This window comes from Carettochelys insculpta, chromosome 9 (assembly GCF_033958435.1).
Source record: "Carettochelys insculpta isolate YL-2023 chromosome 9, ASM3395843v1, whole genome shotgun sequence".
NCBI lineage: Eukaryota > Metazoa > Chordata > Testudines > Carettochelyidae > Carettochelys > Carettochelys insculpta.
The window spans coordinates 25,667,854-25,956,211 of NC_134145.1; the positions used below are offsets into that span (position 1 = coordinate 25,667,854).

General features: G+C 42.7%; 1 protein-coding gene and 1 pseudogene across 1 annotated transcript; both read right to left on the reverse strand.

The window, feature by feature from the left end:
• Positions 1 to 55,413: 55,413 nt before the first annotated feature.
• ADGRL4 (adhesion G protein-coupled receptor L4) lies at positions 55,414 to 184,927 on the reverse strand. Its single transcript, XM_075002619.1, has 16 exons — positions 184,843 to 184,927; positions 180,491 to 180,640; positions 117,277 to 117,429; positions 106,600 to 106,755; positions 106,074 to 106,144; positions 103,485 to 103,664; positions 103,208 to 103,391; positions 99,471 to 99,587; positions 97,230 to 97,423; positions 94,181 to 94,351; positions 92,467 to 92,670; positions 87,563 to 87,783; positions 87,381 to 87,447; positions 59,444 to 59,535; positions 57,716 to 57,884; positions 55,414 to 57,105 (listed from the first exon to the last, which is right to left on the reverse strand). The coding sequence occupies exons 1-16, from the start codon at positions 184,862 to 184,864 to the stop codon at positions 57,043 to 57,045; spliced, it is 2,214 nt and encodes a 737-aa protein (XP_074858720.1). The 5' UTR covers positions 184,865 to 184,927; the 3' UTR covers positions 55,414 to 57,042.
• On the reverse strand, positions 150,373 to 152,743 carry LOC142017891 (sin3 histone deacetylase corepressor complex component SDS3 pseudogene; annotated as a pseudogene).
• Positions 184,928 to 288,358: the final 103,431 nt, after the last annotated feature.

A 288,358-nucleotide genomic window follows, 5' to 3' on the forward strand; every position in this document is an offset into this window, starting at 1 on the left:
GGTCAGATTCACAGCTGATGTAACTCAGCCTAGCTCCTCTGTATTCAGGGAAGTTACGTTGATGTACACCTCCTGTGTATCTGGGCCATGAAAAAAAATTGGGAAGAAAGGTGCCTTTGAAAGTGGGGCTTTCTTTGGAAGGAACCCTATCTACAAGGCTGTTTTTGCTTTCAAAAATAGCACTTCTAGAACTGCTATTATGCAAATGAGGCACTGAATAAGCAAATCAGCATCTTATTTGCATTTTCAATAGGTCATTTTTGTATGCCCCCTTTGAAAGGAGGGGCCAGTGTAGACATCGGCAAAATGTACATCTAGTATTTCTTTGAGTCTGGGAACGGTAAAAAGGGGCTTGCAAGCTCGATGCACATGCAGACAGCTAAAATAATCCAGAAGATTTCCTTAGGCTGCTACTTCATTAAGTCAACATCTACAGGAGAGGGTTTTTCTGACAAAAGTGGGCTTTTGTTGAAAAAACCCACGGAGCGTCTACACCCAAAATGCACTTTGTCAACAGACTGCCGACAAAACCTGGCACATCTGCCAGCAGCACTGTGCCTCTCTGTGTTTAGGAATAAAGCCTTTGTTGACAGTTTCCTGTCAACAGAAAAGCTGTGTAGATGCTCCGGGGGCCTTCTGTCAACAGACAGGGCTTCTGGTTCACTGGGCAGCCCTGTCTGCTGAGTTTCCAGTTGGCCATTCTGTCGAGAGAATAGTTGGGCAGCCTGGCTGCTCTCTGTCAACAGAGCGTATTGCTCTTTCAATCCACTTTGTGTGTGGACATGATCTGTCAGCAGAAGTTTGCTGGAAGATATCTTCCACCAGTAACTTCAGTTGACAGATTGCTGTAGTGTAGACATATCCGAAGTGAAAGGAGAATAAAAACTGGTACGGGATTTCTAAGATTCATTTTGGGCCTAAAATCTATGCTGTGGAAGCCCTGCTGAATACTCTTCTCCTTTCTCCCATAATAATATTAATTTACTTGAGTAGTGCCACCCAAATACATAAGTAACAGACTGGAGCTGTGCTAGTGGATCTGAGAAGTGGTCTTTTGGTGGAGTGTCTGGAACATTCAGCTAAGTAGGCAAACCTGATGCAAATGTCCAGGGAATGATCATCAGTGGACAATCATTATGCTCAGCAGCAAAGGCAACACCAGTGACCCTGAAGCCACTCTACATCACTTTCAGAGTTGAACAGATAATCAATGAGGGAAACCAGTATGTGAAAAAATTAGGATGAGGGAAAACTCATTTGGTACCTTTCTTATTGATAATGCTAGAAGTCCTGGGAATATTCAATTTAACCCTGCCTTTTACGAAACAAAATGCATGCACCTGAGGATCCCCATTTTTGGTAATCATGTTGTTCTGCAATAAAACAAAAAGCAAAACAACAACAACAACAACAACAAACAACAAACCCCCCAAAACCAAAAATCCTACGCAAAGAAAAAACGAAAACCAAAAAGCAAAATAGCCCAAAAAAACAAAACAACCCCTCACCCCCAAAACTTAAAAAACCAAAACCAAACCAAAACAAAAACAATGAAACTATCTCCTTCTATTAAACATCGCAGTTTTCAAGCTATGTGTCAGAATTGTTATACCAGATTTATATTTAGGCCATTGGTTCTGTGCCCGTTCAGATGGTAGAGTAATCAAGTGCAAATGGGGTTTCCTTATGATTTTCTCTTCAGAGTGTTAACTAGAGTTTCATATTTCCCATCTTGTGGCTCTCTGATGAGATCACACTGTGTCTGTTGGCTCTAGGGATTCAGTAGCATACATTTGCTGTATATTGCCATAAGAGGCTTTAATCAGACATTAATTTAAGTGGAGTTAGATCACTGTCAAACTATAGAGAAAGAGAGGCAAATAAGCCCTTAGTGCCCACCAGTGGCATCCAGGTTTGAAGCAGGAACTGTTATTTGGTCTTATTAATGCAGCCTGCAATTTTCAGTGGGGTCTAAAGGAGTTTTATGCACAACTTTGATTGACTTCAGTGGGAGAGGGACACCTAAAAACTTGGAAAATAAAAAGCAGTGTTGCAGCAACTTGAAGACTAACACATTTATTAGGGAATGAGCTTTTATGGATAACGCCCACTTCTTCACATTATGGGTCTTACCCACAAAAGGTCATGCCCTAATAAATGTGTTAGTCTTGCAGGTGCTACCAGACTGTTTGTTATTCAGGAAGCTATAGACTAGCATGGCTACCCCTCTGAGACTATCTTGGAAAATGCAAGCTTAAAAGAAGATCCCATTCTGCCTTTCCAAGTATTGTCATCATTCCCAGCACACTTGTTCTGTCCACTTTGTGTTTCCTCATCAAATATGTAATCTGCATAATATAGGGAAGGAAACAGAAAGTTTGATAGAATGCTACAAAACAGATTAGAAAGGTAATGGAGACTAACCCAAGAAGACCTTTGAGGTCTGGAATTCTAAATAAAAATGTGTAAGCACGTACACTCTCATTAACTTTCTTTTAAGAAATCCTAATTTAGTTTCAATCTGATTTAGCTGCTACTAATGAAAAAAGTGTGAGGGACATGAAACATTCACTGACTATCTAGTTTTTGTACTGCGTTGTCTTTGCTGAGTGTGGGTTAAGTATACAACTGTTGGAAATATAGGTTGAACTTCTCTAGTCCATCTAGTCTAGATGGAAACACCATATTGAAAGGCAAAGGAAAGAGCTTCACAATGCTACTGTTCTATGCCATTTCCATGGCAACACTTGTAATAAACCCCATGATACACACTACAGTAAACCCTCGATTCAATGGACCCTGATATAATGGACTTTGGAAATAATGGATGCTGTCTGCCAGCCCCCCCCAGATAAACGCCAGAGACTCACCAGAGCCGCTGCTGGAGCTGGAGGGGTCACCACAGTGGCTGGTGCCATCAGGGCCAGAAGAGTGAGTGGAAGGCTGCAGTGAGGCTCAGGAGATCTCCTCTTCCAGCCCCGTGTGTACGGAGCCTGTCGGTACCCAGCCTTCACTGCCTGCAATGGTGCTGGGTGTCTGCCACGGTGTTGGAGGCTGCTGCCTGCTGGCAGGTTGGTGGTGACCACACTCTACCCTTGCGTGGGTGGCTCAGATCTCGGGTCTGGAGGAGCCGCAGCGCGGAGAGCTGTAGGAGGTGGAACAAACCACGCCGGCATTCAGCTCATGTGTTGGTAACTGGGAGAGGAAGATGGAGGTGTGGGGGAAGAATGGGGCAAGGGAAGAGCAGGGCAGAAGACAGGAGTGAGTGATGGGCTGGGAAGGTCAGTGCATCATCATACAGTACAAGCATTCGGATACAACAGACTTTCGGCATTAACGGACACTCCTGCCCCGCTGTTAGTCTGTTAAATTGAGGGTTTACTATATTTCAATATATGGGGGTGGGGAAAGTTACAGAGAGCACGATAGCAGCATATATTTACAAGAGTTGCAGTAGGATAAGGTCTGATGCTTTAAATTTACAGGGTACTAGTGAAACATGAATACAGGCTAATTAACCCAATTAGAACGATTGCTTCCACATTGCCATTGTCTTTCATAACATATTCTACTCAGGTAACAGAGTCTTATTATCTGAGTTGGACTGCTGCCGATAGCCTCGCACTCTCCCTGTTCCGTATTTATGTTGTTGAATTACGGTGCAGTGATGCTATTTTCATATTGCCTAACGACAAAGAAGGGATTAGCAAATCTGGTCCTAAGCAAACACCGTAGGTTAAAATAGATGTAATCGAGTGGCTAAGATTTTTTCCTTCAAATTTTACACAGCTTCTATAGTTGGAGAAAGGTTACAGTGATCAAATAAATCATATTTAATATTCACTCCCTGAGAAATTTGTAACAAATTGTCAATAGCCGCTGTAACAAAGTGGGTTACAAGACAAAATTTCAAGTATCGGAGGGGTAGCCGTGTTAGTCTGGATCTGTAACAGCAACGAAGGGTCCTGCGGCACCTTATAGACTAACAGAAAAGTTTTGAGCATGAGCTTTTGTGAGCACAGACTCACTTCATCAGATGCTGGTCTTGGAAATTTCTCCAAGATTTCCAAGACCAGCATCTGATGAAGTGAGTCTGTGCTCACAAAAGCTCATGCTCAAAACTTTTCTGTTAGTCTATAAGGTGCCGCAGGACCCTTCGTTGCTGCTAAGACAAAATTTGTTACTCCCTCTGCTGGTTCTTGGGCACTGGATAACTAACAAGGAATGTTCCCTAGGCTGGGCCAAGCTGCCAGGTACTGTTTGTATGGCATGCACAAAGAGACTTGCTACATCAGCTTTAGTTAAAAGTTGTTCTGTGGCACCTTATATCCTAACAGATTTATTGGCGCATACGCTTTCGTGGGCAAAGACCTGCTTTGTCAGATGCAACTGTTCTTTGCCCATGAAAGCTCAAGTGCCAATATAACTGTTAGTCTATAAGGTACCACAGGACTTCTTGTTTTTGCAGCTACAGATTAACACGGTTATCCCTCTGAAAGCTAAAAGTTGACAGTTCAAGCCATTGTTCTAGAAATAAAGCAACAGACCTGATTTCCTATCATGTTACCAATTTATCACTGGCTAATACCATTGATTTCAGCAGGGTCACACCAGCGGTACTGGACACAGTGACTTCCCAGTGACAACAGTGGCAAAATTATTTATTATTTCTGTCTTTTGGCATATGCAAAAATTAAAAATTGTGTGTGTGGGTGTCTGCCCAAAGCTCTCAGCAGTGCTGGATGGAACATTTTCAGTGAAATGCCTTTTCATTGAACTATGTTGCTTTGCTGAAATCTTTCACGGAGAGGTACCAATGTCAATGATCTCTTCAAGAGGAAAGGTTCTGAGGACAAGGGTGAACTTTTTAGTCACTTCCACAGAAAGAGAGAGAGAGAAAGAACCCTGAATCAAACCTAGACCTGTTTGAAGGGAGGTGTTACACACACACACAGAGCTAGAAGGGACCTCAGGACCAAGTCCCATCCCACTCTCCCAGGTCTATTTGCCCTAGATCCCTAAATGGCCCCCCTCAAGGATTGAACTCACACCCATGGGGCAATGCTCAAACCACTGAGCTACGCCTCCCCTCACAATTCTTAAAAACAAAATTCTTTGAACATTTTTGTCTTCATTCAAACGCGGAGCAAAAATAAATGTCAAAATCTTGACTGTTGTCCAGGAATGGAATTGTCTTCCAGACAGCGTTAGTCGTCAGCTCCCCGACTAATACCATAAGAAGAATGATACTAGCTATCTTGCGACAGCCACCAAAGCTCTGCTCTCCCATCACTGTCCCTCCTCCCCAGAATGCCCACCTTGGAACAAAAATTATATTTCGTTTCATTTTTTGAGCCCCTATGATGGATTGAAGATAAAAAAAGAGGAAAGTGTTTTTGAAAAGAGGTAAATTATGAAATTAGCTGTAATTATGGAAATTATATATCTGCAGGAAGGAAAGACACTGATTCATCATCATCATCATCACACTCATCCTCAGCTGTCAGGCTAATTACTTGGCTTCAGCTTTTTTCCCTTTTTTTTTTGTTTTCCTTTTTACTTGAGGCAAGTAGTCCTTGGATAGGAAAAATGTCAGTCAACTTGACGTTTGATTCAGGTCACGTCTAAGTGTTAGTAGATATCTGCTATAAGTTTATCTTGCTCTAATTCAGATTTTATGGTTATGTAGATCTTCATTTATGAGGCTCTGACATCCAGACACAAGTAGTAGTGCAATTTAGCCTTTGAGAAAAATGGGACTTCACTTAATTTACAGTGGCGAAGAAACAAATTGTGTACTCAACGGTTGCAATTAGATTATGTATGGAGCTTTCAAATACTGCTCTTATGTTAGAAGCACTGTGTGTGGTTGTATTCCTGGTTATGGTCACAGCAGCCAATAAGGAGAGAAAAGCCACCATAATGTTTTATTCTGAAACACTCTGAGTAGATAGATAATGTTCTGAGGCTCTTTTACCACTATCACCCCCAGTAGGTAGGTAAGTATAGGGCTGTGGAGGTATCCTGTCTACGTTAATGTAACCCATCCACTTATTGGGTGTGGTTCACTGTCCCGTGTAGGGCCACCTTGACCACTTACAGAAGGAAAAAAATGAGTCTCCTCTACAGCCCTAGCTGAGAGCCAGAGGGCTTTTAATTCAGACTGTAGAGGTTTATGCACTAAGGGCTTGTCTATACTTACTGCAAGATCGACATGCAGGAGGTCGATTTTCCGAGGTTTGATTTAGTGTGCCCAGTGGAAATGCACAAAATCAAATGCTCAGGATGCCACTGTCAACCCCAGTACTCTTCACAGTTGTGAGGACTAAGGGAAGTTTCTTCCGTCAACCTCCTACTGTGGGGGTGGCAGAAAAAAATTGATTTAAGATAGGCTGACTTCAGCTATGCGATTTTCATATCTGGAGTTGCACGTCTTAAATAATTTTTTTCCTTAGTGTAGACCTGGCCTAAGCTCCAGAGGTCCCAGGTTTGAGTCCATCTGTCAGCTGTTACAAGTGGGGGCTTGTCCAGGATTCCAACTTGGTATCTGAAGCTCAGGATGTGCTTCTTCAGCTAGGGGAAGTATGTAACCCACACACCTATGTGTGGTTCACTGTGCCACATAGCGGCACCTCGACCACTTACAGAGGGAAAGAATGAGTCTGCTGTATCGCCTTAGCTAAGAGGCAGCTCTTTTCAGTTCAGACTGTGGAGGCTCACATACAGAGCTCCAGAGGTTCCAGCTTTGTCTGCCTGTCGGTGGTTATGTTAACAGTAAGGTACACAGAACGTGTCTGAGTTCATTGGATGACTACGTGCCAGGATGGCCATTTTTTATAACCTTTCCTAAGAAGTGCTCTGGGCTTCAGACATTTGCTATAGACTAAGAGCCACTGTAAAAGGGAGCCATTGTTCCTCCATAATGTGCCACCTTCGTGAAGTTGCTATGACTCTGTCTTGTGCTTTGGGAACACAAGGACTGAATGCTTGCAGAAGTGCTTAAGGAAGAGGGGCATGCTCCATGTATCCTTCCTCTCCTCCCAGTATACCCCATAGCAGGCCACCCATAATCTGGCTGTAGCTTTTAAGTTCTCCTGGGCAGAGGTTTGATTTTGCATGGTTTTTAAAAGCATTGTGTACAGCTATGGCACTATCCAGGTACATACTAATTCACAATTATATTTATATTGCAGGTCCAACCAAAATGTGCTAAGCACCTTTCAAATGCAGAGGAAGCCGGTGCCCCTGAAGAGCCTAGCAAAACAAGAGTATTTGTCAGGCATTAGAGACTTCTTTGTTTTATAAGGCCTAAGGTTTGATTCTCCATTCAGTTATGCTGTAGAACCAGGGTAACAGAATGGTGAATCAGGCTCCCCCCAGTTGCCATATAATTGTAAGACTATTCCTGTATTATTGACAGCTGAAGAAGTTTATGATAATAGGTTACAAGTTCAGTATAAACTCTCTTAGGGGCAGAACATATGCAGAGCATGATGCCTTAGCTTCATGGCATTAGGTCACTGTGACATCAGGTCATAGGCCAGATAAGATAAGCAGTTTATAGCTCCCAAGAAAGGAACACTGTCTGCCAATGCAAACAGTAGACATTGACTTTACCCTCAAAAAATGCAAAATCACCTATCAGTATTTGATCAACGACTTTGACGTTGAAAGACTCGGGGATCTAATCACATGAAAACGAGAAAGCAATTCAGACTAACACAGACTAACAGACTAACACAGTTTAGTTTTAACAATAGTCTAATGACTAATTCAATAATGAATTAAATACCTTATATTTCATCAATTTGGAAGAACCTTGTTACCCTATGAAATGGATGCTTCTGCTAGATTTAAATGGATCATTGTTCCTTCTTCTAGGTTTATATAATTTCACTTTAAAATATTAAATAGAGAAGTGATATTAATATTTATTAACCAAGCAACTTAAACACACCTGCACATACTGAAAAGCCCTGAGGGCTTGATTTGTAATTGACTGTGCAGATGCTTCATGCACAGAGCTAATCACAGGTTCTGAGTTTCACTGCAACATTGGGTGATAGCACAAAGAGAATACTTGGAAACTATTTTGGGACAATTTTACTCATGATTCCAGTTCATGGACTCACCTGGGGCTGAGATAATCAAAGATGAATTAGATTCTGTGTTTGTGAGAGACAGACTAAATAACCTTCCAAGATTTGTGTCTTTTGGAATCAGGACTGAAAACCAGATCTGCAGTTCACACTTGCCTCCAGCTGAAAGTTTTCATATCTTGTGCCCTGGCTTTTTTATATTTCTCTTCCACTGCAGGGCATTCATGTTCATTACAGTGGATGTAGGGGAACAATGCTAGGTATTTGTAGCAAAGATCTTCCTTTCCTACCAGACAGGAGGGCTTTTACAAAGCCAGCCCAGTACATTTCTTGCCCAGGCTGTCTGTTGTACACAAGCTGCATTTCTGGCATTCAGATTGAAGGGTTTAGCCACTTGAATTGTATGTGAACATTCACATTCTAGTTTATGCATAAGTAAAAGTTAAGGGCCAGAGTCTGGCAGCCCCTAAAGCTCAATACCTGGAGTTATTTCATTCACTCTAATGGGAGTGGATCAAGCACCTCCTGAACAGTACTTTACTCCTTGAGTATTTTAACCTGAAGAGGAGTGCTCTAGGAATAGAATACTATTCAATCTGAACAGAGCAGCCAACATCTGGCCCTAACTCACAACACCTTCCAGCATATTTTTACAGGCGCCTTAATGCAGACCCTTATTTCAGCAGCCATCCTGTTTCTTAGTGTTTGGTACGTAATTCCTGCAATGTGTACATTTACTTTCTTTTTTAATCTCTGGGGAAAGCAGAATTACTCTTTTCTTGGCCCTTATAGAAAAATTACTGGGAAAGCAACTTCTGAATTGTTCAGTAGCAGATCCTCTACTGATCAATAAATAACAGTATGCATTCTCAGAACCAACGCTTGACGTACTTATGAAACTGAACAATTCTGCATGACCTGTAGTGGAACCAAAGAAACACAGAGAGATGCCCTAGCAATGTAACATTAATAATCTTTATGCTCTTTGCCTTTCCTTCACGTTTGATAATACGTATCTCCTATTTATTATATGAAACAGCCATTGAGCTAGAGTTTCAGCTGGGGCAGCTTGGCAGAGCTCCATCAGAGCCTATGAACTTATGCAGATTTACTGCAGTTGACTAAAAAACACAGTATTTCTAATCTCCAACTCAGGATGATCTTTGTTAATGTAATTTATTTTAATTACCCTTTTCCAGTAGGATTTATACCAATCAGCTGGGATCCCTCTGAGTGGGAAATTAGAAATACTGCATGAATCTCATGCATATGCTCTAGATACCCAAGTTACAAAAAATGAAGCTGGGAAATGTAAAAAGCCTAAATATCTTCCGTTACTTTCTTGTTGGATTTATAATTTATTTCCCAGAATCTTTGGACATTGTGACTTAAAAGCTAGTAACAGAAGAACAAAAGGAAATCAGAAATTTGGCATCTCATTTAACGTTAGGTCCTCAATTCCTCATGTTTCATAGTAAATTTGATCTGAGAATTTCAGTGTCTGATTTTCATCTGCTATGAATGATGCTGCCCCACTGCCTTGTGGGTTATCTTGGGAAGGAGCAAGGCTAAGGGAGTAGACCTTGACAGAAAATACAGAGGGGAGTCCTAAGGCAGCTCTGTGCCAACTTCTGGCATTGACCCGGCAACTCCTGAAGCTGAGCTGGTACCAGACGTAGAGGTTATCCTCTCCTTTGGACTATATCAGAAAATCCGAGAAGGGGACACTGGCGTCTGGGCAGCCCAGGGTCCCAAAAAAATTGCCCAGGCTCATGACTGGAGAGGTACTCCAGCATCGCTTAACAGCATTGAACCAACACGGGAAGTAACAGATACCGGTTATAAGCTCGTGCTTGACTGGCATAGAGAACAAGCGCCAGGGGTTGCCTTCGACGGTGGGAGAGATCATCGCATCTCACTGGACAGTCACTGCCCGCCTCAAGCTGGGCAGCCCCCAGCCAGTAGGGTACTGTCCCACCACAGTTCACCTGCCTCACTGGGTGCGTGAGGGTTAAGGTTCCCAAACCTGACAAGTGACTGAAATTTGAGCACCAGGCAAACCAATAAGGAAATCAACAAGAAAAGGGATCCATCAAAGTTTTAAGCTTGCTTGCTGGAATGTGCGGACCAGGCTGACCAGTTTGACTGAAGATCTTCAGGACATCAGTGACACCCGAAAGACTGCTGTCATCAATGAGGAACTGAAGAGGCTCCAAGTTGACATTGCTGCTCTGCAAGAGACGCGACTTGCAGATTCAGGATCTCTAAAGGAAAAGGACTACACCTTTTTCTGGCAGGGTAAAGCCCAAGAAGAACCCAGGAAGCATGGTGTTGGCTTTGCCATCAGAAACACCCTTCTACAAATGGTGGAATTAGTCATGGGCAGATCAGAAAGACTCCTTCAGGTCATACTTCAAACTTGCGCCGGTCCTGTCCACCTGATCAGAGCTTACGCTCCAGCTCTGTATGCCACACCAGAAGTAAAAGACAAGTTCTATGATGTGCTGAGTGCTGCCATAGCGCAAATACCTGCTTGCGAACAACTATACATTTTGGGTGACTTTAATGCAAGAGTTGGAGCCAATCGTGACTCATGGCCTTCCTGCTTAGGCCTCTTCGGTGTGGGAAAAATGAATGAAAACAGACAGTGTCTTCTCAGACTTTGCACATACCACAATCTGTGCATCACAAACATATTTTTCCAAGCCACAACATAGGGTGTCATGGAGACTCCCACGCTCGAAACACTGGTATCAACTAGACGTGGTCATCACTAGACGTGATAACCTCAAAAATATCCTTCTGATACACAGCTATCATAGTGCCGACTGCGATACAGATCACTCGCTAGTTTGCTCCAAACTCAAGGTGAGACCCAAGAGGCTGTACCACTCTGAACCAACTGGAAGGCCCCGCATTGATGCCAGAAAGACAGCAAACTCAGAGACAGCCAAAAAGTTCAGAGAGACCCTCGAGGAGAATCTGCACAGCAGCCCTGGGGGTGCCGATGTGACATCCAGATGGCAGCCTCTGAGGGATACAATTTACAACACGGCCTTGTTGGTGTTTGGAAGAAGAGCTAGAAACACAAATGACTGGTTCAAAGCTAACTCCGATGAGATGATTCCAACCATCGAAAAGAAGCGCGCTGCACTCATGGAGTACAAACGCTCACCGAGCCAGAGTACCCTGCAAGCACTCAGAGCAGCCAGAAGAACAGTACAGCAGACAGCCAGGTGCTGTGCCAACAACTACTGGCTGGAGCTATGCAGCAGCATCCAGACCAGTGCTGACTCTGGTAATCTTAGGGGAATGTACGAGGGCATCAAGAAGGCATTAGGACCCACCCAGAACAAGATGGCACCTCTGAAATCCAAATCTGGTGAAGTCATCACTGACAAAGCCAAACAGATGGAGCCCTGGGTCGAGCACTACTCCAAGCTGTACTCATGCAAGAACATTGTGGTTGATACAGCCCTCAATGCCATCGAGCTCCTACTAGTAATGGGTGAACTGGATCAGGAACCAACTGTGGACGAACTGAAGAAAGCCACAGACAGCATTGCAGTAGGAAAGGCCCCAGGCCAGGATGGTATACCACCAGAGCTAATCAAGTGTGCCACGGACACCCTCCTGGAACCCCTACATGAGCAACTGTGCCTGTGCTGGAAAGAGGGAGAGTTTCCAAAGGATATGCGCAACGCTAACATTGTAACCTTGTATAAGAACAAAGGAGACAGAAGCAACTGCAACAATTACCGTGGAATCTCCCTCCTAAGCATCACTGATAAACTGTTCACTTGCGTCATCCTCGGCAGACTCCAGAAGATTGCTGAGAGGGTGTATCCCGAATCACAGTGTGGATTCTGCGCAGAGAGATCTACCATTGACATGGTCTTCTCTCTGAGGCAGCTGCAGGAGACATGCAGGGTGCAGAGGAAGCCACTCTATATTGCCTTCATTGACCTGACCAAGGCCTTTGACTTGGTCAGCAGGGATGGACTGTTCAAACTGCTCCACAAGGTAGGCTGTCCAACACGGTTACTCAAGATGATCCAGTCTTTCCACAAAGACATGAGAGGAACCATCCAATATGACGGCACATTATCGGATGTTTTCAGCATCAGGAGTGGCATCAAACAAGGATGCGTCCTTGCTCCAATATTGTTTGGGATCTTCTTCACACTCCTCCTGAAGCACGCCTTTGGATCTTTAACAGAGGGCATCTTTTTGCACACAAGAGCTGATGAGAAACTGTTTAATCTTGTAAGGCTGAAAGCTAAATCCAAGGTGTGGGAAATCCTCATCAGAGATATGCTGTTCGCAGATGACGCTGCTGTAGTGTCACACACAGAAGACCAGCTTCAGAAACTGCTGGATCAGTTCTCCAAATCATGCAAGGACTTTGGGCTTTCCATTAGCCTAAAGAAGACAAATGTACTTGATCAGGACATTGCTGAACGTCCATCGATCAGCATTGACAACGATACATTAGAGGTCATCCATGAGTTCGTTAACCTCGGGTCCACCATCACTGACACCCTGTCATTGGAGACTGAGCTAAATAGGAGGATCGGAAAAGCAGCCACAACTCTGTCCAGACTCAGTGAGAGAGTGTGGAATAACATCAAGTTGTACAGCCACAGCAAAATGTAAGTCTACAGAGCCTGAATCCACAGCACCCTCCTTTACGGCAGCGAGTCTTGGACCCCGTACACCTGCCAGGAAAAGAGGCTGAACGTCTTCCACTTGCACTGCCTCAGGCACATCCTTGGAATATCATGGAAGGACAGAGAGTCCAACACCGCTGTCCTTGAGCAAGCTGGAATTCCAACCATACACACCCTCCTCAGGCAGCGGTGGCTCCGCTGGCTTGGCCAGGTCCACAGGATGAATGATGGAAAGATCCCAAAAGGCATCCTGTATGGTGAGCTAGCTTCTGGCAAAAGACCTCCCGGACACCCCCAGTTGTGCTACAAAGATGTTTGCAAGAGGGACCTCAGGGAGGTAGACATTGAGCTGGTAGCTGGGAGGAGCTGGCAGACGATCACAGCAGATGGAGGCAGGAACTACACAAGGGCCTTCACAAGGGTGAGATGAGGATCAGACAACTAGCAGAGGAGAAGTGAGCCCATAGAAAGCACAGTAAGGACCTGCCAGACACCCATTACACATGCAACAGATGCAGCAAGGACTGTCACTCTCATGTGGGCCTTCACAGTCACAGTCGACGCTGCAAATGATGATCCCAATGGAACTATGAAGGTGCGATCCACAGTTTACGTAGACTGAAGGATGCCTATTACTATGAATGATGCTGCAACGTGCATGAAAAAAACAAAGTCCTCATACCCAATAAAAACCACATTCATGCTTTCCTTACACAATATGCAGTACAGTATATCAAAAGTACTCTTTGACATCTAATTAGCTTTATGTCAATAATGTTGTAAAGACATCTTGATATGATCTATGTTCTGTTGACCTGCTGAGCTCTCTCAACACTTGGTTGTCTAGTGATAATATTATCGCCCCATTGACTACTGGCCACTGTCTCACAACACTCTTGTTGGAGTAGAATTGGTGATACTATTAATAAATCTGCAACAGTCTTGCTAAAATTTGGTTTTCATGTGAAGAAATGTGAATTTTATCAGTGGGGCTGTGAGGAACTCCGGATTCCTAAACAGGATGTTGAAAATCCACCAACATGAGGGATTGAGAACTGACGTCTTGCTAGGATTATGCTACCAGTGCCTAACCTATTGTCCTGCAATTTACATACTATTTTGGTGGTACCTGTTACTACACCTGGAATTAGGAGAAGTTCAGATTTCAGGGAGAAGCCCAAAGTTGATATAATTCAGTAATTTACTGGAAGGTGCTCACCCTATAATCTTTCATCCTCTGCCAATGCACAAATAAAAGTACCTCTAAGAAGCTGTGCGAGAGTCTGATAAATCTCATCTTCCTGGCGTAAAAGTACCTGCTGGTAACAACAAAGTGAAAATCAAATCTGAGCCATGTAGCTCAAAAAACGTTTAATGTGAAAGCCCATCAGCAACCCACCTTTAACTCGCCACTTAATAAATTGGGAAATCTACAGATGGAGCTGAAAGGGAGTTGTAGTCGTGCATGCATGTCTGAACAAAGGGTAAAAACATGTTATGGTAATGAAGCATAGCAAAGATAATGCTCTCAGATCACTGCTGGAAAAACCAACCCAGTCACTTGGGAAACAAGGAAAAAAAAGAGGAGAGAGAGAGGGAAAAAAGAAAAGAAGACAAGCCAATAGGCCATCAGATTAAGACTCACAAAACATTCCCAAGATAAAGCAAACCACATACCTACAAGCTGAGGCCAATGGACCCTGAAAAACCAAAAGTGCCTACACTGCCATTGAATGTGATTCAGCCTTAGACTCTAGATGATAATTACTGGAGTAGCAGGAGAAATAAGTGTCATGGCAAGGTACAGTATATGGAAATGTACACAAGTCCACACATTTCTAAGCATCCCAACACAAAGCAAAGATCTGGTGCTATTCTTGGACCTGTGCTGTTACTTTGCTTGTGCCCCAAAGATACAGAGTGCACGGCTGGTCACTAACTACAGGCTTGCTGACAACCTCTTGAATAGCTGAGAAATCAGGCCAGTGTACACAGGGGCTAATTTAGGAAGATATGGTATGGTACTAAAGCTCACCTCATGAAGTGAAAATGGGGTGAGGGGGGGCACCACTGCCCTCAGGCATAGTAGGGAGAGGTGTCGTATTAGTGACGATTAACAGAAGATGGTTGTCTGTGGGGACAAAGAATAGACAGGATAATTGTGTGGAGAAATTTGTTCAAAGATTTGTCTAATTTGATCAACATTTAGACAAACATCCACACATTTTAATGCTAATCCAGCCTAAACACAGCATAATCCCTGATTTTGAGGTGGTTACTCTAAAAACCACAGTAGTGTGTTGCTAAGTAGATATACAAGGAAAGTAGAGAAAATTCCCTTACAGCAATTTTGTTTGGGGTTGGAGAGAGGAGATTTTAGAGTTCCCTTACCTCCATTGTCATTCATTTTGCTCTAGAGCTCTGCAAAATCTTGGAACATAGGCTTGTGTATTTCTCCTGTAGATAAGGTTTCTCTGGAGACCTCTTAATGAAGAATTAGTATCAGGGTCCATGTTCAAGAAAAATGAAGGTTGGTAGGATGGTTGGGGAACAGAGAGGACTTGGCTTCTTTAGCCTAGCAAAACACAGGCAGAGGGGGAATCTGATATATAAACACAACAGGGGTGTGAACATCAGGGAGGGAGAAGAACTACGTAAGGACAATTGTCAGCACAAGAACAAATGATTATACTCTTACAATGAAGAAATATAAAGTGGCAATTGGATGGCTTTCTCAGCACCAGAGAGGTGAAGCCCTGGACCAGCCTTCCAATAGGAATCATGGGGGTCAAACTACCAAACTAGTTTTAAAATAGTATGTCATACAGTAATGAGTAAAACTCTATGACAGCATTAACTGTGGTACTGGGGGATTGGACTCAGCCACCCAGGGGGTTCCTTCCATTTTACTTTTGGATGTTGTTAGACAAAATGGAGGAAGGGAATAGCCGAGAGGAAAAGAAAAGCAGATCAAGGGAAGGAGTAAGGAGGCCTTGACAATCCACTAGTGGGGGTGGGAGGGAGAAGGGGTTGGGACAATTTGCATAGCAGGGGCAGGGTTGCCAACCACCAGTAAATTTACAGACAGTCCGTAAAAAATTAGCTGAAATTGGACATGTCCATAAAATCTGTAAAAAAATTCAGGTGTCTGCAGATTTCATAAAAGTGCAATAAATTGTCAAGAAACGGCAATCATTTTATCACAATTAAATGTCTTCTGTGCTGCTTCAGCCGTTTTACTGCAGAGCAGCGGAAGCTGGACATTTTAGTTGTTTATTTAGCTCAATCATTGAGGTGAAGTAACAGGAATCACGTGATCCACGTGATGTTATGATTTACATTATCCCACTAACTTAGTGTCAGCACATTGGCAACATGACTAACTAAATGAAAGTGAATTAAATAGCATATCATTCTTGTGATGTGTGAATGATGATTGCTTTTCACTTTTGGCCATTTATATCATCTTAATATAGTATAAAAATTATCTCTGTAAAAATATTTGTCTGCCTGTAATTTTTTCCCCTTTTGTCCACAAATGAAATTTCTCTGGGTTGGCAACCCTGAGTGAGGGTGTTGAGAGCTATCGAACCAAACAGTAACCTCTGACTATAATGGAAACTACTTCAAGCTGTGGGTGCTGTAACATCTGCAGTTCCAGCACCTCTGTCCATCAACTTGACTTATGGATTGGCTGTGTTCCTCACCAATGTCCCCCTAACATTCTCCATCCACATGTGGATTTTTTTGTATCCCTTTACAGAATAACTGTTATGTGTACCAAGACAGGTACAGATGTTGCACCACCAGCAGGAACACAAAGTCTAGCTGTGGGCACTTTGCTAAGCAGCTGGACAGTGTTTGAATTGCTCCTAAGCAGCCGCACAAGTGTGTCACAGCTCACACTGGTCCTCACACTGAGTTCCTTCTGTGGTTTGGTTTTCCTGGGTTTAGTAACTGTATCAGGATTCTGCTCACAAGAGAAGCAACAGGTGAAAATACAAAGTTAAATGCTTCTTCCAAGGGAAGTACCAAAAGAAAATGACCCCTAATATCTGTTAGTCTAAAAGGTGCCACAGGACTTCTTGTTTTTGAAGATACAGACTAACTTAGCTACCTGTCTGATACTTGACCCTCTAATGTTTCCCTTGTTTCTTAAATAGGCTATTGCATAATGTTCCTGAAGTTCTAGATTGTGCCAGATAAACATTTGAGTAAGGAATGGGGTAGACTTACTCTGCCCACCTAAAGACGGAGAGAATTAATGTATTCCTGAGCTCCCAGGTGGGCAGGACGAGCACCCAGTACGTACCATTCTTCAGGGTCGTGTTGCCATCTCTTCCTGGGGTCACCAGACCATTCCATTGATAAGGATTTTACCCCTTTCCCATCCTCTTTGGGCTGATGTGCCCTTGTTGACCCCTCCACATACTCTGTCAAGGGCTGGGAAAACACTGCTCCAAACTTCCATGTCAATTGCTTTACAGTTCCAGCCCTGGAATTTTCATTTAACTAATTTAAATTATTTCAATATGAGAATTGCTGACTCTGGTTTTCACTTATTTCCCCTTTTTGGAGGGGCGGGGGAGCTGAATTAAATACAAGCACGAGTCACTGAAAACTTGCTACACTTTTCACCTCCTGAACTCTTAGGTCCAAAATAAATTCTAAAGATCAGAAATCAGTTACAGTTCAGCACTACATAGTGCAAGGCTGTGCACATGAGACAGTGTGAGAGAAGAGCATGTGTGCCTTGGAAAGTAGTCCAAGGACCTGATTCACTTGCTTCAGGATACAACTAACTTCACTGGGAATAATTTATATCCCGTGGTGGGAGGATAGATCTCCAAAGAGCATATACAGGGGGGAAAAAATCCCAGAATGCTTTCTATATACAGCAAGTGGCTTACTTCTTACAAATTAAAGTTGCTGTGGACTTTCAGAGTACGAGAGGTAACAGCACTTAAATCATATATGTGCAGGGCAGGTGAACAGGAGAACCATTTTATCCCAGATTTCTTTATCTTTCTTCTGTTATTGGGTAAGAACTCTTTAGCAACCGTTTGTACTACCCTCATTTCAGACCTGCAATATTAGGGACAGCTTTCAATACAGCTTCTTCCCCCAACTGTTCATGATCAAGAAGGACACCGTTCACAGTTTGCCCAGTTTTATTCAATTTTTATAAAAGCTTGTGGTAAATAATGAACTTTCATTTCATGAACGTGATGGTTGCTTGAGAGCTTCATAGTCCTTTACATTTCTCTTGTATAGAAGCGAGCCTTTTGGACACCTCAAAACGTTTTAAAACACTTGATTTCATTCAGGGAAGAATCAAAGAGTTTCAGGAGGAGAAATTGTCTTTACACACAAAAATGAAGGGATCTTTTAGCTAGGTGACAGCAAACCTGTGCTCTCTAATCCCGCAGGGGTTCTTTTAATAAGTCACTAAAAAGTTGTATTTGATGAGTTAAACCTTCAATTTTTTTTCATACTTATTATAGCCAAGGAGGTGCTAATCTAGTACGATGGCTAAGAGGGCATTAATACATTACAATAAACCAGACAGAGTTAGTACAATAGTGGGTGATAAGGGATCTCAGTATAATGAGTGAAAGAGGCAGTGTAAGCAACACAAAAAATCATGTTTTAGAAGCAAATGCTTTAGGCTGTGTACTGGTCTTCCTATAGATGCCACTAGAACCAAATGAAATTAGCTCAAGATATTTAAATATTTCCCTATTTTTTTTAAACAGAGTGCCTGATTCATAGGCCAGATGGGACCATCATCATTATTCATTCTGACCTTCGTAATAACACAGGCCAGAGATTTTTACCCTTCGATTTCTGCACCTGATGAGACCTGGGCAAATTTTTTTGGACGAGATGCATATTCACATTAAAAATATTATTTAGATCTACATTTATATGGAAATAGTCACCAAAAATTGCAGTATTTCCACTTTTATTTTGAAAATTATGTTTTGTTTTGAAATTTATCAAGATTTATTTCAAATGGGTTAGGAAAAAAACTACCAATGACACAAAAACCTGGAAAAATAATTTTTCATTAAATTAAATGGATAATTTGATCTGACATAAAATTTCTTTGCTGTTTTGGTGGAAAAATACTATTTTGGGTGGACTCCAAATGAAAATTTTTTCCAGTTTTTCAGTTTGGCTACATTTTCACTCTACCTCTAATCCAACAAATTTGAGTTATAAAGGTGGAATTAATATAGGAATTAATTTGGCCCAATAAATCAGATTCCATGGAAATGAAAGCTATTTAAACACTCAGCCAGACAGATTAGCTAGCTAGAAGTAGATGGGAATACATCAGTATTGGTTCTGGTAGTATCTGGCTATATAAGAATACAATTTGCATAAATTAAAGCCACTTGTTTTGTGATCAGTTTTTCCACAGGCAAAGCAAGCATCCAATGTCCAACTTTGTTTCTCTGATTATATTCAGACTCATCAATTCTCTTACTTCCATTCATATTCACTTCCCATTTCATGCCTAAGCATCACAGCAAAAGTGGGATCCATCAACCATCTATTCCTGCTGAAAGAGAGAAAGGTGCATATGTCAGAGGAGAAGAGTGTTCCCATCTCTCACTTCATTGTAAAGCACAATATAGGCACAGGCTTCTCAGAAAAAAATCACAACATGCACTATGTAAATTTCCATAGGTATTCTGCAGACTGCAAATGTATGTGACCTACTTTATTTCAGACTACTTAGCACCTAACGGTAGCCCTACTGCCAATCAAAATGACAACTTCAGATGGTATATATGCCCTTGATCTGAGAAGAACTGAACTGTTGATGGATGACTTGAATAGGACTCATGAAAGGCATAGGAGAAAATGAGAAGTGTATGAATTAAATTTTACAGCACCATTGCACAGATGCATTGCTGGGAAACACGTACCGTTCATTCTGTTGACATGTGGCCAGAATGAGGCATAAAAGGTAGTGTGGGAATACGCTTTTAAGCATAAATTTAACATACTGAGAAGGCCCTAGGTGGCAGGCCTGTTCTTTCCTATAGACAACCTCCTAGCCTTATGAGGATTCTCACTCGCAACTACAGGCTATACCACAATAATACTAATCCTGGAACTTTTCCTTGTAACAAGCCCCGTTGCCAACTTCATCCACATAGGAGATACCATCGCTGGACCTAACGGCTACGTCTACACGTGAAGCCAACATCGAAACAGCTTATTTCGATGTAGCAACATCTAAATAGGCTATTTCGATGAATAACGTCTACACGTCCTCCAGGGCTGGCAACGTCAATGTTCAACTTCGACGTTGCGCGGCACCACATCGAAATAGGCGCTGCGAGGGAACGTCTACACGCCAAAGTAGCACACATCGAAATAAGGGTGCCAGGCACAGCTGCAGACAGGGTCACAGGGCGGACTCAACAGCAAGCCGCTCCCTTAAAGGGCCCCTCCCAGACACAGTTGCACTAAACAACACAAGATACACAGAGCCGACAACTGGTTGCAGACCCTGTGCCTGCAGCATGGATCCCCAGCTGCCGCAGCAGCAGCCAGAAGCCCTGGGCTAAGGGCTGCTGCCCACGGTGACCATAGAGCCCCGCAGGGGCTGGAGAGAGAGCATCTCTCAACCCCTCAGCTGATGGCCGCCATGGCGGACCCCGCTATTTCGAAGTTGCAGGACGTGCAACGACTACACGGTCCCTACTTCGACGTTGAACGTCGAAGTAGGGCGCTATTCCGATCCCCTCATGGGGTTAGCGACTTCGACGTCTCGCCGCCTAACGTCGAAGTTAACTTCGAAATAGCGCCCAACACGTGTAGCCGTGACGGGCGCTATTTCGAAGTTAGTGCCGCTACTTCGAAGTAGCATGCACGTGTAGACACGGCTAACCATATTAATTACAGAATCACAGGAGTATTCTCCTGTTCCTCAACTAACATCACATAATCTCCCGTTCCTCAACTAACACCATGTATACAGGACAGACTGCAAACACTCTTCGACAAAGAATGAATGGACATAGAACAGACATCAAAAAACTCCAAATACACAAACCTGTCAGCCAGCACTTTAATGGTGTGGGCCATTCTGTTAAAGATCTGAAAGTTTGTGTGCTACTGAAAATGGACTTTAACAATCGTCTACAGAGGAAATGCTCAGAACTAACATTTGTATTCAAATTCGGCACATTAACACATGGTTTGAAGAGGGACAGCAATTACCTGACCCATTATAAGACTCTTTTACATACTTAGATGTTTTATCTAGTTCTTAACTTCCCCACCCCAAATCCCCTTTCCATCCCTCTGCTCTTCTGATTTGCCAACCTTGATAGCAATTTTCCTAACTTGTCAACCTTGGTGACAAGTTTTGGAATTCTGTGCTTCATATATTGAGCCTGTTCTGGTAAGGCTATGATCTGAAGTGGGTCTGTCCCACAAAAGCTCATCACCTAATCAATTATTTTGTTAGTCTTTAAAGTGCTACATGACGACTGGTTTGTTTTTATACTGAGTTACAATTGAAGATCATTTTAATATTTGTATTAAGGGCAGCGGTGAGGGCAGGTAACACCATTTCTGAATAATTACAAAAAAACCCAAGTAGCAAAGCTTCATACAAAACACTGAGGTGCTAGGAAATAACTGTCATCAAGCAGGCTGATGATGCATACTAATTTTATGGCTGCGGATGCAAAAAGAAGGGCTGCCAAATGCTTTCAGAGTTAGCTAACGCTGTGCTCTCAGTAGTATTTAAAGAGGTCTGTGCTCACACCTGGACCTGATTTCAATGGTTTGGTATCAAGGAATGTGAGTCTTATGTTCTTGCACATTCAATTGCTAAATGGTATGCAAGCATGAATTTAATAGCCAGAACTCACTGAAGAAACGGGAAATATGACTGGAGGCTTGGGTTCAGTATTACTCAGTGGAAATGTGCTAACATCCAGGGATATGAGGAAATATTTCTGGATTCTTTTTGACAATTCTACTGCAGGAAGAGGAAGGATAGTCTTGTTGAGGTACTGCCCAAGGATTAAGGAGAGCTAGGTGAAAATCCTGACTCCGTCACAGACTTCCTGGTTGATTCTGGGCAAGTTGCTTCATCTGTCAGAACCTCATTTCCCTGTGTGTGACAAGGGGACTTATTTATATGGATCTTGGAGGGTCTTTGGGACAAGAATCTTCTTGCACTATGTAGATACACAGCACTTAACAGTATGGGGCTGCAATCCCAGTTGGGGCCATTGAGGAACACGTAACGTCTACATCTATATGAGAGGGTTTTTCTGGCCAAAATGGGCTTTTGTTTGAAAAACCCATGGAGCACCTACACGCAAAATGGGCTTTGCCGACAGTTTGTCGACAAAACCCTGGCACATCTGCTGGTGGTATATCTCTCTGCATTCAGGTATAACACCTTTCTCGACAGTTTCCTGTCAACAAAACAGTTTTATAGATGCTCTGGAGCCCTTTTGTTGACAGCAGGGCTTCTGGTTCACTGGGCAGTCCTGTTTGCAGAGCTTCTGGTCAGTTGTTCTGTTGTGAGAGGGCCAGGCAGTCTGGCTGCTTGCTGTCAACAGAGCAGATTGATCTTTTTACCTGCTTTTATGTATAGACACAATCAGTCGACAGAAGTTCTGCCAGGAAATCCTTTCCAACAGTGACTTCAGTCGACAGAGGTGTCTTGTGTAGATGTAGCCAATAATGGTAATATCACAGTGGCATTGTTGAGGGCTGGTTGTGGTACTTCCTTGAATTCTCTGCGTTTGAGCAGAGAAGGGCAAAGTTAGTGCACCAGCATTACAAACTCTGCAAAGATGGCCTGGAATAGATTTTGAGAAAGCTTCCACTTTATTCTTCCAGCAGACATTTCTCTAGTTCAGTGGTATGCAGCTTTTGCGGTATTAAAAGTCATACTTCTCATAAGCCCAAAGGCCACAACTACTTTACATACACATATTAACTAAATTGGCACAGATGCTGTGTCAGATAATAATGTCAAATAGGGAACTTGAATACACTGAATATATTTTGCAATTTTTAAAACTGTTTTCATTGTTTTTTTCCCTTTTTTTCTATCTGCCACTTTCTTTCATAATTTTCTCTTTCTCCATTTTATTAGTTTTGTCCAATTTCTTCTACCCTTTTCCCCACTCTCAGTTCCCATTCCCTTTCTCCATCCATTCCTTCCCCTCTCCTTTTCTCCCAATCCCCTTTTCTCCCTTTTATTGCTCTGTTCACTACTTTTCCCACCTCCCAATTACTGCTCAGTTTCCTCTCAATGACCCCTTTTCCCCTCAGCTGCATCTGTACCACATTTCCCCTTCAGAAGGGGAATGCACATGTGGCCAATTGGAAATGCAAATGAGGTGATGATTTACATATCACATGCCTCATTTGCATAATGGTGGCCACTCGCTGTTCTGGAAGTGCTGCTTTCAGAAAAAAAAATAAGCAGTGTAGATGGGGTTCATTTGAAAAAAACAAAACCATTTTTGAAGACTCCTTTTTCCTGAAAAATATAAGGAAAAAGAGTTTTTGAAAGTGGGGTTTCCTTTTGAGTGAACCCCATCTACACCGCAGCTATGTCTACACTACAGAGAATGGTTGAAAGAACCCTTCCCTGAGAGCTCTTCTCAAAAACTTCTTTCACAAGAGTGTGTCCACACACAAAAAAGTGAATCAAAACAGTGCTCTGCTCTTTTGAAAGTGAGCATTCACACACAGCCCCCACTCTTTCAAAAGAATGGGCCAGGGATTGAAACATCAGGTGCCATGAGGCCTACTCTTTTGAAAGAAGGGCCCTGAGGAATGTCTACACGTTTCCTTCCAAAACAAGCTTTAGAAAGAAGCTGAAAATTTCTGAAATGGGAGTGGAAGAGCACTTTCGAAAGGAACACTGCATTCTTTCATTTTACTTTTCAAAGGCAGCTTTTTGTGTGCAGACGCTCTGTGGGACTTTTCGCAAGCGGCCCCTTCTTTCAAAAAATCTTTCAAAAGAACATGCTAGTGTAGACACAGCCTGCTTGTTTTTTCCCCCAAAAACAGCACTTCCAGAACAGCTAGTGGCCACCATTATGCAAATGAGACATGCACTGTGTAAATCAGTACCTCATTTGCATTTCCAATCAGCTGCATTTGCATTCCCCATCCAAAAGGGAAACATAGTGTAGATGCAGCCATCCTGTTTTCTTTCTCTTCCTTCCTTTCTTTCTTTCTTCCTTAGCTCTCTCTACACTACAGCAGTCCTTTGAAAGAAGTTCTTTCAGAAGAGCTTTCCCGAAAAAAACTCTTTTGAAAGCTCACAACCATACACAAAAAAAGCGGATCTAAAAATTGACCTACTCTTTTGATAGAAAGCAGCCCCACCCTGGTTGCTCTTTCAAAAGAATGGGCCAGGAAATGCCATGGATCAAAAAACCTGGTGCCAAGGAAGACTGCTCTTTCAAAAAAAGGCCCCCAGGGGCATCTACACAATCTTTTTTTCCAAAATAATCTTTCAGAAAAAGGCGATCTTCCTCATCCAGGAGTGGAAGAGGGCTGCAGGAAGAAGTGACAAGTTCTTCCAATTTAATATTGAAAGAACACATTTTGGCTGTGTCTACATGGGCAAGAATCTTCACACTAGCCATGCTAATAGCTATTTTGAAGATTACTAATGAGTGCTGAATTGAATATTCAGTAGCACATTAGCATTAGGATGCTTCTGGCCACGGCACTGAGAGGAATAAGGGGATTTCAAAATGTGTGTGGTCCTTTTGAAAAGGACCCCCATGTAGCTGCGCCAATCTGCGCACGTTCAAAAGCAGTGCTTTTGAAGCACAGTGGCTGGAAGGGTCCTAATGCAAATGAGGCGCAGAATATTCAGTTCAGCACCTCATTAGTAATCTTTGAAATAGCCATTTGCATGGTCATTTCAAAGTTTTGGCCAAGTGTGGCCACAGCCTTTTTGTGTAGACTTTCTGTGGGATTTTTTGAAAGAGCCCCAGCTTTTTAAAAAAAAACTCACTAGTGTAGCCATAGTCCTTGTTTCTTTGTCTTCTCTTCCTCATCCTCTACGCCCTTGCCACACTGCATTTCTTTTGTTACACTTCTGCTCTTCCACCTCATTTCCCTCCACTTTACATCCTGTCTCCTTCATTGCTCACTAATGCATTCCCACTGCCTCACATCACTATTTCTTTCCCTAATGGCACCCCTGGAAGGCTGGATCATGTAGGGAAAAGAAAGCTTCTTTCCATGATCTCTTGGTTGCTAACACTCCAGTTCCTGCATCACACCCTACCCAGTATCAGTCAAAACTTATACCAAACTATTTCCACTGCCTTCTCTTAGGCTGTGTCTACACTACCTCCCTACTTCGAAGGGAAGAGGGTAAGTAAGGTGGGAGATTATTAATGAAGTGCTATGCTGCATATGCATCACTTCATTAATCTAATTCTCCTCCATGGCAACTTCAAAGTGTTAAACTTTGAAGTGCCGGCTTCCAAGTAGCCACAGCTCACCCTCCGGTACTTTGAAGTGCCTAGGCACTTTTGAGGAGTAAAGGGACTTCGAAGTTTCCCAGGCACTTCAAAGTACCAGCGGGTGAGCCGCGGCTACAAGCAAGCTGGCACTGTGAAGTTAAACACTTTGCAGTTGCCGTGGGGGAGAATTAGCTTAATGAAGTGCTGCATATGCTGCACAGCACTTCATTAATAATCTCTTGACGCCCTACTTACCCTCCTCCCTTCGAAGTAGGGAGGTAGTTCAGACACAGCCTTACAGTTCTAGCCAGAAATGAGAGCTCAGAAGGAGATGAAGCACAAAAAATTAAGGTTCAGAATATATTTTATTTATAAAAGTACTATCAGTTATGTGGTAATAGTTTCAGTAATTACAAATATTTGCAGCTATACTAAAAATACGAACCATTCAGTTCCAATGAAACCTGAAGTTCCTACAATGCTCAAAACTCTGTTCCAGTAGCTCTGGCTTCCCCCAAGCATGCAGCATTTAGTTTATGAGTTTTGCTCCAGTGTGGGCACTGGAGAAGAATATACTTTCCTTTGCAACTTGGCTTTTCACTGGGATTGGCAGCTCTATAGATGAAGGCTGCAAGGACCACTGCCTGGTCCATTGCTGACCACATGGGTTTTACCATTGGTTTGAATGGAACACAGTCTGGCCCTTTGAGTAATGTGGTCTTTTTTGTTCAGTGTGTTGCACAGGGAAGATACAAGTAGGCCGTGTCTACCCTAGCCCCCTCCTTTCAGAGGTGGCATGTTAGTAAGGGATTCTGGCAAATGCTAATGAGGCACTATCATGAATATGCAGCACCTCATTAGCATAATGGTGGCCATGCACAATTCAAAATTGCTGCTTTCGAATCACATGCTGCCTGTGTAGATGGGGGCCTTTCAATAGGACCTCCCCAATTTCAAAAAAACCCTTCTTCCCATTCAGTTTTGGGAAGCAGGGGCTTCCAAATTCAGGGGGTCCTTTTGAAAGGCCCCTGTCTACATGGGTAGAGTGCATTTCGAAAAAGGCACTTTCAAATTGTGCATGGCTGCCATTATTCTAACTAGGGGCTGTATACTCATGGCAGCACCTCATTAGCATCTTCCAAAATCCCCCCTTAACATGCCTCCTCCGAAAGGAGGGCACTAATGTAGACACAGCCGTAGAGTCCTGCCTCCCGTCTGTGGACTATGTTCAACATTCTCTCCTCTCATGTGACAATCCTTGAGGTATCATGTGATGGGGGGAGAGGTTATGGTGGGATGATGAAATGTGTCCTCTGTCCTGTTCATTTACAAATCCAGATGGGAAGTACAGTAATGTCCACTTCATTTGTAAGGAGGGAGGTGACTTTGGTCATTTTTCATGTACCTGTGTGTATAAATGCAGCCAACCCCCAGAGAGACATGAACCTGGAACCTTTGGAGCTTAGTGCAGGTGAAACCCACATACTTACTAGGTGTGGTTCACTGTCCTATATAGTGGCACCTAAATCACTGACATGGAGAAAGAAAGAGGCTCCTCTACAGCTTTAGCTGAGAGACAGTTGGTTTTTAGCTCAAATCCAAGTCCCACCTTTGAGTACTCCTGATGGCAGATACAGAAACACAGGCAGATTTTGCTGTCTGGCAAGTCTCTCAGCTCATATCAGAATGCTCTAAAAATCTAAAAAATACATTTTTGCATCAGTATCTAGTAAAAAGAGCTGTTCTATTAAGAGCAACTTTTCCAGTTTCTTATCCGTTAATAAAAGTTATCTATACGTGGCAGCTGAATCTTTTTGTTAGTTAACAGTTGTCAAACACTGTCTAGTGTGCTTAATGATGTCATTTTCCAAATACAAAATAGGGTTAATTGGTGTCTAATCTGAAAGCAATTCTCCTGGTTTAAGCCATCTCTCTCTCTTATGGGGGAATGCTTGTGTGTTTTTAAAGAGGAACTGACTGCCTTGTCCAGAGAGTGAATTATTTTATTCTGCCGCATTAACAATTCATGAACGATGTCAACAGCTGCAACCTGATCTTCTTCTCCCCATCCCACCCATAACCTTTGTTGTGTCCTGGAGGATAAACTTATGCCACATCAATCAACAGTCTTCATGGTTTGCAGCACAGACATGTGAACGGTGTCTTACACTGTGTTCTTTCTGGACTTGTCAGAGCTGGGGGCTGTGCAAATATAAATTAAGTGCTACAATGTTTCCCAGAGTCCTGCTGTTTATGAAATTTGTAAATTATACTATGAGAAAGAGAAAGGAATACGGGTTTTGAAGTCTGAATAGAGATGGTGCTAGCCCACTGGGGCTCCTCAAACAACACATGTTAAAAAGTGAACAGGGGCTCCCTTGAGTTGCTTGCAGCTCTAAACAACTGCTTTATCTGCCCAGTCCTAGAACTGGCTCTGACTTGGGATCATGACCAGGTGATGGGGAGTCATCATAACTATGACCTTTCCTTGCTGCCCATTGACAGGCATGTACCAGCAAAGCAGAAGGACATTCTGGCAAATCGAAGAGTTCTTCCTAGTACTGGAAAATCTCAGAACCCATGGACAGGAAAGCTAAAGAGCAGTGGAAGGAGGTCAGATTTTCAAACCAGACCATAAAATTGTACACTCCATTTCTGTACATGAGCAAAACTCCGCATTTGCAGCAAGAAATGACATTTAATTTCTCTCTCTCTCTCTCTCTCTCACACACACACATTTAAATACCTTATTGGGAAAAAAGGACCCATATGCACAGGGGTCTGCAACTTGTGGCTCTGGAGCCACATGTGGCTCTTTAAGGACTTCTTTGTGGCTCCTGATCTTACAATTACAAAGTGAAAAAAAATCCTACTGATTATTTTCGATGAATGATGAATGCCCTGCAGTAAACATGCATCATATTACAAACCATTGTGTGTGTGCTGTTCTTAAAATAGGGGTTATAAAATGTATGGGTTGATGTTATTTATAAAGGGCTGCCTCATAGTCACATGCATTCTGGCTCTTGAATTATTGATTTTTTTACTGAATTAAAAAAAAAGGCTCTTCTTGCTATTTTGTTGCTGACCGTTGTACATGCAGTATGATATGCAAACAAAAAATGCATGCTCAGGTTGGAAGGTGTAAATTTAGGCCATGATCTTGATCTGACATATGTACCTTGCTTTATCCACAGGGTATTTCCCTTTAACTTCAGTGGCAGTTCTCACTTGAGCCAAGGTACTTAAACATTTGCAGAATCGCAGCCTAAGAGACTTGATGCTCATCTGATCTACACAAGTTTTTACACTGGAGTTTTAAAACTGATTTAATATATTCAGTGGTGCATAATAGATAGATATACATCCATCCATTGAGGGACTCTCAGCTTTCATATATACATAACAAGTTCTGTTCAACAGACATTTTCTCCCAGCTCAGTTTCACGATTGCCTTTGGTATGAATGCTTGAATGGTTAGCTAGAGTGGGGAAAATATTACGATGTGGAAAAAATAAAATCTTTTTTATGCCTTTCATTAACAATAACATTTTTTTGGTGACTGGAGCATCCATAATAAGGCTTGACAAACAAAAGGTAACTTTGGTTGCCAGAAAAAAAAATGAAGAGGCAAATAAGTGAAGCTAGTTTTAACAAAAGCCACTGTGGCCTCTGATATGAAACATTTGATCTCTCTGGGGAGGGAGGAGATACAATCTATTAAAAACATGTTTTGTAAGATAGCAAGCCATACATCTGAAAATATAAAATCTGAGCCGGCTTCTCTTACAAATGATCTTGGGTAAAGAAGAGCTTGAAGACAGCACACATATAAACAAAGGATGAAGTAAAAGCAGTGGCAGAACTTCAGGACACGTGGATAAAGAGGTAGGAGACCACCAAGAAGGATGGGTTATCCAGGGCAAAGGTTAGACAGCCTCAAAAACTAAATTCAAATTTCTTGAACATCTCAACTCCTTTTCTGTTCACTACACTCACATCTGCTATTGTATGATTTTACATTTAGGGTTCTTTTCTCTTCCTGCTTATGTGTCTGTTGATTTCTATCACAATAATTAAAGAGAGGGTTTATACTATAATAAAAAAACTAGTTCTGGTCAGGATGACTGTCTACAGCAGTGTTTCTTAATTTTTTTGACACCACAGAATATCAAACAATAATATTTTTTGTATGGAACACCTAGGAAAATTTTCTTTAAAAACAACTGTGAGTCTGAAAAACAAACAAACCCAAAACAAAACAAAATCCCAAACAGCAACATATACAGCAAAAACAAAAAGCGGGAATTTAGTCAGGTATCATAGCAATGAAGAAGTAACGTTGCATCTGGTTTTAATAACAGAAAATATGATATCAAAAAAGTGTCAGATGCTGGCGACACACCGTGAGTTGTTGACTGAATACCAGCGTTCCATGGAACACAGTTTAAGAAACAATACTCTAGAGTGTGTGTCCTTAAGAGCGTTTTCCCTAGCACGATGATAAAAGTACATTCAATGTGGTCAGTATGCTAACATATTTCAGTCATATTTTGATTAAATTCTTATTGTTTATAATATTATGGTAGTGCCTAACGATCACAATGGAGATGAGAGCCCCATTGCCCCCACTGTCTTAGACATTGTATAAATGTATGGTTAGACAGTGTCCCCGCCTTTGAGAACATACACCCTGTGTCTACATGAGTCCCTTTCTTTCGGAAGGGGCATGTTAATGAGAGGGTTCGAAAGAAGCTAATGAGGCACTGCAATGAATATGCAGCGCCTTGTTAGCGTAATGGCAGCTGTGGAGATTCAAAAGTGTGGCTTTTCGAATGGGACCTTCCGAAAGGACTCCCCGGTTTCTGAAAGCCCCTTCTTCCTAACACCAGATAGGAAAAAGGGGCTTTCAAAAACTGGGGGGGGTCCTTTCGGAAGGTCCCCGTCTCCACGGGCAGTGTGCAATTCGAAAAGCCGCACTTTTGAATTGCCATGGCTGCCATTATGCTAATGAGGCACTGCGTATTCATGGCAGCACCTCATTAGCATATTTCTAACCCACTCATTAACATGCCCCTTCCGAAAGGAAGGGGCTCGTGTAGACCCAGCCATAGTCTCTAAAGCCGTGTCTACAAGTGCACGCTACTTCGAAGTAGCGGCACTAACGTCGAAATAGCGCCCGTCACGGCTACACATGTTGGGCGGTATTTCAATGTGAACGTCGATGTTAGGCGGCGAGACGTCGAAGCCGCTAACCCCATGAGGGGATGGGAATAGCGCCCTACTTTGACTTTCAACATCGAAGTAGGGACCGTGTAGTCGTTGCGCGTCCCGCAACTTCGAAATTGCGGGGTCCTCCATGGTGGCCATCAGCTGAGGGGTTGAGAGACGCTCTCTCCAGCCCCTCAGCTCAATGGTGGCCGTGTGGAGTGGCCCCTTAAAGGTCCCCACCCCCTCCCTTTCTGTGCAGGAAGCTGAGAGAGTGTGCAGGCAGCAGCAATAACACGCAGCTAGCCTGCATGCTCATCTTCAGCCACCGAGACCCCCAAAGGACCTCATGGCTGCCCGGCAGCCCCCCCCAGTGCCCTGAGGGAACCCCCCTGAAGGGGAGCCAAGGTAGCCAGGGCATCCAGGGCAGGAGCCAGGCCGGGAAGCGGCAGCAGGGCCCCTCCTGGACGGAGGCCGAGCTTCGGGACCTGCTGGGGCTCTGGAGCGAGGAGGAGGTGCTCCAGGTAATGGGGAGCAAGAGGAGGAACATGGATGCGTTCGCTCGGCTGGCCGAGGGCCTGGCTGCCTGGGGTCACCCTGCCCGCACTCCAGACCATGTCTGGAGTAAAGTCAAGGAGCTGCGGCAGGGTTACGCCCGGGCCTGGGATGCGGCCTGCCGATCTGGGGCTGCTCCCATCACTTGCCCCTTTTACAGGGAGCTCAGGGACATCCTGGGCCCCCGGCACACCTCCTCCCCTCTGGCCACGCTTGACACCTCGGCTGAGGAGCCCCAGCAGGCCCCAGAGCCGGAGTCCACCCCGGAGGCAAGCCCCGCACCCCAGGGGCCCCCCAGGAGCCCACCGCCAGGGCACCGGAGGAGGAGGACTCCTCCTCCACAGAGACGGGGCTCCAGATCCTCCTCCTGCCATCAAGGAGCAGCAGCTGGGCGTCCGCCCCCCGGGTGTCCCCCGACCGTGGGAGTGGACCTACAGGTATGTACCCCCCCAGTGTACACCGCCAGGGTTGAGGGGCGGGGGTAATAGATATGTGGCCAGGGCCCTCCACATGCCCAGATGGCCATGGCCCCAAGGACAGCAGTGGCATGTCCCTCACAGTAGTGAATCAGCCCCTGCCCCCGCCCTCCAGCCCGACAGTGCCATGCCCCATCCCCGGGGCAGGGGGGAGCAGAACCTCTAAGGTCCCCCAGGAGGAGGGGATGGGACACCCAGCAGCAGCAGCAGCAGCAGCAGCAGCAGCAGCAGCAGCATGTGATGGAGTGGGGGGAGTGCAAATGCGAGACTCAGGCTAGATATGAGCAACAAGCTGAATAGCTCCCAGGGGCAAAGGATGATCCTGGGGCTACAACTGGCAGGTTACACCTCTGCCCTGAACAAAGAGGAGGGAGGAGCCGAGCTGGGTTTGAATCGGGGGCCGCAGTTAGAGGCTAGGGGAAGGGAGAGCTAGAAGGCTGCCTGCCTGAGGAGGGGGAAAGCTACACCCCAGAGGGGCACCCCTCGGGGTCTTCTCCCCAGGACGGGTTGGAAGGACTGTCTCTGACTGCTGTGCTGTCACTTCTTGGAGAAACTGGGCATCTGTTGCCTAAGAAACCTCTCCTGTCAGACCCTGCTGAGTGAAGTGAGAGTCACTCCCGCCAGGGGACGGGGTGCAGTGCAGGGGGACCCTTGAACCCCATCACAGCAGCATCTCCTGGGGACGGGGATGGGGAACCTGCAGCACAGGGGTGGGGGGATAAGGGCCACGGCTCGGGGCCCACACTAACGCCTGTCTCCACTCTTCTTCCCCCGCTCCTGTGTTCCGCAGCTGCACCATCGGAAGGACCGGAGAGCGCCGGCGAGGCGTCAGTGGTCCCGGAATCCCCTCCGGGGCCATCGCTCCAGGCCAGCCCCTCGGCGGAGGACCGACCGGCCCCACGGTGAGCAAGACGGCGGACCCAGCAGCAGCCGCCGGCAACGGACCCCCAGCTGCTGGCCCTCCACCGCCGGCAGGTGGAGGTCGCGGAGCAGCGGCTGCGGGTGGAACAACGCTGCCTCCACCTCCAGAAGCGGGCACTGGCCTGGCGCCAAGAGGCATGGGGGGCCTACATGGAGACCTTTAACCGCCTAGCGGATTACCTGGCACCCCATGCCGCGCCGGCCGCCGCTGCACCCGCCCTGCATGCTCCACCCGCTGCGCCACCCGCTGCTCCTGTCGTCACCGCACCGTCCGCCGTCGCCCCGCCACCTGCCACCGAGGGCCATTCTGCCGAGGGAGACCTGGGGCCAGCTGACACTCGCCAGCCGTATCTACCGGTCCGCCTGGCCCCCAGCCAGCCCCGGACAGGGCTGCGGCCGAGGCGGGGCTCCCGGCCGCCCACCCCCAGTGCTGGACTAGAGGGGCGTGGGGCCCAGGATGTGGCCCCCCCCTTGTATATATTCCCCCCACTGTTTTGTTGTTCGGTCGTGTATATAGTTTGTATTTATTTATTTGTGACCCCCGTTTGCACAGTCTGATCCTTCCTCCCCCCCATGTAAATAGTTCTCCCCTTCCTTGTTATCCCTGTTCTTTTGTTAATATATACATACACATTTCATATTTAAGTTAGTTAGAAGTTCCTGTATATAGTTAGTATTAGTTAGAACACAGTTCAAAGTAAACAAGTTTGAGTTCACAAACAAGTGTCTGCTTTTATTTGTCCAAGAAAAGTGTGTGTGTGGGGGGTGTGCTCTTGGGTGCTCTGTGGTGTGGGCGTAGGGGCAGGGAGTGTTGTGGAGGATGGGGGGGTGCAGTGGGGGGGCCTGGCAGTGTTCACCCCGCGGCCTCATCAAAGTGGGCCCGCAGGGCCTCCCGGACCCGGGTCCCTTCGGGGTCCACCTGGCAACTGGGGCCAGCGGGTGGCTGCACATCGGCCCTGCCGGCCTCCACAGCCCAGCCCTGAAAGAAGGCCTCCCCCTTGCTCTCCACCAGATTGTGTAGGGCGCTGCACGCACCCACAATCTGGGGGATGTTGGTGGGGCCCACATCAAGGCGGGTGAGGAGACACCTCCAGCGCCCTTTGAGGTGGCCAAATGAGTGGTCCACCATGTGGCGCGTGTGGTTCAGGTGCTGGTTGAAGCGCTCCTGGCTGGCAGACAGATGGCCCGTGTACAGGTGCATGAGCCAGGGCCGGAGGGTGTATGCCGCATCTGCGATGACGCAGAGGGGCATGGTGGTGTCCCCCACAGGGATCTCCCGCTGGGGGACGTAGGTCCCTGCCTCCAGCCGGCGGCACAGGCCCGAGTTCCGGAAAACCCGGGCGTCATGGGTGCTGCCAGGCCAGCCCACATAAATGTCCTAGTAACGGCCCCGGCTGTCCACCAAGGCCTGGAGGACCACTGAGTGGTAGCCCTTCTGGTTGATGTACTGTCCTCCACTGTGCTCCGGGGCGTGGATGGGGATGTGAGTCCCATCCAGAGCCCCGAAGCAATTGGGGAAGCCCAGGGTGGCAAAGCCTGCGATGGTGGCATCTGGGTCCCCCAGCCTCACGAGACTGTGGAGGAGCAGGGCGTTGATGGCGCGGACGACCTGCAGGGGAAGCACATGGGAGAGCACCAATGAAGGGTGTGCAGGGTGTGTGTGGCCCTCCCCTGCCAGGGCCCCCCTCCCCTCCCCTGCCCTCCCCTGCCCTGCCCTGCCAGGGCTGCCTCCCCCCTTCCCCCCGTGGGTCCTCTTACCTCCATGAGGACAGCCCCGACGGTGGCCTTGCCGATGCCAAACTGCTGTCCCACGGATCGGTAGCTGTCTGGAGTGGCCAGCTTCCAGACAGCGATGCTGACCCGTTTCTCCATAGGGAGGGCACGCCGCATGGTGGTGTCCTGGTGCCTGAGTGTGGGGGTGAGCCACTGGCATAGCTCCATAAATGTCTGCTGGCTCATCCGAAAGTTCCTGAGCCAGCGGTCGTCGTCCCACTCCCCAAGCACCAGCCGCTCCCACCAGTCGGTGCTGGTGGGGTAGCTCCACAGCCGCTGGCACATGAGGCGGCGGGGGGGTCGGGGTGCTGCAGGGTTGGGGGTTGCGTCCTCCTCCCCTGCGGGCATCTCCTCCTCTGTGGCAAGGAGGTGCTCAGCTGCCTCCTGCATGGCACGGAGCAGGGCGAGCACTGCTCCTGCAGGGGCGGCTGGGTGGACCTCTGGCTGCTGCTGCTGCTGCTGCTGGGGGTCTATGACTGCGTCGCCCGAGGTCTGCGTGCCTATGGCTCTGGAAACCGCGTGCTGTGCAGGCTGAGTGTGTCTGGGAGGGGCCCTTTAAGGGAGCAGCTAGCTGTTGCCCCGGAAGCGCTAGTCCGCCCTGTGACCCTGTCTGCAGCTGTGGGTGGCACCCTCATTTCGATGTGTGCTACTTTGGCGCGTAGACGTTCCCAGCCGTGGAGGACGTGTACACGTTATTCATCGAAATAGCCTATTTCGATGTCTCCACATCGAAATAGGCTACTTCGATGTACGCTTCACGTGTAGACGTAGCTTAAGTGGACAAGACCAACACAGATCAAATGGGAGCTGGGAAACAAAGCTAAACAGGAATAAAGTGACTTGCTTAACATAGGAAGTCCAAGGCAGATCAGGGAACTGAAGTCAGATTACTCTAGTCCCAGTCCAGTGTCTCTTCTGAAAGGATTGGTACAGTACATATCATATCAGTTTTCCACATTGACGTCCTTTGCTCACATGACTTTACTGTCCATGTATTGGTCGCGGCAAGGTTAACTTCCCTACCTAGAGTGTCAACTGCTAGGACTGATCACTTCATCTAAGGACAGGGCCCTTCTTTTTGTTTCCACGTCTGAAATGGAAATTAACATCAGGTCCCAGTGTTCTCAGTGGCACACCGGTCTAATGTATTGTGGCATGACCCCTCCTCTCTGCAGCACTCTCAGCTAAAATCCTGCAGCAAAGTTCTCTAGCCGCTGTTAATGGTTTGTAAAATCATGTTGTGATTTTGCTGAAATCAGTCTCCAGTGTATTTTAAGATGAGTACATACATTTAACACTCTGTCCTATATTTGTGCTGCAAATAGATCAAATGGCAAGATAGACAAAAATGTTTGAGTTACTTTAAAGGATTGAAATGCCACCTTGCATGTGTATCTGGCTTGAATGGAGCTCTTATCACATCATATTGCATGTGCATGTCTTGCAGAAAGCACCTTTTGTCTACATTCCTGGCACGGAAAGGCCACAAAGGCCACTGAAAAAGAAATTAAAGCCTTTTTGTTTTGAGAAGGAGATGTCTGTGGTGAAATTCTGTTTTGAATTATCTGACCTGAGAATCATAAATGACCATGATTAAAGCTAATAGAAATTACACATGCACTTCCAGGGAAGTGTGCATCCTAACTTCATCCATATCTGTAATAAACTCTGCCAAAATAATACTGTGCCCCAAAGATTATTGAGTATGTGGAACATTATTAGATTCTGTATTTATGCTTTAGGGCAGCCAAATAATTCCAATCCAAATGACTTATTTTGGCTTAAGGAAAAGAGATTTTCAAAGATGATGAGGTATTTTTAGCCACTCAGCTCTCAGTAATTCCAGAGCTCAGTTTGGGTGCATGCATCATCTTTGTAACAAATTACAGCTGAACTGAATGCAAAATGGTAGCTGCCTCCAGCAGACAACATAAACCTAGATATTTAAGGTGCTGATACCCAGAAAAAAAATCACATTAAGTATCTGCACAGACAGTATCAGGGATAGGTGAGTCTTTTCTAGTATTGATTTACGTGATTATATGAAAACAGTTAAGGGCTGTTTGTGTGTTGGTTTGTATGTTTAGATCCCATAAACATTAACTATGTGTATACAAAATACAATTTATGTTGTAGGAGGTACTGGCGAGTGCTTCAGTTTTAATGTTGTGGCGCTCTATAATAGTCAAGTCTAGCATTGTTTCAAAAATGCATATTCTCTTTAGGTGTCTTTGTCTGTGGTCCCTGTTTATATCATCAGCCCTCATTCTCCTTGAACAGCTTTGCACAGTTATAAAAGTAAATGATTTGAATATGATGCCAATGAGTAAATAAACCCTTACCCTGCAATTGTTCTAGGCACAGTGAAAGAGCAAACAAGTATTTTGACAGGTAGACAGGAGACAGGTCAAAGTGGTCTGCTGAAAGTTTGCTTTCGACAGAGGTCAGCAATGTAAAGCTTTTTTAATTTCATGATGATCCAGCAGCACTCATAGATTCAGATTTCATTCCCAGACAGAATGTTTGATTTCTCAGAGGCAATTCTTGGTTTGTCTATATCTTTTCAATGGTCTTTTTTGCATGCGTGCACATGTGTGTTAAAAGCAACATGTTTCTTTCCGAATCATGATGAAATATCATTGCCATGATTAAAATAAAACCTTACTCACTTTTCATGTGGCTTCAGTTTGGACAATGAAAGTAGGCAGGTCAGATTCAGTTTATATTTATGGTCAGTTTCACTTTCCACTTCTAACTGGCACACTCAGAGCTCCAAACAGCAGCTCTGCCAACCACAAGCCTTCAGAAATCATGTCTCAATCCCCACAAAATTGCAAGGTTGTTTTTAAAATAATAAGATTTAAAAATCTTTGGCTTCTTGTTGTTTGTCTTCTGGTTTTTGCGGCTTCAGTGGGCATTTGAAAATCACATAGGAAAGAAGTTTACTTTTTTAAAACGAAAATTGAGATTCTCCTGCGTTCACTGATTCCAGCAGCTTTAAGCAGAACAAGAATTGGCCACACTGTAACTGCAAGGGAATACTGGAATGTCAACAAAATAGTTTTTGTTCAAAATATTCCATCGGTATTGTGTGGGATGAGCAAGAGTCCCAGAAAAATTAGTTTCGTCCCTGAGTCTTTTCTCTGTACAAACAAAGGTGCTGTGTCCTGTTAGTTCCTCTTCCTGGGCAGATTGGTCACATACAAGAGCAGCTGAACCAGGGAAACAGAGATGTGAGTGAGCAAGAGCATACGTGCACAGAGAGGAGCAGGCAAGGAAGGCAACTGCATAGGGGCTCAGCCTTTCAAAGGGTCTGCACAGCACCTACATAGAAGGGGCAGCAGTAGCAGTGGCAAGGCTGGGAGCTCCAAGCCCTTTTGAAATACCACAGGAGCATCACTCTGCAGCTCCATGCAGCTTCTGAGGACTTGGGTGGGAGCAGCGCCATGCCCTGGGTGGTGTTAACGGCTACTGCCCTTGGCTCTGTCCCTTCCACCTGAGCCAGGCCCTCCCCCACATTACCGCTGGGCTTGTGGTGGCTCTTGGCCCAAGTGGAGAGGAGACAAAATAGTAGCAGCTAGAGAAGAGGTAAAACAAAGTAGAAATAAAAACGCAACTCCTCCCCCAAGAAAAGAGTAAGAAATATGGAGAAATCAGAACATGAGGATTACAATTTTAACAGGTGCTGGCGGGAGAGGTGACCATGTGAGCCCCTGGATCAACACCTCACCCAATACAAGGCTGCCCAGTGCCCACACAGAAGGATTAGATACACACAAGGTGGCCTCCATACACAGATCTTAAAGGACAGTCTTGCCTTCAGAAATGAGTTGCGTACAGCATTCAGGCTGAATTATTCCCTGTAGCTCTGGACTGCTGATGTATTACCTTCCCTGACCTCCGTTTAAAAGGGGCCTCCAAGCAACTTACTGTAAGGAAGGAGGCCCTTGCTGGTGCAATTCCATTGGCTAGGCAGCTAGGGAAGCACAAGGCACAGCAGAAAGTTCCTTTCGATTAGCCTCTAACTTGAGTTACAAAGTGAAGTACAGATCATCTGGACCATAACAAGGTAGAAATCAACTTACCTTCTAAGGGCCTGACCCAAAGCCGATTCAAATCAATTCGAAGACTCCCCTTGACTTCAGCTGGCTTTGGATCAGGCCTTACAGCCAAAGCAGCACCTAAAGGTACATCTATGCTACAAGATCAGGTCAAATTATTTAAAGTTGATTTTTTAACACCTGATTTTCTATAGTCAAAGGTGCATATCCCCACTGTGCACGAGTTTGACAGAGTGCATCCCTGGTAGGGTGGGTACCTTTGACAGTGATGCACTGTGGTTAGGATTAACTCAATGTCAGCCTCCTGTTCTCAGAGAAATCATTAGGGGTTGAGTGGAAGGCTGCTCCTGACTCCCTCTGTCCCTGCATTCTAGGGTGCCATGGAGAGGAGGCCATGGAACATAGCGAAGAGGGCATGTGATTCAGCATGGACTGGAAGGGTGTTCTGTTTGCCTCTCCTATCCCACTACCAGGCATTTTAGCAGCTCTGTTTGTTGCTGCACAAGCCTCAAGATCTCCTCCTGGGTCTTCGCTTCTCATTCCCTGAATGCTCTCCTCTCCTCACGCGCCCATTCGCCTCCTCTCACACACTATCTTCCTCTCCTGCAGCTTCATTCTCCTCCATGCAGTTAATTGTGCCCTGTCCATGTGATTGCATTTGCTCAAGGAACATGTCATCTCGAGTACGTTTTTGCCTTTGGGTCTCTGCTAGTCAAACAGCTGGAGGAGCTGGGAGAGTGGGCAACAGGCTGCACTGTTGTACTGAAGCAGCAAAAACATGAAGGAGAGGAGATACACTGTGAGTTTTATGAAGCTATTCAGGAAGGATTCCAACTCTGTCTCCAGAGGTGTTAACAAATTGTTTTTGGCAGATCCAGATGTGTAGGCAGAGTGGCAACTACAGATCACCCACTATTTCCTTAATCTGCTTGTAGCATGAATAACTCATCAGAAGTGCCCTCTCCACCCTCAGGGTCTGGCGGCACAATATTGTGGGAGGAAGGGATTGGCTCCAAAGTTACAAAAGGTCCTTGCTGTGGTGGGGATTGGCTGGTCTGTTCACTTTCTGACCATTCCCCCCCTTCCCTTTCTCATCATCCATGTTTTTCCCTCTATTGCCTGAGGCTGTCTGAAGAACCTTTTGGGAGGTATTCACAGACAGCTTTGGGACAGTTTGGGACAGCGATTGGGCCTCCCCCTACAACCCTATGCAGCTGCTCATTGAAGCAGCATGTTTACAGTGATGACCCAGACTGTTTGTTTGCCTCCTGCCTGCCCAAACTCCTTTATTTTCCACTATACACGGTGTGATCTCATCTGATATGTATCAGCATTTCTTTTGCTGCTTCGTTGTTCTGCCAGCACAGATTCATTCCCCTTGCCTCCAGCAATCAGGTCCAGGATGTCCTGCACACTCCTTGCTGGAGCTTGTTTGCAATCCTGGGCATTCGTGGTGAGACGTGCTGTTGAGGTGTGCTGCCTGCTCTGTTTGCTGTGCTGGCCAAACAGAAAATGAAATTCAAACTTTCCCAGGCCTTTTCCTCTGCACCTGGAGACCAGCAGAGTTGAAAGTGCTGGCCAGAGCAGTCACACTGGGGCACTGTGGGACACCTCCTGGAGGCCAAGAGTGTTGACTTTCACAGCACTCTGCACTCCCCTAAAGCCTATCATGCAAGAATGAATTTGGAATTATTTCTCGTGAAAAGCAGGAGTACCAAAATCAACCTTAACAACTCTTAAAGTTGGCAGAATGGGGTTGGTGGCATGGACACATGGATAAGAAAATTGGCCTAATGTGGCTAAGTTTGACCTAAGTAGTGTAGACTAGGCCTTAGTCCCCAGCATGATATATAACACTGTCTTAGGAAGAAATGCACTGTCTGAGAGAGCCTCCAATTATAAAGTTCATAGGAATGCAAGGATCCAAGAGATCCTTTAATGGCTCATAGCACACAGCACCTATTTTATTAGCAAACATTCATCCCTTTGAAGATCCCTGGCCTGTGTCAATCATTGGAACACCCTTAAATTAAGTGTTTAAAATTCTCTTTCTCTGGAGCCACAATATACACATGATCAAACTCTCTTCTTATGTAATTCAGGACACAGTTTCTTGTAGTTCTTTAGGAGACAAGTGGGTCCACAGGTGGGATTTAAATGACAAAAGGGCTTCGCATGCCAGTTTAAGTTAAGCAGAGCTTGTTTCAATTATATTTTTTCTTGGCTTGCTAGAGGAGTTCAAGTCAGCCCCTCCTTAGACATACCACTTCTAAACAGCCAGTTACAAGTGCACTTTGGTAATTCACAGGTACAGTAAAAACTGAAGTTCTTGGCTCAGGACAACACTCATGCAGCAGTACAGTCAAATCTCCTTCCTCTGCACAGCCCTCCCAGCATGTCATCTCCAAGCAGTGTGCGTGGATGTGAAGAGGGAATCGGTGTGGCCTCTACTCCTCTACTTTGTGTGCCTAAGTAAGCAGGCAGGTATGGAAGCTTGACTGCTCCCACAAGGGATCACCAAGGTAAAAGGTGACACTAGTTACTTCTTTTTTGGAATTCACAATCCAGATCTGAGGCTCCTCCCAGGGTGCTGCAGTTATACAACACCTCACATTCAGGGTATCAAGGAAAGACTCAGTCTAGCTCTTACCAACGACTATTGAATGCATAAAGAATAGAGCCTGGGCCTGGTTGTTCCTTCACACTAGTTTTACACCAGAATAAATCCTTTGACTTCACCAAAAATAAACATTGAGAAGTCCTGTGGCACCTTACAGATGAACAGATTTTTCGGAGCATAAGCTTATGTGGCCAAAAACCACTTCACTTATGCTCCAAAAAATCTGTTCGTCTGTAAGGTGCACAGGACTTCATGCTGTTTTTTGTAGATACAGACTAACTGGCTGCCCTTCTGATACCTGACTTCACCAGAGTCAGGTCTGAACACAGTACAGTTGGTATGAAAGGAATCAAGCCCCCTGGACAGATTCCATTTTGACATGTCAGCATTCCTGGCATTCTCCAGAAATCACTTTTTTAAAGGCAGTTGTGCTGAACTTTTGCTTAATAAGCAGGCATTTGTGCTGAAGGCTGAATCTTTGTGATACGGGTCCAAGGCTTAACCCTTAGAAGCTCAAACACATAAGCACAATATGAATAAATGCAACATGAGGCAACATAATACACTTCTCCACTGAATTCTAGAGGCCTTGACTGAGAGCAAATATGTTTAAGTACTGGCCCAAATTCAAGTGATGTCAATGGGACATGCTCAAATACTTTGTTTAATTGGAGTCAGAGTGAGGTAGGGTGAGGTTTCCGATTCTCTCCACACTCTGTCTCTAAGGACATTTAAACTCCAATATTTTAAGCTGTGACTCCCCATCTAACAGAGAGTCCTGTGAGGGTCAAGAGCCCAATACCAGGACAGCTCATCCTCACACTGGGAGTGACTTAATCTCCCTGACTGTACCACCCTCAAATGCTTCAGGAATTCATGTCAGGAAGTCAACCCCACCAAATGCAGTGAAAGAGTTGGGTGGGAGGGGTGTGCTTGCAGGAGAAATCGAAAGGTAGTTTCAGAGTCGTACCTGTAGTGCCTACTTTATGAAAAATGCCACTGTCAATAAGCCCAGATTTACCCCAACCTGAAGATCTATCACTTCATTACTGTACCAGTTGATATGCTGAATCTTATAGCTACCAATGCAGCAATGTTGGGAAAAAAAAAAAAAAGTAAATCCAGTGCAGTGTAAATTGGTTTGCCCATCTATCTAGGCAGTTATATTAGGCTTGCCATCGCATTTGAGCAATTACTCGGCTGTTTTATATTGTGCCCCTCAGTTTGGGTCTTTGTCACACATTGCCCAAGAGATATCTCTGTGACATGTTTTCTGCTTAGTTAGCTTTCTAAGCGTTTTCCAGAAGGTGGCACTAAAACACTGCGCCAGGGTACAAGCTATATGGCTCACTTCTCAACTGTCATCCTTTGACAAAAGCACTACAGGGTCAGAGGGCTGGTAGATGGAAAAGAAGATGTATTTGCAAACAAAGAATATTCCATCCTTGAGAAAAAATGAACACTGTGTACGTTTAAACTACTAGCAGCATCTGTCTTGAACTTGTGCTGGTATTTGAGAGAAAGCATATCCATCTTACATATACATAGCATAAGTGTGTATGTGAACACGCTGTGCGAAGGTCAGAGTACGTGTAAATTTCCTGAAAAGAAAAAATTCTTATGTCTGGCTTCTGCACTATCATATCTGAGCTGCAAGAAGCCAGAATTAAAAAAAAAATGTATTTATTATCCTCAGGGATATATTCTCCTCTTGGTGCATGGGGATTTGTGTGTATACCGTAAGTCCTATTAGTGTTAATGGGAATTATGTGTGCAAATCCCCAAATCCCAGTGCACAAAGATGAGAGTGTCCCCTCCAGGGTCTAAAATATGTATTTGAATTAAACCAGGATGTTGGGAAACTCATCAGGCTGCGGCTGTTATTATAAATTTATACTTACTAGGACTAAGTTTCACCTGAAACAACAGAGCCCCAAGTGTTATTTGTTCCAGCAAATTATTTTGTTAGATGTGATAATCAGTTCACAGCAGGACTGCAAGTGGCTACTCAGATTGTTGACAATTCTGGGTCCCTGCCAGCTCAAAATAGCCTCTGAAGCTGTTCCAAAGGTCACAGAGGATACTCCCATATCCAGTTCCACAGAGGAGGTATCCATTGGTAACAACCAAAGAATACCAGCTCTAGTTTTCTATAGGGGCTCCCACTGCCCATTCCTGAGGAGTGGAGTTACAGCTCCTGCCCACCACACTTGCTCACTGCTCATGACAATCAGTCACAGGAGTAGTGCCTCCTTATAGTTCAGTGTAGAAAGCGGTAAGAAGACTGTTTTCTTCTGGAGCTGAGTGAGTGATTCAGGGGAGGCTCTTAACAGGACCGGAGCCCTCAACAAGCCTTTTTTGGTTGGCAGCTCTATTTTGGAGTCAGAACAATAGGAATCACGTGACCCATGGATTGTTTCTCCTCCCTGAGCAAACATACATCCCTTTGATACAGTATTAGGAGGGAGTCCTTCAAAGAAGATCCTGCTCTTCCGCTTGCCTTCTAACCCAGCTCCATGTTAATCACAAACTTGGGCTATGCTGCAAGATCCATGCAGGCAAATAACTCTAGGCTGTAATACACCTTGAGGCTTCAGACCCTGGATTGTGGAAAAGTAACAAGAATATAAGGACAATTACGAAGTTATGGGAGACCTGGAATTCACTGGCATGTCTTCTCTGCCCTCCTTTCCTCAGCAGCTTCCAAAATCCCCACTGGCTCCCTTGGTTAGCTTACCGTAGGGCAGCAATATATAACCTTGTGTCTTGCAGAGCCCAGGTGTTTGGCTGAATCCCTTTGCATCTAACATGCCACAGTGCCAACATTTGAATAACATTAACAGATACAATAAAATAATCATTCATTAAAGGAAATTAATTAAATGAACGATTTAGACTCATGCAATTAATTATTTTAAATCCCAGTCTTCTATTGTGAACCAGCAAGTGAGTACAACAAAAGTTCTGTTAAACCTTAAAATGGAATAGAAGTAATTTCATTCCTCATTAAAAACACAGTGAATAGCTGCAGCAGTATTGCTGTGTTCTTTGTAATGACTTGTTTCGCTGATGGATCAAATAGGCTGTTGACAATGGTTGAATGCAACTGACAAGCTCTTCTAATAAGATAAAAAACTCTACATTTTATTGATTACAAAGCAGCAGTGCTAAAATCGAGTTTTTGTCCCTTTAAATTTTTTATTAACTAGAAAATAAAGACCTTTTACATTTGAAATTGTATATTGCTTTGGTATTACAATGAATTAAAATCCTAACCTGTTTGTGCTGCCTCTAAGGCCTAAAACATTTGCCTCCATGGCTAGCACGTTGCAAAATGCTTGTATTTGCATATGAATTTTCCAGGGCCTGGTATCCAAGAACAGTAGAGGATTTAAGAAAAGGGGCCAAGTATACAAGAATTCTCATAGTCTTGGGGTGTGAACAGCTATGTGATATAATAGCAGAAATTATTGAGAGACGTTCTTTGATTTGCGTTATGCAGGCAGTCAGACTTCCCTTCTGGCTTGAAAAATCTGTCAATCTAGGTGCCTGAACAGCTTGGCAGTGGTGGTCAGATTGCCAGGAAGCAGCTAGAACCAAATTCAATCAACAAACTATAGTTGGGGCCACTCGAGAGTCAACATGAACTATCAAATATTTTGATGGAGCACCTATTTTCTGCTGTTACCTTTTGTTCTGTTTATAGGAAAGCAATGTAGTATCTCCCATCACAGCATGTTAACAACACAAACAGTGCTCTGTGTCTTCTACCTATAAAGCTCTGTGGCACTTAAATATTGAATTCTTTGACACATTTTAAAAATTGCCATGTTGAACTTCAACCCCACGTTAATTCAGGAGAAAGCAAGTGGAGAATAATGTGAGCACACTCCTACTTTGTGTCCACTGTTACATAAGCAGGAAGATCTAGGAAAGGGAGGTTTTTAATACAGGCCTGCAACAGCTTTCAGATGGGCTTCTTATGAAAATCAGCCAGCAGCTCTTTGCTAACTGACATGGGGCAGTGGCCAAATGTGCTAGCCACACCACAAACTATTGGTCATTGATCTTCTGCCATCTGTTTTGACACCTGCTTCCAGGTCAGTACACCTGGTTTTTAGCCGGAGCATGGGTTTTGCTGATTGGAAACTGGATGAGAAATTCTGAGAACTCTGCTACTAGTTGCTTATTACTTAGGTCCCAATCAATTGTCCCTCTATTTTTTCCATCTAGGTGTAGAATACATTTTGTTATGTGCACTGAAGCATGTGCAGATGTGCACCATCAATAGGAAAAAAACATGCTGCTGGTTGAGGGTGCTCTGCCTGTCAGCTGGGTGGCAACTGACTCTCTTCTGAGTGGCCACCCACGTGCGTAGCTTACAGTGAACACTGGTCCTGATATTTTCAAATAGGCTAAATCCCATGGTTAGGCATTTAAGTAAGTGGCATGATTTCAAAGTTGGAATCTGGAGGGGCTCAGTCCCCTTCACAGTCAGGTCACTCAGTTCAGTGCCTAAGGATAGATGTAGGCGCCTCATGACCTTGAGAATTTTGGCTCAGGAGCACAGTATTGTAATAAACAGTGACTTAGCCTTGGGTGGTGCATATATTGAACAACTTTGTGCAATATATTGAGTACATTTTATTTGACTAATTATCTTTTTTCCTTTGCAGAGTCATAAGGCTATATTCTGCTTTCCTTGACCTTGGAGCAACTCAAGAGTAACTCTATCAATTCACTGAAAGTGAGACCCACATCAAGCTAATTGAATCAGACATGGGAGATGTTAAAAGCTTAAACTGAAACAAAGGGGACAGATTTTTTGTGGAATGTTCAGTGAAAAATGTTTCCATTAATCAACTGGTTTTAACGTTTCCCTTTGGAATGCCAACTCCTGCTCTTCTTGATCAGAAGTTCATTGGGGCTTTTTTATATGTTATTTATATAATATGTAAATTGTGAAAGCTCCTTAACAAAACCTGCATGAAGACTGGGGCCTGTCCCAAAGACCATAAATTTAGCAGATATGTAGAAGTCAAAGGATCATGGAAAAGGATGTAACTTCAAAGGGCACGGCCACCCTCTGAGCTGGGGCTGCCATTCCCAGCTTGAGAAGACATATTTGGCTGAGCGCTCACGGGTCTAGCATGCCAACAACAGAATGCAGGATGGGCTGGTTCCACAAGTGTGTCCCCATCTAAGACCCTAGGCATGTACTTGGGGCAATTAGCTCGTCCTGCTCACATGACTACATGGCCGTGTCTTAACCAGCAAGACCTTTCAGAAAATCAGGCCCTTTTTTGAAGGAACACATAGAAGCCGTGTCTACACGTGCACGCTACTTCGAAGTAGCGGCACTAACTTCGAAATAGCGCCCGTCACGGCTACATGTGTTGGGCGCTATTTCGATGTTAACATCGACGTTAGGCGGCGAGACGTCGAAGCCGCTAACCCCATGAGGGGATGGGAATAGCGCCCTACTTCGACGTTCAACGTCGAAGTAGGGACCGTGTAGTCGTTGCGCGTCCCGCAAAATCGAAATTGTGGGGTCCTCCATGGCGGCCATCAGCTGGGGGGTTGAGAGACGCTGTCTCTCCAGCCCGTGCGGGGCTCTATGGTCACCGTGTGCAGCAGCCCTTAGCCCAGGGCTTCTGGCTGCTGCTGCTGCAGTGGGGGATTCATGCTGCATGCACAGGGTCTGCAACTCGTTGTCGGCTCTGTGTATCTTGTGCTGTTTAGTGCAAGTGTGTCTGGGAGGGGCCCTTTAAGGGAGCGGCTGGCTGTTGAGTCCGCCCTGTGACCCTGTCTGCAGCTGTGCCTGGCACCCCTATTTCGATGTGTGCTACTTTGGCGTGTAGACGTTCCCTCGCAGCGCCTATTTCGATGTGGTGCTGCCCAACGTCGATGTTGAACATCGACATTGCCAGCCCTGGAGGATGTGTAGACGTTATTCATCGAAATAGCCTATTTCGATGTCTCCACATCGAAATAGGCTACTTCGAAGTAGGCTTCACGTGTAGACGTAGCCAGCGTGTCCACACACAAAATATGTGCTCTTTCAGTCCAAAAGTCAAAGAATGTGGCTATTATTCTGGAAGCCCTCTTCTGCTCCCAGATCAGGAAAAGCGCCTCCCTTTGAAAGCTTCTTTTGAAAAAAGGCATGTGTAGATGTTCTGTGGGCCCTTTTTTTCCAAAAGAGCAGTCTTCATGGCACTGGACTTTTTGATCACTGGCCCATTCTTTAAAAGAACAGGGGCTGTATGGGTGCTACCTATTGAAAGAGTGGATTGATCTTTTGAGATGCTTTTTTGTGTGTTCACATGCTCTTTTGAAAGATCTTCTGGAAGACCATCTTTCGAAAGATCACTGTATTATAGACACAGACCATGAGAGCTACAGTGAGTACAGCTTACCCCAAGTGACGTAAAAAATGTTAAGGACCAAGCAGGTTGATTCTGCATTGGATTGTTTTTAAAATGCAGACATTCCCTTCAAGCATCCCACAACCTGCCCCCGTGCCCTGGCCTCTTTACAGAGTATTAGTTTGTGTATGTGTGAGTGAGGGAAGGAAGAACACACAGAAACTGACAACAGCAACACAGGCACAGGCAAAAAGCAAGAATGCCATTCAGCAGTCTGTGAAAATAGCCAGGCTGTTTGGAATTGGCTCAAGAGGCTTAGGTTCATAAGCTAAGAAACTGCTTTTTTTGGTCTCAGTTCTTCCTGCATTCAAAGAAGCAAGACTTAGTACATTCCTTCTCTCTCTCTCTCTCTCACACACACACACACACATTCCATTTCCACATGGAACATTCCTAGGATCCTGAATTCAGACTAGCAGCTTGGGTCAAAAAAAGGAACCTATATTATTGCTTTGTTTTTTCTCTGAGGTGTGAACACCGAGACGAGAAACTGCTTTTGTAGCTAGCCAGCCATTCCCAGGCTTTGGTCAATCCCAAACTGATGGTGTCAAATTTGCAAACGAATTGTAGCTCTGTAGTTTCTCTTTGGAGTCTGTTTTTGAAGGTGTTTCTTGTTGCAGGATGGCTACTTTTAAATCTGCTACTGGGTGTCCAGGGACATTAGAATGTTCTCCTATAGATTTGCTTTGTTGTTGCTCCACAAAACCCTTCACCTGTTGCTGTTCACCTGTCATGTCAGGACAGAACACACGGAACAACTGTCACTTGTAAAACTTCCCATAAGTATTGGTTGAACTATGAGATTGAGAAAAGAGTCTAAAATTTGCCATATTCACTCATTCCTGAATAGCTTAGAATGAGATTTAATTACAGGCATCACTTTGCAGTCACTTGCGTCAACAAGTTTACAGAGTTCAGATCATTGGCTATCCAGACGCGTTACTAGTTCATAGCACATTGGCCTCTTGAAAGGCCAATTTACTTTTTAAAAGGCTTTTATATTATTTCTGACATATTTTCGCATTATTCAAAAAGAGAGAAGTACAGCATACACTTCTGTTCATCCTTCTTGTCGCACCTTACACCATATCAAGGTTGCTTCTGACTGATGCACTTGGAGGGCAGTGCAGATCCAGAAGGAAAGCAAATATGCAAGCCATCTGTTTCTGGTTAAGTACATATTTAATATATATAATTTCTTTCTAAAGAAAGCAATATGTTTGAAAGAAAAAAGGATGAAATGTAAGTGATAGTTCAGACCACCTGGTACCATTAGCAATTTTCATAGGCTGTGCTGCTTGGGTGGTTTCATAAGACTTCTCTGGGTCCTAGGCTCTTTTACTCATCCACTGTTAATGTAAACTTTTTCCTGTAGAATTATTGCACTGGACTCAATAGCATGTAATGCTGTCACCCAGCTGCTGGGAAGTGTTGCATACAAATCATTAATTTAAAAGGCATAAATGGCATGTCATTGAAACCTGATTTAAGGTTCGGTTTCAGTTTAGTTTAGCTCCCAAAGAGATAACCTTTACAAATGGCAATCATGTGGGACATGCCTCATTTTCCCAATAATCTATACATTTGTTCTATTTTCTTTCTTAAACACAACCTCTGCCTCATCATTTCCCTTTTCTCTTGTTGTGTTCAATTTTCAGGTAGGAAGCCAAGTGGTCCTTCAAGAAATGGTTGTATAGTATATCCCTATCATCCAAGAATTGGTTATTTTACCTTTGGAAACTTTAAATCTTGAGTTTAGCAAGATTTTTTTCACTCTGTACTCTGCATGAAAAAAGAAGAGGTTACTCAGCCTGTGCATTACCATTGGTTCTTTAAAATGAATGTCCCGATGGGTGCTCCGTTCTTGGTGTGTGTGCACAGTATGTGTCCTTGGTAAGAGATTTTAAATAGCAGTATTCACACAGCCCAAACATGTGCCTTTGGTATCCTCATGCCCCACACTGAGACCTACACTCTCAATGACTTCAGAAGATATTCAGCATCTTATAGTCCTCTATGGGAGAGCAGAATCAGGCTCATTTTAAACAAATGCTGAATGGACTACGACTAACAAGCTAGGGAAGTAACTACCTAATTAAAGAGAAACTGTAATTTCTGTAGTAGACAAGAAGAGGTTAAGTTAGCTCTGTCTTGAGCTGAGGCAGATGAGATGGAATTGAGTGGGTGGTTTGTCTGGGCAGCCTAATAAAGCCTTGAAGCAGAGCGTGCATGTACTGAATGGATGCCGCTAATGAAAATCTGCAATTGAGGGCACATGTGCATCAAGAGTGGAACACCCATAGGGCTGCTCCTTGAAGAAGAATAGCATTTTCTCTACAAGATCGCGTCCACACACAAAAAAGCGGATTGAAAAAACTGATCTGCTCTTTTGATTGAGAGCATCCACACAGCCCTCATTCTTTCAAAAGAATGGGCCAGGGATCGAAAAATCTGGTGCCATGAAGATATCTGTTTTGAAAAATAGGTCCCTGGGGCATGTAAAAAGGCCCTCTTCCTCCTCTGGAAAAGGAAGTGGCCTGCTGGAAAGAGTGCTGTGTTCTTCCGATTTAATATCGAAAAAGCGCATTTTGTGTGTAGATGCTCTGTGGAATTTTTCAAAAGAGCCCTGGCTTTTTCATAACAACTCACTAGCGTAGACAAAGCCCAAATGACCCGTCTACCCCCGATTTCCATCTTCTCCCATGAAGCAATGTCCAGCCTCTCCAGCAACCAAAATAAAATGTTCCTTCATCTATGAGTTTACAACAGCAGCCTTTTGGACTGCAGAATTTGATTGGGGCCCAAAAAGGAACCATACGTTCTAGGTGAGAAAAGTTTGTATTAATGCTGATTGTTATGAAAACTGCTTTGGATCCTTCTTTTGAAATGTCAGACATTGGGGATGAGCAAAAGGGAGGAGAGTTTTCTTATTCTTCTTAATGCTATGGGCCAAATCCTGAAGCCAACAGGAGTTATTCTGTAGGACTTCAGGAATTCAGTGAGAGACAACACAATAGAACATGAGACGGAAGGCTATGTTCTATTACAGCATGCATCATAATTTCAGTCAAGGGTAAAGTATTAACTCTAACTTTTCAGTACCTCCATAACAATAACAGAGGAATAGCAGTTGTGTAGAACCAGCCTTTTACTTTACAACCATACAAGCTATGTGTGCTACAGATGCTAATTTCTTTTTGCTCCTAACTCCTACATGACAGGAACCATGACCCATAAAAAAGTGACAGTGGCTGTCTGATTTCTTGGGCATGGTATTTTGGTGGATTTTGCAAATCCATGATAGAACACAAACTCAAATTTTGTTGTATCCAGATCTTACACCACAAACATAAATGAGCTGATGCTAAACTACAGAGGTTAAAATGAACACTTATAAGTATATCAAGGGGAAAAGTAGCATTAGAGGGAAAATATGTGCATTAATTAACAAATGAAAGAAGGGATCATATTAATAATGGCTCAAAAGTAGCTGAGATACCAAACTTTAAAAACCCCCAACTGTATCTAGTCAGTAAATAAGGAATAGCTAATGAAAAATCACCACTGATAATGAGCAGATAGGGGAATACTGAACTTGGAGATTGAATATATGCAGCTCCATTAGTACCGATAATAGGCATCCTAAGACCCTGATCATGCACACACTTAAACGTGTGCTTAACTTTATGCACACGAGTAGCTCCACTTGAGTTAAAGAAAGTGCTCATGCACAAAGCTGAGCAAATGCATAAGCATTTGCAGGATTGGGTGTCAGGTGCTAAAGGAAAGTAAACAAATTGTATCACTGATAATTACTTCTGAAACCCATGTGGAGTTAAAGAGGTGCTAGAAGTCTGGACACGGTAGAAACAATATTCCAAAAATGGAGAGAAGCAATTCAGGAAATTACTTCTTTATTTCAAACTTCTAGTCCCAGCAAAATAATGGAACAAATATGAGGGTGTGTGTGTGTGCGTGTTGGGGGAGAGGTCTAATTATATTATGGGTAATAACAACATGGATCTATGATGAACAAGTTTTGTCAGACGATTCTTACTCGTCAGCTGTTCAGATAGGCTTGGGTTCACTTGCACAGAAGAATTTATATCAGTAGTTATGACCCATACAAAGGATTAAGTCAGCAGATTTCTATGGCATGGCTGTAGGGATTGGTGAGAGTAAACTTCACCTCAATGAAATTCACAGATGGTACTTCAGTCTATAATTGTCACCATACCCTCTGAAATATTAGAGAGTAAGTACAATAAGAGAAAAGGGTACATACCAGCGGGAGAAGGAGTTGCAAAATGGCTGCTTTAGGGCAGCAGTTGCTTGTATCAGCCATATTTAAAGGGCCAGCAGCTCCTCAAAAGGAATTCTAGGAAAAAGGTGCTACAAAAACACAGCCCCACACTGGAGAGATTTGGTAAGCTCCAGGCATTCAAAAAGGAACAAGTGTGTCTGTGTAACAGACTAGGGACTTGACCCAAACTCCAGTTTAGATAATGGACAGGCTCCATATACCTGCTCAAATTATGTTTGACTGTAAGTCTCACAAAAACATCTGCAGCTATTAAAAACTATTAACAGTAGCCACCAAGGAACAGCTTGCTTGAATCTCTTTAAAGAGGTTGGATTGTGTTTCACAAAGAAATGATGTGCAAATGTAACCCACACACCTACTGGATGTGGTTCACCATCCCATGTAGTGTCACCTGGCTCACTCACTCAGAAAAAGAACATGTCTCCCCTACAGCCTTTGCTGAGAGCCAGATGGCTTTTAGCTCAAACCGTAGAGGCTCATGCACTAAGCTCCAGATGTCCCAGCTTTGAGTCTGGCTGTAAGCAATTACATAAAGCTTGACAATGGAGGAGAAGTCCTTACAGGGCAGATTTAAGTGGTCCCATCTCCACTGAAGGTGCAGAGGAGATTCCAAATAAGGTCGGCATAGTTTGCTTCCTTTACACATAGGGGAAATAGAGCAAGCTGTATGTATTGTGGAATGCTTTAGCAAGTTTGGTGTTTTTGCTGTGGTGAGACAGAGCGTCATCATACTGAAGAGGACACACTTTCAATACTCTTTCTACCCTAAACATTTCATTTGGCATAAATGTAGTTTGTTCAGTCTGGTTTGTCCAGTCTGGTTATGGACACCATTTTGGTTTTAGATCCCATGTGAAAGATTTCCCAGGAAGAGACCAGGAAATCTTGTTTTTTTTCCTATAGCACCTGTGAGGTGCAGGGACACTGCTCCCAAGTGGTGTCTTTGAGGGCTGTCACAGTGCAAACAATAAGCAGTATTTGTTGCTAGAGCGGTATGCAGCTGTAGCACTGGGCAGAGGTACCTGAACTATTTTGCTTATAGAAGGACATCACTCATTCTGCCAGCTGCCCCCACATACAGCAGTGCTCCTTACAGATGGTCCAAATAGAGCACTAGGCGCTACCCACCTGACCAGCTTTGGGACACCAGTCTGTGTAGGATGGGAAGGCTGTGACTTGGCTACACCACCTTGAAGCTGGGGACCATTGCAGCCACACCAGGAAACCCTGGATTTAACTCCCTATGCAGGTAGCAATTGATACTATGTACCAATAAGAAAATGGCCTATGCGAGATCAGAAAAAAGGCTTTGAATGGGTGAACCTCTAAACTTATGTAGCCATATGACTAGCTGATGTAGAGAATGTCTGCAAAATGGCACATAATCACTCAGAACTAAGACACAGGAGGGCTGAGTGTAGTATCTGCAAATAATTACTTTGCCCGCCTAACGTCCTATAAATAGTAATAATAATTACTATACATTAATGCTGTGCTGTAAATGCCTGTGATTGCCAAGTGGGATGAAACAGCAGAATAAATGGCTGCACTGGGATATTGCCATACATGAACAAATTAGAGTTGAAAAAAGTAGTAAAGTTTTAAGTGTAATTTGAACAATATTTGTGGAGGTGGCAGCACATGCTTATTTCTTCACAGCAGGCAAAGATTACAGGTGGTCTATTCTGTGCTGCTGTTCTTGCAGCCTGAAACTTCCAAAGCTGGGCTGGCTGTGAGGATAATTATCCCTAAAATGCTGTAGCTTCTTTGAAATTCACTTTCAATTCAATGAGGAATGGAGAGGAAGTAATTATTTACAGAATGAACAGGGCTTCCTTGGTGTGGATCTTATTTATAATATTCTGTAGCACATCTCCAAATGTAACAGTGAACATAGCTTTCATTGGCTTAGTAGAAATATTCTCTTCCAGTAAGAACAAGCTCAGAGTTGAATCTTAACATCTCATTTTTTATCCATCTTGTTCGCTGATTTCGCATCCCCTATCCGCCGCACCCCCCCGCAACCCTGAACCCACTGGGATGTGCCATACACTTTCAAAAGCTCTTAATATATTCATCTCAAAAGAACCTAAATTAGTCAACTTGTGATCAGCTGGCCTGATAAATAGGTCGTGCAGTTTTTTTATTAGAACAGCATTTTGTTCATTTTATACAACTTGCCTGAGTATGAATTTTCCTAGCAAAGCCATAGATAATGAATAGGTGGTGCTTTCCATTGGGCTATTTGTGTTCTTGCATTTTGTGCTTTGGTTCTGGTGGAAGCACACGGAAATGAATTTTATTGTAATTAGTCTGAATGCAGAATAACGTTTCTTAAATTGCTTCTGAAGAGTCAGAAAGGTACATCAACAAAACACACTGACTCTGAAATGATTTGACATACAGAATATTTATGTGGTATTTATTTATTGATTACTCCCTCTCATATCACAGGACCTTTGCTAGTTTAGTGATTATTTCATTATTGATTAAAATGGGTTTTGATCATGATTTTATTTTTCCATTAAAGACATATTAAAAATAAAGCAACATAGTTTGTATGGTTTTACACCTACTGTAGCATACAGCATCTTTCATTCACTAAGGGCCCAATTCTACAAAGACTAATGCATGTACTTAAGGTGGAAGAATTGTGGTCTCCATGAGAAACATAAGATCTTTATTCAGCGCAGAAGTGCCTTCCAAATAGCTCCATAAAAATGAAGTCAGTGGCAAACTCATTGGCTACCTGAGAAAGCTCAACACTAGTTACACTGCATGCAGAAATGACTGAACGAAACACATGAATCTAACAATTAATTAAATCATGGGAACATGTCAGTACTCAGGTAGTTTAACCTAGAGATTTGGGGAGCAACTAGAAAGTATTATACCAGTGTCCCATGAGAGCTGAATCTGGTTGAGGACTTCTGTTTACTCACAGTTGCACCATACCAGGAACCAAAATGTCTCTTTCCTTCCCTGGTGGTTCATTCAATGACAGCCATCTTTCACTGGTTGCTCCGTCCTGTCTCCCTCCCTCAGCCCAAGAAACAACAGTATGACTTGCCACACAAGATGGTATAGACCACAGAGTGGCTGCACACTGCAGAATAGACTGGCCACCAAAGTGAGAAACTCATTGGCTCAGTGTGTGGCTGAGGGCCAACTTCAAATGTCAATAGTGACAGATAGCTAAAGGTAAGGTAAAAGCTCCTTTGGAAGTAGTATAAAAAATGAGGAACCTGTGTGGGAAGACCCATGGTTTGATGAGGTGACTGATGTGCCTAATACAATTATATTTACCATATATATTTTTGTATGATTGAGTGAGAACTAATATATTAAGGTCTTAGGACTGAGGAAACTCGCAGAACCTCATGATGGACTTTATCTTAATGCCTGTGACTCCCATCACTACCTAGGAGGAAAGTATAGTATCAGAGTGAGGATCTGACCCATGGGTTGAACAGCAGAGTTTTTTCTCTACAATGTATTCTTTAATTATAAAGTCCTTTGCAATGAAAACACTTTGTGGAATACTTTCTTTCAAAGGTACTATTTCAATCTCCCTGAGCATACTGAAGTCGTTATGCAGTTAGAAGAGGTGTTTCTTTGCTCAGACAACTTTAGCACAGGTTACACATTTCTATATGAGATGATGCACTAATGAGTATTCCTGTAAAAACACATATGTAAGTGATATGCATCTATATATTCCCTAAGCTGAAGGAGAATATACAGCTAGCAAAGGAGATGAAGCAAAACATTGAGGCCAAGCAATATGTGAGCTATAAAACTTTTCTTTATTTCTTGTAATGAACTAAAGAAACATGTTGAAAGAATCAGACAAAACAGCTCCATTTATGAACATATTTTACATACAGGTGAACAATAGTAACTCTCTTTGAAAAAAGAAAGGTAAGATTGCCACTTGAATTTTCCAAAGAAACATACAATATGTTTAATGAGAATGTACTGTAACTAAAGACTGGCACATAAGGATAATATACAAAAAAAACCCAAACAAATTTCATCATGATTATAAAGGCTTCATTTTTATAAATAAAATTATTGAGAGGTGTTTTTTATTTCTACAGAAAAAACACAGTAGTAGAATTTTATAAACAGTTACATATTTACACAACCCTCTACCAGGAATGGTACTGGCCCTAATTCTTTAAGAGGCGACACTTCCTGAGAAGGCAGTGGAAACTAAGGATTTGCTGCAGCTCTCAGGATCAGGCACTTAAAAGACACAACAGCAGACCTTATAAAATGACAGCATTGGAAATGCAGAAGCAAAATGTTAAGGCTGCAATCCTGCAAAGTGTAGATAAATAGTCCCACTGGCATCAACAGAATTACTCACATGCTTAAAGTTAAGCACATGTGGAACTGCTTGCTGTATCTGGGGTCGGGATGAAAGACTTGCGCTTGTAATAAAGGAAGCAGAGGAATCTTCTATATATACACAATATATTTTACACTGAAACTAGGGCACATACCCTTGCATTTACACTTGCATTGATTTGCCAGTGTTAACTTGTGCTCCTGCATTTTATTTTGAAAAATAAGGCCAAGATCCTCAAAACGTCTACCAGATGACAAACTCATAAAAAGCATCTTTTCCAAAACTTTCTTAAGTCACAATGCTGGATATAGTAGATCTCAATCTTTCAACAGTTAAATAAAATCAGCAGTGAATTCTTGTGAAGATCATCACAAAAGAAATTGGACTTACAAAGTGTCTAGTCCAAGTTATTTTATTAGACCAGACTTCAGAGGAATTCCTTACAAGTTAAAAAAAGATTAATATACAACTATGTATTTGGAAGGGAGAAGACAATTATATGAAACCACAAAACATTTTAAATATGTACTTTAAGCTGAACAAAAGCTTGGGCTGAAGCAGACCTGGATCTATTAATCCTTTAATGGAACCCATTCCCTGTAGATGGTAATACACAACTTCATGTGAAGAAATTCATTACCACAAAAAAGGCAACAGGCATGTTTCCACTAGCAGAGTGATTAATAAAATCTGCTGTGCCAGTTGGCTCTCTCTCTCTTTTCCCCTCTCTGAGCTGCATTTATTGCTAATATTGAATATACTAAACTATGAAAAGACTCTAGTGTCCTTAAGAATTCTACTCCTTTTCTTTTCTTGTTTTTGATGTTTGTATTAGAACTATCCAGCTTGCTTTGTGTGTATATACAGATTGTATATAGTATACTACAAATACTATGCATGAATGCATATTTAAGTACGGTAAGTACACTGGAGAGAGAATTACTGAGTTAGGGGAGAACTGTTCACTAGGTGATTTCATGTTTTCACAATGCTACATTTTCTGAAACATCAATAATAATATCTTGTTACCTCCCTTTCTCCATTGTACTGCTCATACCTTTCTTCCATTTACCTTAAGCAGCTGAAACAGCATGGAACATTTTTGAACAGCCTATAATATTCTTCCTGGATCTGAAATTAAAAGATGGGATTAAAACATGACATAAATTTATTAATAGGTTAATAAAGCCAGTATTCCATTTTACTTGCTTTTAAAGGCATTAAATATTGAGGTACAGATTTTAGCATTAGGAAAGGACACCAAAGACTACATAATCTCAGAACACAGTCCAGGAAAGTCAACAGTAAGCTCCAGCTCAGATCCTAACTGAAAAGGACGAACACTAGATTTATGCAACCCTTTGCATTATTTCATAGTCACTGCATTGTAATACTTTTTGACATTGACACACATTTTTTAAAAAAACCCTAAACCTGGGAGAAACACCTGAGAAGTTAACAATCTGAGGGGAAATTCTAGCCCACTGCATTCAGCTGCAAAAGTATAGTCTTAAGTGGGGTCAGAATTACATTACTTGGTGTCAGAGGGCATGGTCCTGCAAACACTTACATACAAGTAACTTTGCATATGTGAATACCCCCTATTGACCTCAAAGGGCTAATTCAGATGCATAAAGTTACTCAAGTGCATCAACACTTGCAGGACGAGGTTCCTGATTATGCAGCTCTCTATATGTGAATATTCCCCTGAAACATTTCCCACAGGAAAAATGCTACTTACTTTTCTAGATAAAACACAAAGAAATAGGAAGATGAACATCCCCTGAAATGCATTGAAGATCGTAAAAAGATAGGCAGTGACCACGGATCCCTGGATGACGTGGAGCACCCCAAAAATCCAGGTAGCCCCAAGAAGGAACAGGAGAGCAAGAGCACCTCGAGCACAAGATCTAGGCAAAAGAAAAACATTGCAATCAAGGTGACAACATATGGCATTTTCTTCCTCTAATCTCTCCTTTGAAAAATGAACACTTTACAAAGGCCTGAGGACACTTGGCTTTTTGCAGTTATGCAGGGTGTACTTTAGGATGTGCTGCAGTACTACTGTAAGAACATGCTCACAGTCATTGTGGGGCAGTAAAAGGGTAAAACTGAAAGGCTTTAGAGCCCTGGCTTTCTTAATCGTCATGTATGTTTCCTCTGGTGTACTGCAGTGCTTTATGATTTGATTTTAAATCTACTGTGAGTGTAATTCCCCAAGGTAAAACATACGTCTATTATGAAGGATTCTCCCCCCTCAATTCTAAAACTTGAAAACTGTACAGTATGCTCCTAAGTCAGCACATATGCACGGCATCAAAGGGGTCTTACGGCTCCCTCATCAGGAAATGGGGCCAGCAGTAAAACTATCCATTTGGTAAAAAATAAAAAAAAAAGATTTTGCTTTTACAACATAAATAACTTCACATAGTTCCAGGTCAGAATATTGCTGCCTTAATATTCTATAAATTGATTGGCTGTGATTTATTTTTGCTAACATTGCATAGCTCTCTCACTCCAGCAAATGTTGTCTTGGAAATGAAACCACTCATTAATTCCTCATTCATTCTTAGCCCAGTCATTGCAGGACTTCCTTAAAGCAGAAGGCATTTCTAGCATTGCTCCTCTGAAAATGAATAATTTTCAACTTCATTAAAACCAGCTCGCTACATGAAGCTATGAAGAATGAGGGATAAGAGAAAGTAATCAATCAAACAATTTCTAAATCCTAACGATAAATCTTGGGCAATGCATTGAAACTGCAGGAGTGTTTCTAAGCAACACAAACAGTAAGTTGTTTTCAACGTTCCCTGTAGTACACTTCAGCTTTTCCTGCACAAACGGTTTTCAAGGTCCCTATAAATCAGTTTTAAAGAGAGTGAGCTGATGGAAAAATCATAGCAGCATGCAAAGTAAAAATCCTGGGGAAGGAAGAGAAAAGAAAGAAACACTGAGACTCATTGTACAATTTCTTCAGAGATAAAGTGACTCCCTGAGAACTTGTTTTCTTCATGTATTATCTGTCTCTACTCAGGGAGAACTCTTTCAGTTCTGATTTAGGTTCAATTTATGAAATCATTTTTTGCCCTAGTAGGGGCTGAAAGATATGATGCTTCCAAAGGAGTGGAAAATTAGTCCTTTGATCCTTACCATCAGACTTTAATCTCTTGTTTATGACGGGCCAGATTCTGATATTCGTCTTGTGCAGAGCTTGCATACTCTGCAAGCTGTCCCATTTATGACAGTGAGACTATTTGAGGAGGAAGGCATTGCTCAGTGTGAGCAAAACTTGGCAGGATCTAGCCCCAAATAAATTTAGTCTGATAGTGGAGAGGTTTTTTTTTTCCCTTTCACAGACCGTTTAAAAATTGCTTGAGTAGGCAAGTTCATTATGTTTGGTATGATCATTTTAATCTCTGATAGTATTTAAAGTTATGGACAGTAGAATTTGTATTGAAAGGAAACTTACCTTATGTTTTCATAACAGCTAACTTCTGGCTTCAACATTGCAGTGTGTCGAAATACTTTGTAAATAATCACCCCAAAAGCCAGCAAATTAACCTGAGGAAGAGAATGGCTTGGTTTTTAGTTCAGACTAATTTGCAATATCAGTTATGTAAAGAATTTTGTGTACATTGAATTTAAAAAATTTGTTGTTGGTTTGGCAATAAACCTTTCTCTGATCCACTTACATTAAAAATAAAGTTAGAAGCCCCATAATAAACAATGGTCAAACAGGTCTGTAACTCCTTCTCACCTTAAAAGTATCACTGACAGTAGCCTGCAAATGCTTTTATTGATTTCACTGGGAAAAATCTTAGATTTCCAGCTCAGATGATTTTTTTCTTCTGTGTGCGTATCTATCTATCTAATTGTTCATTATACTCTGTATTGATAAAGTGCATACTTTTTGTTGCCAAAGAATATCAATGGCATCATATACTCTGAGGTCCTTAGGCTGTGTAGTCTTTCACGAAGAGTAAAAAACATAGAGGTTTACACACACACACAAAATCAAAAATAGCTTTGGTTGAAGGTCTCATCGCTGGGTATTATATATTATATTTACACTTGTTTGGGGACTGGTTTTTTAGTAATTTTTGGGCCCATTTTATGCTGATGGTGCTTTACTTATGGCTGAAACAAACAAACAAAAAGTAAAAGAGAGGTTTTTCAAATGATGCTCAATTTGCTTGCCTGGCTAGGCTTCACTGAACTTTCATATTTAAGTTTCTACCACATTCTTCTTACAAGATGTATGGGTTTGTGGTCTGCCTTCTTAAAATTTCTTATTTTGCTTTGCAGCATTTAACATCAGCATCTATTAAGAATGTTAATAAATGAAGCAAGTTTGAGCTGAGTGTCTTCCAAATTCTATTTGTAAATGCTTGTGGGATTACAGCTGTAGGCTGAATGGAATTAATACCTCCCTCTCTTGTTTTTCCAGAATGTTTGTGTATTATTTTCCCCCTTCTCTTCCTTAAAACAGATCATAAAAGTGCAGCATCACCATTAAAGCATTGGTTTAATTGTCTAAAATTTGCTATGTATGGTCTCAGAACATTGTTGATTATGTTGGGGGGAGGGAGTATTAGGTAAGTTGTTAAATGCAGGCTCTGCTTTAATTAGCCTGCTTTAATACAGTAATAATGTATTTACAATTTGATAAGACAGGAGAGAGAGCTGATTAGTAGTTTAGGGAATTAATTCTTCATTGAATACCCCTTACTTGCACAGATCATAAGAGATTTTCTGAAGCAACTTGCATTTAAAATTGTAATCTATAATATCTCCTAAACCAGCAATTTTTCAAAGTTAATTATAAGTAAGTCAGAAGTTGTGATAATTATATGCAGGGTTACTTTGTATCATATATTTGCTCGTGAATAATAGATCAAGTAGCTTGGTATATGCAGTAGAGTCTGCATGGCCAATCTAATGTATTTCTTAAAATATTATCTAAAAGGTAAAATGTGATCAAAATACCATATGCGGCAAGAATACATGCTGTAATTTCTCTATTAAGTGGCATAAGATTGGAAACCTTTGCTTCATGATACAAAACATGTGGCTTAGCTTCTGTTCAATGGGCCTGCTCCAAAATCCACCAATGCCTAATGATAGCCTTTTCCACTGACTTAAGTAGGCTTTGTAGCAGACCCTGGCTGTGTCTACACATGCCCCAAACTTCGAAATGGCCATGCAGATGGCCATTTTGAAGTTTACTAATGAAGCGCTGAAATGCATATTCAGTGCTTCATTAGCATGCGGGCGGCAGCTGCGCTTCGAAATTGACGCTCCTTGCCGCCGCACGGCGCGTCCAGATGGGGCTCCTTTTCGAAAGGATGCTGCCTACTTCGAAGTCCCCTTATTCCCATGAGCTCATGGGAATAAGGGGACTTCGAAGTAGGCGGGGTCCTTTCGAAAAGGAGCCCCGTCTGGACGCGCCGCGCGGCGGCAAGGACCGTCAATTTCGAAGCGCGGCTGCCGCCCGCATGCTAATGAAGCGCTGAATATGCATTTCAGTGCTTCATTAGTAAACTTCAAAATGGCTATTTGCATGGCCATTTCGAAGTTTGGGGCACGTGTAGACACAGCCCCTATGAGCCAAACCCAATTATTCTTTGCTCCTGGACAAAAAATGGCCTGAAAGGAGAGGAATGGGCCAGCCCACAGGGAATTACTGGTAAAGGACCTCAGCATTAACTTAATAACCATTAATTCTAACAATTTGATCCATCATTTAATTTTAATGGGAATTATCTTTAAGTAGTAAGGACGGGATGGTCCTGTGATTAATTTGAAGGCCTGAAGACAGGATGCAGTTCACCAGGGTTAGTGCCTGGGGGGTTGGCAGCATGTTATTTTCCTGTGTGTCCACAGGTATGGCCCCTTGCAGTGTCCATTGGCCTTGGATTGTCATTCTTAGCCAATGCTAACTGTGGGAAGCAACGTGGACCAAGACAATACTTCCTGCAACTCCAGCTGGCCAGGAGGGGTGGATAGTGACCAATGGGAGCTGCAAGTGGACACAATAGATAAATACAGTGCTGGTGGCCAGCCAGGGGCTAGCCCTAGTGAACTGAATCTAGCCATGAGCTGCTTGTTGTTCACCCTGATCAGGAGGATGGGCGAGATTAACACCGGCATCATTAGATTGCCATGAGAACAGTTATTGCACTGTGTGTCTCAAGTAGCCTCATAGGAGCTTGTGTTATAGGGTAATGATGGTGAGCTTTACTTCTGATATGTGATATTTTGGAAGAGTTATTAAAATCCTGAATAGGTTTTTACCCCAAGTTCTAACATTTCCAAGCACTCTGTACATAAAAAATAATGAGCCCAAATATATTTGCAGCGTGTATAATAAAGTGAGAATACTCAAAACAGAGACTTGTATGCAAATTTTTCAAACCCCAGCAAGAAACTTCTTGGACTGCAGCTTTATTGGTTAGATGACCCAAGAGGAGGTGATAACAAAAGAGTTGCAATTGTCCCGAAGGAGCCAAGTAAGGAAGGAATTTATGGTCTGTCTTGTTATAAAGTTTATTTTTGGTGTACTGGAGGCTAAATGTCTTGAAAAACTGTTGCATGTCCTGACAGAGGCTCTGTGAAGTAGGTATGTGCTTTTGGCCTGCTGTTCGAATGCCATACGATCGAACGGAGGAAAGGGGACCTGTAATATCCCCTAGAGAGAAATCAGGTCTGGAAACTTCATTCTCTTGAAGAAAAAGGAAAAAAAACCAGGGGAAATAGCAATGTTCACTCATAAAAACCAGGTGCTGTTGGGTAAGTGGTAAACTGAATTCTTATTATTTCACTTTCCTCCTGTTAATATCAGGCACACAAACTAAAAGCTTCTGATTTAGAGTCAAAGTCTGCAAGATGCTGATCAGCCCCTATTCCCAAACATTTCAGTGTGACTAAAGTGGTTCAGCAAGTTGGTGGACGGGGAGCTTTGCAAATACAGCTTCTGCAACTATGCTTATTTTTCAAAAGTGTCCTATGACATTCAGTGACATAAGTGGTTGGCCAAAGAGGACAGAGAAACCACCCTTACTCTACCATCTACAGTGCATTGCCTGTTTCTTAGGCTACGTTTACATGATGGCCTTATTTCAAAATGGCTATTTTGAAATATATTATTTTGAAATAACACAACCACATATAAAATGCATTTTGAAATAGCACCCAGCTATGTCAAAATAGCATTTCCAGATGCATCGAGCTATTCTGAAATAGCGCCATTAGAGCACATTATGGCTTATTTCACATTCCGTGTCTTAATATTTCAAAATATTTCACTGTTTCAAAATAGTGAATTCACAATAGGCATTATTCCTCATGGAATGAGGTTTACTGGAATTGTGCCTGCTATTTTGAATTTATTTTGAAACAGTGCATGCATCATTTAGGGGCTGCCCAAGTTATTTCAAAATAACTGCTGTTATTTTGAAATAACCTGGCTGTGTAGACACAGCCTAAATATATTTACAAAAGCATATATGGCCAGATTAATTTTACCATCTAGTAGCATTTATGCACATTGTACCTCCACAGCTTTGTATGTAAACAACAAAAATAAAGTGAAGGGAAATTAGTACACCAGAGAAAACCATTGAGAAAGGAATATTAGCAATTTATCATCAATAAGGGAGACAACTACGTATATAAACCAATGTAATCCCAGATTCCTCAAAGGAGGATCACCAAATCCAAATGGTGTCCTGGAATGCTGGGTTTTCTGTTAGGATCCATGACAGAACTGAAAGATATCAGACAGCTCCTCATTGGGTACACATCTAAGAAAACTCATCGAGCACAAGTTATTTAATCTTTTGTTGCCACTTTTCAGGCATTAAACTTCTTCAACAACCTGTATGCTACATTTTGACTTGTACAAAACATTTTTTTTTTTTTAGGATCCTTCATGTGCAGGGCAGAATGATTCAGAAACCTGAGATAAATTCCAGGTCCTAGTGAAGTCTGTGGCAAAACTCCCAAAGACTTGAGTGCTGTCACTGAAGCGCTAGCAGAAGATTTACACTTAAGAATGGATACCTCTCGGAGCCCCATCAGATGCCTAAGTCACTCTTCAGCAGGGGTGGGCAAAGTGGGGACAGGCCCCCTCGGGGGTTGTGTGTGAAATTTTGTAAGGAGGGGCAGAGCATGATTGGCTGCTGGATCTCAGGCTCATCCATCCCATTAATGTTGAAATATGCTATTGTTTTTATATATATGTATTCACATTTATATACCAATTAATAAAGTTTTTACAGTCTGCACAGTTTCTTACACATGCCCAAAGGGTTTTTTTTTCATATGAACATAACCAAAGTTTCCATCTGTTTGGATTAAATTAGACAGGTTGGAAGGCCTTGCTAATTGCAGGGATGAGAAGTGGGGCCCAACATAAAAACATTGCTCATCCCTGCCCTAGAGTTTACATATGGCCCTCTGACATATATGCCATGGTGGGTGATGCCCTCCTGGAGAAAAATTCATAAAATATGCAAATTCCAGGAAACCCACAAAGTTCGGGTTAATCAGTTTGCCATGAGATGTGCTTTGTTTGCCAATGGAATCAGCAAAGACGTGGCCCTCCAACCCGACTTATTCCATGATCCATGGAAAAAATCAATGTGAAACGTCTCCACTCTACTTGCTTGTCTACATCAGCCCCGAGTTAGGATGGTTCCTGCAGAAAACCGGGTGCTATTTCTTCCCTGCCTCTGCTCTCCTACCCTTCCATTGACAGCCTGGAGCTGGAGTATGAAATTTTCTGGGAACTGATGGTGCAGGAGCGGATCTGAGTACAGTGAACATGTCACTGCAACGGTTCAGAGTAGTACTGAAAAATAGCATTATGTTATTGTGTAAGCAAATTACAAACTTCCTTGTTGAGCTCTAACTGTATTTTGCAAATTGTGTAATTGTATAAAGATGATAACATAGGTTTTAAAATGCTAAATGCTCCAAGCTGTTGGAGTCCTACTAATAGCATATTGCTTAGCAACTGTAAGTTTAAAAATCATCTTTAATTTCACTGTTAAAATGCTAAAAATGGAGTATTTTATACTGGAAGAATAACAATGTTATATCCTGCAGTAAATATTATGTTTGTGTTTCGCATTGTATGAAACATTTCTGTATTTAGCACAGAATGTTAATTATTTTTTGTTCAGTGCTGAATGTTACAAAATATATGCAATGTATTAAAGCATGCAAATTAACTGCCTGATTCCACTATTCATGCTCACATTGAGTAGCAGCTTACTCCATAAGTAGCCCATACTAAATCACTTTGACTACTTGAGGAGAAAAGGTATTACTCAATATGAGTAAGCATGACAACTGGCAGCTCACTGAGGAAGGAGATTTGCCATCCCTTTGCTCCAGCAGTTGATATGACAGCTTTCAGTTTCTGTAACCAAGAGACTACTCTTTTTTTGAAACAAGCAGAACATGTAGCACAAGAGCAACTGACTGCACAAATATCTACAGTGGGTTTCTGCCCAATTCTTTTTTATAAGGAAGATTATACAATAACTTTGTCCAGAACTATCTAAACTTAACCCTTTATAAACATATCAGTAATGGTTTAATTTGAAGCTAACCTTCTGAGGCTATTTCAAGAACAAATGTATTTACTAAAGGGAAAAGAAAGTGTACTTTCATAAATGCTATTTTGGTCTAAGAACACTGAAGACACTATTTAGCTTTTCACAAATATTAAAGTCTTTTTAGTTCCAGACTAGAAGACGCTCCACCATTACAAAGTAGAGCTAGTACAATAAAGAAGAAGCTAATTCTAAAGATTCAGACATACTAGTTCTGATTCAATCTGAGCATTCCACATTCAAACTTCAAAAATGAAGCCCCCAAATCATTCTTTCTTCCTTTTTTCAGCCTGTCTCAATAATTGATGAAACCATCTATATGCTGATGTCAGATCTCACAAAAAAGAATGAGAAAATTTCTCCTGCTGGTCTCTTAGGCATATACTTGAATTTTTTACATACATCAGATTGAATTTGGCTCTTTCAAACAATGTCTGATGTTCAGCACAGTTGTAACTGTATCATTCCCTTCAATGACCCTTATTATCAGTGGTGGAATTAATGAGTCCACAGTGGACTGAATTCTGCCATGGAGAGAGATTTCTGTCTGGCTACCTGACTAATGGACGGGTAAAATGGCAACATTTAGTGGGGCATTATTTCTGAAAGGGTAGAATAGAGTTAAGCTGCTAACAGTATAACAGTTCAAGCTTCAAACTGAAAATGTATGCTGTATTAATTGCATAAAATTGCACACAAACTGGCAGTCAAACAGTCTGGATTTTGTTTCCTGTCTGATTTCTCTCATTATCATCTCCCAGATGAATACAACTTCTTAAATGCTTTCCTTATACAATTGTTGCCTGACATAGCAGTGGAAAAAGAAGGCAAAAATAAGAATTTGTTTAGAATAAAAGAAAGGTCTGCAGTGGTACATGCTAGATTTTGTGACTTTAATTGTTTAAGCAACTGTACTTATTTAAACTTGTGACTGTGGGCTGGTTGAATTCATCTTAGACCCTGTCTCAATAATTATGACATCTTTTTATAAAGTTGTGTAGCTATGAATATTTCATAGTCTTTTTTTAAACACCTCAAGCTGTGGATTTAGCAATTCGATAAGTGAGTAGTTGTCAACATTTCTGAGAACACTTTTAGGGAGGCTTCAATAAATAAATAAGCGATTTTCTGCATTTCTCAGGGGAGCCCATAGCTTCTGTTCTCTGAGTCACTCTGGATTCAATTCAGTTTGTCAACAGATTGCAGGGGCTAGATCCACAAAAAGGAGAGTCTGAGTGCTGCCATGCCTCAGGTGTAGGGGCTTGGCTGCCTAGTAGATACTGAAGGGCTGAGTTAGACTTATGGGCTCCGAATATGACTCCTAAGAACTGGGTCCACTAAAGCCAGGAACCTGAGCTGGGAATCATATAAGCTACCTAGTAGAAGAACATAAGAACATAAGAACATAAGAATGGCCATACTGGGTCAGACCAAAGGTCCATCAAGCCCAGCATCCCATCTGCCGACGGTGGCCAATGCCAGGTGCCCCAGAGAGGAGAACAGAAGACAAGTGATTTATCTCCTGCCATCCATCTCCTGCCCTTGTTATGAAGGCTAGGGCACCATACTTTATCCCTGGCTAATAGCCATTTATGGACCTGACCTGCAAAAATTTATCAAGCTCTTTTTTAAACCCTAATAGAGTCCTGGCCTTCACAGCCTCCTCGGGCAAGGAGTTCCACAGGTTGACTGTGCGCTGTGTGAAGAAAAATTTCCTTTTATTAGTTTTGAACCTACTACCCATCAATTTCATTTGGTGTCCCCTAGTTCTTGTATTATGGGAAAAGGTAAATAATTTTTCTATATTCACTTTCTCCACACCATTCATGATTTTATATACCTCTATCATATCGCCCCTCAATCGCCTCTTTTCCAAACTGAAAAGTCCCAGTCTCTCTAGCCTCTCCCCATATGGGACCCTTTCCAAGCCCCTAATCATCTTAGTCGCCCTTTTCTGAACCTTTTCTAATGCCAATATATCTTTTTTGAGGTGAGGAGACCACATCTGCACGCAGTACTCGAGATGTGGGCGTACCATAGTTTTATATAGGGGAAGTATGATATCTTTTGTCTTATTATCGATCCCTTTTTTAATAATTCCTAACATCCTATTTGCCTTACTAACTGCCGCTGCACACTGCGTGGATGTCTTCAGAGAACTATCCACTATAACTCCAAGATCCCTTTCCTGATCTGTCGTAGCTAAATTTGACCCCATCATGTAGTACGTGTAATTTGGGTTATTTTTTCCAACATGCATTACCTTACACTTACCCACATTAAATTTCATTTGCCATTTTGCTGCCCAATCACTCAGTTTGCTGAGATCTTTTTGTAGTTCTTCACAATCCCTTTTGCTTTTGACTGTCCTGAACAACTTGGTGTCATCTGCAAACTTTGCCACCTCACTGCTTACCTCATTTTCTAGATCATTGATGAACAAGTTGAACAGGATCGGTCCCAGGACTGAGCCCTGGGGAACACCACTAGTTACCCCCCTCCATTGTGAAAATTTACCATTTATTCCAACCCTTTGTTTTCTGTCTTTTAACCAATTCCCGATCCATGAAAGGACCTTTCCTCCTATCCCATGACCACCTAATTTACATAAAAGCCTTTGGTGTGGGACCGTGTCAAAGGCTTTCTGGAAATCTAGGTATATTATGTCCACTGGGTGCCCCTTGTCCGCATGTTTATTAACCCCTTCAAAGAATTCTAATAGATTAGACAGACACGTAGAAGGTACTTAGGTGGGCAGTCTGGGCTAGCATCTGACATTCAAAGGGAGTGCTAATGCCAGCTAAATTATTCCACAAGGAAAATGAGAATACTGACATGGTGGCAGTGCTGACGTCCTGCTCTGACTCAGGCAGCATGGAGATTTGAGGCAGTGGTACACAAGGGGTCATATGCACTCTCTAGCATGCAGGTCTCCCTCCTGCACTCATCTTCAGTGCTGCACCCCTCTGGGGGCTGGAAGGGATCTCCCTTGCACTCACTAGAAGCAGCAGGGAGAGGCGGAGCAAAGGCAGGGCAGGGGAGAGGCTTGGGGTGGAACAGGGTTCAGGGGCCAAGGAGCTGGTGTTCCTCCAGAGTTCTCTCACCACTGAATGGAGGGTCTAAATTATTCCAAAACTAGTGTAACTGTCTTTACCTGGGTGTCTCATGCTGTTGCCCTAAGCATTGAACTATCACCACCCTCTCCCCTTCTGTTTTGAGTAGGGCTCTGAAAGCATCTACTGGATCGATCCCATAGGTGGCATAAGCAGGGACTGGACTGATCCCATAGGTGGCATAGACAGGGACCACCTAGTCTGAGAATCCCACTGGAGCTTAAGTACTGAGCTGCATGTGTGGCTGCATCAGGACTTAGGTAGCCTTGCATATGCCACTGGAAAAAAACGCTGGGTGCCCAAAGGGTTAGATAGCTGTGTAGCGTTTCGAGGTCCTAAATTTTGGATGTAGGTAGCTACTGAGGTAGTTAGGCTCCTAAATATCTCTATGGCTCTAGCCCTGATTTACCGCTTAAGTCTGAAATGGATTTTCTTGAATGTCTGTCCCACTGCTAAGGGTGGACTTCTGTGCCAATGCAGAGCTCCACTGATATCAGTAGGACTGCATTTGGGCATAATCATTCACATGTTTTTATTCAGTTGTAGGAGTTGGCCTTTCTTGGTCAGTATAGGAGGGAAATGATTAGTTCTGATAGGTATATATAACAAACTATTTATTACATTAATGCTGTCCCCTTTGCTGCAGAGAATCTGTATACTTTGGGCCAAGTCTCAGGCTCCTCTTAGGTCCTCACGCAACATCAGTGCAAAGGGGATTTAAAGCTGCTTTGTGAAAGTGCCAGAATATTTGCTGTTCACCAGGGCATCCTTAACTGGTGCGGAGCTGGCTGACAGGGGTCAGCTCTGCTCCAGGTCCCCAAGCCTTGTAGGCATATGGTGTGGGGGGCACAGACAGCTGGGAGGGTGCCAGGCATGGGCCAGAGTGATCATCAGCATGACACCTTGAGATCCAAATGCGGAGTTTGTATGTTTATATATATATATATATATATATATATATATATATATATATATATATATATATATATATAGGAGACAGTCACTTATATGCTCCAGAGGCACAACGTGGTGCTATGATGCAACAGAGAATCTATCTTTTATTTTTTAAACCAGATTTGTTTGTTATTTGATGTATTATTTATCAAACACATTTTGACATATGAATTGTTCACTTGTTCATTTGCTATAACTTATCCCCAGAATATTTGCTATTTTAATTGTGGGACTGGTCCCCTAAATCACATGGTATTATTTCTGAGAGCAGGCTGGATGACTCAGACCCCAAAAGCTTTCATGGGGATGGCCATGTACCACTGCCAAGAAGAAGCTCTAGTCATGGGAGCATTTGTGACATTTTTTCTATGATCATTTTTGTGAATATAAATGCCCTTTTATGACTGTTTGTGAAAGATGAATTGAAGAAATAGAGTAGAAGCAAATTCCTATTTGAATAAAAAAACCCCTGATGCTTATGAATATTTTCCCCTGGTATTTACCCCTTGATGGTGTGGTAAAGATAATGATTAGCTCATCCAGAGGAAAAGTTGTGGGCATCACTCTTCTCCATGGATTCTCTACTTTAAAGCAAACTTACGGATTTCTTTTAATGGGGACTTTAAAGTGAGACAAAATAAAGTAACTCCAATAGCATTTTACAGGATAGAAAAAAGAAGTCATCCAAATGTCAGTAGCTTTGCTGGAAAGCAGCAGGGAGGTAAGACATGCAGGTGGATATGGTTTCTGTGGCTAGAAAAAGAATAGGATATTGAGGGAAAGCATGGGGATTGGCTTGGTTATGGGTCTCTAGAGCTGCGTCTACACGTGCACGCTACTTCGAAGTAGCGGCACTAACTTCGAAATAGCGCCCGTCACGTCTACACGCGTCGGGCGCTATTTCGAAGTTGAAATCGACGTTAGGCGGCGAGACGTCGAAGTCGCTAACCCCATGAGGGGATGGGAATAGCGCCCTACTTCGACGTTCAACATCGAAGTAGGGACGTGTAGACGATCCGCGTCCCGCAACATCGAAATAGCGGGGTCCTCCATGGCGGCCATCAGCTGGGGGGTTGAGAGATACTCTCTCTCCAGCCCTTGCGGGGCTCTGTGGTCACCGTGGGCAGCAGCCCTTAGCCCAGGGCTTCTGGCTGCTGCTGCTGCAGCTGGGGGTCCGTGCTGCATATACAGGGTCTGCAACTAGTTGTTGGCTCTGTGTATCTTGCACTGTTTAATGAAAGTGTGTCTGGGAGGGGCCCTTTAAGGGAGCGACTTGCTGTTGAGTCCGCCCCGTGACCCTGTCTGCAGCTGTGCCTGGCTCCCTTATTTCGATGTGTGCTACTTTGCCGTGTAGACGTTCCCTCGCTGTGCCTATTTCGATGTTGGGCTGAGCAACGTCGAAGTTGAACATCGACGTTGCCAGCCCTGGAGGACGTGTAGACGTTATTCATCGAAATAGCCTATTTCGATGTCGCAACATCGAAATAAGCTATTTCGAAGTTGGGTGCACGTGTAGACGTAGCCTAGCACTGCACCTGTATCCCTCCCCTTCCTTCTTTCCTTGGTCATTTTTCTATGATGACAGACATTTTATCTCAGTGAGTAGAATGTGCATCCTTTTACAGGCATGGAGAAAGTGGCAGTGGGTCCTCCACATGCTGGCAGAAACTAAGGGTGTGTATGTGGGGCTTTCTTACACCACTGCTAACAACCTGCACTACTCTGCACACACCAACCTACATGGTTGCCTGAGAAGGAACTTTTAAACTGTGATAAGCAAGATTGAAAATTGGGCTTTGAGTGGAAATTTCATCCATGACAAATCTCATTTGGATCAGTCCTCCCTCATATGTGCCACCCAGGCTGAAGCTGGTCACCATATTTACATAAGAACATAAGAATGGCCATACTGGGTCAGACCAAAGGTCCATCCAGCCCAGTATCCCGTCTGCCGACAGTGGCCAATGCCAGGTGCCCCAGAGAAGGAGAACAGAAGACAATGATCAAGTGATTTATCTCCTGCCATCCATCTCCTGCCCTTGTACTGAAGGCTAGGGCACCACACTTTACCCCTGGCTAATAGCCATTTATGGACCTAAGCTGCAAAAATTTATCAAGCTCTTTTTTAAACCCTAATAGAGTCCTGGCCTTCACAGCCTCCTCCGGCAAGGAGTTCCACAGGTTGACTGTGCGCTGTGTGAAGAAAAATTTCCTTTTATTAGTTTTGAACCTACTACCTATCAATTTCATTTGGTGTCCCCTAGTTCTTGTATTATGGGAAAAGGTAAATAATTTTTCTATGTTCACTTTCTCCACACCATTCATGATTTTATATACCTCTATCATATCACCCCTCAATCACCTCTTTTCCAGTAAGAAAAGTCCCAGTCTCTCTAGCCTCTCCCCATATGGGACCCATTCCAAATCCCTAATCATCTTAGTTGCCCTTTTCTGTACCTTTTCTAATGCCAATATATCTTTTTTTATTTGGCGTTGGTAATTTTTTTTTTTTAGTTGTAGCACCGCTTGTTAAGTAACTGGATTTTTTCACTTCCCGTAGCAGAGTTTGATGTTTCTTCTCAATATAACAACTTATTGGAAGGGCATTCCCTTATGGTGGAAAGTGATGGCATGGCCTCTTTGTCCAAATTATTTGCAGATGCTTGGGAACAGAAGCTTTAAGCCTTCAGGATAGTTCAGGAAAGACATGGGTGCAGTGTTGAGTCTCCTTCTTATGGACAAGCTGGGCTTCTATACGTAAACAGTTATCCATTCAACACTGGTAAAATTAGGGAGCTAGAGGTTGGAGGCTTCACCTGTTTGATGTCTGGGGTACAAAGTGTATGGCCTCAGGTTTTGTGATTATCTAGTACAGCAGGGCCTACAGATTGCTAAATAACACTACAGTTTCGCAGTTTGAATGACTGCATTTCAATCAGGATTACAACCTTGAGCTTTAAATCAACTACCATTGTATTATGATTTTTTTCACTTCATCCAAACAAATGACATAGTGTAACATTCTTCTGAAAGTTGAAAAGATGACTATTAACAATGACATTTGCAGAGAATAATAAAGCTATAGAAAGTCCTTGAAAGAAATTAATTTTCACTAAAAAGGGAGACTTAATAACAACAGTGGATATAAAACAACTGGCTAAATGTGTTATGGTTTCTGGAAGATGTGCTCTAAACACTAGAGACTAAATAGTAGACATCTCTATAAGAAACCTAATAGATGTTTACCACAATGCATTAGCCTCTAGGAAAGCTAAAACTCTAAGGAGCTTAAACGCTAGCTGAGAAGTGTGAGCTGGTGGCAGTTTGTTATGGCAGATGCTGGAGGTCAAAGAACCTGTAAATAACATGGTGTGGGCTATCAAGAAAACTGGCCATGAGCTTCCCAGTCAGAGAACAGAAATAATAATCTAAGCATCCATTTCAAAACCTGAAGAGACAATGGGTCTGATTCACCATTCCATTAGTCCAGTTGTTGTTTTTAACCCAGTGGAACTTCACTGATATCAGAGGAGTAAAACCATAAATGGGAGCTGCAGAGAGGTAAATCTGCCTGATATCTGAGGCCTGAGAAATGTTTTTTCTGATGAACCTCTTTTCAATATGAAAGGTGTGATCAGCCAGAGCAATCTGGATGAAAGCACAAAGGATATGTTACCCAACAACTTAATTTTGAAATAAGCTACTCCAAATCAGCAATTCTTGAATAGCTTATTTTGAAAAAAATGCTGCTATACAGAAAGGCCGTGTCTACACTAGTATGTTCTTTTGGAAAAGCAGCCACTTTTCTGAAGGAACATGGGGAGCATTTCCACACAAAATGCGCTTTCAAATTCCTTTTGAAAGAACATGGTGCTTCTTCTGGAGGCCCTATTCTGCTTCCAGACCAGGAAGAGCTCCTTCTTCCAAAAGAATCTTTAAAAAAAAAAGTGTGTGTAGGCCCTCTGCTAACCCTTCTTTCAAAACAACAGTCCTTAGGGTGCCATATTTTTCAGTCCCCGGCCTGTTCTTTTGAAGGAGCAAGGGCTGTGTGGACACTCTATCAAAAGAGTGGGTCAATCTTTTGATTCTTTTTTTGTGTGTGTGGATGTGCTCTTTCAAAAGGAGATTTTTGAAATAGGAGCCAACCCTCAAAGAATGAAGTTTACCAGTTTTGAAATAAGCCATCCACTAGTTTGAAATTATTTCAAAACAGTGGTTGCATAGTGTAGACATTAGCATAGTTATTTTGAAATAATGCTTGTTAATATAAAATAACTTTCCTGTCTAGACTACTCCTAAGGGCAGGAAAGTTGCAGTGGGTACAGTACAGTAATTGTTTTGTTTAGAGCCCTTTACTAATCCTAAATCCTTCTGAAATGTACAGAGATGGTACGAGAGCTGTCAAATTCTATTTGATAAATGCACCATTCAGTTCATTCTACCATTTTTGTGGAATAAATAATTTGACAAACAATGGCAAAATTCATCAAATAAATTATCTGATGAATAGTTTCTTTAAAGTAATTGACCAGCTCTTATGAATACTCAGGCAGTCCCTTAATGAAAAGCATTAATCTACTGGTGGCCTGCTTTCATCATTCACATGTCACTCATCTGTATTGTGCAACTGCAGTCTGTATATTTTATTCCTTTATTCTTTCATTTATACATGTGAATTTCAAAATCCTATGGTTACTCAATCGCTGCAATTATTATACTATTTCTAGAGAACAATGTATGCTTCATATACGTTATGGTATGTAACCTATTGCTTAAATTAGCCTCTATTCCAGATGACTGGCATCTACCTCCTACAATGCTGATTTTTGAAAATGGCTGAAGAAGAGATCCTGGCAGTTACATGTCAGTAAACCTAAATTCAGAACCAGGCAAACTGGCTGAAACCAATTATAAGACTCACAAATAAACATGATATGTTGGGGAAGAGCCAGCGCGGCTTTTGTAAAGGGAAATCATGACTCACCAATCCAGTAGAATTCTTTGTGGGGGAGGGTGGGTTAATAAAAATGTGACAAGAGTGATCACATGGATATAGAGTGCTTGCGCTATCAGATAGTCTGACAAGGACCTTCATCAGACTCTTAAGCAAAGTAAGACCTCATGGGACAAGAGAGAAGGGCCTCATGTGGATGGATTGCTCAGTGGTTTGAGCACTGGGCTTGTAAACCTAGGGTTGTCAGCTCAGCCCTTGAGGGGGCCATTTCAGTGGGGGAGAAAAAACCTGTCAGGGATGGTGATTGGAGTGCAGGGGACTGAACTTGATGTCTTTGCAAGGTCCTTTCCAGTTCTATGAGATAGGATCTCCATATATTTATCAAATGTCACTGAAGATGATTAAGATGACTGCAAAGAGTTACACTAAAGTGGGTGACAGTGACAAAATTGCCGGTTAAATCAATATTGAAAAGTGCAAAATAATGCCTATTGGGAAACAATCTCAACAATACATAGAAAATAATGTGTTAACTTTTAAATTAGTTGTTATCAGTCAAAAAAGATATGGTGGGGTCATTATTGGTAGTACTGTGAAAACATCAGCTCAATGTGTAGTAATGGTAAAAAAAGCTAACAGAATCCCGTGAACCATTAAGAAAGGGCTAGATAAGACAGAAAATATCACAATGCCCTTAAATAAATCCAGCGTACACCTATACCTTGAATACTGTGTGCAGTTCTGTGCAAACCTTCTAAACATATTACTTACACACACACACACACACACACACACACACACACACACACACACACACACAGGAAAAATGTACATAGAAGGGCAACATAAATTATTAGGAGTATGGAACCACTTCCAGATAATGAAAGATGAAAGAGACTGGGACCATTCAGTTTAGAGAAGAGATCATGAAGGGGAGGGTAAGATAGTGGCATATAAAATCACGACTGGTATAAATGTCTGGACGAGCCATGTGGCGGCGAGGTGTGTCAATTTCGAAGTGCCGCAGCCACCCGCATGCTAAGGAGGCGCTGAACATGTATGCATTTGCATGGCCATTTCGAAGTGTTTGGCTAGTGTAGACACGGCCAAGGAAATACATTTTCAGACAACACATGGGGCTTATCTACACTACCACCTTCCTTTGAAGGAAGGATGGTAATTAGGGTGTTGGGAGTTTACTAATGAAGTGCTGCCGTGCATAGGCAGCACTTCATTAAGCAAATTCACCCCTGGGGCAACTTCGAAGTTTTAAACTTCGAAGTACCGGCACGCGTCTAGCCACGGCTCACCTGCTGGTACTTCGAAGTGCCAGGGCAGCTTCAAAGTCCCTTACTCCTCAGTGGCTATGTCTACACTAGCACACTACATCGAAGTAGCCTATTTCGAAGTAAGAACATCGAAATAGACTACTTCGATGCATATTGTCTACATGTCCTCCAGGGCTGGTGCCGTCGACGTTCAACGTCAAAGTAGTGACGGGGAACGTCGAAAGGAGCCGCCCCAGAAGGAAATGCAGCGCGTCCACACACACAAGCACCCTCTATCGAAATAAGGGGCCAGGAAAGCCAGCGGACCAGGTCACAGGCTGGACTAGCCCTTCCGGGGCAACAGCAAGCTGATCCTTGAAAGGGCCCCTCCCAGACACACCCGGCCTGACAGCACGAGGTCTGCAGAGCAGTAGCAACTCTCTCGCAGACCAAGTCACAGCAGATATGGACACCCAGCAGCAGCAGCAGCAACAGCAGCAGCAGGAAGATGAGGCCCTCCAGGTAGTCATTCAGGGGGCAAGCGCCCTGCTAGGTGCTGCCTGGGAGGCCACCCAGTGGTTCCTGCCAGAGGAGCCCTCCCCGGAGGCAGATGGGGACGCCCCTGACCACCAGGCTCCCCTCTTCCTCCCTCACCAGCTGCTCCATCTGCCTCTGGAGCTACCCCACCAGCTCCGAGTGGTGGGAGCAGCTCATCATGCAGAAGTGGGATGATGATATGTGGCTCCGGAACTTCTGCATGCACCGGCAGACCTTTCTCGAGCTCTGCCAGTGGCTCACCCCAGCACTGAGGCACCATGACATCCGGATGCGGTGCGCCCTCCCCGTCAAGAGGAGGGTCGCAATAGCCATCTGGAAGCTGGCCACTCCAGACAGCTATCGCTCCGTGGGACACCAGTTTGGAGTGGGAAAGGCCACAGTTGGGGCCATCATCATGGAGGTAAGGAGGCCCGGGGACACACCCACTGGGGGGTGGGGGGCTGGGTGTGGGGCTGGGGAAGAAGGGGCACCGGGGAGGGAGGGGATGGGCGGGTGGGGTACCCGGGGAGGTGCCTGGGAGAGGGGCATGGAGGAAGGGCCCTGGGGCACCCTGCATAGCCTCATGGGCACCTGTGTTCCCTCCCAACAGGTGGTCCGTGCGCTTAATGCCACATTGCTCCAGAGGGTCATCCTACTCAGGGACCTGGACGCAGCTGTTGCTGGATTCGCCTCCATGAGGTTCCCAAACTGCTTTGGGGCCCTGGATGGGACCCACATCCCCATCCGTGCCCCGGACCACAGTGGAGGAAGATACATAAACCACAGGGGCTACCACTCCATGGTCCTGCAGGCCATGGTGAACAGTTGGGTCCGCTTCCAGGACGAGTACGTGGGCTGGCCCAGCTGCACACATGATGCCTGTGTTTTTAGGAACTCGGGCCTGTGCCGCTGGCTGGAGGTGGGGACCTATATCCCCCAGAGGGGGATCCCTCTGGAGGTCACCACCGTGCCCCTCTGCCTCATTGTGGACGTGGCCTACCCCCCTCCAGCCCTGGCTCATGCTCCCATGCACTGGCCACCACAACGCCAGCCAGGAGCGGTTCAACGCCCGCCTGAACCACGCCCGCCAGGTGGTGGAGAGGACATTCAGCCATCTGAAGGGCCGCTGGCGGTGCCTCCTTGCCCAACTGGACATCAGCCTCCAAAACATCCCCCAGGTTGTGGGCATGTGCTGCACACTCCACAACATCATTGAGAGCAAGGGGGAGGCCTTCGTTCAGGGGTGGGCAGTTGACGCTGGCACAGGCTTCTCCCAGCTGGCTGCTGCACCCAGCCGCCAGGCCCACCATGAGGGCGTATGGGTCCGCGAGGCCCTGCGGGCCCACTTCAATCAGGGAGACCCCTGAGCACCTCCCTGACCTTCCCCAGAAGACCCCCCCACACAGCCCGTGCTGCCCACACACCGCCCCCAACACCTGCATGCCACCCCCCCAACAAGCACATGCCTCCAGCTTTTTGGAAAATAAAACCTTTTTTTTTTTTCTGAAACCTGATAACTTGTTTTGTTCAAAACAGAAACTGCAACGAATATACAAAAAGGGGGACAACTATATACATGGGTGCCCGGCGGACAGCTCGGCCGTTGGCCCATCAGTCCGGGATGGGGGTACAGGGGCGCGACCCCCGGCGGGTCCAGCTCGCAACCCCCCCCATGTCCATGGTCCCCGGCGTGGCCGGCTGGGGGCTGGGAGGACTGGCAAGTATGGCTGGGATGCCTCCACTGGCTCGTCTTCAGCCCCAGTGGGCTCTGTGGAGCTTGCAGGTGGCGAGGTGGGTGGGGCGGCAGCTGGGGCAGCAGGTAGTGAGGCGGGTGGGGCAGCAGGCGTTGTGGCGGGGAGGGCCTCAGGTGGAGCAGCGGGGAGGGCAGCCCGGGGGGAAGAAGGGGGCAGGAGCTGGGCGATGGCCTCCCAGATCGACTCGGCTATGTCCCGAATGACCCCCATAAAGTCCTCCCATGCCTCCCACTGCCGGGTGGACTCCTCCCGGTCAAAGCGGAGTCTTTTCTCCGCCACCTCTGTCTGCTGCCGGAGAGCTGCCAGGAGCTGTGGGTCCACAGGGGCCATCCCCAGGGTCCGGTGGTGGAGGGACCGTCCCGCTGCCCTTGGGGGTGTCTCCGGCCACTGGCGGTGGCTCACCTCCGGCGGGCTGTCGGGGACGATGGAGGGTGCCTGGCTGCCTGGGGCGTCGGATGCTGCATCTGGAGAGAGGGAGAGGAAGGCTGTTAGTATGGTACCCTGGTCCATGGCCCATTCCCCCCGCCCCCTTTGGGTGCTGGGTCTCCATCCCTGTTGGTGGGTTTGATGTTCCTCTTGGCTGTCACCATGGCATTGTCCCCCCGCCCCTGGGGTTAAGGCTGAGTGCTGTCCATGGGTGCGGGTGCTGACGGGCGCTGATGGCTGTGCCGCCGTCCTGGGACCATACTGTGGCTGGGCATTTGCGGGTTGGGGTCCGCTGGGGGTGTGTGAGGCTCCCGGTTGTGTCTGGTGCCCCCGCCCTGTGGGCCATGGGTGTGTGCTCTGTGGGGTACGTACCTGACCGTCCATTGCTGCGGTCAGGGGAAGCCCGGTGGGTGGACATCCGGCTGGTGCTCCGGGAGGGGAGGTCGGTGAGGAGCCCCCCTCCTTGCTGCTGGACCCCTCCTCCACGGTCCCAAGGGGGTCTCCTTGGGTGGGTCCGGGGTGCGGGGCTGGCCTCCAGGCTGGACTCCATCTCCAATGCCTGCTGGGGCTTGTCGGCTGTGGTGTCAAGGGTGGCCAGGCGGGAGGAGGTGTCCTGGGGGCCCAGGATGGCCCTGAGCTCCCTGTAATAGGGGCAAGTGGCGGGGGCAGCCCTAGACCAGCTGGCTGAGTCCCGGGCCCAGGCGTACCCCTGTCGCAACTCCTTCACCTTACTCCGGATGTGATCCGGAGTGCAGGCAGGGTGACCCCTGGTGGCCAGGCCCTCGGCCAGTTGGGCGAATGCTTCTGTGTTCTGCCGCTTGCTCCCCATCACGTGGAGCACCTCCTCTTCACCCCAGAGCCCCAGCAGGTCTCGGAGCTCGGCCTCTGACCAGGAGGGTCCCCGCCTCTTTTTGGCCCCCTGCTTGGCTGCTGAGGGTGCCTGGGTCCCCTCAGAAGGGGAGCCCCGGGGGTGCTCAGGGGGCTGGCTCGATGCCATGGTGCTGGGTGCTTGGGTCGGGGTCCGTAGAGGGTGTGCAGGGCTAGCACATGCGTGTGCTGCTGCCTGCACGCTCTCAGCTTCCTGCCACAGGAAATCCAGGTCCATGGTGCTTAAAAAGCTGCTGTGCATGGGGACCATAGAGCCCCGCAGGGGCTGGACAGAGCGTCTCAACCCTGCAGCTCATGGCTGCCATGGAGGACCCTGCTATTTCGAAGTAGTGGGAAGCAGATTGTCTACACACACCCTACTTCGACATTCAGCGTCAAAGTAGGGCGCTACTCCCATCTTCAGATGGGAATAGCGACTTTGATGTCTCGCCGCCTAACGTCGATTTCAACGTTGAAATAGCACATGGCGCGTGTAGACACGACAGGTGCTATTTCGACGTTGTGCTGGCTCCTTTGAAGTAGCTGGCTAGTGTAGACACACCCAGTAAGGATCATGCCTCTATCTTACACTCCCTTACTCCTCAGTAAGGGAACTTCGAAGTTGCCGCGGGGAGTGGGGGGCGGCTGGGAATTTGCTTAATGAAGTGCTGCCTATGCACGGCAGCACTTTCTTAGTAAACTCCCAACACCCTAATTACCATCCTTCCTTCGAAGGAAGGTGGTAGTGTAGACAAGCCAATAGTCAATGCATGGAACTTTTGCTATGGGATGATGTGGCAGGAAAAAGTGTAAATGGGTTAAAAAAAGAATTGGATAAGTTCCATAGAGGGCAGATCCATCAATGGCAATGCAACCCCATGCTCTGGGGGAGGGGGTCTAAGGAGTTTGGGGGAATCTGGACAGCTTCTGACTGTCAGAAGCTGAGACAAGAGGACAGGATGTGGATCATTAGACAACAGCCCTGTTCATTTAATTTCCTCTGAAGCATCTGGCACCAGACATTGCCAGAAGACAGGATGCAGAGCTAAATGGACCACTTGTATGACTGGGTAGGGCTCTTCTTTTAGTTGGCATTCTATTCCTATACAGGAGTATCTGGAAAGGAGCCTGCAGTTCTGAGCTACCTTTCCCAGGAATTAATTTCAGCCTGTACTTTCCAGGCCCAGAACAATCTAGAAACTGCAGGGATCCTTTTATAAGTCATTTCCGTAGTTATAACCACGATAGTTCCCAATTGTTTCAAAAAATTGGAGCCAGAATCTGAGTCAGGTACCTTCAGTGTCTCTGAAAACAAAGGAATAAGAAAGGACTAATATCCTCCTTACAATATAGCACTGTAATATCTGGATGAAAAGTCAAGAGTTCATTTTATAGTGTCCAGTTTTGAATGTCTTCTAGTTCCAAAGCCCCACTATTGTGACCACAGAGGGTGGTTTATAAATAGTAATGATTGCACTGATTAAGATATCACTGTTAAAATGGAATGAATGCTTGATATGGTAACACTCTTGCTTATAATACTTTTAAAACCTGGTTCTCTGCCCTGGTATTCCAGACTCATAACAACAGTTACCTTGGTGTGACTGTAGAGTTGAGCTGAGTTGGCCCTGTGTATCTTCCACAAGGATCAGTTTTGTGACCAGTTCTGTTCAATATTTGGGTGACTAGTGTGAGGCTTCCAGGGAGGATATTGATCATGTGCCCCAGCCCCACCCCTTTCAACTCTGCTCCCCCTCCCCATGTCCTGCCCCTCTTTGCTCCCTGCTTAGCTCCACCTCACACCTACCTCTTCCTGTGGAAATGCTTTACTGCTTCTGGTGAGTGTGGGGATAGTCCTTCCCATTCCCTTGGAGTGGTGTAGCCCAAAAGCTGCATGAACTAGGAAGCTCATACTGCTCTCAAGCTGTTCTACTCTGGGGGAGAGATTGGACTGCCCCCACACTCACCAGAAGCAGCACAGTGCTGATGGCGAGTGTGGGGGCAAAGAGCCAATGATGGGGGTACATATGACCCCCTTGTATACCCTCACACATTGCCTCTGTTCAACATCTTCATAAACCATTTAGAAAATGGCATAGAGAGTGTGCTTACAAAGATGGTGGATGATACCAAACATCATTCACATCATTCTGAGGTGCAATAAAGAAGTGTTGTAAGCAAAATGTGAGAACTACTTATTCTGCTTTCCCCTGCACTGATTAAGCCTCTACTAGATTATTTTGTCCAGTTCTGGGCACCACATTTCAAGAGAGATGTAGAGAAACTGGGGAAGATCCAGAGAAGAGCAACAAAAATAATTAAAAGTCTAGAAAACCTGACTATAAGGGGCAATTGAAAGAATTAAGTCTATTGAGTTTGGAAAACAGAAGGCTGAGAGGTGACATGATAGAAGCTTTCAAGTACCTAAAAAGTTGTTACAAAGAGAAGGGAGAAAAATTATTCTCCTTAACCTCTGAGGACAGGACAAGGAACATTGGGCTCAAATTGTAGCAAAAGAGATTTAGGTTGGACATTAGGAAAAACTTACTAACTGTCAGGGCAATTAACCACTGAAATAAATTGCCTAGGGAGGTTGTGGAATCTCCATCACTCAAGAGATTTAAGAGCAGGTTAGATAAATGTCTGTCCAGCATGATCTAGATGTTGCTTGGTCCTGCTGTGAGTGCAGGGGACTGAACTTAAAGATCTCTTGAGGTCTATAAGTTCTGCATGTCCTATCAGGGTGCAAATACTGTTACTTTGGGACGTTTTGGGAAACTTAATTCATTATGGCTGAAATTCAACTCTTCCTGCACCAAACTCAACTAACAGGCTTTGCATGGGTAAGAAAACAGGGATGAGTGAGTGGGATATTGAAAGAGGGTCCCCTTATAGCTCTCCTGGCCCCATTCCTGGCCCATGCAAGGAAACTCATCCCCAGCTCCTTCTTGCAGTTCCACTGCAGAGCTCTTCTCTGAAGTGTGTGTGTTTAGAGCACCCCACTGAAGTGGCGGGGGGTGGGGACACTTTGTCAGGGGCCCTTTTCCCTCTAACATAGTACTTAAAGGGTAGTTTTAACAGCGTGGGAGGTGCTGCATGAGATCTCTGTACAGAGGTGGACTTTATCCTATGCTAATACTAGCTACATCTATACTAGAGAGTTCTGTAGACAAAACTCAGGTTTTGTAGGCAAAACTTGCAGAGCATCTACACACAAAATATGTGTTGTCAGTAGAAACTGTTGACAAAAAAGCTGTGTACACACTCCAGGGGGCCCTTTTGTCAACAGAGCGGATCAAAAGCTTGATCCACTTTTATGTGTAGATGTGATCTGTTGACAGAAGTTTTGCTGGAACATCTCTTCCTACAGTAACTTCTGTAGACAGATGCTTCTAGTGTAGATGTAGCCTCAATGTGTTACTCAACAACACACCTGTACTATACGGTGTATCATGCATGCATGTTTTCATTTTACATTCTTTCTGTTGCATAGAGATAAAAATTATAAGGCCATTTCTACACAGGCCACTTCCAGAGGCCCCTTCTTTCTGAAAATTTTTGGGAAGAAGGGGCTTCCAGAAGGAGGACTTCCTTCCGGGAGCGCCCCCAAGGGCCAGACTTCCACACGGCGTTTTGGAGTCTGGAAGAACTGTCTTCTGGACTCCAAATCAACGTGATGTTATGCTAATGAGGAGTGGGGAATTTGCATCTGCGCCTCATTAGCATATTTCACTCTCTGTATGAGCATGCCACTTCTGAAGGAAGTGGCCTGTGTAGAAACGGCCTAAGAGTGCATTTAAAAAACCTGAACATTTTCTCTCATTTTTATACATTTTATCCCTGGGGTTTACTTTTGTATTTGCCTCATTCAACCATACAGATGTGTGGGTTTGTGCATATTTTCTCCCCTGAATGCCTTTGGTAAATTCATGTTTATGTTAGAAAGTTTAAATTGTTATTCCTTTGATCTAATCTGTGACACTGTTTTCATTAAAATGGTTGTGGTTCTAAAGATTACAAGTATTAGGAAGATGAAATAAGGTGTGAATTTGTGGAAATTATCTTCAGCTTCCAGCTTGATTTACAAAGGTTTAAAATGCTCTTTCTTCTACAACTCAATCTAGCAAACTTCTGACCCACTCCATTTCATGTGCAGTTATCCGTCTAATAAATAATAGTAATAATTCTTAGAGAGGATCAATAATGCTGCTGGATAAACATCAGGATTCTAATGGAATCTTATTATTAATAAGCAAACACCTTAGGCAGTAGTATTACTGTTTAAACAAACAGACAGGAATATGGTTTGTGCTCTTTATGACAAAGGCCTGGGCTTCTTGCACATAGCTACTACCGCAGTAGATTTAAGGATGGAAGATCTGTTTGAAACAATGAATCCAGAGGTAGACAATCCATCAGCACAGAACTAGTGCTGTTCTTAATCATTTACATGTTGTCTCAAAGGCATATTACATTACAATCCCAAACCACAAATCTCTGAGGGCTCCATTCATAAAAGCAGAAAGCGCCTTTTTCAGTATATGGGATTTCCTGCTGACTGAGAATGTAATGTTTCTGACTATGAATTAGAGCTGTGGTGAGTGCTGTTCATTAGAGATTTGAACTCTAGTGTACAAACCCCTTTAGGCTTGCTTGAAAAAGCCTGCAAACTCCCTGCCATCAGTCACTTAGGCGCAGGATTAAGGCAAGTTTGTAAATTGCCTGTATACATAGTAACAGAGAGAGAGCCGTGTTAGTCTGTATGCTAACAAAACAAAAAAGCAGTACACATAGCTTTATATTTGAAGATTTTGTTAGTTCTATCTATTTGTCTCAAAACAAATGCAGCATTTCCTTTTCAAAGTGCTTAATTGTTTTGTGTGTTTTCTCAGAGGTTTCTCTACTGATTTAAAATGTATCTTTCTCTGGAATAGCAACCTTGGCAAGCCTTATGGAAAGAAACAGACTTTACTAATTAAAAAGGTATTTCCAAGCCCTCATTTGCTATGGAAATAGCATATATTTGTTACATTTACTTCACCTAGCACACTGCTCGGGAAGAAGGAACAATAAGAATGGATATAATGCCGTCACTATCCATTCCCCAGAACTTAATACTAACTTCATCTCCTAAATCAAGCAGTTCAAAAGCTATTTTTTATTTTCTCCTTGGAGAGAGTTACCTGGGTTGAGATTTTCAAAGCAGAGCAGGCAGATTCGCCAGTCCCCTGAGGTACTTTGCCAACCTTCGTATGTATCTCATTTTTTAAATTTCTGTTAAAACTCAACCAAAATTATCAGAACGTCACATAGTTCCATAGCAAAATGGTCCACTGTGAGTGGAATGCATTTCCTCATGGATTTTGTAGTGTGTGTACACTTGGTTTTCAACGAATAATAATCAATGTGTGTGCATATTGTTAAAACAGAGCCAGAAAGCACTTTCATTGCATAAGCAATCATAACAAAACAACTGTGGGTCTGATTTTTCAATCTACTCTAGCCATATTGTTTCGCTCCCTGGATGGAAAGGGCTGAGAACTAGTCAGAGTGGGAACTATGTGATGGTGTAGAGCTGTCCTAGTAGGGCTAGCCTACCCCAATCTGTCACCCATTTTTTTTTTGGTGTAGGGGACATTGTGATCAGGTCATCATATTGCACATATTTCCCTTACTACTAGATGATTGGGCTGCTTCTATGGTTATAGGCAATTAGACATAAATGACAGCAGTTTGGTTGTCACTCTCATTTATGCCAAAGCTGAGCTGGCTCCGTAACTGGGTTTATGAACGAAAGCAGGGGCAAGCTCTCTTTGCATCTTTTTTCTTCTAGTTCCTGCACCAAGCTTCCCTGAATTGGACCTGAGTATTGAAACTCATAGGAATATATTGTGATGCATTTTTGTATGTGCATAACATTGTCTTGTAGACTGGACCTTCCTGCTACTAGCTGTAAATTAATGTAAGGCGTAGCACTGCCAAAAATAGTGATGAAGAGAAAAATTGACACCCTCCCTTGGAGATATAAGGCACGGGAATGGAAAGAACCAAAAAAAAAAATTAAATCTTGTCAGTTACCCTCTCAGAGGAAGGGGGTAGAGTCAATAAAGGAAGCAGGGGAAATGCTACCCTAAGTGGGGTAACCAGGGCTCCCTGTCCCAAATACGGGACAGAGAGATATGGGTGGGGGAAGGGTGGCTCCTCCAGGCCCCAGGAAGGTGGGAAGGAGGTGGCAGCTGCCAGCTGGTCCCAGGAGCCCAGGGAAGCAGCAGCCGCTGTTCCACCCCCAGAGAAGCAGGAGGGACACAGCAGCCTCCCATGCTGCCCCCACAGCTCAGGGGAGTGACTCCAGCCAGCAGCTGCGCCTGCCCAGCTGCTGGCAGAAAAGGTCAGTGGTGTGGGGGAGGGACCAAATATGGGACAATTAGTCCCTTTTGAAAAATAAGTAGGGATGCCTTTTTGGCGCCCCAGATACGGGACCGTCCCACCACCAACAGGATGGATAGTCACCCTAACCTCAAGCCCATGAAGCCGTATGATCTAGAAACAGGAGAAAACAGTCTTAGTGAGGAGTTGTTTCTCTTCACTTCCAGTCTTGCCTCCCTGGCAACTCAGGTCCTGAAAACATACTTTTGCACTGTACGGATCCTGGAGTTACTCTTCACCAGGCTAGTTCCTGTGTAGAAGTTAGACCGTCTTGAAATTTGCCTATGGCTTCTGGGCTGGGCTTGGAAGCCATGGGTGAGTGGGTGCAACATTGTCCTGAGGGCAGTTTCCTGTATCTTGCAGAGTTGTAGGGGGAATGATCAACAACTAGCAAAACACAGCCCAAGGTTTGGTTCCTGAACGTCAGTGGGAATTTTGGGCATGCATGGAATGCAAGTAGAATTGGGTCAAAAATGTATCTGTTACATTATTCAGCACAAAAGAGGTTAATATTTTCATATACATAACCACATGCTTAAATTATTTTGCTTTCCTCTACTCACATTGAAAATTGTCACTTCCTTCTTTTAAAAATCCACAAATATATCACCCTACATACAAAAGCTAAGTATTGTAACTGAACTGACCATAGAGACCACAAGCCCTCCACTATACCTTCTCCTTCTCAGAGCTCCTGTTATAACCTGATCACTGTCAATCTTCTCACACAGTGGTGCCCGATTATAGATGAAATGGTTTGTTAAACTTTACAGCACTTAGAAAAGCTCTTGAAGCACCAAAAGATGTCTTATTTAGAATGGAACATATAATACCTGCCAAATTTTCAGGTTTGAAACCACTTCCAATAAGAATTAAAAAGGCCCTCTTCCCATCTGAAATAGGGCTATCAATACTTGACTTGTCTGCCCACGTGAAATAGAGGGTTCTTGTCTTTGACGTCGTAATTTAGTTTAAAATAGCTTTTATGATGACAGGGTATATAGGAATGATAAAACCATAAAGATGACAGTCTAATCTTCTAAGATGACCGATCACAGATAAAAGATTAAGTAACGCGACGTTTCAAATACTAGATTATCTGTCTGTTGGCATAGTGTCTGTATACACCTCCTGCTGAGCCTTGCTAAGATATCACTGACGTGAAGAAGTTGTTTCTCAGGGAATAAAAATGCTGCACAGAATTCCTCAAACCACCAAGTTAAGAGGAAAAAGAAAACAAAAAAGTCTGCCCTCAGCCCTGATTTGTAATGGAGTTTTGTTAATCAAACATTTGTTTTCCAGGCTAACAAAGAATTTAAATGTACAGCATAGAAATAATTTAGAGATACTATAAAAATAGTACAAAATAGTCAATCCTGCCCTGTTAGCACTAAACAGATAGACTGTCAATACATTAATGATTAGTAATGATTATCTTTTATTATCAGTTATATACACAATAATGAAAAAAGGAAAATTATACTTACAAGAATTATTAGACATGCTGGTCCTATAAAACTCCATATAAAGTTATTCTTTGTGCTGAGCCAACATCTGAAAAATAAACAGCACAGAATGTCTTGAAAATGTGCCCAGTTCCTGCATACACTTCCTCTCCATTCTTAGACCATGTTACTGACTGAACTGAACATGTAAAACAGCAACTTACACTTCTGTAGTGCCGTAATATTTGTATCCTAGTGCTGCTGAAATTCCAACTACCACTGCTGGACTCACATAACCAAAGATATAGAAGTTCTTGTGTAAGAATCCCTTGTTGTAGATGACTCCAACAACAATAAGGTACAGGTGTATGCCTTCAATGCACATCCATGCAAAGGCAGCTAAAAGGAAATAATGGAGTAATCCAGCAGTGATTGAACAGAAGAGCTAGAAAGTCAACCAGAGAAAGCAAAATCATAAATAGTTACTAACATTACTATTACAATAAATGACCTGCAGCTCTGATAATTAATAATTACACAAAATGGTTGTTATCACAGTCCAAATTTAATCATGGTTTGGAGACACCTGGCCTAAACACAAAATTAACCTCTTCATTATTTTTCTATTACAATGCGTACAATAAAGACAAATATAGTTAACTTTTTAAATTAAGCTTTGGATATATCTATGTGACCTTCCCGCCAACATCACATCTATAAATGGACACTCTTGAACCCATGATCAGACCTGACTAGTCTATGTATTATGCAGAATTAATCAAGATGCATTTCTTTAGATATGAAAATTAAATTGCCTGGCAAATCATTATTTAAGATTCCATTTTAAAGAATATGGACATGCTTTAAAAATAGAGCTCAGCTAATTAAAATTATAATTAGTAATATCTTACATTCATGTGGCAACTTTCAAGTGAAAATTTCAAGGTATTAAAGAGACCTTTTTATATTACTGAGGTAGATTATACAGGGATTACTTAACCCCACCCTAAAATGAAGCCACCTCTGGTGTGGTACACATCTATGCTAACCAAAAATTTAAGATAGGAGATGAAAAATCCCATGGTCACTTGAAACCACAGGATAATTTAGATAGACAGAATTTATCTAGGGGGAGGTCTATGCAGCAAAGTTATTTTGAAATATCTATCTTAGCATCTACACAATGTAATTGTTAGTTTGAAATAATTTCGTCGTAGTGGTTGGCTTATTTCAAAATTGGTAAACCACATTCTATGAGTAATGGCAGCTATTTTGAAATAGCTATTTCAAAATAGGTGCTGCGAAGATAGGCTACATCTATACTACAGTGTAATTCCAAAAGGTGTCTTCCAGAAGATCGCCTTTCGAAAGAGCATCTCTACACACAAAAAGCGGATCAAAGTCTCAAACTGAGGTCTCAAACTGCTCTTTTGAAAGATGGGCCCACCTTTTCAAAAGAGTATCCACACAGCCCTGGGAGCTCTTTCGAAAGAACAGACCAGGAAAGGCCACAGATGGGGTTGCATGGCTGACAAGCCCTTCCAGGTGCCACAGCCACCACTCCCTTAAAGGACCCCTCACCCTGCACATGCTGAGGGCTGCTTCGCCACACACAGCACTGCAGATCCAGTGCACATGCTGAAGACATTGAGGAGACCTCCATGGATCCCGAGCAGCAACCCAATGGTCAACTCCTTGATGCTGTGGTCAGCCTGCTGGCCAGGGTGCTTGTGGCCATCCTCCAGTGCCTCTGGGTGGCCAGACACCTAGCCGCCTTCCTGCAGGCTGCCTCCAGGGGGCAATGGCTATGCCCCCTTCCCTGGGCCAGATGGTACCTGGGGAGCTATCCCAACACAGTACTAAGTGGTGGGACCAGCTCGTGCTGGGGGACTGGGATGACCACCTTTGGCTCCAGAACTTCCACATGACCAAGTGGACATTTTTGGAGCTATGTCAGTGGCTTGCACCAGCCCTCCAGCACCATAACACCCACATGAGCCCCATGCTTCCACTGGAGAAGAGCGTCACCACCAGAATTTGGAAGCTGGATATGCCCGATAGCCACTGGTCAGTCAGCCACCAGTTTGGGTTGGGCAAAGCGACCACTGGGGCTGTCCTCATGGAGTTAAGCCATGCTCAGGTCACACACAATGGGACCCTCATCATCGCGATACCCTCTGGATCATCCAGCCAGGACCCCTACAGATGGGACACCTGCAGCCTTCATGGAGAGAGCAGCAGGTAGATACTGGGTGTTCGGGATGCCTCGGGGGCTGGGGAGGGGGATCCCATCCCTGCCACAGCTGGCAGGCGGCCACTCATCTGCATGACACTCAGCAGCCATGCCCCTGCACAGCCCCACATTCTGCATGGCTGGGGAGGGAAGGGGTGAGTGGCTGACCCCAGGGCATGCCCTACCATTCAGGGACCCATCTGCATCTGGTATCCCATGGACGCCATTGGAGCAGGGCCTCCAGACCCTGTGGTCAGGACACAGGGCTAATGGTCTGTCCCTCTGTCCCCTTCTGTCTCCACAGGTCCACCTCTCTGCAGTAGCTGAGGGACAGGAGGCCGGCACCCCACCCTATCCCCAGGCAGTGTGGAGTTGCTGCTGGGCTGAACACTATTGCCAAGGCGGGGGGTTGAGAAGGTGGCAGCCAACTGGGCTGTCATGCGGGACACGATCGCCTTGCTCTGGGACTGGCTGGTGATGGAGCGGGAGGTGTGGATGTGGGTGGCCAATTGCCTGGAAACCTTCTTGTAGGCTGTGGTCACCTGCCTCAACCAACCTCCTCCTCCCTCATTACCTCCCCCTGCAGCCCCCTCTGCAACCTCCTGGTGCTGCCCTGATCTTGTCAGACATCTCCCCACTGACTGTCTGGAACTGGCATGGTGGCTGGTGGCCAGTGCAGGCCGCCTGACACCAGCCCCTGCGGCCTCCCTGGCGTCCCCTGCACATCCTGGTGAGGCCAAGGTTGCAGCACCACCCTGCCCCTACCTCTCCATGATCTGGTCCCCGTTCCAGCCCCAAAGGGGGGCCCAGACCCAGGGTGGTAGAGGCAACTGCAGCTGCTGTGGCTCCTGCCCTGTCCCCCTACCCCGTTGGATGACTGAATCCCTCACCCACGTCAGTGTCCTCCCCCAAGTTCAGACCCTCCCCCAGTGCCACTCCTGGATCCCTCTTGTATATAGTCCCCCCCCATTGTATATAGTTGACAGCACATGTTTGGAAGTTTATAATCTTACATTTATTTTTGATACCATTTTGTTTTCTATAGTAAAAGTTCCACCCCTGGATGAAGGGCTCCTGTTTGCTCTCCATAAGACTTTGGAGAGCACAGCAGGCCACAATGACTGTGGCACATGAGGGATGCTGACCTCCAGTCTCATCAGGAGGAAGCAAAAGTACCCTTTGAGATGGTCAAATGCCCACTTGATGGTGTTTCTGGCCTGGTTCAAGTATGTGTTGAACATGTCCTGGAATGGGTTGGTGCAGCCTGTGTAGGGCCTCATGAAGCAGGGGTGTAGGGTGTGTGTGGCGTTGGCCACAGTGCAGGGGGCCATGGTGATGTCTCCCACTGGGAGCTCCCACAGGGGAAGGTAGGTGCCCTCCTGCATCCAATGCCCCAGCCACGAGTTCCTAAATACTCGGGCATGGCAGGCCCTGCCCAACCACCTCATGCACACATCCATGAACTGGCTCTAGGTGTCAACAAGGGCCTGGAGGACCACAGAGTGCTGCCCCATTATGTTCACAAAAGCGCCTGCACTGTGGTTTGGGGCATCCCATGCTGCGTACCAAACCAGTTCAGGAAGCCAAGCTCTGCAAAGCTGGCGAGGGTGACATCCAGGTCCCTGATGCTGACGACCTCGCACAGGAGGAGGGGATTTATTGCTTGGATTATCTGCATGGGGTGCAAGACAAACATGTCCATCAGTGCATGGCTGGGTGCTTCCCGTCCCCTTGCCTGCTGGCCCCCCGTCCTGGTCCCCTGTCTGGAGGCCCCTCTCCTCAGCCCCCTGCAGGGTCCCCCTTCCCAGCCCCTTGCCCAGTGGCCCTCTCCCTATGGTGGGTGTGTGGCCCAAGCCGAGCTTACCTCAAGCAGGATTGCCCCGACAGTGGCCTTGCCTACCCCAAACTGGTGGCTGACAGACTGGTGGCTATCTGGGGTGCCCAACTTCCATACTGCAATCGCTATTCTCTTCTGCAAAGGGAGCGTGGGCCGCATTCTGGTGTCGTAGTGATGGGGGGCCAGGGCAAGCTAGTGGCACAGCCTGCCTGGTCATTCTAAAGTTTTGCAGCCATGGGTTGTTGCCTCATCCCCCCAGCATGAAGCAGTTCCACCACTCAGTTCTGGTGGGGTACACCCAGCATCACTGAATTGGCGGGGTCAGGGGGTGCTGAAGTAGCCCCTAGCCCCACTTTTGAAACGCACTCTGCCCAGGTAGGTGGGGGCTTTTTGAAAGGACCCCCTCAGACTTTGAAAGCTCCTTCTTCCCAAAACCAAATAGGAAGAAGGGGCTTTCGAAATTGATTCATCTTGGCTACGTCTACACTAGTCTACTACGGTTGACAGAAACCGTTGACAAAAAGGCTGTGTACAAGATGCTGGGGGTCCTTTTGTCTATAGAGCCAATCAAAAAAATCGATCTGCTTGTATGTGTAGAGGCGATTTGTTGACAGAAATTTTGTCAGAACATCTCTTCCACCCTATCTTCTGTAGACAGACGCCTCTAACGTAGATGTAGCCCAGCATTGCTTGGTACAGCACCAAAATACTTAGTTGGTGGAACTGTTCCAGATAAAAATATAGGGTTGTGAAATAGTTAAAAGGCCAACTGCATTGTGGCCAGGTTTTCAGACTGTGTAAACTATCAAAGCACCATTTAATTCAATGGGACTACATCAATTTACACCAGCTGAGAATGTGGCTCCCTTTCTTTAACTCAAGTATGCAGAGAGAAACACTTTGTATTCATGTTAAGTACTGGGACGACTAGGAAGTCAATAACACTTAAACATGCATATTAACATCAGAAAATGCTGTATGCTATATGGAAAGTGGTACTTAATACTGTATCTTTATTTGCAAATGTAAAAATTTGAGGAATGACAAAGACCACACACCTTATTATTGTTCATATTAATTCCGACAAGAAAGATAAGTTCTGCCAGGAAAAGGCTGCAGCAGAGATTTTTGTGAATTGTTGTCCTAGTGCTTTGAATTTCACTGAAGAACCAGAAGGTAAAAATGCACATGGAGAGGCAAATCAATGAAATAATTATTCCTAGTTGAGTGATTCTTGTAAGAATGTTATAATTTGTAACACCCTGGGGGAAAATTATAATACAATAGTTAAGAGAATAACTCTGTACCTTGTCAAAAAAGCTTCATTCTGCAACATAGTTCCTTTTTCCTTTTTCACAAAACATTCATCAAAACTCATTGTAGGGTTGCAGTGTCACTTTTGATAATTTCAAAAATATTGTTTTTTGTGAGGCAGATAAAATGTTCAGTGAAACCAAGCATAAAATATGTATTTCAGTGTTCTTAACACCAGTGATATTTCTTTGCATGTTGTTTTAGCATTGATGTGTGCTAAGATGACTTTTTATAAAAGATCTTTGATATCTGTTGTGACTTTAAAAATCTGACCTATTAATAAATTACAAAGATATTGACAACAGAAAATATATTAATACCTGACATGACGATATTGCCACTTCAATGAGTTATTCATATTGACTGCATAGCATAATGATATCACTTTTCTTCAGTTTAAACATGAGTAATGAAAGACTTGGAAATTGCAATCGCTTAAAACAGATGTTAATTCCAGATAAAGAACATGGAAATGGTCTAAAATATCATGATATATTTTTAATGATTATGTTGTGAATTTTCTGTGAAAGAGGGCAGTTCCATTGGCTACTTGGTATTCAGAAAAAAGAACCTCTGAAATACATGACTGCATAAAGGCAGGCTGTAGCTGGCCAGAAAAGCTATTTAAGTATGAATTCTAAAGACAGGCTCAGAGATCATCCTCTTTTAAAAAAGAAAAACTATATAAGAATACCTCAAAAGTCTTGAATTTGAAAGGAAGACTTAAGAAGTTATTTAGCAATGAAAAGCACTCTCTATCAGTATGAGTGCACTGTATGGAAGAATATAGCACCATATACTCATGCAAATCTTCTTCTTATTGCTAATTCTGATTCATAGAAAGCTGCCTCCCAAGGCTCCTGTACATCCTGTATTGATTCCAAAAATCTTAGGGGTCTTTTAATGTAAGTGGAACACAAAGTGAGGGGTCATTTTTACAATTCTGTGATGATTGCCAGGGTCCCTGTTTTAATATTCACGAACTCAGTCTTGCCTTGCTCTTTCTCTACAATTTTTGACAATGCTATTGCAACTCAGGGGATACATTTTAAGGACACATTCCAGATTTTTAGATGCTAAGGAATATATATAATAAAAAGCATTGTGAGAAAAATCCCAGGCTACCTGGTAACTGATCACTTCATATATTAGTTAAATCCCACTGTAGCCTTGAAGTGGGTTTTCAAATAAAAGAATAACAGACAGCAGGTTTGAAACAAGATTCTTTGCTGCATCACTATCCTGTCATACTGCAAAATAGACAAAGAAATCCACACAGAAGTGGGAGGAAATGCTTTTGCATTGTTCACGAAAAACTGTGTGTTTGCTGAATGAGGAAAAAGAGATGGAACCAAAGTTGGGAGGCGGGGAAGCATATTAGCTGCATTATAAAAGCCCACACACATTAAATGAGAATGTAAGTATCTGGTAAAATACTAAGTGAAAAATAGCACTTACAATAGAGCCGCCTGAAGACATCAAAACAGCGAAATGAGTCAGATGATTACATTTGCATGAGGTATGAGTAGTGTTGGAGTGCATCAGCTCACAGCCTTCAGTAGACCAGTTGCCATTCATTGTGTCTGCTGAGTAGTTCCAAAATGCACATTTAATATCCTTATCTGCAGTCTGGAAGAGAAATAAGATGTTTTACTGATGGTGAAAGGCAGGGACTTTTCCATCAAGAGACTCTTGTTACATTAGCCAGAACAATTCATTAAAAAATGTATTGTACTGAAGGAAGGTTCAAGAAAAAAAAACAAAACAAAACAAGACAGTTCCCCTCTCTAAACCAAACATCCCAACCCTCAGAATAGAAAACAAAAAGAACAAACAAAAACCACTTCTGGACCTAGCCCATGCAATTACAAATGGAGATTAAGCTCAAGATTGAAATACCCAATTCACCTAGTTAACTGCAGACTAAACAAGCTGGACTAATCCAGCTAACAAACCTTGTAATTTACAATGTGTCAGAAGCTTATATGTGGTGCATGCACCTTTTGAAATAGAACAACTCTCAAGACTATAGCCACATTGCACCTCCTGTGTTACCCAACAGAATGCTTTGATTCCCTTCTAGCCTTCTCATCTCCTGCCTCTTCGTTTACAGCCCTGGGACCACATGGGTCTTTGTTTGTTCTGTCACCCAGCGTACCTAAAGCAACCTGAGGTGCCTCCATCTACATGTAATGTGAACTAGAAAAGAACTTTACGCTCAGCTCACTGATTATAAATGATCTTGTGTTGCACCAGACACAGCAAGGAGAGAAAACAGGTTTGTCCTACGCATTTTATAAATCTGGTTAGAAGATTAGGCTAAGGGAGTGTAGAAGGGGAAGGAGAAGGGAGCCAGGGCTTAGTGGTAAAGAGTAGAGTGGTAGAGTTCTACCGTGAATATGTAAATTACCCTAGTGAATCTGCACAATAGTCCCGAAAACATGCAAATGAGCCTTCATTTTGTATTTTTGAGATGGCTTATTTGCATCACACTGTCAGCACTAGGGCTCAGTGTAGACACAGCCTCAATACGCAACAGCTTTCAGAAAAGTGAACAGAATATTGAGGGTCATTAAAAAGGGATACCTAATAAGATGGAAAATATCATATTGCCTCTAAATTAATCCATGCTGCATCCGCACTGGAATACTATGAGAAGATGTGGTCACCCCATCTCAAAAAGATATTGGGATTGGGAAAGGTTCAGAAAAAGGCAACTAAAGTGATCAGTGGTACAGAGGGGTGATATGTAGGAGGGGGGAAAATCATGACGGGTCTAGAGAAAGTAGATAAGAAAGTGTTATTTACCCTTTCCTCTAACACATCAACTACAGGTCACCAAATGAAATTAATAGGCAGCAGGTTTAAAACAAATAAAAAATGTATTTCTTCACAAAATGCAGTCAATTGGTGGAATTCTTTGCCAGAAGATTTTTTGAAGGACAAAACTATAACAGGGTTCAAAAATGACCTAGACAAATTCCTCAGAATAAAGTCATCAAAGACTATTCACTAGGATGGGCAGGGTGTCTCTAGCCTCTGTTTGCCAGAAGCTACAACTGGGCAACACGGAATCCATCACTTGATGATTAGCTGTTCTGTTCATTTCTTGGGGCACCTGTCACTAGCCGCTGTCAGAAAACAGGATACTGAGTTAGGTGGATCTTTAGTCTGACCCAGTATGGTTGTTCTTATGTTCTTACTGTGGTATGGCCTGGGCTTGCCAGTCATGATATGGGCCAGGACCATAATATCCTGCATGCTGTAATATACATGGAACAATAAGATAGTCCATGTAAACTCATTTCACATGAGATATGTGCCAAATTGGAACAATGGATTGCAACAGTTAGGCTACATCTACATGTGAAGCCTACTTCGAAGTAGCTTATTTCGATGTAGCGACATCGAAATAGACTATTTCGATGAATAACGTCTACACGTCCTCCAGGGCTGGCAACATCGATGTTCAACTTCGACGTTGCACAGCACCACATCGAAATAGGCGCAGCGAGGGAACGTCTACACGCCAAAGTAGCACACATCGAAATGAGGGTGCCAGGCACAGCTGCAGACAGGGTCACAGGGCGGACTCAACAGCAAGCCGCTCCCTTAAAGGGCCCCTCCCAGACACAGTTGCACTAAACAACACAAGATCCACAGAGCCGACAACTGGTTGCAGACCCTGTGCATGCAGCATGGATCCCCAGCTGCGGCAGCAGCAGCCAGAAGCCCTGGGCTAAGGGCTGCTGCACACGATGACCATAGAGCCCCACAGGGGCTGGAGAGAGAGCGTCTCTCAACCCCTCAGCTGATGGCCGCCATGGCGGACCCCGCTATTTCGATGTTGCAGGACGCGCAACGACTACACGGTCCCTACTTCGACGTTGAACGTCGAAGTAGGGCGCTATTCCTATCCCCTCATGGGGTTAGCGGCTTCGACGTCTCGCTGCCTAACGTTGATGTTAACTTCGAAATAGCGCCCGACACGTGTAGCCGTGACGGGCGCTATTTCGAAGTTAGTGCCGCTACTTCGAAGTAGCGTGCACGTGTAGACACGGCTTTAGTGTCTTCAAATAGTGCTCCACTGGCGGCTTCCCCACAAAAAAAGCACATCCAATGATGAGTACAATTCTCAGCCTCAAAAGAAAATATGTACCCTTGGAGCCAAAGGAGCTACACTATAGGGTCTGTATTCACTTCTGTTCAGATTCGGTGCAGTCCGATTTGAAGTATTTCTCTTTTTAATGAGTATAGCTTTAATCATCTGACAACTGTTGGAGAGATTATCCTAAATACAGAAAGGTTAGAAGCCTGAAGGATTCTGTGATACCAGTCATAACTTTTTGCCCACAGTTACAGCCCCCTGACTATACAGTTTTTACTGTTAACACTTTCTAGCAACATTTTTCCATGGTAGCCAGCGTATGCTGTAGATAGAGTTATATCACATAAAATAATTACAGTGCTGTTTTCCTTTCTTCAGATGTTGATTAAAAAATCTTACCTTGACGTACTTTAAAGTAAATGTTATTTTCTCGAGTTCGTAGAGTGTAGGTGCATTTGAATTAATTGCAACAGCAATAACAGATGAGCTTACTGTCTCTCTCTGCTCTGAAGTATCTTTCGATGAGGAGTTTTTAGATGATGAAAGCAAAGAACCAATATTGCTATACCGCAGAAATACAACTACAACAGTGCCTATCAATCAAACAGACTGGGTTTAGTAGTTTGTGTGTGGTTTTTTTATAGTACAACAAAATTGAAGACATTAAGGAAACAATAAACAATAGACATTATTACTGCTATCACATAAAATATGCAAAACAGATGGAATCTTCGTGGAATACTTATAAAAATGTTTCAGAGACAGTGAAATATAGCCTTGTTTAAAACACTGTAATGTCCACTTGAATTAAAAATGTGTGTTTATACTGGATATTCTAATAAGATAGATGCACATTCTTTTCCCTAAAGCTATGCACACTTGCAGCAATATTACCTCTGGCTGCAGGTCAGGTGTCAGATCTCATAAGATAAACAAGGTTAATATCAGTGATGAAACCATGCCCCTACTTCAAGTCAATGGGAGTTTGGCAATGGATATTACTGGACCCAGGATTTCATACCTGGTCAGTAACTGGTAGAAGACATTCAAGACACAGAAACCCACAGTAATACCTAGGATGCTTCCTCTTGAGTCAGTATTGATATTCTGCCCTTCTGTGACATTTGGGATCCTGGTTTTGATTAGCTGCAAATCCAGCCTAAGACAGAGAAGGACCTCAAGGTTGGGTTTGCCAGATCTGTGGCACCAGTTCTGGAGTTCCGTCAAAATTCTAATTTCTGATTATTATCCATAGTTCACTGACACCAATAAGGCCCCAGCTAAGATCTGGACTCCTACATGCTAAGTGCTGTCCAAACACAGCCTTGATGAGTTTAACAAACTAAACAGATAAGATATCCTAGTGTTGGAAGAGGACACAAAGGCTCCATCTACACGTGCCCCTCCCTTTTGGAAGGGGCATGTCAATGAAGTAGGTCAAAAATGCTAATGAGGCACTGATAAAAATTGGGAAGAAGGGTGCTTTTGAAATTGGGGTTTCCTTTTGAAGGAACCCTGCCTACACGGCTAGTTTGCAATTTGAAAGCAGCACTTTCAACGCTCTGGATGGCTGCCATTATACAGTGAGGCATTGAATATTCATATCAGCACCTCACTAGCATTTTTGACCCACTTCGTTTACGTGCCCCTTCTGAAAGGGAGGGGCATGTGTAGACTTAGCCAAAGAGTTGTGAAGTGACCTGCTCCAGGTCACCCAGCAGATCTTTGGTTGAGTGAGAGGTAGAACACAGGTTTTCTAGCTCCTGGACCTCAGTGCCCTATTCATTACACCATGTCAGTGGTTCTCAGACATTACTACACTGCGACTCCCCTATTCATTACACCATGTCAGTGGTTCTCAGACATTACTACACTGCGACTCCACTATTCATTACACCATGTCACTGGTTCTCAGACATTACTACACTGCGACTCCACTATTCATTACACCATGTCACTGGTTCTCAGACATTACTACACTGCAACTCCACTTCTGATGACAAAAAATATTACATAATCAAGGGGTGAGAGGAGGTTGCCACAACCTGAACTCTGTCTCCCGAGGCTTAAGCTGAACCCTGAGCCTCATCATCCTTAGGCTTTAGCACTACACCCCAGCCAGTCTAAAGCCAGCCCTGGCAATCCCATTAAAATGGGGTCATGATCCACTTTAGGGTCCCAACCCATAGTTTGAGAACTGCTGCTCTACAAATCCCTCTCACATCTTTTAAATAAATTGTGCCTGCCAAAGTCTCCATCTTGTTTCAGCTGGACATAGTTTTCTTCACTGACTGTCCAAAAGTATTATCTAGTGGTTCTACATGTTATTGCATAGCTGTTGGGTTTCAGTCTAGTATGATCATTAGTATATTTAAAGTATATTGTAATATAACATACAGAAATAAAAACTAGCAAAAATCAGCAGCTTAATTTTCCTGTGGTGCATTACACCAATAGAAGCAATGGTGGAAGATGAAGTGCAGATAGGACCCAAGAATAGACAATACGGTGATATAAATGCCTTCTTCTATGACTATTAACATTGCACCTGCACTGCTGGTGAACCATGCCTCTGATTTTCACTAGCAAGTAGGATCCCGGAATGTTGCTTAAACCAAGCTATTTAATTTTTTTTCTTACCATTAGAATTAGGTACTTCCTTTTTCTTTGGTGATATCTTTACATAATCTCCTTCCATGTGTGCATGTGGGTGAATATGTTTCATGTGGTGCAAATCAAAAGCAAAAACCTTGAGAGCTATAGAAAGAAAAATACTATGCAAATCACTTCCATTACAATCTAACATAATTTACAGTTAGGTTAATAAATGTGACATCAGATTGCATAATTATTGTGAATTTTAAAAATACACTATTGTGTCAAATATTTCAAGGAGAAATGCTATTAATATGGTACATGTTTGTTTTAAACCTCCAGACTTTGTTATTCTAATGCATACATTTTTCTCTCATACCGTTTATTCTTTCCTTGAAAAATATGGTCTTTTATTTACTTTGCATTAAATTAGGCACCAGAAAGAATAATGTAGGTTACTTTAGGAAGAGCTATTGCTTTATTAAAAATTCATTTCTGAGGGGGACCACAAATCACAATTATAAAAAGCAAAGGATAAAATACTGAATAGTAACATTCGAAAAAGGCAAGTTCTCAAAACTGAGTATCTAACAGTTATCACTCTCTGGTATGAAATACACATTGCACCATGATATAACGATATGTGCTCTCAACAAACCAAAAGGAAACAGTTATCACCCCTCAGGACAAAAACTATGTGAGAGGACATTGAGCACTTTAGTGAGTTCATTACAGTAAAACCCCGAGTTATGTGTAACTCAGATTTCATGTAAGTTGGGGTGGGGGAACCCTCCCTCCTCCTCCATGCCCCTGGGAGTCTGGAGCCAGGCATGGCAATGCCTGGTCACTTCCCAGGCTCCCGCTCATCTGCAGGGAGATGGGAGCCCAGGCATACAGATGCTTACGGGAGCCAGGAAACTGACCAGGTGATACTGCGCCTGGATCCTGGCTCCCTAGGGCTGAGGGACTTCCCCCACTTCCCCCTGCCCCCCTCCTCCCACCAGTGGCATCTCCTTGGCTTCTCCCAGCTGCTCCTGCCTTCAGTAATCCTCCACCAGCTCCAGCACTGGGAAGCATGCAGCTGGAACCCTTAATTCAACATTAATACAATGAACATGTATGTCGAAATTGCATAAAGCAAGGGTTTACTGTATAGTGAAGAGTTTCAATCACCCACAGTGTGGGGAAAAAATCAATCAGGGCTTTGAAAAATTATCTAAAATTTGAGTATGGGCTAGAATCACTAAACTAGATCATCTGCTTTGCTTATACTTCAGCACACAAAAACAATGTGAGCTCTTTGATAGACCAACTATCAGAAAATTGTTGTCAGGATTTAAGAAATAGTTCTTCATGGCTGGAGTTTTGGAAAGCCTGTAGTTAAAGAAGTCACACCCTGAAATGCAATACAGAATGACACACTATTGTGGACCTTATCTCAAAGATAAGTATGTGGGCTGCACACTGGCATTGTGGGTAAGATGGTCACAGTGCTGAGTGGTAATGGGAAAACTTCAAAATGTTTTCAAGCTTGGGTTCCATTTGGATAAGTGTCCGTAAGTTCAGATTCTCAAACAAAACTGCCAGAAGATGACTGAAATTTTCAAGCCTCTCCATTAGTTCACTGTATTATCATCTGGTCTCTTTAAGGTGTGGTCTAGCAAAGTGCTCCTGCAGTTGGCCACACAACTGTGTCCATCTGTGCTACAAATTACAAATGCAGCTGGTTCCCATGAGCTTATGAAACAGAATGAAGCACTGTGTATGAAATCTCCCCCTCCACCTCAAAATGACTTATCTCACTGAAGAGAAGGAAGGGCTTGATCTTACCCAGGGACTCAGGAAGGTTTTTTCTCAGTATCTTAGGGGAGTGGTTTGTAAAATGGTAAACTGATGTGACCTGAGGAGGTAATAACGGATTTTACTGCTGGACTCTGGGTCAATCAGAGGACATTTAAATTACTTTGGAAGGAGGAAAGTGGAGTGGCTGGTCACAACCAAAAACGGAAAACAGCATAGTCTTTGGACAGGAGTCTCAAAAAGTGCTTAGCACTTGTATTACTCTGCTCTCATGGAAGCCTCTAGTCATGCTGTTATCTTCACTGCCTGCCTGACTTCAGTGAGAGGTGAAAGGCCAAAGTTGAGCACTTTGAAAATACCACTCTTGGGCTACATCTTCACTAGAGGGTTTTTTCAACAAAAAAGGCATTTCATCGACAAAACTTGTGGAGTGTCCAGACTAAAAATGTGTTCTGTCTCCATCCCTAGAGGTTTTTAAGTCCCAGCTTGCAGCAGTCATGACTGGGATGATTTAGTTGGGGTTGATCCTGCTTTGGGCAGGGGGCTGGACTAGATGACCTCTTGAAGTCCCTTCCAGCCCTAGAATTCTACAATTCTATGAAATAATGCTGCTGTGTAGACATAGCCTTAGTGTCCTCCTAGGACAACAATACAGAAGACAAGCAACTTATTCACGGAGGGAAGTCATGAGAGACAAGTTGAGATCTTCCCCAGTATCCTCATCTGAGGTCTCCTGATAGCTGTGCCTGGGAGGAAGGGGAGGGGAGGGGAGAAACGGCAACTGCCCCTGGCACCCGGTGATTCAAAAGGGCTCAGCGCTCCTGGCCACTGCTACTATGACAGTGGTGGTGGCTGAAGTTCTAGGTCCATAGATCACCACAAGAGCCACGGACAGTATGGTTTGGGCAGTGTTAAGGGCTCACAGAGCAGGGCCACAGCAGAGTTTGTTTGCCACTGAGGGCTGGCTGCCTCCACCCTGCTCCTTCTGCCTGAGGTCTCCTCTTTTTGGGGAGCATGGAGCCACCCCACCATACTTTGACCAGGAGCTGGGCAATTCTGTTTGTCCCCCAACTGTGCCATCAACCACATAGGGATGAGCCTTGAAGGCAGAGACCAATTCAAAGTTTGTTTATATTTCTTTTATTGAATCAGAAATAAAGGAAAACATGGCATGTTTTAGCAATTAGCATTAGCAATGCTAGTTTTCATTCTGTTAGTGTTTTTAATACATCTGTTCCACAATGATTTATTGAAGGCAGTGTGATGACTGACACTTTGATCATGAGCAAGTGGGACACATTCATTGCTGAAAATATGACCCTCTATATCGGGGAGCACAAACTGGTGGGTGGGCTTCTTTGGGGGTATGTGTGAAATTTTGTAAAGGAGGGGTGGTAGAGCAGGATCAGCTGCTGGGTCTTGGGCTCATCTATTTAGTTACAAATGTTGAATATGTTATTGTTTTTATGTACATGTATTCACATTTATATACCGATTAATAAACTTTTGACATCCTACAGACTTATTTTCTTAGACATGCCAAAGCTTTTTTCTTTTTTTCAGGTGAACATAACTGAAATATGCATTGGTTTGGATCACATTAGAAAGTTTTGTGGGCAGGCGGAGGGGGTGGGGGGTTCCTTCTAATTGCAGGGACTAAAAGTGGGGCCTGATGGAGAAAGTTTGCTCACCTCTGCTCTACGTCATCCCTCTAAGAGCCAAACTAGATCCTGCACATTATCCTGCCTTCATTGAAGTCATTAGGGTTAGCTGGTTTATATCAGCCAAGTGCCTGGTCCAATATCTGCAGGAGGTTTGGGTTGCCCCCCTGCTTTTTTTTTTCAATAAAACAAATGTCATACATACCAAAATCTGAGAGTTTTCATATTATGTTACTGCTAATCTCAACAATTTATATTGAAAAAACTTCACAGTGTAATTTACATCTCAAGTATCACTTGCATTGATTTTCTTTTTCTTACCCATTTCACTTGCATTAACATCTAGCTGTGTTGTCTTTTTGAAGTTCTGTGACATGAGCAGTGTTGCCTGCTCTGCTGCATGCATCAGCTTAGTGAGATTTCTCCTTCTGCTATCTATAGGGAGTGCATCCCAAACTGTAATTTTATCCTTTTGAACCAAATTGTTCACGGTGTTAACAAAAGCCTGTCAGTATAAAAATATTTTTAAGCACAAAAGCCTTCCGCTATTTATAAAAGAAAAAAAAAACAAGACAACAGTAGGGCTCATGCCACTTACATGAATAGTCACATTAGTAAGCTCTTCCTTGTCAGTAACTGTGTTATTGATGGTACTTAGGGATGGGTAGGATGCAGATAATGCTTCTACATATGAAATCACATCGTCAGGTGAAAGTTGTCCTGCAGTGTTCCTACTGACTTCTTGCAGGACAGCTAAGTGTTTTTCTACAGCCCCAGTCTGAAAGAAACAGGAAATCAGTATACTTAGATGATTCCACTGGTAATTCAACTAGCAAAGCCACATCTGATGACTTTTTGGGGACACAAAAGTGAATAAGGATCAGCTTCTGCACATAAATAGGAGCACAGCAGGTCAATAGGTGTACTTATGGAACTACTCCAACTGAGTAGGTATCACAGACATCATAAAAAAATCATAACCAGCATGCGTTCTTAATTTACTTTGACGAGTACAACTCAGTTTTATTTTGCATAATGCTTAATAATCTACCAGCAAATGTTCCGCAGCATATTTTTGAAAAATAATTAAGTATTAGTAATATGTCAACTCACTGTTAAATCTTTCTTTTAAAATCTTTGCTGAGAGGTGGAAGCAGATGGCTGTTTTTTTAAATGCATACTATAAAGCTCACATATTACTAACATTTTATTGCATACTTCAACCTTACTGATAAGGGATGGAAGTTATTAAATTGCTGCCCTACTGAAAATGTTAATATGAAATAATTAGATGGAAATGTTTGTACAAAAATATTTACATTACCAATCGTCTAAGAAGACTGAAATCTAGATTTGCATTAGGTTTAAGCTAGAATTCAGATTCGGTACCATGTCTGAATCACAGCAAGGTTTCAGATTTCCTAGCACTGAAATCTGATAAGATGTCATCCCCAAATAGCAGAAATATAGTGACATCAGTCAATTTTTAATGAGATTCCTTTAATCTCAAAAGGTGAATATCCCATAAGATAGTGTTCTCATGAGATCTAGATTTTATATTTGATTGCATTCTAATTGTACTGGAAAACAGGTCTCAGAATCACAACATAAGTAGATTCAGATCCATGGGCTCAAATTTGAAGAGTTCATTTTCCTTCAAAATTTGGATTCAAGTTTTTAACACAATTCTCAGACACCCATTCAGTTTTATGTTCAAATGTTGTACTTATCGTATCTTCTCTGCTTATTTTACAGAAAACAGGTTAGTACAATGTGCATCTTACATTGTAATGAACAGCTCTCATTTTAAAAGGCTGGATTATTTTAAGTCTGAACATTGAGGAAAACTGCTTGACACGAAAAGCGTACATGCACATTGGTGGCTCTCTTACACAGTCAAATCAGAAACTTAGTCTTGTGGACCACCAGTTTATTTAATTTGCTGTTTGAAATCTATGCTTCTGTGGAAAAATCTGATTCCCCAGTTCTTTCACATGCAGCCTAACACATGATATTTTGAAGGAGAGAGAAATATTGGTACCCAAGTGTATTATTGTTCTCTTTTATATTTTGTCACTTGCCTTCACTGCTTCTATAAATTATCTTTCTAGGTTTCATTCAAAACAAATAGCGGAACATAATTAAATGTAGAAAGATGTAATTTCAAGAACTTGCCAGTCAAAAATTGCTGAGTGATTACCACACTTCTGAATTCTATGCACAACAGGATTTAGTTCACTACAGAAACAAAGAAAACAAAGCTTGCAGACAAATTAACACTGCAATTCAAATATATAACCCACTTCAAAAGAGCTGGAAGTATTAAAAATATTTCTATATGTAGGCTTATATTCAACCATAGCTGTGTCTACACGTGCATGCTACTTCGAAGTAGCGGCACTAACTTCGAAATAGCGCCCATCGTGGCTACACGTGTCGGGCACTATTTCGAAGTTAACTTCGACGTTAGGCGGCGAGACGTCGAAGTCGCTAACCTCATGAGGGGATCGGAATAGCGCCCTACTTCGACGTTCAACGTCGAAGTAGGGACCGTGTAGACGATCCGCCTCCCACAACGTCGAAATTGTGGGGTCCTCCATGGCAGCCATCAGCTGGGGGGTTGAGAGACGCTGTCTCTCCAGCCCGTGCGGGGCTCTATGGTCACCGTGTGCAGCAGCCCTTAGCCCAGGGCTTCTGGCTGCTGCTGCTGCAGCAGGGGATTCATGCTGCATGCACAGGGGCTGCAACTCGTTGTCGGCTCTGTGGATCTTGTGGCGTTTAGTGCAAGTGTGTCTGGGAGGGGCCCTTTAAGGGAGCGGCTGGCTGTTGAGTCCGCCGTGTGACCCTGTCTGCAGCTGTGCCTGGCACCCTTATTTCGATGTGTGCTACTGTGGCGTGTAGACGTTCCCTCGCTGCGCCTATTTCGATGTGGTGCTGCGCAACGTCGATGTTGAACATCGACGTTGCCAGCCCTGGAGGACGTGTAGACGTTATTCATCGAAATAGCCTATTTCGATGTCGCCACACCGAAATAGGCTACTTCGATGTAGGCTTCACGTGTAGACGTAGCCCATATCTTCAATCTTTTGTTCAAAGCAACTCAATAGATATTATAATCACAATAAAAGTTTCAAAAGAGAAATAATCAAAGAATTTACAAATTAATCTATAAACATTTGCTACTTACTTCAGCCAAGGTTCTAACAGTCTTTTCTGTTATACAGTCATCACGTAATTCACACTTTGCCTTTAGAATTTCTGTAGAAGTTAAAGAGAAGACTAATCAATTACAGTAACAGTTCTGGTATAGATAAATACAAATCTCTTCAAGCCGCCAAGCTACATTCTCTGCTGGTTTAAATGGGAGTAGCTCCATTGACTTCAGTAGCATTTGCCAAGTTACACCGGCAGAGAAGTTGGTCCATTGTTTCACTTCATGAATGAGCAAAAAAAGAATTGGGCTTATACAGCTTAGAATACATGTCAACAAAATGTCAGGTCGGCTCTTCTACATAGCACAGATATATTGTTCATCAGAAATACGCTTCTAAGGAGAGAGCATCTCAATGATATTCTTAGAAAATACAGGTGTGAGTGCCTGGCCTCTTTTTCATGTCTGGCTGATTAATCTAACTGAAGATAAAGAGACACTGGTGGGTTTCTCAGAAGATGTAGTTCTATAATAACACATAAACCTTTATAATATCATTTACCTTGGCAGGAAGTGCCATCATTTGGCTTAAACTGTAATTTTCCTGTGGATGGTTGATAACCTTCCTTACAGGAGCACTTATATCCCCCATCCACATTTTCACATTTCGCATGGTCTCCACAGGCAACCATTACTGCTTCGCTGCACTCATCTATATCTACAAATATTGTGAGAAATTGAAATTTTTATTAAGTACTTAAAGACGAACGCTTTGCTATCTTGTTGATAAGTTATACACACAGCAATTTCATATAACAATTTAACATAATAATAATAATAAATAAAATAGCAAAAGTGAAAAAAATCCAAATAATGGCAATCAAATTTGCCAATCATGCCACTTAGGGTTTGGTGGAATAAAGCATCTTTTGAGCATCTTTTTAATATTATTTTCATATTCTTCATTGAGAGAATGTTGCTATGTTGCACAACTGAACAAATCCATGTTCACGGAAGAAACCTTCTATTTGTACATACACTGTATTTTGCATGGTTTAAACTGAGTTGAAAAGTTAATTTAACAACATAAAAATAGTAGATAATGTATGATGAGAATTGCCCGAGATCTAATTTTTACATAGATTACAGTAAATAGATTAGAACTACCTTATCATTCAGTTAGAAAAGAGAGAGAAAACTGGTATACATGCAGCCTTTTGATTTGAAATCAAGACTTTATAATTTTAGTATTTAAAGGATCAGTTTGCCTGCCTGTTTAATCTAATATTTAAGTTGAGGTTCTTCGAAGTGCTTGACTTGTCTATGTTATCCACATTTAAACTCAATTTCCCTATAATTCTTCATGGTTTCCTAATTAAGCTATGTAAGTAGTTGCTTAGGTAAGTTCAATAATTCAGTTTACTAAGAGAGAGTGGGTCTGAGAATTAATTTGATAAATTGTGGGAAGGCAATCTGAACTTGTGAATTCAGAAACAGAGGGCAAAAACTGATTTGATGGATCGGAAAGAAAGTCTTGCATTATACTGACTGAACAGTGATCAAAGAATTTGAGTGCCACATTGAGGAAAGTGAGTCTTGGAATTATACTGAATAATTGAGAGCGGGGGGGCTGTGGGTGTCAGAAATGATGTCCTAGAGGAGGAGGGAAGAACTGAACAGGCTGGAAAATAAGTATCAGAGGGATAGCTGTGTCCAAAAAACAACAAGAAGTCCCGTGGCACGTTATAGACTAACATTTATTGGAGCATAAGATTTGAGGGCAAAGACCCACTTTGTCAGCTTATGCTCCAATAAATCTGTTAGTCTATAAGGTGCCATAGGACTGCTCATTGTTTTGAGGCTGGAAATAGGAAGGACTGAAAAAAGAATTGATGAATGTGTAGCTGAGAAGCCAATTCATATATAGATTTAGAAGATGAGGGGCTGAGAACTGACGGATTGTGAAGGCGGAGAACAAAACTGGTGATCTAGGAAAAGGGCCAAAATTAACCTGATGAACTGGGGACAACTTAGTACATTGGGTGGTGGTTGGGGGAGGGGGGAACAACTGATGATGAGCTTGTGGGAGGGTGCCCAGACTGATGAACTGAAGGGAGGAGCTCAAGTTAAGAAGAGTTTAGGACACAGCAAGTGGAGAATGGACCAGGGATTACAGAATGTCCTTTAGTTTCAAGGACCTGAGAATGTGGTTTTCAGAGCTGGTACAGTTCAGAATCAGAGGTGTGAAAAGTACCCAAAATGTTACTCGAGTAAAAGTACAGCTACTTTGGGAGGTAGGGAGGAGGGGTGGGAATGTACTGAAGTACAAGTCACCGGAGTCCCTCTGGAAAACTACTTGCGTGAAAGTACACACGCACACATGGACATAAGTTCCAGCACCCAGAAGTGAAAGCAGCTGCACTTTTAGGCTATGTCTAGATTGCAAGCTTCTGTGGGGAGCCTGGAGGTCTCCCGACAGAAGTCTGCCACTTTGGGAGCCTCTTGCTAACATCCCAGTCATCCTTGTTCCATGAGAAAGAAGGCATGTGTCGGCAGAGGGAGTTTTCCTGACATTTGGCCGCATGTAGATGGTCCAAATGCTGGGAAAATCTCTGTGGACAGAACTCATCAGGAGATATGCAAATATGTTGCAGAACTTGCGTATCTTTTGCCAACAGATCTCTTCAATGTATACATAGCCTTACTCAAGTAACTTTTTCGGTACTTTTTCCACCTCTGTTTAGAACAGAGAGAGGATTTCTGGTAACAGTGACCCTGTGAAGTGGAAAATGAGTGAGAAACAAAATAAGGAAAAAGAAAGAATGGATTTGGCAGAAAAAGGAGAGTGTGGATGATGAAAAGGGGAAATAAATTTGTGGAAAGTGGACATTAGAATAGAGAGAGAAGGGAGAAATCCAGGGAGTATGGAAGAAGGGCAGAGATTTGGAATTGGAAGGAAGAGAGAAAGTTCGGGAGAGATTAACACAATAAAAATGAAAATATTAGAAAAGGAGAGGAATGAAAACAATGGGAATGGAGCAAGAGGAAAAGATTTTACATGTGTTAGTAGGGTGAACAGAAAAGATAAATAAAGGCACTGAAGGAATACACAAGGGCCTTCTGCTTTTGGTGGGAATTTGTTGGACATTTAATAGAACATTATTTGCCAGTGGCTAGCATGTTTGCTTAAAATATTCAGATACATGCTTTAAAAATCATCTTACATGCACAGAATTGTATGTGTTATTTGGACAGTTAATGACGGCATCTAAAAATCATCTCATCCCACTTTTTTTAATCACTTTGCCCAGAGATCCCCACAGCTGCCTATCTTCTACCAGTTCATGTTGAGGGTTTTGTAAATATTATAGGATGCCATAATCACACTGGAAGACACTAAGACTCATCTTGAAAGATGAAGAGTGAAACTAAGTTGCTAACTTCTACACTATGTTGATAATTCATTTCCATGCTTAATTAACAAACAGGCAATTTGACATCAGGATATTGGCTTTTACATTATTTATATCTGAATGTTTTTTATGACCTGCCTACTGAAGTGTCAACAATGTCAAATCTAAGTGGATTGATAAAAGCAAGAGAAAAGAAAAAAGAGAAGCACTATGTAAAAGGGTAAATCATAATCAAATGCAGTCATTTGAAGACACGGGGCCAAAGACTCTACTCCTGGCATTTAAATCATCCATTCACAACAATTAACTGTATGGCTCTTTTCTGGCATATGTAAATGTCACTCAGTATCCTGCTATGTATAACATAGATACACTTGGATTAAATTAAAGTGCCAAGGGTGAGAAAACAACATCAGCCTGCATAATGGCTCCACAGATGAGCCTCATCTCCAGGGATTTTCTTGGCTTTCTCAGCTATGGAGGGAAGGATGTGTAAGTCCTAACAACATCTCCAGCATGTAGCTTATTGCAAAATGTCAATAAATGACAAATGTCACAGGAAGCTGAAATGTCTTATTTGAACATGCGTGTGAAAATAACCTACTAATAGTTTGATTTTTAACAACATTTACAAAGTTGGTGTTAAAATTAATAGATGACATTCCTCTCCTAAAAAAGTCTTGCCTCCTCGAAATATGCATAAATAATTGAATGTATTTCAGATCATCATTGCTGAGTATCTGGTTGCTAAGTCATTACAAATTTTCAAAGGTTACTATACTTGTCTTGCAACATATTACATTTGTTTTTCATAAACCAAAATAATTTATTTGCCAGTAGGTATTTATACAAATCATCTTTCTTTTAATAATGTTGTCACATATTAATTGTAATGGAAACTTTAATGAGAGGGCAGGATTATGAAATCAGAACTTGGAGCTCATGGATATGGCAGGCAACAAAGAATGTCAGCACAAATAAAACAATTGAGGAATACACACAAATAGTTTATCTGCCGCTGAGTTGTCTATACAAAATCAATCTATATGAATTCTAACTAATTTGGTGTTTGCTGGGGAAAATATCTTCAGGAGTAGATAATTAAAGACAATACGCTTGAAAGGTATTGAGAGGTAGCTGTGTTAGGTTTGTATTCTAACGAAACACGGCTATGTCTACACTAGCCCCAAACTTCGAAATGGTCATGCAAATGGCCATTTCGAAGTTTACTAATGAAGCGCTGAAATACATATTCAGTGCCCCATTAGCATGCGGGCAGCCATGGAACTTCGAAATTGATGCGGCTCGCCGCTGCACAGCTTGTCCTGCCGGGGCTCCTTTTCGAAAGGACCCCGCCTACTTCAAAGTCCCCTTATTCCCATCTGCTCACAGGAATAAGGGGACTTCAAAGTAGGTGGGGTCCTTTCGAAAAGGAGCCCCGTTGGGACAAGCTGCGTGGTGGCAAGCCGCGTCAATTTCAAAGTGCTGCGGCCGCTCGCATGCTAATGAGGTGCTGAATGTGTATTTCAGCGCTTCATTAGTAAACTTCGAAATGGCCATTTACATGGCCATTTCGAAGTTTGGGGCTAGTGTAGACACGGCTCACAACAGCAGTCATGTAGCATTTTAAAGACTAACAAAATAATTTATTACATGATAAGCTTTTGTGGGACAGACCCACATCTTCAGATCTACGGCATTTCCAGTCCAGATTCAATTATATGGTACAGAGGTTAAAAAAAAATTGCAGTGAAAACTGACAAATGAAATACATAGAACTGAAGGAGGGGGTTGGGAGTGGGGGATGTTAAGTCTTTTGCCTGAGATAATTATGAAAATCAAAAGAAAGGAAGCAGTCCTTGTAATGGGTTACATAACTGCTGTCCCTGCTCATACCAGCTGTGTCTACACGTGCACGCTACTTTGAAGTAGCGACACTAACTTCGAAATAGCACCTGTCGCGGCTACACACGTCGGGCGCTATTTCGAAGTTAACTTCGACGTTAGGCAGCAAGACGTTGAAGTCGCTAACCTCATGAGGGGATTGGAATGCGCCCTACTTCGACGTTCAACGTCGAAGTAGGGACTGTGTAGACGATCCGCTTCCAGCAACGTCGAAATTGTGGGGTCCTCCATGGCAGCCATCAGCTGGGGGGTTGAGAGACGCTGTCTCTCCAGCCCGTGCGGGGCTCTATGGTCACCATGTGCAGCAGCCCTTAGCCCAGGGCTTCTGGCTGCTGCTGCTGCAGCGGGGGATTTATGCTGCATGCACAGGGTCTGCAACTCGTTGTTGGCTCTGTGTATCTTGTGCTGTTTAGTGCAAGTGTGTCTGGGAGGGGCCCTTTAAGGGAGCGGCTGGCTGTTGAGTCCGCCGTGTGACCCTGTCTGCAGCTGTGCCTGGCACCCTTATTTCGATGTGTGCTACTGTGGCGTGTAGACGTTCCCTCGCTGCGCCTATTTCGATGTGGTGCTGCGCAACGTCGATGTTGAACATCGACGTTGCCAGCCCTGGAGGACGTGTAGACGTTATTCATCGAAATAGCCTATTTCAATGTCGCCACATCGAAATAGGCTACTTCGATGTAGGCTTCACGTGTAGACGTAGCCACCAAGTGTTAATGTATTGAATATGAGTAATAACCCCAGTTCACTAATCTCCCTGTGTAATCTGCTTTTAAAGTCTCTTTGTTGTATGATGCATATTCCCAGGTCCTTAAAGGCACTGATCTACTTCATGGTCCCTTTAAATCAATAAGATTTGTAGATGCCACCAACAATTTTACTACTATTTCAAGGCAGACTATATGTTGCTTTAAAATTTGTTAACAGTGTCCATTAAAGTTTTCTTATGTACTTTGTGTAGGTTTGGGTTTCTTTGGTCATTTTGTTTTAGATGAACCTGCAAACTTCAGACGATGTGGGAGACAAAAGCTTGTCAATACTTTTAGAAAGCAATCCATTACCACCAGAGGTTTGTGGTTAGCACCCTGTCCATTCTCCCATTAACTTCAATAACAGAAAGTTTGAGCCCCAAAAGCCCAGTCTTGAAACTCTAAGTCCTAATAGTAGTCTTTAGTGAGAAAATTGATGAGTGATGGCTGAATGGACTCTTTAATGAGAAGACCATTTACCATGGCTCAGCATGGAACCCTCCCTTTCAGAAAATATTCAGAATAAACCCTGGAACTGAGCTTTGAAGCCTTATAATATCTCGGATCAGAAAGAAATATGAAAGTGAAATCCCCAAAAATAACATCACTGACACACATTTAGTTAGTAGGAAAATAAATTAATAACTTTTCATTATATTTCTGCTTTTTGGTCACTGCTCATTTACTACAGCAGGCAGTATAATTCCCATTAATATAAAGGTAGTGAGAATGGTTATTATGTTCAGTCTTGCCAATTACTGGATCACAGCTACATTTCTTTGCTTCTCCATAAGCCAGTCAAGACAGCTTGGTGTCTGCTTTATAAATTATGCTTAGTTGTAGCTTGCAGAGTATTCAAAAGTCCATTGGTAAAGGAACAGAAGTTCCTTTTGGTCCTGCACTATGGAGGGGAGCAATGTACACAAAGTGAATTCCAAATTGTCCTAAGAAGGACATATGCAATGAGAATAACAGCTATGTGGCATAATGCCCTGTCCCTGCACAAATGACATTCAATAGTGTGATGAGGGAGAAAGGGTGTTCAAGCAGCCAGCTGTGGGAAAAATCGGGAGCTGATGCAGTAGTGTATGCTTGGAAGAATGTAGTAACTTCTTCCAGAAATTGTGATGCACCGATGGGGTTACAATTAGGAAGATGTCACAACTCAGGACTCCATTCTTCCTTTGACCCATATAACAGACACAAAGTTCAAGGGTGAAAAATGGCTTTTATGTAATAAATAAGCTTATAATTATTAAACTCAAATTCAGCATCACAGGTGGGAAAATATCCTCCCCCTCAGGACCACCACTATTTCTAATTTGTGTTTCCATCCTTTCCGTATTCTCCTTTGTACCTTTGTGACATTCCTCCTTTCTACTCTCTGTGTTTCCTTCTCTGCAGCAAGCTCCAATTCTTCCTCTCCCTGTGGGTGCTCTCATTGCCCCTTTCCCTAGCCTACCTGGTATAATGATCTGTGATGAAAAACGCAAGTCTGACATGTCGAGTGTCATCATTAAGGATTAGAGTTAACTTAATAGGTGAACTGACATCTCACAGAACCATTGTTACAGACTGTCTTTAGAACCAAGATGAGAACAGTGCCTCGGTTATGCTTCTTCACATTTGAAAGGTTAACATGACATCTTGGAGAGATGGAAACTTTTTCTAAAGAAAGCTTAGCTTGTGCAACTTCAGAATATGTCTTGGTGCCACATAAATACATCAAGTGGGCTGGCTGTTTGATAGCACTCTCCTAGTGCAAATTAAGAGGCTCTGACTTGTACAACATAGTCAACACTACTATATTCCTATTATAATACTGGGGTTCACTCTAGACATATACGGCACAGCCTGCTACCTTGGTACTCCACTAAGGTACCATTATCTGTGTGTCGGAGAGATGTCTGAGACCCCTCCCACTCATAGCAGATCCATAAGTTACAATGTAATCCTCTGAGTTCCTGGATAAACTGCAAAACTGACTGAGGAGCCAGGTGCTGTGTTTAAGACATCTCCTGGTCTGCTTGACCATTTATTTACACCTGTATTTTACAGGATAATATACCATGATATTTTTGTTTGGAAAAATGTCCACAATGTCCAAGCTCCATCCACACTGATGTGCACAAAAGAGGAGGAAAAATAAGTATCAAGGCCTGCAACAGGATGACAGTAGGACATTTGTACTCTGAACAGTAGGGAAACAATGTTTATTATTAATTTGTATTACCATATCTCCTAGGAACCCTACACAAGGAACAGTACCACGCTGTGCTAAATGGTGTTCAAGCACAGAACAAAGGGACGGTCCTTACCCAAACTGACCATATGTCCCAGTTTCCCCAGGAAAGTCCCGTATTTCAGTCATCAGGCAGGCATCCCTACCTTTTTTTAACAAAAGGGCTAATTGTCCCTTATTCACTCCCCCACTGAGCTGCCCTTCCCGCAAGTCAGTGCCAGAAGCATCACATACTGGTGGACAGAATGAGGACAAGGCAGCACTTTAAAGAGCAGTAATTACTTAATCATAAATAAATATTTTTAATTTTTTTACCTACTAGTTATAATAATGTAGTATGTGTTTTAACGAGTGTTCCGTAAATGTAACGTTATTTTGAACATTTGTACTGCATAGGTCTGATTGACTTCCATTGAACTCTCTCAAGTCTGAGCAATTTTACCAGTTGTTCCATATTTGACATAGGGGAATATGGTCACCCTATCCCTACCCCATGTAGATGCTTACAATCTAGAACACAGCTTCTTTGAAACCAGAGATTTCATCATGGGTAAGCACACCCCATCTGCCTTGGATGTAGGTCATTTGAATAATAATACTAAAGCTGCAGCAACACAAATGGGAGCCTGGTTTAGCCGCTTGAATACATAGCTAGCTAGCCCACATATGCCTACATATGCCGCAGTCACACCTTCTATAAACTTAGTACAAGTGTAGAGAAACAGATGGATATTGACTGACAAACATAACAATGAAAAGTAATTGGCCAACTGGCAAAAATAAGAAAGCAAAAGTAGGAACATTCAATTGAAGCTGATTTGAAGACAAGACTTGTGAAGCTGATGATGAAAATCCAGACACCTTCTAGAACTAGATAATTTTTATAGTTCATTGTGCTAACAACATGAATCTTAGATCACTGGAGAAGAGACTCATAGAAACTTGGTAAACTGGAACCATGATATCACAATGTGAGAGGCATCAATTACATTTTTGACTAGATCACAGTTTATTTTAATACACAACTATTTTGTTTATGTTTGGAATGATACAAAAAGAAAGACATTGTCAGGACTGAGAGGCTTACGAGAGAGATATCTACAAAGATGATATACGTAGGTAAGGAGGCAATGTATTTATTGCTTGTTTTTCCATTCCCCAAAGAGTATCACAGCACACAGAAAATTACCAGAGGATTGAAAAAAAGAGAAATAGTTACAATTCTTCCAATGAAGGGAAGTCCTTAAGGACTACACAATTGCTCAGAAATAATATTTTCCCAGAGAACATTTTCAGTCTTGTAATCCTGAACACAATCCATCAAAGTGCTACAGAAGCAGAAGCTTAAGAACTGCAGAGGAAGTAGGATAGCTACTCATCCTGTTCATTATCTTAAACCAGAACTGAAGAGAAGAATTAATGCAGGATGAAGGGCATTTGGGAATACTGGCCACAGTCTGGTGCTGAGATTTGAGCAAACTGACCATGGCCGGGACAAACCCAAAAGGCCATTATACTGGTCCAGGATCCATGGATTACCATGATTTCAGACCAAATCCCATACAGGCCCATTGTTCTGACAGATCCAGGAGAAGATGGCATAAGTTATAAAGAATGTTGGCCACAAACTGGACTTAGAATTTGTAGTGAGACAGCGTGACCGCATGCAGGCCCAGATGGGGAGGAACCCCTCACTGAGCCCTGGTGGGTAGAGCCCTGCCCCACCCCACCATCTTGCCAGAAGTCAGGAGGCAGGCCCAGGAGCTTAGTGGTAGCCCAGCTGCTGTAAAGGCCAGACACCTCTCTCCAGCCCCTGAAATGGGAGGTGACTACAGACCTCTAAGAAGTATAGTCTGATCAGGACTGTCAGGACCGCAGATTGAGGAGCTGCAAACTGTGACAGAGGTTCCATTCCCAGTGGTCTAGAGAACCTGCTATTTCAGAGGATGAGTTAGGAAGTAGCCCAGGGGTAGCCTGAATCAGTGTCTGTGAGTGAGAGTGTTGCAGTAAGGATCCCTGCTGACCCACTGGCAGATCAGTCTGCTGCTGTTAGGGCCCTGGGCTGGGCTCAGTGCAGTGGTCAGGACTGTCTTTCCCCTGACACCCCAGTCCATGGGTGGCAGTCTTCCCCTTCTGCTACTCTAGGCAAAATGACTGTGCTTGTTGGCTCTCTGCCAGAGCTAGGAGACCTGACTATTTGTTGCCTTGCCCTGAGCTAATGCCTGGTCTTGCTGGCTGTTTGCTCAGCCTCAACATAGGCCTGATCTCCTGAACTATTTATTACCCTGCCCTGAGCTAGGGCCTGGGCTTACTGACTGGTTGTTTAAAGGCTCAGCCTGAACCTAAGTCTAAGCCTCTGAACTCTGTGCTTTCCCAGCCTGAGCTAGGGCATGGGCTACACTGACTATTTGTTCCAAGGCTTGACTTGGACCTAGGCCCAAGCCCCTGAATTGTTTCTGCCCTGGCCTGACTCAGGGCCTGAGTGCCCTGACTATATTTGTGGGGTGGCCCTGGCCAACTCGCAACACTATGCACCCAGCTGATTCCCTGAGCGCTATATCCAGGTGTATAGTGAGCTGGCTGCCCACCAACCCAGAGGAGGTGGGGCCACGCCCCCAACCAGACGACTGATCTATATTCCTATATAAAGCTCTTGCATTTGGGTTAAATCCTGTTCTGTAGAGGTCAAAGAGACTTTTGTTGAATAAGTCTATTAGGAAGCAGTCTTTGGTTATTGAAAGATATGGGCTTGAAATGGAAAACCAGGTTTGTACCACTCCAAATTGTGGGAAGCTCTTATCCAAATTGGACCAATCAAGTTTTTCTGATTCAAGTTTTTCATGATTTTCTTTTTCTGGATTTCTCCAATGAACAGGAGGCATATGATTCAAATCATCATTCATTTGAATCTGGCTGATCTTATAGCAACTTACCTATACAAGAAGTTCCATCGTTAGTTACAAACTTCTCTTGACCACTGCTAGATCTGAAACCTGTTGCACACATGCAGTAATAACTCCCCACAGTATTGGTGCAGTTGGCATTCTCTCCACAAGGTTGCGTAGCATTTTCACACTCATTATCGTCTGTCAAGACACAAATTACAGGAAAAAAATAATTTTCATACACTTAATAAAACAATAACATGCAGGTTTAATATGGAATGTTGTATTTTAATTTACATATGTTCAGACTGACACGCATCATATTTGTTTAACAGTGGCCTTGCCAATGTTAGTGACTTAATGATGCTTAGAGCCACAAGTGTATCCAAAGTGAAACCAACTGACAGGAACAGAAATGCATATACTAACCTGATGTTCTAGCAGGGACACCGAATTCTAGCCACTTATTTAGTCGGAGATACTCACACTTAAAGTAACAGAGAGGGAGTTGTGCTAGTCTATATACTATCAAAACAAAAAGCAGTCAAGTAGCACTTTAAAGACTAGCAAAATAATTTATAAGGTGAGCTTTCGTGGGAGAGACCCACTTCTGAAATGGGTCTGTCCCACGAAAGCTCACCTTATAAATTATTTTGCTAGTCTTTAAAGTGCCACTTGACTGCTTTTTGTTTTCACACTTAAAGGATTGCCATAATTACCCTATCTGAACGTTCAAAAAAGAGGACACCCCTGAGACGGACTGTATCTGTACTACCAACTCACATTGTATTAATGTACTCTCTCTCTCTCTCTCTCTCCACACACACACACACACATACACACACGTGCACACACTGCTAATGACCTGGTGTGATGTCACAGGTCTTAAACCCAGGCATGAAAGCTACTACATTATCACCACCATACAACGTCTGCTGAAGGCTACTCGGTCAAGTAGCTAGTATGACTACAGTTTCAGCCTCAAACTACAGCTCCCACACCTACAGGAGCCTGTATTGCAGCATTGCCAATCTCCAGCGATTGGTTCACTCATGCTGTGCAAGTCAAAAGGAGGCACAAGAAGTTTCCTGAGGAACTAGATGATTCCCTGTGGCTGCTGCATTGGCCCCTGCTTCCTTTACTCTTCGCTAAGAGGTGTGCAAAGCAGAGGGCATGCCCACTTGGGGGGGGGGTGAAATTTGTAAGGGGGGCATAGCACAATCAGGCTGCCCCCTCTGCTCCCCCACAGCCTCTGTTACCGTCCCCGTAGCCACTCTGCTCCTGTTATATAGACCTCTGCAGAGATCTGTGTCCTGGTCCTTTTTTTTTTTTGGTCTATTGTAGCAGCTAGCGCCGGTCTCTCTCCTGGGAGGAGGGTGTGGCCTTGCTGCAGGACAGCAGCTTGATTAATGACCCTCCTGCAGGAAGTGAGTGGCAGGCAAGCTTCCCACTCCACACAGCACATCCTACAAAAGGCACTGCTTGCAGCTGCCAGCAGGAAAGGCTGGGGAAAAATGTGGCTAGAGATGCAGGACAGCTTCACACTCTACACAGACCAGACAACTTGGCTACCAGGCCAGACTGGATCAGCACCTGCAAGCTACTCTCTCCAAAGTCAAGTCCCCCTTCACCAGTGTGCTAAGATCTCCTAAGCTCTGGCTTTGGGCTATTTAAGCTGCAAAACTAGCAGTTACTATCAACCTCTTTTTGTTAGTGCCAGGGTCAGAGAAACGATCCTGTGGGTCCAGTTGAAAGAAAAAAGACTTTTTTACATTTTTTGCTGGTCTCTCTTCCTTGAATGAACTAAAAAATAAAAGCCAAGATTTTCGCAAGAGAAAGTGGCATTCAGAAAGCTGCTTTTTCCACTGTCTCTGCTCCCCCGGCCCTCAGGGCCTCCGCCATCACCGACGCTGAGGGAGCACAGCACATCACTTCTGGCACACCACTGTTTTCTTCCAGGACTGTTCGGGGGGTGGGGTTGGGACCATGCTAATTTCAGGGACAAAAAGTGGGGCCCAATGTAAAAAGTTTGCTTATGCCCGCACAATACATTGTGGATGTCCTATACCACTAAATAATCATCTGACTAACTTCAGGGAAAACTGCAAAACCTGCTTCAGTATAGTCTATCTACTATAGTAAGAATAACACAAGACTGACATCCCCATGCACTCATATGTTCCCCCTAAAACTCCTCTCAAAACCCTGAAGCAAACTGCTTCCCCACAAAATCCAAAAAACCTACCCATAGCTGCCCAGAAAAAAAAAAAAAAAAAAAAAAAGAATACTCCGAGGAGAGATTTTAATCCTAAAAGAGAGAGAATTCCTGTCTATTCCCATGAAGTGCACTATAGACTTTGTTCTTGCTTTTGCACGGTAGGGGCACAAATTCTACACTAGTATAAAATCCTGAGGTAGTTAGACAGATGTAAATTATAATTGTAGACTGAAAGTTATATTGAGTCATGGTGCCAGACAGAAAAAAATTATGATACAAGTTACAAGTAAGGTGTTCCTGAACACAGAAGCAAGACAGAGCTGGTAACGAAAGTCAATGCCAGTGTTCCAAATGAGTTGAGAAAGCAGCAAGAATAGAATGCATCTGATGAAGTGGGTCTTTGCCTGTGAAAGCTTATGCTCCAAAAATCTGTTAGTGTGTAAGGTGCCACAGGACTTCTTGTTTTTGCAGATACAGACTCACATGGCTACCCCTCAGATACTCAGCAAGAACAGAGTAAGCCAACATCTGTAAGGTGTAGCAGGAACAAATACCTGTAGTGTAACTTATTCTGAACCCCAGGAAGATCCCTAGCACAGGGACCTTTTCAGATATAAGCTTACTAGGAAGCCCTTTCACTTCATGTGATTTATCATACCTTTCAGTTAATTCAGTGCAAATGCCAACTCAGGAACATCACATGGACTGACAACATTCTCCAGGGGACTTCAGGTTAATGCTAATGAACAGATTACACTCATTATAACTAATATTGTAATTTAATTTAATAAGGAATCCAAGTGTAAAAGCAATTTGCAAATGTATGTTAACAATGTTTATTTTATGGCTTTCACAGCTGTACTTCTGAGAAAACAATAGGAAAGGGTGGGTGATTTGGCTCTCACCTACAGAAAACTGGTGTACACCCAAGTTAACTTCAGTGAAGTAATGAAATTGCCTTGGGAAAAAGCTGATGTAAATGACAGCAGACTCAGACCCTAGAAATTAATAATTGAAGATGTGAGTACTTCATAGTCCATGGCATGCTCCTCACTCCAATGACAAGCATGCTCCAGTACAAGCAATAGAAAACGGTACTCTTCATGCTGTTTCCCTTCAGAACCCACTTGCTTGGGGGCAGTGAATGTGATGTGATGGAATTGCATTGTGTGCCTGTGTGTCTGGTGATCTTGCTCAGAATGACCTATGTATACTATCCATTATAACCTTAGCCTTTCAGTCAAAAAATCAGCATGGCTATGAGTGTGCCACAATTTTTGCTGTTAGGATGGAAATGTTTGGAGTTGGGATAGACAGTACAATGATTACTGGGAAACAAGGCACACTGAATTTGAAAAATCTGGGGTGGAAATCTTCAGAGAACGAGTGGGTGAGAAGACTGTCTATATGGACATTTGTTCAAGGCCAGGAGAAATACAGCTGAATAGACAGAGGTCATAGAATTTTATGAGTGGGGAAAAATGCAAACGCTTGCCTTAGTTTTCTACCATCTCAGCCACAAGAACTGCAGTCCTGAAAGTCTGGCTGTATTACAGGTCTCAAGTGGCCCAAAAAACAATCTCAAGCAATGGACACCATTAAAATCTTTACAATTTTGCCTAACTAACTTTTCTGTGCCATTGGTAGTATTCCATATATTTAGCGTGCTCATGAATATTTTAATTGTAATCACTGTATATTAGAAGGATCTCCTGTTCTGGGAACCTTTTCAGACAAGTGCTCCTGCTTCCTCATTCCATGCTTTCCTGAGAGGAAAAAAAGTCTTTTTTAGTCACCTTACAAGCCTGGCTTGTTCTCATTCATCTGGCTTGACTATCTGATGAGCACAGAATTTCAGGCGGCTTGCACACAGAAGCATTGCAGGAAATCTGTACATGGAAGATTCTGGACCTAACTTACCACATCACTTGAAGTCAGGTTTAGAGTGCTGCAACTCCATTTCCATCAATAGCTCTAATGCTGATTTACTTCCATGGCACAGAGAGCAGAATCAGGCCTGATCCATGCATAATATAGCTCCACAATGTCTAGGAGGGTCCTAATGACTGTGTAGAAATATTTGAAGTATTAGAGTGCCAGAGAAAGAGAGAAACTGCTGTATTTAGTATTGAACCAAAGAGTCCTGATATGACGCACTACAGGAAGCAAAAGGTGGTTGCTCTCCGGCACTGACTGTACATGCAGGCTACAACTGTGCACAAGTGTGAAGAGAAGTAAGTCTCAGGCCTTGGCATATGTGTGAGCCTTGGCATCCTTGAAGTCGGTGGGACTGCTGTTCAGTTCTTTACTGGATCAGAGCAAGAGTCCTGAGCTTATAGGATACAGAACCAACACCAGAGGAACTTGAATTTTGTGAAGCGTTAATGAACACAATGCTATGTGACTATCAACGCTTGACAAAATTCACCATTTGTTCCCTGTCCTGGTCATTATCTTTCCCTCATGCTTGCAGTGCACTCGCTCTGCGCAAGGTAAATTTTTCTGATGAGGGGCAAGGCATTAGAAACAGGAGAAATGGGAGAAACTGTGAGATCTGTTTTGACTGAGAAATAGCAGAAATCCCTTCAGAGACAACGACAATAACTGGACAAAACAATAGAAAATGTAAATTAGAGAAGGAACCTGCGACGGCGGAGCGGTTGAGAGATGCCCTGCAGTTGAGGTGGCAATTTAGATTTGTGCAGGGTGAGTGCAAAATGCTATCAAATGCAGAATGACAGCATTATACACCATTTGCATAGCTGTCAATGGTGGCAATGGTGCATAGCAGAGAATGAGGCCAAACGTGACCTTGCCTTCTCTAACCTGGCCACCAACTCTGCTTTCAGGAAAACCCAAGCAGTCCCTCTAATTCTTTCCATCCATGGACAGAATAAATTTTATGTGCACTTAGGGATGTGCAAATGTGCACCACCACCAGCAACACATGCTACCAGCTGTGGGCAGCTGTGGATGCTCTTCTAATTAGCTAGGCAGTGCTGGAATCTCTCCTGGGTGGCTGGCCAATTGCTCAGCTCACAGGGCTTAAACTGGAACGAAAATAATCTGCAAGTCATCTGAAATGAAGCGGAGTAATTTACATGTGAAACACAAGCAAAAGTGAGCATCTGAGCTGCACTCTGATATCCATGAAGACTTGATACTAAAGCTTCATTTACCTTTCTCTACACTCTCAGGCTACATCTACACTGACCAGAGATCAACTGCTCTGGGCCGATCTTCCGGGGTGCCATTTTGTGCATGTTCAAAATGGCACATTCCAGGGTCAACATCGACCCCGGAACTCCTCCTCATCTACAGGGTACTAAGGAAGGTCAATGGGAGGAGTACTCCTGTCGATCTTCTGCTGTGAATATAGGCACAGAAGTTGACGGCTGCAAAGGTGATTTTTGATACACAAGTGGCATACCAAAAATTGCATAACAGCCATCAACCTTCAAGGTAAGTCTAGATACAGCCTCAGATTTTTTAAAATATTTCATGTATGCACCTACGCTATGTCTACATCATCGTAAACTCAAAATAAGCTACGCATTTGTACTATGCCAACTGCATAGCTTATTTGAGGAAATTTCGAAATAGGCTGTTTCCGCACATGGCACTGTCTAAATGGCACCATATACCAAAATAAACCCCTACTTTGAAGCATCCCTGTACTTCAACAGTGATGAGATGTACAGGGATGCTGGAATAGCACGTCCATTATCTCAAAAACAGTTTTGAGGCAATGGGCATATTGCACAGATGTGGGCAGCTATTTCAGGATACTGCAGTATCCCAAAATAGCATCCGCCAAATACTTAGCCTTACACACACACACACACACAGAGGATATAATTTGGGTCTTGCTTTCGTTTAAGTTGATGGCAAAACTATCACTGACATCTGTGGTACAAAGTTGATGTTCACAAAGTTAAAAAGAATACTGAGTTACTGCAAGAGCAGAAAGGAGATGTGTTTTCAAGAAAAACATGACTGTTCAAAGTTTGTCTGAGTATTCTGCTTGACTTCACACAACATATTTAAAAACAATAACAAAACCTATTTCAATTTTTTCGTGAAGATATTGAGTTACTATATAAAAATATCCCATGTGATGCCTAGGATTTTAAATATGTTTTCTAACTTCTACATATTTTACAGTTCTATCAGATGTACGGTTTATGGAGAGTCAGAGAAAAATCAAGATTTATAGATTAGAAAGTCTCTAATCCCTTCTTAAACCAACTTGTTTAGCAATATGGACAGGAAAGAGGATACCCTAAATGACAAGCTGGGATATGAGCCATTTGCTTTGATGCTGCCTAATTTAATTATGACATGCATGCACAATAGAACAACTGCTGGCTAAAGAAACCCTTTAAGCATCGCAGGCAGTATTTCAGGAATGCAAACTGAAAATCAAACAGAAGAAATGGCATAACTGAAACACTTATTTTCATTTTTTTCAAAATAATAGATGAAAAATATGAATGACTTTCAGAAACAAGAGGAGTCAAATGACTAAATGGCAGTGCTGCATTCCAATCTATTTGTACAGAAGAGGTTCACAGGATGATCAAGCCTTGAATTTATTTTTTAAGCACAGAGTTCTATACTGTTGGGCAGTCACTCAAATTTATTATCATTTAAATATCGCAACTGGAAGAAACTATGAATAAATTGTGACTTTTTTACAAATTAATATTAAGTAGTTCAAAGACAAAAAGGATAGTATGTGAGGGGCAAGGATAGTAGCTGAGTAACCAGAGACAAAACAAGGTAATCTGTGGGGATACATGCTTATATAAGGGAAGACCCCTTTTTGTTGAAAGTGTAAAATAAAACTGAATAACCACTGTTTTCAAAAATACAAGAATAGGGATATGGACATTTATTTTTAGAAAACACTACATTTTAAGATGCATGGACATATTTATATTGGCAAACAAAATCAAGTCGGTTAATGGACAAACTCAACAATTTCTCTGCTAGTTTCCAGGCTACACATAAAGATGTTCTAAAAGAACAAGTCAGAGGCTGACGTGCTTTTACTTGTCCAGTGCATCTTGAATTGGAGTGATCTTATTTCAGTATAAACAGCGTATGACATGAATGCATGAATTAATTTGTGGATTAGAGTGACAAGGCCCAATCCAAAAATGACAACACGTCTTTCAACTGACTTCAGCAGGCTGTTTATCAGACCTATCGTACATACAATACTTTCCCACCCCTGAAGGTAGTGCAGCTACTGTTAATGAAAGGCTGTAACTATTTCTTTCAATAGAGTTGTAAGAAGGGTTTACATACAGAACATTTCTCACACATGAACTCTAAATTATGGAATGAAATACTACTTTTGGTTTAAAATTATGAGTCTTGAGACCACCATGTGTCGTTGTGCTTCCCAGCATGACTTTAACAGCTTGAATTTATAGTACAAAACTCCATCCGATTCCCATCTCACTTAACATTTTGGTTTCTCTGGCAATTCCCCAATTTTAATGGTGATGGAAACTAAATTGTAATCTCCGACATGGATGTTTAGGAACTATTACAATGACACAATGATATCTCTGGTCAGTATAAGGGCAGTGGCTAAAAGTCCCTGAAGTACCAGGTTTAAACGTATAGTTTGATTTGAACTACCCTTTTTGTTTTTTTGTTGTTTTGTTTTGAGAGAGAGAGAGAAAGCACCAACTTTCATGGCTATTAGCTGAGCAAAACAACTGCCTTCAAAGATTTCCATTATGCTTAGTGAATTGTTAAGATAAACAAGAAATCCTGTGGCACCTTATAGACTATCAGATATTTTGGAACATAAGTTTCGTGGGCAAAGATCTGTTTCATCAGATTAGTTTGTTAATAAAGTAGTTATGGGTTCAACCACCCATATTAGATCTTAGCCAGGTATACTAGTCCTGCATTATTTTTCTTATTAGAAATTTTGAAATGAACCATTTCCATTTTTTTAAAAATAGGGTTTAACACTTTTGCCCTGCCACACCAAAAAAATGCTTTTAAAACAAATAGTATTGCAAACTCTGGTCCGTAACAGAGGCTCTCTCCTTTGGGTATTTTCAGTCGTCTCAGGCCTAGAAATAGCAAGTGGTTTGTTAAAATGATTCACTAAGGTTTAAAAGGCAACAACTGAACCAGCAGAGTAGCTATTTTCCATAAAGGTAGTTACATATTTGGCACTATTATGGATCATAGGATGCACAGCTCATCCTGAATCTAATACATGTCCACAGCTTTATTGCTAGATTTTCCTCCCTCGCCACATAACCCTAAAAGAAACAATTAAAACAAAGGTTCTGATGGAGCTCTGAATCAGGGCTACATAAACTAGGGTCCCTGGGGCCAAAAGTCTGTCAGAGGTGGTTTATGACAGCACAAGCCTGGGGACTTGCATAGAACCATCACAGTCTGAAAAACGGAGAGCACTGGCTGAGAAGGAAACGTAGCCAAGGTGGCTGGGGAATACATTGATTTATTGCATTCTGCTCTTCTCCTTTGACAGCAGCCTCTACTGCCAGAGCTGCTGCATAGCCACTGGGGGAAACTTAAACCTGACCTTCCCCAGCATCACCCCCCAGGGAGAGCAGTGGTTGAAGTGCCTCACTTAACCCCTCAAAAGCAAGGAAATGAAGGCTTCCTGTAAAACAAATTCCAGTGCTGCTCACCCTGCTGTGCTTAGCCTGTCTACAGGTCTCAGAACAGTGGGTGATCTTACACACATTACCAGTGTGCTGCAGTACAGTATCTCTATAGTTGTTAGAGACTGACCTGAGAATAGTAACAGTGTTAACAATCCGCCTTTCATTTCTGCAGTATGTTATCATGCATGTTAATTTAACACTATTTATTCATGCTTCTCAAAACATTCAGCATTCAGGCTTGGTCCACATCAGCACAAGATCAGAGGCTTAGATGAACCATTTGAGGGTGCATAATGGGGCTGGAAATCTCATTAGGATTAATTTCTTTCAGGAAGGGTCTGATTCTGCCTTTGGCTATGGTGCCTTCCAAGAACTATGCTGGCACAAAGAGAATACACAGCAGCCATACAGCTGCATTGGAAGTAACTGTGCCTCTTTCCTGATGCATTTTCATGACTCTACCCCTCCTTATAAGAGCATGTGGCAATGCAGATGCCCCAGGCATTCTAATAGCATGTGGCACGCTTTTGGGCATATGGGTATAATGGTTCCACACCAGTTCCAGACTAACCCATGGATGTCCTGGTATCAGTGAGGCAAACGTCTGCCCTCTCTGGGGATGTCTACACAGCAAAGTTATTCTGGAATAACAGCTGCTATTCTGAAATAACTTGGCGAATGTCTGCACAAGGCAAATGCTATTCTGAATTTGATAAACCCCCATTCTATGAGAAATAGAGCCTATTCTGAAATAGGTATTTCAAAATAGGAGCTGTGTGGACAGAGATTTGGGGCTATTTTGAAATAAACTATTCTGCTGTGTCTACATTTGCATGCCTCTTTTGAAAGAGGCACGCAAATGAGGGAAATTGAAGATTGAAATGAGGTGCAGATTTACATATCTGGTACCTCATTTGCATATTCTTATTTCAAAAGAGATTCTTTTGAAAGAAGAACAGTGGAGATGCAGCTCTTTCAAAAGTAAACCCCATATTTGAAAGAATCCTTCTTCCCTTCTTTTAGGTTCTATTGTGTGTAGACACACCAATTTGGTGTTTATTCTAGTTCTTACTTGTAGTGTAGAACCATTATTTTGAAATAGTTTATTCTGGAACTCTGGAATAAGATATTCTGGAATAACTCTCTAATGTGGACATACCCTCAGGTTCTGTACTATGCTTCTAGCTGAACAATGGGGCTGCATATTCCCTGTTAACAGATTCTTCTTAGATCCTATTTGAAACTTGACTCTCCCCACAAAATGAAGGATCGTATGGAGGAAAAAGGACTGTACAAATTTAAAACTAAAAAAAGCTTTCATTTGGGTTTATTCAGAGACTGGCCAAACTTTGGAGAAGTTCTTATGTTACCTCAAAAAGCATTTCCCATCCTTGTTCATAACATCAGACATTACAAATTAAAAGTGAAATGAATATTTTATTGGTATAAGTGTTAGTGACGAGAAGTGCCATTTGTTTCACTGCACAGAACAGCGCACATTTCCACTGCTTGTGCAGTATCATGAAATGAAAATCTATAATTTGTGGTCATTCATACATGAAGAACAGAATAAAAGTGAAAAAAAACCCAACATCATTAAAATGCTACTTCTTGACTGGAAAGAAAACATTTACCATGCAAACCTCAGCTGGGATTGAAGAAGAAGAAGCAGGAGCTCAAATTAGGCAGGTTAGAGAAAGAAAAGTGAGTATGGATGTGTGGGGGAAGAATTCAGTCACTTTGGATCCGTGTGAAGTCTGGTATGGTTGTGCACCATCTCACTGTTGCCATGCAGAAAGGAACATGTTTGAGCCATAGCATTCTTAACATGGTCACTCCTCTTTCCTCAGTAAGTCCTCTGTGAGGCTACATGTACACTACAGCGATCTGTTGACAGAAGTTACTGCCATAAGAGATCTTCTGGCAAAACTTCTGTTGACAGATCACGTCCACACACAAAAGTGGATTGAAAGAGCAATCCACTCCGTCGACAGAGAGCAGCCAAACTGCCCGGCCCTCTCTTGAAAGAACGGCCAACTGGAAGCTCAGCAAACAGGGCTGCCCGGTGAACTGGAAGCCCTGTCTGTTGACAGAGGGCCCCTGTAGTGTCTACATGGCTACTGTTTTCTGTCAACAAAGGGATTCTTCCTCAATGTGGAGAGGCACAATGGTGCCAGCAGATGTGCTGGGTTTTATTGACAGTTAGTTGACAAAGCACATTTTGCATGTAGATGCTCCATGGGATTTTCGACAAAAGCCCAGTTTTGTTGGGAAACCCCCCTTGCGTAGACATAGCCTGAATGTGTGTGGGGGGTGGGGGAAGAGGGGGAATTTATGTGTCACACTTCTCCATCAATGGGCTGATCCAAATATGTGTGTGGGCCTCCAGCTCTGCTCTGTTGTTCCAGAGTCCAGCGTGAAGGACCAGTCAATGGCTCAGTTCGCTTGGGTGACTCCTTCCTCCCCAATTGCCTTCAGAACAATTGCTCCAGCTGACATCACAGAGATTTCTTCCCTCTGCTGTGAATTTCCACATTGGAGAAGGCACTCCTCCCACCCTGCAGGAACCCAGTGGCACTGGCTGTTCTGTGAATTGCTCACAAAGCAAGTACTTGACTTCTATAGCAGATCGATTGACACCAGCAGAGCATCTGCTCTGGTGCAACTGTGCAGCATAGGCTGAAAGAAGAAGCATGAGTGACCTGTTGTAACAGCTTAGGTGTAGTAAAAAATGATGAGTCACAAACAAAAATTGAAATGCTGGCAGTCCAGGTTAGGACTGACTCGTCTGAATTCTCAGTCTAGGACTGTGGGGAATGGATTAGTTCTCTGAAAAATGGGTTGATGGAGAGCTGATAAACAGAGATCCAATTTCTACTAAGAAGTCACATGCAGCTTCTATACCCAAACAGTTACAATCTTAATGAACTCATCCGGAGAGGATGTGAGCAAGTGAGACACTGTCATATGTGTCTAAACATGCTGGTTCCGCACCAAAGATTACAGAAGAACACGTCAGCAAGTACTTTGATTAAAAATAAGAAGAAAAGTTTGTTATGTTCTGGGCAACACTCTGCTAAATTTCCAGACAACAAAGAAAGACATTTGTTCAAAAACTTAACATCACCAGCCAGGAAATGCATTGCCATGCTTTGGCTCACAAGGGCAAACCCTGTCACTGCAGTCTGGATAAACAAGATTACACAGCTTGAATTAGGCATACTCACAGAGGGCTTTACCTAATGAGCTACTCCTAACATGAATCATATAAAGCAGTGGAGCCAGATCTATAAGTTGCTGCAATGAAAGGAAAGGCTCCCATTGACGTCAGTTATTTTTTTAACAGGCTATTGGAGATAAAATGATACAGAAGCAGAAGGAAGAACGCGAAACATATAACCACGCTCTTCTCACCATGTATGGATCTATTTTCCAAGGTCCTACGTTGTGGAAACACAATCTGGCATACACCCGATGTCAAACATCCCCCTTGGGTATTGGACACAGTGTGCTCAAGATATTATGGCAAAGGAAAGCACTTTCAGGTGTTTGATTTTTTCCATTGAAAAAAGGCAGTTAAAACCATTTGGTGCACTGCTACATTGGAGTATATGAGGTGTGGCTTGCCAGCCATATACAGGTGTTGGTGTCTTCCTGGCTCAGTACCAATGAGGGTTTTCGACACTTTCACGCTTATTACATTGTCATTCTCAGTTTGTGTTATGTTTTCTATTGCTAACCCATTGATTTTTATTAAATCACACCTTCCAGCCAAGAAGTAAAGCAGCATGTGCACAATCAGAAAATGTTTTCTTTTAAAAGGAAAGCGAGCAGCATAGCAATGTCAAATTGAAAAGGGTCCTTTGATAACAACGCCCACTGAAGCACTATGCATGTAGTGTAAATAAATGCTTCATTTCAACAATGCAAATAGGACTGTATTTGGTTGTTAAACAAAAAACAGACAACATCTCCAGTGTAATTTCTTGTGGCCCTCTCAGTGCATGTTCAATTTGCCATATCTGCAGAGTAGCATTACTGAATTAGAAGGAACAGAAAGTGTGATGCTCAGTTCTAAGTGTACGTCTCAAATTAACTTTTTTTGGCCTTTGGGAATACAGTGGTTTCTCCTAAGCAATGAATACCAGAAGCCACTCCACAATATCATTCAGAAAATTCAGTTATTAGCTCTGAATTAAGGGTTACCATCTGCCCTTAATTCACCCTGTTATAGCTATTGCAGCACATTGATTACCTACTTTTGAATCCTCCAGATGCAGAGCTCTGTGATTTGTACGATCTTATGAAATAGACTCCATCTGAATTTACTTTCTTTGGCACATTTAAAACAGAATCAGTAAAGTAACCTCCCTGGAAAATAATTTCACATATATAACTACTAAATGCCATTTTATGTATAGCATGCACAGGTTGCATGCAGTCTATAATGAAGGCAAGGGAAAGCACTGCCTTTCTAAAACTGCCCAGCTGCCCAGGAAGAGCTTGGATTGTGGTGATGCAGTCCAGCTGCTGAGGATGGCTGGGACTGGCACAGCTTCCCAGCCACCCAGAGCCATGATGGCAGCCCAGCCACCCAGGGAGGGCTGGAATCAGGGCCAGAGCACTGCCAGAAGGGCAGGGATTGTTCTGCTGCCTGGGGATGTGGCCATGATAGTTTGACTGCCCATGGAGGGCTAGGACTAGGGCTGGGAGTGGGGCCAGGGCTGGGACGAAGGCTGTGAAGCCTTCCATCCATCAGCTGCTGTGGCTGGCCAGGAAGGGTGGGCCCATACCACCCCTTAGGATGGGGAACTAAGGGGTCAAGAGCTGGGTATGGCCCCTCAGACCATGATGGCTGTGGAAGGGGTCTTCACCCACCACCCATGTATGCAGTTGCATCACTACAGTGCATATGTGTGCACGTGTGCTCAGGACTGGACCTACAGTTGCCAACTTTCTAATCACATGAAACCGAACATGCTTGCCCTGTGCAACACTTCCCAGAGGCCCTGCCCCTGCTCACTGCATTCCCCCTCCCTCCGTTGCTCACTGTTGCCAACCCTCACTAGCTTTCACTGGGCTGATGCAGGGGGCTGGGGTGTGAAAGTTCCAGCTGAGGGTAGGTCCAGAATGGACCCGGAAAAGAGAGGTTTGGAGTATGGGAAGGGATGCAAGCTCCAACTGGGCCAGGGGTGAGGGGACTGAGTTCTGGGGCAGGGGGTGCTGGGGTGAAGAAAGGGGTGTGGAGTTCAGGGTCTAGGAGGAAGGGTCTTGGATGCAGGAGAGGGCTTAGGATTTGGGCAGCACATTGGGGTGTGGGAAGGAGTTCAGGGCGACAGCTCCAGCTGGGTAGCACTTACCACAGGCAGCTCCCAGAAGCAGCTGACATGTCTGTCCCCTAGGCCTCTGGGCTGGGGGCTCTACATGCTGCCTGTGCCCACGGGTGCCAAGCCTGCAGCTCCCGTTGGTCATGGCTTCTGGCTAACTAGAGCCACAGAGCTGGTGTTCACATCTGGGTCAGTATGTAGAACCCCCTGACCCCTAGCCCCAGGAGCCAGCTTCTGGGAGCTGTGCAGCACCAAGGCAGGCAGAGAGCCTGCATTAGCCTCTGCACCATTGACCAGACCTAATGGCCCAGCCTGAAGTGCTGACTGGAGCCACCAGTGTCTCTTTTCATCTGTGTGTTCCAGCCAAAAACCAGACACCTTCCAACCCTAATGGGACCCTCAGCATAAGTTAGAACAGCCTGAGGGATCCACTAACACATGGAAATTGCCAGAAGCTCCAAAGGGCCTGCAAATGCAGTTAGAGGCCAGCAGGCCACACAGAAGTCTTCACCACAGCCCAGCGGCACCAACAACTGCCACAGGGCCAAGAGCAAGGTGGGAGGGGAGCCCCAGCTCCCCACTCCTAGAAGAAATGGGGCCAAGGGCAGAAGGGGCGGGGCTTAGAGCAGTCAGCCCTGGCCCCCTCAAAGCTGCACAGTGCTCTGGTCATTGCTGCTGCTACTTCAGCAGCAGTAGTGGATGGAGCACCGGGCCCCTTTGAAATACTGGGCTTGGGGGCAACTGCCCGCTGTGTACCCCACCACCTGCTATATTGGTAGACCTGCCACAGCCCCTTTCCTCAAGCAACGCTCCATGCAATGGCAGCATGAATAGGGAGGGGTAGAAGAGCCCTATGTCAGCTTCAAGGTGGCTCTGTTCTCTAAGGTGATACTCTGAGATTGACTGTGTCTAGTCTGCACAGCTTAAAGGATTAACCATATTTTTGTGTGGAAAAATAATTCCATCGTTGCTGAAAAAACTTGTTTGCCAATTTATGATATAAGATGAATTTGACAAAACAAAAAAATGGCAGTCCTGTAGCACTTTAAAGACTAAGAAAATAATTTTATTAGTCTTTAATTATTTAATTTATTCATATGTTAGTCTTTAAATTATTTTGTTAATCTTTAAAGTGCAACAGGACTGCTTTTTCTTGTGTGACGATACAGACTAACACAGCTACCTCTCTCTGATGAATTTAGCAGTCATCTTAGGAAATCTCAGCTCTGAGAAACAACAGCATATGTAATACAAGCCATTTGGTACCATCAGTATTAAAACAGATCGCCAGCTTCATTTCTCTGTCTTCCACTTAAAAACTGGCAATGCGCTATGTTAATATATCTGAGTGTTTTACATTTCCCTTCCAAAATGCCAACTTAAAAAAAAGAAGAATTTGCTGTAAGGTATCTGAAATAAAGTATCTGTTAATTTTTACACTTGCTCTTAGACTGAGATCTCTTATAACAACATTTTCAGCGATGAGGGTAACTGCACTTGTAGGTCACTCTGTGGTCTACCAAGGTCACCCACCCTCAGGCTTCCAGTTTCCTAGCCACTGTTATTTTAGGTGGAAACTCACACTTTACTCCCTCCTGATCAGGACATATTTGCAGGTTGCAACATTCCCTGCTTCAGTTGTGAAGCCCCCAGCAAGTCAGGCCTGCTTTACTTTTCTCCTCAGAGGCGATAAACAGTGTAACTCCTCTCAGATATAAATTACCACTCAGCTTTCCCTATGCAAGCACATTAATTCTTATGATGAAATCAGTTCAGAGAAAACATAGTAAAACAGAAGAACTAACAGCCATCCTAATAAGCTTGCCAGAGATCACATCAACTCTAATAAGGGCTTTGGTTTAAGTCATTTCTTCAAACCCCACAAAGGGGTTTTCCTGAGGCTACAAATTCATAACTGCCTTGGCTCAAAACAGGCACACCATAAATCTGAGAGCAACTCCTGCATACTCGTTGGGCCCCTGACCTGGTCTTCATGCAACAGTGGCCTGTAGACATAGGTTCGGGGTGAAAGTAGACACCAGGATTTACTGGTGTGCCCTGAACTGGGAGCAGTGTCATTGGTGAGGGGTGACACCCATGGGCTCCTGGAAAGGGTGGGGCACTTGGCAAAAGAGCAGAACTGGGGGAAGACTCCCACAGCCAATCCTTCCTGGCCACCACTACTGTGACAAAAATGAGAAGTCCTGTGGCACCTTACAGACTAAGATATTTTGGAGCATAAGCTTTCATGGGCAAAGACCTGCTTCTTCAGCTGCAATGTAGTGGAGATTCCAGAGGTCTAATTATAAAGCCTCATGAAAAGGTGGGAGTCCCAGTCAAGAGGAGGGCCAGAGCTGACAAGGTCAATTCATTCAGGGAGGATGTGGCCCTCTTCCAGCAGCTGATGTGGAGGTGTGAACACCAAGAGAGGAGAAACTGCTGTTGTAGTTGACTAGCCATTCCCAGTCTCTGTTCAGTCCTTGACTGATGGTGTCAAATTTGCAAATGAATTGCAGCTCTGCAGTTTCTCTTTGGAGTCTGCTCTTGAAGTTTCTTTGTTTCAGGGTGGCTACTTTTAAATCTGCTACGGAATGACCGGGGAGATTGAAGTGTTCTCCCACACGTTTTCGTATGTTACCTCTCCTGTTATCTGATTTGGGTCCATTTATCCTTTGATGTAGAGACTGTCCAGTTTGGCCAATGTTTTTGGCAAAGGGGCATTGCTGGCACATGATGGCATATATTACGTTAGTAGATGTGCAGGGGAGTGAGCCCCTGATGGTGTGGATTGATGTGGTTAGGTTCTGTGATGGTGTCGCTGGTGTAGCTATGTGGGCAGAGTTGCACTGAGGTTTGTTGTACAGACTGATTCCCGAATTACAGTTACTGTGTTGTGGTGCATAGTTGCTGGTAAGAATTTGTTTCAGGTTGGTGGGCTGTCTGTTGTCAAGGACTGGCCTGTGGCTCAAGGGCTGTGAGAGTGAGGGATCATTGTCTAGGATGGGTTGTAGATGACTGATTACGTGCTGCAGAGGTTTTAGTTGGGGGCTGTAAGTGATTGCCAGTGGTATTCTGTTACTACTGTGATGGCCAGGAGTCCCAGAGCAGCTGTTCCTTTTGTTCCCACTCTGTCAGTGGTCCTGGCAGCACTGACATGGCAGTGCTTTAATATAAGCAGTGTATGGGCTGGTAATGGCAGCCATTTCTGATCAGTGTACCATAGCACCCCCATACTGGTCTACTTTCACTTTGGTATAGGCCCCCTCCTCAGGATGAAATTTCAGATGGTTGAGTTCTTGCATTGCTCACAGGAGCACCTTCATGTACACCTCCCTTTAAAGATTTCCTGAGAAACCCACTTCACTTTAAAAGTTGATTCTTGTTACCTATTGTTTCAAATGGCCCACTGAAGCTCATAACACTTCCCAGGGTCCACATTAATCACATCTTCCCTCTCGAGATGTTATATACAATCCCACAATAAAACAAACTTTTGAGGTTTAATATAGTGAACTCCTAAACTATTATAACTAAATTCAATAAGTTTGTTCCTGATTTTGCGTATCTGTCTACACCCTCCATTCTGGTAATAAAATAGAATAAAAATGTGCTAAAAATTAATTTGATGCAAGTAATGGTTCAAATAAAACATAAGTCCTTAAAGAAGGGCCTTCTGGAGAAGATATTTGTTTTGTGTGGAGCACGATTCATTGATTTCTAATACCCAGGACTAATTATCTTCCCAGTGGAGAAAAGTCCTTTCTAGAGACCTAATCTGGGTATCACAGATTGAAGTATGCTTTACTCAGACACAAGTTATGGGGCTCAACACAGAGGTAACTGGATGAAATTCTATGGCCTGTGATACACAGGAGGTCAGAGTGGATGATCTAATGGCCAATCTTTCCTTAATCTGTGACTTGATGAGAGATACTGAGCTATGCCACTGTCTCCTCTGTTATTAAGACTGAGTTATTAAAGGAAAACCAACCCATAGTGAACAGACAATTTGATATTATGATAAAGTGGGCATTTTTTTCTTTAAGTTCTTCTGCTTCATTTTTCTCTTCTGACTACATGTGAACCATAAAGCTATACAAGTACTCCCTTAGCATTAATGTGACTTAGTGATAAACAGAATACTTTCCATATTACTTGTTTAAATGCTCCAGAATTCAGTAGCTTCATTATTTGATAACGGACTAACTCACAAAAGGAAACCATTTCAATCTATAATTGAGAAAAGCCATTACTTTTTGGAAAAGTTCCAGTCTCCAAAACGGAAGATATTATGTACGGTTTGGCAAGCTGAGACCTAGGAGGAGACAACGAGACTGAGGTATTCTGTCCAGAGGGAAAACATCCCAGCCATACTTCAGCTAATAACTTCAACTGTAATAGCTATTGTAAGTATTTCTAGCTAGTGTAAATGCAGTAAGTACACAATCCCTTGGTGAAAATCCTCTTAAATAAGGAGTGTGTATTTTACTGACAGTCATGTTCCTAGACATGGACCCTTATAACATATCCTTCTGGTAAAAAAAATAGGTCACCATAAAAAAGATAGGATTTGGTTATCTTCTCCTTTTCTCTGCTAAGCATTCGGACTAAATGGAATCACACAAGGGAGAAGAGGGAGAATCAGTCACCTCTGCCAAGGAATAGCAGGTTTTCAGATTCTCAGAAGTCAGTTTCCTGAGTGGAATGGGACTCGATGACTTGGAGCCACATAGTTGCTTAGTGCAATTTGTTTGCAAAATGAACACATTTAGTTTTCTAGAGCAGAAGTAGAAAAAATAGTATGCAGACAACTAACTCTCTTGCATAGAAACCTCAGGCTGGACACCTTTAAATCTGCCTAATTACCAGCTCTCTTGCCTCTGCATTAGGACTCATGAGCTGCGTCTACACATGCACGCTACTTTGAAGTAGCGGCAGTAACTTCGAAATAGCGCCCGTCACGTCTACACGTGTTGGGCGCTATTTCGAAGTTGAAATCGACGTTAGGCGGCGAGACGTCGAAGTCGCTAACCCCATGAGGGGATGGGAATAGCGCCCTACTTCGACGTTCAACATCGAAGTAGGGACGTGTAGACGATCCGCGTCCCGCAACATCGAAATAGCGGGGTCCTCCATGGCGGCCATCAGCTGGGGGGTTGAGAGATACTCTCTCTCCAGCCCTTGCGGGGCTCTGTGGTCACCGTGGGCAGCAGCCCTTAGCCCAGGGCTTCTGGCTGCTGCTGCTGCAGCTGGGGGTCCGTGCTGCATATACAGGGTCTGCAACTAGTTGTTGGCTCTGTGTATCTTGCACTGTTTAATGAAAGTGTGTCTGGGAGGGGCCCTTTAAGGGAGCGACTTGCTGTTGAGTCCGCCCCGTGACCCTGTCTGCAGCTGTGCCTGGCTCCCTTATTTCGATGTGTGCTACTTTGGCGTGTAGACGTTCCCTCGCTGTGCCTATTTCGATGTTGGGCTGAGCAACGTCGAAGTTGAACATCGACGTTGCCAGCCCTGGAGGACGTGTAGACGTTATTCATCGAAATAGCCTATTTCGATGTCGCAACATCGAAATAAGCTATTTCGAAGTTGGGTGCACGTGTAGACGTAGCCATGGTGTATATCCACAGTTTAAAAAAATAAGGCAGGTTAGCTGAGCCAAGCTAAAAATAACAGCAAAGACCTGGCAACTCAGCTTTCTTGGGTTAGCAGATTGGGTTTCAGTTTAAGTTGCTAGACTGAATTAAAAACCATGGCTTCCCAACTATGAAGTTACAATACTTTTTCCCCCACTATTGACATATTTGGTCAGTATCAAAAACTGACAACTTTACAGAACAACTTTCTTTTTAACACCCCACTTCATGCACAGCTTTACAGTTGTGTAATACTGGCAGCCCCAATGTGCTTTCATACCACATAGCTTGGTGAGCTGGGTTTCAGCCATCCTTTTGTGCCTATTTTCAATACAGAGGAGTCTCAAAGCTTGAACCCCAAGGGTAGAGTGTGTTAATTAAAAGTTAAGAAAACATGAACTACAAGGAGAGACTTCAAAATTAAGTTTGTTTATTCTGGAGAAGAGGAAGAAGGACATGATAACGATCTTCAAGCCTGGGAAAACTGTTATAAAGAGGAAGGTGATACTTTGCTCTTCACCTTTGAGGACAGGACAAGAAGCAATGGACTCAAATTGTAAGGGAGATGTAGATTAGATTAGGAAAAGGTTCCTGTCAGGGTAGTTAAGTATGGGAACAAATTACCTGGGAAGTTGTGGAATCTCTAGTGTTGGACATTTTTGAGAAAAGGATGGACAACATCAGTTAGGGTAGGCCTAGATCAGTGATACTCAGATCTCAGTGGTTCAGGAGTCAAAATGAAGTATTCTAAAATGGTTCATAATGTAGAACAGAGACTTCACTGACCCCAGATGAGGTTTCAGTGCCTCTAGGTACCCAGAGACAGTGAAACCTCATCTGGGGTCAGTGAAGTCTCTGCTCTAAAATAACATAGTAAAAGCTTCCTGTTTTGTTGATAACTTAGATTAGTTAATAATTAAATCACATAGTGCTTTAATCTCGTATGCCAAAGAGCCACAGAAGATACATTAAAGAGCCAAACACAGAACCCAGTCCTCCATCTGAACATCAGTGGTATGGATAAAACTTAGTCCTATCTCATTTCATGGGCCTGGACTATACTTACTGAGGTCCCTTCCAGTCCTACGTTTATCTAATTTTGACAGCATCTGCTTGCTTGAGAGCATCTGCTTGCTTGTAAACATGTAATGGGGAATACAGCTGAAACTATGACTACATGCTCGTGACTAAGGGGATCTTTGCCCACAAAAGCTTATGCTCCAATAAATCTGTTGGTCTATAAGGTGCCATAGGACTTCTTGTTGTTTTTGTGGATATAGACTAACATGGCTACCCATCTGAAACTCAATGTGACACCTCAGGGTTCAACTCAGACAAGTTGTGTCACTGCCTGTGGCTCAAAGACCTGATACCAAAAGCCAGCCTACAAATATGCAAGTCTCATCCTGACTTCCAACACACACTTACTTTTGCAGGGTGATCCCAATACCCTCCCAAACCTGAATTTTCCCCAAAGGGTCTGCCATGTGACAACCTGCTGAAGTTCCTAGTATTGTGAGTTACTGTGTTACCCTTCTCAGTCTTAGTGAGAGATTTGCTACTGCTGGCTGAATGACAGCTCTGTAACACACTGGCTTGTGGCAGTTGGCCTAGCCTACAAACTCTTCAGGACTCCACAGTTCAAAACCTTGCCTTGCACATAACAGACAACACACTGAAACACTTGAGTTCCTAGAGCTGTCTCCTTACAGTGTCCAGCCCCCTTCTTACTGAGCACTTATAGCTGTTACAGTAAACTCTTTCAGCAGCCCTGGGACCGAGAGATTGCCGGATAGTCAAATATTCTGGATAGTAGAGAGGTGTACCTAACAATGCATACCACTAAAGAAAAACAAGATTAGATATTAAGAAACAAATAAAAATGTATGCAGAGTACTTTATTTACCAACAATTGTGGTATTGTACATTGTAACCTTATAATGTATTTTCTGTATTTATTTGTATTTACTTTCACTATACTGTACTTTGGAAAACAACTAACATTTACTTATGGTTAAAATGCTGGTTATTTGAGAGTTCCAGATAATAGATGCCAGATATAAAAGAGTTTACTGTACTATGTATGTTGCTCCTGTAAAGAAACAAGACTCTGCATCCATTAATTTGACTGGGTTTTGACAAACTCCTATTTCAATCTTTAATTAGGAGTTAATTTACCAAAATTCAAAATACAATTTGATGACATTTTTTCCCCACACATCTTTTGAGTTTGGGTGACTTCCCCTTTAGAAAGAAAGAAATTAAAAAGGCGCAACAGAATAATTTGGGCAGAGGTAGAGGAAAACAGATCTGAGGAAATATTTAAAAAAAATTACCATCATGTAGAATGTAAAGTAGTCAGGGAAGGTATTCAAAATTATTATGGTTATAGCTAAAACTGATAATATCTGCCCCATAACCTAGAACTCATTTCCATAAGAAGTTATCAAGAAGTAGTATAGCATTATTTCGCCTGTTTTGATTGGCTATTTGATCCAACCCTCTCTTTCTTTCCCTCAGTCTTTTCCTCTCAGGTCACTCCACATGTGTCTCCCCCTCCACATCTTTCTTTCCCTTTTCACCTTTCCTCTTTTCCTTTCCACTCCCTCTTCCCTTGTATTTTTATTTAGCTTATCTCAACCAGATTCAACCTCTCTCCCTCTTGCCATCCCCCAGAAGTGTCTCGGAACTGAATGTTTATCACATTGATTTCTCTACACACAGATTATGTTCCTTTCCCCTGTCCTGTTGAATATAAACTCTCCAGGGCAGGGGCTGTCAATTCCCATGCCTACTGAACCAGGCCTCATTCTCTGTTGGTGGCATTATTAGCTCTACTGGCAAAAAATACCCAACACCAAATCTCATGCTGTGTGAGCTTTGGTGGGGCTTTCACAGTACCATTTCCAGCCTGAACAAAAACCAGGATGTGTTGATCAGTTTCTTCTCAGATGTATTGGCCACTACCAGCATTAGAACACCAAATTAAATGAATCCATGGCCTGGTAAGTCATGCTAAAATTTGAGAGTTAAAATTCTTAACTATGTGCTCACTCCTTTGTGCCCCATGAAAGGTCCAGAAAGGCATAAAGGGATCCTGAAAGGCCAGAGGAACTGGCTTCTAAAGCCCTTCTGCAAGCCCTTCTAGAGAGTGATCCAGAGCAGGAGTTAGGAGGGACACGTTAAAGATAAGACCATGACACATCACTCTGTAGGAATTCCAAATAGCACTATGACTCAGGGATGATGCTGTAACTTACAAAGGAACCAAGGACTTTATAAGTTACGGAGGAGGCCTCTCCAGTTCTCAAAGCAGCCCTGGATCAAGAAATTGCACAGGTAGTTTAAAGCAAGTTATGTCCCCTTCCTCCCAACCTGCGAGTTCTATGCTGCTGCACTTCAGAGACAAGGCACAGAATCTCAGCTCACTGTAATTTCCTAGGTGAAGACACAGGAAAGAACAAAGAAAAAAGATCTGAAAATTAGCCCTGTTTTAGGTCATCTTCAAGCTGTAAGATCATCATGATTCTCTTGAGGAGCTGCACATTTCTTTAGTGCCTGTTTAGCCAAAGGCTATATCATTGTGTTGTTTTATGTATAAACACAGCCTAGTGTGACAAGCCACTGAAGTCTCGAAAGCATCTCATTTTTATTTCAGACGCTGCTTTAAGCCAAGTGATAAAAAGGTCAATACAAAAACCTTAAAATTTAAATTGTTTATATCCCACATATGAGTCAAATAAGGGAATATGGCAAGGACATCCAAGGGAGACTAAATAAGGCCATTGTTTCCCCAGTTGTACTTTAAATGTTTTTGTTTATGCCTACTGGGGTGTTAACAACGCTGTTGTGAAATCCAATAAAATTTCCTTAGTTAAGTCCAAAATGCTTAATCAATGAAAGCACAGAAGTGCTCCATCTTAGGATAATTGCAGCAAACTGGCTTGCCACCAAAGGGCATCCCCAAGCCCTTGGCTTTCTTATCTGCACAGCGGGAACAATGACAGCCATTTTATTAGCTGAGATACTGTTACTCTTACCACATAAAATACTGTGCTTTGCTGCTCTGATGTTTTCTGTCAGTGGAACAGAGCTGACTGTTTCAACTGCATATTTAAATGATGAGTTCAGTGGAAGCATATGTTGCTTAACAATAATGTTGTGTGGAAACATTGAGTGAAAAGAAGTAAGCAGAGTACTAATTGAACTTCATCTGAAAGAGAAAAGAAAAATGCAACACAATTTCAGCTGCAGTTACTTTCCAGTCAAGTTATAATTGCAGAGCCTACTTTCCAGACTACATTTGTTCCCCTGAGGGAAGAAGATAGCCAGAGAGAACATTTGTTCAGAGAGGAAATCTAATTGGAAAATGCACCCCAAAAAAGTAAACTGCCCAATATTATAAAAACTCATAAAAATATTTAATAGATTAAAAAAACAGTTTGGGGAAATAGGATAAAGGGATCTGTTACTTATATTTCATAGTCCTCCACAATAAAAACAAATATTATGGCACTCAGAAACATGTACCCTACTTCCACATGCTTAGTTAGATCATGCAGACCTTGAAGGCTAACAGAAAAATCTGTCATGCAGAGCAGTATGCAAACCCATTTAATTTTTTATTGAAATTCTTCCTGACAGAGTGGACTTTTCTTGAATTCCAAAACAGCCAGCCTGTTAACTAAACTCTGAAGGCAGATGTCTGCTTGTCGAGACTATGCTTATCTCACTGCACTGTCACCTTGCAGTAATTAAATGAAGTGCTGTAGACACAATATTAAAATTCAGCATTTGCCAACTGGTACCCAATATCTGTACTCTGCCTGTAGAGGGAGAGCTGGGGCCCCTCCAACAGCACTGTGTGATAACTGTTTGGAAATACTACCCATTTGCAAAAGTCTTTCTTTGCTGCTAGTGTAAAACAAGTAATAAGTCATAAGAGTAGTGGCAAAACATAGCAAAACTTCTCTTGAAATTCTGATGTTGGGTGAAAGGCTGTAAAGAAGTAGGGCGTGACCTTAAAAATGGTTAGCTTGGAATCCGCTCATATTAAAAACTGAAGGTGAAACTCCCAACTCTCTAGAACGCTTTAAATCTGGACAAAACTGGGACTGTCCAGTGAGGCTCAGGAGGAGAATGAATAGACCCTCTGCATCAGCTCCCGAGCTCCTTGTTGCTGCACCTGCTCCATTAGAGCCATACCAGCAAAGTTACACCACAGCCAACATCTGTGTCTTGGGGTTTCATCAGCGTTGTTAGTGGAGTAATGCATGAGTGGATGATGCAAGCTCCTGAGTCAGGATCTTAACCTGTAGAACACTGATCAGGATGTGTTTTCCTCTAAGACATTCCTGCCACAATACAAAACTCCTGGCAGTAGAGGGTTTAAGAGGTAGATTTTACTAAGAAAAGAAAAAAAAAAGCAGATGTTGGACCTGGGTAGAATTCTCTATGTTATTTTACTGTGAACAAACCCAAGATGATACAGGGGTCAGTTGCTTTAGAAATGCTTCAACTGCACAAGATTAACAGTCACATGGCATTTAGTATTTTTTTCCGTAAAGCCTTAGCCCTGGAACCCTGTGATTACATGACAACCTTAGTTTACATGAAGAGGGAAAACCCCACCCCACAAAACTTGTAACCCCTGTGGCTGCAGAAAAATGACTAAAAAAAAAAAGTTGTTTTTATGCCAACTTCATGACTTTTGGGTAGCTGACTCATGATCTTTTTTGAATGCTGGATCAAAAGTTATACCACTTGCAGTGGTAAATTCTCAATAGCATGTTGCTTTTTAATATAAATATTTAGGATAGATTGTAATTCTTTAAAATTAATAGAATAGATTCATGCAATTGTTCTATCATGTTCTATTAAGGTCTCTAGAACTAGTTGTGGAAAAGTTATGGGCAAGGTGTTTTAACCATATCATTTAATCAGTCTTTCAAACAATAACCAGTGCAGCATTTTTTGGCCAGGGCAGCCTATTGACTGACCATCTAGCTTGTCTACTTGCTTTACAAAGTTAAGCAGGTATGGTTACCACCACTTACCTGGCTTTATTTAAAATATGGAAAAAGTGTTCTTGAACTTATTTCTGTCTGCTGTTTGTCACCTAGCCTGAAGCATGCTAGCAGTGACAATTTCACTCCTCTTTCTGTCTCTGTACTTACTAGAAAAAGGGTGCAACTTGGTATCTGGAGCATAAGAGTACAAGAAGCAAGTTCAATTGGCATTGGGAACAGATATGTAGGAGAAACAAAAGGTTCTGTGTAAATCATAAGCCTCCAGAATAAATTGCAACACAGGACCACTACACAAGGGTGGAAAGCATCCTTTGATCAAAAGAAGGCCTAGCATTTGTACATATTATGGTACGGTAAAGGATTATATAATTATCTAATAATCAACCTTTTGGACCTGGGGTGGGCAATAATTTTTGATGGGGAGGGCACTCCATGATTTGGTAAGTGGTTAAGGGCTGCACTTTTCTATGGAGGGTATGTACGGTTTGGAAATGAGGTTGAGTGCAGTAGGGAGCATAAGGTAAAGGACTGGGTGCAGGACAGAGTGGGGTGTCTGAGATGGAGTTTGGATGAAGGAAGTGGTGTGACCTGGAGCAGGAGACTGGGGAGGGGGTATGAGTTCAGGCAAAGATTCTGACCTTGAGGAGGAGTGTAGGACTGGGTACAGAGTCTGGGAGGGAGTTGTCTGCTGTTTGGCACCTGACCTGAAGCAGGTTAGCAGAGGAAAACCCATTCCTCTTTTTGTCTCTGCACTTAGTAATACAAGGATAACTTGGTATCTGGAGCATACTAATATAACAAGCAAGTTCAGTTGGCAGAGGTGGGGGAAAGGAGATGCAGCGGGTTTGGGTAGTGACCTGAGGCAAGAGGTTGGGCTGCAGTGTCTGGGAGACGGTATTGGTGTAGGCTCTGGTGCGAGGATTCTATCCTAGGGAAGAGAAGAAGGAGGGGATGCAGGATCTGGGAGGGAGTTGAGGCTGAGGACGTGAGAGCTGTGCAAGAAGCAGTCTCTGGATGGGAGACATGTACTGAACCTACCCCTGGCCAGCAGCACTCGGGCAAACTTTCAGACTTGCTAGCAGCCCTAAACCTCTCCATGTGGTTCTCCATGCTGTGGGGGAGTCTTTGCATGCTGCCCTGCCCCTAGCAAAATCTTCCAGCCAATGAGAGCTGAGAAATTGTGCTGCATTTTCCTCATCCCCAGCAAAATCTCTCAGTTCCTATTGGCCATAAACTGGTCAATGGGAGCTGAGGGATTTTGCTTGGGGTAGGGGCAGCACCCCCCAACCTCCACAACACAGAGGGCCACAGGGAGCAGGAAGGCTTTGAACAGCACTGCTCTGAACTCAGGAATAGGCCAGATTAAAAGGCATGTCTGGCCAGATATGGCCCATGGGCTGTATATTGCCCTCCCCAGCTTTAGACAATGTACTGTGTGAGAAGGCAAACAATTGCCAATATTTTACAATAAAGGATGCGAAATAGACACATCTGCCTCCCTCCATCCTGGAAAATTGGTTGCTTTAGTGTGTTTAATTTGTGCTCCTGTCAATTGCTGATCTCTTGTCTATCAGTCTGAAACTTGGAAGAAAATTAAATGAGTTGATGACATATTGGATTCTGTCTAATATCTTTGAAATGCAAAATATATATTTCAATGTTCTTAGTAAGAAAAATTTGTACCCCACCCAAAAATTGCAGCAGGAAGATATTGAACTTTGCCAATTTACACCAGCTGGGAACCAGTCCATTGTTCTTCTGCAGATTAACATAGAAAGTGTTATTTATGTGTTTAGATATCCAAACCTAACAAATGGGTGCATATCCTTGTTTTAGGCACCCTTGAAAATATATACCAGGGTTTTCCTTTAACATAATGTATATGGATTGCTCAACATCCCTTAGAATAGCCTTCAGTAGCTAGACTAACAGTAACCTAGGCACCCTCCCAACAAATAAAATAAGATATGAAAAATGAAAGCAGCATCTACTGCCATAAAAGCTTGTGCCAATGAATGTTAAAATGATGGAATCAGTAAGCTGGCTTACATTAGGAGTCAGTTGGCTTACACGAGGAGTACTAAAATACCATGCAGGTTCAATATCTCATTTTACAAGTGACAATAGTTATACACCATTTATCAAAATGCATTATATAAAGAGCCTCTGTATATTGTCACAGCGCTTTGGTTGAGTTTCTCCAGCTGGACTCACCAGGCTGCTATGTTTGGGTCTCACCATACTAAAACCATGTATGACCATTGGCCTGCATTGATTATGCCACTTTGGCTGTTCTAGCAGAACTCCTAGCACTGTCTCTCTGTTAACCTTCATGGAAGTGGGAGACTGCAGCCCAGCTACGCTAGGTCCCAATAACAGCTCTGACTGACAGAGGAGCCAACAGCCTGAAGCAATCGTGGAACATGACACCCTCCAGCCCTCAGAGCTACCCACAGCATGGTGCCCTGTGGTGATTTAAAGGGTCTGGAGCTCCAGGTGCCATCAGTGCTACTGTAGCTTGTTGGTGTCTGGGAGTCCCAGACCCTTTTGAATCACCAGACTCTAGAGCATGGTTGGCAGGCTGCTGACTCCCCATAAGCTTAAGCATACGCTTTTCCAGAGCATTACCCTTGGGAGTACTCTGGGTTTACAGTTCAGCTTTTCAGAGACATCTGACAGCGGAAGCAAATGGAAACACAAGCTTTGTACCCTCCCAAAATACCAATCACTCTTCACTTTAGCTAGCCAAAGAAACCTGAAGATCTAGACAAAATAATAAATGCCTCCATGCCTTTCCCTGCCTCAGTATCCTCACCACTCTGAGGAGTTCTTTGTGTTCACATCAGAGTCCTCTAGACTAGTGTCCTTCAACATTTGTAGACAACTAAAGACCTGATTTGATTTGCATACACACATATTTCATCTTACTTAAAAATGACTTGCTTACAAAAAGACATGAAAATCATAAAAAACCCCCTTGTCATAGCACCATCACTGAAAACTGCTTACTTTTCCATTTGATCATAGAAAGTCAATCAATTGGAATATAAACACTGTACTTACATTTTGTACACAGATCAATATAAACAGGTCGTTGAATGACATTTTAGTTTGTACTGACTATGCTAATTTTTTAAAATGTAGCCTGTTGCAAAACTAGTCAAGTATTTAGAGTTGATGTATCTCCTGAAATAACTCTGCATACCCCAGACATTCATGTGCCCTTGGTTAAGAATCACTCTCTAGAAATCCCCTTCTTGCATGCATCTTCTTCCCTGAATCTAAGTCTCTCTCCTCTGGGTTCATTTCCTATTTCTTCACCTAGTCATGCAATTAAATAGGTCCCCATGGCTATGAAAGTTTTTTCCACTTTCTTGTCTAAGTCTCTGAAGTTTCAAAAAGGTAGCATCAACACCTTAGTCCTTTGCCTTGGTCTGAGGAAATGCCACTACTCCAAACCTGGGCTCCCTCCAAACAGCCTGCGCAGAACTAGTTTCAGCAAGGTTGCAAACTGCTCTGTTATTTATTTATGGGTTAGATCAATTCAGGAGGTGATAAGTTTTAATGACTGGCCTGTTGAAGGCCACACACACCTGTTAAGTTTCCCTCATCCTCAACACAAGAGGTAGGATGCAAACAGTTGATAAAATCAAACTAGCATTCCTAAACTGTCACTAATGACTCAATGATTAGGGTGCTGGCTTAAAACTCAGGAGGCTGATGTTCAAATCCTGACTCTGTTCAAGGCTTCTTGTGTGACCTGGGGCAAAGCATTTGGTCTTTCTGTATTCTAGTTCATCATTAGGGGGAAAAGGGATCAGTACACTTTCCTACCTCTCTGGGTACAATTTAAAGCCTGTGAGGAACTCCATATAAGTATCTAAAATAGATGCTTTCCATAAAAAGGAGAGTCTCATTCTCCTCTCATAGTCACTGCTAGAAGGCTACTGGTGAAAATGAATAAAGACCCAGCCCTACAGACTGTTCCTTTACTGTATGCATTGTTTACTTTTAGGCCTAATCAGCAATAAGTGGACCAACATTAAAATACACACCCTTCCTAATACAAGAATAAGGCTAGAGAGGGGGCCAAAATTTCATAATGTGGGCATACAAACGTAGATGTCTAAATTCATAGGCCTAAATTCACCAGACCATCCTGTTGGTGCAGATTTTCCACCTATGCTATGGAAAGGAGTCTTAGCTGCCCCAGTGGCACAGTCTCCAATTCTCTGCACCTGTTGGGTCCCTTCCAAAGGAGCAGGGGCCAACTGTGTGGGTTGGGGGCAGGGCAGGGAATGCTCAGTGCTGCATTATCGTTTTCATAGAGAGTTCCCACCAAGTGATCCTGGGGCTGACTACAACCAAGTGGAGTCCCTGGTTGCACAGCTCCATTGGAGTGGTGCTGCTGTGGGTCCTATCTGGGTATGTACCAAGGGTGAAAGCTCTGCCCACATGAACCAAGTTCCATGTGCGTGCTGGCCCTGTTTCTTTCTCTATAGAAGAGGGGAAAAGAGGATGTTGTGGATGGAGGCCCAACTCTCTCCCATGTTTTTTGACATTGCACTGAAAGGACTGGTCTGCGGGCACAAAAATACTTTGAGATGAAATATGGGGCTCTTGAGCAGCCTGCCAGTTCCAGTGAAACCCAACTATAGATTTTGGTACTCATATTTAGACACCTGGGACTGGAAACAGTAGTCTTCAATTCTATGTTTAAGTTTACTGTTCTGTGAAACAGAAACACTAAGGCTACATCTACACAAGAAGCCTCTGTCAACAGAAGTCACTATGAGAAGGGACTTCCTGGCAAAACTTCTGTGAGCAAGATTGTGTTTACACATAAAAGCAGATCAAAAGAGTAATCCACTCTGTCAACAGAGAGCAACTAGATCGCCCCTTCCTATCCCAACAGGATGGCTGACCAGAAGTTCTGCAAACAGGGCTGCCCGTGGAACCAGAAACCCCCTCTGTTGACAAAATAGCCCCAGAGCGTCTTCACAGTGATTTTGTTGACAGAACACTGCTGAGAGAGGCATTGTACCTGAACAGGGAGAGGTATAACACTGCCAGCAGATGTGCTGGGTTTTGTCGACAAGCTGTCAACAAAGCACATTTTGCATATAGACACTTTGCGGTTTTTCCCCACAAAAGCCCAGTTTTGCCAGGAAAAGCCTCTTGTGTAAATACAGCCTAAGGCTTTACCTGACCGTGGTATGAAAAGGCAACTAATTAATATTAGTAAAATGCCTTGATATCATTAAAGAAAAGGCACAGTCATAATGATTTACTAAATACAATGCGATGCATATATTAATATGTTAAAAAATAGCATTAAGATACAGACAGACTATGGAACATTCTAACACTGTTCTGGTTGGGATCATGTCATTTTCTTCTTCCCATGCCTTTTACAGTCCCTGCTATTCAATAAGCCATTCTATATTTTTATATACACCCACAGCCATACCCACACATCCCAAGCTGCTGCACAGATGTTAGTGGGTAATAATTTGGTCTCACTAATTTATATTGCTCTAGTGAGATATGTCTACTGTGGCCAGAATTATAGTTTGGAATCCTTGTACTATGCACTTTTGCCAACACAAACCCTATGAGTGTCTTCTAAACATTCAGTTGATTCTTGAGAATGAGAACACTCTGAAATCTTTTAGCAAGTCATATTTGATTTAAAAATATCTTTAGGCATTTTTTTCTTTTTGTTTTGTTTTAACTAGGCAGAGGATTTTAATGAAGTTGGCAGCCAGATTTCAGTGGGTTGGACTGACAACATCTGCCTTTCTGATGTTTGCTTGTCAACAGAGGAACTATGCCTTACTGTCAACCATATGGCATGCAGGACTGCAAGAAACAGAAATCTCCTGTGTGAGCTAATGTTGTTTTCTTCCAGAAGCTGGAGTAAAATTTTTGTACTATGTACGATGTGTCCGTACTGTCCTTTCAGATATTACATGTTTTAAACACCATTGTTTTCACAAGGAAATCCTTGATGTTATTCAAAATGAAACCCATTGTCCGTTTGAGGAATGTGTCAGAAAGAGAGAGAGGAAATGAAGATTGAGGCCAGAGATACAGAAAGAAAAGGGGAGAGAGAGAGTTAGAGAAAAATGACAAGAGCTGGCAATAAAAACGGTTTGAAAACAAATGAAAATGTTGGGACCTCTTGATATAACAGATTAGGGAACCCACCAAATTTGGTGGCAAATTAGCATCAACATCAATAAATTAGCCTTTTCCTAATTTGGTACCGTTGCATATGCTAGTATGCAATGCAGCTCAATTAGGCACCAACCAGAAAATTAATCTGGGGTGATAGATGCCTACACTCATGCAAAATCCCACTGAGGCCACAGTGATGAGATCAGAGCCTACGAGAGTGTTCTCTCATAATCCCTGTTGATGCTGCACCACTATTAAAGTGCCTTTCCTGTCACAGAAAATTTTTTCCATTTTATTTTCTCCCTACCTCCTCTGCCAATACGTTCTGGAAACTGAACCATATCACAGATTTACTGCCAGCCAGTGGAAGAAAGTAGAATTCCCGTACAAAAATAATTCCCTTAGGATGTGATCCAGATGTCCTCAGGCTAGTGCAGCTCCCACTGAAGGCAGTGAGAGTGATGTCTGTGTATTGCAGACTTAAACCACAGGACTGGCCCTCAAAGGGGGAACCACAGATACAATGGCGATCCTTCTCCACACAAAAAAAGGCACAGATAGCACAAGAAGAGACCCACAGATTAAACTATAAACAGAAACAAATGCATCACATTTCACAAACAGCAACTGGACATTTAAAAAGGTATGGAAGCTAGTTGGATTACTCTTCTCCTTGTTCTGCCCCCAAGCTTTGCAGAAAAACCAGAGCTAGCTTGTGACAAGGAAAATAGCTGTCCCCTGCCCTTGCTTCAAAACTTATGTTGTTTTCATTGTGCACACATGCTTCACAGGACAAAAAATATAACAATGAGAGAATATTATGCAGAATCCTCTTAAATATAGTCTCCTGAAATATGTAAACAAGATCAGAGAAGCTGTATGGCAAAGTCCAGAAGTAGTCCAGGGCTCCAGGAAAATGCATGTGTCCCTAGACTTGAGGACTATTGGGATGAAGGGGCAAACCACAACCTGTCTCTCAGGAGGCCATAACAGAATTCTCTGCTGCTACAGCTGGGCAGCTAGAAGGCTATTCCCTGTAAGATGGTTCTTTTAAAGAAAAGGTCAAGAAAGAAAGGACAGTCATGCAGCTGATTATCAGCAGATCACAAAAATCCCTCACTATCGCTGTCCTAAATAGAGCCTCATTTTTGTGCTGTCACTGCTCTTCCTCACCCAGATCTCATTGGCTTCTACAGAGCTGATGACACAGCTGATCTTCATGTTCTCTTCTAGCTCCCGGTAAATAGCTTGGCTCTTGTGGCACCATGTCTTATCATAGAAGAGTTTGCCATCTTTGATCCTGAAATTGCTGTGCTGGTGTAGTTGGCAGGTGTTCTGGAGACGGAGACGACACTGGTCTCTTGGGTGATTTAAGCTTATTCAGTGTTCTCAGGTTGCCCGTTATCTGTTCATATGTCAGCAGATAATTTAACTGGGAATGGGCAAGTTTTCTGCTCTTATCTGGAATCAGAATAGGGTCATTTGGCCTCCTTCTCAATTTCCTTGTCATGATAGGCTTCACTTCCATGGAGTCTCCTGTTAGCTCCATTGTTAGCTTTTCATTCTCTGCCATCTTCTCTTCTAATTCTACAGCTTCCTGCAGTAGCTGTAACTGCCTCTTAGAAGATGCCAGTGGGTCCTGATACACCTGTCCTTTCATTTCTACATAGTTCTCTTCATCATGATTTGCCAAGTCAGTTTCACTAGCATCCTCAGTATCCTCATCTGAGTCCCGGGCCCAGCTGCTGCACTCACCATACTCCTCCTCAGTGCCCTCCAGCTCCTCTTCCTCATAGTACTTGGGCCTGAGGGACAGCACAGCGTGTGTGTGGGGTACCCTGGCTGGGACAGGGTGAGGCCATAGAGGACACCAGCCCCATCATACTCATATCGGTGGGACAAGTCCCAGAACTGGGACTCTTCCGCTCCCGCCGTCTCAGCTGGGGCTCAGCTCATTGCCTAATAAATAAAATTGTTAGTCTTTAAGGTGCTACAGGACTGCTTGTTCTTTTATAATCAAGTCAGTAATAAGGCACAGATATTTTAACGGTGAGGTAGATTGTCCTTGTCCATAGGCAGAATTTCATACCAACACAGAGGGACAGATTCAGCCCAAAATCTATTTTAGCTTTGCATGCTGTGCAGGCTACAAAGTGGAGGAGAGAGAAAGAGCCATCCATCTCCATCTCTTGAAATTTTCAGAACAAGACTGGATGCTTTCCTGCAAGATGTGTTTTAGTCAAGCACAAGTTAACCAGACTAAGTACAAAGGTAATGGTAAAAGTTAATAGCTTGTGAAATACAGGCTGTCATACACGTCAGGGATTTTTATCATCCCTTTGGGTCAGTTGGTTTCCCCGGCAACCTGAATCCATGAATAATTCATAAGCACGTATTTGAATGAAGGCTCCTGATTGGGTGGGGTTCCAGTTTTCTGGAAGCTTCCAGGCCCAGTCGGACCTGATTGAAAACTTTACCTAAGAATCATGAATATTTAAATTAGCTCATAAATAATACATGAGAACTGTCTATAAAAGCAGGGCCTGCAGAGCATTCTGTGGCCCTGGGAGTTAGCTGTCAGAACAGCTGCAATGGTAGAGAGGAGCGTGGCTGCCTGGCAGCATCCGCTGAACTCTCAGGTCAGCCCAATTGGGCAAAGAGCTCCGGAGAAGAATCATTAGCGGCGTCCACCTGCTGTTGCGCACTTATGCCGCCTGATGCCGCCCACGACCTCACTTACCTGAAGCGCAAGATTTCTCATCTCGGCGCTTGCTTCAAGGGAGCAGCAAGCGGACCCTGTGGCTGAGTGGTCAGGTGGCGAACTGGCCCCACCCTCGGGCGGGGTACTGCGTGCTTGGCTGCAAAACAGGGTCCGTCGCCTAGCAGCACCAATGTTCCCACTGCCCCCACGGCTGTGTACCTGAATTGACCACTCACCGATTGGGACTCAACTCACTGGACGTGACTACTGCACAAATCTTCAAGACACATAACAAACCAGGCCAGACAAACACAGACGCTATTGTCTAGATTTCGGGGCCCCCAGTGGGGGAGCAGGGGGTCGTGCCCCTTGCACTGCTGAGTGGCCTAACAAGGCCCCGCAAGACCCGAGGGCCTGACCCTTCTAGGCCAGGCCTTTGCCCAGGCAGTTAGCACATTTAATTATAATAATTATATGATAATGGTAGCAGTTAGTTATTAGTATCGTTAGTTTATTGTTTAGTAGTTAGTAGTAGCAGGCCTGATATTAGATTATTATAAACTATACATAAGGAAACACTTCAGCAAGGTGAAGGCTAACGCCTCCCTAGTTCTGTAGTACCTTCATCCCTCATCCCCTTATCCCCTCATTAAGAGGGAGCTCCTATTGGGCCCTCGCTTATTAACCCTCATTACCAAGGTGCCTCTCACTACGAGGTTTCCTCGCTGCTGTCCACTTGTGCAAAGACCACAAGCGGTGGCGCATATCCTCCCTATCTGGTAGTGCTGGCAAAAGATCCAGACACCAGGTGTTGCCTTTTCCCCTACAGCCTCAGATTCCTTACCCAAGTATATACAACTAATTAACTACTTTGCCTTGAGGTAAAATAAAACATACATTCGTTCAAGAGGAGTTTATAACGAAGCACTATGAGTACAGAATATGCAATTGTAAGTTAAACATTGATACAACACTACATGTTATAGAAGAAGTCTTTGTTTCTGTTACTACTGTTAATACTCTTTTCCTTAACTGTGTTTTTTATGTTTAATAAAGTTGCTAGGTAGTTTGTAACTTGGGTTTCATTCTTTTCTGCCAGCTCCCTCCTGCCAGGTGGGTCCAGGGGGTTATAGCCCCAATAGTACTCCTAGGGGTAAGCACACTCTCGACTCATTGGGCTTGGGGCGGTCTGCAACTGGGTCCTTGGGACTGGGAGGCACTCAGCCCCTCCCTGGCACGACACAGACCTTTGGGTCGAGGTGGGGAAACCTGTCCTGTTGTCCTTAAACAACGACTTGTCGCAGCAATACAGCACGAGGTAATGGACCCCAGGGGCCTTAAAATTTATGAACTTAAAAATTTGTTAGCAATCTCCAAACAAAAAGGGGAAGGAACTGAAAAACAGCAACAACACAAGAATAATCAAGCCTGCAAGTTCTTTCTAAGAAGGCTACTTTCAGTCCCTGTTAAAAAAAATGAAACAATTATCAAGATGTGAAAACACTGTGAAGAGATTAAAGGGTAACAATTATAACCAATATGCAGGTTCATTTTCAAACAAATTATTCCAGAAAAATGTAATTTTGACAGTTTCCAGGTTAGTGGGTGGAGGGTACACTGTGGCTCGATGGAGGGTACATATTTGGGTTTTAGTCCAGCATTTGACAAAGAGGCTCACAAAATCTTATTAGATTTATGTTTGCGGTGTCAGTTGGATGAAAACTGGTTGAAGGAATATATACAAATGATGAGTCACAACAAAGGGCAGTGTACTGAGTTATGAAGAAATGGCCAGTTGAGTTGCCACAAGGATTGGTATTAAGGCAACTTTTTTATCTATTTTTTAATCTTCTAGAGGAAGAGATGAACAGCTTGTGAATTAAATTCACAGATAATACTTATTTAGGAGGTGGTGTTAACACCAGTCAGGACAGAGAAATAATTCAACAAAGGTAAAAGAAAAGGTTAGGAACAGCAAGAGTCAATGACAATATTTATGTGCATTTAATGTGAGTTCTATGGGAACATTTGGACACAATTAGAGAGGCCCACAGACAATTTGTCCCTGACTAATCAACAATCGGAGCAGCTGTGACAGCCATACTGTGACACAAAGTTCTCTGTACAAAATCCCAATCTTGGGATTTTGTTTTTATAGCCCCAACAGTATTTATACATGGACGTGCTTGGATTTTTTTAAGGTAGCATTGTGCAGAATCAGTTTAGAAGGCTATTGCAAATGAAGCCTCTTTGGACGAGATGTCAGAGCCTTGCATGTTGATTTCCTGTTGGAAGAGAAACCAGTGGCACAAAGTGTTGATGTTTTCTTGGTGTTGCTAATGAGAAGATTAAGGGGTGAATTGATTACAGTCTATAAGTATCTAGATGGGGAATAAATATTAATAAGGGGCTTATCAGTCTAACACAGAAAGGTATAATATGATCCACAGAATGGAAGCTGAAGCTAGACATATTCAGACTGGAAATAGGTGTTAAGTTTTTAATGGTGAGAGTAATTAACCCTTAGAACTATGCACCAAGGGTTGTGATAGATTCTCTGTATGTGACAATTTTTACATCAAGGCTGGATTTTTTTCTAAAATATCTGCTTTTACTTATTTTGGGGACGTTCTATGGCCTTGTTCTATACAGGAGGTCAGACAAAGTGATCACAATGGTGCTATCTGGCCTTGGAATGAATGAATGAATGAATGAATGAATGAATCTAAGTCCTTGAACAGAAGTGGTCCAACACGCACATGGGCAATCTGCTGTTTCTGGAATCTCAGCTACAACACAATGCCCAGCTTCCTGGAAACAACTACCCCCCAATAATTGATTGGTTACACAGATTAAGGCAGAGAGCAAAGTCTCTAGCTGTTTACAAGAGCTTCCTCAATGAGAATCTGACTAACAATGCTCCATTTCTTCAAAAACTGTATCCTGCTTAAATAGGAATTAAAAAAAATACAACGAACGAGTTTGTCAGGTTGTATGCAATAGTGCTATCTCGTGACTCACTCTATAATAGATAAGTCTAGATCATTAATGGGGTTTCATTTTAAGTTTCAGATTTTAGGTTTGGTGTACACTACATCTTACAGTCGACTGCAGATACACAATTCTAGCTACGGCAATTGCATAGATAGAATCAATGTATCAACAGCTGTCTGTAATGTTTGTCGTCACTGAGGGAGATTGATGGGAGCATTTATCCCATCAACCTCCCTTACTCCTCCCAATGGTGAGGTAATGATGTGAGAAATCGAACTCTGGAAGATCAATCCCCATCAGGTCAATCTCCTGTTAAGCATAGACAAGCCCTTAGTTGGAAATAGGTAGTACTAGAGTCAGGCAGCTACTACTTTCTGCAGCAGCTTGCTTTTATTGTTTGTAAGCATTGTGAAAGTGGGTCTATAATCCAGAGACTCCTTGCCAGTTGTGTATCTCACATTTAAAGGGCACTTTTTAGATTTCAATATCATTTTCTGCTTTTTTTCAGTATTGTGTTTTCCATAATAGGTTAGTCATTATGCTGTACAATTTGTCAATTTATATGGATTCCTGATCCTTGCTGATCTATTTCCAGTATAAACAATACAACTGTGACATTGTTACAGGGTGAGATGCACTCAGTTGAGGAGAGTCCATGCAAAAAACTCTGCCACTATAACCCAGGCACTTTTTGAGTGTGGTGTAGGGCCCATTCAGTGGCACCAAGATAACTAACAGAGAACTTAATGAGTCTGCTCTACTGCCTTAGCTACTAGCAAACACACTTTTAACCTATGTAGTAGAAGTTCACACACTAAACTGCAGAAGTTCCAAGTTCAGTTCTGAGTGCAGATGACCTGGGTCTGTTGGTGTTACACAACCACATTCTATGCGCATCAGGAAGGGAAGGTTTCAAAGTGTATCACAGAGAGGAAGATTCAAATGGGTTTACATAGTTGGCCAGGAGAGGAGCAGTACACAGCATCTGAAAGGTTCTTCTTTGATTTCCGTGGAGACTTGACTAGATTTTTGCAGTGGCCAGGAATTCCAGTACAAGGGTTGTGCCTACTTAGGGCTTCTATGTGTCCCAGTAGCCTGTCTGTAGATTGGGATGTGTGAATTTCTTCTCCAGATCTCTTGTTTATATCCTTGTCCAAAGCTATTTCAGTCAGGCTTTGTGCAGAGGATATTTCAGCCACAGGGAATCTGATTATTTTAATATATTTATGAAAGCCAGGTATCTCATAAATCAAATACTGATTCACATTATCTACCACAGTTTTGATCGCTGATGTTTTTTAGCACATATTAAGAAATGTAGATATCATTTATAATTTTTATTGTATTTGCACATGCAGGCAGAAACAGAAAAGATGCATTTACTAAGAGGACACATAGGAATCTGTCTCTTCTCCACTTTGTAGCCCACACAGTATGCAAAACAAAAACAGATTACGGGCTGAATTAGACCCCCTGGCTTTGTGCGAAACACTGCATGTTAGGACAATCATCATGTTTATCACATTTATCAAATTGTAGAAAAGCAAAGCAGTGATGTATACCGCAGGTATAAACACTCCTATATATGAACATTATTCATTATTAACATAGCATGAAAAGAAAAATAAAGAAACCCATTAAAAATTGCAATTGTCATCTTAAAAACAGGATCTAACCTGGCCATTAACTAAATAAAAATATGAAAAAATTGCATAAGATAAATGGTGTCCCTACCGGGACCCTGCAAGCCAGTACAGATTTAGAGTAGCCTTAAGTTATACCATAGACTGGGGACAGAAAGAGGGTGAAAAGTCACTGTTGGTCCCCCTTGTAGCATGACCACTGCCTCTAGATCATAACACATAATAGGGTGCAGGATATACTGAATGAATAGCTTTAAAAGAGGTTCAAGTTTTCACTCTTTCTGAACTGCATCATTGCCAGGTTCCGGTATTACTTACAAAAATTACTTAGGAACCAAAATTACTTGCAGGAACTCCTTTACCATATCAGCATCTGAATAAAGTTTTGTTTTCAAGCAGTATTTTTAGGTTCACCAGGTAAAAGTGTTGCCTAATTCTTTCTTTCTTAAGGATGAGAAGATTCTTGGACCACAATGTCAATAGGTGTAAATTGCTATAGCTCCATTAAAGTCAATTGAGTTATGTTATTTTACACAGGCTGAGGATGTGACATAGTGTGAGCTTCAAGTGGAGTTTTGCTTGGAGTGGGCAGGCATTATCCTGAACACTGAGGATGGGTCTCTGTGCTGGACAGGGCCGCCACCAGGGGTGGGAGACAGTGTTTGGGAGGAGGCAGTTGTCTCATGGTCTGGCGATTTAAAGTGGCTCAGGGCTCCAAGCCATCACATCTGCTACTCCTGCAGCAGTGATGACCAGAGCCCTGGGACTTTTAGATTGCTGTCAGAGCCCTGGGGTGTGTGATACAGGTAGCATTGAGAGCAAGCTATGTGAGCTCTGCACCTAAAAGAGGGTAACAAAGGTAAACACAGGTGTATGGTGGGGATAGGATAAAGGGTCTAAAGAAAAAAAATCACCAATAAGGGGAGGTGGATCTAGCTGAATGAGTAAGAAATGTCTGGTTAAACTGACTATATCAGCACAGTAGATGGATCATAATGTGATGGTACTATAGGAAAGGATGTTATGGATGGAGCTGTCAGCAAGTATTTTAAAAGCAAGCCTTCAACTTCAGTTTCTTTTTTTTTTGCCGGTGGGGGTGGGTGGGGATCAGATAGTCACCAAATGCAAACATAAGTAACAAGGAGGGATGTAGGAAGTATTTAGTGTTGTGCTGTTTGAAAGAAAGAAAAATATCGCTCTATATGCATGGAAGCTGATAAAAACTAGCAGAATGTGTTTTCTCACTCCATTTGCTGATGTTAAACATTGTAACAGTGTAATGTCCTTATGATTTTCTAAATCTCATCAATAAGGAGGATATCATCTGCTTATTTAATTACTGAATCTCTTGTGCCAGAGGAGCCATTATCACTACAGACCTAACTCATCCATACGGTTCCCTCTCTAATTAAAGGGTCTTTGAAATTTCAAAATAAAGTAAATCAAAGTAAAAACATAAGGGCATGAAATTAAGAGCTAGCTTTTCAGTTGCTCAGCAACCACAACCAGGACTATATTTCCAAAAGAGCTCAACTCCCTTTTGGGAGCTTAAAGAAGAGAGACATTTCAACAGTGCTCAACTCACTACTTTTCAGAAACTCTGCCCTAATCTGTAGGTACGTGTTCTGTAGCTGCTGTGGCTTGTAAAAGTCAGTTACAAGTCACTGTCCCACTTACAATGGAAATTTGGCATTACAGTATCACTTTATTGATCACAACTGTTATTCATTCAGTAGTTCCTATCACTAAAAGGAGAGTACAGTTTATGCAGGAACCAAGTAAATCAAAGGGGACTTTTTAACATAGTGCCACAGAATAACAGGTAAAGGTTGACCCAAAGGCGACTATCTGTGTTCCCACACTGAGGACCAGTGTCTGCTCTGCAGAAAATGCAAAAAGGAGACTTATAGTTTCGAAACAAAATGAAGGGGAATCCCTAAAATCCTTGGTAGATAGAGCCATAGCCCAGGTCAGGCATGTATGCTGGTGTGTGTGTTTGTGTGTGTGCCTGTGAAGGGTGTGAATGTACCCCCCCATGCCTGGTTTCTCTCCCTTCCTTGCTGCTGTGTTGTCAAGGGGGAGCATGTAGGGAACCTGAGAGCTGTAGTTCCTTGGCTAGCTCCCTGCCTAGACAGCCAGCCCTGGAGCAGGGAAGAGATGACATTTCTCAGCATGCCCTTAGCTGCTAGCCACAGGAAAATGAGGGGGATGAAGGGAAGCAGTGAGACTCCTGAACAGCATTTGCTGTGCATAGAGAGGGCTGCAGCAAGGGGCTGTCTCTGTGAGTGGAGAACGTGGGTCATAGGGTGCAGGCAGCTTTGGCCCAGCTCTCACCTCACAAAACGAATATTAAAACAAAAAGCAGTCAAGTAGCACTTTAAATACTAGCAAAATGGTTTATTTGGTGAGCTTTCGTGGGACAGACCTACTTCTTCAGACCATAGCCAGACCAGAACAGACTCAATATTTAAGACACAGAGAACCAAAAACAGTAAGCAAGGAGTACAAGCTAGCACGGCTTACTCTCTGTTACTATTCAAAATGAATATTGTTTTTCACTTAAAATATTACAGCAAGATCCCATAAGGTAATTTCTATAAAATCTTTATTACTGTATAAATGTTTTGTATGTTAAAACAAGGTCATTTTACCAATTACTGTTTCCACTCAAATTTTTCATTAACCTCTTTTATGTATGCTCATTGCATGACTATTTTGAACGCCTTTATATTTAAAAAATTCACAATCCACATTTACAAAAAAAAACCAAACAAAACCAAAACCAAAGCAACCCCTCACACAGAAATGCATGCATAAGGGCCTGTATGTTCATACTGCAGAATGGCTCTGATAATAGCTGTCAGCAACACTTGAGCTTCAGCCTGTACCCACTGGCAGATGAGCCAGCTTGGGTGTAAAACAAGACCACAGTCAAGCTAGAGGGTTTTGTGTGGAAGAAAGGCAGGCTAGGAGAGCCAATTGCATGAAAACAAAAAGATTTCAGCATGTATGCCTGTTGGACCACTATTGTACCAAGCAGGATTTAGCAGTGCAAGCAAACCAAGAGGATGTGCAAAAAGTTCAGCTAAGGGATGTTTTCTTTGCAGCACACAGCTGTGTAAATATTACCTCAGGATCTCCTGTCACATCCCTCTCACTCTTAGACATTGTGTGTACAGTGATACAACTGAATTTAGCACGTCTGCAGCCCACTATTGTATGCTGACACACCAAGGCCATACCACGTTGGAGTTCTTAGGCCTTCCTGAGAATACAATGATGCCATGTGATGCATGTTTAAAAGCGGACTGATCTCATTGCGCTAAAGACAGTTTCAGGATCGTGGTCATGGATCTAGAATTCATAAACTCTAAATCATATTTACAATGACCGCACCAAGATCTACATGGCACCCACTTATTATACTGTGTTAGATGAAAAGAAGCTGAGGCAGCACCATGGACCACTTACAGCTGCAACCCAAGTTCATTTCTATTCTAATGAGTCTCCATGAGAAGCTGTGTTAAGTTATAGAAACTTTGACAAATCTGCTTTTAAATCAATATTAATTGGAATTCATTTCTATTTTCTCTGTGGTGTTATGGAGATAAAATACTCTCTGTATGCAATATGTGTCCTTTATACCATAGGACGGTTTTGTAAGAAATGTTTGCACTGCCATGGGTACAAATAATGAAATATTTTACTGTGATGGTTATTGAGCAGTCTCAACTCACACTAACTTGCCCTCTACATTCTCTCTGTGCTAATTTTGGGACAGTGGGCCCATGTAAGAACAGATCCAGCTGCCTTTCCCCAGGCTCTGGATGACCTCCAGTATTCCTCTCCATGAGGATTCGCATAAGTGAAAATAAAAGCTTCTACTGTAGTGTAACCACTACCCAAAGGAGTGCTGTGGGGAGAATGGCCCAGATGCCAGCTATGCTAACTGCAACAGACTGGGGACTCTCTCCATTCCATGGAATCCTCATTAGGGGATGATGATGATAGTTTGTCCCCCTTTCATTGGAAGGAGTATAATAGGGCAGCAGAATGGAATTCTTCTGTTCAGGTGGGACAGGAGTGACTTCAGAATAATCCTTCATTTGGCCTCTTTCAGTTTGGCTGGTATTCTGTTCATTAGTCTTTACAGAACAGCTTCTTAGTGATGAGAAACAATCTGCCACACTTCCATAATACAGGCTGAATCTCTCTCATCTGGCACCTTCAGGATCTGACTGGTCCCAGAACAGAGAATTTGCTGGACCATGGGAAGTCAATATTGTCTAGCACACCACCAATACTTTCATTGCTTATTGGACACATAGAAGACCTTAAGGGGTAAAATATAGCTAAATAAAAGCACGGAACACTGAGAACCAGGACTGGTGGCTGTAAACAAACTTGATGGGACCATGGGAAACCTGGCCACACCCATGATAAGTGGTCATCTGGCTAACTAAAATTATTGTGGATTTTGACAGAATAGAGAGTTCCCGATTAGAGAGGTGTGATATTGTTTACAACTAATAAATAGTGTGTGTGTGTGTGTGTGTGTGTGTTACCATGACTACTTATGCCCTCTCTCAAGGAAGTTTATTTAGATAGCTGCCTTATTTAGATAGCTGAATAAATCATAAAAGAAAGCCAATGTATATCCAGAGGAACTGCTTTTCTATATTGACCACCTCGAACATAAACAAAGATTGGATATGACTAATTTTGAACAAATTATCATTTATAGTGGAGAACTTTCAGCCAGTTTTATTTTCCATTTTGAAGGAAAAAGATCCTTGTGTCAAGATAACAAATGGATTGCATTAAATCATAACTAAAATAAGGAGATTTCCTGCCACATTGGTTTTCAGAGACAAGCTGAGTTAGGTAGTATCTTTTATTGCACCAAATTCTATTAGTGGAATCAACAAGTTTTTAATCTTACAAAGAGCTTTGTTGTAAGCTCAAAAGATTTTCTCTCTCACTATCAGAGGTTGGTCCAATAAAATATATTATCTCACCCACCTGATTTCTCTAATATCAAGGGACTAACATGGCTTCAACAATTTTGTAAACAACATTGTTTTACTGATAACTTCAGACTATCACTCTTGCCTGAATCTAAACTTAGCCAAAAGTTCAGTACAAACATCAAACAAACATTGAAAAGCCACCAAGAAAAATACCCTGGGCAGGTTTCCGCCATACAGAGTTGTTCCACACACCATACAACTGATGCATTTTGCATTGAAGGCTGGCCTGAAGAGATCTACTCCTCACAAGACAATCCACTGACACAGATGTTCTTATGCCAGTGCCAATCCACTTCCCTGTTGCAATCAGGGTCTAGGAGAATGGGAGTGGTCAGAAGGCCTTTCACTACAGCAATTTTCTGGCGTTTTGGGGGTGGGGGTGCAAGCAAAGAGCCCAAGTTAGAGGAGTCTCACACAAAGGCACCCAGTTTGCTACACAAAAGTAGCTGGATCATGACAGTGCTTAACTGGTCCTTATACTCCTTTGCACACGTTGCCTGACTTGCTCTGTGTCCAGCACTACTGTAGCTGTGGATCCGGCCCTCTGTGTTTATTCAATGTTAATTCACCCACAAAACTCTATTTAAAAATGATCATGTAATCTCTTAACCTTAGCTCTAAATCCCAAAGTAATCCCACGCAACTCTTTGCATCAGACAATGAACTGAGATTATTCAGCTTCCTTGTACCACATCAAAACACCAGCTTCCTTCCTCCCAATGATTACAGTTGTGATTAACCGGAGAGTTCAAGGTGGAAAAAATAATAGGGTCCGAAGTATAGATGGTTTCCTTTAACCGCCACAAACCACAATGACAGATATTTCAATTAGAGTATACGAAGGTCATTAAATCAATTTCTTATCAGCCCAAAACACACATACTATAAATTTATTTTCAAAGCATAATCTTCAAATTAAATCTGTGTACTTAAAAAAATATAAAGTGCAAAAACTAGTCCTTAGGTTCCCTCACCCACTCAATAGCATTTTCACACAGGGCACCTGGCACTGTGCTCTGTATTTAGAATACAATGTTTAGTTAGATTCTAATCTTGGAGAATGTCATTATCTCTTTCCATGGCAAATAGAGGCCCAAAGTGTCAATTTCCTTCTTAAAAGTCTTTTATCCATACAAGATTTGTACAGGGTTAGACGTTCTGTCCGCCAGCAGCTCAGCTGGTAATTTTTCACAGTCATACACAGAAAAATTGTATGCCGGCACCTCATCCTGGATATATTACATATTTCAAATGAGGTTGTATGCATAATACCATGACCTCTGCCCAGTTCATAGCAAAGAACAAGTAAGAACAACTCTTCTAACATTAAACTAGATAAGTTATGCAATGGAGACAATAAATTGAGCAGACCAGACCAGCCACACACAGAGAAATAATGTACATACTTTATGGAAAACAGCAAGGTACCTGCACAAAAAGAGATATCATCCTCTCTCACTTACATAATTCTTTATCATACTTTAGCTAACACATTTTTCTCAGCTCTCTGCTTAGCCACAAATACAGCTGTAATATCTAACAGTTGGCATATTTTACTACTAAGCCTAGGCACCATATCGAAACATCTGAAGGTAAGGGTAATTCAGTAGGCACTTCATTTCCAATAAACCTCTGTATATTTTTATTTTTTAAGAAAGGGTAAGTCATACACCAAACAAGTAAAACTATAGTGATTCTATATTGCTTCATATTTTCTTGTTAGAAAGATACAGTAATGTCATATATTTGTGCCAAACTTTTTTCTAGGGAATATTATTGGCATGCAAATTCCATTTCATATATATCTGTATGCATACATGTAGGTGTATACTCAAATATACATGCATAAATACATATACACCTTCTGGAAATATACCATACCTTCATTTATGTCAGTCAAACAAGCTAGATATACATATTTGTTACTTCAGGACCTTGTGGATGCTTTTACTTTTGATGCTAGAGAAACTGGATATAAAATCATATCTCTGGTAGACACAAAGTAGAACAGATTCTAAGGTAATATATTTACAGATTCTTAAATGAATTTTCCCACATCCTCTAAACATGTAATATGTTGATTGATTTTTAGAGCTACAAAGCAGGATGAAAAGGATCTTTCTTAAGAGAAAGGAAGTCAGCAACACTTGGCAAATGTTGAAACACATTTTGAATAACAAGTATCCATCCATATTTGGTAATCAACTTGAAGGTTTAGGAACATTTCTGGGGAGAGGAAACTAATGCTCTCCTATTATACCAGCCACTGACATTTTTTAACTCTATTCAGAGTTTGTAAGAAGCAATTTAAAAGAGTGCAGGGATATAATTAAATATGTGAAAATAGGAAGTTTTCTTCTTTCCTGGCTCATTCAGAAAATTATTTTACTAAGCTTTACTCAAGTGCAAAGTATGATTTTAACTGAAATAAATACAAACAAAGCAAACAAAAATAGGATATTTTCTGTCACCTGAGAGTTACATAACTTGTAGAACATTTAAAATTGCACAATTTCTTCACAGTACAGTAGGATGGTTCATAGGACCCATTTCCATTTTAACTAAGCACGCTGCCAAGGAACAACACGCCAAATTATTTTCCATGTGTTCGCATCCATCTGTCTACTGTAGTTTTGTGTGAAATATTGAAAACTACAACTGTTTGGGCCCTCATAATTATGTGTGCAATAGTAAATATTATTTGGTAAATATTACTTATGTATTGCTTATATGGAGCTCTTCCTCTCTAGATCTCAAAGTGAATTTTCAAAAGTGGTTAAGTTATTGTAATCCTGAGCACCCCTTTATGCCAACTGGTGGAGTACCCAACATGTGGTAGGCCTGACACAATCACTGTCCCCAGCACATTGTTGTCATAATGGCTACGTCTACACGTGAACGCTACATCGAAATAGGCTATTTCGATGAATAACGTCTACACATCCTCCAGGGCTGGCAACGTCGACGTTCAACATCGACGTTGCGCAGCACCACATCAAAATAGGCGCTGCGAGGGAACGTCTACATGCCACAGTAGCACACATCGAAATAAGGGTGCCAGGCACAGTTGCAGACAGGGTCACAGGGCGAACTCAACAGCAAGCCGCTCTCTTAAAGGGCCCCTCCCAGGCACAGTTGCACTAAACACCACAAGATCCACAGAGCCAACAACTGGTTGCAGACCCCGTGCATGCAGCATGGATCCCCAGCTGCAGCAGCAGCAGCCAGAAGCCCTGGGCTAAGGGCTGCTGCACACAGTGACCATAGAGCCCCGCAGGGGCTGGAGAGAGAGCGTCTCTCAACCCCTCAGCTGATGGCCACCATGGAGGACCCTGCAATTTCAATGTTGCGGGATGCGCAACAACTACACGGTCCCTACTTCGACGTTGAACGTCGAAGTAGGGCGCTATTCCCATCCCCTCATGGGGTTAGCGGCTTCGACGTCTCGCCGCTTAACATCGATGTTAACATCGAAATAGCGCCCTACACGTGTAGCCGTGACGGGCGCTATTTCGAAGTTAGTGCCGCTACTTCGAAGTAGCGTGCACGTGTAGACACAGCTAATATGTATCAAAAAGGTGCCTTGCAAAGATTCGTATGTAAATTAATGACATACTGGTTCTGAAAATCATTGCGCAATATAAGTATTAGTAGCATACAATGAGTTATATATGCATGCTGAAAATATGGTCTTCAAATGTGATTGAGAGGCAGTGCACACTCTAGACCAAAGAATGTGGATTCTCCTTTCTAATTGGCCTGGTAACTGAGGACAATGAAAGTACGTTTACATATAAGGTAAACTATATCATCAAGCTAACTGTTTAAGGATCCTTTTGAGGGACAGAATCTGCACCCCAGGAAGCCCTGCCAGCCCTTGAGTAAGAGATTATGGACTTTGGGTAATATCACAGCAGCAAAAAGACACTTTAGGAATCCCTCATGTAGAGATCAGTGTCCCCTGAGCTTGAGAAAGTTGGAGCTCCTGGCCAGGAGAGCTACAGCTCATGGTAAATTGACTTAAATAAGAAAAGTCCTTAGGCAAAGATTGTAACTTGCTAGAATTAAGTTTTAATTACTAGAAAATGTGTTTGGTTTGGAAGCATGACTGTCTCTTTTTTCCTCTTGTTTCATATAATTTTAATTTCTGTTCTTTGTAAATCAACTGATACTTAGTTTGACTGTAAACCATCTCACTGCTGTTATATTGAGCTGCAACATGAGTTCTCAGCTAAGCTAACAGCTTGATGTGTGCTCTGCTCTTGGGAAACAGTGAACTCAATAATTTCCAAGTGTCCACGTCCAGTGAGAAGTGACTGGACACTACTGAGAAACATCTCAAGTGACCTGGGATTCACTCATTGTTACCTGTAAGACAAGGTTTGACTGGCAGAGTCTTGAGAAGTGTACCAGTAAAGCCAACAGGCCAGTGTGGCAGGTAGCTTACACAGTCTAATCTCACTCTTGCTGTGACAGCAGGGTAACATAATGGCTGACAGCTTTGGGTATCCTCAGCAGAATGGCACAGTAATGTTAACCTTCTTTTACATATGGGGGGAATGAGGCAAAGACAGGTGAAGAGATTTTTCTAAGGCCAACCAGTAAGTCAGTGGCACAGCTAAGAACAAACAGACCCAGTGACTGACTTCATTCCCTATCCATTATACCATTCTGCCTATTTGCATGACGGTACATATAGGTGCTTGGTTCTTTTTCAGCTAATTATCATCTGGATCTTGTCAGACACTTGGCTTACTCTGAAAGAAGTAATGGTAATTAGGTGACACGTACCAAACAAAATTTTAAGATCCAGGCCAGCATTTTAGCTGGGACCCCTCATTAGGGTATGCACATTCCAACATCCCTAGGCTTCTCTGCCAGCTCTGTTTAACGTGGGTAAGTGTAAGGTAATGCACATTGGGAAAAATAACCGCAATTATACATACAATGTGATGGGGGCAAATTTAGACACAACAGATCAGGAAAGGGATCTTGGAATTATAGTGGGTAGTTCTCTGAAAACATCCATGCAGTGTGCAGCAGCAGTCAGTAAAGCAAATAGGATGTTAGGAATTATTAAAAAAGGGATAGAGAATAAGACGAAGAATATCATACTTCCCCTATATAAAACTATGGTACACCCACATCTTGAGTACTGCGTGCAGATGTGGTCTCCTCACCTCAGAAAAGATATACTGGCATTAGAAAAAGTTCAGAAAAGGGCAACTAAAATGATTAAGGGTTTGGAAAGGGTCTCATATGAGGAGAGGATAGAGAGACTGCGACTTTTCAGTCTAGAAAAGAGGAGATTGAGGGGCGATATGATAGAGGTATATAAAATCATGAATGGTGTGGAGAAAGTGAATATTGAAAAGTTATTTACTTGTTCCCATAATATAAGAACTAGAGGACACCAAATGAAATTAATGGGTAGTAGGTTCAAAACTAATACAAGAAAATTTTTCTTCACACAGCACACAGTCGACCTGTGGAACTCCTTGCCAGAGGACGCTGCGAAGGCCAGCACTCTAACAGGGTTTAAAAGAGAGCTTGATAAATTTTTGGAGTTTAGGTCCATAAATGGCTATTAGCCAAGGGTAAAGTATGGTGCCCCTAGGCTTTAGTCAAAGGCTGGAGACAGATGGCAGGAGACAAATTGCTTGATCGCTGTCTTCGGTTCACCTCCTCTGGGGCACCTGGCACTGGCCACTGCCGGCAGACAGCATACTGGGCTGGATGGACCTTTGGTCTGACCCAGTCTGGCCATTCTTATGTTCTTATGTTCTGTTCTTGTGAGATAGTATAAGACCGAAATTAATGTGACTCCTCAGTTACCACGTCTGTTGGCTCATGAAAGCACATCAGTAAGTATGTGGAGGTACAATGTAGAATTCCAGCTCACATCACATGTACATCCACATCCACATCTCAGATGAAAATCCAGGATATGCTGTGTTCATTGATGTCCCATCAGTTACCTAGGATGTTAAGACGGTGTTGGCTGTGGAAGGGTGATAAGGCATTTGGAGGGTATGTTTTCTGTGTAAGCAGAAATGACAAATAAATTGATATATTTGAAAAAAAACAGGTTTGAGAGTCACATTTTGGACTTCTCAGCTCAGACAGCATCATTTTAAAAAAGGCACAACTAAATTTGTTTTTTAACGTAATGGCCTTTTAGATAGGTAAACAGAGCATCTTCGATCAAAGGATTGTATGCATCAGTTATAAATAAACAAACCACAGCATCTTGGGAACAGAAGTATGATTATTCCTGCCGTAGCTGGGAAAATGAAACAATGATGTTGGATAACATGCCCAAGATCGGAGGTGGTCTGTGATAGAACCAAGAAGTGATGTGAAACATTTCACCACATGATTTTGTTACCTTGGATTTTCTTCTTCAGATTTTAGTTTGCCCATTAGGAATCCATATTTTCCTTAGAGAGAAGCCAATAATATAGGGCTGGCTCCTGAACAAAACAAAGCTTCTATGATGACCCATGTACAGAAACTCTTCAGAAGACTGTAGCTTCTGCCTGACTCAGCACTATGCCTAGGAGTGCCCTTTGTCCAGGGGGCAGAAATAGACTCAGCACATGTCTCTTGGAATGATTGGAGAATGCTTTGAGCATGCTCAGTATGTCTCAAGTTTGCTATTGAAATTAATGTTAGCTCATGTGGAGAGGACTAGACACAAGAATTAAAGAGTTCATTACCCCCTCAGGAATTTGTCACACGTCCATGCTGTGGAGCTGTGTTTCAGGTCAGCTTTTCCAACTGACCTGCAAGAAGGTTTGGCTTTCCTAGGTGAGCAAATTCATCAAGGTCCCTACATTACATTATTATCTGCATAAAGTACAGAATTTTAATAGAAGCACAAGGAAAACACAAATCCATATCCTTGTGCTGTTTTCTGAGGTCAGGCATCTTTTTCATGTAACTGTGCCCACCACTCAGCTATCTTGTTCTTCCTGACTCATGCTTAGTCTCCCAGGAGGACCTTACATAATAATATGAATGTCAAAGTCAGCCACTATTAAAGGACAGATAAAAAGTGCAAATGCTTTTGACAGAAGACAAGGTTTGAGTACAGTGTATCAGCACCAAGCTTTTCATGGCTTCCGACTTTCCCGAATAACAGATGAGAGCGCTTGATACTCCAAACTACTAGTTGAGTGAGCTGTCCTTGCCCACTAGCCTCAGCATAATTACTCATACAAGGAACAGTTTGCAGGCCTGGAACTTACTTCACTTTAATCTTATTTATAGCAAAGAAGGCCTGAGGGGCTGTACCCAAATGGTGACCCACATTGGACAGCACATGGCTTCACGGAGGGCAGAAGGAATACATAGAAAGCTGCTGAGAACTTAGGATGACAACACTTATTACAGCTGTATAACAATTTCCTTCTTCACAGACCCTGGCCAGCACACAGGAAGTACATGCACAAATGTCAACAAATAGTGTCTCCAACCTTTGCACTACTAGGACATGATCGATCATATGGCTGTGTCCTGAGCAGGGGATACTGAGGGATGATGAAGTAAAAGAGTTTAGTGGATTCATAGCTTTCAAGGCCAGAAGGAATCATTAGATCATCTATTCTGATCTTCTGCATAACACAGGCACAATAATTTGACCCCATGACTCTTGGACTGAGTCTGCTACATTTCTCTGATTAATGCATATTGTTTCCCAACTCCTTTGCACTCTGCACTGATGCAAGTTGAATCCCTCTTGTCTGGCACTCTCGGGACCTGACTGGAGCTAGACAAGAGAATTTCCTGGATGACAAGAGGTCAATATTTTCTAGCATATTACCAACAATTCCACTGAATGTCTTAAAAGACATTTATAGGTAAATTACAGCTAAATAACAACACAGAACACTGAGAGCCAGGACTGGTAGCTGTAAACAAACTTTATGGGATTACGAGAAATTTGGCCACACCCATTTGGTCTTCCAGCTAACAAAAACCATGCCAGATTACAGACTTTGCCAGAGAAGAGAGTCCCAGATTAGAGAGATTCAACCTGTACCAGTGAAATGGATTTAGAAGTGGATGGACTGGATCCTTTATGCCAGTGTTTTCTGGCTTTTTGGTAAACAGAAGAAAAAGCTGTAAGACATTAAATGATGTGTGTCTGCTGCTAAGAACAAAAAATGTCTTTTGCTGGTCCAGCGTTTAGATTAGACTGTTTGCTGTTAAAGGCCATCTTTTTATAGAATAAAATGACTAGAGACAGTGGCTTTAAAGGGTCATGTTACTTTATAAGGAAAAATCTCTCTGAAAACCTACACCTATACCATACCATTGGTTGACCATAGGGGTGCTGATGAATCAAGATGAATTCATTGACTGTCATGAAATCTGGATAGTGAAATATGACAACATCATATCAGGGTGATAACCTGGTGTCTCACAGGAGAGCTTATCTTCTGAGTATGCTAAAGCCAAAAAACCAGCACATGCCTCACAATAAAACAAGGTACATTAATAATATGTCTACATTTGGATTTCTATAGGCTTTCAATTTGATTTAGCTGAATTTAGGTAAATTATCAACAATCTAACAGGGCTTCTGTATACTGGTATAAAATATTACTTTACACAGACTGTGACTCTAGAAAATGATAAATATTACTCCATGGCATATTGCACACAGAGACATGGTAGCTTTGCAGAGCCCTCTGTCCTGCTAAAGGTTAAAATTATCTTGATGACATCATTCCCTTCTTGTTATGTACAAAAAAGCTTCATCTACTTTACAAATAAGATTGATTCATCTTTAGAAGGCTAATTTTCAATGGACATTTACAAGGACATCTGCAGGGGATATTGTGTTCCTATTTTTCTTGCCTGCCTGCTTGGAACAAACAGCACTGCTTCATTTTTCTGCCATATTTTAGAAAGTTAAAGTAAACACAGTGATCACACTGTTTACTTTAATTTTCTGCAGTGTGCCAACAAAGCAGCAAATTGGCAGTCAGCAGGCAAGAAGCAGGCAGTGTTGAAATGATAGATCTGCTCGAGAAAACTTACATGGTGCCAGCCCATTTTTCTCTGCTTTAAAAATAAAATATTGACTTCCATTAAACTTCACTTCCACACCCTGCTTTTCTCCATAGGCCTGGACATTTTTTTGGAATGGGGGAAGTCAAGATTAAAAGCAACATATAATTTACATGGCCAGTTGTGTTCTCTTTAGCCTGTATGGATGTTTTGTGGACAAAAAGCTCAGGCTTGGTCTACACTAGACCTTACAGTCGACTGCAGATATGCAGTTCTAACTATGTCACTCGCATAGCTAGAATTGATGTATCTGCAGTTGACTGTAAGATCTGTCCTCACTAAGGCAAGTCAACAGGAGCGTTGGTCCCATTGACTTCCCTTACTCCTCATGAGAACAGGAGTACTGGGGGTCAACTGCAGACCCCAGAGAGACCCATTTTGCATGCTTTACCAGCTTCATGAAATTGAATCTGGTGATTGACCCTGAATAAGTCAATTCCCCATTAAGTATAGACATGCCCACACCCTTATATATATAAGAAAACAATTTGTGACAGTGGCAGAAATATTCTATGTATTTGTACAAAATCCACACACATCTCGCAGGAAAAAAAAAAAGTCAATTCTCTGGTAAATCAGTCCTATTTGGGCATGTTTTTACCTTAATGGTAGCTTCATGCTTTACCTTAACGTTAGCTGTGGAAGTTAAATTACAGATGTGAGGAAGTATGTAGCTGAAGCCACCTGTGTTATACTCAAAATATACTATTACAATTATTATACATACCCCACTTCACCCAACTGTTCCTTAGGGAAAAAACCAGTTACATTCTGTGAGGTCATTTTCTCAGCATAATATTATAGAGAGATAAAGACTGATTTTTACAAGAAATAAAAGAAATGTGATGTTATCTTGGCAGCAATGAACTGTAGAATTTGAAAAAGTAACTCATCTGTAGCTTTCTGGAGGATTACATGTAGATAAAATTTATCACTGTGAATTGTAAACTTAATGTCCAGAATGCCAGATCCTGCAAACAGTCATTCCTATAGCTATGTACGCTCCAGCAAATATTCCCACTGAAGACAATGGGATTATGAATGGACGTAACTGTTTGCAGGTTTGGATGAAACTCTGCTTCCTGAAGGTCCAAAACATGACCTAATTGAAAATACCTGAATTCTGGTTGGAAAATGTACACAGGGGTCTAGATGGATAATTGTTTTAAAATCAATGATATTGACATCAGGAAATGAAATTCATATATATGTGTATCTCTGTCTAGGCACAGTGCGTCTAACAATCTTACGTGCTCTACAACACTTAGCCAGCTGGCAAAGAGAAGACAAGTTAACTAGCAAACCCCATTCCCTGAGGTACACTGACACCAGTGATTCATGATTGATCAATGATAGTGCTAGGAAATAAGTGTAACAAGACTATATTGCCTTGTGCTCCACAATAAACTCAGACAGAAATGTCTAAATGTATCACATTGAAAAGACAGAGTTGACAGGGAAAATAATTTTTACAAGTACTTAAAAAGGTGTTATAAGCAACTGAGTGTAAAGAGACAAATTAAAACCACTTAGAAATAATTGAGAGTGTCCCTTGAAATAAAAAGGGACAGTTGCATATAAATGTACTTGGAATTAAACTGACACTGGGTACGTTTTGATGTTAAATGCATTTTACAGAGAGAAAATCATGAAGAGAAAAATGAAGCTTGAACTTCTTTTTCAAAAGAAACAGCTCCTGTGGCTTGGTTGGTTATCAACAGAAATATACAATTCAGAACAGAAGATAGGCCTACGCTGTGCAACATTATTCATGTTAATGACAGTAATTATGACTGTTGCAACCTTTCTAAATAACAAAAAGGGCTAAAATTCTTACATAATGGCATTATATACACTATTTAGAAAAAATGCTTACGTTAACACATGATTGATTGTCTGCTTTGAAGGTGACAGAATTATCATCATAAAAGCCTAAAATTATTAACTGTAGAGAAATGTGTGGATTCCTCTGGAAGACTAGAAACCTGTGTTGCATGCTTCCTCTAAAACAACAGGATCTAATACACTGTTAAACAACTGCAGCATCACACTATTTTTTGTGTTTGGCTTTAACCTACTTATAATGGGATGTAGCCTGACTATATTGTGTATCCTTCTCAGAGCTTATCCAATTAACTTGGAGTGAACTTGTTGATGTGATTACAAGGATGGATGGATGGATAGACGGATAGATAGGATAGATATATAGATCTGCACACATGCATGCACACACGCACACACACACACAGAATTAACAGTGTTCTGCACACCACAGGCGTTCATTTAGGTAGAGCATCCTACCTATGAACTGTTCTATTAAGCTGGAGGATAAGTGATTTTGGTGGGTTTTGGCAGTAGTTTGTTACAGAATGGGCTCATGTGAAGCTTCTAAGTTTATGCCTACACAGCAAAGAAAAAAGAAAAGAACATGGCTGGCCCATGACATTTGACTTGGGCTCTGGTTGTGGGGCTGTCTCATTGCTCTATAGTTGGCTGGGCTTGGGCTGGTGCCTGGTCTGTAGGACCAAGCAGTGGGAGAATCCAAGAGCTCGGTCTCCAGCTCAAGATTGAAAGTTTCCATTGGAATGAAAACAGCCCAAGCCCCAAAGCCAGCAAGCTTGAGTCACCTGGCAATGGGCCAGTCACATGTTAGGTTTTTCTTTGTTGTGTAGACATGCCTAGCAGCCTGGGTTTCAGTGTGAAGCATCATGAATCTTATTTGAATCTGCCTTGCTTGCATAGTTACAGGAATTTGGTATGAAGGATTCAGCTTCCTGACACTTAACATAACTCTATACAGCTAATCACTCCTGAGGCTTTGAAAACGACAGAGACTTTCATCTTAAACTGCAGCAGACATAAATGGGAGCCAGTAATGCCTGTGTCTTTGGGGGTGGGGGACGGATTTTTTCATCTAAACAAAATATAAGCATTTGAAATACATCAGGCCTTGGGGAGGAGGGATAGTGAACGGGGTGATAGTGATATTTGCTGTAAATTTGATTGGCGACTCATAATTAGTCCTCTCTGAAAACATCAAAGGACACAATCATGGGGCAGAATGAAATGTGAGTTGTAAATAATATTAATTGCAATTCTTGCATTTTTGCATGGAATAATTATTCACAAATAGGGCTTTATTCTGCAACAATGCATTGAACATTGCAGTCAACTGGAGCACTGGGTTGGGATTCAAGTGACCTCAGGTTTTTGTTTCTTCCATTTTTTTTAATTCATCAGTTTTATTTATACCTAAATGTTCCCTAGACACATGAAGAAAGACAGCTTTCCAAGCCAAGCGCTCCCAAGTTCCATGATTTAATGAAAAGAAAATAAATTTCTAGCCTTTAGAGTCATGAAGAAATGTTCTAAATCTGAATCAAGGGCTCCCAAGTGCACAGATGTTTTCTTTACTCTGCCCATAGCTAGCTCCAGTGCCTTTGTTTCTGCTCACAACTTTGCCAGGGTGCAGTAGTGGAAGCACTCACCAGAGTCTGGTTAATATTCATGATTGCTACCAGAGACATAGTGAGCAGCAGTGAAAACTGAAAAGAACAGGTCACAGTAGTGCAGCTGGGCATAGCTCTGGGTATGTCTATACTCACTGGGCATTCAACATGCCACAGTTGATCTTCCAGAGTTTGATTTTGCCATGTGCGTGAAGAAGTGGCAAAACTGATTTCTCTGGGCTCAGCCATTGACCTTGATACTCCAAGCTATTATGAGGAGCGCAAGCCCGAAGAGCCCTGATCTATATTAGGGCAGAAAGTCATTTCTGATACCTTGATCCTAGCTATGCTAATGGCAGCTATAATTGCATCTCTGGAATCAACTTTGTTCCCCTGTGTAGACCAGGCCTCTGACTAGCAGCAGAAGCAGGCCCTGCCGCTATTCACTGCAAAGGGCAGTTCACAAAGGAAGGCTGCCTGGGGGCGAGGAAGAATAGGGAGAGACCTCACTTGCAGCACATGAAAGCAGAGGGATGGACAGAGTAAGAGGATCTTCCTCTGTCTGTGTATTGCAGAAGTCCAGAATACTGAGAGTAGAGTCCGAGATGCGAGCGGGGAACAAAAAGAAAAGGAAACTCCTTCACACTTTCAGGAGCCAGAGAAGAATGGCCATAGGTGAGGCAAGCCCCAAAGTAATCAGATACCTATTGCTGGAGGCTACTATGAAGGACAGAGTCCCTAAGATCTGTCCAGAAAGAGAGTCCTGTGACAAAGTCAGTCCTATTCCTGGGCCTCTGGCCTCTACTCAGTCCATTGGGCTCACTCAAGGGCCCAGTTGCCTTCGCTGGGGCAAGGGGTGGTCTGGGGGGACCTGCTCCCCGCCCTCCGGCGCAGGGACCCTATGAGACTGCTAGTGGGAAGGGGTGACTCCCTCAGCCCTTGGTGCAGCAGCTCTTCTCCCTGGGCCACTTCCTCAGACAATTCCCCCTGGTACCTTCTCCAGGCTGCAGCTGTAATGAGTCCCTTTCTCAATCTGCTGAAGCACCTCACTCTCCCTCTGCGGTTCCTGGTGTTCCTGTTTCTTTCTTCTGCTCCTTTCCAGCATGCTTTCTCTCACTACTTCTAGTTCTCCTTGCCTCCCTCCACTCACCTCTCACACTCTCTCCCTACCTTTCCCACTGTGAAGGGTTTTTAAAGGCCTCTTATTAGCCCAATCACTGGGGCCAGCTGGCCCAAATTAGGCTGAGCCATCTCCCACCCAGTTGCCTGAGATTGTCCTGCAGGCCCTTCTGTTTGTTTGGGCTCCCTCTGAGGGGCCCTCCACCCTGGCTCTGCCACAGTCCTGTTAGGAATCTCTGCATACTTCCCTTTCCAGAAGCTGGAGTGAAAGACTATTGGCACATCTACACTAAAAAATAATTTGAATTTATTAAAATTGATTTTATAACGCTAGTTTCTCTAAATTCGATTTTGAGTATCCTCACCTCCCATAGACTCTCAACAAATTCCACACATTGCTTCCACACTGAAATCACCAAGCACTGATTGTTGCAGCAGTGCATTGTGGGAACCTATCCCACAGTTCTCTCAGCCCCGCATTCTGAGACAGGAGCAGAAGCACTGTCAGTTTTCCAGGTCCAGCAGCTTCGGGAACCCAGGAAACTGACTGCACAGCAGCCCTGGTCAATTTCCCGGCTGTGGCTAGTAGAGTAAACCCTCCATTTACTGGACTAATAGGGCTGTCTGTTCTTCCCCATAGTCCCTTAAATGTGAGGGTTTACTGTCCATCCCCACAGGCTCCCCTGACCTCAGTCCTACCCCAACATCCCTCCAAAGAATAACCTCTCACAAACAACCCCCGCAAAAAGCCACCCAAACACTCCTGTCCCCCCGCCCAAAACCTTCTTTAAAAAAACCCAAACCCCTGCCACTCACTGGCTTTGGCAGAAAAGCTGCTGGAGCCCGCTGGCTGGGAGTGCCTTGTCGCAGGTGGCTAAAGGCACCTGCGGGGTGGGTGCCTGCCTATGGCCCCACGTGCAGCTCCAGCAGCCTGGCTGTGGGGTGACTGGCCCTGTGTGCAGCTGGAGCAGCCCACCCACAGGGTGCTTGACCCCGTGGTGGTTCGAGTTCCCCAGCTGCGGGGTGCCTGGCAATTCACGTGGCTGGAGCAGACTGACCATGGGGTGCCTGGACCCGTGTGTGACTGGGGCAGCCTGCCTACGGGGTGCCTGGCCCTGCACGCAGCTTGAGCAGCCCAGACATGGGGGCCTGGCCTCACGTGTGGCTGGAGCAGCCTGGTCATGGGGTGTCTGACCTTGCACTGGCTCAAGCAGCCTGGCGGCAGGCTGCCTGGTCCCTGCCACAGGAGTGCAGCAGCCCAGTCAGTTTCCCAGCTCCTGCTAGTAGTGGGGAGCTGGGAGCCAGGTGAAGCATGCACAGCTTTGTGGGATGGATAATAATTAGCCTGTGGAGGCTAATAAATTTGATTTTAGGACGTGGCACTTTCACACTGGCCTTTAATTGACCTTCTCAAGTCAAGTTTGACGCTGTACCCATCAGGTAACTGCGATTTTGTAATCTCGAGATTAGTGCTCCCTAAATTGAGCAAATGGTATTTTCAGTCAAGACAGTCACGTGGCTATTTCGAGGTAACTGCCTTAAATTCTAATTTATCTCGTAATGTAGACGCAGCCTATGTCCACAAGGCAGAGTTATTTTGAAATACGATATTTCACAACAGCTATTTTGATATTACACAGCTACTTACAAAGGCTGTGTCTACATTAGCAACTTCTTTCAAAAGATTTTTCAAAAGAAGGGGACTTTTTAAAAGATCCCTAAGTGCATCTACACACAAAAAGTGTTCCTTTGAAAGCAGATTGAAAGAATGTGGCCCTCCTTTTGAAAGTGCCCTTCCACTCCTGTTTCAGGAAGAACGCCTTCTTTCGAAAGCTTCTTTCAAAAGAAAATGTGTGTACATGCAATGCAGAGCCCTTCTTTTGAAAGAGTAGTCCTTATGGCACCTGAGTTTTTGATCCCTGGCCTGTTCTTTTGAAAGAGTGGGGTCTGTGTGGACGCTCTCTTTCAAAAGAGCAGCTCACTCGTTTGATCCACTTTTTTGTGTGTGGACGCAGTCCTTTGAAAGAAGTTCTTTCAGAAGAGATCTTCTGGAAGGGCTTCTTTCAAAAGATCGCTGTAGTGTAGACATAGCCTAAATGTGTTTCGAAATAGCACTCAGTTATTTTGAAATAGCATGTGCCTATTTCAAAACAGTTCCATTGGATGCCATCATAGATTATTTTGAAATAGGACCATTCCATGTCTTAACAGCACCTATTTCGACCTTTTTCAACATAGCTTATTTCAAAATAGGTACTATCCCTCCTGCAATGAGGTTTACCAATTTCGAAATAACACACCTGCTATTTTGAATTTATTTCAAAATAGTGTGCGCATAGTGTAGACATTCACAAAGTTATTTTGAAATAACTCTGCAGTGTGGACATAACCAAAGAAGGAATAATGGCTTAACAATTCCTAATATTAAGTGTCTGGAAAAGATGTCAAGCATTATGTACACATGGATCAGAGTGAAGGAGTTTGGAAGTGACAGTGTTTCCTATCCAAGCTTCATAGATATTCAGGTAGAGCCCTGCAAAGTCATGATTTTGGATTAAAATTCATGAAAGTGGCTTGAAATGTATTCAGGAAACATTTTTATTTGTCTTCTGTTTTATATGTGTTCAGAGTTCTTTTTTTTCAAGCATTTCTGCACAGAAAGTTTTTTTTAATATTGAGATTTTCACATAATCACAGAGCTCCAGAATCTGAAGCTCTAGGAGAAACATCAGAGCTGCGTCTACACGTGCACGCTACTTCGAAGTAGCGGCACCAACTTCAAAATAGCGCCCGTCGCGTCTACACGCGTCGGGCGCTATTTCGAAGTTAACTTCGACGTTAGGCGGCGAGACGTCGAAGTCGCTAACCTCATGAGGAGATAGGAATAGCGCCCTACTTCGACGTTCAACGTCGAAGTAGGGACCGTGTAGACGATCCGCGTCCCGCAACGTCGAAATTGCTGGGTCCTCCATGGCGGCCATCAGCTGGGGGTTGAGAGATGCTCTCTCTCCAGCCCCTGCGGGGCTCTATGGTCACCGTGGGCAGCAGCCCTTAGCCCAGGGCTTCTGGCTGCTGCTGCGGCAGCTGGGGATCTATGCTGCAGGCACAGGGTCTGCAACCAGTTGTCAGCTCTGTGTATCTTGTGTTGTTTAGTGCAACTGTGTCTGGGAGGGGCCCTTTAAGGGAGCGGCTGGCTGTTGAGTCCGCCCTGTGACCCTGTCTGCAGCTGTGCCTGGCATCCCTATTTCGATGTGTGCTACTTTGACGTGTAGATGTTCCCTCGATGCGCCTATTTCGATGTTGGGCTGAGCAACGTCGAAGTTGAACATCGACGTTGCCGGCCCTGGAGGACGTGTAGACGTTATTCATCGAAATAAGCTATTTCGATGTTGGCTGCACGTGTAGACGTAGCCCAGATGTGCTCATTGGTAGAATTGAAGCGGGCAGCAGTTGAAAAAGGCAGAAAATCAGTGTGTCATAGAATCATAGAAGATTAGGGTTAGCAGAGACTTCAGGAGGTCATCTAGTCCAATGTGTTGTTCAAAGCAGGACCAATCCTGACTAAATTATCCTAATCTGGGTTTAGTCAAGCCTGGTCTTAAAAGCCTCTAAGAATGGAGATTCCACCACCTCCCTAGGTAACCCTTTCCAGTGCTTCACCACAAATGAAATAGTTTGTCCTAATATCCAACCTAGACCTCTGGGTTTGCAGCTAATCAAAACCATATTCCCAAACACTGCAAAAGGGCGTGGTATCAATACAGTCTCAAGAAGAAGCGTTCTTCTTTCCTTTGCCACCACTGAGAACAACTTGGCAATATCCTCTTTGAAAACCCCCTGCAGGAATATGAAGGCTCCTATAAAATTATCCCTCCATCTTCTCGTCTGATGATTATATAAACACAGTTTCCCCACCTCTCCTCATAAATCATGTGCCCCAGTCCCTAATCCTTTCCACTGCAATCCACCAGACTTTCTCCAATTCCTCCATGTTCTTTCTGTAATGGGGGAGTGTGCAAAACTGAATGCAGTACTTCATATGTAATCCCCGGGTCCTTTTATGCTGTGTAGCCAGTCAGTCCCCAGCCTGTAGCAGTGCTTGGGATTCTTCTGACCAACTCTGTACTTGTTCTTGTTGAACCTCATCAGATTTCTTTTGGCCCAGTCCTCCAGTTTGTCTAAATTGCTGTGGACCCTCTCCCTACCCTCCAATATATTTACCTCTCCATGAGACCCAAGGCCTATGATCTGGAAACTTCTGTTACGTGTCCGAAGAAAGCCTCATCTACCTGATCCTCCTGGTCTTGTGGTCTATTGCAAATCTGATCTTTAATCTTAACTCAAGGACTCACAACTGGCTTTTCTCCAGTTTTATAGTGGAGCCTTGAACAATCATAATGCTGTTATACACACAGTGCAACTTTTCCACCTTTTATCCCCGGCCTGTACTTCCTGAACACTCTACACACATCTGTGACAGTGCTCCAGTCATGTGAGTTACCCCACCAAGTCTCTGTTATTCCAATCACATCATAGTTCCTTGACTGTCAGAACTTCCAGTTCTCCCTGTTTGTTTCCCAGGTTTCTTTCATTTATGTACACACACCTAAGATAAATGATAGATTGCCCTGCTTTCTCAGTATGAAGCAGAAGCCCTCCCCTGTTGCACTGTCTTCCTTGTATTGCTTCCTTGTATCCCACTTATCTCAGAGCTTAGCTCACTCTCCCCCAGAGAAACCTAGTTAAAGCTCTCCTCACTAAGCTAGCAAGCATGCAAATGAAAATGTAGGTGAGCTGTATAATCATTCTTTCCATACATTTTGCACTTATATCCTCATAATATTTCCAGATGGGTGTGGGATATGACAGAAAGCAAAAGACCTGAAAGAAACTTGGGCAAAATATGTCACTACCAATTTAAGGAAAGAAAAGACAAAGTGGAATGAAGTCTTACAGAAAGCAGGTTAAATAATACAAGAAAGACATAATATGATAAATTACACTAACATATTAGATAGAAAGTTGATTGACTACTTACAATTAAATAAAGTGCCAGGGCTAGGCCTTCAGTTTTATTAGCCTTGGTGGCATATCAAGCTAAGTGTTATCCAGGTTAAAATGAATTCCATAGACTAACGGGTACTGAGTATATTTTTCATGCCCTGTGGTAATGTACATAGGTAAAGAGATTATATTTACCATGACAGGAACGTATGCCATTTCCTGTGAATCCTGGGAAGCAATAGCAGCCTTGTACTCCGCCTTTAACTTCACACGCTGCATCTTTATGGCAGGTCATGTTGCAGTTCTGAGAAGTGTAGCCATAGTCCAGCAGAGTGGACACAAACACTGAAAAAAATATTAACCATGTTTGTTTCTAAAATATACACTGAATTCTAAAATCAGATATGGGTTGGACATATCCAGCAAACTGGAGGTATTCCAGCAATCAGATACATAAATGAACATGATGTGTTGGAGAAGAGTCGATATGGCTTTTGTAAAGAGAAATCACACCTCACCAATTTACAGGTTGAACTTCCCTAATCTGGAACTCTCTCATCTGGAAAACTCCATGATCCAGCATGATTTTAGTTAGCTGGATGACCACTTATCATTGGTGTGGCCAAGTTTCCCATGGTCCAGTAAAGTTTCTTTAAAGTTACCAGTCCTGGCTCTCAGTGTTCTGTGTTGTTATTTAGCAGTCATTTATCCCTCAATGTTTTCTAAGACATGCAGATGAAGGGTTGGTAATGTGCTAGAAAATGCTAAACTCCTGTTATCTGGCAAATTCTCTCATCCAGCGTCAGCCAGGTCTTGAGGGTGCCAGACAAGAGCGGCTCAGCCTGTATTAAAATTCTTATAGAGAAGCCTATACGCAGACATGTGGACCAGGGCAATCCAGTGGATACAGTGCACCTGGACTTTCAGAGAGCCTTTGACAAGGTCCCTCTCCAAAGGTTCTTTATTAAAATTGGAAGTCATGGGATAGGAGGGAAAGTCCTTTCATGAAACAGTAACTGGTTGAAAAGACAGGAAATGGTCAGCGAGAGATATCACACTGGAGAGAGAGAAATAGCAGGGTCCACAAAGATTCTACATCAGGGCCAGTGGTGCTCAAAAAAGTAATAAATAATCTGAAAAACAGGGTAAACAGTGAGCTGGCCAAGTTTGAAAATGATACAGAATTAATCAACTTATTTAAGTTCAAAGCTGATTGAGGACTTACAAAAGGATCCTTACAAAGCTGAGTGGCTGGGAAACAAAATAGCTGATAATTTTCAATGTTGATAAATGCAAAGGTAATGCATATTGGAAAACATAATCCCAACTGTACATACTAAATAAATAACGAGTCTAAATTAGGTGTTACCACTCAAGAAAGTGGTCTTGGAGTTGTTGATAGTTCTCTGAAAACATCTGCTCAATAAGCTGCACTAGTCAAAAAGCTAACCACAATAGGAACCAACAGATAATAAAACAGAAACAAAAATCATATCACCATATAAATCCATGATTTGTCCACACTTAGAATACTAATATGCAGTTCTGTTTGCCCCATCTTAAAAAAAAGAAATATTAGAATTGGAAAAGATGTAAGGAAGGGCAATATACCCCATGGCCCTCTTGAACAGCTCCTAGAAAAGGAGAGATTAAAAATACTAGGACTGTTAAGCCGGAGAAAGAGATGACTATGGAGGTGGGGCAGGCTAGGTTAAATCATGAGTGGTGTCGAGAAAGTGAATAAGGAAGTGTTATTTATCCCCTCAGATAACACAAGAACCAGTGTTCACCCAGTGAAATTAATAATTATCAGTTTTAAACCAAATATAAGGAAGTATTTCTGCTCTCTATGCAAAGTCAACGTGTTGAACACATTACTAGGGGAAATAAAGGCCAAAAATATAACTGGGTTCAAAAAGAATAAAGTAATTTCAAGGAGGGCATGTCCATCAGTGACTGTTACCCAAGATGGTCAGTGACACAATCCCATGCTCTCGGTGTTCCTAAACCTGTGGCTGCCAGAAACTGGAACCGGACAACAGGGGATGTATCATTTGGCACAGTGCGCCATTCTATTCATTCTCTCTGAACACCTTGCTTTAGCCACTGTCAGAAGACAGGACATGGTGCTACACAGAGTATTGGTACAGTCCAATATGGCCATTCTTATGTTTTTATGTAAACATTAAAACGAATGGTGTCATTGAAGTGATACACAAGACTGAAGTCCAGTCCTGCAACAACTTAGACATCAAAACTACTTACATGCTTAAAGGTCAGTATACATGTAAACCATTGGAGGATTGTAACCTATGTTCTACAAATTTAAAATAGTGATGCACACAGAAGGTACAGATTGAACCCCTCTTGTATGGCACCCTTGGGATCCAACTAGTGCCAGACAAGAGAATTTACTGAATCACTGCAGATCAGCTACTGTCTAGCAGTTTACCAACACTTCCCTTGCTTATTGGGCTCTTAGAAGGCATTTAGGGGTAAATTACAGCTAAATAACAGCACAGAACACTGAGAACCAGGACTGGTGGCTGGAAAGAAAGTTTACAGGACCATGGAAAACTTGGCCACACCTATGATAAGTGGTTACCTAGCTAACTAAATCATGCTGGATTACAGAAGTTGCCAGATGAGGGAGTTCCAGACCAGAGAGGTTCAACCTATACATAGTGGACTGTGAAAAATCTTTTTGAGATTATCCAAGTTTTCTATTCCTTTCCTTTCTCTTCAGGCATGAAAAGGGTTAAACTCAGCCCTAGGAGAGGCTGCCAGTTAAAGCTGCAGCTAATAAAGGACTAGCTGGGAATGTATAAGTAGAGGGCTCCTTGAGGGAAGGAGGAGGAGAGAAGACCCTTGGAGTAGGAGGCACCCCGCTGCCAGGAAGCTACAGGGGCTTCCTAATACTAAGCAGTGCTGGGGGGTAAGGTAAGCAGAGGTGGTGGAGCTCTCAACAGGCAAGATGCCAGGCTGCAGGGCCTGAGACAAGGCTTGAGGTTACTAGACTGCAGGGAGGCAGTCAGGGCAAGCAAAGGCAGCAGGTCCACCCCCTTGCCAATGATGAGTGGTGATTTCAGACAGCAGTTTGCCCCTGAGGTAAGGGGCTAGATGATGACTGGCAGTGGGTCACTGATGCAAGGTGCGCATAGGGGCTTGGGCTTCCCTGGTAGGGGAAGACCCCAGAGTGTGGGGTACTGGTGCAGGGAGGAAAGGGGACTGTTGTCAGGGATGGGCACAGGTGCTGATATAAGTGGTGGAGAATGAACTGATAGGTAACAATGGGCATGAAACCAAATGGAAAAGGGTGTTCCAGAGGCTGGAAGATCTATGAGTAACCAGCAGGATGTGCCATGGTGGTGAATCACTCCCAGTTCCCCTCCCCTTTGAAAATGGGATATTTGCCTTTGGACCCAGAACTATACATGAAGTGTGATCCGAACTACCCAGCAATAAACTGGTAGAAAATAGCAGAGAGAGCTCCCCAGATATATTTTTAAATCACTTATACCCATAGCTAGTTAACACAGCATATAGTCAGAATCTGAGAGAAGATTAAATTCCCACAGGGTCCAGCATTTGTAGCATTATCTTTTTAAACCTTCTAAATTATTTTAAAAGAAATCTTTTTAAATATTATATCTGTGTTCCAAAAGAGATACCTTCCTTCCATTTTCTCCCACTAAATGATTCCTGAATTAACAAGCAACTTTCCTGTTGTAGACATGCATATAATTTTCAGCACAAAGAAAGGCAGAGGTGCTCCGGATAGAGGAAAAAGTTATACATGCCCATTGACATGTTAAAATATTTATGGTTAAAACCAGCCAGCTAACACTGAAAGGAAAAGAAAGTTTCTGACTTTGTACTTCACAAACCATTAGAAAGACATGAGGAAATTTACAAAACATGAAGTCCCTTCTAGGTCCCTTTCTCCTGTAATTCTTCTCTCAACCAAAATATTCTGAGTTCTTGCTCACCTAGTGTAATAGTTACAATTTTCACAGCCCCAGAGAAGTTCACTGAAACATTATTTTACTGGACAAATAAAAATGTAATTAAAAATTAAAAAGATTAAAAAGTACATGCTTGTTTCAAATCAATTCGCATCCTACAAAGGTTCACTGCTCATTCATTTATGTTTTACAGCACAGAGAGAGCTTTGCAGCTAAAAAAGCTAGGAGAGAAGTGAAGTCCAAGAACATACCTAACCAAGACAAATCAATAGCTTTGGTTTTACAGTGCAGATCACAGAATGAAATAAATGCAAGCACTTGAGGGATTCAGAGAGCTAATACCTATGTCCTCTGAGATGCTGGGGTTACCCTTATGAGGTATGGGATAGCTAAATACAGCAGCAGAACTATTTGGACTTTAGGGAAACTTTTAATCATTGATACCCATGAGCTGTCCCCTCACCTGCCACTGACCCCACCCTTCAGTTAGCCCCTGCAACGCTGCCCGGTTTCATGTGTCCAACCCTTCTGGTCCCCTTTTTCCACTTGCCCCTCACTGCTTTGGGAAGAAAAATCACCTACCTAGGAGTGGGAGCAGTTTCATTGGTGGTGCTGCTATACAGTGCTTGGTGTTGAGCCCCTGTGTAACAAAAGAACCTGCCCTGCCTCAGAGTGTATGAGCATGTGCATAACATCTGCACACGCCCATTAGGAAAGCGAAGCCCCAGTGAGCTGCTGCCCTTACCCTGCCCTTTTCCCTAAACCTCATTTCCCTCCAGAAAACCTCTTGAGTGACTCAGGAGCTGGGTAGGGTGGGAAGATAAGAGGCACAGATAAGAGGAGGGGATGAGAAAGTGCAGGGAAATAGGCAGGCAGGACTATGGGTCAGATGAGGGGTAGAGTAGACTAGACGGGCACAGGGGAGGGACAGAGGAGCAGACTGTCAGTGTGAGAGGATGGACGAACAGCTGGTGGAGGTGGTGGACAGCAGGTCAGGGGCAGGGAAGGTGGAAGCAGTTTTAGGCAGGGGAGGAGCAGATCAGGGACTAGGAGGGTTACAGTTCCAGATCGTACAGAGAGAACGATGGTGAAGGTTGGACCAGCGGTATAGTGGCCAAATCACACAGGATGGAAAGATCAGACTGGGCATGCAAGGGATTGGCAAGCAATTAGCAGCTGCTGCACACCTTCCCTGACTGCTCCTTGTCAGAGCCTAACACTATCCCTGAGAGAAGACCCAGGCTGGCTGCCTGTAGTTGCTCTTGTCTCTGCTGCTTTCTTCAATTTGAAGGAGGTCCTGATTGCTGCCAGGCTCTGTCCCTTTAATGGTAACAGCGTGAGAAGCTGTACAGGAAATCCACTGAACTCTGCTTTGTGAAGAAAACAAAGACATGGAGCCAGGGAGGAAGGAGGCAGGAAGGCAGATGTATGGCTAGGAATGTCAGGAGCACAAGGAGCCAGCATTTCTAAGGATTTATGTGACTGCAAGAAGAAAGTTACGCAGTAAGCTGTATTCAGGACGGTTGATTCAGCAAAGCATTTCAGCACGTTTACTGCTAAGAATTGTCATAATGTGATCCCTGGTCAGCAAAGCATGTGACTCAACAGGATTTAACCATGCACTTAAACATGTGCTTAAATTCTTTATTGAATCAAGGCCTAAGTGGCCAAGGAAGTATGTATTATATTCAGATTAGGAAGAACATAAAGGAGGAATTCTTTTTCTCCCTGGAAATTCACGATAATGTGTATTGAAATGGTCACTGGCCTCTTGTCTCTGGCTTTTAGTGAAAAACACAGGCTGCCACATGAATTGTACCAGGCAGGCTAGCATACAGTCATCATCCCAGCTCAGACATTACTGCTAAACTACTTTGATCCAGGCATAGAGATTAAAATCAAAGAAGGACCTTATAGAAGTAACTTCTGATGAATGGCATTGGATGTGCAATGAGGGCATAAGTGGGAAGGATGATGAAAGTAGAACAGAAGGTGAAGGTCATGAAGGAACTGAGAATGAAATGAGAAACTCAGATCAGATTGAGCAGGCGATAGGGAGTAAGGGATTTACGAATGTCTGAATATGATTTTAATACTGGGAGGGGTGGATTATTTTGCAAAACAGCCCTGGAAAAATTACATGATGTGTCAGTTGGCATCTGCCAAGAATAAGATTGCAATAATCAAGAATGGAGAGGATAATAGAAGGATCTGTGCTTAGAATTTAAAAGAAAGGGAAGAGTTCAGAGATGTTTTGAAGATTAAACCAGCTGGATTTACTGATAGTGCAGTATACAGGGATAAGGAATAGATGGACACGCAAGATGAGAAAAGTAGATAAAACCTATGAGAATATAGACGCTTTCAAAATCTTCACTGTCAAAGTTTGCAAAATCTGTTGAAAAAATTAGTGAGATTTAATATAATAATAAAATGAGATATGCATGGTCATGTCTATAGACAGAGGGTGCAGGGTTGTTTGTGTGCATACACACACTTCCTTGTGCATTTGAAAATGACATTCCAATAAAATAATGTGTCAGAAGGTGACATGGTTGTCAATTCTAAAAAAATCTCTGCTGCTCTACAAATAAAAAGACAAAAACATAAATGATTCATGACAACATAGTGAACAAAACATATATCTTATTTTTTTATAATCCACATAAGGTAACAGTGCAGTTTACTCAGGCTACATTTCACATGCAGCACGCTCATGATACCTGTAAATAAAAGTGCCTATAGTTAAGAACAGATTTAATAGTTACCTCATTGCCCCACTAAAACTAGTCACAGCCAAACAGCTTGATAGTCTTTTTACCAGAGATGTATATTTGCACGTACTTGATTATCAGGTTTTCACTAAATATTTTATGGAATAAGGCCCCAGTTCCCAAAGATTTATGCACATCCTTAATTTCACATGAGAACAGTCCCATTTGTGTATGCAGGATCAGGGCCCTTGTCTGACAAGAACATATGCATATGTACAGATGAAGGTCCCTAAATTTTAAATTCTGATTTTTGATCACTGTAATCACGAAGATGTGTCAAGCTGAACATTTCTCAAATAAACAGCTGTGTGCTTGATGGAAAGACACCAGTCTGCTCTTAGAAATAATTGGCCATGTTCCAGCATTTGCATTATGAAGTTTATTTGCTTACAATGTTTATGAAAGGTAATTGAGATGCTGATTATGCAGACAAGGTTAGAAAGCTAACACCCCACTGATGAGGAAGGGGGAGAGCTAGTTCTCATTTCTCAGCGCTTTGTCTGAGTCAGCTTGCGTACCAGACAAAAACAGAGCAATTGTTTCATTCCAAAGACTACCTACAAGACCAGAAAAAAAACAGGTATCAAGTGAATGAAGAGGATGATGGTGTTCAATACTCTTCAAAAGAAGATCTTGCAACAGACCTGGGATGCCACCAGATGGATGAGTACAGGCTATCTAGCTGTGGTTATGCAGATGAAACAACAATCTAGACACATTCCTTTAAATGTATAGATCAGACATTAAAAATAGAATATATTATTGTACATTTTGAGGCAAGACTATCACCTTAGGCGTCAATCATACATATGTGTGTCGGGGCTCAGAGGTCCTACCTAGCCCATTTAAGGACCTTGTATCTACTGCCCATATGCTGCTCATCTCCAGCATATTTTTACATGTCCCCCTCTTTGTACAGTCTCTCACAGACAGAGCTCTGTTCCAGCACACATGCTACCACTTTCAGAAACTTTCATATATCTAGAGCCAAATGAATTCTTTTGGCTGCTTGGGGCGATTTGGTTTTGAGGCGCCCCTAGGCTCTGGCTTGGGTCCAAAATGAGGAGTTCAGAGTGTGGACAGGGCTGTGCGTTGAAGCAAGGGGTGGAAGTGGGAGGACATGAGGGTTCCAGCTGCGGGTGAGGGCTCTGGGGTGGGCCTGAAGATGAGAGATTTGTGGTGCTGGAAGGGCTCCAGGCTGGGGCCAAGGGGTTTGGAGTACAGGAATAAGTTCAGAGGAGGAGGAGGAGACGTAGGTTTTGTGAGGGAGTTAGGGCACAGACGTGGGATCAGGGCAGGATGCAGGGGTGCAGGAGCTGAGAGGATATTAGGGTGTGTGAGAGACTCAGGACGGGGGTAAGGGCTGGGGTGGGAAGACCAAAGGCGGGGCAGCTACCCCAGGGCTCAGCAATTTAAAAGGGTGATTTTAAAGGGGCAGAGGCTGGTGTCCTGGTTCCTTCTGGAGGCCTGGAGCTGGCCCCACAGCCACTTTGCCCAGGGCCTTGTGAAGACCATTGGCAGCCCTCAGGAGAGCTTATGTGGGGCAGCTTCCATTTGGTGGTGCATGCCCCGGGAAAGGGGCAATGGCTGTGCATACTGACCTGTGTTCACCTACAGCAACCACCCCCCACAATTCCCATTGGCTGTGGTTCCCAGCCAATGGAAGCGGCAGGGAAGGAACTCGCCTGTGAGAGAAGTGTGCGGGTGGAGTTTACTGGCACTTGCAGCTCTAGTCCAGCAGGGGACACAGGGACTTTAGTGGCTGTAGCCCAGGGTCTCAGGCTTAGGGGGCCCTGACAAAAGATTCGGACTTTTGGTGGCCAGAGATCTTTTTGTATGCAGCGAGGGGTGGGGAGGTGGGAATCAGCCTTAGGCCCTGGGCTGCAGCTCCTAAAACCCCTTTCTAAATCCAGTACTGCATATATGCAAACAGCTCGGCATCTAACCGCGTCCGCCTCTCCTTCCATTACTTACACAGCTAAAAAGAGCTAGCGAATACTTGATGCCAACAGTTGAGTTATCTTGATTGTTCCTTTTTTATTTTCCCCTCTGTTTTTTTTCTCCCTGACAGTTGGAAGCTTGCTCAAATCATCAAGATTTCTTCCAAAAAGGAATAGCTTCAAACACAATAAACCAAGGAAACAATGTTTTAGGGAAAGCCTTCGTTCTTTTGATTCTGTTTTTGTAAATATCAAACTAATTCAATTGTTCTAAATTCTATTTGTATTACAGCACTTCAAATAGTCTCTCTGCCACTTACGAAATGTTTCATTTATCTAGTCACTAGAAAGGGCATTTATGCCATTTTCCCCCCAGGCAACACAAATCTGGATACAACTGAAAATGTAGCTAGTGTCACATCAAAATGAAGAGTTTCCTGGGTTTCCAGAATTCATTTTCAAGAAAAATATTCAGAGAAAAGTTTCCCAGAACGTAGAGATCTATCACAGAGGCTGTCTTTGCAGCTTCTGCTTTATAACTATTTTCCTTCACATCCCAGTCTTAGGCTATGTCTGCACTAGAGAGTTTTGTCAACAAAATCTGTGGAGTGTTCACATTCCTGAGGTGTTCTGTTGTCAGTAAATCGGTAGAACGCGGCACTTCTGTTGACAGTGTTCTGCTGCTCCCCCATGAGGCAGAACACCTCTGTTGATGGATTCTGTCAACAGAAAGCCAGTGTGGATGTTCTGGGGGGCCCTCTGTCGACAGACAGGGCTTCCAGGGTACTGGGCAACCCTGTCTGCTGTGCTCCTGGTTGCCGATAGAACAGCCGGGCAGTCTGGCCACTCTCTTTTGATGTATCAGATCACTCTTTTAATCCACCTGGCAGTCTGTCTGTGATTTGTTGATAGGTTTGTCAGAAGATATCTTCTGACAGAACTTCTATCAACAGAATGCTCCCGTGTAGACTTAGCCTTAGTGCCTTACAAATCCTTTTCATTTTTTTTAATGCAAACACCATGTTCCATTGGGACAATTAGAACTGAATATACCCCTTGGGATGATGTACCTAGCCAGTCCTCCAGCAATAAACTCATACGCATCCTGCTCAAACCTACATGTTTGATTCCAGCTGTAGGAGACTGCAAAGTTGAATGTACAAAGTCAGTTTCTCTCTACTTATTCTTGCTTTGCTCCTTGTACTCCAAGTGGAGCACAGGTCATCTATAAATCTCCTCCACTTCACCCTGTCTTGAGACAAAGCTTTAGATGATTCGAGGAGTACCCCACTTATTGTCCTTCAGTCTCAGTAGATCTTCTCTACATTATCCAAAGTCTTTCTCTTTTGCATTTTCCTTGTGGGTTCCATTTGAGAGCTTGACAGACTATGCTGGATGATGGTTTGCTAAGAGTGTGACCTAGCCACCCCCACTTTCTTGTCTTGATTTGAACATCAAGTTGTTCTTGTCCTGCTCTGATCCAAAGCTACTCATCTGTGACAAAGTCTTGCCATTTGATGTGAAGGATGTACCTCAGGCATCTGTGTATGAATGTCTGTAGCTTGTGATTTGAAGAACAGGTAATTCTGTATCTGTATCTGCTCATATAGGCAAGCTGTTTTGGTATGACCTCCTCTTTCAGTGCTTCAGGACACAGCTGTGCATTAGGAATGCCTACAAGGGAACATGGGAGAAACTTTGGTCCAAGTCCACAAAGCACAAGTCACTCCATGGAGATAACTCCACAGCCCAAGCAACTACTTCATATAGAAAAGAGCTGGACAATCTGCGCAGGGAGAAATCCTCCAGAACTATCTCCATCTGCACTCTATTACCAATTCAAACTTCAGTAGCTCTTGAACTGCCACCCATGTCCCTGAGGGGCTAGATAGCTTGACTTTAAAGTTAGAGATTTGTGTGTCTGCTCCCAGGGGTTGGGTTAGGGGCAACACTTGAGTTAGGCTAACACTACAGTGCAGGTAAACCCTGAGATTACCTGAGGAGAGGGCGGTATTCAGTGTAAGTATGGCAGAATCTGTTAATTATTATTCTGCTTGTATTATTATTTGGAAAGAGCCCTGAAAGATTTGGTAGTATGTGTATGTTGAGAGATTTGTAAATATCTTTGTCATCTAAAATGATTATTATGTATAAAACCAGTGTGGTATTTATTAATAATACGCTCTTCCATACACAGTTGTTTGGCAGTTCCCTTCTTTATTGCCACTGTCCAATATAAAATGTTTCTCTCAAAAATGACTGCTTTTCTTTGGTATTTTCTTTCAAATCATTATTTACCTCCTCTTTTCTTTAGTTGTTTAGAGCGGTGCCTGAAATTAATATTTATCTATGGCGCTATAATTTTTTAACCTTTCAAGCAACCGGGTAATTAACCAGGCTCTATGACATCTTAAATTCTGCCATCGTTTTTACAATAAACCCCAATTTTCAGGAGATTTATAATTCTGGTATAAAAATGTCCTGGTCTAAAGCTTGACAGACATGATCTGTTTTTAATTCCATTTTCAATGTGTTATTTTAGATTTTATTCTTTGGTATGTTGCCATAGTTTCCAGCACTGGAACATAGGAAATGTCAAACAGACCTTTGTAGCCCATTGAAAAGGCAATTATGTGTTACTACAATTTATGGGTTAAAAAGTATCTTCTCTGCTCCAGCTACTGGATTGTGTTATGCCCTGAAGACTCTTTTATAACAGATGGCAAATAGGGGCCTCTGATTGCCTTCTTTTGGACTATACATTATCAGATAGGTCCTTATTTCTTTTCTCATTTTCAAACTAAAAATACTTTAAAAGTTCTGCATTCCTTAGGCCACTAATCATACCCATCGCTCTTCTCTGGACCTTTTATATTCTGAATGTATATATTTTTGAGTGGACTTGCCCAAAAAATTTTACAAATAATCATCAAAATAAGAATGCAATAAGCTGTAAATCAGTGTCAAGTCTAGTCAAATAGTGATTTTTTCCCCATTTACTTTGTGGGCTAAAACTGCCCCCTGTACAGAGGTCCATGCACCAACTAAGTCCTTTTTCAATAGGACTTAAGTGGGACCTAAGCAGGACACAGCACTTGTGTTAGCCTTTTGCAGAATTTCAGTCTTTTTGCTTTCTGACTGCTGATGTGCACTAAACCTATGGCTAACTCCTAGATCTGTTCCAGAGAGGTTACAGCTAAATCAGGTCCCATCAATATGTGCAAATAGTTCCAATTATTTTCTCCAGTGTTCATTATCCTGCTTGTGTCTGTCATGAACTTTGACATCTTCTTACTTGGTCACCACTGTTTGATTGGTTCTTGTGCAATTCCTTGCTTTGCTGGTTGGTTTATATAAGCTGAAATCATTTTGCATTGTCAGCAAACTTTAACTGTTTGCTATGCATTCCATCCCCTGAATCATTAAATATGGCTGGTGAGCAAAGAGTGGAGGAAGTGATTCCTGAATATTCATTTGAAATCAAAAGCAAATTTCATTTGACAGTATTTGTGACCATTCCTTTTTCACTTCCTACAAATACTTGACAAATAACAAGCTGTCCTGTAGCAGAATATGAGGGAGTGGGTCTTCCCTATGAAAGTTCATTACCTAATTAGTAATTTGTTAGTCTGTAAAGTGCTACAGGGCAGCTTGTTATTTGTGAAGCCACAGACTAACATGGCTACCCCACAGAGTCTACAAATATTTGAGTGATTTGCCAGTGCAAATACACATCAAAAATTCAAGCTCACAAATTGCCAACTAATGCAAATTTGTAATTGTACATGCACATGCAAAAATCATGTCATCTGTGGTAGCAGTGTTTCGGCTACACAGCTTTTCCCTCCCCCACAATACCCATGGGAGTGTTGGGGGAAAAGCTGCTTCCAGGAGCGATGTGCTACCCAGAGATCCCCATAGGCAGCAGGAATCTGACACCAATGAGATAAGTAGTTTTATGGCCCTTATGTGACACCAAAGAAGTGCAAATCAATCATAATGAAGGCAGGAACACTGCTCCAGAGGCCCCAGATTAGGGTTTCATTACACAAACTTATCAGTAGACCAGGGAGGGAGGGAAAACAGGGAAGTGAAGTGAACTGTCCAAGGTCAGCAGAAGACAAGGGAAAAAAATTCAGGCGCCTAACACCTAGTCAGGTCGCCTATCCACTAGGCCCCACCACCTGCAGTTCTCCAGGCATTTATTACTCACTTGCCACACTGGTGCCAGGGGACCTGGGTGTACAGTTAACACCGCATACACCATAAACCTTTACAATTAACCAATACAACACATGCTAAGGGCTTGATTTGCTTCTCATCTCAGCTGAGTTGGGATCGAGTAAGGCGTTGAGACTACAGGGAGCAGGTTGTGATGTCGTGATTCATAGGTCCCTAGCCTTGGCCTAAGTTTGGGCTGCATGGAGGCTGCCCTAGTTAGTCCATGTCAGTGAAGGGTTGGGCACAGAGGAGTTCTGATCTGCCCCACTTCCCTGTCCTCTTTGCCCCATGCTAGGAACATTCCCAACAAGTTCCCACCTAACCCTGTCACCGGGGTGGGAGGACAGCTGACACAGGAAGCAGTGGAGCTACCATCACCAGATCTGTGCCAGCAGAGAGTTCACCTACAGGAGGGGAATCCTCCATTGGCATTCTCTGGATATTTTAAGTATACTGTGGCACCCTTACAGCATGCAAAATGGTCTTAGCAGTCAAGAGAACCCAGACCTCAGAGTTATTCACTGAAGATATTCCCAGATCATAAATACATTCAACAATTCCATAAGAGACTTCTAAACAGAAAGAATAGTTGAACTTCATTACCTACAAATCACCATTGAGTATACTGAGAAATACTGAGCTTAGTGCTGGTCCTTTGGAACCCATTAGCACCTTATACTCTTGAGAATTTGCTGATTAGTCCCAGTTTCTCTAATTCCTACCTATTTTATATGATCAATGACAGGGGTCGGAGTAGCTGATCACAGATTCTCCCAGAGGACTCTTGTAAGGGCCTTTACTGAGCATTTTTAGATAGGCCAGATAAACTACTTTCTCTTGCTTTGCTTTATCCATTATATTGGTATCAGTCTCAAAGATCCTTCAGTATGAAATTATGAAAATACAAATGGGAGTGAACCTTCCCTCACTTTCAACCCTTGTAACATTCCAATAGAAATCTGAGGTCTGGACTGCATTGCTTTGCACCAGGGTTCCTCTAATTGTTTTCCATCTGTGAATGGAATAAATTCTGTTATATGCACTGTAGGCGCCCGGGGCTATGGCAGTGCCCGTAGCTCTGGGTGGGACCGCAGCCACCCCGGCTGTCCCGGGATGCCCAAGGTCTATAGCCCCAGCCCAGCCCTCAGTTCAGGGCGGGGCAGCAGCTCACAGTTTGTAACACAAGCCCAGCCCTCAGTTCAGGGTGGGGCAACAGCACTAGGTTTGGGGAACAAGCCCAGCCCTTAGTTCATAGTGGGGTGGCAGCACAAGGGTTAAGGAACAAGCCCAGCAAGGGCTTACCCTGTGAGAGAGGGGGTAGGGGGTTGCAGGCCCTCCCACACCACTGCGACCCGGCCCGGGGCCCTGTGGGTCGCTTACACACGGCCATGGAGGTGGGGATCCAGGCCGCAACACACCACCATGGGTTCTGGTGCAGCGTTCCCCAGGCCACTTCCTACCTCCACCTCTGTCGGGGGAAGGTCCCAGTCCATCTGGTCAGGGGGTCCCACGGGGTCGGCCCCCTCCAAATAGTCTACCTTTGGGGGCTCCGGCCAGTCGGTCATCTCCACATCATTGGGGTAGTCCGGTGGCAGTAGCATGGTGGGTCTGAGGCAATCCTGGGCCTGGGGGCTGCAGGGGTCTGCTGGAACTCCGGGGAAGGCCTCTCCTGGGGCTTCGTGGTTGCTACCCCCCGCCTGTCCAGCTGGGCCTGGGGTTTCCTCCAAGGAGGGGGTCCCCCACAGGCTTGAGGGTCCTGGCAGATCTGGGAAGTCCAGGTAGGTCCCCTGGGGCATCCGGATCCGTAGCTGTCCTGGCTGGTCTGGGCTGCTGGAGGCTTGCTCCTTCCAACCAGCCGGGCAGCAGCAGGTTCTCTGCCCCTGGCATCTGGGAGCCCACGAAGGCACTCCCTCCCTGCCTGGAGGCCCAGGCTTTAATGGGTCCTGCGCTCTGCCCTTGGCCCTTCTGGCTCTAGGCCCCGCCCTCTGAGGGGCGGGCCACTGGTGTTCTGGGTCTGGGCCCGCCCACCAGGGCTTCTGCACAGCCTCCTCTGTCTCTGAGTCAGCGGGAGCCCACTGTGGCTCACTACATGCAACAAGTCATGTGCAGATGTACACTACCAGTAGAAACACATCCTGCTGTCTCTGGGCAGCTGTGGGCATTCTGCTAATCAGTTGGGCAGCACCTGAATCTCTTGAGTGACCTCCCAAGAACTCAGCTTACAGGGAACACTGAATTGCAACCTTAAAACCACATTGAAGTGAGTGTAATAAATTGGGAACTGGGATTAACAGAAGTAAGGAGGCAGTAAAAACTGCAAGAGTGGACCTTTACAAAGTCAGGCTGTCTGTTCTTCTCAGTTATACCAAAACAACCCTGTAGTACAACTCTCCGGGATGCATGGGTGCAGCTCAGAGAGGAAGCTAGTTAATTTTTGTACAGGTATGTAATCAAATGAACATGTATCGGTGCAGATTAGAGGAGTTAGCCCAGCACACTGATTTGTCCTTTTAATTATTATTTACTACTTGCTCAGTACCAACAAGATGCTCTGTGGACAGTACTGAAGAGCACTATTTTGTATTATAAGAGGGTCCAGAGACCTCTGATACTGATTGGAGTGGGACATATGGGCCCACACATGACTTTGTCACTGTCCAGCATTAAATAAAGTTGCCCGCAATCACAGAGCAGGTCACATAGCTAGGGATAGGACCCTGGTTTCTTGACTCATAGGTCTGTGCAGTGCATTATTTGTTAGCCATGTTACATACTACTCTAAAACGAAGCAAAGAGTAATCCTGGGCATAAAAGCTTGCTGTGACTCACCTTAGTGCTGGGAAAATCACCTTGCAACATGTTTTTTAGAAGTGCTCTGCGTTCAGCATTCTTTAGTTCTCTGATATAATTATTGCTCTTAAAGCAAACAGTATCTTTTTTATAGTAACAGTGAGGTAGCTGTGTTAGTTGGTACTCCAACAAAACAAAACAGCAGAAATGTAGCACTTCAAAGACTAACAAAATTATTTATTCGGTGTTGAACTTTTGTGGGACAGACCCACTTCATCAACTCAATCTAATTTCCAATACAGACTGACATTTATAAGTACAGAGGACCAAACAAAAAATTGCAATAAAAACTGATACAATTGGATGAGGGAGGGGATGCACAAGAATGTCCCTACCATGGTTAGTTCCAGTGATGGTCTCCTCAGTGATGGTATCCCCAGAATAAATATGTGGACAAAGTTGGCAGCAGGATTTGTTGCAAGGAAAAGTTCCAGGATTAGTATTATTGTGGTGTAGCCTGTGATTGCTGGAGAGAATCTTTCTTAGGTTAGGAGGTTGGCTATAGGAAAGGACAACCCTGCTGCCAGCCCTGCTGTCATAAATTTATTTGAGGATACCATCGCTGGACCTAACCATGTTAGTTACAAGATCAAAGGCATGTTCTCATACACTCCCAGCAACATTATATATGCTATTGTGTTCCAACAATGCCCTGCCACTATGTACATTAGACAGACTGTGCAAAACCTTAGCCAAAGAATAAATGTACACAGAGTAGACATCAACAAACTCAGTACACATAAGCCGGTCAGTGAACTCTTCAATGGAGTGGGCCATTCTGTTAAAAGACCTGAGAATTTGTGTTCTGGAGCAAAAAGAATTTAAAAGGAGATTAGAGTGAGAAATTTGTGAGTTGGAATTCATATTAAAATTTGACACTTTAACATGTGGTATGAACAGAGACATCACTTACCGCATGCATTACAAAGACTGCTTCCCTTCCTTTGATGCTTGTAATTATTGCAGGCAGGGCAATTAACATCCCCCCACCCCTCATCCCACTGTGTCAGTTTTTACTATAATTTTTTTTTCGGTCCTCTGTACTTATAAATGTCAGTCTGTATTGGAAATGAGATTTATCTGATGAAGTGGTTCTGTCCTGTGAAAGCTCATCAGTGAATAAATCATTTTGTTAGTCTTTAAAGTGTTACATTTCTGCTGTTTTTTTTATAGTAGTTCAGCTACTTAATTCTTTGACTCCTTCAGAAGCTTCAGATACATTGTCTGAACTTTTGGGTCATTAGTGTATGTGATTTTCAAGTCAGCTGTAGAAATAGGATTGCCAAAGTCAGGATGAAAAATATTCTCTGGTGCTTTGAAGTACCATGATGAAAAGCAACAAGAAATGCATATTTATGACAGTCTTACAGTAGTATCATGAGTGAGGTTCTTGGAGAGTCAAGCCACCTAATATATCATGGAGTAATCCCTACACAAGTGAAAGACAATGGAAGCTTTGCTTGTGTGGGGCTGCAGGTTTGGTCCTTCAAAAGAACTGCTCTGTAATGAAACTGTTCAGGTCTGGGTTAAGTTATTGCCACTGAAATGTTCGCCGATTAATGGCAAAGCTTTCAGCGGAACTCTTTAAAATAACTGGTTCCAGTAACTATTGCTGCTGAATTCTTGTCTGTCAGGTAGTGAGGAAGTGATTTGCAGATGTGCAGATATTCATGTGCAACTTTCTTCATAGAAACTTTTGTAGCCAAAATGAAGAGGAAATTAAATTGGGATTGCATTATTTGGATGTGAGAGAGCAAAGGTTCAGTACTAAATTAAAATAACACTAATTTTGACCCACAGACAAAGTACTTAAGAGCTTTCCAATAAACACACCAGCTTTAGTTTGTGCTTATTTCTTTGTTTGCATTGTATTAATTATTAAATAAGTAAAACAGTTACAGAGTTACAGCACATTTGTCGCCATACTTATGATAATCTGGATAACCTTTGTTTCACCCTGGTGCGATTGTTTGAATTTTGAGGATGCTATTCTTGTCTGTGAGACTTCAAACTATGGTTCACCCCATAAGAGAACTATGGCCCTGATCCTGGAAACACTTATGCACAAGAGTAAATGCATGTGAGAAATTCTATTTAGTTTAGAGACCCACTCAGGCATGTAAGATGTGGGTCTATATTTGCATTTCTATATTTCCCATTATTTTCCAAAACTTAATTCTTAAAATCTTTCCCTAACTAACTATATTGTGGTAACATATATCCCCTCTTAATTAAGAATGATGAAATTATTTTTTATTCACTGCTTATGCTTTCCATCCCATGACTGGAAAGGTTGAGAGATAAAATCTAGTTTTAAATGATGTTTTTTTTATGCTGCTTCCTACTGCTCCATTATTACAGGATTTGAGTGGAACCATATGATTATAGTTTTAGGTTGTCATGCAAATGGATTAATTTTGCTCCATTTTCCGCTTTCCTTATCGTCCTTGTCAATACGATGGATAAATCTTGTGTTGTTTTCTGTTTCTGATAGCCTTGTAAGGCTGTCATCACTGTGGATTAATCTTGTGCCTGTGTTACCACAAAATTCCATTCCTAGTAGAGAATTATCATTGAATTTGAAGGGCAATATACTTTACATTCGGTCTGTAATATCAGTCCTGAAACAAAAATTATAACGAGAGCTAAATATAGCACTCATCCATTGTTTTCAGGATTTTTAAATTGCCGTTTCAGGGTTTTCCTTGAATGCAACATTTACTGAGAAAAACATGGCGAAGTAACTCTAAGTAAATTTCCAGATTGTTTAATGTAAAGACTATAACCAGGTGCCTGAGTATTTCTAACATACAATCAGTTCCTTCAATAAAAGCCATTATTCAGACAGGATATTACTCTTCAGCACATAAAAGCAATCTTGAAATAATGGTAATGGCTTGATTTAAACCTAGAAAAACAAATTTTTCAGGATTACAGCTTTTACATTTAATCCCTTAACTCACCTCTTTGTGCTCAGTTATTACATAGGTTTGAAATCAGCATGTGTTGTTATATGTCATATAATTCAATTCCTTCAAGTGTTGAGACTCACTCGTCTTTGCTTTGGGAAAATGCACTTCAAATATGACTTAAAATATTTTTATGTTATGTATGTAAGACACTCAAACCACAATTGTTAATGTTCCTTGAACTTCTATACAATATATAAAGGGCCTAAGTGACATGATGTAAACCAGGTTTGCTTTTAAAATTCCTCTGTGATGAGGGCTGGCATACTAAATTCTAAACTAGCTTGATGTTCTATTAATGTATTAAGGTCTGTTTACATGGGGATGTTACATTGGATTTGTTTGTTGGCTGTAAGAATGGTGAATTAACTATGCTGAGCTGAAATGTAACACACTATTTTGTTAGTCTGGTTTCAGATACTTTTCTTGCAAGGAATAGCATCTCATAGGCCTGTGCTTGTTTGAATCAACTGTGCAACATGCTGGGTTGGTATCTCATGGTGCATTTTTCTACTGCTTGGGTTTACAATCTTGGATTTTTCTTGCAGTTCATTGTAATGTCTACAGGAACCAATAGGAATTCTGGGACTTGAGGTCAAATTTACAAACTCCCATGATTCTCTCTTGGCATATCATAAGTGATTTGTATTTTGTCCAGGGGCATGTGCACTTCTGCAGTCTATTCTTACATTAGGGGGGTGTTAGCAGGGTCTTATTTAGAAATGAGATTGGAAAACCAGGAAGGCATGCAATGCTGCTGGCTACCAAGATGATGTCCTCCAGCTGGTGCATAACTGTAAGGAAACACTAGCTTATCTGATCTTGAGAAAGCAGCAGTGCCTTGCAATGTCCATTCCAAAATAAAGCACAGTGTGTGCCTTGCACCCACTTTGATGTTAGCCACTGATCATCATAATGTAAAATGCTAAAATAAGTGGAATTGCACAGTAATTGTTTTGAACCCAGAGGGTTTCAATAAGCAATGGCTGCCTGATGATGCCTTTAAATCTCGATGACTCTTGAAACATCTGTGAAGCATGATTTGGGCTATTTACTCTCATAAAATCCCAAAATAGCTAAACACTGAGCAGAATAATGAGATTGGGAGATGAGATTTTTTTTAAAATTATTTTTGTCTTTGTTTGTCTGCTACAGTAAACGTGTCTGCCATGCAACATATTTACGTATTTTTAACTGCATCTGGATGGTAGGGGGTGGGAGGGAGAATGAGCAGTGAGCCTCTCAGGAATATGGGGTTGGAAGTGGCAAATATGGCAAATGGTTGTCGGTTTTTACACGGGTGGGAAATGAGGTTTTCAAGCTTTGAGTGGCTGGTGCAAATGCCATTATAAACACACTTGGAAGGGAGGGAGTAAAAACGTGAGCATGCAGAGAAAGGCTCCTATCTCCACTCCTCTGGTGAGTGACAGCCAGGACCCAGAAAGAAAATTTGTGATACAGCACATAATACTTACTGGAACAGCTTTCCTCTATAGCATTTTTCAGGCTGATAGAACTGTCAGTTTCTGTATGGCTGCCTACATGGGGGTTTTGTGTAATCTCTGAATCTGCTAGGTGGTGTCCTCTGAGTTGGATTCCATGGTGTATATATGGAATCAAGGGAGCTTTCTATGGGTTCTTGGGTTCATGTTTGTGTTGGCTGTGGTGTTTTGTGCAAAACTGTCCACTACTCATTCTTGAATGTGGCCTTGCTTGCAAAAGAGCAGTCCAGTTCTTCATAGCATGGGCAGATATTTACCAGTGGTTACATTGCGAATTGCATTTAGTTACCAATGGCTAACATTAGCAATGGTTCTTTACTTATCCCTTGCCTTAGGTACTTCTGTTGTAGCTCATTTGCTTTGTCTCTGCACTAGGAGTCTGGGAGATCCCTGTTCAACCTCATTTGCTCTGAGAGTGTCTTGTAGATGTTTGCATTCTCTTCTCTGGAGGGAATGGGCCATACAGTACACAGCTCCTGAGGTCCCTTCCAGCCCTATGAGTCTATGATTCTGTGAGCTATCACAGAAGGACAATCAAGTCCAAGACCTCTGCAGGATCTATATGAAAGCACATGGGCCTGACTTCTGCATTGAGTAGGTGACTCTGGATCTGTGAACTCACCATTACCTGATATTGAAGAAAGTTCTCCTAAATGGAGAGGTAACACCTGGTTATGATGACCTTGGAGCAGTGGAGGACATATAGGTACAAAGAAAGGTCAATGCAGATCTGAAACAAGCAGCTGGAGGACTGCCTAAAGCAGATCAGTTGGGATTATTTCCATACATTCCTTAAAGTGGAAAAACAAAACACTGTGAAATGGACTTTCTTTTGTTCCGAGACGGAATATTTACTGCAACACAAGATGTAAAGTAATTTGTTGTAAAATGTGGTTGTTTGCAGATGCCAGGCACTTTACATTAAAAAAAAATTCACGTTCCTCTGATGTAACATCCTAAGGTAGCTGAAGTACCAAAATGACAGGCACTTTTTGTATCACATTGAAAGATGCTTTTGAAACACCTGAGATGGATAGATCATTACTAATCTTTGTACATATTAGTTACATAATAGAAATGGACATTTACTACTAGTAGCTGTTATTATTAAACAGGGCCAAATCCTGTTGTTCTTGCATCTGTAGAACATCCACTAGTGTCAATGGAAGTTTTACTTGAATAAAGAGTGAATAAATTTGATGCCAAAATTCTGATGGAATACTGTTTATTTCTCAGTTTAGGACAACAAGACTTGTTCATTCTAAGAAAATAACGTCTCAGATGACAAGCCCTCAGCATTTCAAAATGCAGGCTAAGAGAGCTTTATTCAATCAGAAGGTAGTAAAGATGAGCATACTGACACATCATGGCAGTCTCAGTGGAATAAGAAAGACACTCAGGGGAAAAGAAGAATGTATTACTAATCAGGCTAACACAAAAGCAGTCTCTCTAAGTGCTAATGGAAATCTTATTTATTAGTTGAACTGGAATCCAGTCTTTGTGCCTTTGGGCCCCCCCAGTATAAAAAGGATGTGGATTTGCTGGAGCAGGTTCAGTGGAGGGCAACAAAAATGATTAAGGGGCTGGAGCACAAGACCTATGAGGATAGGCTGAGGGATTTGGGCTTATTTAGTTTACAGAAGAGAAGACTTGGGGTGATTTAATAGCAGCATTCAACTTACTGAAGGGGAGCTCTAAAGAGGAGGGTGAGAAACTGTTCTCAGTGGTGTCAGATGGCAGAACAAGAAGTAATGGTCTGAAGTTGAAGAGGGAGAGGTGTAGGTTAGATATTAGGAAAAACTACTTCATCAAGAGGGTGGTGAAGCATTGGAATGCGTTGCTTAGAGAGGTGGTGGATTCTCCACCCCTTGAGGTTTTTAAGTCCTGGCTTGACAAGGTCCTGTCTGGGATGACTTTGTGGGGGTTGATCCTGCCTGAAGCAGGGGACTGGAGCAGATGACCTCCTGAGGTCCCTTGCAGCCCTGTGATTCTGTGAAACACTTGTCTTTGAATGGAGTATTGTGGTTTAATTGATGAAATCTTTTGGTTTCTAACAAAGTAGTTGATACACTCCATGAAACAGTTGGCTACCTGACAGCTTTATTAATAGATTTATGGAGTGTTGGCTTTCCTCTCTGATGCAGTCCTGATATGCCATATTTATGTCTATACATAAAGGGACTTCACAGGACAGTCACACGGGAGAGCTATTGATCCACAAAGTGAGTTGTTATATGTATGTCACTAATAATGTGATGGCATGGCAGCCACCATCTAAATGGTTCAGGAAGGGCCAGGGCATGCAGCAGCAGATGATTGGCTGCTCTGGCAACAAGTGACCACCACTGAAGCACAGAAGTTCAACATTGCTACGTGGAATAAGACAGTGCAGTCAGTGCTCCTGTGAACGGAGAAAGCCAAACAGAACTATGAAGAAAAAGCTGAACCTTATGCTTTTGTACATTACAGCCTCACCCCTATTTAATGGGGAACTTTTGGCATTATTGTTATACATGTTCCCAAAGCTGTATGAAGCTAAATGTATGAAGCCTAACTCATTTACTGGCTTTTTGGAGCATATGTCTCTCTGTGTAGGAGACAGTCTCAGAGGGTTAGCTGTGTTAATCTGTAGCTTCACAAATAACAAGAAGTCCTGTAGCACCTTAGAGACTTAAGAAGAGCTTTTGTGCGTAAAACCACTTCCTCAGATGAAAGGAGCAGAAAAAAAAATAGAGTTCAGGGTTCATATAGCAGGGGAAGGGGAAGGAAGGAAAAAAAAAGTTATCTGTCACTAGTAGGACAAGTTGATGAAGTAGGATATGTCCCATTCCTGTAAACATCAAAGATGAGAAAATTGTTCTTGTACTGCATAAGATAGTAAAGATCTCTGTTCAGGGATAGATAAAGAGTAAAGTGCTACAGGACTGCTTGTAATTTGTATAGGAGACAGTATTGGACTACCTCTATTCATTTTATTAGTATAGCATTAGTCACATGATGAGTGTCCCTCACAACTGTTTCTCATTTTATCAGAAAGGGGACAACTTTCACTTAAGCCGTGTCTACACGTGCACACTACTTCGAAGTAGCGGCACTAACTTCGAAATAGTGCCCGTCACGGCTACACGTGTTGGGTGCTATTTTGAAGTTAACATTGACGTTAGGCGGCGAGACATCGAAGCCGCTAACCCCATGAGGGGATGGGAATAGCGCCCTACTTCGAAGTTGAATGTCAAAGTAGGGCATGTGTAGACAATCCGCGTCCCGCAACATCGAAATAGCGGGGTCCGCCATGGTGGCCATCAGCTGAGGGGTTGAGAGACGCTCTCTCCAGCCCCTGCGGGGCTCCATGGTCACCGTGTGCAGCAGCCCTTAGCCCAGGGCTTCTGGCTGCTGCTGCTGCAGCTGGGGATCCATGCTGCATGCACAGGGTCTGCAACCAGTTGTCGGCTCTGCAGATCTTGTGTTGTTTAGTGCAACTGTATCTGGGGGGGGCCCTTTAAGGGAGCAGCTTGCTGTTGAGTCCACCCTGTGACCCTGTCTGCAGCTGTGCCTGGCACCCTTATTTCGATGTGTGCTACTTTGGCGTGTAGACGTTCTCTAGCAGCGCCTATTTCGATGTGGTGCTGCGCAACGTCAATGTTGAACGTCGACGTTGCCAGCCCTGGAGGAAGTGTAGACGTTATTCATCGAAATAGCCTTTTTCGATGTCGCTACATCGAAATAAGCTACTTCGATGTAGGCTTCACATGTAGACGTAGCTCTTGTGTGCCAAATGAGATACTCCACAGCTGCTTACTTTTGTCAGAGGATTTCTCTCTCTTTTTCTTCCTCCTTACTTCCCCACACCCCAAGGTGAGTTGTCTGGCCTTCTCAGATCAGACCAAAGGGTAGAATACAAATCACTTTTTCAAAACTACTGTACTTCATGGAAAGCCTGCCATGGGAGACTTTGCAGCCTGGGCATCAACACAACCAGTCTTTCTGGTTATATCCTCCTAATGAAGTCTGAGTGGCAATGAAAACCGGTCCTCACTTCTGTAGATACATGGAAGGATGGATGGTGGCACCAAAGCTACCTCCTCTCCTGCCTACATTGCTACACTCCAGGGATGGATCTCCAACAGATACTGGTGGGTTAGTTAGCCCCATGATGTATAAACTATTACCACCCTGTGTCAGCTTAAGTGAACATGCCCCACAAATTGTATTATAGGAATTTGCTCAAAAGGTCAGAATAGTTAATTTCAAGGCTCAGAACATTTCAACAGAAGAGCAGAGAGTATAAATACTGCCATTTAATTAACATTCTACAATAGGTTTCTTATACAAGCTGCTGCAACGCTCTCTATTTCATGTGACAGGTTTATATGGCAACAGTTTGAAACTAGTGGGTTTACTATGAATCCTACCATAAATAAACCTTCCCAACTCAATTCAAGTAACACAAACAAACATTTATGTCTGTTTTCTGAAGTGCAGCATATAGAATTATGGCAGGTGTGACACCTGATAGCTAAATTGAAATTTATAGACTGCATATGGCAAAATTTCATTTTTCTTTCTCATTTAATGATCAAAAACTCCATGACAGACAGTGTAAAATGAAAACAGATGAAATGACTTTCCACATGTGCCCTGCCAAGTTTCATTTTCTCTGAGAGTTCTTGGAAAGCCCAGAATCTATTCCCAAATGTATGGCTGGAATCTGCAGATTCTGCAATTTACCTCTTCATTCTGGCATCTGACAGTCCGCCAAGTGCTATATGTTACCAAGTGATTGAAAAGACAAGTCTGTTTATTATGGTACCAAGATCTTTCCGATTGACTTGATAGGCTAAAATATAAATAAATAATACAAAGTTGCAAAACTCTCCAAAGCCACAGTCATTATAGGCTTTTACTGGTGAAAAGTGTGACACTGGATAATAGATTAAGTGTTCTGGAAACTTGATATGGATTTTTAACTGTGTGCTGAGGTAAAAGGTGAACCTAGTTAACTAGGCAGCAGATCCTTTTACTCACTCTGATATCAAATAAGATTCTCTGTGGAATAAGCTTCAGACGGGCATGGAGAATTTATTTTTAATCAGTTTTAAAATACAGTCCAGATTAAGCATGGCCTAGCCTAGTTCCACAGGAACTGCCATCATTAAAAAAGAGATGGTGGGAGGAGTTAAGTGGAGAACAAAATATAACCAAAAAAAAGTATACCAGCCACACACCACCAAAACAGTGACCAACAACCCTTTTTTCTCCCCCTCCCCCACCAAACATAAGAAAACTTTATAATATGATATAAGAAAAATGGCAAACTGTACCAAATCTTTTTGAATCTCTGCTCTTGTTCAGAATACCTGCCTCATCTTTTCACCAGAAACTGCAGGGAGACCAATCAGAGCCATATGTTTGTACTTGCTGAAATCTACAGAGTGTAAATGAAATGCAATTTTTAAAGGGATAATGTGTGAAACATTAAAAATCCATATTGTATAAACCGTAAATAATCTTGCCAACCACAATTCAAGTTATATCAAACACAGCACAGATCATGGTATATTATACAGTAACAAAATAATTTGAAAATTGATGATTGATTCTCTGGGAAGTATTTTGCAATATGTTATATTAAGGACTCCATAAAAATGCTCTCTCATAACAGGGAAATAAATTCAATCCGCTTAGTGATATAAAACAATTGCCCAATGGCATTAGGGACTCAATTAAAGAAATCAAACTTACAGGGGAGAAAGGGAAAATTTTATGCATTTGGTGCATGGTAAAGTGAAACTAACAGATTTTTTAAAAAGTCAGATAATAAAGTTATTTCATTTTGTAACTATGATATACTATTTAAAATTAAACAAAATCATGCCAAAAATAATGTCATGAATCAGAGTTCACTTTGCCTATTACTGAATTTATTAATTTGAGTTAAAGATGCAATAGAACACCCCAAAAACCTAAAGAAGTGCACATTTTTAGTTGATGAGTTTACGGTCTAGGGCTCCAACTCAGGAATGATTTATACTTCACATGCTTTATATGCTGAGAGTCGTCCCACTGGAGTCAATGGGACTACTCACAGTTAATCAAAATAAGCATGGGAGCAAATTCGTGCAGGATCAAGGACAAAACAGCCAAAGAGTGAGTGAAGGGAAGCATCATCTCCTCCATTGGGCAGACAGGGAGTTGAGGCACAGGGAGATTAAAGAATTTACCCAAGGTCACACATGAAATGTGTAGCCAAGCCAGGATTTGAATGCAGATTCTAGAGTCCCAGAACCATAGACCATAATTTCCTCTCATTTTGTAACTCGCTACTCACTATTAGTTATCTCGGAAAATTTACAAAAGGGTCATATAACTGTAGTACCCAGAAGCACTGGTCACTCCAGATGAGATCTCAGTGCCTCTGGGTACTACATAACCATAGCATGATGACAGTAGCCTTAAAAAGTTACCACTTGGTACTGTGTTTGCAGAGAGCCTAGCATAAATACACTGATTCATGGCCATAACAAAAATGGATAATATTCTGTGAAATAAACCAAACTATTTTAGACAACATTGAAATGGGACAACCTATTAAGACACTATGAATCATAGAATTATAGAACAAGAGAGCTGGAAGAGACCTAAAAAAGTCATCTGGTCTAGCCCCCTGCTCTATGCAGGACCAAACCCATCAGATCAGCCCAGCCAGGGCTTTGTCGAGGCGAGACTTAAAACACCTCCAGGGATGGAGGTACTCCACAACTTCCTTGGGTGGACCATTCCAATGCTTCACCAAAACATTTTTCCTAATGTTCAACCTGGACCTTCCCAACCGCAACTTGAGACCATTGTTGTGTGTTCTGCCATCCATGACCACTGTGAACAGCCTCTCTCCAGCCTCTTTGCAGCCTCCCTTCAGACAGTTGAAGGCTGTTATCAAGTCCCCCCTCAGTCTTCTCTTATGCAGACTAAAGAGTCCCCATTCCCTCAACCTTTCTTCATAAGTCATATGCTCCAGCCCCCTAATTATTTTGGTCACCCTCCTCTGGACCTTCTCCAGTGTATCCACATCCTTTCTATAATTGGGGGGCCAGAACTGGACACATTACTCCAGATGCGGCCTCACTAAAGCCGAATAAAGAAGAACTAACACTTCTCTGGATCTACTGGCCATGTTCCTCTTGATGCAACCTAATATGCCATTAGCCTCTTGGCTACAACGGCACACTGTTGACTCATGTCCAGCTTCTCATCCACTACAACTCCCAGGTCCTTTTCTGCAGAACTACTACCGAACTAGTCGGACCCCAGCCTGTAACAATGCTTGGGATTCTTCTGGCCCAAGTGCAGAATTCTTCACTTGTCCTTATTGAACCTCAGATTTCTTGCAGCCCAGTCTTCCAATTTGTCTAAGTCACTCTGGACCCTATCCCTACCCTCCAGCGTATCTACCTCTCCCCCTAGCTTAGTGTCATCCAAAAACTTGCTGAGGGTGCAATCCAACCCCTCATCCAGGTCATTGATAAATATGTCGAACAGAACAGGAACCGGAACCGAACCTTGGGGCACTCCACTAGTAACCGACTGCCATCCTGACATCGAGCCATTGATCATTACCCGCTGGGCTTGACCTTCTAGCCAGCTTTCTATCCATCTTACCATCCATTTATCCAATCCACATTCCTTTAACTTTCTGACAAGAATATTGTGGGAGACCATATCAAAAGCTTTGCTAAAGTCAAGATAAATCACATCCATTGATTTTCCCCTATCCACAGAGGCAGTTCTTATCGTAGAAACTAATCAGATTGGTCAGGCATGACTTGCCCTTCATGAATCCATACTGACTACTCCTGATCACTTTCCCCTCCTCCAACTGCTTCAAAATGACTTCCTTGAGGAGCCCCTCCATGATTTTTCTAGGGACTGATGTAAGACTGACCAGCCTATAGTCCCCTGGATATTCCTTCTTCCCTTTTTTAAAGATGGGCACTACATTTGCCTTTTTCCAATCATCCGGGATCTCTCATGATCTCCACGACTTTTCAAAGATAAGGGCCAAGGGCTTGTCAATGACATATACCAACTCCCTCAGAACCTTCGGATGAATTAGGTCCAGGCCCTTGGATTTATGGACATTTAGCTTTTTTAGATAGCTCTGAACCTGTTCTTTCCCCACCAAAGGCTGTCCACCTTCATCCCACAACGCATCACTCATCTCATTAGTCAGGGAGCTGTCCTTGTCCATGAAGACAGAGGCAAAGAAAGCATTACGTACTTCAGCTTTTCCTACATCATCTATCACTGGGTTACCTCCCTCCTCCAGCAGGGGTCCCACACCCTCTCTGCTCACCTCTTTCTTGCTAACATGCCTTTAGAAACTTTTCTTGTTATCCTTCACATTCCTCGCGAGTCGCAATTCCAGTTGCACTTTTGCCTTCCTGATAACTGCCCTACATTCTTGAGCTATACCTTTATATCCCTCCCTAGACATCTGTCAGAGTTTCCACTTTTTGTAAGCTCCCTTTCTGTGCCTAAGTTTTCCAAGGATTTCCCCAGTAAGCCAGTCTGGTCTCCTACAATATTTACTTCTCTTGCTGCACATCAGGACAGTTTCTTTCTGTGCCTTCAATAGGGCTTCCTTAAAATACTGCCAGTTTTCCTGGACTCCTTTTCCCTTCATAGTAGCATCCCAGGGGATTCTGCCCATCAGGTTCCTGAAGGAGTCAAAGTTTGCTTTTCTGAAGTCCAAGGTGTGTAATTTGCTGCTCTCTTTCCTTCCTTTGGTCAGGATCCTGAAGTCTACCATCTCATGATCACTGCTTCCCAGGTTGTCACCCACCTCTACCTTACCAATTACTTCCTCCCTGTTTGTAAGCAGCAGGTTGAGCTGTGCATGACTTCTGGTCGGGTCCTTCAGCACTTGTACCAAGAAGTGATCCCCAATATTCTCCAGAAATTTCCTGGACTGCCTGTGTACCACTGTATTGGTCTCCCAACAGATGTCAGGGTAAATAAGCCCCCCATGAGAACGAGAGCCCACTATCTGGAAACTTCTTTCAGTTGTCCAAAAAAGCCTCATCTACCTCATCATCCTGATTTGGCGGCTTGTAGCAGACACCAACCACCACATCTCCAGTGCTGCCTACACCACTAAGCTTGACCCATAGATTCTCAGCAGGCTTTTTTCCCTCTACGTACTGGAGTTCCAAGCAATCATAGTGCTCTCTTACATACAGTGCAACTCCTCCTCCTTTTCTCCCTTGCCTGTTCTTCCTGAACAGATTATACCCTTTCATGACAGCGCTTCAGCCATGCAAGTCATCCCACCAAGTCTCTGTTATCCCAATCAAGTCATAGTTCTTGGACTGGGCCAGGGCTTCTAATTCCTCCTGCTTGTTACCCAGGCTTCTGGCATTGGGGTATAAACATCTTAGATAATTAGTCAATCTTCCCGCCCTCACTACTTGAACCAGGGGTCCACTTTTGTTATACATTCCTCTTTGCATTTCTTCCCGGCCTCCAAGTTCCTTTCTCCCCACAGGGCTTTGGTCACAGTCCCCCAGCAAACCTAGTTTAAAGCTTTCGTCACTAAGTTTGCAAGCCTACTTGCGAAAATGCTCCTTCCTGTCTTGGTTAGGTGGACCCCATTTCTTCCCAATAATCCTTGTGCCTGGAACAGCATCCCATGATCGAAGAATCCAAAGCCCTCTCTCTGACAACACCTGCGTAACCATGCATTTACTTCCTCAATTTGACGGTCCCTACCTAGCCCTTTCCCTTCGACAGGAAGGATTGACAAGAACACAACTTGTGCTCCAAATTCTTTGACCCTTCTTCCCAGCTCCACATAATCCACAGTAACCCACTCAAGGTCATTCTTGGCCGTATTGTTAGTTCCCATATGCAGAAGTAGGAAGGGGTAGTGTTCTGAAGGCTTGAGTAGTTTTGTAAGGCTCTCAGTCACATCCTGCATTTGAGCTCCCGGTAAACAGCACACTTCATGAGATTGCAGGTGCGGTTGCCAGATGGATGGTTCAGTCCCTCTTAGGAGGGAGTCCCCTTCCACCACCACCCCTTTTTTTCTTATGGGGGTGGTGGTCATTGAACCCCCACCCCTAGCACTACACATCCCATGTCCTGCAGTGGAAGCAATTCCCTTGTTAATTTTTCCCTGTGAAGCTCCTTCCAAAGCACTCGCCACCACAGTACCAGTTGAGAGAACCTGAAAGTGATTACTTATTTCTATATTGATGGGGGGCTTGTGTACCGTCCTTCCTTTTCTTCTATAAGATACATGCTGCCAGTTCTCCGCTTCATCTCTTACCACCCTCCCAGGTTCTTCCACCTGCCATGCTTGCAAGATTAAACACTCCCTTTTGTCAAGGAAATCTTCATCCTCCATGAATGAGCATAGGGTCAACACTTGAGACTCCAGTCCTCAAACTTTTTCTTCGAAAATGGAGACCAGTTTCACTGAGTGCAGATGAAATCCCTTCTTTCCACAGGAAGGAAGACAAACTTGGTACATCCCAAGCAGGTAACAACAGCAGACCTGTCACTATCCATGCCTGCCATCCTAGAACAGGGATTTAAAAGAAAGGCTAGGGTCCCTGGCCCCTTCCACTCCCTTCCAAACTCTGTCTCTAAACTCCCTGTTTGCAGTCCCCTGTTCTCAAGCTCACCTGTTCACTTAGACACTGCTTTATAAAGCCCTGAACTGCCTCAAAGTCCCTCCTCCTACTGAGGCTCAGCCAATCAGCAGAGGCTTCTAGATATCAAGCTTACTTAGAAGCCGACAGTTTCCAACTGCCAGTCCCAGTCCACCCTCCATGGGGAGGGGAGCAGGAGGGAAAAGAAAAAACAAACAAAAAAAATCCCACACACAACAGAGCAGAAAAACACTAAGGCCACAGCCAGAAAGCCCCAAACACAACACACACCCAGACAGCCTTTTACTTAAGAGTCCTGTATTCTTCTGTTCTTTACCTGGAGAACTCCCTCTCTAACTCCCAGTTCGCAAGCTCACCTGCCTGGACACTGCTTTATGAAGCCCTAAACTGACTCAAAGTCCCTCCCCTTACTGAGGCTCAGCCAATGAGCAGAAACTTCTAGATATGAAGCTTATTTAGATGCCAACAGTTTCCAACTGCCAGTCCCAGTCCACCCTCTGTGGGAGCAGGAGAGGGGCACGAGGGAAAAAAAACCCCACACACTACAGAGCAGAAAGACATCACAGCCACAGCCAGAAAGCCCCAAACACAACATATACCCAGACAACCTCTTATTTAAGAGTCCTGCATTTGCTTCTCCTTTACCTGGAGAACTCCCTCTCTAACTCCCTGTTCACAAGCTCACTTGCCTGGACACTGCTTTATAGGCATCATCTAGGAGGGGAGGGGTCTAGTGGCCAGAGTCTACCAGTAATGCCACCAGAGCAACTGCATTTAGTGAAATTACTCCAGATTTACACTACCATGAAGGAGAATCACACTGTATGTACTTACCCCACGTAAGTCTCTCCCTCTCTGTAGGAGATATCGAGCAGTGGCACATGTGTGCATGCACACACACACACACACACACACGGAGTCTCATAATAGAAATTTTCTGTAAACTTTACCAAAAGAATAATTCAGCTTATTTCATATCTACTTGCTTAATTGTTTCTTTGAGACCTATGGAGTCCCCTGTTAACACCCATGCTCTGATGTAAAGAGTAGCTAGCGCTGTTTGTTATTTATCATTTTACTTTATGTGGATTTTGTATCTGTAGAATTTCAAATAAAACATTAAACCCTCCTTCTTCAAAAAGGAAGCTTATTAAGTACAGGAGAGATTTGCATGAAGCTTTAAAAGGGAAAGATTAAAAAAAACTGCAATACATGATAGCAGTTGAAAACTGTAGGAAAAAAAACAATAAGCTTAAAAATATAATCAACTCCTGTTAGCTGTAGTTGTGAAAGAAAATATATGTGGGGAAAAGAAAATCAAAGGATAAAACAAGACCTCTGAATAATAGAATAGGAAGAAGAATCCCCAAAACTTGGACTTGGCAAAACTCCTAAATATATACTTCTCAGCTTTTAATAGGAAGGAATAAGGAAAAAGCATGCACTGGGAGTTAAAATAAAAAAAAAACAAAGGGAAAATGTAAAACTAATCTGAAGAAAGGAGAGTGTAAACACATATTTAATAAATGTTAACCAAAAGAGGCTCCAGGATCAGGAACAGATGCATCATTGGGGCATGAAGGAATTAGCTGAAGAACTAGCAGAACCATTAGCAATAATACTTCACAAATCTTGGAAGTCATGTTATAGCTCCCAAGAGCTGAAAAAAATGTAGCATGCTTCCAATCTATTTTTTTTTTTTTAAAAAAAAAGGAGAAATGGACACTGATTAAACTTTTAACTTGATCTCTTATCCAGGTGATGAACTTGAAAGCATACCAAAAGACGTTATTTGTAAACAACTGATAGAGTGGGAAGCATTTAATCAGAGAGTTAATGTAGGTTTGCAGAGCACTGGGCTAACCACTCGTTCCCCATAACATACCAGCCAGATGAAGATAGTCAGCAAAATAAATCTGGATTTTAGCACTAGCAGCACGTAGAATAGTTATGAGAACACAAGTCACTGAGGTAGTGAAGAGGGATTGCTGGTTTACAATGACAGTATGGTAGATAAGTGATATAAGTGACTCATTTTTTGGAGAGTGTTTTACCAAAGATGAGTCATGGCTCAATTCAGCCACCATTGTTCAATGTAACCTCTAATGACTCTAAGGAGCAGATTAGTTATCACTGATCAAATCTGCAGTTAGAATTGTGAATTACAATAAATAATTCTATTGTTTGTTGAGAATGATGCTAAATATATTAAAAGGGTTCTGGAGTAGAATCTGGACTTTGGTTCAATAGCTGATAAGCTATTGTTTCAAGAGAAGAAAAACCACACCAATGGAAGAGTAATTCTTTGCTTAGGTTTCTTTGCACATGTTGTGAGTATTCCTTAGACGTTAACTGGAGGAAGCTGTGGCTAAAATAGACCTCATATTCTAATGCCATTAAGAAAAAGGCCAGATCTGTACAGGGATTGATACACAGGGATTAATTCTCCACAGGTTTGCATGTTTTGTAGTCACACCTACGTAAAATGTAAAATGCTAGTGAATGAGAACGGTTGAATTTTAGTTCCACTCAGAATGGGTTCAAATGACTATACAAAATGGAGGAAGTTGGAGACTCAGGACAATGGAATATTTCTTGGAAAACAAGAAGTCTCAAAGCCACAGTATGCTTCATTTTCAAGATAGCATTTGGAATACTGTGCATAGTTCTGGTACCATTACTTTTGAAATGCTCACGAAAAGAGACATGTTTCAACGAGAGGCAACCCAACTTCTTAACAGACATCAGAATTTACCTCTTCACAGGCTGGTTGGAATTTAGGCTCTCTCTAGATTACAGCAATTTGTCGGCAGAAGTTTTTTCGGAAGATATCTTCCAACAAAACTTCTATCGACAGATCGTGGACAAATTGCCAAGCGTGTCAAAAGAGCGATCTGCTCTGTCAACAGAGAGCGGCCAGACTGCTGGGCTGCTGTCTCAACAAAACGGCCAACTGAAAGCACAGCAGACTGGGTTGCCCAGTGTCTTGGAAGCCAGGACAGTTGACAGAGGGCCCCCTGGAACATCCAGACCAGCTTTCTGTCTAGAAATCTCTGTCAACAGAGGCGTTATGCCTCATGGGGAGTGGGGTAAAACTGTTGACAAAAATGCTTCATTCTGTTGATTTACTGTTGATGCTCCCCAGCTTTTGTCAACAAAATCCTCTAGTGTGGACAGAGCTTTACTGGCTTCTGCCCTACATCAGCTGTCTGGTAGCACACACAGCTGTGCCTGCCATGCTCCCCAAAACACTTCAGAATTGACTTGCCCTGGCTTGGGTTGTGGTGAAAGAAACGCAAAAGTGACCAACCAACCAGCATCTCTAGGGCAGTGGTTTTCAACCAGTGTGCCATGAGAACTGTCCAAGTACGCAGTGAAATTTCACCCGTTTCCCTTCCCAGTGGCTTTTTGCAGAGCCACCATGGGCAGGGGCGGGGAGTGTGGGGAGGAATTGATGACCCCATGCTAGCTGGGGCTCAAGCAGCAAAGCTGACCCAGTCGGCACAGGATTCATCAATTTACTCCCCATGGTGGCTCTTTGCAGACCCCATAGAACACCACATGTGCAGGAGGCAGCTAGCATGCTGCTTCCCAGCCTGAGTGAGGTGGAAGGGAGCCTGCTTCCGCTCCTTGCTGTGGTAAGGGGGAGGAGGGAGGGAGCCTGTTGGAATGGGACATGGTTTAAAGGCAACATCCTGTCTCCAATGGGCTTTCAATGGTTAATCCTTTACTTAAAATCCCTAGCCTGGCAATGAGCAGACTTTGAAAATGTGTCTGTGCACCACTGTCTAAGACTGTGTATTCTGTGGTGGATTTGAAACATTAACGCATTTGATCTTTGTTTAGCTTGTTGCATGCACTACTATGTTGCAGACCTCTCCAGCACAGTAAATGTACATAAATGTGACAGTTATAAGCAATCGATTCAGCAGAAAAAAGGGAGTGTGCCATGGAATTGTCTCATTGAACTGTGCCAGGTTACTGAATAGCCTGGGAACCCCTGTTTTAGGGCATCTGTGGGAGGAAGGAAGGTTCCCCTCCCAGTGCTACTTGGCTGTAACTTCTGTCTCAGGGTAGCAATAGCTACTCTGGTATACTTGTTCTTTCCCCGAGCAGTGGGACTAATAACTTGGCCTAACAAGTTACAAACTCACGTGCCTCTCCACTTCCTGTGCTACCAGTATTTTGTAACATGCAGGGTGTGCTAAGAGCTGTGTGCTGAGGCATGCAAACAGCATCAGTCCTGGGTAAGCACTCTAAACCCTGCTTTTGTGTTGATTGATCAGAGGCTATGTTGACATTAGAGTGATCTATCAACAGACATTTCTGTCTGAAGATCTCTTCTGACAAAACTTCTCCTGACAGATCGCAGCCAGACTGCAAAGTGGATTGAAAGAGCAATCTGTTCTGTCAGCAGAGTGGCCGCACATCCCGGCCACTTTCTCAATAAAACGACCAACTGGAAGCACAGCAGACAGGGCAACCTAGTGTCCCGGCAGCCCTGTCTGTTGACTGAGGGCCCCCCAGAACATCCAGAACAGTTTCCTGTTGAAAGAATCTGTCCACAGAGGGCCTCCTGAAATGTCTGCCTCACGGGGCAGTGGCAGCAAAAGTGCTGTGTTTTGTCAATTTACCATCAACAGAACACCCTGGGGATGTGGACGCTCTGTGGGTTTTGTCAACACAACGCTAGTTGTGTTGACACAACTCTGTAGTGTAGACATAGCCAGACAGTTTCACTGCATCCACAACTCTCTAAATACACAAGTAGCAGTGGTGGCCCGAATAAGCAAATTAAAAACAAAACAAAACAAAAACCTGCTTGGTTTCTGTATTTCAGAAATCTGCATAATTCACTTTGTTTCTAGTTTGGATCTGTCGGCAGTTAGGGTGGCAGTTTTCTTTTCTTTTCTTTTCTTTTTTTTTCTTTTCCAGTGCCTTCTATGACTGATTTTTTTTTTGCCTGTTCTGCCTGGTGGAGGTTATGTTAATCACTTCTTTACTCTGTACAAAAAGATATTAAAAGGGTGTACTCTCCAGTTTTGGCCTGTTTGGTGTCTTGACTTATGATGTCAAAAGTGGTTGCTCTACATTAGGTGTTATTACGAGTGAATTTCTCCCGGCTTTTTAAATCTCTCTTCTCCACTAAGTTGTATGGTAGATAAGAATAATAATAATTTCTCTCTGAGTGCCTGCCTTCCTGACAAGAAGAGAGAAGAGAAACCAGACGGGCTTTATTTTAGCAAATTAGCCATATGTCTGACATCAGTGGGAGATGAACCCTGTGGAGAGAAGAAGAGACTAATGCCTACTTTTTTTAATAGATCTTTGCCATGTTACTGATTTGGCTTCTGATTTGCAATATAGAACTTCCTAGAGTCATAAGATTTTTTGTGTTTTTTCCCAAATATGTGAAGAAAAACTAACTGCTTTGCACGTTCATCTGTCCAGGAGGGAAAAATAATAAATTCCAGTATGAAAAGTTAACAGAATGAGGATACCCAGCAATTAATTAACTTGTAATGGCAAAGCCAGAGGCTGTGATGAGAATCGTGTCCCCATTTTTCTAGACACTAAGCACAGAGATAGTAGCAGTCAGTTTTACTTCTGACATTTAAAAGTTCACATTCTAAGGCCCTGATCACGCAGAGAATTGTGGATATGCTTCAAGTGCAAGGTAAAGCTGTCGACTTTAATTGATTATTCATTTGCTTAAAACTAAATAAGTGAAGAATTGGGGCCTAACTCTTACAATATAGACAAAGAATGGGATAAAGGACTATTAATATCCCAGTTTTACAGATGCCCAGAGAAACTGAGTACTCAAAAAAGAGCAAGGGGAAGAACCAAGGAGTGACCTCAGACGTCCTGAGAGCCATTCCAGTAAGTCACATGACTGGCCTCTGTATACTTGATTTATAGGTAAATTGAAGACAGACAATTAATAGCTTGAAAAGAAAAAAATCTCTCTGAAAAGGAAATTAATTTCCAGGAATAATTTTGATGTTCTTTGGATCTGATTCTGCCTGATTCTTTTAGCCTTTACTCTTGCTAATTAGTATGTTAGTACACAAATAATCTCATCAATTTCAGTGGGAATTGAACTTGCATAGTAAGGTGCTGTTTAAGATGAGTAATGGTAGTGGAACTGGGTTCTTTATCATATTTTCTTACTGTTACTCTTAATTAATTCTATTTGTACCACTTAGACATTATTTTGACTTGCGTATACTTATTTCTTTTTACATGGTATCCCAAAGTCATTGTGCTGTTCATTACCATAATTTTTGTTATCTGGGATTCTATTTCAATGGGATTGATCAAAATTAATACAGTACCTCTACCCAATGGCATTTATTTTGGTTATAAGATTAGAAATGTAAATTTGCAATAAAAAAAGAAAATAGGAAGCTGTTTTTAATGAATATTTTTCACATGACTAATTAAGAGAATCCCCTAAAGGAATTTGGAAGTAATAAGGAATTGACTGAAAATAAATTAAAAATTAATACAGGGGTCTCCAAACAACTTTGCTTATGAGTGTTACCAGTTGCATCCTTAGATATGAATATTTCAAGCTGTTCTGCTATTCAAGATGTATTGTTCTTGGAGTGTTAATAATTTTAGAGGTGATTAAACAAAAAAAGGAGTAACACACAAACCAAAATGTCTTGAAATGATAAAGCCTACCTGGGGAAAACTTCCTAATATACAACTAATGGCTTAATAGGCAGTTTTTTTGTCTAACAATACCTGCAAAATTATGCTTCTGTCTCTATAAGTATCCTAAGCTTATAAAAGGAGTGAAGAGAAATGCTTTCTGGCTTTGATTCACTAGGTAATATGGAAACATTTTGTAAAATGATTCCTTGGAAGAGAAAAGAACTGCAGAATCTCTGCACAACCATTATTGATTATTTGTGCTGCTTGACTGAAGGTTTTGTGACAGCACAGGTAGTGGTGACAAAACATGTAAAATTCAGGCACAAGGGGCGGGCAACAAAGAGAGTTTTTACTGGCAGAGGCACACATCTACGCAGCCTGTTTACTGCAGGCAGCAAGATCTCATGTGGCTATGTTAATTAGCCACATTATTATGCTAATGAGCAAGCATTTGCAGTTGCGAGACTGCACATTAGCATGAAGCTGAGGGCATTACAGGTCCATGTAGACCTAGCCTATTAGAATTAGAATGTTGCATGAGTACAGAAACAACGGGTAAGGAAATAAGTGAAATATCTATTCCTACTGTTTCTTTTATACTTTCTTCCTCACATGACGAGTGGGATGATGAACTGAAAACAAAATTATGTGATCTTTCCATCTCTAAATAAAAATGGAGAAATCACATTGAAGTCAGTGGCAAAATTCAGTGGGTATCAGGATTCTGCCCACGGACTCTACAAAATAACCAGGCAAACCCACTGAATTTTGGGTCACATTCCTGGTAATAACTGCTGCCATATTTCAAGCACCTTTTCCAAAGCAGGGAGGCAATACAACTTCTCAACAAAAGAGCCCAAAGACGTTTGCTTCTAATACAGACAAAACAATGTATTTTTCCCTGATCACATTCTTGGAATAGCTGAACCATTTCTGTGGAAACTTCAGCTGGAAGCAGTCACCTAATATTGAAAACATCTGAATATGAACAGTTACAATCTGTTAAAGTTATAAGCAACTGAAAATAGGGTCTTATAATGGGAAGTGTTAAGACCCTAAATTCAAGAGAGCACGGTCAGTTTTGCTTAATGCTTTCCATTATAGGACCCTGTTTTCTACAGCTTACAAAATATATACGCTATTTTTTCTGTTTGTCTCAACCAGAGTCCACTTTATTCAATTGGACATCTCTATATTCCCTGTATGTCCCATATTTCATGAGAGCAGAAGTTCTGGGTTACCATAAGATGGTTTATTCTTGTACTATTCCTGACCTAATGGAAGTACTGAAAATCTTATAAGAAAGTTTAGTTTCCAGCTCAATGTCAGACACATGGAGATAAAATTTGGGTACATTTCTGAACTTCTGGATGCCTAACTCAACTTCCAAAACTTTAGTATCACCCACTAATTTAAAATGTCCAAAAATACATTCTTAAAGATGATGCAGTTCTCTGTGAGTGTGCAGACAGAGATCAAAAATGAATCCAGCAAGACCGTAAAAGTCATTTCCTTTTTTTCATTTCCCCAAGCAAAAAATCTCTGAAATAATCTTCACCAAATGATTCATAAATGCAATTTGTTTCTGAAAAAATAATATGTGACTACAATTCTTCAAATTACTCTTACTAAGAGCTTTTAATTAAATCCTAAAATATGCATGTCACTGTAAAAGTAAATTAAAATTTCTAAGGTTTTATTAATAAGGCTACTTGTTAAGGTTTCCTGAAGCAATTGTGCTTTTGAAGATAAGCTCTAAAATAACTTTAGTCTGGCATTTATTTTTATTCTTTAGCGCTTACAGCTTCTAAATCTTCCCCCACTCCCATTCCCTACTCTTTCCATGGGAAATAATCATGGGTGTTTCTGCCTGCAAGGGAGGACTTTGTGAAAAAATATAAAGCAAAAAGAGGTGTAGATTTAAACATGGATAGTTGCCACCAACTCCAGTTGGTGTAACTCAAAACACTGGCAAGAACTTTTTACTGGAAGACTCAACACTGTTTTTCTTGTTTGGAATAAATGCCTTTAACTGTATTATGAAAAGAACAATGTTGTAAGAGCTCATCGGGGTGCAGTGTAACCATCAGTATTAATAGGGACTTCATACTAGAAGAACCTGCAGGTTGTGAATGAACAGCTGGGTAACAGTTTGATTCACAGATGCTTCAACATTTCTCGAAAAGCCTGTGGTGAAATTCATGGCTGTTTTACAAATAACAAACTCATAGCCGTTCCAGCTGTGAAAAGTCAAGTCAGAAATAATACTTTGAAGGTCCAGGCCAATTGCCTCCAGTGCCACAACACACTGGACTAGATAATATACAGCACTTACAGTGTAAAATTTCAGCACTTATAAAAATATCATAGCTTAGTTATCAGAGTCTAAACTTAAATATTTAAATCCAGAGCTATTGCTATATAGGATATCATGAAAATGTACAGGGAAACATCTCTTTCAGTTAAAGATCAGGACAAAATTAGCTCCACATGTAGGTTGTAAGAGTAAATTTTCACAAAACTTACAACCAATTTAGATATGTTTTTTGTAAAAAAATTAATCAAAACAATTTAAAGACAAACCAAAGCAACCATTGTTTAAATGTTCCCTTGTAGCATACGTGTGAAAAAATACAGGATTGTGCTAGATCAGGTTAACCTGGAAGTCCAAATATTCCAGAAACTGACTAAGTTGGTTTTATTGTTGAAACTGAGAAAACTGGAAATAAACCCAATTAAAAGCAAAAAGTAAATGAGATTTTTCAAAACTTTTTCCAGGGCAACCTGGTAAGGCCCCAATCCTGAAATGAGTCTATGTGGAGTTCATTACAGGATCAATATTTGCAATACAGACAAGGAAATTATATTATTTTTAATCTGGTATGTCCTTTATGTATCATATTCTGTTCAGAAAGTATTCTGCTGAATATTGAAAAATACAGGCTTGGTGACACATTTGCAACATAACCTTTATGTAAAGAAAAGTTAAGAATCACATAACAGATTTAATTTATACTGTGCACTACACAAATCTTACAGAAATGAAAAGCAAACTGTTCATCTGAAAACCAGCCTTACAGGAGAGCATTTGCAGCAAGACAGAATTATTTTAATTCGTTTATGCCATATTGATCTACTATGTTGTCTTTGTCAACTTTCCATATGTGCTAACAAGGTAAGCTCTAAAAATCATTTTTTATGTTCTGGTCAGTTAGTATTCTACAGTTTTCATGTCATTTCTATTTGGTGATCAAAATGTAAAGGTATTTTGATAATATTTCCTTCTGAAGAAGAATTATATCCAAGATATAATGATTCATAGAATTGCAATTTGGTCATCATAGAGAAATCATTATAGGTTTTTTTTTTTGTTTTACAAACAGAAGTGGGAGTGGATGGTAAAACAGGACCCTGTCATTGGTCTGTAAAACTAGGGATTATCAAAAACAAATTGAAAAAAACTGTTCAACTGACATTCCAAAATATGTTTTATTCTCATCTTCAATTAAAAACCAGATTCAATCAAAATATTGTGGGCATTCAACCAGTTTAGATTTTCTGGCTGGAGCTCATGTTATTAACTGCATTCATACTAATGATTTTCTTTCTTTGACTTTATAATTCAAGCATTCTTCTAGTTTTGTATCTTTTGTTTTGCCTGTGCAACTGATTTTATAGAAAAAGGGCAAAGGATTACTATTTCCATTACAAGTTGCAGAATTGCACATATTGTAGAGTACAGAAGAAAAACACTTTATATCGGTTATTTGAATGTATTGCCTATTCAAAGTTCTGGGTAAGTCTTTTTTGGTTTGTTGGCAGTTCTGTGAAATGGGAAAAAAAATACATATTGGTTTGACTGAAAGCAATTTAAAAAAAATCAGGGACTCAGAAAGTAAAAAGGAATTTGAAAAAAATTGAATGTAATAAGAAATGTAAGAAGGAAATTCTGAAAAAAAGAATCATTCTGAATCAAAGCATTTTGTTTAAATATGTTAAAACATACAGTTGATTTTTTGTCTGAATTTGTTATTTTGGATTTTATTCTGGCTGAAATAACTCCAAACAATTGACATGGATTTGCTTAATGTTTTGGTGAACTCAAATTTGCATTTATTGACAAACAAGATTTCAGATGAAAAAATTCTTTGAGCTTTAGCTTTTGGCACCCAGCTGAGGTAACTGTTTAAAATTTTTGTTGTTCATTTTACAACACAACAAAAATTTAAACAGTGGATCACCCAATCCATTCACACCCACGTGCAGGTTTAGCTCCCTTGTGCTCTCCCACAGCTGTTTGTACAAATAGATGCCTCTCACATCATGCAAACCCAAGTTATTTTAGTCCAGGAGGTAGAGCTTGTTCTACTTTTGAGGGCTTCTCACAATGAACGCTTTACTTCCAGCCCTCTGTCTTTTAAATTGTGGGGATCCATGTTGAGCACCCATGCTGATCACAACAGCAGCCATATGGTAGGAGGAGACAGATGGTCTCTCAACTGTAAAGTTCCCAAGCCATTTTGGGCTTTCTAGGTCAAAATTAATACCTTAAATCAATCCAGGAACCAATAAACAGCCAGTACAGATCGTATAACTGCCATCAGGAAGCAACACTAAATAGGCAGCCTGCAGTTTCAGTGTCTGGATTGAGTTAAGGTGTAAAGTGCAACACTGGAATTGATGCTTCAGGTCACAACGGTGTGCATCGTGGAAGCAAGGTCTGCATCTGAAAGAAACTGTTATTTCTTTAAACATGCACAGAACATTGTAGCAGCAAAAGCCAATTAAGATTGCTCTGTTGCTGATTTTTGTGGTCACATTTCACTTTAAGCATAACTTGTTACACTGGGGCCATCTACTCTGCTCAGACTCACGAACAGAATGATTTTCTGTTTGCAAGGAATACAAGCATTTCCTCCTTTGATCATCTGATTTTTTTAAAGTGATGATTGATTTGTTTTTAAACAGGTGGGAAAACATCAGTTTGTAAAAATCATCCACTCACTTCCATCATTCACTTTTAGATGAAGAATAGAATGTGGCGTGAGGAATAAAGCATAAGATTTTCAAAAGAAAAAGATCTAATAAAAATGAATAAAGAAATTGACTTTAAAAAGCTAAAAATTAAATTCCAAGGCCACAGGCAATGTCTGAAAAACACAAGTTCACCTGTAGCTATACCACCTTTAGCTTTGCTCTTGCCAGGTAAGTAGTGTTGAGTCTGGCCAGTGCTTTAACGAGAGACTTTCAGGTACTATCAACACCTTAAGAAAGAACTAGAGCATGGAATCTGCCTATAACGATCAGTTAAATTTCAGGGATTTCATTTTAATCTCTCTCTTTCCTATTCCAAAATGTCTATGATAGGAATATGGAGAACTTCAGAACGACACAAAATGGGCATGGGTTCTGCTTTGATGAAAATCTATGGCTACAGCTATGCTAGCAAGTTTTTTCCACAAAACTCACTACACATCCACATACAAAATGCGTTTTTGTTGATAGGCTGTCAACAAAACTCGGCACTTCTGCTGACAACCTCCTGCCTCTCCCAGATGAGGAAGAGTGCTTTTGTCAACAGATTCTGTTGACAAAAAGTCTGCGTGGACACTCTGGTGGGCCTTTTGTCAACAGACAGGGCTTCCAGGACGCTGGGCTGCCTGTCTGGTGTGTTCCTGGTTGGCTGTTTTGCTAAGAAAGTGGCCAGGCAGTCTGGCCGCTCTCTTGACAGAGTCGATTGCTCATTTGATCTGCGTTAGTACATGGATGCACTCTGTCAATAGATGTTTTGTTGGAAAACTTCTTCGGACAGAAACGTCAGATCAGGAAACTCTAATCTGATCTGAAGAAGTAGGTCTATCCCACGAAAGCTCATCGCCTGATAAATTATTATTAGTTTTCCAAATTCTACAGGACTGCTTTTTTTTGTTTTGTTTTGTGAAAATGCAGACTAACACGGCTACCTCTCTGTACCTATAGCAAAAGTCCACTTGTCAATATGAATAGGGTAAGGCACAATATTTCCCTCACACACACATGCAATGTATTCTTAGGGAATTGATGCTGCTGGGGATAAGCCTAAGAAATTGCAAACTAGGCCATCATACAGAAGGAAACTTCTGCTCATGTGGAAATTTTCTTCAATGCGTGGAACAGAAAAAAAATAAAAATCTGCAAGTGATATTTCTAAAAAGCAGAGAAATGCTGCTGTATCTTGCTTCATATTGAAACATTCATGCTAGACCATAATATTTCATAGTTCTTTATACTGTGAAGGCCATCTTACACATTTAACAGCAGACTGAGGGGAAATCCTGGTTCCACTGAAGTTAATGGCAAAACTTCCAAATTCTAAGCTAGAAGGGGCTATATGAAGTCAAAATATTACTATTTCCATGAAGATTTACACAAAATATACCTGTTGTGGCAAATGTATTTTCATATTAATGACAACTGCAAAATATTTCTTCTGTTAAAATTTAAATTTCTGTAATTTGAATGTTACATTCTGTTCTGTTAATTATCTGTAAAAATTTTATGGTAATTGAACACATATCAATGCAACAAACTTGATATTACAAGTCATGGTATTGAATACATGCAACAGGCAGTTCACAGTGGCTGGGTCTACACTAGCAAGTTTTTTTTGAAAAAGCTGGGCCTTTTTTGAAGAATACCTGTGGAGCGTCTATGTACAAAATGCGTTCTTTTGATCTGAAATTGAAAGAACGCAACCATTTTTCCAGCATTCCTCTTTCTCTCCCAAATAAGGAAGAATGCCTTTTTTCCAAAAGATTGTTTCGAAAACAGCATGTATAGACGCTCTGTGGGCCCTTCTTTTAAAAGAGCAGACCTCATGGTGACAGATTTTTCGATCTCTGGCCCATTTTTTTGAAAGAGTAGAGGCTGTGTGGATGCTCTCTATTGAAAGAGCAGATCAATCATTTGATCCGCTGTTTTATGTGTGGATGTGATCTCTCAAAAGAAGTTTTTTCCGACAAGCTCTTCAGGAAGAACTTCTTTCCAAGCATTGCTGTAGTGTAGATGTAGCCAGTTAGTTTAACAAAGAAACTGAAGCTATGAAGGAATTAAAAATGTATAAGATGCATAACATGTTTATTTTTCACTGTCCATTTTTTAAAAAAAATATTGCTTTGTGGATCTCCCCTGCTTTTGTGCACACTAGAAGGCTGTGTCACCCTCTGTTGATTGGCACCTTAACTCAACATGTATTCAGTGAGATGGGATGTCATTAAAAGTGAACACCATAAGCACAGAGAATAGATTCTTTAGGTGCTGGTAATGCTTGCATATGTAAATGTCCTCTGAAACTACAATTTAAAGCAAAACCATAAGTCTCCTGTTTTGCACTTAAATTGTTAAATAGCCTCTAAATTTGGCATAATAATTCTTCAGTGGGCAAATGAAATTGCCAGGTAATTTTCTCTAGTAAAAACTTCTTTGAAATTTTCCCCCTGACTTTCTCACTTTTCTTGGTTTCTCCAGAAACTCCAAACTCCACAAATGTGGAGTATATATATTCTGGTAATGTCATAGACAAAGGCCACTTCTGAAATATTACTTTAGTGCAAAGAGTTGTGGTCCTAAATCTTGGTAGTATAATAGAACCATGCCAAGAAAAGACTATACTCCAATCTGAGAGCTACTCCCCTTTTTGAATTCAACCGACTCATTGGCCTCCGTGGTCCTGGCTGTGCCACCCAGCTGCCTAAACCCATGGGCAATCCTCCCTCCCATTCCTCTAAGCTCCAATGTCACCTTAACATTATTTTCCATTTTTTTGTTAAATTGTAATTTTTTATGTTCAATACAGAAGATTTGAGAACTGCTTGTTTTAATCCAGGAAAAAGAATAATCACAACAATTAAGGAAATAAAAGAAAATAATCTTCCATTTGGTAGAGAAGCTGGGAGGTGTGGAGGTGAAACCATGGGATTAGGCAATTTGAGGCTGGCATTGAGGCTGGAGAGCTCAACACTACAAAGGGACTAGGCACTGCTAGGAGCCGAGATGTCATCTGAGTGATTCAGTTCTCAACCCTGTGCTGCAGATTTCTTCCCTAGATCTGCTATCAGCCCCTTTTCCTTAGGTGCCTTTACTTGTGAATTTCTTCCTCTTCTACACCTGTCCCCTCCCCACTACATCCCACGTGCTATTACTGCAAGGGATAGGGAGAGGGTGGGGAATAGAATTCAAAATGGCTCAGGCTGAGGTAATTGAGGTAGGAGTGATGAATGAAATTACTCAGTGAGTCACGAGAGGTGTGCCAGCAAACAAAGAGAAAACTGAAGGAGTGAGTGATGTGGTTTACTGTACGTCAGTTAGAACTCGGTCCAAAGCTTTGCCCATCTCCTAAAACACTGTCCATTTCTTGAAGGCAAGAAGTCACACATCCTCTGTTTTCTGAGGCTTTGCCAGTAGCAAGACCCCAGATTTGGGAAAGACCCCAATCACATATGAAATGAAGTCTTCCAGGCTGTACTTTGGAGCACAACAACTAGAAAAACCTCCATGGAGCAAAATTCAAAATGGGGCAGCCAATTGTTCACAACCACTAGCAACTCCCACTGCTGCTGTTGTGGGAAGACCATGGAGCCAGCCCCCGGAGAGCACTGAAGCCATGAATGTGTGGGAGGGCATGAGCTACCCCTGCCTGCTGGCTGAAAAGGACCATTGTTTGAGGCTGTATGCCATGAGGACATTCTTATGTGTTTCCCATCTGTTCTCTGGATTATTCAACTCTCCACTGCTTGCTAATTCCCCCACCCCCGCCATGCCCCAATTTCATGAAAAAGAAGAGATAAAAGAAGCACATAGTTGTGAGGCCCAGATAATGATCCTTTCTTTGTTAAAAGCTCCAAATGTGAAAACCCATAGAAAATCGACTCAGCTAAGAATAAACTTGTCTTCCAATTCCCTTCTTCCTTTTGTTGACCCTGATGGTAGTCTCGCTCCTTCAAACACTCCCTATCAACTCTGATACTTCCCAAGCCAGGAGTTTCTTTTATCGTCTTCACCATCAGGATAACACCGCACATTTCTTCAGGTCAATGCACAACTTTCTCTCTGACCCTGCAACCTAACAAATAAATGCCACTCAAACTTCAGAAGAAAGTGATACATTCAGGACTAAGATCAAACAAAAACCACATTAACTATACAGGTTTCACCCAAGCCCCTTTGCTTGCCTCTGTGTCACTGGGAATAAAATCACTAAAATGTTTAAGAAGTTAATCTAAATATTCTATCATGATGCTCTTTGAAATCACATTGGGGTTTCAGGTGTCAATAGAGGAGACACTGCACTTAAAAAGCCAGTGGTTTTTCACCAGAACATGCACAGGTAAAGAAATATTTTCTAATAAAAGATACTGTATCAAGTGCACAAGAAACTGGCTATAAATACATATGAATTTCAGTATTCCATTAAAGCAGAGAGAAATGAAGAAGTAGACAAACAGGAAAAACAGTGCAAAGTAAATGTGTTTTGCTTTCTCTTTTAATTCTCTATTGCATTGTCATGGGCAGTGAGTGGAGGGCAGGCTTGGGCCGCAGGTCCCAACCTGGCCCCTTCCATGCCCACTAGAACCCCCTGGTCCTGCCCTCCCCAGGCTAACACAACGCCCCCTCCTGCCTGCCCTGGGCAGCCATGTAGCCCCAGCTCCCCACCTTCCTGCTCTTGGAACAGTGGGCAGCCATAGCTTCCCTCTGGCAGTGGCCCCAGCCTTGAGAGCAGCCAGGCAGCAGTGTAGCCTCCAGCTCCAGCCTCAGGAGCCACTGGAAGGCTGCATGGCTCTCTGACTCCTGCTCCAGCTACGGCCCACAGAGCAAGTGAGCTGCTATGCAGACCCAGCTTCCCCAGGTGGCCAGAGCACTGGTTGGCCTGACAGCCACATCACAGCTGGAGCCACAGCCTCCCCAGCAGCTGTAGTGTGGTGGATGAGGCCACCCTGGTCTTTCTGGAAAGGCAATGCCTTCCCTAGCTTACATTACCAGCCACCCTTATGCAATGCTATAATTCTTGTGAACAAGCTGCTTTTAAAAATACATGGTTTTAACGTGAACGTCAGGGCAGGATTAACACACAGGCCTTAGGGGCTGCAGCCTAGGGCCTTAAGGTTAGGGAGGCTCCACAGGCCCCAGGCCGGATACAGCTGTCTGCTTCTTTTCAGTTTGCCCAGAACAAATCTCTGCACCAGTGCTGCTGAGGGCAGCAGACTGGTCCCTGTGGCCCCTTTGCAAAGAGTAATCGGGGAATCTCTGCACACTGCCCCCACCCCCAGCGTTGGCTCCACATCTCCCATTGGCCAGAAACCATAGTCAATGGGAACTGTGGCGGTGGCATCTGCAGGCACGGGCAGTGTGCACCATGCAGAGTGCCTGACCCTTCCACATGGAGTAGCAAGGAGCCAGGGCAGGCAAGAATCCTGCCTTAGTTCCAATATGCCATCAACCAGGAACTGCCCAAGGTAAGCACCTCACAGCTGGCGCCTGCACCCCACATCTCCTCCTGCATCCCAACTCCCTACCCCAACTTGGACCCCCCTCCTGCATCTCCCAGACCCCATGCCCTGACCTCACCCCAAGGCTGATCTCCCTAGCTGGAGCTGCATGGGAGTGGGGAGGGATAGCTCAGAGGTCTGAGCATTGGCCTGCTAAACCCAGGATTGTGAGTGCAGCCCTTGAGGGGGCCATTTAAGGGTCTGGGGAAAACAGATTCAGAAAAAAAAAAAAAAAGGATGGTGCTTGGTCCTGCCAAGAGGGCAGGGGACTGGACTCAATAACCTCCTGAGGTCCCTTCGAGTTCTATGAGACGCGTATCTCCATATTAAAAATGCCCTACTGCACACAAATCTCCTGACCCAGCCCTCAGACCACTCCCATAACTCCAAACCTCCAGTGGCCCCACAAAAGCTAATGTTCCTGGCCCACAGGAGAATTAATCCAGCTCTTGACATCACTATACATAGTGTTATACACTAACTAGACTGAACTGGGAAAATTATATCATGTTGATTAAATAGTAAGCCCCTCAAATGTGTCCTGTTTAACATAATTAAAAACATCACAACACTCAAGGGACTCAAAAAACATTTCAGAACACCCTGTACTGGCTGCTGTGTCCTTCTTCATTAAGACCAACAGTACCATCAGAGGAAGGGGAGGGCCTTTCCTCAGTTATTATGAGAAGATGACCAGTTCCCTCAAGGGGCTTCCTGCAAGTGGGGTACTTCTGAGCCTTCCAACTCCCCAGCTTGAGCTCCCCTTCACACTGTGTTGCTGTGACAATCTGTAGACCTGTTCCCAGTCCTACACTTTCTCACTCCACATTCACACAGGCAACGAAAGTCCCAGCTGCAGTCACATTCAGGATCTCTCTGCATGAACAAACAATAGAGAAGATCCAGGCAAAATAACCACCTGCTTCCCAGCCTAGGACCCCAAAGCTGTACCATCCTGTCCTGGTCCAAACCCCAACCAGTATGAATTTATTATCATTTGCTTCTGTCTGAATGTGGGTTGGCAATGCTAGAAGCCTTTTGAACTTAGATTCCCAAGCACGTCTCTCTGAACTCTGGTTTAGCTTAAAGCATAAAAAAAGTTTATGAATTACTAGAAAGAGAGATTGTAAGAGCTAAGTGACAGAAAACAGATCAAAGCAGATCACTAGTAAATAAACAAAAACACAAGTTTAGGATACAAGAAAGATAGGACAGGAATTAGCAAATCCTCATCCTGGCTGATCATGCAAGCAGGCTACAGATTTTTATGACACAAGCTATGCTTACTCTGCAGCTTGGGATTCTCCAGGCTTGGCATGCACAAGCTACAAATCACTTTAGCCTGGGTCCACCATTCCTCCCAGCTCGGGAGTTTCCAGAAGTTTTCTTGCGTGGGTGGCGAAGAACAACAGATGATGTCACTCCGTGCCTTATATAGCTTTATCATACAATGGGAACCCTTTGCGGAAAAACACTGACATTCCCAGATGGAGTTCAGAGTCATGCAGCCTAGTCACAGGCCCTTCCATACCTTGCTGAGTCATAGCAGTCATTATTTACAGGATGTCTGGAATGTTCACAGGAATCCTCCAGGTGATGGATAAGCCTCTCCTCAAAGCTACTGTTTTCCCTAACTCTGAATAGGCCCTTCCCCACCCAATCTAGATTGAAAACTTCTTGCCTGTTGGGTGTCACCCAGTTGTAACTATGTTTGAAATACAGATACCTAGTCAATATCCACCATTTCATATACAAAAAAATGAAAAGTGCATACAGATAAGATATTTGTATTAATGAAATCACGACTTTTCCAATGGCATCTTGCATAAAATGAACAATAACGATACTACAATTATTCCATAATAATACCACTATGAAGAATAGTGGGTGCAGTATCATAGAGAGCACAACTTTGGGGTAATGTTGAGCTTCTATAATCTCTGGAGTCATTTGCCTGCCTATAGTCGCAAGGTTTCTTATAGATGAGAATACTGGATCTTAATGCACACCCTGGCATCCCAGAAAATCGTGCTGCTAACTGACGGTTGACAGCATGTATATCCTACTTATTGGACCTGCCAGTTTTCCACATTAATTTCAACCCCATTAATAACTTTATGGATAGAAACATTCTGGAATAATCATGTGAGCATGATTAAATATCAGTTATTGCTGTTTGAAACTAGCCAAATGAGTAGCTGGTGGACTGAGTGTGTAAGAGCTTCTTTGCCAGGACATGGATAAATCTCTTTTCTTTGCAAGCTGTGTTGCTCTCTTTTTTCAGGATCCAACAGATCCTCATGACAGATCCCTGAGGATACAGATCCTCATGACAATCTGCGACTTATATGGATTGACTGCACTGCATTGAGTAAACAAAATTTTTTTCATATTACAAATTACACATGCAGGGCCAGATCCTCATCTGGTATTAACTGAGACAGAGACATGCATTTCAATTGTGCTAAGATCTGGTCCACATTATTCATCAAATGAGTGAAAAAGAATATGCCACACAAAGTCAATTTAAAATTTCAGTAAAGGGTGGAGGGTAGGGAGAAGGAAGAAAGCTCACACTTTAGCACCTCCCAATCCATCTTTGCTTGCAGTTTTGTAACTGTATCTTTGGCTTAAATGTTAATTTGTAGGCAGATTTCCCTCTGTATGCTCAAATAGCCAGTAGCTCTCATAGGACATTTACATCCTCCTAAGAAAGAGGGAGACCTTCAATGTAATCACGTACTGATGCATGCTGGCTTGAAGGATGAAGGATTGTGCTTTTTCCCCGTTCTGCATGACAATCTGTGTTTCACTGCAATACAGAGTGAGAGAAAATACCAACATCTGGAATGGAGGGGAAAAACCAAACAAACGCACAGTTGAGTGTCGTTGCACATAGTCACTCTAGTAGAAGGAACATCAGTGCAATTAGGGCATGATCCAGAGCCCATTAAAATCAACAGGACCCTTTCCATTAACTTCAGTAGCCTTTGGATCAGGCCCATGGTGTTCTTCTCCAGATCAGAATGCAGTACTTTCTGTGAGAAATTCCACTTTTCTGAGTGTGCATCTCTCGGCTGCACACAGCTTTGCTGTTACAGAATGCCACGTTTCCTTTTGCTGGCATTGTCTCACCCTCCTGAGTTGGTCTGCAGCAGATTGTGGTTATTATTCTAAATCCAAAATGATTTCGAACAAAACGCCATCATCATCATCATCAACTAGGACAAGCTCAACAGTTATATAACAGGCCAGGCCTGTGATGGCACACCATAGAAATAAAATGGCATCCTGGAAACATGTTATTTTAATGCCCCGTACATGTTCTATAGATTTTTAAAACATTTATGTTCACATCAAAACCTTGTACATGTAGGCCATGTCTACACGGGCAGCCTCAGTCGACAGAGGTCACTGTGGACAGAGAAGCTTTGGCAGTACCTCTGTTGACAGATAGCATCTACACACAAAAGCAGATCAGAAGAGCAAGCTGCTTTGTTGACAGAGAGCAGCCAGACTGCCCTGCCTTCTCTCAACAGAATGCGTGAGTGGAAACTCTGCCAACGGGAAACCAGAAGCTCATCGGTCGACAGAAGTGGCTACATGTGTTGGAGCTGAAAGTTGGAGTTGAAAGTTTTATTCTCTTTTGTTCTCTTTTAAACTTTGAATTTTTAAACTTGACAAGGTAACAATGTAAGGTAACATATTAACACATGTAACACATTGATTTTATTGATTGAACAAGTTCTTCGATTGAATGTGTGTCTCCTGTTTTAGAGCTTAGTGAATTTAGTAAGTAAGAAAGAAACAGTTTGGTATTGTGTCTATGTTAATGAAGGTTACAGGATGATGTTGAAGGCTGAGGCCTTAATTGCTTGATTTACAATGCCAATGCCTTTTACTTTGCTTTTCTCTGAAAGTCCTTGTAAGAATTGTTTGTATGTGAAAGTGGTATGTCTATGTTGAGATAAAGGTGTGAAGGTTATACCCAGAGCCAGATGGTCAAGAAAGGAGGGGCAAAGCATGGGTGAAGACAGACTCCACGGCGTCAGAGAAGAACCATCAGTGTGTACCCTGGCCAAGAAGTGATTGGATTGGCAGATTGATGACTCTAAAGCATGAAGCAGGCACCCTTAAGGACAACTGATTACAGGAGGACCTTTTTGCAGAAGTTACTAGAACAATTGGTATCAAAAGATAACATACCAGTCACAGACTGACACAGCAAACCTCAACAGAGGAAAGGATAATAAAAGCAGGGTGCTTTGCCATGGGACTTAGGGTTCATCTTGCCACCAACTCCAGGAGTGCATCAGATTGTGACTGACAAGGCCCTGCTCCTCCTCTGTGATCAGTCTAGCTGGCCACTAGATTGATCCAGGCTCTGGGTTGGTAACCACAACATCATTTGGAAGGACTGTGTGCATGTGTGAGTGTGTGAGAGTTGAGTGTTGCTGCCTCCAAGGGGCAGACTTCTGGGGCATCCGTCATCTACCCTGGCTGCCCGCTGCGAAGGAACAATTCATCTTAGCAGTTAAAGAGTCAGATGGAGTGAGCTCTCAGCACTGAGTGGTCCCTGCTATTGTACCTGGAGTGTGTGTGTGTGTGTGTGTGTGTCTAAAAAGCATATGCTACTGTTGTATTCTCAATAAATGTGGCGTACTGCCTTTTCCCCCATAAAAGAGCTCGCATGCTTTGTTTAAGCATAGCACATGGGCACTCTGTCAACAACATATTGTCGACAGAGGAGTTATATTTGCTCAGGAACAGGGATAACACTGCCAACTAAACAGCTGAGTTTTGTCGTCAAACTCTCGACAGAGCGCTTTAACCATGTAGACACTCAGTGAGTTTTGTCGGCAAAAGTCTAGTTTTGTTAACAGAAGCTGCCCATGTAGATGCGGCTGTAGAGAATAAAACTGGGGTCAGTTGTTATGTTTTGGGGACACATATTGTAAGAGCAGGCAGAAAGACCAGCAAATAGCCAAGTATTTCTCCTCAGTCCTCTGCCATGAGGTAGAAGGTGGCAGAAGGCATTCTGATCAATAGAAACAACGTGTTCCTGAAATCATTATTTGATATTGATTTGTTGACATAGTAAATTGTGTCATGGTAAGATAGAATAGAATGTTACGTTCCGTGAATTTTGTCCCTAAAAGAAAAGGCTGAACTGGAGAGAGCCGATAAACACCACTTACTCACTGCCTTCTAACACACACACACACACACACACACAGCAAAGATGACAGCTCATTTTCTGTTTGGGGCTCCTACTACCTCAGCCTTCTTACAGGGGCCATATCAGTAAATTGTTAGCTAAACTGAGCATGAAAGGCTGGAGTGTGGTTTTAAGGCACCTCTAGGAGCAGGGGTTACAGCATAGTCTCCCTTCATATCTGAAGGTGGCCTCTGTTGGCCTATACTGGACTGCACAGACTACTGATCTCAGTGCAGAAGTTCCTACATTCTTGTGTCCCCCTACCCCTTTTTGTCCCTCCCCCCGACCTTTGTACACTGCACAAGTGCCATTTCTGCCTTCATGGCCCATTTAACTGCTGAGCCAGGATGGTGGCCTAGTGCTCTGGGAATGGGACCGAAAATGGCGTTGATCAAAAGAGACAGCAAAGAAGAAGGCACAAAGTCAGAAGTGGTGAGAAGAAAACAAAGAGGCGAGAGGGGAAGAGAAGAAGGTGGGAATGAAGAAGAATCACGGGCCAAGAACTGGTTTGTAAGATGGGGCAGGTGTGTGGAAGGTTGGCCTTGAAGATAAGGAGATGTTTAAACTTAATGACATGGGCCTGGGAGGCAGGCAGAGGGTATTTTGTTTTTCAGCTCACCAACAAGTAAAACAGATAATGTCAGCAACTACATTTTGGACGTCTGACGGATTGCACTGGCCATGAATCAGTACGATATTTTTTCTCATTTCTGTTAGGGAATAGTCTTTCTACTATACATTTACAGAAAACAGAAATGCAGTAGCCCTGAGACAGTACACCTCCGATATATTAAGATCACATGCACATTCCACTTAAGAGACAGATACAGGTATATGGTGTTGTTCCAATAGTACTACTAAAAGAAACAATGATAAGGCACAATGCAAGGTGTCACTCAAGTAGAATGTCTTCCTGTCACCCTCCTATTTGTGATTCCATTGATGGCTGACCAGCCTGACTCTGGAGGCACCAGATTTATCACAGAAGATGCAGATGTTGATAGCTCTTGGAGAGGTGTGGGGCAGATTTTGCCACTCTTTTCTCCTCCTCTGTGTCTCCTTATCTATGCTGTGGTAGGACCACTCAAACTACACCAGCTCCTCTGCATCACCTCTCTCCACCAGGGATGGCCTGGGCAAGGATCTCCCAGGTGTTGACGCTGATGATGCACTTTTTCATGTGTCTGCAGCTCGTCTTTACATTGCTTCTGATGGCAGTATAACCATATAATTACCGACATGTAATGACAGTGATGGTTGGGTTGTCTGTGGGAATTCAACCTAGGACCTTTGGATCTAAAATCATAAACCATTACTGCTTGAACTAAAGGACTGGTACCATTCACTCATATTCAGTAGCCAATTCATGAACCAGTGAATGTAGTTCAGCAACTAGAAGGAAACAAAGAGCCACAGTTGACTAATAACCTTGATAATACTTTTGTAGAGCTTTCTCAGGGGCAGATTTCTAAGCATATCACCAAGAAGCTCAGCATAGTCATTGTGCTCAGGAAATCCAGAATGGTGAGCCATTGTGTTTCCTTCTTTGTCTCAGAAAGTGAGAGTTTTGCTGTTGCTAAGCTGCATGTCAGCTCCCTGACATATCAGCCTGTGAGCCTTGCTAGCAAACTTTTCATGATTCTATCAGTCCAAAGCTTGCAGGTTACATGCAGTGAACCCCAATTCCCAAGTTCCACTGAGACATAGCTCTTCAGTGTCCAGCCCCTCTCACTGTGACATTCACAGAAATTATCACGTTAGCTGCCTTCAAACAAATGGAATATGTTCAAGCCCACTGGCTTAGCTGAGAACTCATGCTCCACTTTTATTATGAAACCCTCCCAGTGATGTGTATTAAACAAGAATCTATTTATTAACAAAGAATAGAGATTTAACTGATACTAAGCAACAATAAATGTGGCTACAAACAAAGCAAAACAAGACACATTTTCTGGTGACTAAAGTTAAAGTTAATTAAATTACAATCTTTGTCTAAGAAGGTTTCTCACATCAAGTTTCACTCAGCTCTTTGCTTTCAAGCCTAGAGGATCTAGCTTTCCTAATTCGGAGGGTTCTGTATCATATCAGCTCAGTGTTTGAGAACTCAAATGTCTTTTTGCTTCCATTTATATTACCCAACATCTATTGGCTCTGTTTTAAGAGCCACAAAGTTTTCCTGAGATGCAGATTCTGTCTTCAGGCATGACTGCTAAACAGTCTTCTCCCTGGCCCATTAAGCTTGATGGCTTTGTTTACATGTTACGTAAATATACTCCCATTGTTCACTACATGTAACCAGGCTGGGAAGACAGAAAAGTACACCTTCATATTCCTTGGGCAGGCTGGGTTCATAATGTGCCTCCCATACGTGTTTTGAGAATATATTTCACAGCACATATATAAGTCTTGTCATATAACCTGAATACATATCATACAAAGATTTTTGAGACCAGTTTGTCACTAATTTTCATATAATACCTTGCATGACACCTTTGAGGTATATGGTATAATAATGTGTTTGGGGACTTCGTTTCGGACCGGGTCTGAGTTATATAGCATCAAGGGGTGGGACCTCTGCCAGTTGGCAAAATGGGTTATATACACATATAATAAAAAATCAATATATGGACCACTGTAGAGCACTTTTCAATTAAGTTAGGATGAGGACAGGATAAATGTGAAATAAAATGTCCACTGGCATTTCACCTGGTTGTACCACAGTGTGAGAAAATGGAGAAGTGTTGTCTGAAGAAGTATAAAATTCCTGTTTTAAAACACTACCCTCCCCTTGTGCATGTGTCTTGTTGGGGTAGGGTAGCTTGCGAGCTCTGACGATTCCAGGACTTATGTTGGAGGGAGATGAGTGCTCCTGGTGGGTTCAACGAAGCTGGAAAGGTCAAGAGAGGAGGAGTCAGATTAAGCACACACACTGATCCTCCAGAACAAAAAAATCAGTCAAGTAGCACTTTAAAGACTAACGAAGTAATTTATTAGATGAGCTGATCCTCCAGTTTTGGGAGTTTGGCTCAGGGCTAACAACCTGAACCTAGAAAAAGTCCTTTGTTACAGAAACAGCAACAAAGAATTCCTTAACTATGTGTGGCAGCCTTCCACAGTCACTCACTTACAGTGACTTGTACAACTGACAGTGGTGAAAGCAGAAATGAAGCTATTGACATGAAGATGGAAGTCTTGAGTGCCTGAGAAATGGGTTCTGGAATGTATGTATGTGCAGTACCCAGAAGCACTGAGACCTCATCTGGGGTGAGTGAAGTCTCTGCTCTATAACCTTGGCTGAGAGCCAGATGGCCTTTTGCTCACATGGTAGAGTGCAGGGCTTTAGACCCATGCTTGCAGGTTCTGTCCCTGGAGCCGGCAACCTGGGTCTGTCAGTGTTACATATGAAACAGGAAAGTGAGCACAGATCACAGATGAAAGGAGACACTAAAAGTTACATATCCTTGGTATCAGTGAGAGCATATGGATTGGATCAGGAAGAATGAAGACTAGTACTGGTGAAACAGTCCTATGTTCCAGAAGGGATGATGACCAACACCATGAGGCAGTAGTTACCACCATGAAGTAAGGAATAGAGGAATACTTGATGGAATGGAAACTAATCAACAGTAGACTGATGAGACCGAGAATGAAAGTTAGACATGTAACCATGACATTAATCCAGCGCTACGTCCTAACTAATGAAGGTGAAGAAGAAAAGAAATATATTCTACAAACAGCTTCAAGCTGAAATAAGAACAGCATTGCACTATGATCTTGTAGGGGACTGGAATGTTAAAGGGAGTGATGAAACAATGATAGAGCCATGAGAAAACATGGGTATGGTACCATGAACAAGGATGGAGAGAGGCAAGTGGAATTCTGTATTTTACACAAACTTGTAATTGGATGTACCCTCTTTCCTCACTGTGAAATTCACAAGCTAGCATTGTGCTCAACAAATGGTAGGTATAGTAATCAGATCAACCACCTGATGATCAATGGAACATGGAGACACTTGTTACTAGATGTCAAGGTGAAAAGAGGGGCTGATGGCAACAGGGATCACCACCTTGTGATAGCACTCATAAAGCTTAAATTAAGAAGCACAGGTCACAAGATACCCGTGCAGCAATGCTTTGATGTAGGAAAGCTACAAAACTCAAAGTAAAGATGCTTTTGTCCTTAAGGTGCAATATAGGTTTCAAGCCTTACAAGATCTTGAAGAAGAAACACACCGCATAGAAGGACTAAATAAGAAATGGAACAAATTACAACAATATACATAAACAGCAATGAAGACTGCCTAGGTTTCAAACAAAAACAGAAGAAAAAAGTATGGATCATGCCAGACACATGGAAGGTAATCGATAATAGATGGACCTGAAAGAAGAAACTTACAGATGCCAAATCAGGAAGACTGAAAGAAAGATACCAATAGCAGTACAAAGAAGCAGACCGGAATGTCAAGAAACTAATGAGAGCTGATAAGAGAGCTCACATAGAAGAATGAGCAGCACAAGCAGAAGAAGCAGCTACTCAAAGAGAGCAAGGAAAAAATTTTAGAATAGCCAAGCTTGTTTGAAATAAGTATCACGCTAGTACAATTGTATGTCATGGCCAAGCAAAGAAATCTACTTCAGCGAGGGAACAAGAGGCTCGTTGGGCAGAATCCTTTCAGGAACTTCTAAACAGGCCAAAACCAGAAGAAGAAGCTAATATTCTAGAAGCAGAAACAGACCTTGACATAAATACTGATCCACTAAAAATGGAAGGAATTACTACACCAAAAAGATCCTTAAAGAATGGGAAAGCGCCAGGACATGACAACCTCAATGCTGAAATGTTCAAGGCAGACCCAGAACGCGCAGCCACTATTCTCCAAATGCTCTTTACAGCAAAATGGGAAGGGAAGCAGGTGACAGTGGACTGAAAAAATGGAATTATTGTTAAGATACCCAAGAAATGGTATCTTAACAATAATGGCACTTAATGACTGTAACAACTTGTGTGGCATTACTCTCCTCTCAGTGCCAAGCAATGCATCGGAGCCTTAGACAGCATTCATAGGAATAGTCTTTGGAGCATTTTGAGAGCATATGGAATACCACAATAAGTAGCACAGCTCATCAAGAGTTTTTAAAAACAATTTCACATGCAGCATGGGAAACTGATCTACACTTCAAAGTTAAGACTGAAATAAGGCAGGGATGCATCATGTCTCTTTGCTTTTTAATGTAGTCATAGACTGGGTGATGTGGCATACAATAGAAGATGAGCCAAGAGGCATCAGATAGTTCATTTTCTTTACACTAGAGGGCCTTGGTTTTGCTGCTGACCTTGTGTTGCTCTCCCATACGCATTGTCATATGCAAGAGAAGACAAATCAACTCTGCACCTTTGGAAAACAGGTTGGACTAAGAGTTACCCAGAAGAAAGAAGTCATGACCCTGAGTATTAAGGCACCAGTATCAGTCAAGATCAATGGCCACAACCTACCTGCCACTGAGAGCTTTACATACTTGGGTAGTATCATCAGACAAGATGGAGGTGTCAGAAGCAATACTCAGAGCAGACTCAATAAAGCCAGAACGCCTTCATGAGTCTGAATGCTGTATGGAAGTCATCACAGTACAACATCCACACCAAATGGAAGTTTTATCAGAGCTATGTCTTATCAACATTATTGTATGGATCAGAATGCTGGCAGATGACAGAATCTGACCTCGGTAAATTGTCAACTTTTCACACCAGAAGCCTTCGGAGAATTCTCCATATATTCTGGCCTAGAACAATTTCAAATCAGGACTGTTAGCACAGTGCAAACAAGATGACATGGCCACCATTATTATGAAAAGACGCTGGAGATGGATTGGGCATGTGCTCAGGAAAGATGGAAACTTGCTCACAAAGACCACTGTGCACTGGACTCCTGAATGGAAGCAGAAAGAAGACAAGCCAAGAAAACATGGTGCCGGACTGTTGAAGTAGAAAATGGAAAGCATGAATCACACTTGAGGCACTATTGAGAGGCTGGCCAGTGACAGAAGTGGAGGACCTCTGTTGTTGCCCTAACCACTAGTAGGCATAAAGGATAGTGATGATGAAAGCTCTACCTCATATAATCACACTATTAATTGAAGAATGCCACAATTAAAGGAACTCTAGAAAATTTGTTATTAATATGGACTTTTGCAACAGGTAGTAAACAATCAAAATATGAGACCCAGAGAATGAAAGTTTTGCCATTCAAGCTACAAATAGGCACTCTTGCTGATCCCACAGTGAGGATGAAATTAAATTCTCCATTCTTCAGTCCAACTGCATCATTTAAAATTAATTTCCCAAAAGTAAAAGAAAGAGTTCAAATAAGGCCAACCTTTTTTACTACAGTCACTAAATAAAACTCGACTTGTTGCCAAATATTAATAACCTCTGGATGTGATCATTAGTAGGGACAGTAAGATTCTAGCTCAAGGCAAAATACGTTACTGTTTATAAAATAGCTTGGATTAAACCTGCAAACTGATCAGCAGTTGAGGAAGCTAACCCAATTATGTCCTGATGAAGTCAATGTTTTCAGCTACCAGATTGTTTTGTCGTGACATCCCACGCAACATTATTCACTATAGTGTGAAGCAACTTTCAGCTGAGCATACCAGCCCTGGTTTACTTACATTTTCTAATTAATCCCCACAACAGCTGAGAACTGCTTAATTACAACTGAAATCAAGCTACCTCTGGAGTGAAATGCAAGAGCTCAGTAACACTACACAACAGCTTAGCAAGGTATGAAGAACTCTTTTTCAGCTGAAGTTGCAGGGGAATTTTAGGTAGGCAGAATGTAATAGCCAATTTATAATTGGCCAGGACACTAGAATTCATTCCACAGCTATTATACAAATTGCATGGGGCTCTTTAATGACAGTCAGTGCTGAGTTTTACTATGTATTATTGTACTATAGCATCTTGAACATCTTGTTGTGGCATGAATTCATTGATAAGCAGCGACACAGTGTCGCTCATTGAATAACAAATGCCACTATCTGTAATGTACCCCTGGGAGGACTGTTGGTCAACCATTAGTTTGACTTCATTAACCTCTGCAGATAGCACAAGAAACAATAGAATTAAATTGAAGCAAGGAAAATTTAGGATAGACCTTAGGTAAAATTGCCTGTCATGGTGGTTAACCACTGGAATAAATTCCCTAGGAAGGTTGTGGAATCTCTGTTACTGAAGGTATTTAAGAACAGGTGTGATAAATATTGGTCAGGAATGGTCTAGTTATTACTCAGGCTGGGTCTACGCTAAAGGGGAAGGTCAAATTAAAATATGCATTTCCAGCTATGTTAATTATGCAGCTGGAGTCGACGTACCTTAATTTGAACATCTGGTCCGTCTCCACTGAAGGAGGTCAATGAGAACAAACATGCCCATCGGCTTCCCTTACTCCTTGTAAGGGGCAGAAGTACCAGTGCTGATGGGGGCACTCTGTGAGTTTGCTTTAGTGCATCCCTACCAGGCATGCTAAATCAAACTCCAGAAGAACAATGCAGCAGCATTGATCTTCCCAGTAGTGAAGATGTACCCTTATTTCTGTCTTGAGTGCAAAAGACTGGAGCACTGAGACCCCTTCCAATCCTACACAGCTACATGTCTATTAGTTTGTGAGGTCTGATAGAACCACAAAGTGATATGCCTGCAGAAGTCCAAACCACTGCAGTGACACGATTGCAGAGGTTGAAATAATGAATAGGTGTTTAAGACTAAAAGATACTTTCAGCAAGTTTTGATTTCCCTTCAAACTCAGCTATCATTTATTGACTTATTTCTTATAGGCATCACAGTGGCCACCAGATCAGGATCTTGAGGAGCTGGCAATGAGTGTCTGTTTCTTAAAGAGATATGTGAAATAAAGTTTGGAAGCATATGTAGGGGAAATACATCACTAAGGCTGGCGTTTCCCCATCTCTCTCCCTGGATGCTTTAACAAAGATGGAAGCAGCAGACTGTTTGGAGTTGAATTCAGATTTTTATTTAAAACTCAGCTTCACAATAACAGGAGGTAGGAAAGGAAATGGGTGAGTTCCTGCAAAGTTGTTGAACAGGAACAAAGGCAGGAACTAAATGTGTCAATAAATACAGCTCTGAAGCTGAGTCAAGTGAGACAGCAATCATTGGTTGAATTCATGCTTAGTGTGATTAAGAACTCATTTGCAATTTTCAACAATTTTGATTTCCATTAAGGGCAACATTCATGTTTTGTTTTATCCATGATGAAGCTAGCTGCTTGTATCAGGCATTGCTGACTCAGTAATGGACTTCTGTCTGTTGAGTCTTAGCAGACAATTAATACATACCCACTTATTCAAATCACATATAGCTTGATGTTCTCTAAATTATACAATGATGTGATTAAAAACATGACAGAAAGTAAAGGAAGTAGTGACATACAATCAGTGTCAGATCTTCCATATGAATAAACCTGAACACTCTTTAACATTACCATGAGAAACATAAAGCAATCCAATTCTTCCATGTGGTTCAGGTTTCATAGTTCCCACACACTGCAAAAATCTCATCCATCACTAGCAAAGACAACACGGATAGACTCTTTCTGTATAAAAGTTTGTGGCTACATAAAATGTTGGATCCGAAGTACTCAGGGTGTGGTGAGCTGAATAGATAATTTTTATACCCCAGTCAGAAGGCCCTGCTACACCAGGGAAGGCTTTGGTATAATTACCTTCAGGGGGGTTTCTGCTTGATCTCTCATTTTACAGCATGCTTGATGGAATGTTTTAAATCAGTCTCCTAAATCAAATAAAATATGCTTCACCTCCCTCCTTGCACTATTCTCTTCAGAAATGTTCTGCAGAAAATAGATCATGATAATGCAACTGTTTTGGTCCAGAGAAAGTTAACCAGTGTCACCTATCAGGTGATTGTGATCAATATTGTGATCAATAATTCAAACCAGCACCAGAGTCTGCCAGAACAGCAGATGCAAAATCTGCAGACATATCTCCACTGCTATAATGATCAACAGCCCTCAGGACACACCTGTCAACATCGATGGACCCTGTACATGACAATCACAACATGTGCTGTATCTCGTCCAATGCATTAAATATCCCAACAACAGCTATGAGGGTGAAGCCTGACAATTACTACACTATTGAATGAACTGGCACGGGAAAATGATAAAAGACAAAAGCACCATATCACCTGTGGGTGAACAGTATTCTCTAAGTGATCCTCAACATCAAACAAAATCTGCGTGACATTTTCAAAAGATGGGCCTGGAAGCTTAAATTCATTACTTTGCTAGATACTAAAAATTAAGAACTGAACAGACACACTGAATTTATGACATTACAAGAATATGATACCTACTATCTCCCCATTTTCCTCTGTGCTATGGGGGGATTAATTGAGCACTTTACATTGAGTGATCCCTTAGTATATGGCTGACCACTTACTATAAACTGTCTGTTTTATCTTGTATTTACTTCTGACACTCCAGGGGCAAATTTACACTATGAAATTAAATTGACTGAAGTTATGTAGATGTACAAGCCCTGGGGTATTGAATCAGTTTTACACGTGTCAGTAGTATGCATTCTCACCAGGAGACATGACTTGACTTAAACCCTTGTACTCGAAGTGGAGCATACGCCAGCTGTAAGTCTCTTCCACTTCACTCTGTCTTGGGACAAAACTTCTAGCTGACTCCCGGAGTACCCCAGTTGTTCTTCAAGCTCAGAAGAGCATCTCAATGTTGTCCAAGGTCTTCCTCTTTTCCATTTTCCTTGCAGGTTCCATTTGAGAGTTTGGCAGACTGTGCTGGATGATGATTTTCTGAGTGTGTGGCCTAGCCATCTCCACTTTCTTCCCTTGTTTTGAACTTCAAGTGGTTCTTACCCTGCTTTGTTTTAAAGCTCCTCATTTGTGACAAAATGTTGCCATTTGCTGTGAAGGATGTACCTCTGGCATCTGTTTATGAATGTCTGTTGCTTGTGATTTGCAGACCTTTTAGTACATCAGCTCTCATATTTATTACAAGAACACACACTCCTTACATATGTGTTGAAGATCCACAGTTTTGTCTTTGCAGATATTATCTGTGAACTCCATATGGGATGAAGAGCCTTGAATACAGCTGTGGCTTTCCAGATTCTGGCACTGATATCATTGGCTGTTCCTTGGTTTCTGCCCATAAAACTCCCCAAGTACGCAAACTACTCACCAGGAGACCTCGCACTGAATTAGCGGTCAGTGTGAGATGTAGTCAGATGGCTTCTGAATGGCAGCAACAGTCAATGTAAGCACCACATTGTTTACGCTGGTGCTGTATTGTTACATAAGTTGCTTTATATCAACCAAGTCTGTAGTGCAGACCAGTCCTGAGTGCTCTTGCAAGACCTGAGGAAGAAGTCTGCATAGCTCAAAAGCTTCTCTCACACCAACAAAAGTTGGACCTTGTGCATCTGAGCCATTCTCAGCCGGGGTATGTGTTCCTTGGGGTTATGTAGAGATCTTCCAGGGGTACATCTACTCATCTAGATATTTGCCTAGTTATAAACAGACTGCATAAAGAGCAGTACTGAAGTCAGTCTACACTAAAATGTTATACAACTGTTTATTCATATTTCTCTATATACTATACACTGAACTGCAAATACAATATTTATACTCCCATCTATTTATTTTATAAATATATGGGAAACAATGAGAAAGTATGCAATTTTTCTGAAAGGCTGTAGCCACACTACCCAACCCTTTCGGAAGGAGCATGTTAATGAAGGAGTTTGGAAGATGCTAATGAGGCACTGACGTGAATATGCAGCACCTCATTAGCATAATGGCAGCTGCACGTGATTCGAAAGTGCCGCTTTGGAACACACACCATTCATGTAGCCAGGGGTCTTTCAAAAGAACCCCCTGACTTTGAAAGCTCCTTCTTCCTATTTGGTTTTAGGAAAAAGGGGCTTTTGAAATCACGGGGTCCTTTCGAAAGTCCCCTGGATACATGGGTGGTGTGCATTCCAACAGTGGTGCTTTTGAATCACATGTGGCCACCATTATGATAATGAGGTGGAGCATATTCATGTCAGCACCTCATTAGCATCTTCTGAACTCCCTTGTTAACATGCCCTTTCTGAAAGAAAGGGGTAATGTGGCCACAGCCAAAATGTGCTGTGACACTTTTGTATTTTTATGTCTGATTTTGCAAGAAAGGAGTTAAGTGAGGTGGAACTTGGGCGTAGGAAAGACAAATCAGATTCCTGGAAGGGACACAGGTGTCTGGAAAGGTTGAGAGCCAGTGGTCTGTTTAGTTTCACAGGAATTTGTAAAGTCCTTTCCCTTTCAAAGCATGGAATGCTAAATCTGCAGTTGATGGAGTTCAGTGCAGCTCCACTGTAATTTCACTCGCTCAGTATTTTTAAGAGCCACATTTTGCAATATTTAAAGATAAAGAAATAGAATAAAAATAACCTCACATTAAGTTTCATTATTGATCTAGAAAATTGAACTTAATTTGTGAAGCTACTGTTTGCACATCTCACCTGTGATGGCCAGCCACTTTGAACTCACCTTTCCACAATAACCGTTCAGTACAAATCAACATTGGACGCCAATTTCCCACCTCAGGAATCTCTCCTGGAAAAAAAAAGTTAAATGAATATTTAACACAAGAGTTTGTTATGAAAAATCAATCTTTCACCCCTGCAATGCCTCATACTCACAATATGCCCAAAAGCCAGTGTTAAAAATTTAACAGGTTTTATTTGGGGGAAAAACAGTGAGTCTGCATTCAGGGTCCAAATTAATACAGTACATAGAAGCCAGGGCAAAAACAAAGCAGAAAAAAAGATTAATGTAATAATGAAAAGAATAAACAGCTTTCATGCCGGTCATAATATATGTAAACACAACTTCTGAATTTTCTATATAAAATACCAACAAGTATGGGGGAAGCACTCAGTTATTCCCCTCGGGCTTACCTGTATCCCCTACTTTGAATTAAACTGGGAGAAAAACAGATTGGTTTAAATTTTACAACAGTTTAGGCCTGAAGAAAACTACACATTTTCCACCAACACAAATCAACTGCATTTAATTCCCCAGACAGCTGGCATGAACACAGCCTCTCCACAGGACACCTGAATTACAAAATTAGCACATTCAGAACTCTAAATCACATTCCATTACATCAAGCCCTAAGGTCCAACATTACTGAGAGCAGGAATAAATTGCAGTTTCTCCTGAATTAACCCTCTTAGAGTACTCTGAAAGTTAAATTGCCCTTTCCTCCCCTTTAAAGATCTATGAAAATTTACACATCCCCTCCCACCCATTCTAACCTATTCTGATTTTTGCCAAGTGGTACAGTTTATGGATCATAAATTGAAAATCTTTCTTTATAAACTCACACTTGTAAATTAGCCCACCTCATGCTGTTCTGTGTCACTTTGACAACTCCTAGATTAATATGTTTATGTCTGGTCCCTGGAAACAACATTGGCTGGCCAAACACTTCTCTCTTGTACACAGTTTCATTGCAATCTGATGTCATGCTTTGAAAGAAAAATCACGTTTCCTGGTTGAAGCTGGTTTTATGTTGCCTCCAACAAATGCATAATCCTTGTTAAAATTACATGAGATTAAGGGACAGCTGTTCCTGGAGCTACATAGTAGTGACTTGCCCTGTTAACACATGCTTGCCAGTTCCTTTAAATAGTATTGCTGTTATTTACTGATTATTCTTTTGAGCAACCACAGTGTGCTCAGTGCTCTACAAATGGGAAATCTGATGCGGTGCAAGTTGAATAGCTTCAGTCACTTAAAATTATCATGAAAAATCAAGTTACTCTTCAAGCAATGAGAGAATAAGGAAAAAATCATATAGAAGAAAATTATATGTATCCCATAGTCATATATCTGAATAAAAATTGATGATGATATTCTAAAGAAATTCAGTGAATTCAGCTGAGAATCTCAAAATACTTTACAGACATCATCTATGGCCTTAATCCTGCAAACAACTACTAGTTAACACTGTGAAAAGTTCAATAAAACTTCACAAATATACCCACAATTCTTTGCAGTAGTGGGGTCTAGTTAATTTGAACACTCACTCCATGAAGAAGGTAATTATTTTAAAGGAAAAAAACAGTTATTCAAACCATCATTATCCAAAATTTTATTTTGTACCACAATCCAAAGTTCAGAGAGAAATTAAATTAGGTTTCTCAAAACTCCAGGTACCTACAGCTGTATAACCAATATTTACCTATATACTTATTTGATAGATGGGTAAGTTGAGGCAAAGAAGTCACATAACTGCTTCCTATGTTCAACAACCCTGTCCTAGAGCACGATAGGGGAAAAAATGGTGGCCAGAAGTGGGCCCACCACATATTTGATGCCTCAAGATATTATCTCTCTATCCACAAGTGATTAATAGACTCCCCATGTGCAAAACAGGCCTACTTATTGCATAAAGCCTAGTGAAAGAGGGCAGACTCAATGGGGCTACTTTCTAAGTTTGTTGGATGGCTTAGACCTTTAGTAAAAGGGAAGGAGAGATACCCTGGTTGACTCCAAGCTCCAGGGAGAATATTGCCTTTTGCTGACTTTGCATTAACTCATGATGACAGGTCATATTGAATTAGCAATGCCAGGGCTGACAAAGCATTTCAGGATTTCTCTCTTGAAACTTCTAGATTTCCTTGGCTCGAGCTGTCTGACATTGTCCTTCATTACACTGAGGAGGTTAAGAAAGGAAATGTCAGACATTAGTGGCAGCCCAACCACAGTGAGTCATAGAACCACAGAACACAAGAGATGATTCCAAAGAGTCTTTTTCTTTCATCCACTGGGGCAGCTACATTGCAAGGGCAGATGAGTCCACTGTTACTAAGCAGTGGTGGAGGAAAGCAGTTCTCAGTTACTAGTTCACAAGACAAAGGAGTCAAACCTGTGGCAGGTTTAGACCATAGGTCAACATTCCTGGCATGGAGGCCAAGACTGAAATGTGATCGAATTTCATCAGCACGTGAGGTGGAGCTCAGCCTTGCCCCTCCTGCCCCAGGCATCTGGGAGCTTGTTCAAAGCCATGCTGCCCATGGATTAACAAAAGACCATTTAGTGCTACCAACCACCACCTAAATGGTAAAGCTCTGCATCTTAATTTGTTTATTAATGAAGCTGTTTTAAGCAGGACTATTAGTGGCTTTACAAAGTGTCACTGGCACCCAGACCATACATAGAGGTGAAAAGGTCAAATTTCAGCATTCTGCCTCAGAAATGTTGCTGTGCCCTGGTTTAGACTATGTATCCAGTAGTGAAAATACAGGAATGTGGATACTGATGAAAATGGATTTAGTTTATAAATGTGCATTGCTGAGTATTTTGAAAAAGGATTCATGGAATTCAAAGGGCTTAATGGAAAATAATTACAAGGAAAGAGAACAATTTGCAATAAGTGGAACAAATAGAAAATAATGAAAGCAAACTGGATTCAATCTAATCTACTGAAACTAAACTCTTAGCTGAGCACATGATAATGGAAATAATTACAATTACCGATTATATGGATGATAACAAAATAGCAATGGAGAATGGGTGGGAGAAACAGATGTTTCTGAAAATATTGTGTGTATTAGCCTTATTGAGAGTATTTGAATATAAATATAATATCCATTGTAAGCAATGTTCCAATTTTCATTTCTGTTTTTGGATCTTCTATTATTTATTCAGTTTAGTGGGAAAAATTTATCCTAAGGCACACTTTTGCCTTCCTTGTCACTATGTATCAATTTTTCTGTATGCTGCACAATTATGCTGTCCTTTGACATTGTTTTCTATGTTCTATTAATATTTATAAACAAAATCCCTGTAAAATGCATTTTAGAGCAATAACAATTTTAACATATTTAACCAGGAGATGTTACCCAGGGGTGAGTTCTAATGTTCTGTATTAATCACTACAGAGGACAATGTTTGATGATAGAATTCCAAGGTTTTTTCCCCAGTAAACTCTGTGCAGATTCGATCATCTCATCTTCGAAGTCCATGGTGCGTGTCAGCTCATGTTCAAGAAGACAGCAGTGACAGAAAATTGAGATACACTGCCTTTTTGCATTCTTTATCAGCTTTGCCTTGGAGAAAGAACATTCCTTACTTTAGTCCAGTACCCATAAAAACACAACTGAATATTCAGTAAGCACCAAACTAACATTATTTATGAATAAAAAATTTAAGGAACATCTACATGAAGGCCACATAGTATAGTATTCAGAAGGGAGATGGGAGGTTAGAAGGAGCCCAGATTGTATAAATGATTCTGCCATTGACTTTACTGGGCAATTCACTTGCTTTCCCCTGTCTCAGATTCCTTGTCTTTTTGAGGGTCATAGGAAGAAAGTCTTCTGAAGATATATGTTGTAATGGATCATTATTATTATGTGCTTCAGTCCACAACTGAGAAAGGACACCTGTGAGCTATTTGGCCACCCAACTAGCCACTGCAGCATAACAAAGGCAATTTATTAGTGCTACAGACTCCCATTCTTTTCCAATAGGAAATGAAACCCCTTCCTCATAGTTTCAAAAATTTAATTTAACAACATATTGTTATGTAAGATTACATAGCTCTCCTTTCTTTGGGGAGAAAGCTGAGTGATTGTCTATCTACTGTAGCATATATGATGGTTTTCTGAAAACAGTAAGTACTGATAAATCATTTTTTCTTCTCCAAAGATTCATATACAGGAGCTTATACACTTTAGAAAACTAGTCTGAGGAATGTGTCTGTATAACAATGGCAAGATAGTGTGAGAGGCAAAGAAAATTGAACCCCTCCCAACCCAAAAAAAAAAATAAAACTCACATTCTGTTTTGATTTCTGTCTTCAGGTCAAATGTAGCTGATACTATTTAGACGTCGTTTACGCTTAAAATTTAGGTCGACATAGCTACAATGGTCAGGAGTGTGAAAACTCCACACCTCAATCTATATAGCTTTGCAGACCTAATCCCAAGGCCCAGTGCAGTCCCAGGTAGGTTGATGGAAGAAGGTCCATTTTATCATCCATATAGCTAGTATTATATCAGCATAGCTATGGTGATGTAACACACTCTTAATGACTATGTGCAGAGGACTCCATGCAAACCTCCTAGATGAAAAGACTGAGTCTGTTTCAATTGCCAATTTAAGTTATAACAATTTATAGCTCCAGATTAGTGGAACTGCTATGGGCACCTGCAGGGCCCCACAATATGTTAATATATTTATGGCTGACCTGGAACAACTATTCCTCAGCTCTCGTCCCCTATTACCCCTCCTCTACTTAAGATACATTGATGACCTCTTTATGATTTGGACCCATGGTACAGAGACTGTAGAAGAATTCCACAGAGACTTTAATAATCTGCACCCCACCATCAATTTATGGCTTAATTACTCCACATGAAAGAGAAATTTCCTGGACACTACAGTACAAATCAAGGATGGCCTGATTGGTACCATGCTCTACTGGAAACCCACTGATGGCTATACTTACCTACATACTTCTAGCTTCCATCCTGCACACATAACTAGATCTATTGTTTACAGTCAAGCCCTTAGGTGTGATCACATTTGCTCTGATCCTACTGACAAAGACCAAAAAACTACAAGATCTTTACCAAATATTCATAAACCTGAATTACCTGCCAGGAGAAATAAAAAATAAAAAAACAAATCAACAGGACCAGACGAATACCCGGAGACCAGCTACTCAAACATAGGCCCAAAAAAGCCAAGAACTGAACACTAGTGGTCATTACCTACAGCCCCCAGCTCAAACCACGACAATGCATTATTAAAGACCTACAACCTATCCTTAATCAGAATGCCACACTCCAGAAGGTCCTAGGTGACAGGCCTGTTCTCTCCTACAGACAGCCTCCCAACCTTATGAGGATTTTCACCAACAGCCACAGTCTATACTGCAGGAACACCAGTCCTGGGACTTTTCCTTGCAAAAAAGCCTGCTGCCAGCTTTGTCCACATATCTATTCTGGGGATACCAACACTGGACCTAAGCAGGTTAGTCACAGAATCACAGGCACATTCTCATGTTCCTCAACTAACATCATATATGCCATCATGTGCCAACAATGCCCAGATGCTTTGTATATTGGACAGACTTCAAACTCTCTTAGACAAAGAGTTAATGGGCACAAAACAGATATAAAAACACTCCTGATCCACAAACCGGTCAGCCGACACTTCAATGGAGTGGGCCAGTCTATTAATGACTTAAGAGTTTGCGTCTTACTGAAGAGGAATTTTCACACTACTTTGGAAAGAGAGGCTGCTGAACTCTCTTTTATATTCAAATTTGACATATTAACACGTGGTTTGAACCAGGATGTGAATTTTCTGGGTCATTATAGGGGCTCTTTTGCACACGTGGCTCAATTTAATTTTTGTCTCCCCTCCCCGCCACCCCTGTTCTCTCTGATTTGCTCACCTTGATAATTTTTTTCTGATTTGTCAACCTTGATTACTATTTTTGGCTCTCTACACTTTAAATATTGAGTCTGTTCTGGTATGGCTATGGTCTGAAGAAATATGTCTGTCCCACGAATGCTCACCTAATAAATATTTTGTTAGTCTTTAAAGTGCTACTTTACTGCTCTTTTGTTTTTAAGTTATACCATATGTCCTTGATATGCTCCTGGAGTCCTGGGCCACCAGAATAATAATGAGAGATGCTGTCAGAAAGGAGACTGACCTGTTTCCATTGGACACTCCAGAACCATCTATTCTGATGCCAAATTAACTCTGGGTGATGTTTATGGCCCAGGTGAAGAGCAATTTTTTGGGGATATGCAAAAGGATCCTCACTGGCCCTTTTGTGTTAAATCATAAAATATTTACATTTGAATTGGCATGTGCTTTGGCATGACCTTTGTTGGAATCTTTCCAAAACATGAGGATGGATCTGTTCTCCATCCCTGTAAGACTCAAGTGGACAGTAACAAATAAATAGACAAGATGACAAGACACACACGTTCACAAACACCAAGAACAAGAGCCAATGGAATCTCTCAGATGCAATAAGAATTGTGGGGCTTAAGAAACCTAACATGGCACTTGCTGCAGGCTATGCTGTTGCTAACAAAGATGTTTTACCTGCTATTTCAAACAATGACAGTGGCAGCGATGTTATGTTGAAGAAAAATTAATCTGTAGTGAGAGGAGGCAATCAGTCATCAAGACAGAGACAAGTTTCTGCACAGATGGGAAACTGGTTGCACCATCAAAGAACGCTTTTTCATGGATTACAGTCAGAAAGGAGCTGACTGTTGGAGGAGTGGTGGTGTTGGGTGGGCAGTCATAACTATTTTCCTGCAGAGGCTGATGTGATGGACTTAGAGTCTTAGAACCTTGAGTTTGGGTGGTTTCCACCTTGCGAAAAAAAAATTCTTTGCTTATGTTCACAAAGTCCTCTCAGATCCTCCAGTAAAAGGTTCTGTATTTGGGTGAAGTGTATGAAAATATTCTTCAATAGGACACAGCAGCTTTTGGTCCCAGATCCTTTGTGTTGTGTTAGCAGAAGTGCTAACAGGGCAAAGAGCTGTTCTATCTTGAGATAGCAGAAAGATGGATGGCACAGAGGTGGCTGGCACTTGGGGACATTCCAGGACGAGCAGAGGAGTACCCGGGAGCAGAGACCCAGTGTGATCACCAACCAGCAGAGCAGCTCCTAGGGCAGGGGTGGGAAAAAGTGGCCTGCTAGCTCGATGAATGTTGAGAACTCTAGTCCCTGGTGGGATGTCAGACACTTTATTTATCTGAGCATCTGCAGGCATGACCACTCAACAGCACCCTGGTCCACAGACTATGTATTGCCCGTCCCTGTTCTAAGGATCTCTCTGGGAGTCCTAACTTAGAGCTGCCCTTAGCCTGCTTTAGTAGGTTGGGGCCGTTTCAACACCCACTTGGATCTAAAAACAGAGAGCCCCTTTGACTTCATCTCATTTAGCACAGCTCGGTGAGATCTGGCCCAATATTCTCTCTATATAAATTGTTGTCTAGCTTAGCTAACAGGGCAGTTCTAAATTTCTTGGTACTACAATTTAGAGAGATGGTATTAATATGTCACAGCTTTTAAGACATTTTCAGATGAGGTGACATTTTGTTTTACTAACAACAGTTGAAAAAATAATGATTCCTTTAGAGTCTTTGTTAAGCACGGTATATCAGTAGCACATTGGCCACAAGAGACATTATAAACAGTGGATGACAAAAGCCACCTTCTCAAACCTTTTGGTATTTTATTCTCTCTCTCCTGTCCATTTTATATTATATTTTCAATAAATTAGCCCCCCTGTGGGTTACTGGATCAATCGGAAGTGCAATCTAACACAGGACCCTTAACAACCACAAGCTATGTATGACTATATTCTTCCTTATTTATAAACTTACCACTTTTCACTAGCACAGTTTAGATGGAAAAAGATGCTTTTTCATTAGCAAAGCAAGAATTGAGCATTACAGCAGGAGGAAGAAAAAGGTCACAATATCAGTTATATTAACTGCAACCCATTGTCATGAACTGAATTTGTTTGTATGACCCACACCTCTACTTTGGAGACAGCTGAGATTTAGAATATACAGCAGTGAAAACCTCTGTTAAATCCTGGAACATGCAACCAGCAGACATTAGGAAACAAAGAAATGTGCAAGATTTTTCTAGGATATTTTATTTGTGAGAAGAAGTCCTTTGCGTGTTTGTCTTTGATCACTTCAAATTATTCTGATGTATTTTTGTATGCTAATTTTTTTCTGCATTTTTATTGGGTTGTCATATTATTGCATTCATGTGCCATTTCCCATCTGCAATACAATCCCTGTCACAAACATGGAAAATCTGTGTTTTAATAATTTGTAAACTTCCAAACTGTACTCTTCTTTGGCCTAAATTTGTAATTATCATGTAATTTAATTGACCAACTATTCTGCTTTTTTCCTTTTCACAGACTGAGTTTGGATCATGACTGCATAATTTTACGGGCTCAAGGTGGAGACCAAGCTCTAGGAAATGGGTGGACAATGAGCTGGATGTGGTTTGGGAGCGTTAGCCCCTGCTGGGCTGACAAATGCTTTATTTCCTGCATATCTACAGGTAAAAGCCCATACACAGGGGATGGGGGTGGGGAAGAAAGGAGGTTGGGAAGGGGGCAAATGCACCCCTCCACATTCGGTTTCTTTCCCTGCTGTGCTGTGCAGGGGGAGTCTGCAGGGCATGATGGGCAAACCAAAGGAACCTTGGGAATTGTAGTTCCTTGGCCAGCTCCCTGCCTTGAGACCGGGCCCTGGAGCAGGGAAAGGACTATAGTTCTCAGTGTGACTTGGCTGCTAGCATCAGGAAAGGGAGGGGGTCAAATGGGAAGCTGAGAGACCCTGAACAGCATTTGCTGTGCATGGAGAAGGCTGCTGTAAGGGGCTTACATGGAGAGTGTGGGTGAACAGGAAGTAGGTTGTTTGGCCCAGATCTCACCCTCAGGAGACCGGAATATTTTGGAATATTGTTTTTCGCTTATGATAGTACAACAAGATCCCAGAAGGTAAATTTCTATAAAACCTTTATAACTGTATAATTTTTTAGTATATTATAACAAAATCATTTTACCAATTGCTGTGTCCACTCAAATTTTTCATTAATTTTTCTTGTGCACACTCATTGCACAAATATTTTGAGCTTTTTTACATTCAAACAAAAATTCAATCCACATTTACCAAAAAAACCGAACACCTCCATCTGAGTAAGTTCTTGTGTACAGGCCTAAGGTATGGCTACTCTCAACTGCTGTTGGCTGTGGTACGCTTTCCTGGCCATGGGAGTTGCAGAGAGTGGTGTCCTGCTCTGTGCCAGTTCTTGCAGCTCCCATTGGCTGGGAATGGAAATCTGCAGCCAACAGGAACTATGAGACATACCCACATATGTGCGGGTAATTAAAGCATCTGTTGGCCCACCAGACATACTAATTCTGTTAATTCAGATAAACTGCATCCAGCCTGAAGCCCATTTATTGTCCGCCTCTGTCCTGGAGCCTGGTTTCTGGCTTGAGCCTGGAAAACTACACAGCAATGAACCAAGCTCACAGTCTCAGACTTGCAAGGTCAAGCTGGCTGGTGCAAGTCAGCTGCGGGTCTTTCTTTGCAGGGTAGATATAACCTCTGATGGTCCAATTTTGAAATTGTCATGTCATTAGGAAATGGCACCATTTAAGTCAACCATTGTCAGATGAATGAGTGAATGTCTCCTTAGTTGTTCTCCTCTCTGTCTTTATCTCAGGAGACTTCTACAATGAGTGTAAATCCCAGTCAACTAAATGTTTTAGAAGTTATTGTCATTGTTTGATGTAAGGTTTTCTTTGAATGGTGAATGGCCAGTCTTTCTTTACTCTCCCCTGTAATAAGACTATGAAAAGGAAAAGAAGCAGAACAGCTGGTTCCCTGTTCTAGATCTTCCATGCTGGGGGTCTGAGAGCCTTAGCACAGAAGCCTGTAGCAATGAAACAGCCCAACCCATTCGAACCCATGCCACTTGGCGTGGTCTAGCCACAGGTTTTACTTTACTTCAAGCCAGAGATAAGATATTCAAAGAGAGACTTGCCCTTTTACATTTCACCAAACATAGATCTTTTGCTGGCTCTGTGAATTTATGTGGCATCTATAGGTCTGATGGTGACTTTTCAAAATTTGACACCAAACACAAAGATTTGAGAAAGTATTCACAATTTTGCATACTTTTGACTAGTTAAGACTCAAAACACAATTGTTTTACTAGTACCCAGAATTTTCTCAATTTTCCTTGCCTTTCTATCTAAGTTTCTCTCTTTACTGGTTATGTGTGAACACAGCTGAACGCTGTCTGCCGTACCATAATAAAAATAACAAATAATGGCAATAATGTTTGATGCAAGATAAGATGAAAGTAAAGAGTCTATGCTTCTGCATCATCTGAAAATCAGTTTCTTTCAAGATGGCAAACCAAGATGGGAGGTTTTTGCCACTTTATTATACTGAGAGAGGTAGGCACAAGCCAGTCAGTACTGAATTTAAAGTCTTCAGGGGTGCGTCTACACTAGCCGGCTACTTCAAAGTAGCCGGCACAACGTCGAAATAGTACGCATCGCGTCTACACACGCCGTGCGCTATTTCGACGTTGAAATCGACGTTAGGCAACGAGACGTCGAAATCGCTATTCCCATCCGAAGATGGAAATAGCACCCTACTTTGACATTCAATGTCAAAGTAGGCCACGTGTAGACAATCCGCGTCCCGCTACTTCAAAATAGCGGGGTCCGCCAAGGCGGCAATCAGCTGTTAGGCGGAGATGTGCTGTCCAGCCCCTGTGGGGCTCTATGATCTCTGTGCCCAGCGGTTCTTAAAGCTGTACAGACCCGGAAACCCCGTAGCAGGAAGCTGACACCGTGCAGGCAGCAGCCGTGCCAAGAGGTGCCCCTGCACTGCCCAGAGGGAGATCATGGCAGGAAGCCAGCCCCCTGAGCACCACCAGAGCTCCCCTCCAGGCCATCCCAGGGCTCCCAGGCCTCCAGCCAGCGGGGTAGGAAGCGGGGCCCCTCCTGGACTGACTCTGAGCTCCGTGACCTGATGGGGCTCTGGGGTGAAGAGGAGGTGCTCCACATAATGGGGAGCAAGCGGCGGAACGTGGAGGTGTTCGCCCAGCTGGCCGAGGTCCTGGCCGCCCAGGATCACCCTGCCCACACCTGACCACATCAGGAGTAAGGTCAAGGAGTTGTGGGAGAGTTAAGCCTGGGCCGGGACTTGGCCAGCCGGTCTGGGGCTGCCCCCGCTGCTTGCCCGTATTACTGGGAGCTCAGGGCTATCCTGGGCCCCGGGACACCTCCTCCCCCACAGCCACCCTTAACACCACGGCCAATGAACTGCAGCAGTCCTCAGGGCCAAGGTTGGGTCCGGAAGCCAGCCTTGCACCCCCAGGGCCAGAGCTGGGACCCTCCACCCCAGCCATGGAGTTGTCCAGTGAGGAGTGGGAGCTCATGCTGGACATCTCTTCCCGCAGTTCCAGCCAGGCATCCGCCAGATGGGCCTCCCCTGACCATGGCAGTGGACCGTCGGGTACGTACCCCACAGGGCACAGACCCCCAGAGCATGGGGCGGGGGCACCAATTCACTGGGGGCCCCTTACATCCCCAGAAGACCCCAGCCTGCCATGGCCCGGGCAGACCATGGCCCAGGGATGGTGCCACAGCCACCAGTGCCCATCAGCACCTCCAGCCATGGACAGTGCCATGCCCCACCCCTGGTGGGAGGTGGGAGGGGCAGACCACTGGAAGGAGCCACCCAGAGGGTCACTGTACGCACCAATGCGGTCTGGAGGGTGGGGATCAGATGCCCTTGGGGGGATGGGGGGTGGGCCACGGGTCAGGGCTAGGTACTCACGGCCTCCCTCCCCACTTTCCCCCTATTTCTGCAGCTGCCCCATCCGTGGCCCCGGACAGCCCCCCGCAACCCCTGGACCACCTCCACCTGGGGTCACCATCTGCACCAGGACAGGCCCACCCCAGTTGGGGCCAGAGGCGCACCACGCACGACCCTGAGGTGGCTGCTGCCCTCCAGCGCTAGGCAGACATCATTGAGTGGAGACTCCACTTCCAGGAGCGGGAGGCCGCCTGGAGCTGGGAGGCCTGGCAGGATTTTATGGCCACCTTTAACCGGGTGGCCACCACATTCGAGGAGCTGGTGGCATGGCTGCCCCCCCCGATGTCCTCTGTGCTGCCCTCCCTGCCGGATGCCTGCCACCCCACCCCCCAGCTCCGCAGGGCAGGAGCCCACTGGGGCCAATGACCGGGCCGAGGACATGCCTTGGCTGTACCTCCCTGTTCTCCCGGCCCCCAGCCAGTCTTGCCGGGGACCCTGGCTGAGGTGGGGGATGGGACACCCGGACATGGCGGGAGTCGCGCCCTTCCACCCCTGCCCAGTAATGATGGGTCTATGTCTGGCCTGCCTACGTCTCCCCCGTGTATATAGTTGTCCCCGCCTTGTATATAGTATTTTATAGTTGACCCCCCTCATATATAACTTATTATAGTTGTCCCCACCTGTATGTACTTATTTTCCATGATGCTGTTTGTATTAGTTTTATATGCACAATGGAGGTGAAATTTTTGGTTATTTAAATAATCACAGTATTATTTTTCAAAAACCCGTGTCCTGTGTGCTTTTGGTGAGGGTGGTGTGCTGACCCACCAGGGATGGCCTTGGTGGCACTCACTAGGCCCCCTGGTCAAAGTACTCCCACAGGGCCTCCCGGACTCAGACCCCATCCCGGTGGGCCTGGTGGCTAGGGGCAGTGGCTGGCTCGGGGTAGCCTGTTTGAGCCTCCAGTGTCCAGCCCTGCATGAAGGCCTCCTCCTTGCTTTCCACCAGGTTGTGGAGCGTGCAGCAGGCACCCACAACCTGGGGGATGTTTGGGAGGTCCAGGCATGCCAGGAGGCAATGCCACCGGCCCTTCAGGTGCCCAAAGGCCCGCTCAACCACTTGGCAGGCATGGTTGAGTCGTGCGTTGTAGCGCTCCTGGCCGGCATTGAGGTGGCTTGTATAGGGCCGCATAAGCCAGGGCTGGAGGGGGTAGGCTGCATCTGCCACAAGGCAGAGGGGTACAGTGGTATCCCCCAAAGGGATCTCCCTCTGGGGGATGTAGGTCCCCACCTCCAGTTGGTGGCATAGTCCCAAATTATGGAACACGCGAGCGTCATGGGTACAGCTGGGCAAGCCTATGTATGCGTCCTGAAAGCAGCCATGGCTGTCCACCATGGCCTGCAGGACCACGGAGTGAAAGCCCTTCCTGTTTATATAGCGCCCACCCCTGTGGTCTGGGGCGTGGATGGGGATGTGGGTCCCATCGAGGGCCCCAAAGCAGTTGAGGAATCCCATGGCGGTGAATCCCACGACGGCTGCGTCCAGGTCCCCAACTCGGATGACCCTCTGCAGCATCAGGACATTGAGTGCACGCACCACCTGTGGGGAGGGGACATGGGTGCCTGTGAGGGTATGCAGAGTGTGCTCCCCCACCTGGGTCCCCTCCCCAGGCCTCACCTGGGCCCCCACCCAGGCCCCCCTTCCCTGGCCCCTCATTTGGGCCCTCTCCCCAGGCCCCCCTCCCCAGTGGATTCAGGCCCAGGCCTCCTTACCTCCATCATGACAGCCCCGACTGTGGCCTTGCCAATGCTAAACTGCTGGCCCATGGAGCGGTAGCTGTCTGGAGTGGCCAGCTTCCAGACAGCTATTGTGACCCTCTTCTCCAAGGGGAGGGCATGCCGCATCCGGGTGTCCTGGTGCCTCAAGGCAGGGGTGAGCCACTGGCAGAGCTCCATGAAGGTCTGCCTGTTCACGCGGAAGTTCCACAGCCACTGGTCATCATTCCATTCCCCCATAACCAGGTGCTCCCACCACACGGTGCTGGAGGGGTAGCTCCAGAGTCAGCGGGGCACCCAGCGGGGGGGAGCAGGAGGGCCCAATGGTCTGGGGCATCTCCCTGTGCCCCTGGGGAAGGGTCCCATTCAAGAAGCTGCTGGGCAGCTGCCCGTGCAGCATCTAGCAGGGCGCCTGCTCCACGGGAGGCAGCTTGGAGGGCTTCCAGCTGCTGCTGGATGTCCACATCTGCGGGCTCAAGGTCTGTGAGGCTTGTGTCACCAATGCAAGGCTCATGGAGTGCAGGCCAGGTGTGTCTGGGAAGGGCCCTTTAAGGGAGCAGCTTGCAGCTGCCTTGGAAGGGCTAGTCTACTCTGCGACCCCATCCGCAGGCTTTCTTGGCTCCTTATTTCGAAGAGGGGTGCTTATGTGTGTGGATGCTCTGCTTTTCCTTCCGGGACAGCCCCTTTCGATGCTCCCCGTTGCTACTTCGATATTGTACATCGATGGCACCAGCCCTGGAGGATGTGTAGATGTGACGATACGCATCGAAGTACCCTATTTCGATGTCATTACTTTGAAATAGCCTACTTCAACATAGCATCCTAGTGTAGACGTAGCCCAGGTGTTCAAAAAGAAGAAATATTTGAAGAAGGGAGTCATGATTATTTCTTAAAGCATCTCAGAAAGGAAAACCCATTTTGATGACTCCAGGACAGCCTATCTAGTCCTCTATAATAAATACAAACCTATAGCAGGTAAAGTGATTCCTTTCATGAAGAAATTATTTTGGATTTAGATTTCCCTCTGCTCAGCAATATAATGGAGAAGATGAAAGAAGAGGAGGACCAAGAAGCTAGTTATGGCTCTTGATTCTGTATCATTCTTGTCCGGTGTGTGTTGGGCTCCTTTAACATACTCCTCATGCTTATGGTCTATCAAGCCCCTTTCATATCCAGAGTATGCTCACCACTTCTGAACTGAGGCATACTAGGTGTAGCAGCTTACCTCCACACTAATTCACTTGATAAGTTATAGAAAGAATCCAGTACCCTTGAGCCATCTCAAGACATTGCAAAAGGGCCAGAGTACAATGAAGAAATGGGCCAGGAATCCTTGTATAGTTCAACAGAAAAAAAAGTGTTAACCCAAAAGTAAGGTTGATTGGTGGTATGTCATCCCCTTACAAAATGCTAAGTTGAGCACAACTCAGACTTCTAAAAATCAGGAATGGCACGGTTAAGTTTGCCCAAGTAATCTGGCTCACTTTCAGCAGCTCGATTGTCCATTTTCTGAAATGTTGAGTTTTGCTGAATACAACATTCTGCAAGGGGCTGACATACCACCCAGCAGCCTGAACTCTGCACAAATGTGAGTTTCATGTGAATTTTCTTCTTAATCTGGAGAAGATACGTGTTTGACAGGAGTTGGCAGACTTTCAGCAGTTGCACACATAGGTGCCCACTTCTCACCTTGCTGGGATGCTTGATCCGCCTTCACTCCAGATCCTGCCCCCACTCCACATCTTCCTTCAGGCCTCACCCCTGCACTTCCTCTTCCCCATCTCTGAACATGCCCTGTCCCTGCTTCTCCTGCTTCTTCCAGTAGCTTGAATACTGCCAGTCGGCTGTTCGTGGTGGGCAGGAGGCCCTGGGAGGGAAGCAGCACAGTTGGTCCTCCTGGGGACACCAGCACTCGAGAGGTGCAGGGGAAAGGGGGCTAAGTTGGGGAGTTGGATGCTGGTGAATGCTCTGTACCCATTAGTGCTTTCCTGTGGGTGCTCCAACTGTGGAGCATGGATGGAATCGGTGCCTATGGTTTTGCATAACATATCCTCCAATCAGCTGGGCTGCACCAGCACTATAACTGACTCACATATTCCTGCTTGGGGTGGCGAATGATTGCAGGATGGAGTTTGTAGCAGGGCATTGTTTGTGGCAGGGCTAGAAAGAAGAATCACAAATTCCATAGCACTGTTATCACAATCTTAGAGGAATTTCTAGTAGTACTTGTCCTTTTTTCATTATAGTACCCATGTTCTCTAGAGCCCATCACCATTGTATCTCCTCATGAATGGACATCTGTAAACTGAAATTTTAATTTTAACATACTAATTTTTTGGCTTTCTTGATCCTGTTATTATATGGAGCTCTCTTTTGGTTAGTTTAAGTTTTATGCTGGGCTGATACAATGCCCTGGGTGTTCACTAGGGACTCAGTGCAGGATCTTCTTTCCTTTTCAGGATATTGCTAATGAAGTTCATGACTGGGAACTGCAAAATGGATGCTGTTTTGAAAGAAGTCATTTGACTAGCCTAGCCTGTGCAGTGGAGTAACTGTGGGAATGTTAGGTTAGTGGAACCGGAACATGGAAAACAGTGATTACGTAGAAATTGCCTTATTTGTCAAAGGGATAGAGATTTGAAATGAGAGTGTGCCCTTTAGAAAATAAGCACCTAACCCTTTTTGGCACTGCACTACAATAGTTCAAGCTTATTAGAATGTGTATTATTCTCTCTTTTTCACTTGAACAAATCAATTTACTGCTTGACAAATAAGTACATAATGCAGAATGCCAACTTACAGATTGGCTCATTAAATGGAGAGCATGGTTATACTAGCAAGGGACCATATTTTACCTACATTTCAGATCTTGAGATAGAAACTTTGTTTATACAGGATACTTGACCCATTACATCTGCTGTACTGCACAACCCCTAAGATACGGTCAAATGGGACCACAGTGGAAATAGGAAGTATTTAGAATCTTGTACATGCACCAACAACACTGGCTGATTTCTTCATAGGTATGTCTGAATTTGCGATTGATTTATTATAACAGATGCATAACAGGAGTAATGCAAACTATTCTGCACAAGTTAGAAAAAGATTTTAATCATGAAGTGCAAAACCTCATTTGGTCTGTTTAGTGGAGTTTTAAGTAATTAATCAATTTTCATTATGGTTCAAAATGTATGCACAGAAATTAAATCTAATTGATAAAATGTATTAAGTTTACATTCCAGAAATCTAACCTTAATTTGACAGGAAGATAGAGAAAATCTGTCTTTAATACGGAGGTTCCATAACTATTTTCATTCCTGTAAACAAAATCTGAGGGAGGAGGGTTAAGCTCAGCTCAGTCTTCAGTATTTTCTCTTCTTCTGTACAGGGCCTCCTAATAAAAAACCCCACACTTTCCATTTTTAAATTATTCATGCTCTTTTTCATTAAAAAAACCAAAAAGTCAATTTAAAAATTTAGTAAAAATGTTATGAAAGTCAGAGACACACAATAGCTGTGACTTTGCATTCTAAAGTACTGACCTTTCTCTTTACATTTCCTTTTCATAAAAAACATATTTAAAAATTTGCATCTTTGAAGAGGGATGATGTGCCATAAACAAAGAATAAGTATGCAGAGCAGTGCTCCAGGTTGGACATCTGTCACTCAAATCGCTGTCATGCCTCAAGCTACCCTGATACAATCAGAAAAGAAAATGGAGTTTGTTAGAGGGGTTTACAGGATGATGTCTGCCTGACTGACAGATGTTTGTGTTCCAGCAACATTATGTGCATTCAATTTTTATTATAGAACAATTGCTTTTAATAGCTTTTATGTTTATATTCAATATGTTGTAAATTCACCTCCATATATACAAACATGAATTGAGAAATCTTATAAATTGGTTTTTAGATTTTTTTCCAATAAATGCCTTTTTTTTAATAGAAAGTAATTTGGGCAGCTGGTGAACTGTAGAGTTTACCAATCTATGGGTTCTCAAACACACACAAACCATGTTTTCATGGTTCAAGGAAGAACTGACATTACGTCCAAAAGGATGATCAATCATCAATTGCACAATGCCATCAGTTATAATTTCAGAGTCCGATTAATAACAGCAATTCAAGCATGTTCCTGAAAACTGTGATCTTGACTAAGTGGGCTGGTGACTTTCTCTTTTTATGTTGTTTGCACTCAATTTGTGCTGCTTTCAGTTACTGTTACAGTACATTACTATTTCTGTTATGATAATTTTCCATATTAGATAAAAGTCAATAGAAAAGTGCCAGGTGAAGCAGGTAAGGTTTTGTCCATGTTGTATAAATCTTGTTGCCCTACTTTTGATTTTTCTTTTTCATTCATCAGCAATCTAACTGAACCTTGATATTTCTTACATATCATATCTGGGATATCAAGAAAACGAATGTTAACCTTGCTGTTTATAAATAACCCTTATAGTTCTCATCCACTGAAAAACATGCTTTTGGGTTTTTTTTTTTTTTCAGCATATGGAAAGACTGTATTCACAATGATTCAGGCAAATGTATTCAAATAATTCTTTCTGCAGGTTCCTTTCTAATCTGGTCCTACTTGTCTCAAATTTTTTCAGAGTAGATTTCAGATGGTAATAATAGGTGAATCAGAATATGTGCAGACCAACTAGTTAAGGAAATGGATTTCTGGATTCTGATTCCAGATCATCTACTGAATTTGCTTTGCCATCATTAGTAAAGAAAGCTTTTCCTAGCTGGGGTAAACATGTTTGTAAAGGGCTGGTGAAAATCCCTGTAAAAATGTGCAGCACATGGTTATAAACACTTTTCTTGAAACCAGAAAAAAGAAACTGAAAACCATTATAAAATTGTCAGATGTTTTACCCCACATATCTTTGGGGTTACACTGTTTGTGCTAGATAACACAAGCTGGATGATTTGGAGAATGGATAAAGTAGAATCTTTCCTAAGAAAAGCAAAATAAAATACTATGTTTTTTTAGATATTCTGAAGAGAATGACACAAAAAATAAAGCTGCATTTTCACCAGGTTAAGACAAGACAGTCAATAATCTCAGTTAATATGAAAATACTGACTCCTGAGATAAGTTATAGGTTCCTATTCTTTATCTTGACTCAGTCCCATTTGTCTTCTTCTTATACCCATGTAACAAATTAATTGATAGATTAACACAGCATATATTTGCATTCCATACTTCACTGCCCCCTTTGCTCCACCCCACGTTGCAGACCTGTCTTCCTCCATCTAGCCTTTGTGAGCATCTACAGAATAGCTCTTATTACAGAAACTAGACTAAATGGCCTTTGGCCTCCTTCATCTCAGTAGTTTCTCTTTTTCAAGGCTGGGAGAACTCATGCCATACCCATCCCTTTGGTACTGTACGTGAACATGGATGGTTCTGGAGTTGGCAGATCCTCACAGAGCTCTCTTAATATTCCAGTGTAACACAGATTGATGATTCTTAAGACTTGTCTACACTTGAAACCCTACAGTACCACAGCCTTAGTGCTGCAGCTGCACTATGTAGCGCTTCATGCTCTTATGATGACAGAAGGGAGTGCCCCATTGGTGCAGGTAATCCATTTCCCCAGGAAGCAGTAGCTAAATGAACAGAAGAATTCTTCCATCCACCTAGAGCTGTCTACCTGGAGGTTAGGTCAGCTTAATGATGTCAGTCAGGGTTTGCCACACCCCAGAGTGATGTAATTAGGTTGACCTAAACTTTTAGTGTAGATCAGGCCTTAGTTCTGCAAGAGCAATTTTAGTGGCTATTGAAACCCATTAGATATAGGAATGAAATCACATGTTCTGAAAAGCTCCCATCTGGTAAAAATGCAGGTGTAGCTCTGTGAAGCAGCACCAAACAGCAAAGTTCTGTTGTCAGCATTGCGCGGGACAGACTACACGACCACAATGGTTTCTCCTGTTTTTAAAGTCTCAAAGTCTAACCCATTACCCAGATGCCCACTCTCTGCATGGCTTTCTCATTGATTATGGAGTCTCTAACTCAATGTCCCTTTCTTGATATTTTTAAGCCCTTTGTAACTTTCAAAGTATTCCAGTGTAGAGAGCAACTGTCTCAGCTCCCTGTGTTGTAATGCTATTATAGTGCTGCTGACTGCAGTGCTAGGCGCTGCTGTCAGACATTGTGTTTTACTGCCATGGTGGTTAGACTTGCTCTTCACCAGATTAGACAACGTGATGGTAACACCACCTGCAGCTGTCTGGTCTACATTAGCATCATTACTGTGGCATGAGTGGTAACATGGCTGGAAAACTTTTTGTAAACATACTTAGTGAAAAAGAGTGTTAATGATCTGGGATCAGTTTCAGGAAGGGCTTTAAAAACTGGACCAAGAGATTGAGGTTAGCCCCGTATTCTCTGAGAAGAAGGCTCAAAGAGTAGAATGGCAATAAAATAAGCTAGCCTGATTAGAAAACAAACAAGAGGATGTCGCTTTTGAATACCTCATGTCCATAGACAGTTTTCAATCAAACAACTCTGATTTAGCTCAGATTTTATTTGGTATGAGCAATTGCTATGTATTGTCTTACAAATAACTACTCAAAAGATTCAAACTTTCTTGTGCTTATTTATTAATCAGATTTGCCTCCACCCATTTAGGCAAACTGTTTTATTGTGTAGTTGGTTTGAGAATGGCAAACCTTCTCTGAACATTCACAATCTTAACATAATAACTTGGATTTTAAAATGCATTGCTTCCAGGAGCTGGGCCTTGTGGGCCTGAAAAGTGGGCTGGGGGCATGGCCTCTGGTGTGGCAGGGCCTGAGGATCTGATGAAGCAAGAGTTGTCCTGCCTCATATCTTTGGAAGGTTGGTCTCCAGCAGAACTGGTGACATCAGCCTGGGCCTGCTCAGGAGCCACTCTCTGGGGTTAAATTCTCTAAATTTAATCTGTCATCCAGATGCCCACTCTTTGCACTGATTTATTGTTGAGTATAGAGTGTCTAATTCAATGCGTCTTTCTTGACTGTTTAAGCCCTTCTGTTTCAAAAAGTAATTATTCCTGCCTGGATGTCCACACACAGATCAGTAGTTTGAGTAGGAGGCAGCCCTACAGAAGGAAATCCTAAACCTGCCCCACACCTTTCCTCTGAGAAGACAATCCAGAAGAGTACCCACAACGACGCTCTGGAGAAGAAACAAGCTTCTGAGATGGTACCACCTACTACCATGTGGCCAGGACTAATGCTACTGCTCTGCTTTTGTAAACCAGGCCATAGAGTGAATTACACCAATGAAGCAGAGAGGAAAAATTGCTTCCTTATGTTGGTTCAAGTTTCATTGTATGCTAAATTGTAGTGATGCACTATGAAGCTGTTAATACAAAGACCCATGTTAGGATACAACCTAACAGCTCTAGAGCAGGTGTTACAATGGATTAACCATCTGCCATTTAAAAAAAATAGACGACCAACATCTAAACCTACAAAATATTTGTATCCCTGCGCCCCCTGTAACTTAATTACAGTCCAACTGATTAAATTAATGCTTTGGAAACACTCCTCTGGACTAAAATGCCCATCAGTTTTCAGAATATGCTGCATGTCTTACAGCTGAATTATAAATCTCTTTAAAATGAAGGGCTATAGTGGAAATGTGACAGCTTCTCAACTAAAGCAGGAAAAATTACACTCTGAGCCTGCTCTAAAAAGGACCTTAGCAAATATTTGGCTGGGCAAAAAGGGTTTCATAATAAAATCTTCTGCACTCTGGACATACGATAAATAACAAAGTGGCCAGTTTTTCCTTAAAGAGCTTATCACATTCAATTTGCAATCTGTTTCCAAAACACCTCAGGCTCCCCTTTAGTCATCCTGCTCACTTAGAGCTGCTGAGTGTGGAGAAACCGTCACCTTCACTGAGATGCCCAAAGATGCATTTTGCTCTTTTGAAAAGTCAATCACTGTCTTTCAGGTGCCTAAGTTGGGGGCAGTGTTTTTTAAGGGAAGTATTTGTATCAGACAGCAATGTTTGATAGGAAGAGAGCACTCAACAGACGTAGGTGCAGCAACCAGAGAAATCTTGCATGAAAAAACTGCTTTTAAAGTAGAAATGGTCTTTATAGAGGGGTATCAGATGGGTAGCCATGTTAGTCTGTATCTGCAAACCGAGGAGTCCTGTGGCACCTTAGAGACTAACAAAATTTTTGGAGCATGAGCTTTTGTTGGCAAAGACCCACTTTGTCAGTCTATAAGGTGCCACAGGGCCTCTTGTTGTCCCCAGGTGCGGCACTGCAAAAGTATATTGAAAGATCAGTTGAGAAGGAGTTGTCTAGAAAGATGAGATACTGTGTAGGTGGAAAACTTTTTGTTCGATTTAGCTAGAGAAACAATATGGCCAAGGATTATATTGGATTATGTGTCCAACAATGATGCTCCCCCAGGAACTAGGGCCTCTCTAGGAAGTACAATATTTAGAACAAAGAAACTAAGTACTATAGGGATCCTTGTAGTATGAGGGAAACATCTCTGGCTATCAGGCATGATCCAGTCCCACTGAAAACAAGAGGAGAATTTCTCCTGCATTCAGTAGGCTTTGCACACTGAAATTCAGTGCATGTGCGAAGAAGCTTCAGGCCTAGAGTCAGAGCAGGAGAAGCGTGGCAGACAATCTGTCAGCCCCCAGCCAGGCCACTTGCCACAGAAGAGAGGAAAGACATAACCACAGCGACAACACACAAGATATTAGATAGCTGTAGACAGATAAGCAGGTGGGCAGAGTTATTGCCAGTGGCTGGCTAACCAAGGACATTTTCCAAATTTTTCGACTTCCAAACAGGTGAGCAGTAAAAGCATCAGGAAGTGAATTACTGTGTGTTTGAACTGCAGGTGAGAGCACAGTGGGCATTGGTAGTGTGAAGATACTGAGGAGTCAGGAGCTATGATTTTACTGCATATTGGGAGAGTAAGAGAATGTAGCAAAGGGAAGTAGGCTGTTCTTTCTCCCCACTGAAGTTCAAGAGAGTATGCTCAGGCCCATTGTGTAATATATCACACGTATTCCCTTAAATGTCCAATATTTTAATTTAAAATCAGAGTGTTTTTACCTCCTGGCTCAGATAGTGTGGACACCAACACCACTTGGCATCAGTTCTAACAACCTCCATCTAGAGAAGAACCTGCACACTCATGCCTGTCTCCTCTAGTGGCTGTTGAAGACCTCAGGAGTCATGTTTGGACTTGATACTAAGACTCCCAATGGGCCAAGTCCTGTCGATGTTACTGGCCCATCTCCCCTCTTTAATTAAATATGGCTGTTTGAGCCCCTTGGGCCTGGAAGAGTCAGCTTCTTTGCAAGCAGGCTAAATAGCAAAGGAAGCACTTTCACTTACTCCCCATTTTAACCAGTAACATCTGATGCTTCCATGGGTGTTTAAAGCAGTATGGAAACAGCTAGATGAATTCCCAGTGTGGCCTTTCATCTCATCCTTGGCACCTGCAGACATCACTAGCAGGAGGCTCCACATGCCAATTTTAATTAAAAAAAAAGTTGATGTTAAATAAAACCTGATGCCTGTACTTGGGGGACGAGGGAGACTCAACTCACCATGGGTGGAGTTCAGTGCTATGCAGCAGCCAGAGAACAAGATCTAAGCATCATTGAAGTGTCAATTTAGTGCCCTCATGGGGAAATTAAATCCAGCACAGAGGCCCAGCACAAGCCACTGCTTCCCTTAGGTGGCATTTATGTGGTGCATAGACTAGTGACTTAAGTGGGACATAAGAATGCTCAAGGGTAAATTCCACCCCTGCTCCCTCCTTGAGAACTTTCAGAGCTATGCAACGAAGCCCATATGGGCAGCTTTAATTTCCATTGCGATTGATTGCATGCAGGGAGCCAGCCTTGCTATTAGCTACCAGCTCATATTTCTATAGCCCATGCATGTCTTCTTTATTTGGAATCTGCAGTAAAAATATTCCACTTGGCAACCGTAATTTACATCATCCCTTCACCCCCATGGTTCTTTCTCACTCACTCTATAGCAATGTCCTCCTGATGGATGCCTGCTGCTCTGTCCACCTGTTTAGAATTTGCTTCCAAAATTCATCTCCACTACACTATTTTGCTCCTGGAGAGAAGCAAGATAAAATGTTTACAGATTTTTGGTGGACTCTTAGATCCCTTCTGCACCGAGATTTTGCAGTGTCAGTGCAGTCTCTTGATTTGTGTTTCTGACCTTTTGATAAAGCTCCCCAGCCCAGAGGAAATATGTCAATTTGATTCCTAAAATGTGCACATAAACATGCAAACCGCACACACATTTCAACACAAATAACATTATGGCTGTCAGATTTTCTAATAAGAACCAGGGGAACATGTTCTGTATCATTGCTTAAAGTACATTCCAAGTTCTTTTAGCATTTTGAATACATGTCAGATGAGTTCCCCTTTTCCCCACATGAAAAATTTTTGTAAAATTTAATAGCGAATAATAACCTCACTATAAAATATTTAAACCATCTCAGATTATATCAGAGAATAATACCCCTATTATAAAATTCTGTTGGATGGCTTAAGTAAGCTGTAGAAATGAACTCATTCTTCATTAATCCCTATACAGAACCTCATTGGTTTCATCCCTGTTAAAGTGTATATCGTATCATACTACTCCATATAACATTTCCAGCTGTGCAACTATCCCCTCACACAGCACAGAAGTAAATATGTTCTTACTTTCTCCTTCCTTTCTCTAAAAGAGCTAAGCAGTTATAGACTATTTTGAACACTCATAGATTTCCTGGGTAAATGGATTCTTCAACTTGTAAGCATTACCAATTTCTGTTGTGTTTGTGTTTGCGTGTGCGCATGTATGCATACGCATATGTGCATATGTATAGATGATGTGGGGAAAGCTGGTTAGTTTTGCATGTAATTTAATAGACTTCTTGGAAAAGAAATAGGATTTTGGGAGATAATTCTGCAGAACATGCATCTGTTTTCTAGAAATATAAACAACACACAAGAAATTACACAAACAAGCTGAAGTGTGTTTTTCAAAGATGGTTATTTTTCTACAATTGAAAAAATCCACAGTGAAAGTTTATAAATTAGGTCCCTGAGATTTAGTAGGTTTCCTGGATAAAATGTTCACGCACACACATGAGTTTGTTCCTGAAAAAATAAACAAAGCTCTTCCTGTATTTAACAATAGTACCTTTTAGCTTACCTAGTTTCATTAATCACAGTTCCCTGATCTCTGTATCAGTGCATTTTTCTGTTTCTATTACCTGTAGATCATTTTGTTTTGTTCCACTAACCTGAATTTAGGGTATGAAGTCCGGAAAGGATATGATCCAGAACAAACCCTGTTGATTAGATCTTCCTGCTTCATACACAAAGCTGATAGAAAGGATATGCTGATTTTAAATATAATGAATAACAACAATATTATGCGCCATCACAAAAGAATCAGTAGAATAAGGTTACCCAGAACGTCAATAATACCCATCTAGAACTATAAAATATCTTAATGCAATTAAGCATTAGGATTAATTCTTTAATCCTTGCATTTTCCTTGTCCATTTGATAGATGGCTCTATAATTAAATTTCCCTTTGGTCACACTAATGAAAACAATATCATGTACAATGCTAGTCACAGTCAGTGTGTATGGATCGTGGTGATAAGGCAGAGTAATGGCAGTATTAACTGATATTCCATTGTGCTTGAAAGCAAAGTAACAGAATCTTACACAGCAACTTGACATGCCAGACACACTTAATATTTCTTCCTTTCTTTGTGATTTTTGGAAGCATAGGAACAATTGCACCATATCTGTATTCTCCTCATCGGTTTTCCATAAGCAAGAAATGCAACTCAATCAGCAATGTGATGAAGAGGGGCTGGTTTAACAAACCCTGCTAAGCCTCTTCATTTCCAGTACAAGTGTCAGGCTGTCTAATATGTGGATCATCTAACCAGTTTAGCGTCTCTCAGTACTTTTGCAGAGACATGAAACATTACTGGCACATTTTGAGATGGTGGAATAATTGTAGAACAACTGGATTGCTCATTTTTGATAGCAAAAAAACTTAGGGGCCATCTTCTCTGCTGATGTCAGTTGATTTAAGTGGGGCTATCATGATTGATAGTAGCCGAAGAACTGGTGCTTGGTTGTGTAAAACCGTGTGGGTTACAGAAAGTCTCCTTGCTAAGGATTTGCAGCAAAGATGGACAGAGATATTTGCTAACATATATCTAACCCTTGTGGAATAAGCCCTGTTCTCCCTAACACCACCAGTAGAGGCACTGTCATTGTAGCTGGGGAAATTGGGAAAAAGTCCTTGGCCTTACTTGATTTCAACCCTCGTACTCTGAGTGGAGCATAGGTCATCTAGAAGTCTCCTCCACTTCACTCTGTCTCAGGACAAAACTTTTAGCTGACTCTAGGAGTACCCCAGTTGTTGTCCTTCAGTTTCAATAGATCTTCTCCTTATTGCCTAAGGTCTTTCTCTTTTGCATTTTCCTTGGGGGTTCCATTTGAGTGCTTGACGGACTATGCTGGATGATGGTTTTCTGAGTGTGTGACCTAAACATTCCCACTTTCTTCTCTTGATTTGAATGTCAAATGGTTCTTGTCCTGGTCTGTTCCAAAGCTCCTTGTTTGTGGAAAAAGTCTTGTCATTTGGTGTGAAGGACATATCTCAGACATCTGTTTATGAATGTCTGTAGATTGTGATTTGAAGACTTTGTAGTATGCTAGGTCTTGTATCCAAACAAGAGCATACTGTTCACATTTGTGTTGAAGATCTGCAGTTTTGTCTTGGCAGATCTTATTTGTGAACTCCTTATGGGATGAAGAGTCTTGAATACAGCTGTTGCTTTCCCAATCCTGACATTGATATCCTTGTCTATTCCCTCATCTTTGCCCAAAAGTTACAGGAAGGTCTATAAAGAAACCTAGAAAAAGTAATTTATAATGGAAATATTACATCCCTTCCCTAATATTATGGGAAAACTACATGTTTTGGCCAATCAAATAATAGGTTCCATGGCTGGGTCAACCAATATCCTGGGCTAAGCTGTTGTCGATCCCAACTAACAGGTAGTGAACATGGAAGGATCATACCCCTTATCTGCTGTGTAAGAACACAAGCAAAACTAATGTAAGTGAACATGTCTTGTGCAGGTGGGTACCTTTAAGGCAGACAGAATTAATAGCAAAATAGGTAAGAAATAGGTCTGTCCAACAAAAGCTCATCACCTAATACATCATTTTGTTCTTCTTTAAAGTGCTACACGAGTGCTTTTTGTTTTGTGAAGATACAGACTCTCTGTAGCTAGAAAGGTGTACGTCCTAAGTAATATGGAGGAAACACTAACAAAGAGGAAGGAGCCTCTGAGGAGACTAGTTTAATGAATCCCATTAATATCAATGGGAATTTTGACAATATCCTTTGACATACAGTTCCAAAGTGGTCTGGGAACTGGAACCAACTCACACGTTATTCTCTGCATCAGTGCTTTTTATCTAGGAAAAAAAAAGTGCTGGAACTCAAGTCTGATGATTCCTCATAGGCATTAGAGTATTCATTTTTAATGCCCTGGCACCCGTGCTGCTGCAGAATGGGCAGGGGCTCCTTCCCTTGTTCCTGCGCTGCTGTGGAACTGGCAGAGTCTCCTGCCCTGATCCCTGCAGTCCTGCGGGACTGGTGAGGGGCACCTGCCCCAGTCCCGGTGCTGTTGCGGGACCGGCGGTAAAATTTTTTTTGGTGTTCTTATGAAATAAAGGTGCCGGAACTCAGTTCCAGTGCATTCTGCCAGAAAACAAACCCTGCTCTGTGCCTTTCACACGGCTCTGGACTTTAAACACAGCGAGATTCACTTTCTACAAGCTATGACAAAGATCTGTTAAAACACAAAAGGCCAGACTGTCAGCAGTTGTAAACTGACCTAGTTCCATCAAGATCTGTGGAGTTACACCCTTTTACACCTCCTGAGGATTCTGCCTAATCACGTCTCTGACAAGTATATTTGCATTACAAGCACGTGTGCTTGTCAAAACATAATTAATTTGTACATTCATCACATGAATACTAATCTCTGAGGAGATCGCTGCAGAAACAAGTGGTTGTAAATTCTATAGAAGAATGAAGATATTTTGAGGTTTTAGCTCTCATCTTCCTCTGGCTCCCTTCCTATCTGGGCTTCCACGGTCATCTCCAGTTCTTTGACCCTTCCTGTGAGTCCCCACCCTTCCTCATGGAACCATTGTGCACATGAACTTCTGTCTGGTGCCTGTCAGTTGCCTTTTTGTGATCCCTCTGACCCATATTAGGTGTGCCCACACTAAGGAGATATGACTTCAGCACAGGTAGCCAGCTCTGCTCTAGCTCTGCTGACACTAGCACACCTAAAAATAGCAGTAGACACACAGCTTCACACGGTTTGACATTGGCTAGCAACATGAGTAAGTGTCCAGGGTCTCCAATACACTTACACAGCCTGCATTGAAGCCCAACCCACTGCCTTTATTATTTTTAGCCATTTTAGCCCAGAGAACATTAGCATAAGCATGTGTACCCAAGACACACTGTGGTGTAGTTATATTCATAGGCTCCTTCCTCCTCATTAATGTTTCTTCCATTAACTCCAGTCACATCTGGAAATTGCCCCTGCCACAGGCTTGAATTTAAGATCTCAGAGAACAGTTCAGAGTTAAACACCACTGGAACATGAATCTGAAATGTTTGATTAATGAGTGTTGTACAGTAGTTGATGGGTCTACTTGTGCCCTCATAAGTCTTGAAAAGTGTCGTCGTTGATTCAAGTGGGAACAAGTTTTGGTTCCTTATGTTTAATATGTAAGAGGTGAAATTGAATTTAAACTACTTGATAGCATCCCTTATTATAAGTGTCTATGGTGTCTAAACAAATCCTTAACAAATTTTGTTGTAGTATTTTGAGCTGTCTTTCTAGCATTAGCTTTAAGGTGCTTTAGTCTTATTTAACATTGGTCTTGTTCTTTGTTTCCTTAAAAAAAAGCCCTCTTAAATACAGGTTTTGTGAGAGATGTCATTACACAATGAGGGATGGTTTGTGGGAATCTTTAAAAGAATTCTTTACTTTTACAAACTTTGCATTTTTCATCTAAAAAGATGAAAAACATGTTGCAATGTTAACAAATGGTTTCCTTATGTTAAATAGAAAATTGTAAATGCCAACTTGTTTGCTTTTGATCCTTCTGATGTGTTACTGCTCTTCTGAAGGAAAATGGAGAGACATTGGAAGACTTTTTTGAAGTGACATCTAGTAATTTAAAAGTGAAGAGTTTTAATTTTAGAAGACATGCCAGCTCTCTCTCTCTCTCTCTCTTTTTCTCCCCCTCCCCCCCCCGCCCTTCTCTTTCCTTCTCTTCCAGACTACTGGACAAACAAAAGGCTTTGGAGAGATATGCATTGGTTACTTTGCAACAGCTTCAAAAATATGGTGTTATTGACACATTGTAGTGTGTATATTGCTGTTCATTAGAACATTACACTTGAGATAGTTTCTGAATACACTGTAGAAATAAGATAGCACATTATGACTAAAGTATACAGTGAAGGACTATTTTGATGAAGTGTTGAAACAGTTACTTAGTAAGTGATTGAAAATGTTATTAAGTTCCCCCTGATAATTTCTCTTCTGACCTAATTGTTGCAGGCTTTTTTCATTTGTACTATCATAAGAATGCATGGAGATTTGTAACAGGCATATTAACACCACGACTTGCTATTTCCTTCATTTAGCTGAGAGCTTTACACCACACTTATTAGTATTTACAAGTAAGCAACTCTTTCTCCCTGTTTGCCCTCGCTCCCAAATCTATACAGGATATGAAGTCAGTCAAACCGCAGTGTTGTGATTATGCTGTCAGAGGGTTTACATCTGAAATGCCTTACACATACAAACACACATGGCTTTTGGTTTTGTTTTGTTTTAGGTAAAGTTTCCATAGAACTTAAGTGAAGCTGGATAAAATACTTCATTATCTCAGCATCTCTTTCCTTCAGACATGTGGAATCTTTCCTCTTCCCTTTAAGAATGACAAAATAACATGGAAACATAAGTTGTTTGCTTGTGTTTCCTACCTAGGAGGTCTGGCTTGCAGCCGCTTGATTTTTTTTCTCCCTCTTTTCATTAGGAGTGATACAATATGCCATTTTTCTTTTGTTTCTCAGGTGCAGCAGTCTTTTCAAGACTCTCTCTGGGTCTGATTCGATCTCACTTATAGCAATCTAGTGCTATAAGTTAGCAGAGGTAGAATTACTTCTGATTTACACTGATTTAACCGATAGCAAAATTAGGTTCTCGCTCTCCCTCTTTTTAATAAAACACTTAGCACATGCATATTTTTGAACTCCTACAAACTGTCCTTAGTGCTAATGCCAGTGCTGATCAAATTCTTCAAATTAAAATGTAACAGTGGGGACCAGTTGGCAAAGTAACTTGCTGAAGAATGAGGGGAGGAGAGAATAAAGATTAAACAGTAGGTGAAATTCTGAACCCTTGAAGTCAATGGGAGTTTTGCCATTGTCTTTAATTGGGGCAAGATTCCTCCCAGTGTGCAGGAACAGGAGTAAAGGATAGGAGCAGGGGATTAATCCTTCAACTGCACTCAAAATCTGAACAACAGTGTTGTAAATGGGGTCCCTGATGAGGATTGTGTCTGTGGATGCAATAACGTGCTCGCCACCTCACACCATTAATACAGCCAAATGTGTTCAGACCCAGGACTGCCTAAGAAGAGGGATTTTTTTATACACACTGTTAGAACCAATCCTATACTCCAGTCCTTTCTCCCTCTGTTATATTCATTGCTGCAGTGACAGCCACCCTGGAGCAGGGTTCTAGGAAGGAGGGGTCTTGGTTCATGGATCTTTGCTCCGATTGCATGATAAGGTACATTCCTGTCTAAGAAGTTAAAATTTGGACAGGAGTGAGATTGAAAACTGTAAAGGCTATAGAGTTACAGTGATAATCATTGAACATTTCATCAAAGATTAGGCACATTCTGCTTCCTGTTATACAAGAGCACCAAACAGTAGCCCCCATATCGCTGAGAGCCAAATGCAGCTGAATGTGCGCAAATAGTTATTTCTTTTTCAGGAACACAACATCAGCTTGATAAATGCACTGTTTTGTTCTGAGCTGCCAGTGTACCTCCCCGAACAAATTGTCCCTCTGTGGTTTTATAATCATGGGAATATTTTTAAATGGTTATATCAGAATGGCTGTATTCTGGCACCAAACACCTCTAGAAAATGGCCTATTGATTCACATCGGAAATTAGGGCAGAGCTGACTTCCTGCTAGACACTAAACAATTAAACCTCTCCTTTTGGAATGTACAGTTTGTTCTAGAGGGTTATTTATACAGCACATTGCTGATTTCCCTGCCTTCTTTTTCCTACAGTAGATACTGTTCTCTGGGTGGGGTCCCCAAGATTAACTTGATTATCACTGGCTGCCAACTGGCAATCTGTTCTTTTTGCAGAAGACTTTATGAAAAATTCCTCTTCCCTTTCCCTCCTCTGGCCCCACTGCTTACTACTATCAGGGTCTGTACAGCGTCTCTTTATCCTACTATGCATTTCTTATTAGCTGAAACACCAAACCTACAGCTGTGATTACCTGGGAGGTAAAACTGGAAAGTGTCTGCTCACATACATTGAAACACTCTCTTACTGCTGTACAAGACAAATCAACCACTTTCTTTTTTATTATTGTATGAGAAAGCAACCATCTCTTTTCTCTAAGGCAGTGCAAAATGGTTCAGTGGAATTTAGAGACTGCCAGACATTGATAGCCCTCAGCTCCTTGCAGGTTACGAGGGGGTGAAGCAGTTCCTAAAATAGCCACATTTTTATCTTCTGGTGGGTCAAATGTGCCACTTTCACATTGATTTCAGTGGAGAATTGAAACATACCACGATCAGCAATGTCAAGGAATTCTGAAGGGATGCTTGAGATTTTTCCATTTGAGGATAAGAGGTAAGAATTGGGAAAATCCTTACTAATGTTCTCACAGCCAGACTGACAAACTCATGGAAACATTTTAAATTGGACACTTTGCCATAAATATATTTTATACTTTTAAATATCCTACTACGCATGTTGCCAACTAGACTGGTTCACTCATGTTACTTGGAAAGGAAAGGCACTGTGGTCCAGGACTCATATGTCTCAGAATGCAGCTAAAAGATGTAGTCCAAATGGATTTTAAATACATATTAATTAGAATTTAGTCACCTTTTCTTTGTGTTGTGCAGCGAATACAGATTAACTGGATTAATGTAAAGAAATCTCTACCTGCTGAATTGGTTTGAGCAACTGAATTTTGCTTAAAGAGTAGTGTGTAATTAAGAACTCACATCCTATGGTGATGGAACTGATAGAAAACAGGTTAGAAAATGAGATTGTGTGTTTCTGAAGAATGCTGGCATTTAGCAATTTCAGCACAAATTAGTCGCTCTAACTTTGCAATATTTACCATCACTCAGAAATGTAGAGGGATTCCAGTATCTTAATGTATCTTCCGTGAAATTAGAGGGAACAGAAAAGAAATGAGGGAGCTTCTTTCTCTCTCTGTTTCTCTATAAAAATTCTCTTTTGTTGTTTCCCAGCAGGCTTACTGGACAACGCCATATCTGCATCCCTCATTAGCGTTCTCTATACTTCCTCAGAAATCTCTCCTTTCAGACCTCCCTGCATTTGAAAATTCTCGGGGTCCAACACATCTGGCAGTAAATCAGAAAAGGCCTTTTGACTATTGTGGCATTAAACATGTTCTGGGTCTGGGTACATAATGCCTTCTAGGGCATATTTCCACTACAGGGTGCACCTGTTTTCAACAGTTTATCTATATAAGGATTGATTTAGGACAGTGGGGTCCAACAGAAATTAAAGGATCGCTACACCCTCCCCCCGCAATGCTCAAAACAAATGCCCGGCCCAGACTGCCAGTTACTCACCAGAACCACTGCCACTGGAGCCGTGAGCTGGAGTTGTGCCAGGCCCTGGGGCTGGAGCCTTGCTGGGGCTGCAGGAGTCCTTCAGCTCTGGACTGGAGCTGCAGAGGAGGTACCTCTGCTGCCACCATGCACTTGTCCCACCAAGTGGTGGGGCATGTGAACGGAGCAGGTGGAGGGTGCTCCAAATGTGTGGCTGTAAGGAGCAGTGTCACAGCACGGTGTCACATGTGGTGAACAATTGTATTGGATACCACGGATTAAAGATTTCTACAAATACTTTTAAAACAAATTATCTTTACTTGCATGCCTGCTTTGTTTTAGAGACAGGGGAATATTGTCAAGAGCACAAAGAAGCAGTAGGCACCCAGCTCTTATTGAAGACTACACTAAAGAACAGACATGGATTTCAGACTCCAAAGTTGTTACTTGATACATCTGTCAGCACATTCCATTTGAAAGCAGCAGCAGTCTGGAGGCCCACCATATGCTGGTAGACCTGCTTCACCTGATCTTCAAGGTTTTTGAAGAATCTGAATAGGGATCTGTGAAGGAGGAGAGAGTCGAAGCAGCTTGGGAGAACATTTCAGGGAGGCCAGGGTTGAAGGCCTCAGTTAGCATTCACAGAGAAAAATGGACTGCAAATCTTTTGAGGAACAAGATCACCTGGGCTACGTCTACACAGCAGAGCTATTTTGGAGTACCTCAGTACCCCAAAATAGCTACTCTGTCTTTGAAACATGCCTGTTATTGCAAAATATTTTTCTGAAATAACAAGCACTCTATTTTGGCATCCCTGTATACCTCCTTACAAGATTCCTTGAAATCACGCTTTATTACAACATTTGGCACGGCTTAGACAGTGCCAAATGCTGCAATAGCCTATTTTGAACTACTCTTGAAATAAGCTACCTAATTTGCGAAGCGCAAATTGTGTTGCATATTTTGAGTTTAGGCTGCTGTGTAGACATAGCCCTATTGTGCAGCTTACTGGGTGATTCAGGGAGAAGGGCCTGCTGGAAACTGTGAGATGGAGTATTGGCTAAGGTTAGGGAAATGGATGCAGAATTTGTGTCATCTTTATGGGGTGGGGAGACATCTTAATATAGTGTTTGTGGCCAAAGGGCCTGGAGAAAAAGAAGTATATATGACTAAAGCCGTGTCTACATGTGCACGCTACTTCGAAGTAGCGGCACTAACTTCGAGATAGCGCCCGTCACGGCTACACGTGTTGGGCGCTATTTCGATGTTAATGTCGACGTTAGGTGGTGAGATGTCGAAGCCGCTAACCCCATGAGGGGATGGGAATAGCGCCCTACTTCGAAGTTGAACGTCAAAGTAGGGCACGTGTAGACGATCCGCGTCCCGCAACATCGAAATAGTGGGGTCCGCCATGGTGGCCATCAGCTGAGGGGTTGAGAGACGCTCTCTCTCCAGCCCCTGCAGGGCTCTATGGTCACCGTGTGCAGCAGCCCTTAACCCAGGGCTCCTGGCTTCTGGCTGCTGCTGCGGCAGCTGGGGATCCATGCTGCATGCACAGGGTCTGCAACCAGTTGTCGGCTCTGTGGATCTTGTGTTGTTTAGTGCAACTGTGTCTGGGAGGGGCCCTTTAAGGGAGCGGCTTGCTGTTGAGTGCGCCCTGTGACCCTGTCTGCAGCTGTTCCTGGCACCCTTATTTCGATGTGTGCTACTTTGGGGTGTAAACGTTCCCTCGCAGCGCCTATTTCGATGTGGTGCTGTGCAACGTTGATGTTGAACGTCGACTTTGCCAGCCCTGGAGGACGTGTAGACGTTATTCATCGAAATAGCCTATTTCGATGTCGCTACATCGAAATAAGCTACTTCAATGTAGGCTTCGCGTGTAGACGTAGCTTAAGTGTGTGGGGCATTGGTCAATTTGTATAAGGGGTGATGGACAGTTTTGACATTATGTCATCCAAATGGGTTCACCATTTTCTATTCAAAATAATTTTCAGCAAAGTATTTTCAGGGCACAAGGGAAGATGGGGAAAATCCCTCATCTGCATTTTTCAGAACTCAGATCTTGGTGCTGTCTGCATGGAAAACAGAGTGTGAATCTGTACCTTACAACAAATTACCCATACATACCTCTCCCAAATACCATAAACAACAACAGGCTAAATCATGTCAATTCAGACTGCACAGTAATATGTTACTTGTCTATGAAGTGTAGAAATTTGGGACACTGGGTCGTACACTATCAGCACACAGGAAACTTCAGAGCGGGTCTAATGTTGCAGAACAGTGATAGTGTCATAACAATTAACACCAGTAATACCCAGACAGTCCTTTGCACTTACACCACCCAAAATAATGGATAGATTTTCTTATGACCCCATAACTGCACTGCAGACATGCCTGCTGGGCAGGAACAGAATTCTAATAGCACATTCTGGTATTATTATTTATTGTGATGATGGCGATACCTAAGGGTCTTAGGGATAAGGTCCTTGCACCAAGACACTCACTAGACTTACGAACACATCATTGACTTATGAATTCTTCTCTCTCTTTCTGAATTGTACATCTCTGGTGTGATGTCCTGTCACGTGGCCCTCCAGCAGGCCCAGGCAAAGCTGTACACACTCCGTAGGAAAGATTAAACAGTTTAGCATTTCTTTACCCTACTGAACCAATGATATGTGCACCCAGGCCTGTCCACATGGGAGGGGGAAAGGGAGCAGTTGCTCCCAGGCCAGCATTTCAAAGGGGCCTAGAGCTTCATTTGCTGCTGCTGCTGAAGTAGCAGCAGTGGCAGACGGAGCTCTGAGCCCCTGTGAAACGCCATAGAGTGCTGTGCCAACACTCTGGTGCTGCCCTGAGGGAGCTTGTGTGTGGAGGGGTCCAGTGCTGAATGCCCTACACCCCATCCCCTTCTCCCCTTGGCCCTGCCCCTTCCAGGGATGGGGAGCCAGGCCACCCTCCCACTTTACCCCTGGACCCACAGCAGCTGTCAGCACTGCTGTGTATACCTTACCGATGGGAACATGCCATGTTGGGTTGGATATTGAGGCTATGAGCTCTTTCCATTAATTTTTCTTCTGGACATTTGACCTGTTTATATTGATGTCCCTTCTGGGTGCAGCTCCGTGCTGTGCACAGAAACATGGTCCATCTTCTGCATGAGTGTGGAACTGTTTTGTTTGCAGATCAGTGGCCTTGAGCTGGGAGCCTGCTTTTTCCACAATTCCCTACTGCTGCACCCTGTGCATCCGACGGCACACTCTGGGCCAACGTGTTCAGCACTGCAGTATTTAATTCCATTTGTCAAGACAGATTAGCTCCCAACAGCGGAAGGCTGGGCAGATTGCATTTCAAGCTATTTCACATTGTTTTTATTTTTAATTATTCAGTTTAGAAATGAAATGTAGTGGTTACATTATGCTAATATCAAACTCATTAGTGTTAGGCTGAAAAAATGTGGGAGATAGACTGCCAAATGCTAAAGCTTTGCATTCACATTCATCCCAGTAAAGTTCATTGAAGTGGGAATTCATCTTTATACTCTGGATTAGAATTAAACTCTTGGCTTATTCAAAGAGCGATATAAAGAATCTTGGCTCAGAAGATGCTCCTAGGAAATACTATTGAACACTGCTCCCTTCTGTTACTCTTTTGGCTCATGTGCCATGATACCTAGAGAGCATGATTCAAAGCTCCCCTAAAAAGAGCATTTCCAATACCTCCAATTGCCTCTGGATTAGACCCAGAGCAAGCATCAGTAGCAAGCTGCCCAAGCACTACTGAGAGCTGTGTGACAGACAGAGAGCCTGCTAGCCTGGTACATAGCACGGTACAGTTAAAACATTCCAAGACTCATTCTGTTACTTTAAGCATAAAGAAGTCTGGAATACAAAAAGATATTTTGCTCCTTCTGCCAGTATCCACCACCATAGTGGACTCTGCCGTGTTTCCCTATTCCTGCACATGGACTGTACAGGGCAGATGGGTCCCACATCTTACACGGCTACACACTAGACCATTCTGTAAGTCATGCATATGAGGCTATTGTTTGGCTATAGGACACACCGGCTATTCAGTACTGACTCCACCTTAGCTGCAGAGACGATGTTGCAGTAAACGAATCTGTAACTCCCAAACCAATGGTAATGACCTGAGCTTTAAACGTTGGTGCTGAAAATAGGGGAGTGGGGGGGTGTGGCAGCTCCTCCTGGGTTGAAGTGATTTCTATCATACAGAGAATTTACAGCTTGGTTCAGTGCCTCTCAGCATCCCCGCTCTGTCTAAATGGTTCCAGCACCACTGGCAGTAAATGGGCTATGCCATCAGAATTAGGTCAATCTCTTCATGGACTTCATGGCACTAAAAGCAGAACTCTTGGAGTAAGTAGAAGGGACCACCGATGAAAGAGAACCGCCATTTCAAATGTTTAGCCATATGGTAGGTTTTCAAAGATATCTTTACATGAAAACAGTTTTCTAGAGATCAGATGGGAGATTTATAGGGTTAAAATTTAATGTTTTACACAAAAACTATGAGGTAGAAGAAAATCCCACCATATTTTTGTATGCAGATGTAACATATTGCCCATTTTACTTAACATTTAACATTTCCCCGTCAGTATTTGTTCTATTTAATTGTATTTTATATGGATATAGAAGAACTAACCTCAAGATATTAGCATGCTTCAAACAGGGTTTTGCAGGCTCTGTTAGCTCATGATGAGAAGCTGCTGTATCTCAGGAATAATCTGCTCTTCACAGGTTGGGGGCAGGAAATCTAAGAAACATGTGTTAGTTTGTTTTTTATGATCAGAATCCAGCATCAGAAGCTTTAAAGCTTTGCTCTGACGGGGGAGAGAAAGAAGCTTTTTTTTTTTTTTTCCTTTCCTTGTAATCACTAATTCCTTCTTGAGCCAGAACAACTTCAGAGATTCTGAAGGCAGACGGGGCTGGTAGGCAAAAAGTGGTTGTAGGCTCTAAACTACAGTACTAAGAATGCATTGGAATTCATTCAACTTAAATAGACCTTGGGCAAAAATAAAATGGAAAAGAGGTGCAATTCAGAACTGATATTGAGAGAGGCTGAGTACCTGCAGCTTCTCTTGCCTTCAGTGGGAGTTACAAGGGCTCAGAACCACAAAAAATCCAATCACATTTGTCCCCTAATATTTTCTCAGAATGCTTATGTGTGAGTGGAGCGTGTAAGGGAACAGTTGGATAGCAAAATCATTTTGATTGGGAGGAGGGTCATAATGAGAACATTGTATGTTTCTGCCCCCACTTCCAAGTGATTATTTGCACAGTGATTTCCACTTTGCATTTACTGTTTAGAAGACCTGAGCATTGCTTTATGGTTTCCAGAAATAACTCAGTAATGTTAATTAGTGGCCCAGACAAAATTGTAGAGGTTTTAAATGGTACCTGATATAACTCCCCAATTTTTAGAGGTGATCACAGGAAAAAACATGGGATTCTTTTTTCCTGTAGGAGGACAAAAATCATCACCCTGCTGCTAGCAAACAGGTCTTTTGAAGTTGAAATTAGCTATACTAGGTATGTATGATACTGGATCTGTCAAAAATTTGAATTTTCTTATGTAAGAAGGTGCTTTGCTAAACTCTGGGAGACTTCTAATAATTGATAGTGAGAAGCCAAGTACTTCTCAAGTTAGATTTTTAAAAAACTGGATATGTATCTATTTCTGTTTTTCAACAACAAAACATACCACCTCCTTTAAGGAAGAGTAAAAGAGGTATCAAGGAAGCTTTCAGGTGGTGTCTTATCCTTGAAGTGACATTTCCAGTCATGCTGAGAGTAAATTTGACTTACAGAACTTTAAGATGATGGGTTTGATTATTTAAAACCCCCAATGTATTATTAAAATAGAGTACTCATTAATATTTTTAACAAGATCTGAGAAGAAGATTACCAGCTCCTGTCCTGGGCTATAGATTTCCTCCCTGTCCACCCTCTGCCCCCTCCCCATGCCAGTAAGCATAACAGTCATGACAGAGTTTTGAAGAAATTATCTGGAAACAATTTCATCCCATGAATCATCATTAAGCAATGTACCACGGAGACGCAGGTGATGATATAAGATGCAGGTGACGATATAAGACGCGTGATATAAGATGCTATAGAAGAGGAAGTCAAAATCAAAGACTTTTATGACTTAACACTATAAATAAATAATGCCACTAACTGATAACAATAGTAGGCTCTAGTGGTTTGGGGAAGAACACATCATAACTAGAGCAGGTTAAAAATTAAAATTTCTGTCCAGTGGCAAAGTTTTTAAATTTGTTTTCATACCAAATCAGAACAAATAATTAAAATATAATTTTTCCCCCACAGAATGCAATGTTCAGAAAAATGTCATTTAATTGCTACATTTAGAATGGCAACACAATGTTTTGAAATGCTTGAACTGAAATGTTCTCGTTTCAATAATTGAATTGAATAAACACATCTGGTTTTGGATCAGTTCTGCATTAACCTATGTCCACTTAGCTGACATGGCACTTCATGCTTCAGTTCTCCTGTGTGGGTCCATCCTCCATTTTGACTACATTTCCCATTGATTTACAGACATGGCACTTTCAGCACTACCCATCATTTGGAATTTTAGATTCGATCCAAACGCTATTCCTGTCAGGTTCTGACAATACTCTGATATCGATGTTATGTTGATTATGTTGATTTTAGTACTCCATAAATTGAGTGAATGGAATTTACAGTGAAGACAGGCACCTGGTAAAATTGGACTAAATGCCTGAAAATGCCTGAGTGTAGCCATAGTTCCCACATGGTACTAACAGAAACTACTGTATCTCTGATATGAAGATACATTTCCTCTAGTTCACAAAGGCTGCATCTACACTATGGCCGTGTCTACACTAGCCCCAAACTTCAAAATGGCCATGTAAATGGCCATTTTGAAGTTTACTAATGAAGTGCTGAAATACATATTCAGTGCCTCATTAGCATGCGGGCGGCCGCGGCACTTCGAAATTGACGTGGCTCGCTGCCGCGTGGGTCGTCCTGACGGGGCTCCTTTTTGAAAGGACCCCACCTACTTCGAAGTCCCTTTATTCCCATCTGCTCACAGGAATAAGGGGCCTTTGAAGTAGGTGGAGTCCTTTCAAAAAGGAGCCTCGTTGGGACGAGCTGCGCAGCGGCGAGCCACGTCAATTTCGAAGTGCCGCGGCCGCCCGCATGCTAATGAGGCGCTGAATATGTATTTCAGCACTTCATTAGTAAACTTCAAAATGGCCATTTACATGGCCATTTCGAAGTTTGGGGCTAGTGTAGACAGAGCCTATGAGATAAATTTGAATTTAATTCAGTTAGCTCCATTTTACTACATGACTGTCTCCACAGTAAAGGCCATTAGCTTGATTTTGAGTCCACTAATCTCGAGATTACAAAATCACAGTTACCTGACAGGTATAGGATCAAATTCGAATTCAGAAGTTTGATTAAAGGCCAGTGTGGAAGTGCCACATCTTAAAATCGAATTTATTAGCCTCCAGAGGTGGCCCCTGTGTAACAATGCCCCTCACTGCTCCTCTCTGGCCACTGCTCTCCAGTAACAGAAAGAGCCTGATCTTCCAAGTGTGAGCAGCAAGCCTTTAGCTGTGGGCTCATGTTAGTTCATGAGAGCCTGAGAAATAGCTTCTTTCTTTCTATGCTGTTAGTGGGGTGCATGCAGCTACCCATTCAAATAACCCCTGCAAGGAGTTTGTAACTGTCTGTATGCTTGCTATGTTTTCTGTGCTGCCTGGTGCCAGCCCCTGCCCCACTGTACCATGTGTCAACAAGGCTGTGCTGGGGGTCGTGCTTGCATAACGCACTGAGAAACTTCTTCTCAGTGATTTACATTTGTGTATGAACCCCCTTCCCTCCCACATAGGTGCTACACAGTCTGGGTCTTCCTGTACTCAGGCACATCATGTGGGTAGCCCCCAACCCAACCCTATAAAAGGATGTGCCTGCCATGTGGTGCTGGCAATGCTGCCAGAGGCGCAGGAAAGAGAGGGCTTTGCTGCCGCTGTGGGGAAGTCTCCCCAAGTGGTTAAGATACTGGGGGCTATACTGCTTCTGTGGGGAAGTCTTGCCCAGCAGTAAAGATATTGGGGGCTTTGCAGCAGCCATTGGGAAATCTCCCCAGGCAGTTAAAATGTTGGGGGCTTTGGGGAAGGAACAGCTCAACTTCTTATCCAGCAACAGCCCCCAAGTGGCCCTTTCCTGGGCTTGCTGCAGCCACCAGGGAAACATCTCCCACAGCGGCTAAGAGACTCGCTGCTGCCACTGGGCAAAAATATCCCCTGGCAGCAAAGGGGCTCACTGCTGTCATTGGGGAAAAGTCTTCTCCAGTGGCTAAGGGGCTTGCTGCCGACAGGGGAGAATACATCAACTGGTCATCCAGCGACACTCTCCCGCCCCGTCCCCAGTGCCATTGGCCCATACTTGGGCATGCAGCTGCCAAGGGAAAACCAACAATTCCTTTTTCTGTGATGATGGGAGGTGGGATGGATGGCCAGCTGTGAATACAATAGCTCCACCCGTGTTGTCAATATAGTGCAGGGGGAAACCAAAAACTCCTTCCTCATACATTCTTCTCAATCTAACATTCGAGGCCATTGCATGATTTTCAGGGATCATATTTTGGCAATGATGGGAGGTTGTATGGATGACCAGTTGAAAACACAGTCATTGCACAGAAGCCTTATAGTGCACTGGAAAGCCAAAAACCCTTTCCCTTAACAATAATATATGGAGAAACCGGAAATTATGTCTTTCTTCCTACATTCTTCTCCCTGCATTATTTTCAGGGATCACATTTTGGCAATGATGGGAGGTAGATGGATGGCCATTTGAGAATACAGTTGCTGCACCTATGTTGGCAATGTAATGTGTGGGGAAACCAAAAATTCTTTCTTATAATTTTGAGTGTCTTCGGCATTATTTCCAATGGACACACATATTTTGAGGGATTGGGAGGGGAATGATGAAAATGCAGTGGGGGAAGATGACATCAAGACCAGCAAGTATACCCAGGATGCTACGGGGTTGAAGGAACTGTGGGATAGCTTTCCACAATGTACTAGTGCAGCAGTTGATGGTAGCCAATATGTGAGTGGCATCAATGACTCAACTCTGTGGAGAGCACGGTGTGAAGTGAGGATGGTCAAAATTAACACTTAACAAATTGGGAATAAGGGAATTTTGAAATGTGGGGTTTATTTTGAAGTGCTTGTGTCTATACAGCCAGTCTGAGTTTCAAAAGCAGCACTTTCAAAGCATGACAGGCCACGATTATGCTCATGAGGCATTGAATATTCATGTCAGCACCTTATTAACCTGTTCTGAAGTGCCTCATTAACATGGTCCTTCCTAAAGGCCATAGTGCATCCAGTTAGCTATTTCAAAATACAGCCTCTACATAGAATCATAGAACACTAGGACTAGAAAGGACCTCAAGAGGCCATCAAGTCCAGCCCCCTGCCCCAATGGCAGGACCAAGCACTATCCAAACCATCCCTGATAGATGTCTATCTAACCTGTTCTTAAATATCTCCAGCGATGGAGATTCCACAACCTCCCTTGGCAATTTATTCCACTGTTTGACCACCCTAACAGTTAGGAACTTTTTCCTAATGTCCAACCTAAACCTCCCTTGCTGCAGTTTAAGCCCGTTGCCTCTTGTTCTATCCTCAGAGACCAAGAAGAACAAGTTTTCTCCTTCCTCCTTATGACTCCCTTTTAGATACCTGAAAACCACTATCATGTCTCCCCTCAATCTTCTCTTTTCCAAACTAAACAAGCCCAATTCTTTCAACCTTTTTTCATAGGTCACATTCTCTAGACCTTTAATCATTCTTGTCACTCTTTTCTGGACCCTCTCTAGTTTCTCCACATCTTTTTTGAAGTGCGGTGCCCAGAACTGGACACAATACTCCAGCTGAGGCCTAAACAGAACAGAGTAGAGCGGAAGAATGACTTCTCGTGTCTTGCTCACAACACACCTGTTAATGCATCCCAGAATCCTGTTTGCTTTTTTTGCAACAGCATCACACTGTTGACTCATATTTAACTTGTGGTCCGCTATAATCCCTAAATCCCTTTCTGCTGCAGCTGTTCCTAGACAGTCTCTCCCCATTCTGCTGGCAAAGCAGACAGAGAGCTGCAGACAGGGGAGTTTAAGAGGGAGAGCAAGTGATCCTGCCGCTGCAGAAGCTACCAGGTGAGAGCACTGGCTTTTTGGGGTGAGTGAGTGTGCTTAACTGTTTGAATCTGTTTGAATTTGAACTTCCATTTTGATTTCAGGTGGGTCAGTTTCAGTTTCAGTTTCTGTGGCAGCTGGGACTGCCTGCCTGACCTTTGTTTCCCTGATTGGCCTTCCCCTGTGCAACTCACAGGGGGAAGATCTGACCCAGGCCAGGAGGCTTTAAAAGCCAGAGGCAAGGGCGACCAGGGGAGTGAAGCAGACAGGGAGCTGCAGACAGGAGAGTTTAAGAGGGAGTTGGACAGAGGGAGGCCTATGATGGT

Excerpts from the sequence above, each read along its gene's own strand:
- ADGRL4 (XM_075002619.1), bottom strand. The coding sequence starts at position 184,864 with ATGAAACTGCTCCCACTCCTAG. Across the intron at positions 180,641-184,842 it reads GAAACTGCTCCCACTCCTAG|TGTTTGTGTCCACTCTGCTG; the intron begins GTAGGTGATTTT and ends TATTTTTTTCAG. Across the intron at positions 97,424-99,470 it reads GGAAGTACCTAATTCTAATG|GCACTGTTGTAGTTGTATTT; the intron begins GTAAGAAAAAAA and ends TTTGATTGATAG.